This window comes from Hemiscyllium ocellatum, chromosome 1 (genome assembly GCF_020745735.1).
Source record: "Hemiscyllium ocellatum isolate sHemOce1 chromosome 1, sHemOce1.pat.X.cur, whole genome shotgun sequence".
NCBI classification, from domain to species: Eukaryota; Metazoa; Chordata; class Chondrichthyes; order Orectolobiformes; family Hemiscylliidae; genus Hemiscyllium; species Hemiscyllium ocellatum.
In genome coordinates, this window is record NC_083401.1 from 106327868 (window position 1) to 106616225 (window position 288358).

Below are 288358 nucleotides of genomic sequence, written 5' to 3' on the forward strand. Positions count from 1 at the left end.
TATGGTGTACTGCTCTTAATTTGTACCTGCAGGGAGTCAAAAAACTCCATGAATTAGATGGGATGATGGAACAGAGGCAAAATTGTGTTTGTTTGCTTTCTTGCCCTTTTCAGTTAGATATTTTAAAAAACTGTTCAAATCAAACCCACAACTCATGAAAAGTCATCAGTTATTCAACTGCACCTGAGATGGAGTCTGGTATATAAAATCAATGCTCCTTTGATAGTATTGAACTTTCTGGTTTACAAGTCTGTGCTGACAATTTCTGATCGTAAATGATAGCAAATGGACTCTTTTTACAAGAACAAAAAACAAAACTAAACTACAAAGGAAAACTGCAGATTTAGATTAAGGCATGAGTTAAAACCCATCATTATGACACAGGAGTTTTCAGATATTTTCCAGAGTTAAAACAGTCACAATGCAGTCAGTTAATAGCTAGCCTTAGAACTCAAAATGTGCAAAAGAATTTTGTGGTGTCAAAAAGAAAATTTGGAATGTTACAAGCTACACATAAACAGCAAAACCAACACATTAATAGGTTTTAGAAACAAAAAAACCTTTTACAGCATCTTTTATATATTAAACTCTCCTGAATATTAAAAATGTACCTGCATTTAATTTATTTTAATGAAAACTGTTTGGATTTAAAAAAAAGAGAAAATATGTTTAGAATATGGTCAATAAGTAACATATAGATTCCATTAAGAAAACGGTACAATGAAATACAACATAAAAGGGGTAATTTTCTACTTGTGTTCTTAACACACAATAGTACACATTAGAATAACACATACAACTTATCTCATCATCTGCCCAGTGAAATAAATTGAAACAGTGGGGAACGGCTGTTCAACATTTTTCACCCACAATTCAAGCCTATCTCCTCACGTGTTGCTCTTCAATGAAAACATGGGAATGGTAAATTATCCTTTTTAATGTGCCCTTGACCCAAATATTATTAGGCTCAGATATGTGATGTTTCCATTCATCATTACGTCGGACAATTCAGACAAATGGAAAAGAAAATCATTTAAAAAATGTCCTAGCACAGTGTACTGTTACCTAAAACCGGTCAGAGATTAGAACTTACAAGCAGAAAGTGTGTCAAGGTCAAGAGGAAGGACTGAGGTTGGGAGAAGATGATTACTATCACATAGGTTAAAAGTAATGGATGCCTTAAACAGCTTCAATTCCTCTGCATAAATTCAATGCTACTTAAATATTTTGAAAAGTGAACCTTTCACATATAAGGAGCAGAACACAACTCTAAGAAAGAGATAAAAATAGAAGTTGCTGGAAAAACTTAGCAGGCTGGCAACATCTGTGAAGGGAAATCAGAATTAACATTTCCAGTCCAGTGACCCTTCCTCAGAAACTAACGAAGTTCTGAGGAAGGGTCACTGGACCCAAAATGTTCACTGATTTCTCTTCACAGATGCCGCCATTCCTGCTGAGCTTTCCCAGCAACTTCTATTTTTTGTTTCTGATTTACAGCATCTGCAGTTCTTTTGGCTTTTATCTAAGGAAGAGATACCAGGTACTTTAAAATAAAATTTCAGTCCACAATCTTTTGGTCCTATTTTAGGAAGGCAATACAAGAACCATCAAAATATACAATTCTTTCAATTCAAATGTAGCTTGTAAGCCTCAGTTTTGAATTGGATTATATGGTAAACTAGTATAAAGCCTGTACTCCAGTGTAAATCTCACTAGTGAATCCTCCCTACATTTGATCAGCTCACCCTATTTTAATTTTTTTGGGCAACAGTTTTTAAAAAAAATTATTCTCCAGGAACAAATCATCAGAATTTAGACATTTGCTCCACATCAAGATCAGTGGCAGTGAAGAATTGCAGGAAACTCAGGAGGAAGACAAACTGAGGAAAATGAATAATGGATGGCCCCAAACCTAGGTGAGTCTGAGATCATGTTGGTGCCAGATCTCCAATAAAGGAGAGGGTTGGGGTGGGAAGAGGGATGATAATGGACAGGGCAAGGTAGGATTTATGTGGGGAGGCAAAACTGTTGGGTGCAACGAAGAGGAACTTCAGGTGGCACAGAATATCCAGGGAAGTGGCACCCCACAATCAACTCTCCACTTCACTGACGAGATGCCCACAGAGTTTAATCTGTCAGGTTACATACTTGGCTCAGGCATCTCCTGCCACCCGTTAAATCACAATAGTGGCTGGAGGCCCTTAATTGGGCATTAATTGCCCACTTGATTATCTCAGGTCATGGATGAGTAGCTTACCTGACCCCCTTCTTCTTCAAAATCATGGAAGCATGGTTGGGCAGGCAGGCAGCTGTCATGACACCAATGACATCCTAACTTACAGGTCTGCATCTGTTTTCGAGCTAGTAAAATTCTGCCATCAGTGTTTTAAATTGTGTGCACCAATTCATTTTTGGAATATTATACTTCAAGGATCAGAAGAAATGTTTAATGATTTAGATATTTGGGGTCCCACTAATTTTTGGGCTCCTTAGCATTTGATAAATCTTTTAGTCTTCCTTAACTTTGCAGTAAAATTGGTGTTTTGTCACATATTTATTTCTCCATGAACATGTGGAATGGTTATAATACAAAATTTGCACTTAAAAAAATCAAAGTTTAACAGTGACCACACAAGCTCCAGCTCTTCCAAGGCACAGTGGTGCAACCTGTTTAAAAAAAGAGTACATTTAACTTGCTGAAAATAGAAATAGATGCATAGGAAATAACATTCACAATATTCTTTAAATGTACAATCCTCAACATCTCACTCATCTTCAACTAGGGGTTTACTTAGCGCATTCTTTACAACAGCATTATTTTTCCACAATATTTTAATGCAAGGGGCCTAACAGTGAAGGCAGATGACCTCAGGGCATGGTTAGGAATATGGGACCGGGATATCATAGCAATTACAGAGATATGGCTCAGGGATGGGCAGGCCTGGCAGCTTAATGTTCCAGGACACAAATACTACAGCAAGGGTAGAAAGAGAGGCAAGAGAGGAGTGGTGTTTTTGTTAAGGGATAGCATTATAGCTGTAGTGAGGGAGGATATTCCCAGAAATATATCCAGGGAAGTTATTTGGGTGGAACTGAGAAATGAGAAAGGAATGATCACTTTATTGGGATTGTATTACAGACCCCCTAATAGTCAGAGGGAGATTAAGAAACAAATTTGTAAGGAGGTCATAGTTATCTGTTAGAATAATAAGGTGGTTATGGTAGAGGATTTTAACTTTCCAAACATCGACTGGGACTGCCATAGTGTTAAGGGTTTAAATGTTAATTTGTTAAGTGTGTACAAGAAAGTTTTCCGATTCAGTATGTGGATGTACCTACTAGAGAACGTGCAAAACTTGATCTACTCTTGGGAAATAAGGCAGGGCAGGTGACTGAGGTGTCAGTGTGGGAGCACTTTGGGGCCAGCGATCATAATTTGACAATAAGCAATAGGTGCAGGAGTAGGCCATTCTGCCCTTCGAGCCTGCACCACCATTCAATATGATCATGGCTGATCATCCTTAATCAGTATCCTATTCCTGCCTGATCTCCATAACCTTTGATTCCACTATCCTTGAGAGCTTTATCCAACTATTTCTTAAATGAATCCAGAGACTGGGCCTCCACTGCCTCTGGGGCAGAGCATTCCACACAGCCACCACTCTCTGGGTGAAGACGTTTCTCCTCATCTCTGTCCTAAATGGTCTACCCTGTATTTTTTAGCTGTATCCTCTGGTTCGGCACTCACCCATCAGCAAAAACATGTTTCCTGCCTCCAGAGTGTTCAATCCTTTAATAATCTTATATGTCTCAATCAGATCCCCTCTCAGTCTTCTAAACTCAAGGGTATACAAGCCCAGTCGCTCCAGTCTTTCAGCGTAAGGTAGTCCCGCCATTCCAGGAATTGACCTCGTGAACCTATGCTGCACTCCCTCAATAGCCAGAACATCTTTCCTCAAATTTGGAGACCAGAACTGCACACAATACTCCAGGTGTGGTCTCACCAGGGCCCTGTACAGCTGCAGAAGAACCTCTTTGCTTCTATACTCAATCCCTCTTGTTATTATGGCCAGCATGTTATTAGCCTTCTTCCCTACCTGCTGTACCTGCATGCTTACCTTCATTGACTGGTGTACAAGAACACCCAGATCCCTCTGTACTGCCTCTTTACCTAAATTGATTCAATTTAGGTAGTAATCTGCTTCCTGTTCTTGCCACCAAAGTGGATAACCATACATTTATCCACATTAAACTGCATCTGCCATGCATCTGACCACTATTCTATTAGATTTAAAAGAGTGATGGAAAAGGATAGACCAGATCTAAAAGTTGAAGTTCTAAATTGGAAAAAGGCTAATTTTGATGGTATTAGGCAAGAACTTTCAAAAGCTGATTGGGGGCAAATGTTTGCAGGTAAAGGGATGACTGGAAAATGGGAAGCCTTCAGAAATGAGATAATGAGAATCCAGAGAAAGCATATTCCTGTCAGGGTGAAAGGAAAGGCTGGTAGGTATAGGGAATATTGGATAGCTAACGAAATTGAGGGTTTGGTGAAGAAAAAGAAGGAAGCATATGTCAGGTATAGACAGGATAGATCGAGTGAATCCTAAGAAGAGTATAAAGGAAGTAGGAGTATACTTAAGAGGGAAATCAGGAGGGCAAAAAGTGAACATGAAATAGCTTTGGCAAATAGAATTAAGAAGAATCCAAAGGGATTTTTCAAATACATTAAAGACAAAAGGGTAACTAGGGAGAGAATAGGGCCACTCAAAGATCAGCAAGGCAGCCATTGTGTGGAGCTGCAGAAAATGGGGGAGATATTAAATGAGTATTTTGCATCAGTATTTATTGTGGAAAAGAATATGGACGATATAGAATGTAGGGAAATAAATGGTGACATCTTGAAAAATGCTTACATTACAGAGGAGCAAGTGCTGGATGTCCTGAAATGCATAAAGGTGGATAAATTCCCAGGACCTGATCAGGTGTACCCTAGAACTCTGTGGGAAGCTAGGGAAATGATTGCTGGGCCTCTTGCTGAGATATTTGTATCATCGATAGTCACAGGTGAGATGCCGGAAGACTGGAGGTCGGCTAACGTGCTGCTCTATTTAAGAAGGGTGGTAAGGACAAGCCAGGGATTTATTGGCCAGTTAGCCTGACGTCGGTGGTGGGCAAGTTGTCGGAAAGAATCCTGAGAGGCAGGATGTATATGTATTTGGAAAGGCAAGGACTGATTTGGATAGTCAACATGGCTTTGTGCATGGGATATCATGTCTCACAAACTTGATTTGAGTTTTTTGAATAAATAACAAAGAGGATTGTTGAGGGCAGAGCAGTAGATGTGATCTATAAGGACTTCAGTAAGGCATTCGACAAGGTTCCCTATGGGAGAGTGGTGAGCAAGGTTAGATCTCATGGAATACAGGGAGAACGAGCCATTTGGATACAGAACTGGCTCAAAGGTAGAAGACAGAGGGTGGTGGTGGAGGGTTGTTTTTCAGACTGGAGGCCTGTAACCAGTGAAGTGCCACAAGGATCAGTGCTGGGTCCTCTACTTTGCGTCTTTTATATAAATGATTTGGATGTGAGCATAAGAGGTATACTTAGTAAGTTTGCAGATGATACCAAAATTGGAGGTGCAGTGGACAGCGAAAAAGGTTACTTCAGATTACAACAGGATCTTGATCAGATGAGCCAATGGCTGAGAAGTGGCAGATGGAGTTTATTTCAGATAAATGTGAGGTGCTGCATTTTGGAAAAGCAAATCTTAGCAAACTTATACACTTAATGGTAAGGTCCTACAGAGTTTTGCTGAACAAAGAGATCTTGGAGTGCACGTTCATAGCTCCTTGAAAGTGGAGTTGCAGGTAGATAGGATAGTGAAGGCAGAGTTTGGTATGCTTTCCTTTATTGGTCACAGTATTGAGTACAGGAGTTGGGAGGTTATGTTGCGGCTGTACAGGACATTGGTTAGACCACTGTTAGCATATTGCATGCAATTCTGGTCTCCTTCCTATTGGAAAGATGTTGTGAAACTTGAAAGGGTTCAGAAAAGATTTACAAGGATGTTGCCAGGGTTAGAGGATTTGAGCTATAGGGAGAGGCTGAACAGGCTGGGACTGGTTTCCCTGTAGCATCAGAGGCTGAGTGGTGACCTTATAGAGGTTTACAAAATTGAGGGGCATGGATGGGATAAATAGACAAAGTCTTTTCCCTGGGGTGGGGGAGTACAGAACTAGAGGGCATAGGTTTAGGGTGAGGGGGGAAAGATATAAAAGAGACCTAAGGGGCAACTTTTTCACACAGAGGATTATTTGTGTATGGAATGAGCTGCCATAGGAAGTGGTGGAGGCTGGTACAACTGGAACATTTAAAAGGCATGTGGATGGGTATATGAAAGGAAGGGTTTCGAGATATATGGGCCGGATGCTGGCAGGTGGGACTGGATTGGGTTGGGATATCGGGTCAGCATGGACGTGTTGGACCGAAGGGTCTGTTTCCATGCTGTACATCTCTATGACTCAAACTTAAATATGAACACAAAGAAATAGAAAACATGCTACTTTTGTCTACTTTATGCAAAGTAATGCCATAAGAAATGGCTCAAAATGGAGATAATGGTCAGGATGAATGCAGAGAAATAAAAAGACTTGTGTTACTTAAACCATGATGATGTAAACAAGCAAACAGTATTTACTCAGGATAGAAAACAATTCAGTATGAACAAAGGCCTGAATATACCTCAAAAAGGACTCTCAGCAACATAGCAGTCAGCAAAACAATGAAGTTAGGAATTGCTGCAAGTGGGATCCACAGAAAAAGGTACTTCTTATTCTACTTTTAAATTTTCAATGGACGTGGGCAGGATAGGACAAGACAAGACAGGTGGTGTGTCGAAAGCAAAACATGTAGTAATTTGTGGGGAACACTGCAGTCCTGAACAATAAAATCAACATCAAATGTTTGACAGGATTCACTTAAGCTAGACTAGGATCAGTCAAATCGAATAACTAAGGCAGTAAGGATTGTTTTAAACCAATAAAGTGCAATGGTCAAAAATAAAATCTGTCAAGGTAAAATTCAAACTGCAAGGAAAGCATCCAGATTTTGGAGTAGTGCAAAGGATATCCTTTTATGCAGAGTTTGCATTCGCGAAGAGCACTGGGCAATCCCAGCTGTGCTACAATGATATCTGCATGAGGAACATGAAGGCGCTTGATATCACTGTGGAGTCCTGGGATTTGCTTGCAGCTGACCACATGAGATGGAGAATCACCCTGAACCAACACATCAAAAAGGGAAAAGAAAATGATGAGTGCTGCAGCAGACAAGGGGCGCAAAGGAAGGAGTGCAGCAACTCTCACAGATCAACGACCACATACAGATGTGACCTCTGCGACTAGGGCCGTCAGTCCAGCGCTGGTCTCTTCAGTCACAAGCGACATTGCTTCAGGGAAGCAGAAAGCCAGAACAATGAGGATGCAACCCATGGTCAGTCATGACCGAAAGGGGCCTCACTCACATGTGCAGTGTTACTGGTAAAATTATACAGTGCAGATCAGGAAGAGGCTGAGAATTTTTTTTTTAAAACTCATTTCTCGATCCACTGCAGTCCTAGGGAATACAAGGACACCCTGTAACTGTTAGCAAATGGGTTCTAGGATTTGACCAAAAGACAAATGAAGGACTGGTGATATAGCTTCAAGTAAGTATTGTGTGGGGCTTTTAGTGGGAATTCAAGCATCTGCTGCCTTTGTCCTTAAATTTTACAGACTGCAGGTTTGGAAGCTGCTGTTGAAGGAGCCTTGCTGCAGGGTATTTTGTAGATAGTGTACACTGTTGCCAAAGTGCATTCTTTGACAGGAGCAAATATTGAAGGTGATGAATGGGTGTCAGTGAAGCAGGCTTCTTTATCCTGGATGGTGTCAAACTTGAGTGTTGGTGGAGTTGTGCTCATCCAGGCAAGTGGAGACTATTCCATCACATTCCTGACTTATTACTTATAGATTTCAGATAGGCTTTGGGGAGACAGGAAGGAATTTACTTGCCATAAAAATCCTAAACTCTGACTTGCTTTAGAAGCTATAATTTTTATATGCCTGGTCCAGTTTGGTTTCTGGTCAATGCAACAAAGATATTGGGCACACCTTATTAATGACTAGTTTTTAAGAATACAAAATTGGAAAACAAAGATCAAAAATTAATGGCACCATCTTGGAATGTGCAAAATATTTCAACAAACTAGATGAATTAATAGCACAGATATAAATTATTCAGTTTGATCCAATAGTTTTTAATGAATGTGGCTACATTGTGATCCAAGTAGGGAACTAAAGCGTACTTAATTTCTTGAATAGATAAGCTAAGTGCAGAAGGAGGATGGTTCTGTGATAATAATGAAGATAGTAGACAGAAAGGGTGTCAGAAAATCAAGTCGAAACAGTTTGGTAGAACTAAGAAATATTTAAGCATTGTTGAAGTTATTTCTAGGCTCCCCAGCTGTAACTATAGTGAAAAGCAGAGTATAATCAGGAGATGTGATGTCTGAGGAGGGTATTTAATCTTAATATTGTTAGGAATACTGAGCTTTGCAAAACAATTTTGTTTTAAAATGTACCTTTAACTCGAATATTAAAGAAAATGAGGATTCTGGAAAAAACAAACACCTCAGAGAAATGCCCTTTAATCCACTGAGAAGCTCAAATAGGAACACTTTAATGAGGAGTGACAGAATTTTTTGTAATTTTTATAGGACAGCTGTGGCTGAAATGCAGAGTTGAAGAAGTCAGAGCTGTGGAAAATCTGTAAAGGTAAAATTCAAAGAGCAAGGAAAACATCCAGGGAGTTATGTTTTGTGTTAACAGACAAGCTTCTAGGAGTTCAGTTTATGTTCAAAAGAAAGGGAACAGAACAGGTGGGGCACTTGAAACTTGAAGAACAGGGATTTGTTGAGGTATGCCTTGCTAGTCAGACTAGGTGTTTCAAGCTGTCATGGCGAAGAAAAGAAAATCTCTGATAGAGAGCTGAAAGTGATTTTGGAATTGTTCCTTTAATGCTATTTATCTGTTTGTACATTAAAAGAGTTTTGTAAGGTATACATTGCTTGCATTTGTTAATGTGACAGCATCTTATCTTTCATTTGATGTATTAATTACTTGCCAATTAAATTTAGATTTACATTGATTTTAATTGACTATAGTAAAAGTCTTAAAAAGTAAAACCTTGTCCTTCAGATTTTATCCATTGGTGACTGGGAACTTCATAGCCTCATATTCCTGACACTATGGGCAATTCAGCATGGCCAATCCACCTAACATGCACATCTTTGAACAGTGGAAGGAAACTGGAGCACTTGCAGGAAACCCATGCAGACACAGGGAGAATGTGCAAACTCCACACAGATAGTCACCTGAGGTGGATTCAAACCTGGGTGCCTGGCGCTGTGAGGTCGCAGTCCTGAACACTGAGCCACTTTTCCTGCCATAAAACTAAAGTGGCGAATGTGGTGCTGGCCACTGATTTAGAGATCATTATTTAGGAGTGCAGGTTGGATGTCAATACTGAATAGTTGTACTTGTCTAAGTCTTGTCACTAAAGTGGAGGAGATATCTTTAGAAATTAATAATACTCAACAGAGTTTTTGACACTAAGATCCTCAGTTTTATGTTTAGTTCTCAATCTTGCAGTAGCAGTTATAGGGGTGTCATTGTCTAGTACGTGTAGATGCATGTATCTGTAAAATCAAAAAGGGCATCACTAACTAGAGAAAATTATAGAATTTAAAGATTGCTTGACTGTTACAGCAGGATACAAGCAAATGGGCCAATCACACAGATTAATATTTGAGACAGTTAGTCTCGCATGGAAATTAAAATATACCTGGGGTGACAGATAGCACTTCTACAGACAGAGGTTCATTGCTTTGATGTTTTGGATGGTTTAACATCATTCTTTCACAGAAAGATAAGCACAAGGATGAAGTTGTGTTAGTTCTCAAAACATTGCTAACTAAAATAGTTAGGTCACTTTGGAATATTGCATGCAGTTCTCGTCTCCACACTACTAGAAGGATGTGGATACTTTGGAGAGGTTGCAGAAAAGGTTTTCCAGATGTTGCTTGGCCTTAAGGGTTTTAGTTATGAGGAGAGGTTGGATAAACTTGGATTGTTTTCACGAGAATGCTGGAGACTGAGGCGACCTGATAGAGGTATACAAAATTATGAGAGACATAGATAGGGTGGATAGTCAGAGGCTTTTCACCAGCGTGGAAAGGTCAGCTACAAGAGGGCACGGGTTCAAGGCGAGAGGGGGAAAGTTTAAGGAAGAAGTGTAGAGAGAAGTTTTCACACAGAGGATGGTGGATGCCTGGAACGCACTGCCAGTGGAGCTGGTGGAAGCAGGCACGTTAACAATGTTTAAGGCATACATTTTAATAGACACATAAACAGGAGGCGAAGAGAGGGATAGAAACTACGTATGGGCAATAAGCATGAGTCTAAGTATGGACTAGGTATTGGCGCAGGCTCAGTGGGCCAAAGGACCAGTTCCTCTGCTGCATTGTACTGTATTGTATTACAAGCAGAAAACATATTTAAAGAGCCGATTTGAACATTTACAATCAGCTGAAGGCAAATGGTTAGTTGTGACATAACTAAACTTTTCTTCTAACCAGTTTACAAGTTTGTCAATTAACCTCACTAGGTAAATCATGGCTACTCAGCTGGTTTATTTGTATGTTTCTTCCAGTACTTTATGGTCTGCAGACTAAACCAGTTAGAGAGTTCAATCTTTTATGTCTGTCCTCACAGACTGTATTCTTGTCTTGCTGATAGGCTGCACCTCTTTTTCTGTTGCTTTTGTATTGTAATATGTATGCCTGCTCCATGTACCCTTTTGTATATTATACCCTGGGATGTTTAATCCCTCTCCAGATTTTCCTGTAAACATCTCATTAGTCCCTCCCAACACATAATTAACTCCAGCTTCCTTGTTTTATTACAGACAATGAACAGTGCCACACAGACATTTTAATAGAATTTCTTCGCACTGTAACTCTATTCATTCCCTTCCCACCAACGTGATTCTGTACTCGATGCTTTTTCATTCAAACCTGCCCTGTTCTGTCTAGATTCAGGTTGCTTAAATTTATTGTAGATCTGTTTCCATATTTTAGTAGTTTCAAGATTTTGCCACCTCCCTATTCACTATTTTCCTCGGTCACTAATCCCATTTGGTTCAGGTGTAGCCAATCCATTTAATTCAGCTCATTTCTGTCCCAGTACTGGTGTCAGTGTCCAATGAAAAGGAACCATTGTTTTTTTATAAAACTGGCCTTTAGCCATCTGTCAATCCCACTGGCAATTTGCAGATGGCTTGGGGAATTGTCTCGACATTACCCTCAAGGTCTACTTTTTAAACTTGGAGTGTAATATCTGATACACTTCCAGCTCGACTACCTCTCTGTTTCTATCAGTACTATTTCTGCTAATATGGACCATGACAACTGAACTTAGGTTTTGCCTTCCTTTCCAGCAACCATCAGATAGCCTAGAAGTGGTAGGTGATATCTGTGTCAACATTCTGAACTAGGGAGACTTTATATTGTGAGAACTCATTATAAAAACATTTTTAGACACGTTCCATGGCAAGTGCAGTGTGAGTTGGCATAAGTTGTTTTTACAGGCAGCATTTGTATTTATCTACATCATAATAAGGAACATCTAGTTTTAATAGATATAATTACAAGTAATAAGATATTTTGGTCAGGGTTTTACATCTTTTATAAATAGAAGTTTAGCATGTCACAACAACAAAAAGTTTCAAACTTTCTAAAAAAAACAGTGCAAGTTGCTGCATTGTTACTCTTACCTGCATCCACTCGTTAGTTTGTGGATCATAGGCCTCCACAGAGTTCAGATATGACTGTCCATCATATCCTCCAACTGCATACAGCCTATCACCAAGTAAACAAACACCTACTGCATCTTTGCTGATACTCATTGGTGCTACTGCTGTCCAAGTATCGGTTTTTGGATCATATCTGCAAACAAGCATAGCCGGGTTTTTTTTTGATCAGGTCAAATATTTAACAATTTTAGGATAATGATACTAGTAAATTAGTCCAGCAGCAAGAGATTTAAAATAATAATTGTTTTGGAATTACTCCAACAACAACTTCTCAATTTCTATTTAAACTTAAAAGTTTGGAAAAGATGCCAACAGCTGACCATGCCTTAAAATTATGAGAAAATAGTATTTTGTTTTACATTACATAATTGATTTTCTTCAAAATAATACAGCTCATAACATTCATTATGAGTGAGCTCTCTCTCTGTAAGGTACAGTGATAAGCATTTTCCTACCAGCAAGTGCAAGTTGACTGATATGACAAAATCTTAGTTAATATTACAATGAGAAGGTTGATACACTAACATTAATTCAAAATGTTCTATTACACTATTTGTCCATAAAATCCAAAGAAGAACAAAAAACTCCTTTGAAAGGACTTGCCAAATCTCGAACTCTAATCACTAGAAAGACAAGAACAGCAGACGCATAGGAACACCACCACTTGCAAGTTCTCCTTCAAGACACATGCCACCCTACATTGGAACTATATTGCTGTTCCATCACTGTCATGGGGGTCATAATCCTGGAACTCCCTTTGTAAAAGTACTAGTGCATCTACGCTTGAGTTGTAGTGGTTTAAGGAAGAAGTGGATGAAATTTCTAGCACCAGACAAAATATACCTCAGACTGTTGAAAGAAATCAGGGAGAAAACGGTGGATGATCTGACCATTACTTCCTTATCCCTCTCTGGATGTAGAGGTGGGCTTAAGGATTGGAGTACTGCTAATGTTTACTTTTGCGAGGCTTTGAACAAAGTTCCACATTGAAGATCGGTTACTCAAACAAAGCCCATGGAATTCAGGGGAATGGAGCAAGCTGGGTCCAGAATTGACTCAGTGGCAGGAAAAAAAAAGTAATTGTTGACTGGAAGGCAGTTTCCAGTGCATTCAAGACAGCTCTGTACTAGGTCCTCTATTTCTGGAGGTACTTACTAATGATTTGGTTGTAAATGTAGGGGGCATAATCAAGATGATTGCAGACAACACAAAAATTGATAGTGGTCAACTGAGCTGTGGACTACAGAAGGGTATCAATGGATTGATCAACTAGGCAGTTGTGAGGAATGGAATTTCACCTAGAAATTAATGAGGTTATGGTTTTGAGAAGGTCAAACAAGGCAAAGGAATACATAATTAATAGGAGAACATACAGAAGTCAAGAAGTAGTGAGGGACCTTGGAGTGAACGTCCACGGATCCTTGAAGATAGCAGAACAGGTTGATAAGATGATTAAAAAAGGCATAGGGAATCTTTTTCTTTATTAGTTGACGTACAGAATATAAGAATAAGTAGTTACGGGTAGAACTGTATGAATCATTAGCTTGGCCACAACTTGAGTAGAGTGTGCAGTTGTCGTCACAAAGGAGATTACCCAGGCTGTTGCCAGGACTGGAAAGTTGGATGGACTGAGGTTGCTTTCTATGGAACAGAGGTGGCCAAGATTTGACAGGTAGGTCTAACATACGAGGAATGGCTGAGGATCCTGGGATTGTACTCACTGGAGTTTAGAAGGTTAAGGGGAGATCTAATAGAAACTTACAAGGTAATACATGGCTTGGAAAGGGTGGACGCTAAGAAATTGTTTCCATTAGGCGTGGAGACTAGGACCCGTGGGCACAGCCTTAAAATTAGAGGGGGTCAATTCAAAACAGAAATACGGAGATATTTCTTCAGCCAGAGGGTGGTGGGCCTGTGGAATTCGTTGCAGCGGAATGCAGTGGAGGCCGTGATGCTAAATGTCTTCAAGGCAGAGATTGATAGATTCTTGATGTTACAAGGAATTAAGGGCTACGGGGAGAATGCGGGTAAGTGGAGTTCAAATGCCCATCAACCATGATTAAATGGCGGAGTGGACTCAATGGGCTGAATGGCCTTACTTCCACTCCTATGTCTTATGGTCTTATGACTGAGATATACAAAGTTGTGACGATGGGAAGGACATTTACTTTAACGAGATCACTGACGAGCAGGTCTAGATTTAAAGTGACTGATAGAAAGATTGGAGGGGAAATGGGGGACTTATTCCTCATCCAGAGAATGAAAGGGGTCTGGAACAGACTTCCAGAAAGTTCAGTAGTGGCAGAACCTCTTGTCTCTTTTAAAAGGTATTTGGATATGCACCCTTATGCTGTAACCTGCAGGGCAATGATGCAAAAGCTAGAAAGCGGGATTAGACTGCATGGCTTGTTTTTTGATCAGCAGAGACATAGGGAAATTGGCCCTTTCCCATGCAATAAACTTTATAAGATTTTCTGTATTTCTAAGGTGGTTCACTATCACCTTCTTAAAGGAAATTAGGGATAAGAAATAAATGCTGGCTCAGCCAATGACACCCAATTTCATAAACACAAAATCCACTAAATCTTATGAAAAATAATACAAACACAAGAATTTCCACTGAAACCAAAATTATTTTATTGATTTTAAATAAGATGAGGGAACAATCAGAGTGAGGTACATTATTCGAGTGAAAATCAAAACAAAGTTAGTTCTTCCCTTACTAAATACAAAATGACCTACTTTTGTAATGAGGGACATCATATTCTCTGGCCAAGTGTGGATTCAGCCTACTATTACAAAAATCTTACACCACAGGCGGCACGGTGGCACAGTGGTTAGCACTGTTGCCTCACAGTGCCAGAGACCCGGTACAATTCCCGCCTCAGGCGACTCTGTGTGGAGTTTGCACATTCTCCCAGTGTCTGCGTGGGTTTCCTCTGGGGGCTCCGGTTTCCTCCCACAGTCCAAAAATGTGCAGGTTAGGTGAATTGGCCATGCTAAATTGTCCATAGTGTTAGGTGAAGGGTTAAATATAGGGGAATGGGTCTGGGTGGGTTGCGCTCCGGCGGTCAGTGTGGACTTGTTGGGCCGAAGGGCCTGTTTCCACGCTGTAAGTAATCTAATCTAATCTAAGAAAATTCTTCAGCCCATCATGGCTTTACCTTTGTGAAAGAGCTAATCATCTAGACCAGATTAGAGTGGTGTTGGAAAAGCACAGCAGGTCAGGCAGCATCTGAGGAGCAGGAAAATTGACGTTTTGGGCATCTATGCCACTTTCTCCCCACCCCTACCCCTCTCTCATTTATCTCTCCACACTGCAGGCACCCTGCCTCTATCCCTGATGAAGGGCTTTTGCCCAAAATGTCGATTTTCCTGCTCCTTGGATGCTGCCTTACCTGCTGTGCTTTTACAGCACCACACTAATCTAGACTCTGGTTTCCAGCATCTGCAGTCCTTGTTTTTACCTAATCATCTAGACCGCACCAGCTGTCTCATCCAGCAGAAATTCACATGTTCTGACTCCTAGACCCATACCATTATTAATAGGCTGCATCAATATATTCCCATTAGGATTACATTTAATTGGAGACTGGCTTAAAATTTCAACTAATTCTGTATGTTTGAAGTTTTAAAAATTCTAAAATATGCAGCATTACTTTGACTTTGTGATTACAAGGTCAATTTTCTAGGACTACTTGGGGCATGGAATCTCATTTTCACAGGAAAGGTTAGAGGCCATCATATCAATTTAGAGCACTCTTGATTTTCTAGTCATGCTTTTTAATGGTTACAAAATTTAAAATGCTGCAAATCAGGCATGCTAAGCTTTGCACCTGATTCTCTTATCCACACTCCTTTTAAGCACACAGCATAAGGACTAAAGTCTACATAATCTTAAATCTGAGAAATAATTTCTGGTAAAAAAGCAACGATCTATTAAAAAATGAAAAGTATTTTTAGGCTTGAATTGTGCTATCTCTGCAAACCCATCTCTACCACACAGCTGTTGTTGTACACCTGCTGTTTTCTCCCAGTGTTCATATATGTAGATTAATTTCTATTGTTATCTACATCATAACACAATGTTGAGTAAAGAATCAGTCCATAGTAGCACTTTTAAAACATGCAAATAATTAATCCACAAATGTTTTCTCCTGGACCAGACTACAAATCACAACTTTAAAACCCTTACCTCCAAACACATGTGTGCAGATTATTATGTACACACATTTAGTGAGGACACTCATTGAAAGCTTATACTTTTGAAAATTTTCAATCAAATAATATCCCTAAAATAATACCTATGGCATATAGTTGAACATTTAACAAGAATCTGTTTATTTGACATGCCAATTATTTGTGTTTACTTACTATTTGTGTTTGCAGGCAAACAGAGTTTGGTTCTACATTCAGCAAGTTAAAAACAAACCTGAATTTTGTTTTTTCAATCAGATCCTTGTACTTAGTTGGTAGTTAAACTTGGAGCTTTTCAACTAGTTTATTCCTTTTAATAGATTTAATGTAAATTAAGGGTGCTACATATCCTCACTGAATATGCAGATCAATGCACTGTACAAAAACCCAACAGCAGAAATTCTATTAGCTTAACCAGCAATAGCGCTAATACTACATGCAGAATAGTGTGGTTCCAGCAATAACATATGGAATCAATTAATTAAAAAAAAAAATCAATTCTAATGGTGCATAATCATTATTTAAATGTGTATAAAACATGGATGGTTTCACGGATGTCTGTTTGTAAGTCAAGAAAAAATAATCTTTATAGTATGATAACATGGAGACTGTAGATGCTGGCGATCAGAGTCAAGAGTGTGGAGCTGGAAAAGTACAGCAGGTCAGGCGGCATCCGAGGAGAAAGAGAATCAATGTTGCGGGCATAAGCCCCTTATCAGGAATTCATCAGCCTTCATTAGCCTTTCCTGAGTATACAGCACTAGAATTGATTTTTCTTTTAAATTAATTGATTCCATATATTATACTACCACACTCTTAGTACAATAACATGCCTTAGTCAGGTTAAAACAAACATAGCATTGCAATCATCATGGGTAAACTATGCACTGATTTATCCCTTGGTAACTGGCCTGACTCATTGTGCTAACATAACAAAGTGTATAGTGGAACAGTTCAAATTTCTAAAATTAATTTCAAATTTCCATCTTTCTCTGCCACCAGTAGTTTTCTGGTAACCAATGAAGGGACGTGACGGCCGAGTGATATTAACACTGGACAGTTTAATCCAGAGACCCAAATAATGTTCTGGGCACCTGGGTTTCAATACCAATATGGCAGATGGTGGAATTTGAATTCAATAAAAAAACTGGGACTAAGAGCCTAATGATGACCATGAGTCCATTGCTGATTGTTGGAAAAACCCATCTGGTGCAGTAACATCCTTTGGGAAGGAAACTGCCATCCTTACCTGGTCTAGCCTGCATGTGACTCCAGACTCACAGCAATGTGGTTCTACAGACCCCTGGGCAATTAGAAAAGGGCAATAAGTGTTCATTTTCTTGCGAGATTCAGCCTAATTAATGATCACTTCTGCTTAATAACGTTTTCATTTACAAATAATTAATTTGAATTTTTTTCTAATTGATTTTATCTGAATCATACTTTCATATATATCTTACCACCCCGAGTTCATTTTTAAGGTCTTGTTACATTGTACTTATCTGTGAGGGAGGTCTTTTTTTTTCAAAATTCATTCATGGGATGTGGGTGTCAATGGCTGGACCAGCATTTATTGCCGATCTCTAATTACCCAGAGGGCAGTTAAGAGTCAACCACATTGCTGTGGGTCTGGAGTCACATGTAGGCCAGACCAAGTAAAGATGGCAGTTTCCTTTCCTAAAGGACATTAGTGAACCAGATGGGTTTTTCCTGACAATTGGCAATGGATTCATGGTCTTCATTAGACTCTTAATTCCAGATTATTGTTGAATTCAAATTCAATCATCTGCCATGGTGAAGGTTCAAATCCAGACCATCAGAACATTACTTGGATTTTTGGATTAATAGTCTAGTGATAATACAACTAGGTCATGGCCTATCTATATATCCTCACAATTTAAAATTTGTCAATTTAAAAGCACATTTATTCTTTAATCAGGTTCCCTTCCACTATCATACAACACAATCTTGACTCTAGGAACAGAACCCACCCTAATGGACAGCCCAAGATTATCCATATAGCTATAAGTTGCTTGCCATATATTGAGTTTTCTCAAAAAAAAAGGAATTTCAAACTTGCAAAGGTTTAGGGATTTCTGCATATGGTTTTTAATATGTGATCACTACATATTTCTTGTAGGCCATGGCTGAGAAAAATTTTATTTACCTTTCCACACAGTCAGATAGCCTTGATGTGAGGTTAGATGCCGGTGCATCGTGCCCTCCAATGGCATACAAGAAACCATTCCATGTGGCAACTCCCACACCTCCCCGTCTTTTAGACATCAATGCACAGAGGGTCCATTTGTTGGTGTGGGGATCAAAGCATTCAACAGACTTAAGGCAAGAACTTCCATCACGACCTCCAACAGCATACAGTCTAAATAAAACAAAATGATATGTAACATCCCTGGAAATGAAAGCATCATATGCTTTTGCTTAATGGATACAGATTGACTTTACAAAATCACCTTCTGAGCATAGAGCTTTTCCCATCAGGATTGTATACTAGAAATCTGGGTGGATGGTCTTGATGATTTTAATGCCCAGGGAAAGCATCCAGAATGCAACTTTGTAAAATTAACAATTATATTTTATTGTTTGTTACATTACAAAAATGCAATCATAAACTCAGAGGGGTGTTATTACATATATTACATTTTCTAACAGCATTATCTTGTGCATACTGATTCAACATTTCACTTAGTTGTTTTAGGTAAATTAAAATGCTGAAAATGTCATACAATCATATTGAAATGTTTGAAATTTCTATTGTTACACAAAGTAGTGAATCAAGTTAAAAATATGATTGGCGCTGTGAGGCTAACCCATGTGACAGCATAATGTTATATTTTATTGAGTGGTGTCCCTAAGGATCTCAATTATTTACATTAATTTTTAACAACTTGAATAATGGCATAGAACGTCATATATATAAACTTGCTGATGACACCAAGTTAGGTGATATTCTAGTCAGTGCAGATGATATCATAAAATTACCAACGGATATTGATTGACTAAGTGAATGAGCAAAACTGTGGCAGACGGATCTCTATGTAGGCAAGAGTAAGGTTATCCATTTTGGACCAAAAATGGGTGGATGAGAGTACTTTCTGGGTGGTCTGAAGTTAAATGCAGTGGATGTCCAAAGGAGCATAGGGTTCAGATGTGTAGATCTTTAAAATGTGATGAACCAATGCAGAAAATAATCAAGAAAGCTAAAGGAATGCTAGTCTTCATATCTAGAGAATTGGAGTACAAGAAAGTAGAAGTTATGGTACAGCTATAGAAAACCTTGGTTAGACTCCACTTGAAGCAGCATGAATAATTCTGGGCACCACACTTAGGAAGGATAGATCAGCCTGAAGGGAGTACAAAATAAATTTGCAAAATAATAACTGGACCTCAGGGGTTAAATTATGAGGAGAGATTGTATAAATCAGGCCTGTTTTCTCTAAAATTTAGACAGATAAGGGGTAGTCAGATTGAAGTCTTCAAGATATTAACAGGAAAAAACAGGGTAGACAAAGATGTCTTATTTCTATTGGTTGGAGATTTTAGAACTAAGGAGCATAATATGAGAATTAGGGCCAGATCATTCAGGAGATATGTTAGGAAGCAATTCTACACACAGAGGATTGTAGAGATTTAGAACTCTCTTGCACAAATGGGCAGTGGATGCTAGATCAGTTGTTAATTTTAAATCTCAGATAGATAAATATTTATTAAGCAAAAGTATTAAGGAATACTAAGGAAAAGTATAAAAGGTCAAAAGCAGGCTTATGGAGTTAGGCCACAGATAGTTATGATCTCAATAAATGATGAAACAGGTTTGAAGGGCTGAATGGCCTACTCCTATACCTGTGTTGAGTTGGCTTTTTTGAATGTTAAGAGTTTGGAATAGGAAAAAGAATAAAAGTCTGCTGCTATAGAATTAGTTTTTACAATTATATTTTTACATATACAAGTGCTTATGCAATATAGTCACTGTGTTAATGTAGGGAATATGGCACAGAAATTATCAGAGCACCCCTACTTAACTTTTACAGAGAAAAGGAAAAGGTGGTACTACAGGATATTATGAGCATGCGGACTGGAGAATGAAATTAAAAGTATTCAGTCACTAAATCATATTGAAATAAAAAGTGCCGCAATGTAACTGGTCAAAAATTACTTTGAAAAAAGTTTTTTGCTTTGACAAAACTTTTTCCAGACAGAAAGAATTAGCTGCCAACAATGAAAAGTTAGTAACTTGCATGTAAAAACACAAAGTGGAAATATAGGCAGGCAATGGAATGACAGCATTCAAACCTGCATTTGCTGCAAGAACCAGGGCTTGCCCAGGTTAAAGCCTCAAATAACTCCATTATTTTACCTCATAATTAGCCATAATGAAGGACACCAAACAAAATGATATAATGTACAACTGAAAGCCCCATCTTCAATTGATTTCACATAAAAATATTCAAACACAATCTTGTTCACTTATTGATTTCAACCTTAGTTTTCAAGTTAAGGATACTACAAATGTCAAAAAACAAATTCTTTGTGAGGACTTTGGGCACCAGTGTCGTGGACATTTGGAAAGGCATTAATGCTGGACATATTGAACATTCCATCAGAAATGTTAGTACCTTTCTTAAGGCTCAAAAATATATTCTCAGAGGTTTTCAGCCCAACAAATATTCTACGAACAGGAAAAGATTACTACCAAGAACAACAGAAGTCAGCAAATTCAACGTAGAAGCACAACTCAGAGTCTGGAGTCTAGCTGACTGTATGCAATAGCTGGGAACGAACTGAATACTTTACAGTTGAAGGCAATGACGATGGCATGTACCAATGTAGTATTCTTGCTGCTGGAACTAAAGCTCAGACTCAGACATTTACAACACAGAAGGCCATTTGGCCCACCGTGTTTTTGATAGTCAAAGATCTGACTACACTAATCCCATTTTTCCAGTTTTTGAGGCAATGTAAGTGAATATCTAAATAATGCTTAAATATTATGGGAGGTTCTGACTGAAGATCCCTTTCAGACAGCGAGTTTTTGACTTCCGCTATCCTCTGGGTAACATTCCTTCTCAACTCTCCTCTTAGATTTTTACCTTTTACCTTAAATCTATGTCCCTAGGGACCCAGCTGTGCCCTACTGATCCAAAGTAGACTCCTGTAATGGTTTGTATACTCATTGCTGTCAAGTTTGCAAATATGATCTGGTGCCTGCAGCTTATCTAAAATTAGCAAATGAGCCTAATGTATCAAATTCCCAAGAATTTTGCACCTTTAGGAGTACTGTACACATTTATGTGCTATAATTAGCTTGTGCCAAATTTCCAGATTGAACTGTTTCAGAACTGACATAGACTGAGAGAATGTGAAGGTGGAACCACCACTTCTGAAAATGACAAAGGTTATTTTTCAATAGAGGTTATAATTGCAAATTTTTTTTGCAAAGCAAGTTAATTAGCAAAATAAATCTCAAGAGGTAAACTACAAAAGTAAATTTAGTGAACAAACCAACTGAATTACACAATTTGAGTGGGTGATTTCTCAAGAGTAATAATGAAAATTTATTTTAAATTGAGCAGATTGTGGATTGGTATTTCACAAAACTCTAGGTGACTAGCCCTGAAAAATGATCATTCATCTTACTTAGATTTTCACAATTTCACAATTACACAGTGAAGAAGAATAAACTACAACAACTATTTCTACTTACTTTCCATTAAGTACTGCTACACCAACTGTACTTCGTGGCACTGACATACTGGCAACAAAGTTCCACTGTCGAGCCTGGGGGTCCCATCGTTCAACCGTATTTAGATAGCTCCAACCATCATGTCCACCTACAGCATACATAGGACCCTCCAGTACCTCCACACCTATAAACAAGCAGAAGATTTTCATCAGCTGTAGAATTGAAAGTTACAAAATAAATTGGACAATCTCGATTATCTGAACGCCAATTATCCAAACTTCAGATTATCTGAACAAGATCTCAAGGTCCTGATGCGTGGGTAAACGGTGTTATCCAAACATTCGATTATCTGGACATTCGATTATCCAAACAAAATACTCCTTGCCCTTATTGTTCGAATAATCGAGGTTGCTTTATATTGCAAAAGAAAGCAAAATGCGGCAATTTGAAAATTCCTTTGATCAAAGAGCTTCCCTTCCTTCTACTTCCAGTAAGGATGCATGTCAAAAAAAAACTTTTCCTTTCATGATGATTAAAATCTTGAATGAAATCACAGACTAGGTTTTGGAGGATAGTACACTCTCCCTTATGTTTCCTAATTAAGGCCCCCATCCCCACCATCTCACCTCCGCTTGATGTTTCCTATTGTCCCTGTTCCTGTCTGCCCTTGTCTCCCAGCCCCAGAGAGAACCTGGGGCTTTAAAGTCCAGGATCCAACACAATAAATTTCTTTCTGGGACTGCTGCAATTCCAACTGTGGCCTTTATCCCTACTGGCGCTACTGAGACTAAAGAGGGAACATAGAATTTAGGTGAAGGAGTAGGCCATTTAGCCCTTTGAGCCTGTTCCATCATCGAACAAGATCATGATGGATCTGATGTGGTCTCAACATCACTTTCCTGTCCATCATGCCCTATTATCCTTGATTCCCTTGTCAATTAAAAATCTATCCAACTCTGCCCTGAATAAATTTAATGACCCATCTCCGCTATGGGAAAGAAGGTTCCTCATGCTAACCACCCTTAAAGAAAAAGAAGACCTCCTGTTCTTTAGCTGTGTCTCCTAGTTTAAGTTTCTTGCACAAGAAGAAACATATCCCTTGTATCCACTTTATTCACTCCCCTTAGAATCTTACATGTTTCCATGATATCACCTCCCATTCTTCCAAACTCCAATGTGTATGGGCCCAACCTGTTCAACTTTCTTCATTAAGTAAACCCTACAACCCAAGAATAAACCCTGAACCTGCCCTGAACAGCTTCCACGAGAAATATATTTGTTTTCCAAAACTGTACACGATAGTCCAGATGTGCTTTCAAAAAGCTCATTGAGAGGTGGAGTAAATCTTCTTGAATGCTATATTCTATTTCCAATGTAATAAGTGCTAAATTCCATTTGCCTTCTGTGATAACTCCTTCAAGACCCATGGGAAATCACTAATAAATCTCCTTGTGGAGCTTGTTGATTATGAGTTTCCTTGGTGTCAGGCAATGGCCTACTCAAGTGGATCTCATCATCTTAGCCCTTCATAAAGCAGACCCAAACTTCCCCCTCCAACTCCAATTTAGAGTCATAGAGATATACAGCATGGAAACAGACCTTTCGGTCTCACCCGTCCATGCCGACCAGATATCCCAACCCAATCTAGTCCCACCTGCCAGCACCCGGCCCATATCCCTCCAAACCCTTCCTATTCATATTCCCATCCAAATGCCTCTTAAATGTTGCAATTGTACCAGACTCCACCACATCCTCTGGCAGCTCATTCCATACACGTACCACCCTCTGCGTGAAAAAGTTGCCCCTTAGGTCCCTTTTTTATCTTTCCCCTCTCACCCTAAACCTATGCCCTCTAGTTCTGGACTCCCCGACCCCAGGAAAAGACTTTGCCTATTTACCCTATCCATGCCCCCCCATAATTTTGTAAACCTGTAAGGTCACCCCTTAGCCTCCGACGCTCCAGGGAAAACAGCCCCAGCCTGTTCAGCCTCTCCATTAGCTCAAATCCTCCAACCCTGGCAACATCCTTGTAAATCTTTTCTGAACCCTTTCAAGTTTCACAACATCTTTCCGATAGGAAGGAGACCAGAATTGCATGCAATATTCCAACAGTGGCCTAACCAATGTCCTGTACAGATTTAGTCCATTTCCACATTCCTTATCCCCTCTCTCTTTTTATGGTTTGCAATGCCCATAATAGGCTTTACCTGTAAACTTCTAATTGGTTGCATGGGTGATTACTTGTGGTGGGTAATAGCAAAAGGAAAGGTCATGATGATTTGAAGGTGGGAAGATCATTTGGTTGTGTGTGATAATACTTTGAAATTTGGGAGGAAGAAAAAAGACACTAAAGAGCTCTTGTGGTAGTGGCAAAGTCCCTACCTCTGAGCCAAGACGTCTGGGTTCAAGTCACACCCATTCCAAATGGGTGTAATAACATCCATGAACAGGCAAATTTGAAAAAAAAATGAAGCAGTCCAAAGGGATACTACCATTGTGCCACAAGACCCCTACTTCTGGACCAGGAAGCCCAGGTTCAAATCCCATCCTGTTCCATAGGTGTGAGATAGCATCTCCGAACAGATTGCTTAGAAAACATCCATTAGGCAGACCAACAGAGGGATTCTTGTGGCATAATGGTAGTGTCTCTACCTCTGTGTTAGAAGGCCTGGTTCAAGTCCCAATTGCTCCAGAGATGTGTAATAACATCTCTGAATAGGTGGATTAGAAAATACCAATAAAACAGACCCCGAGGAGAAGGAGAAAAAAAATAAAGCTGACCAACTGGTTCAGCTGCTTTTGGAAAACTGCATGCAACCATCTGGTCTCCTTCCTATCGGAAGGATTTTGTGAAACTTGAAATGTTTCAGAAAAGATTGACAAGGATGTTCCAGGGTTGGAGGATATGAGCTATAAGGAGAGGCTGAATAGGTTGGGGCTGTTTTCCGTGGAGTGTTGGAGGCTGAGGGGTGACCTTATAGAAGTTTATAAAAATCATGAGGGGCATGGATAGGGTGAATAGATCAGGTCTTTTTCCCTGGGATGGAGTCGAGAACTAGAGGGCATAGGTTTTCAGTGGGTGGGGAAAGATATAAAAGACATCTAAGGGGCAACTTTTTCATATAGAGGGTGGTGCATGTATGGAATGAACTGCCAGGGGAAGTGGTGGAGGCTAGTACAATTACAGCATTAAAAGGCAACTGGACAGGTATATGATTAGGAAGTGTTTAAGAGGGATATGGGCCAAGTGCTGGCAAATAAAACTAGATTAGGTTATGATACCTGGTTGGCATGGATGTGTTCGACTGAAGGATCGGTGTCCATACTGTACATCTCTATGACTATAATAGGAAAAAGGGGAAAAAAAAGGACCCATGTTACGGTACTGGTGACTGGGGAAAAAAGTTCACTTGCGTGTAAGAATACCTCTGAATATAAGAGAAAGAAAAGGAGAAGCGGACCCATACAATGCTTTAATTCCACTCCACCTCCATTTTGATTTAAATCCTTCCAGTTCTGTCTACCCCTCTCTCACTTTTGATGTTTACACTGTCCTTAATTGGCTGCACAGGTGATTTACTGATGGTAGTGGACTGTTAAAAACAAAAAAAACAGAGTTGCAGGTGAGAATGCCATTCGGTTGTGTTTGATAACATTACTGGATATATAAAAGAATTGAGAAAAAAGACCTACGTCATGGTGATGGGGAAATAAAACTATTCTGTTGATGCAAGAACACTTCTGGATACAAGGGAAAAAAACATAAATCAGACCCTTACAATGCTTTATTTCCCTCTCCAACTCCATTTTAGTTTAGCTCGTTCCTGCTTTTCCAACTGTTCCCTCACTTTGGATGATTTGCATTGCCCGTAATGGGCCGTGCGTGTAAATATCTAATCGAATACACAGATGATTTACTGGTGGTGGTGAACAGTTAAAAACGAAAAGATTTTGTGGTGGGAAAAAAAATTCAGTTGTGTGAGATAACATTCTGTATATATAAAATAATAAAGCAGATCCAGAGTTTCAAGGGGGCCAACAAGTTAAGATGATGGGGTTGCTAATCCATGTTATTCTGCATGTGAAGGGATTCTGAGACCCACCAGCTCCAGAGCATTTCTTTGGACAGATTTATTAAACAAAAAGCAGAATCAGTGGCCAAGTTGGTTATTAATAGATCCAGGCAGCAGGGAGTAGAGGGGCTCATTTCTGTTGACTGTCTGTCCCTCTTCAATAGGCATGTTCGAGCCTGGATATTACTGGAGAGGGAGCACAGTACAGTGTCCATGAATGCTCGATGCCTTTGGAGAGAGGTGGGCACTACAGGCGACAGAATGCTTTATTTTCCCATCCAATGCTTGATTTACCTCCCTCTCCCCTGCCTCTGTTGGCCTGCATTCCCTTCATGGGCTTTGCATGTAAATATCTAATTCTCTACATGGCTGATCTACAGCTGGGCAGTTAATAGTTAAAAATAAGAGTCACGGTGATGAGAAAAAAGTTCACCTGTGTGTGATAGCACTTCTGGATATGGAAAAAAAAAGCAGATCCAGGTGCAGGTTCTTGTGGTGCAGTGATAGTGTCTCTATATTTGGACCAGGAGGTCGGAGCTCAAATCCCACCTGCTCCAGAGAGGTGTAATAACATTTCTGAACAGATTGATTAGAATATATCTACAAAAAATAAAGTAGGTTCAGAGATGGGTCTGCAGAATTCTCAGTCTTGTGCTGTGACTAGTCTACGTATGCCATGTGTAGTGGCTCTATTTTGGTGTTCAACAATATATTGTGTTCCTTTCCAGTGAAAGCCCTGAGTTATTACATCTTCCTAACACATGCCAACATGTTAACGTCTTGTGATTCATTTTCTCTGACTCCCAGGTCCCTATGGATCACCAGGGGAGTGAGGGAGAGGGTGAGCGAGGGAGTCAGGGAGGGGTTGAGGAATGGGGTGAGGGAGGGTGGGAGTCGACCAGTTAAAATTGGGTGCGGAGAGCAGCTGTACAGGATACAGAGTTTGCAAAGGGGAAGAAGGACTGTAAACTTGGGGAAGGGGTCAGAGAAGGGGCTGAAAATGATGGTAGAACTGTAAAGTGGGAAAAGATGCACAGAGAGGAGTAAGGGCATCCAAGAATGGCTAAAAAGCTTCAAACGAGATTAAGTAGCTGTTTGGGGGTGGGGAGTGGTGAGGCTGCGAAGAGAGGAGAGTAGTAGCAAAGGGCTGAAGGAAGAAGAGGGGATGCAAAAATGAGAGGTTGAAGATAGGTTGCAAAAGGAGAGGGAGAGAGAAGCTGCAAAGGGCCAACCCTCAGGTTCCTGGGAAACATGAAATCTTGCAGGGATTAATGTAATGAACTTGTTGCAAATGAATGTGGAGTCCCTATATTAGGGCTGTAGTAGTTCGACAGTTATTATACGGAAGGATATTGTAATGGATAATATTATAGTGAATGTTTTAGATTAGATTAGATACCCTACAGCATGGAAACAGGCTCTTCGGCCCAACAAGTCCACATCGACCCTCTGAACAGTAACCCACCCAGACCACATTTCCTTCTAACGAATGCAGCTAACCGTATGGGCAATTTAGCACGGCCAATTCACCTGACCTGCACATCTTTGGACTGTGGGAGGAAACCAGAGCACCAGGAGGAAACCCACGCAGACACAGGGAGATGTCTGTGTGGAGTTTGCATAGTCACCCAAGGCTGGAATCGAACTGTGAGGCAGCAGTGCTACCCACTGAGCCACCATGCACCTTCATTTAAATTTCATAACTTAATAGTGAACAGTCTTAATTCATTAAGATGTTCATTTATGTGCTCTTATTTCCCAAAGTATCTCGCATACATGGAGTTACTTGAAGTACATTGACTATATTAGAGACAAACGTGCAACTGTTTAGCTGTGACCTTACCAGTCCGAGGAAGCTGGTTTAGGGTAGTGGCTTTTATGTGTACAGTGTCAGTTATTTTTTGAAAATAACATTTGTTATTGATTTTTCCAGTTATCTTTAAATATTACCATATTTAGGAAATGAATTTTTCCTCGTGTGCTGTGGCTTAACATTTAATGGAGTAGCGATGATCAATAAAGATACTGATGAATTCTACTTTTGCTTCTGTGTGAATCCAATTATGCCATAATTATGCAAATATACAGAAAATAATGTTACCACGTGAGTGCATCATTTAATAAAAGTGTTAGCAAGAATGAAAAGCTCCCCCCAGAAAAATCTTGAGTTGTCCTCAAAACCAAACATTTTGATTCTCGTTTCCAACCTGAAAACAACTCATTCGTTCCCCTTTCTGCAAGCTCAACAATCCTTTATTTTTCCTTTATCCCTTACACCATGTGCTCTCAACTTGTGTAGTAACTGTTGGTGTGTCCCCTTAACAAAGGACAGGTGTCAAACAAAAAGATATCAGGACAGCTGGCCAAAATCTGGTCAAAGAAATAGGTTGTAAGGAGCATCTTAATTACATTCTATTATTTAGCAGGAGGATTAAACATTTCACCTGTGCTTTATTACGAACTATAATGTTATCCTCTGTTGTAACCTCAGATACAAAGCACAATGTAAAGAACCAAATTTCGTCAGTATATGGAAGTTTTTAAACATCGTTCAGGTGGTGCTTTCTTTAAAAAAAAATCAAACTTTTCCTTACAGAGTCCATTTTTGACATAAAGGACAAACTCTTGTTCCAATGTAAATGTAAACATCTATTTCTCACTACCAATATTCCACTCTTCTGCACAATATTGTTGTTAAAAATAACACATATATACTTGAGCTGAAATTTTGAATCAATAGTTACTCTACTAAATTTATGCTCTTTGCACTGAAACGAGATTTGAACATAAATATATAAAAAAACTTTTATTTTTAATAAATCTGAACATGGGATTTTCTACTGTGCATCTTTTAACTTTACAGCTAGTTCTTTCTATAAAGCAATGGTTGTGTTCTTGTGCAACCCTGTATTATAGAAAAATTGCACTTTAGAAACAGTGCTTAAAGTATTAGTGATATAATCACGTTACAGCCAACACATGTTTTAAACATTCACATTTTAGAAACAGTGTCCCTAATTTGTCAATTACATTACAGCAAGTCGCATTAATGAAAATGCGTGTTAAGCAGAATGACCTGTATTTTGGAAAAATGTGCTATGGAATCTTGCTGAAAATCTCCTTCACATTGCATATGCAATACCGATTTTCAAACTGCTTTGCAATCTGTATTGGACATTCAGTAGGTATAACGCTAACAACTGTGTCACACAGAGCTTCATTTTTAACAAATGTTATGAGTTACATGCAACCGTGCAGCTGGTACCTACAGTTTTTTTTTGTTAATTTTACAACGTCATCAACATTTAGAGCACACGTACTTTTCAATATTAATCGGCTGACTGCAGGCTGAGCAGGTCTTTGAAGTCAGAAGACACACACATACATCACTGGAGGCTCAAGCAGTTACTGCTTGCTAGTTAAGCCACAAATGAGAAAATAAATCTAACACTGGCAATAATTTAAGAACAATAATTGTGACTATTTAATACATTATGTATTGTGCTTATGAATATAAAACCCAGTCTAATTATTTCAATTTTTGAAATTAGCAACCAGTGCAAAGTATTGTTACATCTAAACTCTAGTGTTGACAGATAGCGGTTTGACAGTTTCATTTAAATAATTTTCTGTTACTATATGCCTTTCTTTGTCTCTGTATTGTTCTTCAATTGAACTATAGTTGCTGCATTAATAGTACTCTATTTCAGTCAATTTGAACTGTACTTCACATCACGATTAGTTCTCCCTCTTGACTTTCTTTCCCTCTTGACCAATTACTTGACCAGGAGGATAAAGTAGTTGAAATAAAACAAAGTTGTCCAAATTGGTTGGAAAACTCCCGATTGCTTTTAAGTCCTTTCCAGTGTTCTATGACTTGTGTGACTTACCAAGGCCATGTCTATGTGTAGACATAGGAGGCATTACACTCCAGGTTTTATTCCTTGGATTGTAGCACTCTACTGTATTTAATGTCTTCAATCCATCTCTACCACCCACAACATAAAGTTTGTCATCTAGCACTGCCACACCAAACTGAAGTCGTCTCCCATTCATATTTGCTACATGTGTCCATGTATTGGAACGTAGATCATATTTTTCAATGCTCGTGGCACCTGTAAAACAACAAATTGAACATATTAAAATCAATACACAAAAAACTGAACACAGAGAGAAAAAGAATTCATGTTTTGTGTCTGGTATGATTCTTCTTCACAACTGGTCAATTCTGAAGGGTCAAGCTAGATTCAAAATATCAACTCTGTTTCTATCTCTATAGGTGTCACAGACTTGATGAGTTTCTTCAGCATTCTCGGTGGTGTTTCAGTGTTCGATAGGTACATTTCCTACATGGTTTAATGTAATATACCTCTTTTCCAAATTGAAAAGATAACCTTTGTAAGTCCTTTTTCAGAACTCAGATCTGTGAAGCTAGTAATCAGTAACAGAGGTCTACAGCACGGTAAAAACCTTTCAGCCCATCAAATCAGTGCCAGTAAACACAACCAACTAGCCATTCTAATCCCATTTCCAGAACTTGGCTTTGACCATTTTTGTCTTGGCATTGCAAGTGTAAATATAAATACTTTTTAGATGTTATGAATATTCCTGCCACCAGCATGCTTACAGGCAGTGAGTCACAGATGCCCATCACGGTGAAAATATTTTCTTCCCACCCCTCTAAGCCTCCTGCCTCTTACTTTAAATCTTGTGGCGTCTTTCTGCGCATTGAGAAATTAAATATTTCTTCTAGTTTTAACAAACAGAAGTGGATAAATATATTGTTTAACCACAAGTCTTTGCAGTTCAATTAATATCTCCAAACTGTTTACATCAAATTTCATTATTTTATTACAGCATTTTATTTGCTATGCTGATGGTTTTTGGTAGAAAATAGACATAAATCTAACAAAAGTGCTACAAGTTGGCTACTTTCAGTGATGTTTTGTTCATTTTGAAGTATTAGCTCAGTACCTACTGAAATTGCTACCCACTATTAGGGGACACATCTTATTGCAGGCTGATAAAGTAGTGCAAACGGCTTTTTTGCTAAATGGCACTACTGTTTTCTCCTACAGTAAATCTTGCATTCTTCAAAAATAGGATGAAGAATAGAAGAATTGAAGAATAGAACTAGCTTCTCATTTCTGGCATCAACTTCAGGCAATGAGCAGTTCCAGGTCAAATATAGTACATTTTAACTGTACATCAAAAAATCCTTTAAACAGCCCAAATCAAAGATATACCATTGTTCAAGGTTTTGCAGTTGCTAAATTGAGACTTCTGTTTGATTACTGTCCAGCTCCATTCCTATGTTTTGATAGCCCAAAGTACCATAAGACATAGGAGCAGAAGTAGCCATTTGGTCCATTGTATTTGCTCCACCATTCAATGAGATCATGGCTGATCTGATAATCCTCAATTCCATTTTCATGTCTTTGCCCTGTAATGCTCGACTTCCTTACTGCTTAAAAATCTGTCCATTTCAGCCTTGAATATACTTAATGAACCAGACTTGACAGATCTCTGCAGTAAAGAATTCCACTGATTCACTTTCCTTTGAGAGATACAAATTTATTCTCTTCTCAGTAGTAAATGGATAATCCCTTACTTTGAGGAATATGCCCTCTGGTCTAAGACCATCCCAGCAGGAAAATAAAACCTCTTTGCACTTACCCAGTTAAGCCCCTTAAGAACCTAAAATGTTTTAATAAAGTCACCCTTCATTCTTCTAATGTCCAATTAATACACGCCCAACATTCTCAGCTCTCATTAGAAAATCCTTCTAAACTTGGAACCATTCTTGTGAACCTTCTCTGGACTTCCTCCAATGCCAGTATGTCTTTTCTTAATAAGGGGCCAAATCTATTCACAGCATTCAAGCTGTGGTCTGACTAGTGCCTTGTATAATAGATTTAGCAAGACCTCCCACCTTTTATATTTCAGTTACTTGGAAATAAAGGCCAATATTCCATTTGCCTTCCCTATTACCTGCTGAACTAGAGTGCATGTGTTTTATTTTTGTGATTCGTGTACTGAGTGGGTTCAGCTCACACTAAAGTAATATTTATGGCTCAATACTTAGGTACAGTAAATTTTTGAGGGATAAGGTGATTGGTAGCATATGGTGCTGTAATCAGCAGCACTTCTCTCAGATGCATCACAATATTGGACAGGATATTGAATATCAAGATAAAATTGTAAATCTTATATAAACTCAAGTTTGTTTAATACTTGATACCTTTTGTTGCATCCATTCCTCCTACTGCAAACAGCACACCTACTGTAGACTTCCTAGGTTTAGTCCGAGGACTCTGCAGCATGTTTCGTCGCTCTGGTAGCAGGTGATATTTCATTGCCTCCATGATAAGTTTTTGGCATTCAATATCATCTCTAAATAGCATATTGTTCTCCATATCTGCAAGAAACTACCAGGACCAATTCAAATTCAACAAACTTCAGGTGTGACCTAAAACACATGCAAACTTTTAACTTAAACAGTAAGGTAAATAATTTTACACTGTTTCAAAACAATTTCTTAGTTTCAGCAAAATCTAGATACAACAAAGTTAATATTTTTAGAATATTGTCAATAACCAAATAATTCTTCTTTAATCTTTACAATAATAAATTACAGTCAGAAGCTGAAAGCAGAGTTATTCTTTGTAATTATGATTAAACTATTTTGCAACACAATTAAAATAAAGCTGAAGTTCAGTTTAAGGACATGCGGCTTTTACTTTCTCAATTTTAATTAAAATCTTTAATGAATAGCTGACATTGACATTGGCCAGTGGACCATTACTGAAGCTTCAAGCAGCCAATGAACCAGATCATTGCATACAGTCTGTTGCCGAAAGCACAATGTTGGACATGTCTACTAAAAAACAAAATGAAAATGAAAGGAAACTTTTAAGCTGCATTTGAAATCTGCCTTACAGATCGAAAGAATGTGATGGATGATTGTTGTCACTTCTCATCCTGGGTGTAATAAATCAAATATATACAGTGATCTAGCACTATGGATTTCCAGTATGTATTTCCAATTGTTACTTTAAACATCACATGTCGAAAGAGATGAAAATTTAACCCAATTGTATTAGTAAAACAGATTCTGAGCTCTCGAGTTACAGCAGGATTTGGAAGGCATGAAACTATCAACTTTGTCTCCCAATCATTCTTGCAGACGAATGATCAAAAGCACAAAAAATGTTCAGTTTTGCCAATTCTCCTATGGAAAGTGCACTCTTCACATGCAAAGTAAAAATAGCTTGTTGATGGATAAAATAATGCATTTTTGCTTTATATGGAACACACTTGTTTCCATTTTAAGAGATCACTTGTGTGAAATAATAAAGGATAAAGTTTTAAAGGACTCTCCAGATCTCTACTTAAGAAAATACAAGGTCATTTTAGAGTTGTTTACAACACAAAGGGATAGCTGAGAATCAAGCTCAGAACAGCTAGCAAGAAAGGGAAGCAAAAGAAAGTAGAGCACAGGGGCTGTGATGTTTGTCAGAAAAGGAAGTAAACAATCAGCAGATGAGACACAAGAGAGATACAGTACACTGAACAATGAACATTTAGAATAGCCCTGGGGCTATTACACTTAAATAGAGAAACTAGCAACCCAAGTACACTTGAAGGGGAATAATGTCTTTGTACCTGGTTCCATGGCAACTGGGAAATTTAAATTCAATTAATTCAGAAAAGCAGGAATGAATAAATGGTGGTATCTATACTGGTGATCATGAAACTACTGGACTATTGTCAAAACCCATCTGGTTTATTACTGCCTTTGAGGTGGTGGTCCCGGTGTTAGAATGGGGTGGACAAAATTAAAAATCACACAACACCAGGTTATAGGCTAACAGGTCTATTTGGAAGCACTGGCTTTCGGAGCGTTGCGCCTTCATCCAGTCTGACCTTTATATAACTCCAGACCCATTGTAATTTTCTTGATTCTTAACTGATTTTTGTATTGGCCTAGAAAACTATTCTGTCGTAAAAACTGAAGAATAAAACTTGATCCTCAATCATTATGCTTTGTTTTTTTTAAATCTTTTTCATGGTATGTGGGTATCTCTGGAAAGACACAGAATAATTGCTGAGCTTATATGTCCTAGAACTGAGTGGAAAAGTGCAAAGAAATGGCTGCAGTTTTATCCTACTTAGTGGAGTACATTGAGAGTTGTTAAGTAATGTCACTTTTCACTGAAACAGTAACAGAAAAAGCAGGCACCACAGAGCTGATAAGTAACTAGGGAAATAATTGCTTCACATTGATACAAATATCTTAGCCAATCAAAATATCGACAGCCACAGGGAAGATGCCAGAAGACTGGAGGATGGCTAATGTGGTGCCATTTTAAGAAAGGTGGAAAAAAAGCCGTGGAACTATTGACCAGCGAGTCTGATGTTGGTGGTGGGCAAGTTGTTGCAGGGAATCCTGAGGGACAGGATGTACACGTATTTGATTAAGGACAGGCAACATGGCTTTGTACATTGGAAATCATGTCTCAGGAACTTGATTGAGTTTTTTTGAAGAAGTAACAAAGAGAATTGATGAGGGCAGAGCTGTAGATGTGATCTATGTGCACTTCAGTAAGGCATTTGAAAAGGTTCACCATGGGAGACTGATTAGTGAGGTTAGATCTCATGTAATACAGAGAGAACTAGTCATTTGGATGCAGAACTGGCTCAAAGGTAGAAGACAAAGGGTAGTGGTGGAGGGTTGTTTTTCAGACTGGAGGCCTGTGACCAGTGGAGTGCCACAAGGATTGGTACTTGGTCCACAACTTTTTGTCATTTATATAAGTGATGTGAACATAGGAGGTACAGTTAGTAAATTTGCAGATGAAACCAAAATTGGAGGTGTAGTGGACAGTGAAAAAGGTTACCTTAGATTACAATGGGATGTTGATCAGATCGGCCAAAGGGCTGAGGAGTTTAATTTAGCTAAATGTGAGGCACTGCATTTTGGGAAAGCAAACCTTAGCAGGACTTATACACTTAATGGTAAGATCCTAGGGAGTGGTGCTGAACAAAGAGATGTTGGAGTGCAGGTTCATAGTTTCTTGAAAGTAGAGTTGAAGGTAGACAGGACAGTGAAGGAGGAGTTGGGTATATTTTCGTTTATTGGTCAGAGCATTGAGTATAGGAGTTGGGAGGTCATGTTGCAGCTGTACAGGATGTTGGCTATGCTATTCTGGTCTTCTTCCTATTGAAAGGATGTTGTGAAACTTGAAAGGGTTCAGAAAAGATTTACAAGGATATTGCCAGGGTTGGAGGCTTTGAGCTGTGAGGGTGTCTGAATAGGCTGGGACGGTTTTCCTTGGAGCACTGGAGGCTGAGGAATGACCTTATAAAAGGTTTATAAAATCATGAGGGGCATGGAAAAGACAAATAGACAAAGTATTTTCCCTGGTGTGGAAGAGTCCAGAACTAGAGGGCATAGGTTTAGGGTGAGAGAGGAAAGCCTTAAAATAGACCTAAAGTACAACTTTTGCACGCAGAGGGTGGTACGTGTATGGAATGAGCTGCCAGAGGAAGCGGTGGAGGTTGATATGACTGCAACATTTAAAAGGCATTTGGATGGGTATATAAATAGAAAGGGTTTAGAGGAATATGCACTGGGTGCTGGCGAGTGGGACTAGGTTAGATTGGGATTTCTGGTCGGCATCGATGAATTGAACCAAAGGGTCTGTTTCTATGACTCTAAGAGGCCATGGGCTTGAGTGTGGCCAGTGCAGCTGAAAAATACGTAGCCTGCAAAGAGGGTCTCTCCTCTGTGTGAAGGTATCAGAATGTCTCCGGTAACAGCTAAACAGCTTCCATTCACATTTTAAATCTCCTGTTAATGGAGGGTTAAAATACCCTCAACAATAATGAAAAGACAAATTCTAAACCAATGAATGAAAGAAAGCAAACAACCTTGCGCAAAACATTAAAATTAATTAAAAGAAACTTAACCCCTATCAGACCTGTGCTACTGACCTATCTTGTCTGTCAGTACCTTCCAAATCTGTGACTTCTATCACACAAAAAGATAAGACAAATATGCATTACCAGCTATAAGTTCTGCAAATCACACTATTCTTACTTTGAAGTACATTCCTTCATTAAGACCGGACCAAAATCATGAAATTCCTTCTTAAATACCACACGGAAGACTGCAGAAGTTTAGGATGGTGATTCACTACCACATTTGCAAAATCAATTAGGGAACCAATGCTGGTCTTGCCAATGATAGCCATATCCCATGAACGAATGAAATCTTCTAAGAATTCTTATATTGGGACTTTTTCAGAATCTAGAGAATTGGAAAATTACCCTGGTGATATCTTTATTTAAAAAGAGAAGCAGAAAAAAAAATAGGCCAGATAGCTTAACATCGGTTGTTGGGAAAATGTTGGAGTACAGAATTAAGGATGTTTAAAGGTTGTAAGAGCAGAGCATTTAGAAATGCATAAAATGGTCAAGCAGAGTCAGCATGACTTCAAAGGGAAATCACAACTGACAAATGTATTCGAATACTTTAAGGAGGCAATTTTGATCATGCAGATGCTATAAAAATGGATGAATGGATACCATGCAACCATAGCCAGACAAGAATGCCCCCTCCCAGTTGGGGGACACTTCAGTGGTCAAGGGCACTCAGCCTCCGATCTTCAGGCAAGCATCCTCCAAGATGGACTTTGAGATACACAATGCAGAATCGCTGAGCAGAAACTGATAGCCAAGTTCTGCACCCATGAAGATGGCTGCGAACCTGATCTTGGATTCATGTCGCACCACCACTCTGTTGTGTATCTGTAAAATCTTCCTTACTGTCCTGTTTTGACACCATCACCTTGATAAATTGTTATGATCTCTCTACCTTAATTAGTTTTTACAGTTTTGCATTACTTATTACTTTGGTTAGACGCTTGGAATGCAAATCTTACACCTATCATGTTATTGAATGGCTCAAAGGGTTGAATAGCACACTACTTTTCCTATGTTCTATGTTTCTACATTTCTCAAAAAGCTGGTATACAAGTTCAGCAGGTAAGAGGAAGGCAAATGGAATGTTAGCCTGTATTTCTAAAAGAGTGGAATATAAAAGAGCAGGGAAGTCTTGCTAAAATCATGCAAGACACTAGTCAAACTACAGCTGGAATACTGTGAACAACTTTAGGCCCCTTATCTAATGAAAGACATACTGCCATTGCAGACAGTTCAGAGACTGTTCACTGATGTTGGGTATAGAGAGACCGTCTTATGAGGAAAGGGTGAGTAGGTTGGGCCTATACTCATTAGAATGTAAAAGAATGAGAGACTCTTGATAGATTCTTTCCACTCATGGGAGGGTCTAGACCAGAGGGCATACTCTATCAACAAGGGATCATTTTTCAAGTCAGATGAGGAGAAATTTATTTTGTCAGACGGTAATGAATTTGTGGAACTCTTTACTGCCCAGGGCTGTAGAAGCTGGGAATTACATACATTCAAGGATACAATTCATTTCAACAGTCAGTGAAATCAGGATCAGTGTAAAACTTTTCACTCGGTTTGCCAATTCCCTGATGCTGGGTTGGTTTAAAAATCACTCCTATTATTTCACTAAGTGAGCGGCAAACTTATGGGTTAGGTTACTGAGGGAACATAGTGGCTTCATTTATTTAATCAATGCAAATAAGACATATTTCTTTTGTAAAGAAAAATTTGAGATACAGTATATGTGTAAGTTGTGAACAAGTACATTCTAAGTGCAGCATGTTTGGAATGTATTTAGAAGGACTTTGAACCTACAGTTCCTCAAGATTTCCACATCTGAAAGTTTTCTTTCCTCAGGCCTCGGTCCTTGCAAACTAGTTATAAGGCATTTGATCACATGACTATCAGAAAGATATTAAACGACCTAGATGGAGTTGATGTCCTTTTTGCCTAACAAGTCTTATGTTCCTCAAAGAAAACAAAAGTGGCATTAACAAGTGGAGTGGGATGATCTTGAATCAAATACATTTGATGGTGAAATATTTTACCTTTACTATTTGTCACAGACAAGACAGAAAAGTGAGTTTCATTATTTTAACGTTCTTACCTCCTGCGCGAAACAGAAGTAATTTTAAAATTTGTTTCTTTTCCTGTACGAAATCTATACGCTGGTCTGTTTTCCACAAACCATATTTGTGAAGTCTAATTGGAAAATGACCCACGGTACGTTCTTTAGGGTTAAAACTAATAAAGGTTTATTCGTGCATTCAAAATCCATGGAAATGTCTTTCAATGCACATTTATACACACAGGCATACAGAGAATAAAGGAAATAAAAAAGCAGTTGCTATTATAAATTATTTCAAAGGCAAAGATATCAGCACTTCATTCACATAATTTTGAATCTACTAAGTTAACATCCAGTCAAGTTTTGCATTTGGCTGGTCCGACAGAATTCCTTTATTGAGTAGTTTAGATGAAGGTGGACTGTAGTTGGAGATGCAGCAATATTGTAGGGAATCTAATCTAATCTAATCATATAATTCAAGGCTGGGAACTTCTTTAGTGAAAGACATAATTCTATCTCGAAATAAGATATTGAGAGAGGTCAGAAGGCAGGCTGTAGCTAAGCATGGAGCTGGAATGTTGTTAGACAGTAGCCATGGAAAAATCAGACTGAGGAAAGAGGTCATATCTACAAAATTAAATGTTTAAAAGCCAGTTGTTTTAGTCGTGTGAACTGGGTTGCTGACTGAATTATTTAGTTAACAAGCCAGCTTTGATGAATCTGGTGAAAAACTATGGTGTCATAACAGATAACTGCAGGGTCTTAGTGCCATCTCAGACATAAGAAGCTTCAATAGCTCCTCCTTAGTTCAGAACTGGTTGGCATAGGTATCACATCTTCAGTTCCTTTCTGTGGTTTGACTCGAATGTCTACAAAAAGCAAGGAGTGTGATATTTCTGAAGGATAAGGCAAACTTTTGTTGATCTACTTTACTGAAATGTGGTCAACTGACATCATGTGACATATTGGAACCTATAATAAATTAGTTTGTTTTATGCAATTTGACTACCCAAACTGTTTTTGATTGCACTTTGCTGTAGCAATTTCAGAACAAATATAACAATAGATAAAGGATAGATAGATATTGGGCGGCACGGTGGCTCAGTGGTTAGTATTGCTGCCTCACAGCACCAGGCACCCGGGTTCAATTCCAGCCTCAGGTGACTGTCTGTGCACAGTTTGCACATTCGCCCCGTGTCGGTTTGGGTTGCCTCCCAAAGTCCAACGATGTGTAGGTTAGGTGAATTGGCCATACTAGAGTTTAGGGGTGTGTGTAGGTTAGATGCATTAGTTAGGGGAAATGTAGGGGAAAGGGTCTGGGTGAGTTACCCTTTGCAGGATAGATGTGAATTTGTTGGGCCAAATGGCCTGTTTCTACACTGTAGGGATTCTATGATGTGTAGGATGCAAGAATATACTGATTAGCCCAGGCACTTTTAACCCAATAAATTTCCTGCACATATGCCAATATTTATCTTTACAATTAAATCAATTTCAAGCTGCAGATTAATGATCCTGATTTTTTGCTTGACACGGAGTATAAAGATACAGAGATAAAGTACAAAATATAACATATGTGAAAAGTATGGAATGATGTCATGACATCCTGTGTTAGGTTTTTCAATGGCACGTGATTTTCACAAGCTTGTCATGGATGTAAAGTTATCGGATAAAGACAGAAGTACTTTAATTCTATACTATAGACTGGCATCAGATTTTGTTTCTCTATAGTAGTACATGGCAAGGGTGAAACATCCTTTACTGTAGATAAAATAATTGAAAAATTGATAGGGAGTGGATTTGTGGCACCAGCACATTTCTAACTGATAAAGGAGGGAAATGTGCTCATGCTGAGTTTAGAGTAAAGATTGCCATTGTGGTTATGAATATCAGAGCACACACCAGGAAGTGGTAACAGTGATCACAGATCACAAGGACATTAATTGAATGGAAGCCCACCCTGTTGATGAATTCTGCAGTGTTGTGTTACAGCACTTTCAGTGTCACATGTATACAGTCAATGGCATGCCGCACATGGGGGGACCTAGTGAGGTTGTGGAATCCGACTGCCTGGCTTGTAGCACTGATCTCATCTTGGGAAATGAAATGATCCAGTGCAACCTCACAAACAGCATTGGTCACTGTCCTAATCTATTTGTGGTGCACAACAGAGATATCCCACATACCTCACCCATCACTCTCCAGAAGGAGCATAGGCTGTCACTTTCACAATCTCTGGGAGAGAACAGCATTCCATTCCAGTATAACTCAGTCACCATGCCCCGGAACATATGGAGCCTAAGCCAACACTGTGCCTCACCCATGGCCAGGAAATGGAGAAGGAGTCGAAAAACATTGGGCCTTCCACACATCCAGGGAGGTGCTGGGTGCTCCTCATCCCAAGGCCTGCTGCTGCTGCAGCTCCTGGGTTTGCTGTTGGCTGTGCACCTCCTGTATCCACCTTCACGTTCTTAGGTAAGCAACCACACAGGCAGGGTCAAAAAGTGTGGTACTGGAAAAAGCACAGCAGGTCAGGCAGCATTCGAGGAGAAGGAGAGTCAATATTTCAGGCATAAGCCCTTCATCAGTAATGCGGAGGGGGAAGGGGACAGAAAAATACTTGGGTGTTGGGTGTGGGCTTGGGGCAGGGAAGCTAAGTGGCATGGCAATATTTGGATGCAGATGAGAGGTGACTGTAATAGGTTGGTAGGGAGGGAAGAGCAGACCCAACATCCCACCAGGGTAGAGCCCAGCATGTTCACTGGAAATGACCTAAACTAGGGATACAAATAGCAAAAGAGGTTCTTAGATCTCAGAACTTTTGGTGGTGGCATACCCTGGAGCACAATCCTCCATAGCATGGCATATTCCAGCACTCTGATAACAGGGAACATGTCTCCATCATCCAGCCACCTTTATGTTCAGCATGTACAGCAATTTAAAGGAGCTCCACTGACAGTGACCATCACATGCCTCAAAATGGAGTGCCTGCATTGATCTGAGACTCTTATCTCAGAGCAACAATAAGATCAACATTAACCCTTCTGCTTCTCAGTGCATTCAATACAGACCATAAATACACTTGCACATCAGATGATAAAATGACGGTATACAGCTCCCACACCCTCGAAAATTGCAAGGGCTTTATGTAATGCTATTACTGCTAACCTCAACACCATTGAGATGCCCATGTTAAAGATGCAAACACCAACTTCATGGCACAAATCGCCTTTGCCCAGCATCCAACTCCTATGCATCTTCACTCTGTATGCATAGTAAATGAGTGATGAAATAATTGTAGTTTACATTTAAAAAATCATTTGCACACCCCAGCTACATTCATTTGTTCCTTCAATGTCCAGCAAATGTGGATGCCATGCTTTCATCCATCAAACTGACAGTGAATCTCCCCATCTTGGACATTGTCCCAGGCATCTTCTAGTCATATTTCATGCCGAGAGAACCAAAGGTAATGATACGGAATGCAGTCCACAGTGAACAATGTCAGCACTGCACCCTGTGTGATTGACAGATAGGCCCAACTATCTCCCCTTTTACATCACACTATCCCGACAGCCCATTTCAACTCATTCCACCCCCTCCCTCTATAGAGACCACCACATTGAACATCATGGACAACTATTCTCCTTGCCCCCTGAACCCCAGCATTAGACTTTATGATGTACACTCTTTCACTCTGTATTCCACCTGTTGAGGGAAAAGTGGCGGTCACTGCCAGTAACCCCATTCCTGTAGCTTACCATGCCATCAGATGCTTTTCTGTGTATACTCAATTTACCTTGAGATTCCCCCAGTCCCCGCTCCAGCCTGGACTCCTGACTCCTTTTGGCAGTGATCTCACTGATGTCCCTACAAGCCCCCCCCCACACCGGGAGCGGCTGATGTGGAAGACTGACTACAGCCAAAACTCTCGACTCTGTGCAGAGTCTGACCGGTACCAGGATCCCTGACCAGTGGCCCCCTTATTGAACTTGGAACCAGCCCACATTAATTTCCAACATGGCCAGTTGGTCGAATAAATGTACATGCAGACAGTTGGCAAATGCTGCAGGTGTAAAGACTGAGGTCTTGATGTGCTAAGCAGCAATACCAATAGCATCTGACTCTGCCTGAAGCACAAATACGCTAACAGGCATGACATGGCCAGGCAATACAAGGCATGGATCCTGTGAACTTACAGGCGGACATTAAATGACAGTGCGTGACAACAGCCAGTGAATAGCTCTGAGATGAAGTTGAGTCCACCAGCTTGGTGCCTGCCCCTACATGCAGAATTTCCTTGTTGCAGCCTTTCAATGTTCGTCCCAGTAATATGGACCTTTGCTTCCTAAGAGGCCTGCCAATGTATCGGAGAGGCACCAGAATGGTCGTGATGGTTGGCAAATGCTGGATGTTAATGTCTGTAGATGAGAGTGCATGCGGCTGATGCACATGGATTGTGCCAAGATGCAGTTTGGTCCAAGCAGACACAAAGGTCTTTTGGAGCAAGTGACAAACTGAATTTGAGCTCTCCAGAAACGGAGTGCTAAAGAAGCTTCATAACAGGCTTATAATGGTAACTCCAGGCCTCTCTGCAGATGCTGCCAGATCTGTGAGTTTCTTCAGCATTGTGTCTCTTTTAGATTTTTAGTATCTGTTGTATTTTGCTTTTATTTGCCAAGTAATCACTCTGATTTTCAGGTCAAGTTTGCTCAATGTTTAGCATTTTTGGCACATTTGGTAAAACAGCAAGTTGAATATTAATGAGGTGAGTTGGCCTGTTAGCCAAGTGTTTAACAATCAATTACCCCCTTAACTGGCTACTCGCCACACCGTAAATCAAATACATAAAAGATGGAGTGAGATGCTCCTGACATCAAGATAGGCCTTACTGGACTTCTCATCTGATTCTGCCACAAATCTTGCCATAGCCCACATTGGCCGGAGTCTTTATTAAACTATATCACATGCATTGCCAAACTGCTACTTGTCTTGGTAATTGCTTTTAAATGGCTTGGTTTCATATTTAACCTCCTGAAATATGCAATAGTTTGAGCCAAAAGTTGTGACTTCTGTTTGTAATGGTGCTGATTATTGTCACATTTAGGAAACCCTGAGATTGATTTTGGAATAAATGCAGCTAGCTGACTTAAAGTCTGCATTTAGAGCTTTAATTACCAGCTAAATTGTCAATTTGGAGTTTAGCAATAACTCACCTGTCACGTCATTCATACTTCAAGTCCAGGATGCCTTGTTTTTGTCATGCATCAGCAGAAAGGATTTCTGAAAATTTCAGAACCTGGATCCAGTCTGTCTATGAGTTGAATTTTTTCCACTGAGCATCTGTGCACTCATGGATCATACTACATGACTAGATATAGTGTCCCAAATCTCTAGGTTAGATAGGGTGGTGGTGGTGTTCAGAACCTGGTTAAACTTTAATATTACATTTATTAAAAGTCTACCTCAGAATACCCTGGAAAGATAAAGTATCTCAAAAATTTCACCAACAGGTTAAAGAGAAGCCATTTCACACCACTACAATACACAACTACATGCGTGGCATTTTCCATCAATACAATGTTGCTTGCAGTCCAACACACATTCTCCCCAGTGTACGATTTGGCAACATTACGAATGAATTTCAGTGCTAGTACAACAGGTACTGACAGATTGCTTATTATGAACAATCAATGGAAAAATTTGATCAAAGTACAGATTATACTTGGCTTGTCTGCACATGCCAAGTCCAAAATAAAACACTTACAGTTGGATGTGATTTTGTGGTTGGGCAACACTTGCCAAACATTGTTGAGTGCACTCAGTATCAAGCAATTCAAGATCATCAGTAAAGCTCCAATCTGGGTTTATCAGGGGTTTCTACAAGCAGCATACGTTCATATTACAAACAGAAGGCATATGTTCAAACCTGCGCATGTAAAAAAATAATTACCCTGGACCTTGAGAAGCCACACTCACTGGGTAAATTTCAGCCAATCAGAAGTTTTTCTCTTAATGGATAACTTGCAGTGGTATTTGAAATTTGGCATTATCATCTTTGTCGGAGTAAGCGCAGGTTAAAAACAACTTCAGAAAAAAGTCGCTACTTGTTCAAAAATAAATTTTCTTCAGCATAAACCCATTAATCAGAGCTGGAATTTGCAAGGGGCATCTGTGACCATGATTTTCAGTTTTAATGGCTAATTTTCACTGATTACTGTTGTAACAATTGATAGAATACTTGATCACAACACAATCAATTATCACAGCCTTCTCTCATAATCTGGATTGATATACCCAGTGGGAATATCATTGGGTTTGACAGGTTATCTTTGAAGGTCCCCATGAAGACGATAGGGAGGGGCTCAAGGAACTCCTAATTCCTAAATAGTTACATTCTATTGGTTACATATATATTCAGTGCAAATGAAGCACATATATATGTAAAATGCTCTATAATTTGGAAAATGTTCAGTTATTTTCCATTGTACAAAATATAGCATACATTTAACATTATTGACCATCAACTTATCAACCTCCTCCCAATCAAAGTGACAGAAGGAATCAACAGTGCACTCAGTTAGATTCTGCCACTGCCACTCAACTTCAGACATCATCATTACCTTAGTCCTGACATTGACAAAAAAGGAATACAGAAGAACTTTGTTTCCAAATCAAGAAATATTCAACAAGTACAGCTTCCAGAAGCTCGAAATTAGATCAATGGCAGAAAAGAGGGCAGTTAAGAAGTAAACAGTACAGTTATCAAACCCACACACATAACAAATAGGAAGGTGAATATTATTACCAGCTACCAATTACCAGAGTCCTTTGGACATGGCTACTGGAATATCTCAGGTTAAAACTCAACACAATTACCTTTAGCTACCTTAATAATGATTGATCTGTGTTTAACACGAGTGGCTGGTTTGATCACTTTATAATAACTGTACCGACTAGGTCTTATGAAGAAATAGCGTAGGACACGTTGCAGCAGGACATTGTCACCATTCACAGACTGGCCTGATAAGCAGCAAGTGAACAATGGACACCTCCAATAAAAAAAACCAGCCAGTTTCACCAAACATTATTCAAGTTAATTCTCACTGATGTCAATGTGGTGATTGGAATGAGGTTGGCCTCGTGGGTAGCACTGAGTATGAGTTCCTTGATTGTCCCAGGATAACAGCCCCAATCAGGGCATCCTGCTTTACAGATATAAGCAGACTTCTCTGCTTCCCTGGTGGTTCAGTGGTTAGGATTCAATGCTTTCACCACCACGAGCCAGTTGTGGAAAGTGTGGTTGTGTGTTCTGTTAAATTGGGGCCCTCTTGTGGAACAATCCTTACCGCTGGACTAGGAGGCCTAGGTTCAAGTCCTACCTGCCCCAGAGGTGTGTAATAACATCCCTGAACAGATTGAGAGAGTAGGTTAAATGAAAGAAAAGCCTGGATCTGGGACACAGTGATACCAAATGTTTAACATAACAACATCAACAGAATTCGTCCATAATTGGAGTGCTTCACAATGAAGATTTAAAAAAAACAAGAGTGACAGGGATTCTCCCCATTCTAGGGACAAGCTCTAGGCAAGCTGATCAGAGTCCACATACTATCCCCATGTAAATAAAGGGTGACCTGGTGTCGAGACACCAGCCTCCATGAACTTATTTCAGTCAGATACAAGACAGTCATAGAGTCATTGAGATGTACAGTGTGGAAGCAGACCCTTTGGTTCAATTCGTCCATGCCAACCAGATATTCCAACCCAATCTAGTCCCACCTGCCAGCACCCAGCCCATATCCCTCCAAACCCTTCCTATTCATATACCCATTCAGATGCCTTTTAAATGTTGCAATTGTACTAGCCTCCACCACTTCCTCTGGCAGCTCATTCCATACACGTACCATCCTCTGCGTGAAAAGGTTGCCCCGTAGGTGTCTTTTATATCTTTCCCCTCTCACCCTAAACCTATGCCCTATAGTTCTGGTCTCCCTGACCCCAAGAAAAATATTTTGTCCATTTGCGCTACTCATGTCCCTCATGAATTTATAAACCTCTATAAGGACACCCCTCAGCCTCTGACACTCCAGGGAAAACAGCCCCAGCCTATTTAACCTCTCCCTATAGTTCAAATCCTCCATCCTTGTAAATCTTTTCTGAACCCTCTCAGGTTTCACACTATCTTTCCTATAGGAAGGAGACCAGAATTGCATGTAATATTCCAACAAGGGCTGAACCAATGACCTGTACAGCCACAACATGACCTCCCAACTCCTGTACTCAATACTCTGTCCAATAAAGGAAAGCATACCAAACACCTTCTTCACTATCCTATCTACCTGCAACTCCACTTTCAAGGAGCTATGAACCTGCACTCCAAGGTCTCTTTGTTCAGCAACACTCCCTAGGACCTTACCATTAAGTATACAAGTCCTACTAGGATTTGCTTTCCCAAAACGCAGCACCTCACATTTATCTAAATTAAACGCCATCTGCCACTTCTCAGCCATTTGGTCCATCTGGTCTAGATCCTGTTGTAATCTGAGGTAACCCTCTTCGCTGTCCACTACACCTCCAATTTTGGTGTCATCTGCAAACTTACTACCTATACCTCTTATGCTCACATCCAAATCATTTACATAAATGGTGAAAAGTAGTGGACCCAGCATGATCCTTTTGGCACTCCACTGGTCACAGGCCTCCAGTCTGAAAAACACCCTCCTCCACCACCACCCTCTGTCTTTTACCTTTGAGCCAGTTCTGTATCCAAATGGCTAGTTCTCCCTATATTCCGTGAGATCTAACCTTGCTAACCGGTCTCCCATGGGGAGCCTGGTCAAATACCTTCTTGAAGTCCATATAGATCAAATCTACCCCTCTGCCCTCATCAATCCTCTTTGTTACTTCTTCAAAAAACTCAATCAAGTTTGTGAGACATGATTTCCTATGCACAATGCCATGATGACTATCCCTAATCAATCCTTGCCTTTCCAAATACATGTACATCCTGTCCCTCAGGATTCCCTCCAACAACTTGCCCACCATCGATGTCAGGCTCACTGGTCTACAGTTCCCTGGCTTGTCCTTGCCATCTTTCTTAAACAGTGGCACCACGTCGACCAGTCTTCTGGCACCTCACCTGTGACTAATCGATGATACAAATATCTCAGCAAGAGGCCCAGCAATCACATTCCTAGCTTCCCACAGAGTTCTAGGGTACACCTGATCAGATCCCGGGGACATATCCACTTTTATGCGTTTCAAGACATCCAGCACTTCCTCCTCTATAATATAGGCATTTTTCAAGATGTCACTATCTATTTCCTTACATTCTATATCTTTCATATCCTTTTCCACAGTTAACACTGATGCAAAATATTTGTTTAGTATCTCCCCTATCTCCTACGGCTCCAAAGGCTGCCTCGCTGTTCTTTGAGGAGCCCAATTCTTTCCCTAGTTACCCTCTTGTCCTTAATAGATTTGTAAAAACACTGGATTCTTCTTAACTCTTATTTGCCAAAGCTATGTCACTTCCCCTTTTTGCCCAGCTGATTTCCCTCTTAAGTATACTCCTACTTCCTTTATATTCTTCTAAGGATTCACTCGATCTATCCTGTCTATACCTGACAGATACTTCCTTCTTTTTCATAACCAAAACTTCAATTTCTTTAGTTATCCAGCATTCCCTATACCTACCAGCCTTTCTGTTTACCCTGACAGGAATATACTTTCTCTGGATTCTCGTTATCCCATTTCTGAAGGCTTCCCATTTTCCAGCCACCCCTTTACCTGCAAACATTTGCCCCCAATCAGCTTTTAAAGTTCTTGCCTAATACTGTCAAAATTGGCCTTTCTTCAATTCAGAACTTCAACTTTTAGATCTGGTCTATCCTTTTCCATCATTATTTTAAATCTAATAGAATTATGGTCGCTGGCCCCAAAGTGCTCACCCACTGACACCTCAGTCACCTGCCCTGCCTTATTTCCCAAGAGTAGGTCAAGTTTTGCACCTTCTCGAGTAGGTACATCCACATACTGAATCAGAAAAGTTCTTGTCCACACTTAATAAATTCCTCTCCATTTAAACTCTTAACACTATGGCAGTCCCGGAGATCCAAGATGGCGGCGACTCAGCAAGTCTGAGTCTACAGAGTAAAAAATGAGGTCTGCAGATGCTGGAGATCACAGCTGCAAATGTGTTGCTGGTCAAAGCACAGCAGGCCAGGCAGCATCTCAGGAATAGAGAATTCGACGTTTCGAGCATAAGCCCTTCATCAGGAAGGGCTTGGGGCTTATGCTCGAAACGTCGAATTCTCTATTCCTGAGATGCTGCCTGGCCTGCTGTGCTTTGACCAGCAACACATTTGCAGCTGAGTCTACAGAGCCCTTCCCAAAACCTGGGAAAAGTGGGTTTCCTGCCCCCACCACACTTGCCAAACCACCCAAAAAATTTCTTTAATCTTAATTAGCTGCTGAATATTATATTTAAACAGTCTAATACTGAGCGGATAATGAGTAAATCAAAGGGACCCCGCAGCTCTCAGAAAACGAAGACCCCTCCCCCACCCTCCTCTCCTCCGGCTGCAGCTGATGTAAAAACAGGCCTTATAGAGATGATTGCTAGATTGGAATCAACACTTGTCAATTTCATCGCAGAATCCCGACAGAGATGGAATGCATTCGAAGAAAAGCTGCAGAAACAGAATCACTCTATCAGAGAATTGCAGGGCCGAGTGGAGGGGGCGGAACTAAAGGCCACGACCTCCGAGGCTGCAGCTCAAACAGCTGCAGAACAGGTGCGAACCCTCCAGCAGAGAATCAGGGCCTTTGAAATCTATATGGATGATATTGACAACAGAAATCGAGAAAGAACATTCGGTTGCTGGGCCTTCAAGAACAAGAAGGGAAAGGACAGTTAGCAGCATTTCTGGAGCGATGGCTGCCCCAGCTTTTAAACCTGGGGGCTGAAACTGACCGGGTAAGGGTGGAGTGGGCCTACCGGGTCGCAGTACGCGGATCTGGCCCAAACCAGCGCCCACGCCCGGTCCTGTTCCGGCTGCAGAGTTATAGGGACAGGCAGATACTCCTGGATGCCTCCAGAAAGCTTGGAAAGGATCCTAAAGCTATGATTCATGAAGGATCCAAGATTATGTTATTTCAGGACTTCTCCCCGGCTTTGGCATGAAGAAGGAAGGCGTTTGATGAGGTGAAGAAATGTTTAAGGGACTTAGATATTCAATACACCTTACGCTACCCAGCGACGTTATGCTTTACCCACGAAGGATCAGAGTATAATTTTAGATCATCGGAAGAGGCCAAGAAACTTTTAGACTCGGTTAAATAAATCGTAAGAGACAATTTATGTTGGCTTGCCTCTCCCACACTCCGTGGGGAGAAATGGATACTTTATTCTACTTTACTTTTGCCTCTGGGGTTGTCTTCCTTGCTATGTTATTATACTTAACTGTAATCTGTTGGAGTTGTAATTTTATAGTTGTGTGTGTTTGTACGTGGCATTGATGCTAGCAGATATACTCAGGTATGGGTGGGGAGGGGTGGGGGTGCGGCGCTCACTGTTAACTCTAGCTCGGTATTATATCTAAATCCTATTAAGGAGCGCCCGGGTTGAGGGTGGGACACTGTTTGGGAGAGGATATGGTGGAACGTTGGAAAGGTAGTAAGGCCCCCTGAGAACAAGGGGGAAGATCTCCATTCAAACATGTTTAATTTTTTTTTGTTCTTATTGTTTGGAAATAACTTCCTTTTTATCATACTGTTATGAGTGTATTAGAGAACATTTTCTCTTATTTGAAGGATGTAAGCGACTCAACTATACACTCTGGATGATTGTGGATTAGTTGAATTTTGATGATTATATATTTAAGATCTATTTTTATATTAATGTTTGTGCTTGAAAATTCTGCTTATTTTTGTAAATTTGTCAAAATGTTAAATTCCCAATAAAAATATCTATAAAAAAAAACACTATGGCAGTCCCAGTCTATGTTTGGAAATTTAAAATCCCCTCCCATAACCACCCTATTATTCTCACAGTTAATTGAGACCTCCTTATAAATGTGTTTCTCAATTTCCCTCTAACTGTTAAGGGGTCGATAATACAATCCCAAAAAGGTGATCATCCCTTTCTTATTTCTCAATTCCACACAAATTACTTCCCTGGATGTATTTCCGGGAATATCTTCCCTCAGTACATCTGTAATGCTATCCCTTATCAAAAATGCCACTCTCCTGTTGCCTCCCTTTCTGTCCTTCCTGTAGCATTTGTATCCTCGAACATTAAACTGCCAGTCCTATCCATCCCTGAGCCATATTTCTGTAATTGCTAAGAATCCCTGGTACCATGTTCCTAACCATGCCCTGAGTTCATCTGCCTTCCCTGTTCGGCCTCTTGCATTGAAATATATACAGTTTAATTTATCAGTCCTACCTTGTTCTCTGCTTTGTCCCTGCCTGCCCTGACTGTTTGACTTGCCTTTGTTCTCAATTATACCAGTCTCAGATTGATCTCTTTCCTCACTATCTGGGTTGTACTCCCTTGCCTTACTAGTTTAAATCCTCCTGACAGCTCTAGCAAATCTCCCTGTCAGTATATTAGTCTCCTTCCAATTTAGGTGCAATCCTAATTTGAGTCACATCTCCCCCAAAAGAGCTTCCAATGATCCAAAAATGTGAATCCTTCTCTCATACACCAGCTCCTCAGCCATGCATTCAACTGCTATTCCTGCCCTCACTAGCTCGGAGCACCGGGAGTAGTCCAGATATTAGTACTCTCTAAGATTTCCTTTTTAAATTTCTGCTTAATTCTCTGTAATCTCCCTTCAGAAGCTCAACCTTTTCCCTTCTTATGTCATTGGTTCCAGTGTGTACAATGACCTCCTGTTGGCCACTCTCCCCCTTGAGAACATTCTGTACCCTTTCTAGAGACATTCTTGATCCTGGCAGCAGGGAAGCAACACACCACTCTGCTTTTTTGCTGCTGGCCACAGAAATATCTATCCGTACCTCGGACTAGAGAGTCCCCAACACAATCAATCTCTTGTAACCCGACGTACCTCTCATTGCATTAGAGCCAGTCTCAATACCATAAACTTGGCTGTTCGTGCTATGTTCCCTGAGAATCCATCACCCCCTACATTTTCCAAACAGCATATTTGTTGGAGATGGGGATAGCCACAGAAGACTTCTGCATTAACTACCTACCTTTCTTACCTTTCCTGGAGTTAACCCATCTTTGTGACTGTGTCTGCGACTTTTCCTCCTTCCTATAACTGCCATCCATCATATCCCCATGCTCTTGTAAATTCCTCATTGCCTCTAACTGTCTCTCCAACTGATTCATTCGATCGGACAGGATTCGCAACAAAGGCATTTATTGCAGATATAATCCTCAGTAATCCGTAAACTCTCCCTAAACTCTCACATTCGACATGAAGAGCATATCACTCTACTAAAGGCTACTTTTTACTTCTTTCAATCTACAGATCCAGAAAATAGCACTGTCCTATTCCTCTACAAAATACTTATGGCTTATATTTTAAGTTTAATCAAGAGACATATCACAATAAAACGTTTAATCAAGAAAGAACCCATTCTACTCTTACTGTAGCCTTACTGCAAAGCTATGCTTAAAACATCCACTTCTCTGTTTCTGTGATGTGACCTCTCCCAAACAGGTTCCTCCAAGATCAGTTGTGAATTTCACTGTTTGTTAATTTTTCCAGACATACTCTAATCTCCAGCGATACATGAATTCAAACACCAAAGGCAGTAATTGTGTAGTGACTGAATAACTTCAGTTTGGCATTAGGTGGAAACATCAGAAATTCACTAAGGGTACAGCAGATTTGAGAGGGAATTCTTGCTCAAAGTCTTGCACTAATCTATACTGAAAATCCAATGTAGAACTGAGGAAGTGTTGCATTGTTAGTTGAGATGGTGAACTGAACTCTTATTTCACCTCTTCAAATGGACACACCTGATGTTAAGACACTTATAGACTTGAGTTGTATTCATTACAGTGAGGAAGAATAAGTAGTGACCTTGTTGAAATAAGTAATATACTTAGGGATCTTGACAGGGTAGATAAACAGAGTTTGTATCCCGTTATGGGAGTGTCTCTGACCAGAGGGCAAAATCTCAGAGTGGGGGGGTCATTGATTTAAGCCAGAGACTGGGAGGATTGTTTTCGGTTAAACTGCAGTGAATCAATATGTTTTTTTAGTACAGAAGTCTGTGAAATTGGGTCATTAGGTTGATTCAAAGATGAGATAGTCAGAGTTTTCATACTTAAGGGAAACCAGGTTATTGCAAAAAGGCTGGGAAGTCAAGATGAAGATGATCAGGTTAACCATGGTCTCACTGAATGGTGGAGCAACCTCAATGGGCTGAATGACCTACTGCTCAAACAACTTATGGTCTTATTGTTCGAAGAGCAAAGTGAACTTGTTGCTCTATGAGCTCTCAACATTCCTTCTTCACACACTTCTGACTTACAAAATAAATTTACTAGAGGATCTTTCATTTTCTGTTTGTGGGGTTCTGTCATCTGATGCAGTATGTATCTGCAGAACAACTTTCAACGTTAACCTACTAATGCAAAACACCTTCAGGGTGTCCTGAGGAAGTGATAAGAATGGATATAAATGCAATTTCTTTTTGTTTCATTTTTGGAATTGTGTGTTATTTCTCCCAATTTATCTTGGGACCTGATTGGTCCGCTAAAGCAGATTTACCAGAAAGTAGTTCATAACTAAACATCTAACCATTAATGGCTAGATTATGTTCCATTGTCAGTTTTATTTTAAACTACTGATCTTACCTGGTGTAGCTGTGGGACTACTACAGTTAGCTTCAGTGCTCCCTGGCTAACAGAAGGTTTTAAAAAAAATCAAACTGAGTTTCTCCTCTTATTCAAAATTTCTCTGGAAAGTAGATTAGATTAGATTAGATTACTTACAATGTGGAAACAGGCCCTTCGGCCCAACAAGTCCACACCAACCCGCCGAAGCGCAACCCACCCATACCCTTACATTTAACCCTTACTTAACACTACGGGCAATTTAGCATGGCCAATTCACCTGACCCGCACATCTTTGGACTGTGGGAGGAAACCGGAGCACCAGGAGGAAACCCACGCAAACACGGGGAGAACGTGCAAACTCCATACAGTCAGTCACCTGAGTCAGGAATTGAACCCGGGTCTCTGGAGCTGTGAGCTAGCAGTGCTAACCATTGTGCCACCGTGCCGCCCAAAAATGTAGTTAAAATTAAGGATTTTCCCAAACCCTATTTATGTGCTCACAATAAAACAATTCTCATTTACATTTCAATGCTGTCTACAAAAGCAAACAAAATACTACCAACTGAACCTTGAAATAACTCATATACTCAGCAGGCTTAACATTATTTGTAACATTTCAGGCTAATGACCTTTTGTCAAACAAAGGTCACTGATTTAAAATGTTAATCCTGTTTCTCCCTTCTCAAATGCTGCCTGACCAGCTGAGGGACATTAGAATCTTCATTTTTATATGCTGTCTGTCAACAGCAATTTATGATCTTACCAATGGATTGGTTTAACTTGCTTCAAGATTAAAAACTGCCATGATAAGTCATACTGGACTCTGAATAAAATAGCAATGATGTCAGATGTCTTCAGATCACCCCAATTTAGTTTTCTCAAGAATACAAGACATAACTGCTTTGGAGCCTCTAACTGTCCTACAATAGCTTCAATGTTATTGACAATCACAGTTTATGAACTGCACTTCCCATCACAGCACCAAACTTAGGTAAATTACACTTAGAGAGACCTGAGGCAAAGTTAGAAAACTGTGCATTGATATGGTTTCTTCATTGTAATGACACAGATGTGACCTCCATTTTCTTAAAGCGAAACCAACGTTTTGAGACAAAGTTTGCCCATTTGCCTCGCCTCTTCCATGCACAAAAGCAACATTTATTTTCTCAAACAGTGCAAATAGAACTCAGGTTAGATTTCCAGTACACAATCTAGCTAAAATCTCATATGACAAATATACAGCATAAACAAGTTGTAAATTTGTGTCCATTTTAGTGTATGCCAAGACAGCATCAGGTTAAACTTTGAGGCTACTTAAATCAAAGAGTCTGCTTACCATTAGACATAAAGGACACAACTTGGAATATGAACTTTAATCGCCCATAAACTGCAGTCAATATGAATTACAACTGTCTAGGTAAAGCTAAAGATAGCAACTAACAGAGCCCATATTTACTTACTTTTATGAGGCAAACAACTCCAGTATCAGACACCATATCAATCAAGAGAGAGGGCACAGCAGCTGAATTTCTTTTGCTGCTGTGAGCCACGTTGAATGGTTAAGTATTGACAACTATGCCAAGAATAGCAAGTGTATGTAAAACAAGAGTCAATTAATTTCATTCAGATCTCCCAATTAGCCTTTTAAATTTCTTTCTACATAACAGTTCAGTGCTTAGTAATCCTGGACACCCATTTATATGGGCATAAATTGGAGTTGGTGCGTTACCTGGCATAAAGGCTGGAAAAAGGTGAGGGAGATACTTTCAGTCTTACTTCACTTAAATATGATGATAATACTATCCCTTTATGTGTGGATTCTCTTTAACCCAACACTTCACCCACCTGCAGAAATGTTCATTACGTTAACTGGACAAAAACATTGCTCCATTGAAATTCTCTGGAAACTGAACACTAAGGCAGACAGAGGTTCCATAGTGACCGATGAAAGATGGTGGTGCAGATGGGCAGGAAAAGAGATGTCCTAGTCTGTTGATAGAATAGAAGGCCCTCAGTGATCACCTTGTGAAGGCAGCGGAAACAGATTACCAGGAAGGTTAATTGTTGGAGTCTGGATCTGATGAGCTGGCAGCAGTGTCAGAAGTGACCAAATGAAAACATTAAAATTATTTTACCGTTACACTATACTTGTTATCTTCAAAATACTGTTTAGAACGATTCATAGACCATGACACTTTGGGCAACATAATTTGCCTGTAAATCAGGAGGAATTGTGCCATAATAAGTAGGTAGGGCCTTGGAAGTGAGGGGGCAGGAAGTAAGGATGTGTTGGTGGGGGCGGTGGGCAGCACGTGGACCTAATGAGGGAGTCGCAGGGCAATGGTCTCTGATAGGAATGGGAGAGAAATATACCTCTGGTGGTGCAGTCCGATTGTAGGCGGCAGAAATGGCAGAGGATAACGCGCTGTATCTGGAGATTAGTTGGATGGAAGGTGAGGACCGGTGTGTGTGTGTGTTTGGGGGGGGGGGGGGGGGGGGGGTGAACCTTATTGCAGTTGAAGGAGTGGGGTTCAAGGACGGAGGTGCAGGAAGAGGAGGAGATGCACTGGAGAGCATTGTTGACCACGTGGGAGGGGAAACTGCTGTCCTTGAAATAGTAGGCCATCTCTCCACCTCTATCAGCATTCCGCAGAGATATATTTCCCTCCCCAGCTTTATCAACATTCCATCCAAGGCCCCAAAAGGATCCTTCCACATCTGGCTGAGATTTTCCTGTCCATCGAAAAACCTCAACTACTGCGTCCATTGCTCTCAATGTGGTCTCCACTTCACTGGGGAGACAGGACACCAACTCACTGAATGTTTCAGGGAACATCTGGGGCACACGTGCTAAACAATCCCACTGCCCTGTGGCCAACCACTATAACTCCCCCCACTCTGCCAAGGACACACAAGTCCTGGGCCTCTTCCACCACCAAATCCAACTCACACGATGCCTGCAGGAAGACTGCTTAATCTTCTGCTGCAGACTCTCCATCGCCATGGCATCAGTGATTTCACCAGTTTCCTCATCTCCCCTTCCCCCCATCTTATCCCAGATCCAATCCTAAAACTTGGCACCGCACTCTTGAATTGTCCTACCTGCCCATCTTCCTTCCTGTCTATCCACTCCACCCTCTCCTCAGACCTATCACCATCATCACCCAGCTGTGTCTCCCTATTGCCTTCCTACCTACTTTCCCCAGATGCCCCCCTCCTATTTATCTCTCAGCTCCCTTACCTCCACCAAATGCCTGAAACGTCAATTCTCCTGTTCCTTGATACTGCCTGACCTGTTGTGCTTTTCCAGTGCCACACTTTTTAAATTCTGATCTCCAGCGTCTGCAGACCTCACTTTCTCTTATTGTCAAACACGCTCAACTCACTAATCACCAAACCCAGTGACCCATCTCTAGTTTCATCCCATCCATCATGCACTGGCACAAACAACACATCAAGGAGGCAATGGAGATCTACTAAGACACAATCATTCCCCAAAACAACAGCCTTCTGGATAACTTCCGCAAAAAGAAAACTATTAATTCTAAGCAGACAACAAATCAGCAGTAAGAATATTATGATGCACTGATCTATTACAACCACAATAGCTTGCACAATCAGCAGGAAGATCCCATCTATTTTTGTTCAGTTCTATGGATGTGGGCAACACTGGCCAGGTCAGTATTTACTGATCTCCAACTTCCCTTAAATGATCATGAACTGTCTTCTTCAATTGTTTCAGTAATGGGTATTAGGAAAGGGGTTGAGGGGCTTGGACTTAGTGACTTTCCTACTAACCAGTTATTTATATTTGTCTCTTTCACCTGTTCCAGTTGTTTCTCCAGAGGATGGGCAAGAGAACACTACACAAATCAGGTGGATCAGTTCTTTGATGCTCTTATAAGATAATATTTGCTCTTTTCAGAGCAAATTTTATATTCTGTGACCATAAAAAAAAATCTTACTCAAGGTTCATGGCTTCACCATGAAAACCATTAAACAATGTTTAGGTCTAATGAGTTCAAGCAAGTGGTCAAAGGTAAGTGGTACATCTTCATATGATGTCTAATTGCTACATCATCATCCTCTCATGCTGCTAAATGCATCATCACTGCATCAGTCATCCAGCAGCACTCTCCTCAAACCCTGAGAAGATTTAGCAACATTTTAGAAATTGCTGAACCCAAATATTCAGATATATACAATGTTTAAAAATCCATAATCTTAACTTATCTGAAATCAGGATGCGACTCTATGATAAAATCCAAAAGAACTGCAATGCTGTAAATCAGAAACAAAAACATAAATTGCTTGAAAAACTCAGCAGGTCTGGCAGCATCTGTGAAGAGAAATCAGAGTTAATCCTTCAGGTCCGATGATCTTTTTTCAAAACTGAGGAAGGGTCACCTGGACCCAAAATGTTAACTCTAATTTTTTTTTTTACATAGATGCTGTCAGACTGGATGAGCTTTTCCAGCAACTTCTATTTTTGCTACTGTAGGATGCTTCTTGCTGGTTGATACTTTTAACAAGACCAGATGGTGACATTACTGGCAAGACCCATATTACCCAAATTTGGAATACCAACATGGACATATATTACACGAACATCAATTATTCATATGTATTTTCATTCCGTAGATGAACTTATAAAATATTAGCCAGATGGGCTATGTGACGCCAGGGTACCACTGTTTCCCCACTTTTGGGCTTAGGGAACATAACTGCCTGGGATTGTATCCCTGGAGAATTCCTTATTGCACATGCAGCCATACAGCTTGCATCCCAGAAGACCAGGTGGACTTCTGGAATACAGCTAGAATAGGTGTGTCAGACATCTGAGTTGTCTGTACAGGGAAGAGAATGATGAAAATTCAAATGAAAAGCAGCCCCACAGATTCCATGACTCAAGTCAAATTAATACACCACGTGTCACTTGTGGATGTTCTCATGATAAATCTGTTGATGGTTCTTCTTCATTCTGAAATGAAAGGTTTGCCAAATATCTTTGCCAAGACAGTAACTCTTTCAATGAATTAACGGAATCAACTAAGTGATAGTTTAAAGAAATATGTAATTTACCTGAGGGCACAGCAGAGGAAGTCTGATGTAAGCCAGCAATTTGCTAAGGTCTTTTTGTCTGTTATCTGCATCATGCCGAACCCAGCTAAGCAGTGCATTCAATATGGTTTCTTCATTTGGTATATTCATGTCATCACTAGCCAACAGTTTAACTATCTCATTTGCTGGCAGCAGTAGAAACTCCTGATTCCTTATCACATCCATGAAGTGCTCCTAGAACAAAAGAAGAAATATCACTTGACATTTCTCCCAAGGTCAACTGTCTGCAATTATTTTACGATTGGATTAACAGGGGATATATCAGCATTTTACACAAAAAATGTGAAATGCAGGAGTCATTGCATCTAAAATGTATTGAAAAGGTCTTCTGCCATATTTTGTTACCTGAAATCATATACAAATAATTGATGTTCACGCAATATATGTACATGTTGGAATTACAAACATGACAGTCCAATTTCATAGTACACTATAACATCAGCAGAACTAAAAGTTATTCCAAGTATAAACTTCCCAGAGGTGTGGAAATTGTCTACAGGATGGATGGAAAATCTTTCAACTTCAACCTGTTGAAATCAGAGAAGAAAACAACACTGATACCATTTGTGGAACTTCAGTATGTGGATGAGAAAGTCATCTCTGTGCTCAAAAAAAAGTCAATCTTCAAGCCTCGCTTAAAGCCTTTTGTAGAAACATACTGAAGAATTGGTCTCAGCCCCAAACTCAAGAAGGCTCCAGTACTTTAGCAACTCATCCCCAAGACAAGTTTCAGTCTATTCATCCATTAAAATCAACAAAGGAATTCACCCAAACGGAGAACATTTACTCTAACTGGGGTGCCACTCATCTAAAGCTGACTATGATGTGGGGATCCAATCTGTGAGTTGAACATCTAAAGAAAAATGAGAGTTTTCAACAATGGCAACAGCTGTGCCGTTATGAAGATCCATGTATACAAGTCTTAATTTGGCTCAGAAACGTGCACCATGTATAAAAACCACCTCAAGATTCCGGAGAAGTATCATCAATGCTGTTCGAATTGGATTCTCCACATCACCTGGGAGGACAGGTCTACTAACATCAGCAACCTTGATGGAGCCAACAGCACCAGTGTAAGGGCCGTGATCATTCAATGCCAACTTCATCGGGCTGACCACGTGCTTCGGAAACTCAAGTTCTGACTACCAAAGCAAGTCTTCTTCGTCCAGCTCAAGGAAAGTACTCTAGCAAGAGAAGGACGAAGGAAGTGCTTCAAAATCACCTCCCTGAAGACTTGCCTCAAGTGGCATCAGTAGCTGGGAGATCCTCACTCAGAAGAAACCAATTTGGAGGATCTTCAAAGGGATAAGATTCTTTGCGACTACCCATCGTCAAGGCAAAGTATGAAAAAGGAGCCTGAGAAAGGAATGTCGGTAATCTTGAGCCCAATGTACAATCCCACCTCCTAAAAACACCTGCCACATATACAGTTGCAGGATCGGGGTCATCAACCATGCAAGAACCCACAGGCCCAGAACCCAGTGACATGGAATTTCCTGGATGGAGAATGATACTTGTTAGCTAGTGATCACTGATGTCCATCATTAGCGTGGTCAACCTCCTTACATAATTTCTAAGACCAGACATTTCCGCACAAATTCATTGCTGGATGTTGAATAATAGCACAGCAATGGGAAACTCTTGGTTTTTATTTTCCCCTGCAAGTCTTGGTTGAGCATCTTCTGAAAAAGTTACTGAGTAATAGTAACTGGGCAGCATGGTGGCTCAGTGGTTAGCACTGCTGCCTCAGTGCAGGGACCCGGGTGCGATTCCAGCCTTGGGTCACTATTTGTGTGAAATGTTCTTCCCATGTCTGTGGGTTTCCACCAGGTGCTCCAGATTCCTCCCACACTCCAAAGATGTGCAACCTACGTGGATTGGCCATGCAAAATTGCCCCATAGTCTCCCGGGCTGCGCAGGCTAGGTAGATTAGCCTTAATAAATGTGGGGATACAGGTATATGGTAGGGGGTGGGAACTGGTGGGATGCTCTTCGGAGGATCAGTGCAGATACAACGGGCCAAATGACCGCTTTCTGAATTGTTGGGGCTCTTTTTGGGTGGGTAGAGGCTTTGACCTTCCTGAAACTACGTACATTTTCAGGAAATGAATAAACTTGCATCTGCTCTGATGGACTCCTGTTGGATGGTATTCCCGAAAGTGTTGCAAATGTCTGGCCCTATGCCTCACCTACCAGCAGTTTTAAAGGAGGGGAAAAAAAAACTCGTGTGACAGAGATATACTAAGATTCATTTATATATTAAGGAAAAAATAATACAAATGTTTATTCAAATTTTCTACCACTTACTACTAGGCAGGAGCCAATAGTATTAGAATTTGACATTAGTCGATGCCTCAACTCTCATGGCACAAGAATGCCTGTCATTATAAAAAGAAGTGTGAAATTTGCAGATTTGTAAATGGTCTTCTGAAGGTGAAAGCTGAATAAAGTTACCTAAAGATTATGTAGAGAAACTGTTACCATTCATCTAGTTTTTGTTGTTCTGTAACTAATACTTGATGTTGACAGTGCCTGCAAAAAAAATCCCTCAGCTCTGCTCCCATCAACTTTACACATAGAAAATTCGCAACATGAAAAAGTGACTATTTGAGATTGGTTTTAAATTAAAATCATATAAAAAGGTACGAAAATTACAGCCGGAACATCTTCCATTTTATTCCTCAAAGCTTTCATATTATATTGTTGATTACAAAAGATAATTATATTGCAGAATATGGTTCAATATATTCTGCTTACTCATCACAAATACAGTACATGTCTCCAGAAAAGATTTATGAATATTTTTAAAAAGAACAGAATATGTAAGCAATTTTGCAGAGCCAGCATCTTTACTACATATTGGTGACAAAGATATATTCAGGTGGATCCTTTGTTTTTGCCCAGTGGAAGAATTTGATTTGTATGTTTAAATTGTTGTCAAATTAGCCTCCTGATGTAAGCCAGGAGGGCTAGCAAGGCAAAGGAGTACACATTGAAAGGTAAGATCACAGGAAATGTAGAAGATCAGACGGACCTTGGTATGCTTGCCCACAGATCCTAGAAGGCAGCTAGATATGGTGGCTAAGAGACATATGGGACCTTATTGGACAAGGCACTGAGTAGAAGAACAAAGAGATGATGGTGGAGCAGTATGTACTGTTCAGCCACAGCTGGAGGACGATGTGCAGTTCTGGTCACCACACAAAAGGAAGGACATGACTGCACTAGGGAGGGTTATGGAGGAGGGTACAGATCAGAATGTTGCCTAGAACTGGAGCAATTCAGCCATGAAAACAGACTAGATAATCTGTGGTTGTTCTCCTTACAGCAGAGAAGGCTGAGGGGAGAACCGACTGGGGTGTACAGGAGATGGAGAGAATTGTTTCCCTTTTTAAAGAGGTCAATAACTGAGACAGTTTAAAATATAAGGAGTATGCAGCTCAGATGGGACTTGAGAAAAATACTTTATTACTCAGACAATTGTGGGTATCTGGAATTCACTGTAGAGACAAACACTCAAGACATTTAAAGACAATTTCATTGAACGCCTGAAATAACAGCTTTCAATTTTACTGGCCAATTGCTGAAAAATGGACTAGTGTGGACATGGTCTTAAAGAGCCTCCTTCCATGCAGTAAAAACTCATGTTCTGTAATGACATCAGCTAAGGATTCTGGATTAGGAGTCCGGTGTCATTACCACTAGGCCAACCCGTCCCACTTGCTCAGTCTAAACGCCTATTTAGTTAACGATAATAGAGGGTGAACTACGAATGAATCTTAATTAGAAGATGCACTTGTTTTCACAACGTAGTGTCCCTTCCTGTAAGTGTAATGGGAAAAATACAGAAAACTGGAGTTGAGGATGATCAGATCAGCTATGATTTCACTAAATGGCAGGACAGATTCTTTGGGCCAAAAGCCTACTCATGAATTCTTTGGTCAATTGCTGACCATCATTGTACATGCAGGAAATGGGTGGCATGCAATTAAAAATCACATTATTTCTTTGGCTGCAAGCTTAGACATCACTCCTTTTAAAAGGAGAAGCAGAGTGCCAGTAAATCAGGGTTAACTCTTAACCAGAAAAGTGATGAAATACCAACATGTGCCCCATTTATTTGGAAACAGCCGCGGACTTTGCATCTCTATCAATCTTTGGTTGTTTGAGATTGTCAGCAGCATAGCGATTGATTGAATCAAATCTTCTATGTTTAAATAAGTCTGCAATGGAACCATGGCCAAAAGTGAGAGATCTTTTTAAAGCAGTTGTGATCACGATAATTAGCTAATGGTGGAAAATGTTCCATTTTTGATAGGAGAATTCAGCTGATAAATTTAATCTAACAAAACAAAGTTACATATTATCTGATTTGGGTTATGAAAGAAATTCGATCTTACATTTAGGCGCCTGCTCTTTTGCACACAAGGACATACATCTATGGTTTATAACTCGCTGACTAACTCACTTTGAGAACTGTTTTTAGATTCACAGTAAACAGAGTTGACAGTGGGAGAAAATATAGGCCCAGAGAAACATAAATAGTGGATACAGAATGGAGTGAGCAATCTGGAACTTCCAAGTTAAAATTGCAGCATGCTGATTGCGAAATTGAATTCACTTATAATTTATGGGTTGGCACCAGAAAATGCTGATGAAAGTTAGTCATAGGTAAAGAAATCATCACAGGCAGCTGCAGATTAATGCTCATGAATACATCTACCAGAAATATTTCTTTATACCCTTTAACGTGATTCTTCCTATGCTCAAATTCACTTTGAAATGGAGCTGGCGACTGCTGTCAGATTTGATTTTTAAAGGTTAACAGCAACAAATTGTTTCCACTAATTTGTGAATCAGTAACCAAGGGGTTTCAGTCTCATGATTTCTCTTTCTTCAAGTGATAAAGTTAAAACAAATGTTTTTGAGCTAGAGGGTCATAAAAGTAGGGATTTATCATTGGGTAGAATTTGGATTAACTGTAACTTTTGGCAGGAGGATGATGGAAGCAAACTGCAAATGTTACACATAGGTGTGCAAGTTGGATCCTTCTGATCAACTTCCAGGCAGTGTGCAATGGAAAATAAGAGCGAGAGAAGAACAAAAATCAAACAGCTTGGAGGCCATGTCTAACAGTGGAAGGTCATAGACTGTAAGTCACTTTTGAACATAGCTCCACTTCGGGGTTTTCAACCAGAGGGGTGAAGAATTAGGGCAAATTGTAGACTTGCCCTCCTGGGAATTGCATCACAGCAGAGGTCTCAACTTTGGTTCTGGGCCTTGGAGGAACATGAGCTGTTAAAGAAAACTGCCTTTTAAAAGAAAATTACCATTAGCAAGATTCAGAAACCTCTGAACAGGTTTGCCTGGACGTGGAAAAAAGGCAGGGAGATGGGGATTTGAATAGTAGTGCCAAGTTATGGATTCAAAGAATCATGTATTGATTTCCTCACCTGTTCAGAAGAAGGACTCCTTTAAAATGGGCTCCTGAAATAGCTGTTACCATTTCAAGACCTTACAAGTACTTGTAAAATGAAATCTGACAGTTAATGAGGTCAAACAGTAAACATATTTTTACATACTTTTGTTAGATTCTTCAAGGCATACCATCTTTGGAGGTCTAACATTAAGAACCAGTGTCTTGTTGAGAGAAACAGTAATCATTTTTTCTGACAGGATTCAGGTCCTCAAGGGTGGTAATGTCTGGATCATTCCCAGTGCTACGAGCTAGTGAGGGCAGGAACAGGAGGATAGAGCAGATGAATGCATGGCTGAGGAGCTGGTGTATGGGAGAAGGATTCACGTTTTTGGATCATTGGAATCTCTTTTGGGGTAGAAGTGACCTGTACAAGAAGGACGGATTGCACCTAAATTAGAAGGGGACTAATATACTGCAGGAAAATTAGCTAGAACTGCTTGGGACGATTTAAACTAGTAAGATGGCGGGGGGGGGAAACCCAGGGAGATAGTGAGGAAAGAGATCGATCTGAGACGGGAACAGCTGTGGACCGAAGTGAGTCAAACAGTCAGGGCAGGCTGGGACAAGGTACGACTAATAAATTAAACTGCATTTATTTCAATGCAAGGGGCCTAACAGGAAAGGCAGATGAACTCAGGGCATGGTTAGGAACATGGGACTGGGATATCATAGCAGTTACGGAAATATGGCTCAGGGATGGGCAGGACTGGCAGCTGAATGTTCCAGGATACAAATGCTACACGAAAGATAGAAAGGGAGGTAAGAGAGGAGGGGGAGTGGCATTTTTGATAAGGGATAGCATTACAGCTTTGCTGAGGGAGGATATTCCCAGAAATACATCCAGGGAAGTTATTTGGGTGGAAAACAGCCAGGGAATTCCTACAGGCATAGCACTTCAATCAATAAGCACATCGACCTTGACCCAATATACCGACCACTGCAATGGATAGCTGGAACTGACAACCGGAAGCGGCAGATTCAAACCACTATAAATGCCGGAGGAAACATCACAGAAGCGCTTCACAGGAGTCTCCCAAGCACTGAGGATGTCACCTAGACAAGGGACGAAACATCTGCAACACAAATTCCCAGCTCAGCGAACAGAACCACAACAATAAATAGGCAAAGTCTTTTCCCTGGGGTCAGGGAGTCCAGAACTAGAGGGCATATGTTTAGGGTGAGAGGGGAAAGATTTAAATGAGACCTAAGGGGCAACGTTTTCAAACAGAGGGTGGTACGTATATGGAATGAGCTGCCAGAGGATGTGGTGGAGGCTGGTACAATTGCAACATTTAAGAGGCATTTGGATGGGTATATGAATAGGAAGGGTTTGGAGGGATATGGGCCGGGTCCTGGCAGATGGGACTAGATTGGGTTGGGATATCTGGTCGGCATGGACGGGTTGGACCGAAGGGTCTGTTTCCATGCTGTACAGCTCTATGACTCTAAATAACCTAGACAGTTTTGACCTAAACATGCAGATCCCCTGATCTATAATCTGAGCACATAGCATTCCAACAATTGTTCGAAATACAAGGGGCAGGCGAATTTGCCCTAGAATTCTCACAAGCAGCCACAGTAAACACAATGATAATTGTGAAAAGCTCATGTAATGTCACCCTGTGCGTCAGATGGAGGAACAGAAAGTGCTGGAGATAGAATCTTTGAGGAGCTGACCTTGTAATCATAATTTCTGTCACTCCTGTGCTGATCCACTTCCTTGATTCATCGGTTCCCTTCTATGGAAAGCTATGCACCTATTTGGAATCGCCTGTGCATTACATTGAACAGTGAGGGGAGGAGCTGATTATCCTGGAGTAAGATAGTCCCAGAACCCACAAAAGACAGTATCAGAAGAAGAGAACACATATCAAAGGTTATAGGATGGAGGAAAGACTCTTAATTAACTTCACTTGCCAGTAAGTCTGTGAGGATATGAATAGGCAGACTTGAAACAAATGAAAGTGGTAGGACCAGTGGAATGTCTAACTGACAGCCTTACATTGAGATATGAAAGTGCTCAAATCAGCCTACAGATGGGGATGTCGTTGGACTTTCCCCCTCTCAATGCTGAGAGTGTAGTTGTATTGCCCAACTAACTGCAGTGGCTAAGACCAGGTAACTCAGACCAGACTGGTGAAAGCATTGCAGCTTTGTTGATCTATCTTTGTTATGCAGCCTTAACAATTGGAGCGTTCATTTAGGGAATTCAGCTTAACATGTTTTGTAAAAACAAATAGTTTTAATAAAAGTAACAGCTTCAAGCTCTGTGCAATAACCCAACAGAAACACAAATCCAGAAAATGTATTTTTTTCATAGATTGTTCCAGCTCTCTCATGCATTGCAGTTATTTACTGATTACTTTTTAAAATGCCTGACAACCAAAGACAACAGGCTTCATCAAGTAACAGCTAAACTGAACACAACATTTTCTCTATGATCGTGATTTTATTTTGTTTCCTTTTGTGCAAGTGATGTGCTGATTGCTGAAAAGTAAACCTACCCTGTCCATTAGATTTTATGTAGGTATCATAGGTGGTACTGAACAACTTATGAGAATGGTCCCTGGAGTGAATGACTTCAGTTAAGTTGACAAATTGGAGACACTAGAGGCTGTTCTCTATGGAGAAGATTAAGAGGTAATTTGAAAAGGGTTCAAAATGATGATAAATTTGGACAGAATAGATACAGAGGAACCAATCACATTGGTAAAGGGGGTAAGAAGAGGACATAAATTTAAGACAATTGACAATAAAGTCAATGGCTTTCATGGAACAACTTTTCATGCAGCAACTGGTTGAACCTGAATGTACTGCCTGAGAGCGTGGTGGAAGCAGGTTCAATCATGGCTTTCAAATGGCAACTGGATCATTATCTGAAGTGAAAAAAAAGCAGAAAAAATATTGACTTTTTTTCTAATTGGCATCACGTTTGTTGGAGTCAGGTGGCTTCTGGGCCAATCTGGTATTCTGGCCCTCACTAAGATGAATGGAATCATTCCAAGATTTTGCAGGTTGGGAAAAGATAAAAGTATCTTTGAACTGGTGGAGTCCTGAACAATAAGCTTAATGTAAAAGTGAAACAGTTGATAAAATAATTGAAAATGTTTCTAATTATAATTTTTATATTTATATTTGACATATTGGTCCCAATATAAAGTATGGCAAGTGGACATTTAGTTTTTCTTCATTTGTTTGAAAGAAACACTACACATCTTATCACAGAATCCCTATCAATCCATTTAATTATTGAGAGATTAATGCAATTTAAATGAACTCGAATAGCTAGGTTCAAGCAGTTTCCATAGCAACTGCTGCTGTAAAGGAATAGCTCTGACTACATATTAAAGACTACTAGGGAAAGCAATTTCGAATCATGATTGGAGACTAGGCTCCAAGAAGAACCCATCTGACAAGGGTAATTATTTGTGGAAATGAGTTTCTAAAAATACATTTCTACTTAGGATTTTTATATGGCCCACTCACTGAATGAAAGCATTCAACTCGGAGTTGAAGACACTTAATTTACAGTGGCACCACATTATCAACATTTTTGCTGAGCTCTAAAATGAAATAGTAATTTGGTAGTATAGAACTTGAATATTACTGAAAAAGACATTTTAAAAAAGCTTCTCGTCTTGCACTCATTGGAATATTTTGCAAGAATAGAAATTCAAACGAAAACCAACATTTATACTGTATGAGAGGAAAAGTGCTGATTTTTGAGAAGTGGACACTGACTGGTAAAGGTGTTGCCACTTAAATGCTGAATGATTCCTTCCCTTTTGCAAATACCATACCGGACTTGACTATGAATAGCAATGATTATGAACACATGAACATGTGTTTCTTTGACATTGATAGCTCAGTTATCAATGTACTACACAAAGAAGCCATAAAAATGTGAACTGCAGCACTATATCTTGGCAACCCAGACCTGCCACTATTGCATGAATCAGTATTTGCTGAACTTATGAACTTGGAATCGAAATACTGTTTGTTGAACAACTCATGCAGATGGAATCAGTTGCAACAACACATATATGTCCACATAGATGAGGTTGCTGTAGGACCTCCACTAGGTCCAGTGCTCATAAAATTCTTTGTTGGATTTCATGAGAAACATGCCTTTGATTGTATGAACCCTTCCTTTCCTTGAATACTTCCAATGTAAGGTCAAGTTGCCTGCCATAGTCTTACCCGAGTATAGGGCTGCTCTCTCATTAGATAAAGACGACTGGTGACAGTTTAACCCAAGAAACACCATGCCTCAGATGAGGAGAACAGTCACGGTGGAGAGTTCTTCAGGGTAACCTCAGCTGGTGTGGGAATTGAACCCACGCTGGTGGTGTCATTCAACACCAGGTTATAGTCCAACAGGTTTATTTGGAAGCACTAGCCTCAAAAGCTGTTGGACTATAACTGGGCGTTGCATGATTTTTAACCATGTTTGAGGTGGAACAGTGAAATGAGCTCCCTTTCTTTGATGTCCTACTTGAGAAATTGGTCTGGGGATTCTCCATTACTGTCTACCACAAACCTGTCTTCATTAGTTGGTGTATATACTTTCAGATTACTACAGTTCCACAAGCTGTAAGATTAGCCTCATCAGAAACCTTATAAATAGGGCCCAAGCCATTTCTGGTGTTTAGTGAAATATGGAGAATCAAAATCAATCACAGAACATCATGCAAACACATGGAAAGCTGTAAGGTTACTTTTAGTCCTTACAAGTGCCCAGTCTCCCTCAGGGTAAGGTCTTTGAGGAGTTTGAGTAACAGGTGAGCTAGCTGTTTCATGCTGTTAGAATAGAGTAAGAACAGTATTGGTGATTGCCACTAGCATAAGGCTACCTTGAAGTCCAAAAGATGCTCTTTGCCTTGATATGGCAACTACTCTGCCCAGGACTGTAATAAACTTGAAAGAGCTGTGAACACAGCCGAGTCCACCACGCAAGCCGACCTTTCATCCTTTGACTCCATCTATATCTTACTACGTCAGAAGCAGCTAACATATTCAAAGACCCTTCCTATCCCAGTTATAATCTCTTCCAACCCCTTATGTTGGGAAGAAGATACAAAAGCTTAAACACAGACCAACAGATTCAAGAACAGCTTCACCCCCACTGTTATTAGACTTCTGAGTGGACCTTTCAAATTTAATGTTGACCTCGCTCTTTATGCGCTTTCACTGTGACCGTAACACTGTAGTCCTCCCTTTGTTGTTATCCTTAGGATCTTTGTATGGTATGATATGCCTGTATTGCACGCTAAAGTTTTCGTTGTACCTAGATATGTGACAATAATAAATCAAATCATTTCTCAGGACAATGCCTTGACTAATCAGAATCAATCGGTCTGTTTTAAAATTTAACAAAGCCAGGCTCTTAATGGTTGATCAGCATTAATGGGTATACCTCTATGGCAATGTGCCTACCAGAGGCCACTTATCAAACTATCAGCATTTTTCTTTCTTGCAGTAATGTTGGTTTTCCCCTTGAATTTGTATTCTTGAAAAATGCCTTAATAGTATGCAAGGCAAAAAGCTGACAGAACATTTCTTTTGTTCTGCATTACTCAAAGTCAGATTGAATCAAATGTGAATGACATCACAGAATGGTTATGATGCAGGAGGCCATTCAATGCATTCTGCCTGCAGCAGTTTTATTAACCTATGCCAGTCTCCCACCTTGTCCCCATATCCTTGCATACCAACAGAGGAACCTCAATTATCCGGATATCGGATTATCCGAAGGAGATCTCAAGGTTTCGATAGAAACATTACATCAAAGACGTGTTTCCAACACCAATCGCGTCTTTCGTTTACAGGGATTAAAAATGAACTTGGCTCACTGAAATGCTGCCGAACAGAGTCCTGGACATCGATGGGAGCCCAGGCACCTTCTCCAAATGACTGCCTGCCTGCTCCCCCACCCACTTTCCCTGGAGTTCTGCACAGGGGTATACCCTAACCCCCTTCCCCCCTCTTCCCCACATAATCTCTCCAGCATTGTCCTGTACAGGGAAAAGGTGGAACTTGTCAAAACGTTGCAGTAAAAAGTTGTGTGCGGGCGCTATTCAGATACTCACCCCCTAAAAGGCAACAGCAGCAGCAGTAGTCTCGGGGATCGGATGGGGTCGGTGTTGGACGAGGTTGGGGGTGGGCGGTACTGAAGGGTTGTGATTCTGTTCGCCGAGCTGGGAATTGGACTGGGACTGGGTTGGAGGGCAATGTTGGATAGGGTTGGGGGGGTGGGTGAGGCAGTGTTGGATGGGGTTGTGAGGTCAGGCAGTGGGCAGTGTTGGGGGTGGTGTTGGACGGGGGTGGTAGTGGACAGGGTTGGGGGGGTGGGAGGGGGGCATTATTGGAAGGATTGGGGGCAATGGGCGGGTGTGGTGTTGGAGAGTTGGCGGGGGGCGGGGGGGGGGGGGGGGGGGGGGGGGGGGGGTGTTGGTCACAAGCGGTGTGCTACTGCCTAGTCCCCTGAACAGGGAGCAGACTTGTCAAAATGCTCCGAGCTCCAGAGGAAATACATTGAATCAATTAACTGAATAATCAATTATCCGAACGAAACAGTGCTCATCCATCTCATTTGGATAATCGAGGTTCCTCTGTATTGCAAGAAACTATGTGGCATCTATTTTGCCACGGCTAACTTATGAAAATAATTGGAGCTGTATAGAGTCATTACAGCACAGCAGCATTCATGCTGGTTCTCGAAGTTAATCCAGTCAATCCTAGACCACAAGACATAGGAGTGGAAGTAAGGCCATGCGGCCCATCGTGTCCACTCCGCCATTCAATCATGGCTGATGGGCATTTCAACTCCACTTACCCGCATTCTCCTCGTAGCCCTTAATTCCTCGTGACATCAAGAATCTATCAATCTCTGCCTTGAAGACATTTAGCGTCCCGGCCTCCACTGCACTCTGCGGCAATGAATTCCACACGCCCACCACTCTCTGGCTGAAGAAATGTCTCCGCATTTCTGTTCTGAATTGATCCCCTCTAATTTTAAGGCTGTGTCCACGGGTCCTAGTCTCCTCGCTTAACGGAAAAAATTTCCTAGTGTCCACCCTTTCCAAGCCATGTATTATCTTGTAAGTTTCTATTAAGTCTCCCCTTAATCTTCTAAACTCCAATGAATACAATTCCAGGATCCTCAGCCATTCCTCGTATGTTAGACCAACCATTCCAGGGATCATCCACATGAATCTCCGCTGGACACGTTCCAGTGCCAGTATGTCCCTCCTGAGGTGTGGGGCCCAAAACTGGACACAATACTCTAAATGGGGCCTAACCAGAGCTTTATAAAGTCTCAGTAGCACAACGGTGCTTTTATATTCCAACCCTCTTGAGATAAGTGACAACATTGCATTCGCTTTCTTAATCATGGACTCAACCTGCATGTTTACCTTTAGAGAATCCTCGACTAGCACTCCCAGATCCCTTTGTACTTTGGCTTTACGAATTTTCTCACTGTTTAGAAAGTAGTCTATGCTTTTATTCTTTTTTCCAAAGTGCAAGACCTCGCATTTGCTCACGTTGAATTCCATCAGCCATTTCCTGGACCACTCTCCCAAACTGTCTAGATCCTTCTGCAGCCTCCCACTTCCTCAGTACTACCTGCCTGTCCATCTAACTTTGTATCATCGGCAAACTTCGCTAGAATGCCCCCAGTCCCTTCATCCAGATCATTAATATATAATGTGAACAGCTGCGGCCCCAACACTGAACCCTGCGGGACACCGCTTGTCACTGGCTGCCATTCCGAAAAAGAACCTTTTATCCCAACTCGCTGCCTTCTGTCAGACAGCCAATCCTCAATCCATACCAGTAGCTCACCTCGAACACCATGGGCCCTCACCTTGCTCAGCAGCCTCCCATGTGGCACCTTATCAAAGGCCTTTTGGAAATCTAGACAGACCACATCCACTGGGTTTCCCTGGTCTAACCTATTTGTCACCTCTTCAAAGAATTCCAACAGGTTTGTCAGGCACGACCTCCCCTTACTAAATCCATGTTGACTTGTTCTAGTCAGACTCTGCTCTTCCAAGAATTTAGAAACCTCATCCTTAATGATGGATTCTAGAATTTTACGAACAACCGAGGTTAGGCTAATTGGCCTATAATTTTCCATCTTTTGTCTAGATCCTTTCTTGAACAAGGGGATTACAACAATGATCTTCCAATCATCTGGGACTTTCCCGGACTCCAGTGACTCTTGAAAAATCTCAACCAATGCCTCCGCTATTTCCTCAGCCACCTCTCTCAGAACTCTAGGATATATCCCCTCGGGGCCAGGAGTATTATCAATTTTAAGACCTTTTAGCTTTTCTAGCACTTTCTCTTTTGTAACGGCAACCATACTCAACTCAGCCCCCTGACGCTTTTTAATTGTTGGGATATTACTCATGTCTTCCACTGTGAAAACCGACGCAAAGTACTTGTTAAGTTCTCCTGCTATTTCCTTATCTCCCATCACTAAGCTTCCAGCATCAGTTTGAAGTGGCCCAATGTCTACTTTTGCCTGTCGTTTGTTTCTTATGTATTGAAAGAAACTTTTGCTATCATTTCTAATATTACTGGCTAGCCTACCTTCATATTTGATCCTCTCCTTCCTTATTTCTCTCTTTGTTATCCTCTGTTTGTTTTTGTAGCCTTCCCAATCTTCTGATTTCCCACTGCTCTTGGCCACTTTATAGGATCTCTCTTTTTCTTTAATACATTTCCTGACTTCCTTTGTCAGCCATGGCTGTCTAAACCCTCTCCGGATAATCTTTCTTTTCTTTGTACAGTGTCCTCAATTATACCCACAAACTCCTGCCATTTTGCTCTACTGTCTTCCCCGCTAGGCTCTGCTTCCAGTCTATTTTTGTCAGTTCCTCTCTCATGCCCTCATAATTACCTTTATTTAACTGTAACACCATTACATCCGATTTTGCCTTCTCTCTTTCAAACTGCAGACTGAATATTATGATCGCTGCTTCCTAAGGGTTCCCTTACTTTAAGATCTTTTATAAAATCTGGTTCATTACAAAGCACTAGGTCCAGAATAGCCTGCTCCCTTATGGGCTCCATGACAAGCCGTTCCAAAAAGCCATCCATGAATAAGCATTCCATGAATTCCCTTTCTTTGGATCCACTGGCAACATTATTTACCCAGTCCACCTACAATCCTAGTAGCCTTGCAAGCTTATTTTCCTCAACTCTCCTTCTAATTTCCTTTACGTTTCCACTTCAATCCCCCATCATAGACAGCAAAGTTGCAGGTCATTACCTCTTAATAAAAAATGTCTTTGTTGTGTATTTCGCTTCAATCTCTTGCCCAATTCCTTCTCTTGTGCCCACTAGTCCTTGTACCATCAGCCAATGGGAAAATTTTCATCTACCTTATCTGAATCAGTTCTAGATTTCTGTTGAAATTCCCCTTGAAGTCCTTGGTTTTAGTAAAATAATCATGTTACCACATCCTCAACTGACAACTCCCCTCCATCTCTAACAACATTGTCACTAAAATGTTTTACAGCTGTAAGCATTCTAATAGCCCTTTACTGCTCCCTTTCAAGGACATCTGCAACCTTCCTAATTGAACATATTCCTCGGATTATGACTTAACCACAGCTTTATAAAGATTCAACATAACACGTTTACTTTTGTATTCAATATCTCTATTGGCAAAGCCCCACATGCTTTGCTAACAGCTCTCACAATATGCTCTGTTACCTTTAAAGATCTATAATCAGGAATCCCAGGTCCTTCTGCCCCTGCACTCATTATGTAGCCAATATTGTCTCTCCTTATTCCAAAACACATCATATCACACTTCTCTGCAAGACATTTAATTTGCACTACTCTGCCCATACTCTGCTCAGTTATAGAAAGTACATTAACTGAAGAGGGATCAGAAGAGATTCACCAGGATGTTGCTGGGTATGGAAGGTTTGAGTTATAAAGAAAGGCTAGATAGGGGGGACTTTTTTCACTGGAATGTAGGAGGTTGAGAGGTGACTTTATAAAATCATGAAGGGTATATAGACTGGGTTAATGATAGGTGTCTTTTGTTGTGGTTTGTTCGCCGAGCTGGGAATGTGTGTTGCAAACGTTTCGGCCCCTGTCTAGGTGACATCCTCAGTGCTTGGGAGCCTCACGTGAAGCGCTTCTGTGATGTTTCCTCCGGCATTTATAGTGGTTTGTCTCTGCCGCTTCCGGTTGTCAGTTCCAGCTGTCCGCTGCAGTGGTCGGTATATTGGGTCCAGGTCGATGTGTTTGTTGATAGAATCTGTGGATGAGTGCCATGCCTCTAGGAATTCCCTGGCTGTTCTGTGTTTAGCTTGCCCTATAATAGTAGTGTTGTCCCAGTTGAATTCATGTTGCTTGCCATCTGCATGTGATGACAAGTGTGTGCTGACTGGCTGGCAAATTTACTCTGCTTGGTTGAGGTGTTGCCATGGGAAAAACACAAACTACAGATTTCACAAGCTGCCTGGTAGTTCAGAAAAGCTCCAAGGTTTGAATATATACCTTTTGCTTGCAACCAATGTATTCCTGCATGTGACTGTATGTCACTTTTAGCAAGCATAAACGGCCCACTTTATGAGATTGACTGATTATCTTGAATTTGTTGTTCGTGTAGCTGTTAGCACACACGTTTGTTCAGCAGGTGCTGCCAATTATGGAATCACATTGAACAGTGAACATTTAGTTTTGGGCATTACAATCAGGGGCAAGTTCAATATGTTCTAATAATCATGCTGTTATGAGCAACTGAAGGAACATATTGTATGATTCACTCAGACTGATACAAATTCATACATAATGTTACTGTTTGGCAGGTAGAAGCTCTTTTTCAACCATTAGCAGCATCCTGTTCGTGAAAATCCCACTCGTGTAGCCACTGCATAATAGAAGAACAAAACTACTTCCTTAATTTACTGTTCAAATTTTTGAGCTAGAGTTGGAGAGTCATAGAGATCTACCTCACGGTAACAGTCCTTTCGGTCCAACTCTCCCACACCAACCAGATATCCTAACCTAATCTGGTCTCATTTGCCAGCACTTGGCCCATATCCCTCTAAACGTTCTTATTCATATACCCATTCAGAAGCCTCTTAAAATGCTGCAATTGCACCAGCCTCCACTACTTCCTCTGGCAGCTCATTCCACACATGCACCAACCTCTGCATGAAAAAGTTGCCCCTCAGATCCTTTTTGAATTTTTCCCCTCTCACCCTAAACCTATCCACTCTAGTCCTGGACTCCCCCAGCCCCAGGAAAAGACCTTGTCTATTTACCCAATACATGTCCCTCATGATTTTATAAACCTCTACAAGGTCACCACTTAGCCTCCAATGCTTCAGGGAAAACAGCCCAGCCTATTCAGCCACTCCCGATAGTTCAAATCCTCAACCCTGGCAACATCCTTGTAAACCTTTTCTGAACCCTTTCAAGTTTTACGACATCCTTCGGAGAGGAAGGAGACCAGAATTGCACACAATATCCCAAAAGTGGCCTAACCAATGTCTTGGAATGCCATGCTTCTAGGAATTCTCGTGCATATCTCTGTTTAGCCATATGATCTCCCAACTCCTCTACTCAAACATTTTGACCAATAAAGGAAAGCACACTAAACACCTTTTTCACTATCCTATCTATCTGCGACTCCACTTCAAGGAAATATGGACCTGTACTCCAAGGTCTCTTTGCTCAGCAACACTCCCCAGGTCCGTACCATTAAGTGTATAAATGCTGTCTACTTTGCTTTTCCTGGGTAATTTGAAATAGATTCACTATCAGGTATAAATGTGACCACCTTTGGCCCATTTGCAAACATGCCATGGACGGACACTATCAACATAGCATTGTATCACAATAAAAAAGACAGGCGACCATTTACTGAATTTGTATTCACTGAACCTGTAAACTTAACAACTCATGATTGAGTTTAGTTTTAATGACCAAATGCATGTTCCTTTGGTTGTTTTCAATGGGCAGAGTATAGATGATACTCAGCCAGCCTGCACTTAGAAAACCCAAAACAAAGCCTTTACTTTAAAGTATGATCCCATGATAGGGTTGCACATTTGCTAATGCTAATTAAAGACAAACACTGGTTCTCGTAAATTGGCTCATTTACGTACACCAGATGTGACACACATTCACACACAGGGCCTCCTTCACAAAAGATGCAGGCTCAAACCATGCGGCTTTTTGGAATTATCATGGAGCTTGTGGAACTTATAGTTCCCATTGCTTTCTCCACTGTAATGCCTCAGTCAATAAAAATTGACATTAGCAAGTTTTGAGAAGATTTGTAGCTCAGGTTGAGGTCCTGGATGTAGGTTTTGCTTGCTGAGCTGGAAGGTTCATTTCCAGATGTTTCATCACTATACTAGGTAATTCCTTCAGTGAGCCTCTGGACAAAGCACTGCTGGCGATGACATCATTTCCTGTTCTTTTTCTGAGGGCATGATAAATGGGGTCCAAGTCAATGTGTTTGTTGATTGGCATTCCAACCGGAATTCTTGCTTCTAGAAATTCTCGTGCATGTCTCTGTTTAGCTTGCCCTAGGATGGATTTGTTGCCCCAGTTGAAGTGGTGTCCTTCCTTATCTGTATGAAAGGATACTAGTGGGAGGGGGGTCATTTTTTTGTGGCTAATTGAACATCAACTAGTCACAAATCAACATGACCCTCTCCCACTAGCATCCTTACATACAGATAAGGAAGGACACCACGTCGACTGGGACAACACATCTATCCTAGGGCAAGCCAAATAGAGACACGCACGAGAATTCCTAGAAGCATGGCATTCCAACTGAAACTCCATCAACAAACACATTGTCTTGGACCCCATTTACCACCCCCTGAGAAAAAGAACAGAATGTCATCACCACAGGAAATGACATCACCAACCCAAAGAAACCTAAGCATATAAATAAAAAGCAGGAAACAACAGCAGTGCTTAGTCTGGAGGCTCACTTAAGATGGTGTTACCTACTACGGTGACGAAATGTCTGAAAATGAACCTTCCAGCTCAGCGAGCAAACCTACACCCAAAATTGATATGTCAAACAATCACCACTCATTCCTCCTATAGCATAAATTGTTGAAATTTAGCATTCTTGCATTTGTCCTGAAGAATGTAAAATGAAAATCTTTGGCAATTAGTCTCTTGTTTCAGCAGTATGCAAGTTTTTCAAGTGACAAAAAAATTCACAAATTGTTTCTTTCCAACTTCAAAGTCCTATCCAAGCATTCTTAAAATGACTTAAGTGAGGAAGCTTATCAGAAATTGCAGTAGGAGCTTGATCAGTTGGGTAAGTGGGCCAAGAAGTGGCAAATGGAGTTTAATGTGGATAAGTGTGAGGTCTTGCATTTTGCAAAGTCAAATCAAGATAGGAATTTCATGGTGAATGATAGGGCCTAAAGAGTGTAGTGGAATACAGGGACTTTGGAGTTCTGGTTCACAGTTCTCTGAAAGTGGAGTCAAAAATACACATGACAGCAAAGTAGGCTTTTGGCACACTGGTCTTTATCAGTCATGGGCATTGAGCCTAGAAGTTGGGAAGTTATGTTGCAGTTATACAGCACATTGGTGAGGCTGCACCTGAGAATAGCATGTTCAGTTTTGATCACCTTGTTATAGGAAGGATGTTATTAAAACAGGAAAGAGTGCAGAGGAAATTCACAAGGATGTTGCCAGGACTCAATGGCTTGATTATAGGGAGAGGTTGGAGAAGCCAGAATTTTTTTCTTTAGAGTGTAGAAGGCTGATGGGGAACCTTATAGAGGTGTATAAGATCATGAGAGGCATGGATAGGGTGAATGAGCTCAGTCTTTTCCCAGGGCTCGGGAATCGAGGACTAGAGGGCATCAGTTTAAGGTTAGAGGGGAAAGAGCAAAAGGAAACCTGAGGGGCAACGTTTTTATACAGAGGGTGGTGCACATATGGAATGAGCTGCCAACAGAATTGGTTGAAGCATGTACACTGATTACATTTAAAAGGCATCTGGACAAATACATGGAGAGGAAAGGATTTGAAGGATATGTGCTAAGTGCAGGGAAATGGGGTTAGTTTGGACGGACATATTGGTTAGCACGGACCAGTTTGGACCAAAGGGCCTGTCACTGTGCCACAGGACTCTATGATTACAAAATCCAAAAGGATTTAAACAAATTACAAGTTTTTTTTTCCCTCACTATATTGCTTCCAGCTCAAAGTTAAGTACACAAACCTTTCTGCTATATCCATGCCCACTCCCTTTAATAAAATAGGCTGCAAACATCCAGATCAGGCCACTTATTCATTCTAAGCACAGTCAACATTTCCAGTAATTTTGTCTTTTTAAATCCTATGTCTACCATCTTGACACCTACCAATATTTTGCCAACATCCTCTCTTCCTTAGTAAGAAATTATACATAGTTACAAAAACAGATATTACTGGCAAAACTCAGCAGTTCTGGCAGCATCTGTGGGAAGAAAGCAGAGTTAGTATTTAGAGTCCAGGGACTCTTCACCAGGTAAAGAGCCACCAGACTGATTTCCCATAGATGCTGCCAGATCTGCTAAGTTTTGTCAAAAATTATTTTTGTTTTAGATGTCCAACATTCACATTTCTTTGTTTTATTTTAATGATACCCATTATTCATTTCAGGCTCTAGACTGTCCGTGCACTACAAAGCATGCATACAGTCATAGGAGGTCTGCAGCACTGAAAAAGATCCTTCTGCCCTTTGAGTTTATGGTGGTCAAAAACAACTGGCCTATTCCCATTTTCCAGTACTTTACATATAGTGCAAAGATATATGGGCTATAAGTGCACATAAGACCATAGGACGCAGGAGCAGAATTTGGCCATTTAGCTATTGAGTCTGCTCCACTACTTGATCATGGTTGATAAGATTCTCAAATCTCATTCTCCTGCCTTTTCTCATAACCCTTGATCTCTTTATTGATTAAGAACTGTCCATCTCCATCATTTTTTGCAAGTTTTACATTAATGTGAATCAGAAGTAATGTTAATTAGGTGAATCATAATCAATACAAGTTATAAATTCCATGGGAGACTACAAAAATAAAATCTTAATGGAGTTAGTAGGCCAATTTGTCCATAGGTTCCTATTTAATCTAAACACATCTTTGGAGTTTCACATCAATATCTTCAGAAGTCAATCAATTCCACACAACAGCAATTTCTGCATATACAGGGTTCTGTCATGACTCCTACTTAACTTCTTTCCAACTCTTGCACTTCTGCTTCTCTTTCTTTCCGTATTTGTGTGCTAGTAACCTTCTGTCTCCTGCTTTCCTGCCTTGCTGGTTTCTTTGCGCTCTATTAGCCAAGATGTCGTACCATAATGTTCTTCTTGGTGGTACTGCCTCCAGATCAAAGAATGTCAGGTCAAATGAACCAGCATTTGTTATTTAAGAAAATTACAATCAATATGTTGACAATTAATGCAAACTGTTGACAGTCGGTTTCAAACATTCATAAAAACAAATACTGATACAACGAACATCATGAAATATTACAAATTTCATTACTTTTATTGCTTCTAAGTTGAAAATCACCATATTGTATACAAAACTCAGCTACACAAAATTCTGGTGCAGCCGCACTTGGAGTATTGGATACAGTTCTGGTCATCGCAACATAGGAAGGATATGGAAGCTTTGGAAAAAGTTCAGAGGAGATTTACTAGGATGTTGCCTGGTATGGAGTAAGGCCTTACGAGGAAAAGTTGAGGGACTCGAGACTGTTTTCAGGACAGAAAAGAAGGTTGAGAGGTGACTTTATTGAGACATACAAGATGAACAGAGTGCTCGATAGGGTGGGACAGGGAGAGCCTTTTTCTTCGGATGGTGATGGCTAGCATGAGGGGACATAGCTTTAAATTGAGGGGCGATAGATATAGGACAGATGTCAGATGTAGTTTCTTTATTCAGAGAGTAGTAGGGGTGTGGAACAGCCTGCTTGCAACAGTAGTAGATTTGTCGACTTTAAGGCATTTAAATGGTCAATGGATAGGTGTATGGATGAAAATGGAATACTGTTGGTTAGATGGGCTTCAGATTGGTTTCACAGGTCGGCGCAGCTTTGCGAGCCAAAGGGCTTGTACTGTGCTTTAATGTTCTATGTTCTATATCATTCTATTTCCATGTTCCCTCTTGCTGGTCAAAATTTGCTCATTACTTTCTCTTTCAAGTTATTATATTTGGCTTGATTCTCAATTGAAAAAAATGATCTGACACACAACCTTAATTGTTCAATCTATAGGTTCTATACAACAGAAATGGATTAAATTAATCAATTGGTTTATTAAATGTCCAATTGACAAGCAAGTAGCAGAGTATCACTTTCAATGTGATCAATTCCTGCTACAATAGAATTATCTCTGGCATTGATCTTCCAAGGATGCATCCTTGGTTCATTGAACTTTTCACCTATACTTCGCCCCTTGGTGACACAAACTGAATTTTAGTTTGTTTGCCGACAATACACGTCTCTACCTCACCACCTTCTCTCTTGAATCTTCTGTTATCTTGAAATTACCAGCCTGCTGGTCTGACTTTCAGTACTGGGTAAGCAGAAATTTCCTTTATTTAAATACTGGGGAAACTGATACAATTGTTTTTGATGCCAGCTCCAAACTCTGGTGCTTAATTACCAAAATTAATCTTCTCCTGACAACAGGCTAAGACTACACCAGTCTGCTTGGAAGCTTGATGTCACATTTAACTTGAAGATAAGCTTCCAACAATGCATTCATGTCAGCGCTAATGCCAAGTTTTCCACTTCAGTGACAATGGTTGAGTTTGCCTGTCACAGTTCGTCAGCTGCTGAAAACCTTTTGTGATATTATAAATTTCAGAATTTTAATAACTGTCCATGGATTGAAAGAAACAAAGATAAACCATTATTCATGAAAAGAAGCAGAAATAGCTCTATCTGGAATAAACTATTAATGGACAAGGACCAACTTTTACAGGAATCGACAGCAATTAGCCATGTCTGGAAAAAGAGGATGTTGAAGCTATGTGAACAAACTGTTTTGACATCTGCTTTATGCCACAAACATAACTGATTACCCTACAGGAGAACTTAAGGAGTTAATCACAGGACATGGTGTCATCAAACAACAGTAAATACCAAATGTAACAAGGAACAAAGAATTTACTTCTGATAAGAAGGCAAGCTGCAGAATTGGAACATTGTGGATGAAAGAATCATCAATAATATCACATCATAGACATGAAGGATAAAAATCTGTATGAGAATCCAATACCAGAACAATTCAGCGGCAGAACTTCAAGGAACAACACTGCACAAGGATTGAACCCTGGACACTTCCAGAGACAGACACCATTAATCAAGTAATAGCCAAGTTGAGTTATGAGGCTTAACTTGCTTCAGGGGTTTTATTTCGACTGCTACATGCAATAAAGTTTAATTCATTGTTTCAGTACTTGGTTGTCTGTGAGATTTATTAAAAAGTAGCCAAATTAAAGGCAAGTTGTGGTGACTTACATACAACACTTCATTACTTATAAACTTGACAATTTCAATGCACTACTGACTGCCACATTTTACCCCCAAGAACTGCAGTTTCCCTAAACCACACAGCAAGTCCTAGTCACCTATTATCTTGTGCACACTGATTTACATCGCCTCCTTATCAAGTTGAAAAAAAATTCTGATAATTGATTTCAAGGTCCTCCATGGTTGCACATGTCCTTTTTTAAATAATTTCAGTCTCATTTTAATAATCTTAAGACCACAATACTTAAAAGATATCGTTGCTCCTCTAAATCTGGCCTCTTGAGCATCCCGCATTTTAATAGCTCTATCATTAATGTCCATGTCTTTAGCTGCCAGGGTGCCATGCCTTTCCCTGCCTACACCTCTCCACTTCTTCATTTTACTGTCCTCCTTTAAGACACAATTTAAAACCTACCTAATAATTTTGATAATCTGACTTAATATCTCCTGTGGCAATTCAGTGTCACATTTTGGTTTAAAATATCCCTTTGAGGTGGCTTGGAATATTTTAAGAGTATTACACAATTGCAATTTGACATTGTACATGTATAATAAGTTTACAAATACCTTTTTGACAGAAATATGACACTTCATTATCATTTCTTGCAGATGCCTTTAATTATATTTTAATTTTAGGTATTGATTAAAATATGAATTTCGAGCAACATTGTAATAATTTCATAAATAGGTTAATTTTCACAGTAGCTAATTTTAAACTGTAGTTACCTCTTTATGTTCTAAAACTATTACTATGTTGTGCCAAAAGAACTGTTGATTAATATATTCCAAAATTATGACATTTTAAAAAAAATGCTTCCTTCACTAAACCATGATTTATCTAATCCATACTTATGGACTATCAGTAACTATCCAGCCTGGACACATACCATAGTGTAGTTGTGTGCAACTTTATGCAGGTCAGTGCAACCCTGAGCATCTGCAAATGACCGAATTCCAAGACAGTTGGATGGATGCAGTTGTTTCATCAGGAATCCACAACATGCCTCTACAACTTGAGAGAGTTGCAATAGGCAAGCGGTGGACAATAGGCACTCAATATTGTCTTCTTTCAATTCCAGACGGCCTAAAATAAACAAATAATATAATTTGTTTGTTAGATATATGATATATTTGTGTTACCGTAACAAAATTATTTCAGCACATGCAAAATAAATTTTACAGCACTTCGTTTAGCAGTTGCCTCTTCAGTTTATTTCTTCAGAATATAAATATCTCGACATTCATGAATTCATAATTGCAGCTGAGTAAAGATATTTTTAAAAAACGTTTTTTCAGTAAACAGCCTTTTTTTGTAAACAGTATGCAGAATTAATCTGAGCACATGAAAACATCAATAATGTATGTGTAATGGCAGAAGATGGGAAGGAAGTGTCTGAAAACGTCTGAGGATATATTGTGGTATCGGTGGCAAAATGTCTATTTTTCAAAGACACATAATACGGTTTTAACCTTAATGTAGATTGTGCATTTACTCAGCAATTGTTAACATGCTTCTTTGTATCACTTTATTCTGGACAAATAAGAACAGGGATAGGCTATTCATCCCAAGCAAGCTGCTCCAGCATTCAACCAGATCATTTACCTTACCACTGTCCCTGCATTATCCCCAAATCCTTGATGTTCCAGATATCTATTAATTTCTGTTTTGAATATACCTAATAACTGAGCTTCCACAGCCCTCTTTAAATCAAATAATTCTGAGATACACCACTCATAACTCATGACAAGCAATTTCTCCACTCTCAGTTTGAATGATCTGTCACAATTCTAGAGATACAGTCCCCTGGTTCTAGATACACAGCCAGGGAAAATATCCCTTCTGCATTCATCCTGTCATACCTGATAATAAGTTTCTAAGTTTCAATGAAATCATCTCTCCTTCTTCAAAACTCTAGTCAATGTAAGTCCAGTGTCCTCAGTCTCTCTCTCAAAACAATCCCACCATCCCAGAGATTAGTCTAGTGGACTTGCAAATGTATTCACCTTATAGAAAGTATATTCTCTCTCAGACAAGGGAGCAACAACTGTACACAATACTCCAGATGGAAAATAAGACAGTATACAATTGCAGCAGGACCACTTTACAGCTGCACGCAAATCCCTTTGTAATAATGGCCTACAAAAAAAATGCATCACTGGATTCAAAATTGTAACTGTTTTTCTCTCCATAGTTGCTGCCAGACCAGCTGAATTTCTACAGCATCTGCAGTTTTTTTTGGTTTTACTTTATAGAATTTATCTTGCTGTACCTGCATGCAAGCATTTAGATGCTCATGAATAAGGGGACACAGTTCCTTTTCGACATCAGCACTTTTTAATCATCCACCTTTTAAGAAGTTCTCTGTTGATTTGATTTATTATTATTGTCACCTGCAGCTAAGTACGTGAAAAGATTGTTTTGCGAGTAATACAGCAGATCATAACATACAAAGACATGAAGATCATCCAGTGATTGAACACAGTGAGGTATAAAAAGTTATGGCTGCAAAGGTGGTGTACAAAAAGGAAGATCAATATTAGATTTGAAATTTGAGGGGTCCATTATGTTTACAAAAGGTTTGTTAAACATCATTTTAACCAGAGATTTTCTGTTCACTTTGCATCTTCCGTTACAGCTTTTTTTCTGCTACTGACAATACTTGAACATGCATTCTCTCACTCTCGTTAGTTGCCTTTCTCCCACATCAGCTTTCCAATATATTCTTAGTCACTACATTCCCTCTCCTCTCAGTAATAGCTTGTGTGCTAATGCCCTGGCCCTAACTGAGTGCCTTGCACATTCTATTCATCATTATGTTTGATTCCCTTTGTTGTCTGCCATACCTAGCTTATCATCAATCTCTTATTTTCTCTCTCCAAAGCTCATTGCTCTTCCTTAGTCTCAGTGGGAAAGAAAAAGAAACCAGATTTTGAGTGTCAAGCAGCAGTGGCTCCGTACAGTGACATGTTGTATAGGTACCAGAAATGGTTTTAGTTTATATAGCGTTCTTAAAATATTGGTATTACATTCAATTGCTTATATTCAACTTGTCTTACCAAAAGCATATGCTAATCAACACACATTTTTTGCTCATGATTTTTGTTTTGGCTACTTAATGGAGTAAAATGAAACCAAAAATTATTTTTTGCCACAAGCCTTCAAATGTTTTATCTGAAAATTGATTGCTCTACAATATCCTGGGTGCTGTTTTTATTGGATACTCTTGCAACCAACCACAATGTACGTACATTATGGAAGGAGCTGGAAGCCAATTCATTGTTGATGATTTTTGAAACTATAAATTCAACCATAATCAGAGGGAACTGCTTTACTTGACACAATATCATGTTCAAGTTTTAATCCTAAATGTTAATGCTGAAGGAGCGAGCTTCAATGCTGATATTGGTCTGTAATGCATTAGGAGAAAATGAGGACTGCAGATGCTGGAGATCAGAGTTGAGAGTATGGTGCTGGAAAAGCACAACTGGTCGGGCAACATCCGAAGAGCAGGGGAATCGACGTTTCAAGCATAAGCTCTTCATCAGGAAGATGAAGAGCTTACGTTGGAAATGCCAATTCTCCTGCTCCTTGGATGCTGCCTGTCCAGCTGTGCTTTTCCAGCATCAACCCGATTCTGCAATGCATTGCCAACAGAAATTAGTTTTATACCCACCGATGCTAATTTTAAAAATATGTCTTGGCATCCAAATTGTTGGACAACAAACATTATCTACTGGATTTTTCAAGATGTATTTGAAATAAAATTCTTCAGAAAGTACAAGGAGGCAGGTTGATGGCACTGTGTTTGTCGTTGCCATTTCTGTTTCCTAGATTGATAACAGGCAGTTAACCACATTCGGTGGGTCTGCAGTCGCACATAGGATTGAAAGGGAAGGATGGCAGTTTTCCTTGCTTAAAGGAAATTTTATCATTGGATTTCAGTTGGAGAAAACATGCTACAGCTCCTGTCTCCTCATTTTGAAATACCTTTGCTGTAAGATCAGGATGAAGTTTGGTTGTTCTTCTAGAAGAGTGGCAGAAAGAACTTATCAATATTGTATTTCTTAATCAAACTGTTTCTACCAAGATCCCAGAGAAAACATGCAGGATTAGTGAGTTGACCACATCTGTAGAATTTACAGACTTTGAAACATTCACTGCCTTAATATTTTGTCTGATTTTTTAAATTAAAGATCAATTGAAGAAGAAATCTATTGTATTCACCTTTACCTGCAGAGTGTATGTGTGTATATATTTTGGGCTACTTAGAGGGAGATATGCATTTATATTTTCATATTTAGAACTGTGCATATTGATAAATTCACAATTTTCCTTGAAAAGGGTTTTATTCATACTGTATATAAGTTGATAATTATGTGTTTATTAAATAAATCTTGTTAATTGGTCATTTCATTTTAAGTCTAATATAGAAAATGCATGCCATTAGCCATATTGGGAATTCGATAGATTATTTTCCTTTAATGTTGAAAGCCACAGACTAATGGAACCACAGCAACAGTACACTGCTCCCATCTCATTGTAAAAAATGTTGATTGCTTAATGGCGATATGGAGTTTGTGAGGCAGACTTTCAAGAAACTCTAAAGACTCTACAAAACTCATTTTGTTTCCTCATCTCCCATTTAAAATCAGAATGGCTATGATGGCAGTAGACCACATCGCCAACTATCCCTCAATTTAACAATTTCATCAACTCTCTCCTGGGTTTTAATCTAACTGAACAGGCCAATTCTCAATACACATCTTTGTGCCCATTAGACAGGATGTCCCAACATGTCGTAGATTGCATGATACAGTAATTTTGTTCTTTCTCTGCCACTACTCTGCTTTATCATTAAGGTATTTGGATTCATAGCTTGATGCAGTTAATTGGCATTTTAAACAACTGATAACAGGTTCCTCCAAATTATTACTATGTATGGACCCATGCTTCAAGAAGAAATTCAGAGCACCTTTGACACATATTCATTAGTCTCCTCTTAAATTTTGGACATTTGGGAGTTGCGAAAACAGGACCTAGTGTGGGAGTTGCTTTTCAGCCATCTGAATAGTCTATTGAATCTGATTTTACAGGAGTTTTACCTGAAGTTGGCTTTAAGAAGGCATTGACCCTTATGTGTTTTCAAAATAACTTTGCTCTTTTGATACAATGATATTGGTGAGTAAAATTAATTGCCCAACCGCAGCTACCCTCAAGGGTAAGGGTATCTGTCCACAAAACAGTATAGGGCTGGGGTTGCATGGAGTCCCAAATAGTGGCAGACAGTTTCTTTCCCTGAAGGATAAGCTGTCTGCTTTAACAGTCATATTGCGCTGTTTGCCTAAAATTATGAAATCCAATGCATTTAATTTCACAACTAATTATGGTGAGGTTTAAGTTCATGACCAGTAAGTTTCTAATCTGCTATCATAAATTGTAGACTATCAGATGAAAATAAGAAACCCCCTGATGCTAATTACATTTGCATTTACTACCTTTATTGCTGATGTTACAAAGTACCGCAGATGTAAGAGATCTAAAATACAAACAGAAAATGCTGAACAAACTCAGTAGGTCTGGCAGTATCTGTGAGGGGAGATACAAAGTCAATGTTTTGAGTCCAAGGTGACACTTCTTTGGAACTTAAAGGCATCGGCAATATAGGTCTCAGTCAGATGTAATTATAGGCTTTCAATGTGATTTTGTTTACTAATATGCTCCTTTGGTTCTTTTCCCTAACATATTTTCACAAAAGGGAAAGTCTGTTCAATTTCTTTAATATGTCTATCCAAAAGATATAAAACCATCAATACTAAATTTGTTGTACAGAAATTTTTTAAAACTAAAAATAGTGACAGCTATTTCACCCAGAATGTGCAAACTGGAATTCTACAAAATTATCCAACATGACACTTCAACTTTATCCAGTAGCTTATAGTCACCTGTATATGCATATTGAACTAATGCCCACAATGCATTTGAGTCGACGCCTTCTATCTTTATCTCTTCTTGTTTAGCCTCCCTTACGTCATTTGTGAACATTGCAGCAAAGTAGTCTGAAACAGAGGATAGAACCAACCTGGGAATACAAGAAGAAAACCTATTTATAATTTTCAGCTACAGGCTTATCTATAGTGAAAACTTCCATCTTAAATAAAGTGTCAAGCTGCAGAGCATTTATGCATTTTTCAGATATCTTTTCCTCTCATTGCCAACAGGAAAGAAAAACCAAATATTAAATGCTTTCTTTCAATATAGACATAGTACAACAGTGGCAAAATAAAATACAGAATACGAATGAGAAAATAAGAAAACAGGATTTGATAACTTGGAAAAGAACGATGATTACAAGGTTGTATGTGTGTCTAGGGAACTATTACGAACACAATATAAAATGCTACTTTCCACAAATGTAATTGGTTGCTTGTTGACAGATTCTATAAAAGTGATCAGGAAAATCATAACCTCCTTCTATTTATTATTAGTGACTTATTTCTCAAAGGCACTTTATTAAATGTTTGCAATGGCCTTTATGATATATTTCAACAAACATCAACTGAGTGCCACAAATTCTAGAAAGATTGAAAAAGGGAATGCAATTAGTGCAAAATGTAGTGATTAGATCTAATGCTGAAAATGCGCAGCAGGTCAGGCAGCATCCAAGGAGCAGGAGAATCGACGTTTCGGGCATGAGCCCTTCTTCAGGAATGATTTCCTCATTCCTGAAGAAGAGCTCATGCCCGAAACGTCGATTCTCCTGCTCCTTGGATGCTGCCTGACCTTCTGCGCTTTTCCAGCAACACATTTTCAGCTTTGATCTCCAGCATCTGCAGTCCTCACTTTCCCCCTGATTAGATCTAATATTGAGTTTCCAACAGTAAGGATATTGATACATTTCCTATTCACCTGTGAGCTGGAATCCTCCGGTCTCCAGCTAGTAATACTACATCACATAATTGCTTGTGTCGAAGGTAGTTCTCCATCTTCTTAAAAGTCTGTTCTGCATGGTTTAATGCCTGAAAACACTCTTCAGGAGCAGAAGGATCCATTGTATGGCACGAGGACAAGGTCTGGCTGCTGTTTGAAGTCCTGCTATGAAGAAACCAGATATTAACACTACTATATCTTGTGACTGAAATAATAAATAATAAACAAGCTCTTTTGCAGACTGTTTTACCGTGCTACACATGTACTTTTTGCATGTTTTAAACCTCAGCCAAATTACTTTTATATTCTTAATTTCCTTAACAGCGGTTAAGTGGTTCTTATTACTCATCAATAGCTACAGTGAAAAATTACTATTGTACTTCCTAAAAGCAACAATTTATATAATGTCTTTAACATGATGATACATCCCAAGAGGCTTCACAGGTGCATTATTAAACATGTTGCACCAAATTGCAGAAATAGGTATCATGTCATAAGACCAAAGCTTTGGTCAAAACAGATATTACTTCGTGTCATAAAGGAGGATAAGTTAGAAAGGCAGAGAAGCATTAGGAGGTAGTGATCTGGAGCCTAGACAAATGAAGGTAGAGTCATCAACAGTGGAGCAACTATGATTAGGAATGTACAAGGAGCCAAAACTAGAGGAGCATAGATATCTCAGAAAGATTGTGGTGTCAAGCGGATTACAGATATTTGTAGGCGGGAGGCAAGGCCCTGGATATAGAATTGTACAGCGTGGAAACAGACCCCTTGGTCCAACTTGTCCATGCCGAGCAAGTTTCCCAAATGAGACTAGTCCTATTTGCCTGCATTTGACTTATATCGCTCCAACCTTTTCCTATCGATGTATCTGTCCAATTAGTGAACTTGGTGAGAAAAGGCATGTTTAAAATTGGTTAGTTAGCTCTGATATGGAGTTTTGGATGCTCTTAAGCATACAGAGGTTATATGAGAGCAATCAAGAGAAAATAATTGAGTCTAAAAGTAACAAAGGCACAATGAATGGTTCCTTAGCAATAAACTGGAAGGGGGTGAAGTCAGCAAAATTATAGAGGTGCAAATAGGTGATCATAGCCTAATACAAATGATGTCAGAAGTTCATTTCAGAATCAAATGTTAAATATGCCAAGGTTGTAAAAAGATTGGCATAATCTTAGAATCTTTCCAGGGAGAGGAATGAAGTTGATTGTCGGGGAATGAAGCATGGAGGGGGAAAACAATAAAACGAGGCTTCAGTCTTGCAATGTTTAATTGGAAAAGATTTTTGTTCATTCGATACTGAATGCTGGATAAGCATTTTGATAACTTTAGTTTATTGTAAGAAACCAAATTTTTCAACACTTTAAATCAATCTGTTCAACAGAACAAGGCAAGACCAGTAAAAGTGGCTCAAAACACCTACAAGTGAAAGGGAATAGTTTAAAAATGTTTGAGATTTAAATCAGATTGTAATTAATATAATTACAGAAGCATTGAATAGGCAGCACAGGTGAAAGGCAAGTTCAATGACGTACACATGAGATTTGACTAGAGGAGGTACCCCTCTTCCTCCTGACAACTGCCCATGCTCTCAAAGCTGTTCGGCTGACTGCTGTCCTTTAGCCGAAAAATTGCAGTCAAGTTGGAATAACTGCCCTTTTAAAAGGGCCTCATTGAAAACCACAGCCTTCCTGTCCTTAGCCAGTGGGGGACAAGTCAGTGTGGCTGGGAGGCAATGGTTATCTTTAAATATACAATGTTGGATATAAAAAGTCACTCAAGTACTTAAAAATTTTTAAAGTATTTTGGATTTTATAATTAAGTGGTTCTATCTCCCAGTTAGATATTAAGTATTTAAAGCAACAAGACAACCTACTTGTCTACATCCTTAAATGCTTCAACACTTCCACAGAGGTCATGTTAGGATCACAACTTTCCATACACAGTCCCAAATAATGCCAACACCCTAACAAGGTTGGTGCAGTCAACTGAAGAATACCACATTTGCATGACACTGGCAGATACAGGTGCGATTTGAGATGCTTCTTTGGTGCCCAACTAGAAATTGGACCCTGTCTGTTTTCACTAAACTGTGTCACTGACCCAGAATTTTATTTTCACATGCTGGATCGCCATCCAGAGCCAGGAGGAGGAATTGCCAGTTGACAAGATCATTTCAGCCATCAGTACAGACAACTATTCACTGCCTCTAAAGCTCATGACAAACCCCAAAAGTTGTGCCCATTTGGAGACACAGGCCAGTTTTCTAATAGGAAATAGTTACATCACAAGTGATGAATACACAAACATAGAAATTAGAAGCAAGTTGCTCAGCAGATCTCGCCTCCTTAGTCATTCAATAAACGTCATGGCTGATCTGATTTCTCCCATTTTCACATACCCATTTGAGTATGTGACAATAAAGCTAATACATTCATTCCCGCACACCCCGATAACATTTCAATCCCTTGCCTATCAAGATTCTATCTACCTCTCCTTCAAAAATGCTCAAAGGCACTGCTTCCAACACCTTTTGAAGAAAGTTCCAAAGACTCATGATACTCAGAAAACTTTCCCCACATCTCTGTAACAATGATCCCTAGTTCTAGGGTCTCCCACAAGAGAAGAAAAATCCTTTCCCATTCCAACTGGTCAAGAACTCCTAAGATCTTACGTATTTCAATCAAGTCACATCTTACTTTACTGAACTCCAGTAGATAAATATCTAGTCTGTCCAAACTTTCCCCAATAAATAATCCATGTGTTCCAAATATTGGTCTGGTACATCTTTTCTGCTTCCAACACACTTACATCCTTGTCTTTGTTCACCTTCTTTGCAGCCATAACATTGTATTCTGCATTAATGCACTTTATATGGTATGATCTGCCTGTACTGCACGCAAAACAAAACTTAGGTGCAGTGAAAAGTTTATGTGACAATAATAACTCAAATTAAAAATAAGGTGACTGATACTGTAGACAGCATTCCAGAACTGGAGTCACCAATGTACTATATAACTGAAGTACAACCTCAGTTCAACGCCCCTCACAATAAGCAACAGTATTCTATTAACTTTCCTAATTACATGCTTTAATCTGCAAACTAACCTTTTGTAATTCATGCACAAGAATCCCAAATTCCTCTACGTCAGAGCAATTTCTCATCATTTAGATAATATGCTTTATTTATTCTTCATTCCAAAATGAACAACTTAACATTTTCCCACATTATACTCCATATATACTTATATTTGCCAGATCCTTGTCATGCATTTAAGCTATCTACATTTTTTGTTGTTTGCTTACATCCTCTTTATAAAGTTATTTTTCCTGACTATCTCAGCATCAACAGCAAATTTCGCAACCATATCTTTGGTTGCTTCATCCAAATAGTTTAAACAAATAGCAAAAATTAGAGATCCCAACATTGATCTTTGTCGCATTTCACTCATGACATTTTTAAAAATTCACTCATGGGATTTGGGCATCTCTGGCTAGACCATCCTTAATTGTCTACCTGTTATGACTGCTCTCGGCCTCCTGTTTATAGTGCTTTCAAATTTTGTGGCCAAGATTTGTCCAAACATCACAATGTATTAATTTAATTTTAAACCTCTCGCTCTTTATTTTGTTTCTTTTTGGTAGTTTCTATCAGTTAACCTCTCCAACTAATACTGAAGTTAGTTGCTAAGATGTGCATAAGAATGAACTAAAAATGACAAAGTTTCCCTCCATCTCTACAGGCAAATATATATGCTATATTCTGCACTAAATTGAAAAAAATGACTGACAGGGTTGCGAATCATGGAACACTATGTATAGCCCAGTGAAACACTGGCATTTCAACAACCTGACAAAATAAAATAATTCTGAAGTGCACAAATATATAGATATGGAATAGGTCAATGAAAACCTACAAAAAAAGTTAATGAATTCATTGATCAACAGGAGACAATTATTTGGAAATAATGGCAATAAAGTGTGGACAAGGTTAGTTACCTTGTAGGAAACAAAGCAAAGTTCAAAATATCTGTTACTTATTCAACCACGCTTTTACTTAAAAGTTGATTGACACATGTTGTGCAATCTTTCCAATACTTGCGTTATCCAAAGCATTTTGCATACTTTAAATAAACACTTACCTAAACAAAAACCATTTTGTACAAACACAGAAAAGAAGATCCTGTTCATAAGAAACATTGCTACTGGTCAAACTGCATACAAAAGTGACACACGTTAGCACTAAAAATATATATTTTTGATCTGGGAAATCTTTTAATATCTAACTAGTACAGGATAGATGTTCTTTGCCTGAATACCATTTATCTAACTGGATCCCTAAGGTACAGCTGCTTGCAGAGCTTTAAGGCACAAAATCATAAGTTATTGGGAAAGGCTGCATGGTGGGAATTGGCAGCATATTCTAGTACAATGCCAAAAAGCCTTCTGGAGAGACAAGGCTTAGTAGATTTGTCTCCCCGCTTTTCCAAAACCTTACTAACATCTTCCTGGCCAAGCGTTTATTAGCATTTATATTCCTTTAATCATGTCCGACTTCCCTTCTGGTGCAGTGGCAGGTGCCTCATCGGCTTTCAGGAGCTTCTGATTCTGTTTTGGTAGTGGAGGTTGCAGCGGTAGCCCACCTTATATAATCAATATGTTGTTAGGTTGGGTGGCAACTGAAAGTCCCATTCTGATCTTGCTCCGATGGCAAAATCTGTCTGAAAAATTTCACTTCAAAAAGTAAAATTTTAAGGCTGAAGATGATTTAAAATTGACTGCTGCTTCTAAATTATTGTGAGGACTGAGGCAACTTTCATTGAAGATAATTCCTCAACTCATACATAATACCCTTATTTTTAATTAGTTATTTTTGTTTAAAAAAAGTAGTGTTGATTAAAACAACAATAAAATTGACAAGATGAAAAATATTAAGTTAAAGTAATACATTTTCAGTCAATACTCACTAGCCCTGAACCTTTACTATAACTTGAAACAATGCACTTACTTATATAGTATCCTCAAAATGTCCCACAGTGACCAACAGTCATGACAAAAATCCATGTTCCATTTAGGACAAGGTTAGCAACAGAATCATAAAGATAGTTGAAGCACTCAAAATCTAGATTTGCTCTTTCCCCCATGAATGACTAAGATCATGTGCTTGAAGAAAATTGACCAATTTTGTCTGTGTTACATTTTAAGGGGCTTGGTAAAGCTTTTTTTCTTAAAAGGCAATTGAACATGACCACTAGCTAAGCATTTTGGTAGGTTATTGGGGGTGGCATAGTGGTTCACACGGCTGTCTCACACCGCCAAGGACCCAGACTCGATTCCAACTTCAGGCGACTGTCTATGTGGAATTTGCACATTCTCCCCATGTCTGGTTTTCCTCCGGGCGCTCTGGTTTCCTCCAAAGATGTGCAGGTTAGATGAATTGCCCCTAAATTGCCCATAGTATTCAGGAATGTGTAGTTTAGGTGCATTAGTCAGGAGTAAATGTAGAATAATAGAGTAGGGGAATGGGTCTGGGTGGGTTATTCTGCGGAGGGTTGGTGGACTTGTTGGGCCAAGTGGTCTGTTTCCACTCTGTAGGGATTCTATGAATTTCTATGAATTATGTTTTTTCTAAGAAAAAAAAGTGCCTCACAAAAACAATCTTAAATTCGCTTTGGAGGTCAAGATTAATTTTTTCCCCTCTCAAGGGCTCTTCAGACTTTCTCAAGGGCCACATTTTGGTTTTTGAAGCTACCTTTTCTTTTTAACTAACTCATTTACTATGTGATGCAGTCATGCAGTGACAATACCTCCTGTATTTGTATTGGTATGTGGGATACTTGGACTCTCAAATAAGAATGAGAATAATTCATCAAAATCCCCAATTATCCATCAACTCTCCATTAAACCTAAAGTTACAACACACAAGGAAAGCATTCAATTCCTAGATACCACAGTATTTAAAATGCACAAAACAGCATACATAAATTAATATTTTAGTAATACGTATAGGAGAAAACTAGCCTCTGGCTAAATGAGCAGCTCCTCACCATCTCATTACATTCTAATTTTGGGGGTGACTTCTCTTTGACTGGAAGCTCCCGAGAGCAAATTTTCCCAGATGATTTAGGGACTTCTTGGGACATATTCACCTGCTGTCCACATGTATTTTAGAGTGTCAATTTGCACCGGTATGGAATTACTATAATTGCACATTTCCCTGCAGTCTTGACACATTTCGCTGACTGCCCACAACACTGCACTAATAAACACAACATAAAAACCATCACTGACAAAATAATATTTTTGTTCAAGAGGGTTTTGGAGCATAACTAGACTTGCAAAAATCAAGTAGGCTACAAACTAAAAATAATATTTACATTTTTAATCAAAAGGCTTAAAATCAGGAATTACATCATGGAAAATTAGATTTGGAAAATAGAATGCAGACCTTAATTATGAATTCATCAACTTTAATAAATTGATTTGTCATATGCTCTAATGGATCAGAAAATCAGTAAAAATCGGTGTCTGAAACACAACTAAAGAAAACTGGTTTTGTGCCAATAACTACTTATCACTTAAAACTACAATTGATTTTACAGTGCCAATTATTTAACTATTGTAAATATTTCTTCTATAAACATATTTGTATATAGTTATCTTTAAATTTTGTGCTATTATGAGCTGTTTGATTTCATGTGCATCTTTGGATGTGAAAATCATAAATATTTGCAGAAACAAAGGCTACATTGAAATTCAAAAAAAGGAAATATGTTTTGTGTAGTGCTATACTATTGATGGCAATATCTGGACCAGCATATCTGATTTTTAACATTTTACTAAATATACTATTCCAACCACAGACCATTATGAAATAATATGAAAAATACATAATTTATTCAAAAGGCATTGCAGTAATTACTGAAGAGAAAAACCTTTGTTTTACATCTGAAGCCTTGCCCATGTTAACAATTCTAAAAGTAACAGCATTGATAAAGTTGTTCATACAGCTGATCAATGCAATATTTAGATCAATCGTTTTGGAAAATATGTATTTCAAAAACAGCAATCTGTTCTTTATAAGGCAATGCATAGACAAAGCAATGATGAAAATGATGATGTTTGGTACCTTTTCTCTCCAAAATAAGGTGTTCCTTTAAAGATGTTTTAATTGTCTCAAAAATCTACTGCACAGTATAATGAATGACTAATAGAAACTGATTGAAGAGCTGAAATATCACACTACAGTGGTTATCAAGTTAGTGTATCAAGCCTCCTGCATAATTTATGCATATTAATTCAACAAATCAGATATTCTTTTAAAAGTACACAACACATTTTTATTCAAATATATACACTATGTGTAATATTATTAACATTATGCACAGTATATCAACAAGACTCAAACAACAGATTAAGAACAAGTTTTTAAAAGATAAATATATTAAAAAGTATCATTCCCTACACAATCTCAAAATTTAGGGAAAATGGTGCTGCAGTGGTAATGTCACTGGATTAGTAATCTAGAGGCTCAAGCCATTGCTCTGGGGACCGAGATTCAAATCCCAGCACAATAGCCATTGTAATTTGAATTCAATTATTAAATTTAGAATTGAAAGCTAGTCTCAGAAATGGAGACCATGATATGAGCAAGTCTGATAAAAATCCATTTGATTCATTAAATGCGTTTTTACGGGAGGAAATCAGCTGTCCATATCCAGTCTAGCCTACATGTGACTCCAAACCCACAGCAATGTGGTTGATCCTGAACTGCCCTCTAAAATGGCCCAACAAGTCACTCAGTCATGACAATCAGGGATTGGAAATAAATGCCCACATCACTTGGAAAAAAAAATTGAAGCAGCACAACACACATGGCTATTATACATCATTTCAAGGTAACTTTGGGAAAGCTGTTGTGTTATTTTTCTTTATAAAATTAGAGCCGAAGAATTTTAAAAAAGATTCTTGCTGTAAGACAGGGGAAATATATAGTATTAAGAAGGTAAATAAAATTGAACTTGTGTTCATTTACATCTATTTCTTGAAAAATGTTTATTTCATTTAGATAAAAATTGTATGACATTTCCCAACTCTGCACTATATTGTAGTCATGCATTGTTCCCTGTACAATAGTTGACACCTGACACACAGAATGGGGTGTGAATATGCTATAGTAAAAAGATCAGTTTTTTTTGCTGCACTGTAGTCACAGTTTAAAAAGAAACTATTTACTGTCATACATATAATTTACAGCCAATTATTATTCATGTACCAGACAACTGTTCAAATATTTAACTGAATTTTTATTTGCAAGCTATAAAAGATTATATTTAACACAGTACATTCATAGGTTATGTATGTAATAAAATACCATAAAAATAAAGGCAGATGAAAATCTTTAGTATAAGCTCAGCTTTTATACGGGTACATGGCAAACACAACATGAGTATTAAAAAAGGACATTTTATAGGTTTCCAGAACAATGGGATGAAAACGATAAAATGCATTTTTAGCATTACTGGCTCTTGCTTCGTTTAAATTTTGATTCCTAACCTGCAGGAACTGCTGTCTGTTTCATTCTCTTCTTCACTCCCTTCATCCTCAGCTTCATGCTTCTTGTGCCAATGTATGCCCTCACAACTGTCAGTAGTAAACTCAAAGACAGGAAGATCTGGAGCACTGGCAGTATGCCAAGGTGGTGAATTTTGAATTTCCTGTTGGCTAGGTCTCTGGTGGTTAATGGAAGCCAATGGTAAAGGCAAGTGCCCAGGGTCTAAGAATTTCCTTCCAATATTTGATGTGCCTTGCTCTTTGTTCCAAAAATCTCCCCGACGACTGTCACTGGATGTAGTAGGTTGGGATGCAGGGTGACCAAACCACCGCCAACGAATGCGTAAAATTTGCTTCACATCAAATTCTTTACGAGAAACAGACATTCTCTGTTCACCTACACAATTGTCAAGGCAACAGAGCAGCTCTGCTGTACCGTAAGACAGCAGCAGTATATACCACAGCTCTCTCTAAACAGATAAGCTTTCCAGATTCCTGCTTCTGGCTGACTGAAACAAGATTGCTTGCACATGGAAATAAAGTCTTCTTAAAGCTCCACCAGAATATCAACTAATGACAACGATGATGAGGATAATGTGAAGAGGAGGCAGGGACAAACCTCTGTCTTCAATCAAATGTAACTCTTAATCAACCTGTACTACGACAATCAATTGCACTTCAAGTCGCCTTCATCTCTATAACCCGACCAGCTGCTTTCAAGAACAGTGACAGCATTCATTAAACCCTTTTTGAAAGCTGGACACCACCACTCCCCTTCCTCTGAACCACAAATGAATGCAAGAGCAACTTGTGTGTAGCAACCTATCACAATCATTTCCAATCAGACTCCCTCCTCGGTTATATTAACACTTTGATTATGCTCCTTGCCATCTTACTTTACTGCAACATACACAATAAAACTAATGTCAGGTTTTTGTGCATCTTTCAAAATTAAGTATTCAAATTTTTTTTTTGTGAAAACCATTGCATTTTGAAGTATAATAAAAATTTGTTTAAAATTGTAGAAATGAAAATGTTATAAGGTAAACAAGCTGTACAGGGTGAAACATAAAATGTTAGAATTGCGTGTGGAAAGTGCTTCAGTTTTTGGAAGCCCTACACAGAGTCATAGAGATGTACAGCACAGAAACAGACCCTTGTTCCAACTCGAACAGATATCCTAAATTAATTTGGCCCATGTCCCTCTAAATCCTTCCTACTCATATCCATCCAGATGCATTTTAAATGTTGTAATTGTACCAACCTCCACCTAGTTCCTCTGGCAGCTCATTCCATACACGCACCACCCTCTGCGTAAAAAGATTGCCTCATGTCCTTTCTCAATGTTTCCGCTCTCACCTTAAAACTGCACCCTGCTTTTGGATTCCCCTATCCCGGGGAAAAAGACCTTGGCTGTCCTCCACAACCTTGATCAAATAGGTCGGTGGGTCAAGGAGGGACAGTTGGAGTTTAATCTAGATAAATGTGAGGTGCTACATTTTGCTAGGGCAAATCAGGGTGGGACTTATACTCTTGGTGGTAAGATCCTGGGGAGTATTGCCGAACAAAGAGACCTTGAAGTGCAGGTTCACGGTTCCTTGAAAGTGGAGTCAAAGGTAGACAGGGTAGCGAAGGAGGCGTTTGGTACGCTTGCCTTGTTTGGTTGCAGCATTGAGTGTAGGAGTTGGGGGGTCATGTTGCAGCTATACAGGATATCAATAAGGCTAATTTTGGATTACTGTATTCAATTCTGGTCTCCTTGCTGTCGGAAAGTGTTGTTAAACTTGAAAGGGCTCAGAAAAGATTTACAAGAAATGTCGCCAGGGTTGGAGGGTTTGAGCTATAGGGAAATGTTGAATAGGCTGGGTTATTTTCCCTGTAGTGTCGTAAGCTAAGGCATGACCTTATTAAGTTTAGATTAAAAAACAATCACAACATCATGGGCTGGATTTTCTGAGGAGTGGCACATTGTCACCCTGGCCCTCACTTTCATGAAAGAAGGGAGCTCTACATTCACAAGAGGATATTCTGGTCATAGCTCCTTCAGAGATGTGGCAACACATTTCCATTCCGACAGTTCTCTTGTAGTACAGAATAGTTGGAGAAAGGCAAACCATGCCCTCTTTTCACAGCAGTCAGTTGCCATATTTTCTACTGAATGTGGTCAAGTGCAGTGGTGGGATAGGGAAGGTTGGGGGGGCGGGGAGTAGTGAATTGTTCAGGTCCTGCGGGTGTTTCAGGTCAAGGTCTGGGGGAATATAGTTGGAGTGGGGAGTTTGAGAGCTTACTATGAGGTCTATTGAAAGCTATTAATTTGATGGTACTTTTGATCAGTTTCAACCCACTTCCAAAACCATTACATGTACTACTGATTTATTTGATATATTTTGACAGCCACTGATATCAATGCTTCTGCTCCTTCCTAATCCTGGCTGAAAAGGTTAAGCATTTATCCCCTCTAGGGTGTTGAATAACTATTAAAACAGCTAGCACAATAATCAGAAATTACAACATAGCTGGAGGCTATTCAGTCCATCACACCTCTGCAATATTGTTTCTTTTAAGCTGAAGTTATCAATTTAATACCTTTACTGAGCCCTTCTAATTTTAATTTACTCTCCTCCCTAACAAATAACTGTTCAATTTGATAAATTGAATAGTATATACTTCAATTACCACATGTAGTAAAATAATTCTGAAATCCAAATTCGATGGCTTCTGGAAAAGTACATGGAGATTTCAATGCACAATTAATGCAGGCCTGATGATATCAATACTGGCAGCATGCTGACTTGTGTTACATGTTCATTTCAACAACCTGAGAATCAAGCCAACCCAAAAGGCTCTGTTGATTGCACTGTTTACATGCCTCAGCACAGAGTTAATACTATAAATTCCTAGCACCATTCAAGGTCAGCCTGTCCCTCTAAAAGGGGAAGTGCATTAAAGTTGCGGCAGTGTGGGTAATCATGGAGGAAATTATTCAGATTTGGGAAACATTGAAGAATGACATAACCTGAGAGCTAGTGGGTTTCAAGATTTTGGGAGAGTGTACTGGAGGTCTTGTGAAACTGGTGGAAGCAGGGGTGGGACAGGATGCCTTAAATACATGGATATAGGATTGCTCGCTGAATTGGAAGGTTCTTTCTCTGATGTTTCATCACCATAATAGGTAACATCTTCAGTGAGCCTCCAAATGAAACACTGCTGGTGTAGCCCACTTTCTATTTATATGTTTGGGTTTCCTTGGTTTGATGATATCATTTCCTATGGTGGTCATTTCCTGTTTTTTTTCTCAGGGGGTGGTTACAAAAGAACAGGAAATGGCATCGCCGCGGGAAATGACGTCGTCAACCCAAGGAAACCCCAACATAAATAGAAAGTTGGCTACACCACCAGTGCTCCATTTGGAAGCTCACTGAAGACGTTAGCTTGTATGGTGACGAAACGTCTGAAAATGAATCTTGCAGCTCAGCGAGCATGCCTACATCCAGAACCTCAACCTGAGCTACAAATCTTAAAGCTTGCCTTCCATACATATTCAAAAGGTGATGAGAGACATGGCAATCAATACCAGCAATCAAGACCAAGAACCAATGTGAAATGCCATAAAATATTCAATTATCTCAAGGTCAGTGAATACATCTTCAAATGTAATGTCCTATGAGCTACACCACTAGTCTCCGATAAATACTAAAATTACTACATACCCAACACTCATGTACCAACAATCTCTATCACTCAGATCTTTTCCTTGAATGCTCCAATCAACCAAAGTTTAGCACTGCTGTAAGTCTCATCATCTACATCTCACAATGTCTATGCATTGTCAACTGTTCAACCATAGCTGTCAAATTAGCCAAAGAAATGACACATCATTCAAATATACACTTAAATCTCTCTTGTAGGGCACCAGGAGGCAGTAACACTTAACTGGAGAGTCAGACACAGCTAAACACTCCAAATCTCACAATACAGACTGTACTGGTCATTCTTGGTACATTTATGACTGAAGCTGTGGTCAGTGGTGGGGGCAAAGCATTGAAAATGCAAGTATCCACATATACTTAATTCTCTCTCTCACACCTCACCCTCATCACACATTGATATCTAATGTATAGGCTAAAGATAGTACAAGTATGATCTCTTAATTTTCCCTTCCACCTTGTACCAAAGACTTACTCATGCTTTCCTCCTTTCAGATCCTAAACATGTATATCTTGATCAGGTACTAGTGAAACAGTATTGAAGAAAATGCAGCATCAACTTCACACACAGTTACAAGATCAGACACTGATACTGCATGTAATTTCAATTTGGGATCTGTGGTGAGACTCTGGCATAAGTGGCCTGAAGCCAGGAAAACATATTACAAGTTCAGCATCCAAAGTGAGAGACCGCACGTTTTTGCTATCAAGCACCGAGATCAGCACATACTAGGATCAATGGTGAAATGAAAACACAACAAAATATTCTTGCCCTTTTAAGGAATGCAGGTATCACTAATGAGTTCAGCATTTGAGGACATGGTACCTCTTGTGCATTCACAGTGTTAAAAGGAAGGATGGTCAAGGATTTTGATCCACAGCAGTGATGGAACAGTGAGATGGATCCAAATCAAGATGGTGTGTTGCTTGGTTGGGAACTGTAAGGTGGTTATGTTCCCATGTATCTGTTGCCCATAACTTTCTAGATGGTATGGGTTGCATGTTTAAAAATTGGTATCTGAGGGGGCTTGTAGATACTAAGTACTGCTGCCACTGTATGTCAGTGTTGGAGGGATTGACCTTGGAAGGTAATGTATTGGGTGTCCATTAGGTAAGCTGCAACAATTTTCTGCTTATGGTTATATAGTAACTGGATATTCAGAGAGCAGAATTCCTTTTGGTTCCAGCAAGAGAGAGTTGACATGCAGCGTTTAGAAAGTGATGCACAGGCAATCGGTGATATCTCAATTAGAGTATCATTGAGAAATTAAGTTGAAACAGATGTTCAAAAGCTACCTGATCATATGTAATGTTTCTATATTGGCTAAAGACTGGTTTGAGAAACATCTAGGCATATTTCTGTTGCATTTGATGCCTTTTTAGTTGTTTTAATTCTTGTTACTTTTCAGGTATTTAGTCATTGAAGAGTGTCCAAGTTATCACTTAGCATTCTGAATCATACTGAAGTAGTTGTACTATTTTGAGAGACTTCCTATGAATTTTTCTGTTTTTCAGAATCACTGAAATGCCTCATCAGTTCAATTTAAAGGGATTATCATTTTGCATGTTATTGTTTATTGTTGGCTTTTGTTTTGATGCAGAAATTGTTCAGCGTTTTCAGTATGTTTCATGTTATATAAGTGTGCTCGCCGTCACCATACTTGGAAAAAGGCTCTCCCTGTCCACCCTATCTAACCCTCTGATTATCTTGTATGTCTCTATTAAGTCACCTCTCAACCTTCTTCTCTCTAACAAAAGCAGCCTCAAGTCCCTCAGCTTTTCCTTGTAAGACCTTCCCTCCATACCAGGCAACATCCTAGTAAATCTCCTCTGCACCCTTTCCAAAGCTTCCACATCCTTCTTATAATGCGGTGACCAGAACTGTACACAATACTCCAAGTGCGGCCATACCAGAGTTTTGTACAGCTGCAGCATAACCTCATGGTTCCGGAACTCGATCCCTCTATTAATGAAAGCTAAAAACACTGTATGCCTTCTTAACATCCCTGTCAACCTGGATAGCAACTTTCAAGGATCTGTGCACCTGGACACCAAGATCTCTCTGCTCATCTACACTACCAAGAATCTTACCATTGGCTCAGTACTTTGCATTCCGGTTACTCCAACCAAAGTGAATCACCTCACACTTGTCCGCATTAAACTCCATTTGCCACTCTCAGCCCAGCTCTGCAGCTTACCTATGTCTCTCTGTAACCTACAACATCCTTCGTCACTATCCACAACTCCACTGACCTTAGTATCGCCTGCAAATTTACTAACCCACCCTTCTATGCCCTCACCCAGGTAGTTTATAAAAATGACAAACAGCAGTGGACCCACCACTGACCCTTGCAGTACACCACTGGTAACTGGACTCCAGGATGAACATTTCCCATCAACCACCACCCTGGCTTGCTGAAAGAAGACAATTACTGATCCAAACTGCTATATCTCCCATAATCCCATTCCTCCGCATTTTGTACAATAGCCTACTGCGGGGAACCTTATCGAATGTCTTGCTGAAATCCATATACACCACATCAACCGGTTTACTCTCATCTACCTGTCTGGTCACCTTCTCAAAGAATTCAATAAGGTTTGTGAGGCACGACCTACCCTTCACAAAACCGTGCTGACTATCCATAATCAAATTATTCTTTTCTAGATGATTATAAATCTAATCTCTTATAACCTTTTCCAACACATTACCAACAACTGAAGTAAGGCTCACTGGTCTATAATTACCAGGGTTGTCTCTACTCCCTTCTTGAACAGGGGAACCACATTTGCTATCCTCCAGTCTTCCGCCACTATTCCTGTAGACAATGATGACTTAAAGATCAATGCCAAAGGCTCGGCAATCTCTTCCCTGGTTTCCCAGAGGAAAAAGGACAATCCCATCCAGCACAGGGGACGTATCTATTTTCACACACTGCAGGATTTCTAACAACTCTTCCTTGTGAACCTCAATCCCACCTAGTCTAGTAGCCTATATCTCAGTATTCTCCTCAACAACATTGTCATTTTCTAGAGTGAATACTGTCGAAAAATATTCATTTAGTACTTCCCCTATCTCCTCTGACTCCACACACAACTTCCCACTACTATCCCTGATTGGCCCTAATCTTACTCTCATCATTCTTTTATTACTTAAATACCTATAGAAAGCCTTAGGGTTTACCCTGATCCTATCCGCCAACAACTTCTCATGTCTCCTCCCGGCTCTTCTGAGCTCGCTCTTTAGGTCTTTCCTGGCTACCTTGTAACCCTCAAGCGCTCTAACTGAACCTTCACATCTCATCCTAATATAAGCCGCCTTCTTCCTTTGGACCAAAGATTCCACTTCCTTCGTAAACCACAGCTCCCGTGCTCTACAGCTTCCTCCCTGCCTGACAGGTACATACTTATCTAGGACACACAGGAGCTTTTCCTTGAATAAGCTCCACATTTCTAATGTGCCCATCCCCTGCAGTTTCCTTTCCCATCCTATGCTTCCTAAATCTTGCCTAATCGCATCGTAATTGCCTTTCTCCCAGCTGTAACTCTTGCCCAGTGGTATACACCTATCCCTTTCTATCACTAAAGTAAACATAACAGAATTGTGATTGCTATCACCAAAGTGCTCACCTACTCCCAAGTCTAATACCTGGCCGGGCTCATTACCCAGTACCTGTCTACATATTGTGTCAGAAAGCCCTCCTGCACACACTGGACAAAAACTGTTCCATCCATAGTACTCGTACTATAGTGTTCCCAAGCAATATTTGGAAAGTTGAAGTCCCCCATGACAACTACCCTGTCTCTCACTCCTATTGAGAATCATGTTTGCTATCCTTTCCTCTACACCTCTGAAACTATTCAGAGGCCTATAGAAAACTTCCAACAGGGTAACCTCTCCTTTCCTGTTTCTAACCTCAGCCCATATTACCTTAGTCGACGAGTCCCCAAACATCCTTTCCGCAACTGTAATACGGTTCTTGACCAACAATGCCATACCTCCCCCTCTTTTACCATCTTCTCTGTTGTCACTGAAACATCTAAATCCTGGAACCTGCAACAACCATTCCTGTCCCTGCTCTATCCATGTCTCCGAAATGGCCACAACATCGAAGTCCTAGGTACCAACCCATGCTGCAAGTTCACCAACTTATTCTGGATGCACCTGGCGTTGAAGTAGACACACTTCAAACCAACTTCTTGCTTGCTGGTGCCATCTTGCATCCCTGAAACATGATTTCGGGCCTCCCTACTCTCAACTTTTTCTATACTCAAACTACAATTTTGGTTCCCATCCCCCTGCTGGATTAGTTTAAACCCACCCCAATAGCCTCAGCGAATTTCCCCCCCAGGATATTGGTACCCCTCTGGTTCAGATGAAGACCATCTTGCTTATAGAGGTCCCACCTACCCCAGGAAGAGCCCCAACTATCCAAGAATCCAAAACCCTCCCTCCTGCACCATCCCTGTAGCCACGTGTTCAACTCCCCTCTCTCCCTATTCCTTGCCTCACTAGCACGTGGCACAGGCAACAAACCAGAGGCCAGATTGGATAAAGATGGCAGATCTTCTTTCCTAAAGGACATGAGTAAATGAAATGAATTTGCAACAAACAGTGGCAGTTCCAACAGTACCACTACCACAATGATGGTTTTTTACTAGATATAATTATCAATAGAATGTGAACTTCCCATCAGCTATGGTGGAATTTGAACCCATGTCATCAGGTCATTTGTCCACAGCTCAGAATTATTAATCAAATAACGTAATCATTATGTCAACATAACCTAGTCTTACCCACTATCAAATAAGAAGATTGCAAAGTCGTGGTGGGGTGTAAGGGGGGGTTCTAATGACTCATGCCCCCATGGGGGCAGAAATCTAGGAGGAGCTTTGAGGGCAGAATGAGGAATGTACTTGAAGAGTTCACGACTGAGTGTGATGGCGAATTGGGTAAATGCTTTCAATTTATTGTAAATTACAGGATATTGTACATGTTAATTGGTTTTCTCAGAGACTGAGTATTGACTGCTTGAATGTAAATCAGAATTGGAGGAGGAATCAGAAACAGGCATTTACATGGACAAATGAAGATGTTTACTGCCTGCTTAAGATACAGGTAAAGGATACTGCTTTATTGACCTTTACCCAAGGTAACCTCTGGCATGAGTTTAGATCACAGTAGTGCTGGAAAATCACAGCAGGTCAGGCAGCATCAGAGGAGTAGGAAAATCGATGTTTTGGGCAAAAGCCCTTCATCAGGAATAGAGCCATGAATCATGGTAAGACTGAACAAGCACTGGATACATATTTTTGTCAAAACTGACACCTGTAATACAAACAACAAATGCTAACCATCTCTATTTTGGGTCTTATGCCTCCCTATGCCAGCTTGCTACAGCTGAACCTGATTTTTCAAAATCTTGGCAATTGAAATGAACCATATATCCATATTACTAAGATCACCTGGTTTCAAATCCACATCCATGGTCCAATTCGGACCCTTTATCATCACCTCTGCAACTGAAACTCTCATCCATGACTCTTTGTTCACTTTGGACAAAACCATTCCGTTGCTCTCTGTGCCAGCTATCATCTTCCATTATCCATAAGTTTAAGATTAGCCAATGCATAGCTTGCCATTTAAAATCTGTGGTAAGCTCATATCGGGGAAGATGGAGACATGAGGCAAGTGAAGGTGGTAAATTCTGTACTTTGTGGCTGGAAATGTTTTTGTCAATGGAAAGCAATTGTAGAAGCAGATGACAACAGTCTTGGGACTTTATTTCACTAAACAGCATTTTGCTCTATCATAAAAAAAATCTTAACTCTCATCAAATTTCATTCACATATCACACTTGTCATGCTGACTTACACTGGCCTGATTAAGCAATGTCTCAATATTAAAACTTTCATCCTTCTTTTCAAATTCTTTCGTAGGCTGCACTCCTCCAAGCCAGATCTTTTATGCAGCCCCAATTTTAGCCATTTTGTCATTGGCAGCCATGTATGGAATTCCTTCCCTAAACCTGTCCAACTCTGTGTTGTCTTTTAAGGTGTACCTTAAATTCTGTCAGAGTCATACAGAATGGAAACAGACTCTGTAGTCCAAGTAAGCCACGTTCCCGAATTATCCAACCTGCCTGCTTTTGGCCCATATCCCTCCAAACCTTTCCTATTCATGTACTTATCTGTAATGATGCTGTCACTTTAAAGGGTTATTTTATCCTGGTATTTTTGTTTTTGAAGAGAGGTTGGAAAGGCAGAGGTACCAAGCAGTCTACCAGAACCAATCAAGTAAATAAACTTGAAGCTTTGTTTCTTTTTAACAGCCCGAATGGATGTGACCAGCTCTCGTAGATAAGGATTTCTGGGGTTTTCAGCAGTCAGCAACTGTATGAGGTCTCAGAATGAGTTGGAAGCTTCAGAGCTGCTACTTTCGCTGAAATCTCTCGGTGTTTTTTCCACCTGGATTGGAGATCTGAACTTGCCTTTTTGCCAAGGAGTGTATTTATGAGATGTTACTATATTGGAATAGTTAATTAGTAACAGATACTTTATCTATTATTGTTAGGTTTTCCGATAGTTAAGTTATTCTAAATTTCTCTTTCTTTTGTTTGTATTTTAACTATAGTGTTTAAATAGTGCTTTGCTTAACTTTGAGGAGTTTGACCAGTCACATCCCATCAGAAACACACACTTCCCACCTACCTTTAAAATAAGAAACGTCAAAATGTAGGCTACCTTCTTAAAATATTTTGAGGGGGTCTGGTTTGGTCCATAACATAGCCAAATGTCTTTTAAATATTGTAACTGTACTTGCATCACCCACTTCCCCTGGTAGTTCACTCCACACACACACACACACACACACACACACACACACACACACACACACACACACACACACACCACTGTAAATAAAACTGCTCCTGCTCTTCGTCCTTTTTAAATGTTTCTCCTGTGTCCTGGAGCAAGTTTGATTTTTCCAGCGTTTGACTCATCAGGCATTCAGATTTTGTTCACCAAATTTTTCTCCCCTCAGCTAATTCTGCAGAAGAACTACATTTTCTATATGTAATCATAAACAACTGCCCTTCCAAAATAAGCAATATCACCATTGCAAATCCAACTAAAAAAAGTTAAGATCACTTACCGACATTCAGGTTTTAAATTTCCTACAGCTTAAATGTGAGAAAATGCATCCCAAATCAATGCAATCATTTCAGTCATTCTGAAAAACAGAAAATTTCATATGAAGTCTCTCAAAACAGTACAACTACTTCAGTATGATTCAGAACGCTAAGTGATAACTTGGACACTCTTCAATGGCTATATACCTGAAAAGTAACAAGAATTAAAACAACTAAAAAGGCATCAAATACAACATAAGTGTGCCTAGATGTTTCTCAAATCAGTCTTTAGCCAATATAGTAACATTACATACAATCAGGTAGCTTTTGAACATCTATTTCATCTTAATTTTTGAATGATATTCTGATTTTTCCAATGTCTAACTCAACATTTCTAAGGGTAGAGTCTGTATGATTCTGCATGAATAATTTAAAGGTTACTGGATGGTATGGATAATGCAGAGGTTAACAAAATTAATGAGAAAACCAAAGCCCTACAGAAGAAAACGAGCAAATCTCAAATCATAGAAATGCAGAATTGTAAAGAATAGAAAGAACTCATTTGTGAGTTCCCTTAGAAAGAACTACCTAATTAATTCATTTCTCCTGCTCTTTGCTAGGTTATCCGTTCTAACTACATAAATTCCCACTCTATAGTTACTACCAAATCTGCTTCCAGCACATTTTTAGGAAGTGCATTCAAGGTCACAACAACTCACTGCATTCTCTTCACTTCCTATTGGATCCATTGCTAATTATCTCAAGTCACCAAATGTTCTACCAGTTGAGGTCAAAGGCATCTGATTTATAAATACTTTTTGTATAAATAGGAGGTTTGATTTTGAACTAACAGCATGTTAATCTATTTTTGTGAAGAGGTTTAAAGATTAACTGTCAGTTTTCTGGAAACATGATTTTTAACAAGTATGTCTCTCCTGGAGTGCTAATGAAATGGTTTTTATTGGAGGGTCTCAATAATTGAAAAGAAAACAAAATCACATGACTAGCCTATCAGAGTCTAGGATGAGCAGATTTTCTTTAATACTTTACTTCAAAAGCTTTTAGCAGTTTGAAAGGGCCCTGACTTTAACCAGGGCCCTTTAATTTCTGGCCAGATTTATACACAAATTGGCCATTTTTGTACTTGATTCAAAAATGGCCAATTTGTGTATAAATCTGGCCAGAAATTAAATTTGCTGAAGTAAAATTGATTTATTTGGGCCACAGGGGGAAGTAGCACATACAGAAGTGAAGTCAGTCCTATTTTGGATTTTCCCATAAGGAGGACAAAACGCAAGACAGAGATATGTTGGCATGAATGGGTTTTATTAGAAAGTTATTCCAAACTTCAGCACGATTGTGCTCAGTCTAACAAACTTAATAAGGAAAGCAAGAAATTTCAATAGATACAAGAATGCCACAGTGCCTTTGACAACTTTAAAGCTGTATTAACAAACCCACTGGTTTTAGCAGTTCTAAATTATGAGAAGTGATTCAAATTGGTGTTGGTACCAGAATCATCAGTCAGGGTGCCATTTTACTACAAAATAAGATGGGGATCAAGCAGCTCATCAGTTTTTTTTAAAGAAACTGACTGCAAGTCAATACAAATATGCAACAGTGAAGGAGGACATCAATGTCTTGCGATGGTTCCACACCATTCTGAAATTTCCATTAGGTAACAGTTTCTTCAGTGTTCTTATATGGACTACAATTTTTTTTTAATGTTTCAGAAACTTTTGAAACTAGAACATAAGGAGCTCAAACATTCAACCATACAATTTAAAAATAATTTATGTGCCTGGAAAAGGGAATATTATAGTCAATCCTTCAAGGGGAGATATGAAAAAATAAATCATGATGCAAATAGACTTGTAAATTTGGTTGCCATGAAAACCATGCGTTTATATGTCACTGTGGTATTATTGTTACTATGACAAAGAAATAGTTTTGAAAAGGACTTTTGTTGGGCATGAAGATCTCTCAAAGATACATTTTCATTCTCTCCTTGTGGGGAGGTATGATGAAAGATTTGAGATTCATATACATTTCTTTATTTAAAAATACTAAACTAGTGGCTTATGAATCTTGGTTTATTTTTGTAAAAGGATTTAAAAATCAACTAAGTCAGTCTTTCCAGAGCCATGACTTTAAATCATGATGTGTCTCCTGAGGTGTTATTAGAAGCTTGTTAAATTGTGAGGTGTTACAATCAGACAGAGAAAACATTAAGCCATTACTCATCTCAGTGGAGTAGAATTTGTTTTTATTTTAGTCAAAAGCTTTGACTAGTTGAAAGGATGTCTAAATAGTGTCAGAAACAAGCATTGACTTTTCTTGTACAAAGCAGTTGAAATAAGTCATCTCAAAGACTGTAGTTTTGTGAAACTTTCAAATAAAGGGCATTTATTAGTTTATTATTCAATGTAGATGATTAAATGATAGTGTCTAATCTTTCAGTTGCGTGAAAGGTCAAGGACTTACAGCTTTCAGAATCAAAACCGAGAAGAAGCAGTTAAGTCAAACCTAAAAGATTCGATAAGGAAGGAACTTCCTTGGATTTTTGAGTAACTGCTAGATAATGATGGTGGGGAGCAGATAGGATTTTGTTTTGCCATGTGTTTTCAAAACTTTCTAATGGAGTTACGTGTAGATAGGTTACTTTTAAAAATTTTTTGAGTAATAATCTTGTTTATTATTAAAATCAAATCTGCAGCCTTGTGTACTTTTGTTTCCAGTTTTAAAAAATCATGTTAAATAAACAAAAATATCACAGAAAATAAGATGGAGAGACTCAATTAAAAGTCGGTCATATAGCTGAAGGTCTGGAGATTATGGAAGGCAGATTTCCTTTCCCAAAAACCGGATGGGTTTAATGACAATTGATGACGTTTCATGATCAGAATGACAAAAACTAGTTTTCAATTACAGGTTTATTAACTGAATTTAAAATTTCACCAGCTGGGATTTGAACCCATGCTCCAGAATATTACTGGCTTCTGCATAATGACTATATAACCATCTCAAGGATGCACAGAGCAGATTCAGCATAACACCAGGTCTTTGCTTTCTGTTCATTCATAGGATGGGATGGGATTGTCACTTTGTTGAAACTTCTAATTGATCTTGAGTAGATTGTGATGAGTTATCATCCTGCAATCCTTCTTGGGCACGTGGGGAGGAACTTCCAGGTGTGTACTTTATTGTTAAATGTGTAAACATGGATATAGTTCCAAGTCAGGTCAGTGTGTGGTTTGGACAGAAATTTGAAGGTCATTGTGTATCTATTGCTGTTATGCTTCTAGATGATGCATTTGGAAATTGCTGTCAAAGCAACCTTGTTAGTTGGTTATGGCAAATTGTTATGGAATGTTTTGTAGATGCCACAGCATGTCAGTATTAGAAAGAATGAATGATTAAAGTGATGGAAGAGATGCTGATCAAGCAGGTTGCTTTGGCCTAGATGGTGTCAAAATTGGTGAGCTTTGTTGGAGCTGCACTCCTCTAGGCAAGTAGGGAGTACTCCATCAAACTCGTCTTGTGCCTTCCAATGGTGAACAGGCTTTGAGGAGTCAGAGGCCCCTGCTTCTGACTTATTCTTGGATCTACAGTATTTATGAGACTGCTCCAGTTCAATTTCTGGTCAATAGCAACCCCAGGTTATTGCTGGTAGGGAATTCAGTGATGATAATGTCACTGAATATCTGGGGAAAAAGTTAATGTTGGGCACTTTGATGGCACAAACATTACTTGTTACTTATCAGCCCAAACCTGAATGCTGTCCTTAGGGCACAATACTTCTGTATCTCAAGAGATATGAAGATACTACACACTGCAGTCTTCACCAAACATCCTCATTTTAGACTTTCTGAGGGAGAGATCATTAATGAAGCAGCTAGAGATAGTTTGACCAGGATACACCAAGAAACCCATGTTCTGGGGTTTGAATGATTGGCCTTTGATAAGCACAGCCATCCTGTGTGCCACCCATAAGGGCTGGTGGGGTCTTCCCAATTGTTCCCATTGACTTTACTAGAGATCCTTGCTATCAAAGACATGTACAAATACATCAGTAACAAGCAGATTGGGGAGGATGAAGTAAAGCAGGTTTCTTCACATTGCTAGTTCTTTCAGCAAGCACAGACTTAATCTTGGTGCTGTGTCTTTCAAATCTCAGCTGGTTTGGTCAGTATTGGATGGGAGTATTCACAGCCAAACTGGGCCCTTGCTATCTTCAGTGCCTCTTCCAAATGCTATTAAACTTGAAAGGACATTGATTCATCAGCTGAGGGTCGGCAATAAGTAGTATTGGTAGGTAGTTTCCTTGTCCACATTTGACCAAATGCCTTGAAACTTTATGAGGTCTGGAGTCAATGTTGAAGATTCCCAGAAGTCCCCCCTCCTGAGTACAAATCACTGGGCCAACATCTGCACTGAGTCTGTCCTGCTATGAACTGGGCACATTCAGAGATGATGATAGTTGAGTCTGGGCCATTGCTTACAGGCATGGTTTGGTGGATGTGCGGCACAAGGACCAGAGGCTAGAGGGGTGTAATTTGCAGGGTTCACAAGGCAGGTGTACCTTTGACATTTCTGGGGCCTAGATTAATACTGGGTGATCAACTTTTCTATAGCAGGTTTAATTCGCCAAGTGCCTTAGAAGGCCACTTCAGAGGACAGAAAGTCAAAGTCTAAAACAAAAAACTGAAAGGACTGTGGATGCCAAAAATAAAAATAGTTAAACTCAGCAGTAAACAAGCAGGAGGCTGAAAGAACACAGCAAGCCAGGCAGCATCGGAAGATGGAGAAATCAACATTTTGGGTATAGCCTTTCTTCAGGAATGGAGGTGGGGGCTCAGTGGTTAGCACTGCTGCCTCACAGCACCAGGGGTCTGGGTTTGATTCCAGCCTCGGGCAACTGTCTGTGTGAAGTTTGCACATTCTCCCAGTGCCTGCGTGGGTTCCCTCTGGGTGCAGGCACTGAGATGTGCAGGTGAGGTGAATTGGCCATGCTAAAATGCCCTTAGGTGTTCAAGAATGTGTAGGATAGGTGCATTAGTCAGGGGTAAATGTAGGGTAGGGGAATGGGTTACTCTTCGGCGGGTCTACGTAGACTTGTTGGGCCGAAGGGCCTGTTTCCACACTGTAGGGATTCTAATTCTAATTCTGTGGGGATTCTAATACCTCATCTGATTTAACCTTTAAGGACAGGTTTCATACACAGCTCTAATTGCTTTAACTTTAGAAAATTACAAAGTGATGTAATTGAGGTGTTTAAAGTGAGCAACTGATATGATAGGAAAGACCCTGAGCCGAGCTATTTTCTCTCGCAGAGGAAACCAAAAGAGAAAGTCAGCAGTGAAAACAGGATGAATTTTCCCCAACACAAAATCTGAAAATACCTTCCCCAAAAACTCAGAATACGCAGTCAATGCATTTTTCTAAAGTGAGATTATAGATTTTGTTATAAAAGGATATTAAAGGATATGGACCAAAGGCCAGTAATTTAGAGTTACAATTTAGATCAATCATAATCAAATAGGAGAAATGAATAAGGTAGCGGTTGAATGGCTTACTCTTGCTTCTACACATTAATCAAAATTAAAAGTAACATGCTATTTACAGAGAGCTAATGTTTCAGAGTGAAAAATGGAAAAACCCTAGGTGGGTCAGGAGACTAATGAAATTTGAAAAACACTCAAATTATCATATAGAAATCTGACTGATTGAAGTTGATAAAGTGTGTCCTTGACCACTTTCATGGATTTAAAGGGAATGTGGCAGCATGTATAGAAAGGTTATAAAAAAGGTAAAATCACAGATGTAGGTGTAAATTACTGCGTATGTTGGACTCTATACTGAAAACAGAAAATGCTGGAGATCATAGCAGGTTAGACAACATCTACGGAGAGACAGCAGGCTAATGATTTAAGTGTAGATGACTCTAATGAGTCTGATGAAGAGTCACTGCAATTCGAAACGATAGCTTGCTCTCTCTCCATGGATGGTGTCTGACTGACTGTAATCTCCAGCATTTGTTGTTAAAATAACAGATTACTGATAAGAAATTTGATAGAATACGCAAAATTAGGAGGGTTTTTACTGCAGAAAATACCCCTATTCACTGGACAATGAGTTAGTTATGAAAGAATAAATTGAAGCTAATTAACAAAATATCAAATAAGGGATGCGCGGCATACTGTTGTTATCACAGCCTAATCAATGATGGATGCAGATTAATAATGCAGCATTGTATGTCCATCCCCATCCCAGAGGCAGGTTCCAAGAGAGGGGTTGGGAAAGCAGGAAGTTGGAACCTATTTTCTCTGACAGGAAGGTGCAGGGGAAACACGCAGCTGCCATCGCACCTGAGCTAAATTAATTCCAGGCAAACAGGTCCAAGGACAGTCTTCCATCTTGTAAGTCATTGCCACCTCTGTAAACAGAGGCCAGTGAGGGGCTCCAACACATGAACAACCTACCAGATAAATCTTGGTGGATATGTCTGTCTGATAAAGGGTGTCCCTCCTGCTTGGCCAGCAATTGAAATCATGGGCACACATGGATGAAGAACTCTGCCTGCCCTCCGAGCTCCATTTGCCTTACCCCAGCGCTGATCCTCAGTCTGGGCCGTACTACAGAACCAGAAATAATTACCCGTTCTTATGCTGACACTGGGAAGTTGCTGGCTGGCAGCTCTCAGATTAGGGTACTTTTCCTGCACACTAGATCTCTGGGGAGAAAAAAATCCCTCTGTTGACACCAGTCTGACCAATAGTGGCAAGGAGAATGCCCAATCAAGACCTAATCACTTTGGGCCTCACAAAAATGGCTGACATATGGTTAGCACCAATTTATCAGGTTGATAGGCATTCCATTGTGGACAATAAATTTTGCCCATTGTCTTCAAATATTTATCAAATTCAGTTAAAAAAGAAAATGTTTAAAAGAGTACAGTGATAAAGCAGTCAATTAGGAATGCGTAGAAAGCAGTTTTAAGAATCATCGGTACAGACAGTATTTGAAGGGGATTTTTTTGTTCTCTAAATCCAGTGATTCAATGCTCTGCAGTCTTGTTATGGTCACCTTTGACTTAAGTTATAGTTGCCATGAAGCCTTGTTTATATATTTTCCCTCAGGATGCTTCTTTGAATTGACCATCGAGTCCAATTTAGGACAGTTTATATTTCCAATAATCCATGCATCAAAAATGAAATGGATCTGAAATTAAATCTCTGGGAGCAGGAAGTATCTGAAACACAAGATTGCATCAAAAAGAAATTAAACTGTAAATCATACGAAGAGAGTACTACAGATTTATGGTTTCAGGATGTCATTGTGCATTTTGCACAAAAGGCCTCACATTAACAATAACTAGAAATAGGCTTAGGTTACCCAACTAGGGACATCTATGACCGATTAGAAACTTGTGACAGCTAGAACATGAGATGTCAGCTGAGTTGTTTGAAAATAAAATCTTAAAATGTTTGCTGATGCAACTCAAATTGTACTTTGTGAGTGCTTGTATAATCTCCTATTATTTAGAAGCCCCAAGGCCTTCTGTGACGATGCTTGAATGCTGGAGAAGAGGGATGTAGCAGGGACAAAAGCATGTTCTCTCCATATATGCTGCCAGACCTGCTAAGTTTTTTTCAGCTGTTTCTAATATTGCTTCACATTTCCAGCATTTGCAGTTCTTTAATACTTGGTACATAGCAAATGTTGTATTTTGTCAAAGAGTCATAGAGATGTACAGCACGGAAACAGACCCTTTGATCCAACTCATCCGTGCTGACTAGACATCCTAACCTAATCCAGTCCCCACTTGCCAGCACTTGGCCCATATCCCTCTCAATGCTTCCTATTCATAAACCCATCCAGATGCCTCTTAATTGCTGTATTTGTACCAGCCTCCACCACATCCTCTGGCAGCTCATTCCATACACACGCCACCCTCTGCGTGAAAAAGTTGCCCGAGGTCCCTTTTATATTTTTCCCTTCTCACCTTAAACTTATGCCCTGTAGATCTGGAGACCCCCACCCCAGGGAAAAGACCTCGTCTATTTAACCTATCCATGTCGCTCATGATCTTATAAATCTATCAGGTCACCATTCAGCCTCCAATACTTCAGGAAAAACAGCCCCAACCTATTCAGCCTCTCCTTGTAGCTCAAATCCTCCAACCCTGGCAACATCCTTGTTTAATCTTTTCTGAACCCTTTCAAGTTTCACAACACTCTTCCAATAGGATGGAGATCAGAATTGCACACAATACTCCAAAATTAGCCTAACAAATGTCCTGTCCAACCCCAACATGACTTCCTAATTTCTGTACTCAATCTCTGACTAATAAAGGAAAGCATAGCAAATGTCTTCTTCACTATCCTATTTACTTTCAAGGAGCTATGAACCTGCACTCCAAGTACTCTTTGTTCAGCAACGCTCCCCAGGACCTTACCACTACGTGTACAAGTCCTGTTCTGATTTGCCTTTCCAAAATGCAGCACCTCACATTGATCCAAATTAAACTTGTCATTGTCATTAAATACATATACAAAAGGCTTGCATGAATTTCTGATAGAAAAAGAAGGCAGGAACATATAACCCATATCTCTTCTTCCCAGAATGATTAAAAATCAGGAGAGTGGCAGAAAACCTCAAAGGCTTATTATACCTTGGATGTATAAAATAGTAATATACAGCCATAACATTAGCAAATCATAACTACCTCTAACTTGTCACTGTACTCTGAATGTTTGCAGGTTAACACTGCCTCTGGTTCTATTTTGAATCAGGTCACATCTTTTCATAAAAGGAAAAAATGGTTAGAATGCACGGTGGGATTTAAAAAAAAATTGAATGGGCATCATTGGCAAGGGTGGCATTTGTTGACTACCTCTTGTAAAGACAATAAGACATAGGTGTAGACGTAGGCCATTCAGATCATCAAACAGCTCCACCATTCAATAAAATCATGGCTGATCTGATAATCCTCAGCCCCCGTCCACTGAATTGAATTGGATTGAACTGCATTTGTCACATGTACAGAGGCACAATGAAAAGCTTTGTCTTGCGATCAATGCAGGCAGATCACCGAGTTAAGTAGCATAGATAAGTAAATGATAGGTAAACAGTGGCAAAAATATATAAAAAAACAGGTACAGACTAATGTTAAGAGTTTGTGAGTCCATTCAGTATTCTAACAATAGAGTAGAAACTGTTTTGAAACCGGCTAGTGCGTGTGTTCAGGCTTCTGTACCGTCTCCCCGATTATAGAGGTTGCAGAAAAACATTGCCAGGGTGGGATGTATTTTTGAGAATGCTGGCGGCCTTTCCTTGACAGCGGGCCTGGTAGATGGATTCTATAGATGGGAGGTTGGCCTTTGTGATTGCCCGGGCCGAGTTCACCACGCTCTGTAACCGTCTCCAATCTTGAATGGTACAGTGCCATACCAGATAGTAATACATTCAGACAGAATGCTCGCGTTGACGCAGCTATACAGGTTGTCATGCCAAATTTCCACAGCTGCCTGAGGAAGAAAAGACGTTGTTGAGCCTTTGTAACCAATGCGTCCACACGAAGAGTCCAAGAAAGCTTGTTGTTGATGACCACTCCCAGCAGCTTGACTCTCTTCGCTCATTCCACCTTTGTGCTGTTAATGTGTAGGGGGCATAACTAACATCCCATGAAAGTCAATAATGAGTTCCTTCGTTTTGCCAGCATTGAGAGCTAAGTTGTTCTCAGTGCACCATCTTTCCAGGTCTTCCACCTCCCGCCTGTAGTCTGTTTCGCTGCCGTCTGAGATTCGACTGACTATAGTAGTGTCATCAGCGAACTTGTAAATGGCATCAATCTGGTATTTGGCAACGCAGTCGTGGGTATACAGTGAGTACAGTAGCGGCTGAGTATACACCCCTGAGGAGCTCCAGTGTTGAGTGTTAGTGAGGATGAAGTATTGTCATAAATCTTCATGATTATGGCCTGTGGGCAGGAAACTGAGGCTTAATCCGAGATCACTAAGTTCAGTGATCAGTCTCGAGGGGATAATAGTGTTGAAGGCTGAACTGTGGTCAATGAGTAGGATTCTTACGTAGCTGTTCTTGGTGTCAAGATGTCCTAGGGAGGGGTGAAGGGCAAGTGATATGGCATCTGATGTGGATCTGTTGGTCCGATAGGTAAATTGTAGTGGGTCAAGAGTAGTGGGAAGGCTGGCGTGGATTAATGTCAAGATTAGAGCGGTGCTGGAAAAGTACAGCAGGTCAAGCAACATCCGGACGTTTCGAGCAAAAACCCTTTATCAGGAATGATTAATACCATGACCAGCCTTTCAAAGCACTACATGACCTCCAAAGTTGGGGCCACTGGGTGGTAGTCATTTAGACTTGAACTGTTGTCTGTAAGCTGGGAGAAGAAGCACGGCTTTGTGGTTGGAGTTCCTGAAATGAGGGCAAGGGGTGTAGGCATCTTTCACAGTGGTGTAGCAGTGGTCTACAATGTTTGGGGCCCCTGGTGGGGCATGTCATGTTCTAGAGGTACTTGGGCAACAGATTCCTTAGATTGGCTTGACTGAAGTCGCCAGTTACAATAAACAGGGGCTCGGAGTGTTACATATCCAGGGTTTAGTGGTGGCGCACAGCATATCTAGAGCTTCCTCAACCATTTCTTGTGGTGGTATGTACACAGCAGTTAGTACAGCAACGGTAAATTTCCGTGGTAGATAGAAGGGCGGCATTTCCTTAGTGATTGGAAATCTAACTCAGTCTTGAAGATATTTAATGATCCAATCTCAGCAGTACTTTGCAGTAAAGAATTCCAAATATCTACTACCTTCTGAGAGAAGAAATTCCTCCTCATCTGTCTTAAATATGCAATCCTTTGCGATCATATCCTCTGCTAATGTTACAGCTGTATACTACTTTTCTAGACATCGTAGTATTCCCAGAAAGGGAAATAATTTTTCAGCACCCACCTTGTCAAGTCCCCTAAGAATCATATTTCAATAAAGTTGCCTCTCATTCTTCTATATTCCAACAAAGTACAGGCCTAAAATACTCAACCTCTCCTCCAAAGACAATCTCTCCATGCTTGCATCAGCTTAGTAAACCTTATCTAGACTGCTTCCAACACCAGTATTCCTCCTTTATATAAGAGGCTCAAAATTGTTCACAGTATTCCAACTTTTATATTCCATTCCTTTGTAATAGAACATTGAATGAATTTAGACTCTGGACTTTTTCAGGGGGTAATTAAGAGTCACCAGTTGCTGTGGATTTGGAGTCAGCTATAGGTCAGACCAAGTAAGGATGGCAAATTTACCTCCCTGAACAGCATTTAGGGAACCATATGAGTTTTAATGACAATCAAAAATTGTTACATGATCACCATTAGACTTAATTCCAGATTTGATTGAATTAAAAATTTCACCATCTGCCATAATGAGATTAGAACCTATGTTCCTAGAACATCAGCTTTGGTAGTCTAAAAGCCTTCAAGTATAATTAATATATAGTGAACAGCCAGTTTTCATAGGAGAAAACCAAATTAAGTTTGAATACTGTCTACTGACAGGAATATAGGTCTTCAGTTAGAATTAAATTAGTATGCCTCACACAAGTTTGCAGATCAAACCATACATGATGAAAAGGACACAAACAGACGTACATTCGTACCTATACAGGTACACTAAGCCTACTGCTGCTGCTTAACTAAATTTAACATTATGGCTCAGGTTGATTATTTTTAAATGCTTTTCTTTATATAGAGAAAGGTTATTTATATAAGACCATAAGATACAGTAGCAAAATTAGACCATTCACCCCATCAAGTCAGCTCCTCAATTTGATCATGTCTGATGTTTCTCAACTCAATTCTCTGCCTTCTCCTCCCTGTATGCATTGATCCTGATACTAATCAAGTCTTGTCAGAATAGAATTACTTAGAAATTATGATATAGAAACAGGTTATTTCACCAACAATCTACTTATCTTCCATTCAAGTTGTAGATCTAACAAAGTTGTCTGCACTGATCTCAAATCCCTTTGCTCTCTTTTTCTCGAACCATCCATCCATCTTGAACCATACTTAACTGGTGACATGGTCCCTGCTTCAATTCCAACTCCTGAAGTGCACATCACAGCCTGATAGCCTTTTGTGTAAAATTCATGTTTTCAGTTCTAAAACTTGCATTTAGTCTTCTATCCAAATCCCTTTTTACAGATTCACTAATCACAAATAAGTTTGTAAATCAATGAAAAGATTGAAACAATTTTAAAACATCTCTAACAAATCATTCATATTACCTAAATATCAGAAATGTTACAGCGCAGAAGGAGGCTCTTAAATCTATTGTCTCTGCCAAATATCCAAATAAACAAATCATCTACTGCCATTTGCTATGTTGTCCCAAACTGCACATACTTTCAATTCAAGGAACCATCTGAGCCCCCTGTGAAAGCCTTGATTGCAAGTTCCTCCATCACACACAAGTGCACTTTAGGCACTATTCACTCGCTTTATGAAAAAAAACCTTTCCCTCAAAGTACTTAGATTTAAAGCAATTTGCAAAAGAATCCATGTCCTCACATTCATGATCATTTTATGACTGGCAACATTTTCTCCCTATTTTCTGTCACAATCTGTCACAGATTTGAAAACTTTGAGATCTCCTCTCTGTCTTCTCTTTTTCAAGGAGAACAGTGCAAGCTTCTCCAATGTCTCTTCAGAACCGAAACCCCTCATTGTCGGAACCATTCTTGGAAATCTCCTATGTACTCTCTAATGGTTTCATCCTCTGTTCTAATGAAAACAGCCTAAAGTGTAATGTTGTTCTTGATATCTTTGTTGCCTTATATTAAGCCATACCCTTTTCATTGCATAAATATCCTGCTGGTAGAGTAAACCTCAAATGCGTATCAGCTGTAACCTTCTGAATACTGCTGACTTATTCGAACAAAACTGTATAAGGACACAGGAAAGCATTAATTGGCAACACGTTTAATAGACCAGTCTTGAAATCAATTCATTTTTGTTGATTTCTCAAATTAATTTGGCATTGTGCATCCCTATGTCAAAACATCAAGATTTTCATTATGATTGTTTAAGCATTTATCATGTTATTGTATGTGAACATTGTGGTAACTGCAACCGGTCAGACCTCATGGATAAGACATTTTTTGAAGCAGAAATCCATCAAAGGTTATATACCCACCAAATTAAAAGAATATAAGAATCCTCACTAGTCCGACTTCCAATTTGTAGTTGCTCCAAACCCCGGAAGCAAAATTATACTGTGACACAAGGGAGTGAAGGGGAATTAACATGTTAATTATGGTTAAAAACATACAAAGCATTTCCTGCCATTAAGTAGAACACTTGAACAGCAATGAATTCCTGGCAGTACAATGCTGTTGTATTGAGCAGGGGAATAAAATTTATTTTTAAAATTTCCTGACCAAAGGATTCAAGAAGTGTCATCAGCTGCCACAAAGAAAGCTAACCATCCTTCATTGATGTAGGCCCTGATGTCTAATAGATTAATTTCCTTCCCTCCCTGAGACGGGTTTGTCAATACACATGGGGACACAGCAAAAATGACTCAAATTAGTTTGACCGTAAAAGAGCAGCTGGAAAGAATTTTTTCCCCCAAAAAATAAAAATAAAATCACTTACATTTAAAGTAATACCAATGCATTGAAGATAAGCAGTGCCTTCACAAAATTTTTTTACCAATGGATTGGGAATGCAAATTTTCGGTCTAAATGCCAAAATATTTTACTTGTGTGTCTGAAGCATGTGAAAAACATACTGAATCTTGTTGTGGTGGGTGATATCAATTCTGGTTCTGTTTCTGAGAGGTTGGTAAATGGGGTCCAAATCTATATTTGTTAATGGAGTTCTGATTTGAATGCCAGGCCACTAGGAATTCCCGTGCGTGTCTTCATTTAGCCTGCCCCAAGATTGATAGATTGCCCCAGTCAAACTGGTGCCCCTCCTTTGTCTGTGTGAATGGATACCAGTGATAGGTAGTCATGTCTTTTGGTGGTTAGTTGGTGCTCATGTATCCTGGTGGCTAGTTTCCTGCCCGTTTGTCCAATGTAATGTTTATTGCAGCCCTTGGAGGGTATTTTGTATAGGACGTTCATTCTGCTGGTTGTTGGTATGGGATCCTTTAAATTCATCAGGAGCTGTTTCTTTGTGGAATAGGATTGTGGGTTACCATGATGCCTAGGGGCCGGAGTAGTCTGATCATCACCTCTGAGATATCTGCAGGAACAACAGATACTCGATAAGTGCAGACAGCGACTCCTGCACATCAGACCTAAACAAGAAGGCACAACACATCCAGAGACTCTAATCACACTGCCATATATCAAAGACATCTTAGAGATGACACCAGACTACTCCAGCCCCTGGGGAATCATGGTAGCCCACAAACCTACCACCACACTGAAATAGCTTCTATGAATTTAAAAGGACCCCATACCAACAACCAGCAGAACAAACATAATATGCAAAATACCCTGCAAGGAAGGATCGGTGCTGGGTCCTCTACTTTTTGTCATTTACATGAATGATTTGGATGCGAGCATAAGAAGTACAGTCAGTAAGTTTGCAGATGACACCAAAATTGGAGGTGTAGTGGACAGCGAAGAGGGTTACCTCAGATTACAACAAGATCTGGACCAGATTGTCCAATGGGCTGAGAAGTGGCAGATGGAGTTTTATTCAGATAAATGCGGGGTGCTGCATTTTGGGAAAGCAAATCTTAGCAGGACTTATACACTTAATGGTAAGGTCCTAGGGAGTGTGACTGAACAAAGACCTTGGAGTGCCGGTTTATAGTTCCTTGAAAGTGGAGTTGCAGGTAGATAGGATAGTGAAGAAAGGTATAGAGTCATAGGGATGTAAAGCATGGGAACAGACCCTTTGGTCCAACCAATCCATGCCTACCAGATATCCCAACCCAATCTAGTCCCAACTGCCAGCACCCAGCTCATATCCCTCCAAACCCTTCCTATTCATATACCCATCCAAATGCCTCTTAAATGTTGCAATTGTACCAGCCTCCACCACTTCCACTGGCAGCTCATTCCAGACAAGTACCACCCTCTGCATGAAAAAGCTGCCCCATAGGTCTCTTTTATATCTTTTCCCTCTCACCCTAAACATATGCCCTCCAGTTCTGGACTCCCCGACCCCAGGGAAAAGACTATCCATGCCCCTCAATTTTGTAAACCTCTATAAGGTCACCCCTCAGCCTCCGACGCTCCAGGGAAAACAGCCCCAGCCTGTTCAGCCTCTCTCTATAGCTCAAATCCTCCAACCCTGGTAACATCCTTGTAAATCTTTTCTGAACCCTTTCAAGTTTCACAACATCTTTCCAATAGGAAGGAGACCAGAATTACACACAATATTCCAGCAGTGGTCTAACCAATGTCCTGTACAGTTGTAACATGACCTCCCAAATCCTGTACTCAATACTCTGACCAATAAAGTAAAGCATACCAAATGCCTTCTTCATTATCCTATCTACCTGCGATTCCACTTTCAAGGAGCTATGAACCTGCACTCCAAGGTCTCTTTGTTCAGCAGCACTCCCTAGGACCTTACCATTAAGTGTATAAGTCCTGCTATGATTTGCTTTCCCAAAATGCAGCACCTCGCATTTATCTGAATTAAACTCCATCTGCCACTTCTCAGCCCATTGACCCATCTGGTCAAGATCCTGTTGTAATTTGAGGTAACCGTCTTCGCAGTCCACTACACCTCCAGTTTTGGTGTCATCTGCAAACTTACTAGCTGTACCTCTTATGCTCACATCTAAATCATTTATGAAAATGACAAGAAGTAGAGGACCCAGCACCGATCCTTGTGGCACTCCACTGGTCACAGGCCTCCAGTCTGAAAAACAATCCTCTATCACCACCCTCCGTCTTCTACCTTTGAGCCAGTTCTGTATCCAAATGGCTAGTTCTCCCTGTATTCCATGAGATCTAACCTTGCTAATCAGTCTCCCATGGGGAACCTTGTCGAACACCTGACTGAAGTCCATATAGATCACATCTACCCTTCTGCCCTCATCAATCCTCTTTGTTACTTCTTCAAAAAACTCAATACAGTTTGTGAGACATGATTTCCCACGCACAAAGCCATGTTGACCATCCCTAATCAGTCCTTGCCTTTCCAAATACATGTATACCCTGTCCCTCAGGATTCCCTCCAACAACTTGCCCACCAGAGAGGCCAGGCTCACTGGTCTATAGTTCCCTGGCTTGTTCTTACCACCCTTCTTAAACAGTGGCACCACATTTGCCAACCTCCAGGCTTCTGGCACCTCACCTGTGACTATCGATGATACAAATATCTCAGCAAGAGGCCCAGCAATCACTTATCTGGCTTCCCACAGAGTTCTTGTGTACACCTCATCAGGTCCTGGGGATTTATCCACCTTTAACCGTTTCAAGGCCTCTAGTACTTCCTCCTCTGTAATCTGGACATTTTGCAAGATGTCACCATCTATTTCCCTACAGTCTATATCTTCCATATCCTTTCCCACAGTAAATACTGATGCAAAATATTCATTTAGTATCTCCCGCATTTTCAGTGACTTCACACAAAGGCCGCCTTGCTGATCTTTGAGGGGCCCTGTTCTCTCCCTAGCTACCCTTTTGGCCTTAATATATTTGTAAAAACTCTTTAGATTCTCCTTAATTCTATTTGCCAAAGCTATCTCATGTCCCCTTTTTGCCCTCCTGATTTCCCTCTTAAGTATACTCCTACTTCCTTTATACTCTTCTAAGGATTCACTCGATCTATCCTGTCTATACCTGACATATGCTTCCTTCTTTTTCTTAACCAAACCCTCAATTTCTTTATTCATCCAGCATTCCCTATACCTACCAGCCTCTCCTTTCACCCTGACAGGAATATACTTTCTCTGGATCCTTGTTATCTCATTTATGAAGTCTTCCCATTTTCCAGCCGTCCCTTTACCTGCGAACATCTGCCTCCAATCAGCTTTTGAACGTTCTTGCCTAATACCGTCAAAATTGGCTTTTCTCCAATTTAGAACTTCAACTTTTAGATCTGGTCTATCCTTTTCCATCACTATTTTAAAACAAATAGAATTATGGTCACTGGCCCCAAAGTGCCCCCCCGCTGACACCTCAGTCACCTGCCCTGCCTTAGTTCACAACAATAGGTCAAGTTTTGCACCTTCTCTAGTAGGTACATCCATATACTGAATAAGAAAATTGTCTTGTACGCACTTAAATTCTTCTCCATCTAAACCTTTTAACACTATGGCAGTCCCAGTCAATGTTTGGAAAGTTAAAATCCCCTACCATAACTACCCATTATTCTTACAGATAGCTGAGATCTCCTTACAAGTTTGTTTCTCAATTTCCCTCTGACTATTGGGGGGGGGGAGGACTCTATATATAATACAATCCCAATAAGGTGATCATCCCTTTCTTATTTCTCAGTTCCACCCAAATAACTTCCTTGGATGTATTTCTGGGAATATCCTCCCTCAGCACAGCTGTAATGCTATCCCTTATCAAAAATGCCACTCCCCCTCCTCTCTTGCCTCCCTTTCTATCCTTCCTGTAACATTTGTATCCTGGAACATTAAGCTACCAGTCCTGCCCATCCTCGAGCCATGTTTCTGTAATTGCTATGATATCCCAGTCCCATGTCCCTAACCATGCCCTGAGTTCATCTGCCTTCCCTGTTAGGCACCTTGCATTGAACTATCTGCAGTTTAATTTATTAGTCCTACCTTGTTCCTACCTGCCCTGACTGTTTGACTCACTTCTGTTCTCAACTGTACCAGTCTCAGATTGATCTCTTGCCTCACTATCTCCCTGGGTCCCCCCCCAGCATCCCCCCCACCCCCAAATTTCCCAACCAGTATATTAGTCCCCTTCCAATTTAGGTGCAATCCGTCCTTCTTGTACAGGTCACTTCTACCCCAAGAGAAATTCCAATGATCCAAAAAATGTGAATCTTTCTCCCATACACCAGCTCCTCAACCATGCATTCATTGGCTCTATCCTCCTATTTCTGCCCTCACTAGCTTGTAGCTCTGGAAGTAATCCAGATATTACTAACCTTGAAGACATCCTTTTTAAATTTCTACCTAACTCTGTAATCTGCCTTCAGAATCTCAACCTTTTCCCTTCCAATGTCACTAGTTCCAATGTGGACAATGACCTCTTGCTGGCCCCTCTCCCCCATGAGAACATTCTGCACCCTCTCGGAGACATCCTTGATCCTGGCACCAGGGAAACAACACACCATTCTGCTTTTTCTCTGCTGGCCACAGAAATGTCTGTCAGTTCCTTGGAATACAGAATCCCCTAACACAATTGATCTCTTGGAAGCTGACGTACCCCTCGTTGCATTTGAGCCAGTCTCAATACCAGAAACTTGGCTGTTTGTCCTACATTCCCCTGAGAATCAATCACCCCCTACATTTTCCAAAACAGCATACCTGTTTGAAATGGGTATATCCACAAAAGACTCCTGCTCTAGGTGCCTACCGCTCTTACCCTTCCTGGAGTTAACCCATCTATGTGACTGTACCTGAGACTTTCCCCCCTTCCTATAACTGCCATCCATCTCATATACTGTTGCAAATTTCTCATTGCTTCTAACTGTCTCCCCAACCGATCCATTCGATCTGGTAAGATTCGCATCCAACAGCATTTATGGCAGATATAATCCGCAGTAACCCTTAAACTCTCTTTAAACTCCCACATCTGACAAGACCTATTGGGCCGAAGGTCTTGTTTCCACACTGTAAATAATCTAATCTAATCTAAAAAGTACATATCACTACAAAGGCCATTTTTGCTCCTTCACAATCTACAGAGCCAGAAAATAACACGGTCTTATTCCACTACAAAACACTGCACTAGGTTAAATGAATAGTTATGGCTTATATTTTAAGTATGCTTTCCTTTATTGGTCACAGTATTGAGTACAGGAGTTGGGAGGTCATGTTGCAGCTCTACAGGACATTGGTTAGGCCACTGTTGGAATACTGCGTGCAATTCTGGTCTCCTTCCTATCGGAAAGATGTTGTGAAACTTGAAAGGGTTCAGAAAAGATTTAGAAGGATGTTGCCAAGGTTAGAGGATTTGAGCTAAAGGGAGAGGCTGAACAGGGTGGGGCTTGTTCTTATAGGTGGAGCGTCAGAGGCTGAGGGGTGATCTTATAGAGGTTTACAAAATTATGAGGGGCATGGATAGGATAAATAGGCAAAGTCTTTTCCCTGGGGTTGGGGAGTCCAGAACTAGAGGACATAGGTTTAGGGTGAGAGGGAAAGATATAAAAGGGACCTAAGGGACAACGTTATCATGCAGAGGGTGGTACATGTATGGAATGAGCTGCCATAGGAAGTGGTGGAGGCTGGTACAATTGCAACATTTAAGAGGCATTTGGATGGGTATATGAATAGGAAGGGTTTGGAGGGATATGAGCCAGGTGCTGGCAGGTGGGACTAGATTGGGTTGGGATATCTGGTCGACATGGACGGGTTGGACCGAAGGGTCTGTTTCCATGCTGTACATCTCTATGACTGCAACAAACATTACCTTGGATAAATGGGTAGGAAACTAGCCACCAGGATACATAAGCACCAACTAGTCAAAGACATCACCAACTATCAGTAGTATCCATAGACACAGACGAAGAGGGACACCAGTTCAACTGGGACTGATCCATCCGTCGTGGGACAGGCTAAACAAAGACATGCATGGGAATTCCTAGAGACTCCGCATTCAAACCGGAACTCCATTAACAAACATATAGATTTGGACCCCATTTACCAGCCTGTCAGAAACAGAACTGGAAGTGATATCATCTACCACAACACATCAAGATACATAAATAGCAAGCAGGACAGAACCCCAGCGCTTCATCAGAGGCTCACTGATGATGTTACCTAGCATGGTGACGAAACCTCCGAGAACAAGTCTAATGGTTCAACAAGCAAATTTATAACCCAAAATTCCACAAACCCCACAACCTACAGCTATAAAATTTCCATTGAAGGCAATAAAGTCTCTTGCATATGCTTTATATCAGAAATATTCAAATAAATTCCAAATGAATCCTTAGAGTTGATCATGTATATATTGCACATACAAACACAGAAAAAGCTTTGGTACTAGGAATCTTGAGCACTTCTTCTGGACCTCAGCTTTATTCCAGTCACTTCAACACAAATGCTTCCAAGGTGTCAGGATTGAAAGTACAGCGCAGGTAATGTGCATTATTGTTGTTCATTAAGAAAGGGAGATGTGGAAGGGGAGACCAGGTTTGATCAAACAAGCATAGATCTTTTCTATTCAAATACCTTCCTACAGCATCCAGAGCAAGGCACTTGTCAGACCACAGCTGCAATGTTGTCAACAGTTTTGTGCCATTAAAAAATCAAAGACATTCTGGCATTGAAGGCAGTCGATAGAAGGTTCATTAATGTTCTTTAGGGAAGTAAATCTGCAGTCCTTATCTAGTCTGGTCTTTGAGACTCCAGATACACAGTGTGGTTGACTCTTAACTGCCCGCTGGTTAATTAGGTTTGCGCAACAGATTCTGGCCCAGCCAACAATATCTACATCCTATGAATGAATTTAAAAAACAAGGCTGATACTAGTTATAGAGGGGCTGTCTTAAGAGGAGAGTTCAGGTAGATTACAATACTTGTTGGAATATAGAAAAATAAGAGATGACCTTACTGAAACATAAGATCCTTTACAGACTTGACAGGGTTGATGTGGAAAGATTGTTTCCCTTTGCGAGAGAGTCTAGGACCAGTTGGCATGATCTCAAAACAAGGGGTCACACATTTAAGATAAAGATGAACAGGAATTTCTTACAGTGGAGTGAATCTAGAATTCTTTATCACAGAAGAATGTGGTCATTAAGTATATTCAAGGCTGAGACAGACAGATTTTCCATCAGTAAGGCAATCAAGGGTTGTGGGGAAAAGGCAGGAACGTGGTGTTTAGGATTATCAGATTACTCAAAAAGGAAATGGGGAGAGCACAGGGCCAACATGTTTCAATAAAGATTAAAGGCAAGACTAACAAATCCAGCATACTCTGGGAATAAAGAGAACACGAGAGGCTTATGGCATATACAAAAGACTCAAAAAGGCACAGCCCCAGGAGTGTACAAGATATGTAAAAAGCAACATAAAAGGGAAATTAAGATAGCAAAAAAGGGTGCAAGAAAGGATAATGGTTGATAAAATAAGAGAAAATCCTCAGTTATTTTACAAATACATTAAAGGCAAAATGATAACTGAGATTGTCTATGGACCATGTTGTAATTGTGCATGGAGCCAGAGATGTCAACAGGATTCTAAATGATTATTTTATGTTTGTGTTCATTAGTGACAGGCATGATATGGGTATAGAATCCAGGGAGAAGAACTGTGATATACTTAAAGAATTAGCATAGAGGGGAGGTTCCGAATTGTCTAGCAGGCTTAAAAACTGTTAAATCTCCAGGGTCAGATGAAATTTATCCAAGCTGATGAGTGCAGCAGAGGAGGAAATAGCCAGGACACTGGCAAGAATTTTTACTTCCTCACTGGCTAGAGGACAATTCAGAAAACTTCACCTGACGAAGGAGCAGCCCTCAAAGCTTGAGATTTTAAATAACAGGAAATGAACAGAATGGACAAATCGATCTTTTTCCTTGCTTAGCAATAAGTAATGAGTGGAGAGATACAGGCATCAGCATTGGTGCCTCAACATTTTATACTTTATGTAAATTACTTCGATGAAGGGTCTGAAGGCATGGTTGCTAAATTTGCTGGTGACACAGAGGTAGAAAAGTCAGCTGTGAACAGTACTGAAGGAGGCTACAAAGGGATAGGCTAAGTAAATGGATGGAGATATGACAAATGGGTTATAATATAGGAAAATGTAAAATTGTCTATTTTTTTCATGAAGAAAACAATATTCATGGAAGACATGTCAGAGAAGTCTCTGAAAGTACAGAAGTAATTAAGGAGTCAGAAGAGCTAGTGGAACATTGTGCGCAATTCTAGTTCCCCTCCTATTTGAAGGATGTTGTGAAACTTAAAAAGGGATGTTGCTTGGGTTGGAGGATTTGAGCTAAAGGGAGCGGCTGACTAGGTTGGGGCTGTTATCCCTGGAGCATCAGAGGCTGAGGGGGTGACCTTATAGAGGTTTATAAAATCATGAGGGGCACAGATAGGATAAATAGACAAGGTCTTTTCCCTGGGGTGGGGGATCCAGATCTTAAGGGTATAGGTTTTGGGTGAGAGTGGAAAAATTTAAAAGGGTCTTAAGGGGCAATTTTTTTCAGGCAGAGGGTGGTACATGTATGAACTGAAGCTGCCTGAGGAAGTGGTGGAGGCTGGTACAATTGCAACATTTAAAAGGCATCCAGATGGACATATGAATAGCAAGGATTTACAGGGATATGGGCCAAGTGCTGGCAAATGGGACTAGATTAATTTAGGATATCTGGTCCGCATGGATGAGTTGGACCAAAGGGTCTGTTTCCATGCTGTATATCTCGATGACACTATGGAGAAACAGAGCTAGCTGTCAACTGCCTACCTTTGTAATATGGCCACATATTTGCAAAGATTTCACCAAGGGAAAGCTAGTAAATGACAAGAGGGGAATTCTTAGAGATTTCCAAAATAATGGTACAAGGAGATAAAGAGGAGAAGCCATAATAAGATATGCTTTTACTGTTTCAATAGATAAATGCTGAATTATGTTATGTGAGGGCAATACTAATTGAACTGCTTAACAGAAAAAAAAGTCATAAAAGGCTGAGGGGTGATTGGTTGTATGCAGTCAGCAAAGATCACCAGAAAAAAAAATAGGGATAGAAAATGTCACTCGTGAATTTGGACATGTGCGTGCTTTGGGAGGAGTAAAACCTGATTTAAGGAGTTAAAGTAGTGTTGAGAGAGAGTGGAAAAAAATGTGGTGGGGGACATAAACACATTTGGACAAATTCTTCTCACTTTGGGCCAAATCAGAAATTTGGGTTCAAACTGTCTTGATCAGGTTCCACTGAAATATATTTGCACAATCATAAAATAATCCATAACTAGCACACACTGTAGTTAAAATGCTACAGACATGCCTTTGTCTACAAACTATGGGAAATCTTATGTCTGAAAGCCTATATAGACTTACTGGAAGTGTAAAACTATTGAGCTGAAAGTTTACATCTACCTAAATTATTCCTAACCAATAAACATGATTCCTCACATAAACTGCTTCTTCCTATAAACCGTCACTCATTTTAACAGATATGTAGAAATTTTATTCTTGGGGTAATTGGATACATTTGTTTCAGCTAGAGGTGTAATAAAAATACTATTGATTTAACTATGCCATGATACATTAGTATCTTTGAGAGTGGTATGTGTCACTATCCCTTTTCTTATTGTTTTGATATCTTACTGTTTCCAAGCCTAGGTAACCAATTATAGCATCTCACATTAACCAGTAGCTGATATAACTTAAAGAGAAACAGATCTAAAATATTAAAGGATTTACAATATTGCCACATTGCATCTTGTACTCTAACAAAGGAAAAAGGTAGATGCTGTAGTGCATTAAACTTTTGAATGTTAAAATTATACCATACAGGTCCGATGTTCAAAATTCAGCATCCTCAGGACAAACACCATGCTGAGAGTTTCAGATTTTCCCTTATTTTTGGATTAAGTGGTGAATCAGACGAGAACAAGCAGGTGATTAAGAAAGAGTTTTACTTCAAAGCTTCTAAATGGACTGAGGCTGTTCTATCTGATGTTTTAAGGTTGGCAAATCCTCCTGGACACCTGTACTAACAAGAGATATTCTTGCGGAGGCAAACTCCTTGAATTTAATCCCTATATTTATTGCCTAGGCTTCAGAGTGAGGGGATTAAGAATACCGCTCAATTGTTCCAATTATTTCAATGATGTGATTTAAATAAACATCACAAAACTGTTAAGAGTCTGCAATTATTAATTTATTTTCTCTAATCATTGCATTAAGTATGGTGGGAGCAAAATATTCAGTTTTTATGATGCTTGGTTTGAGGTACTGTACATATATCTAGTGGACTGTATGTGTGAAAAAATGTTTAAGAATTCCTCCATTGTAATTCAGGAAATTATTACCCTTTCAACTGATTTCCCATCATTGGCATAACTCTTTCTTTCAATTCGCATAGTCAACTTAACCCTTAGTCAAATCAGCCCTTAAATGATATGCTTTTGAAATTCAGTCTTCCTTCAGCTCACTGATAAATGGCTTTTCCAGAGTTCAAAAAGCAGTCCCTTCAATTGTCACAGCTCATTCGTTATTCAGTTTCTCTGCATTACCAAACAGATCTCATGGTTTTCCCCATGTCAATATCTAATTAACTGCATTCACTGCCAGATTGATTTTATTTGGAAAAGCAGAAAAATACCACCTAGTCTTTTTATGAGCAAAAGACATCAGAATTCATGTAATAGGAGTACCTTTCACATCAGATTTTTAAAACAGTAAATCTTTGACCCAAACATAAAATTAACATCTATCATGTTTGATAGTATATCTTCCCCTTAAGTGTTTATCAACCTTTCAAACAGTTGAAGTTTTCAGATAGGAACGGGCAATAGCTCTACAGGCAACAATATATCAATATTTAATCGTTTTAATCTCTTTTCATATAGCCATGTCAGAGAGGCCATAAAAAATCCTTTTAAAAAAAGGGGGACAAGAAATGGGATGTAAGAAACAAATTGAGCTGTTTAAAAAATGCCTCCTTTGCTGAAAATGCATTTAGAACAGAGCAAGTTGTACTTCCTTGCTGGCCTGAAGCATTTTATTTTGGGTACTCAAAACAGAGAAATGTTGTCTGAGCAAGAATTTAAAAAGTGACGGGTAAATTTGAAACAAATACAACTTGTAAATATTTAATTCATAATTATTCAGATGTTTCAGAATATAATTTTAGCAATCTAAATTTTAACTGTGGATAAATGGAGCATCTAGTTCAGAAATTGACAAACACATCTCTGATGTAAATGCAGTTCAAAATAATCCAGTTTTTATTCAATATAGTTAAAGTTGATAGTGGAAATAACCTGAACAACAGTTGACTAGTTATTAAGCTTGTGCTGGAACCAATAGATTGCTGTTTACCTCAATAAAGCATTTTCAAATCAAATACATAGTTCTTGAACAAGAGGGGTTGGGGCAGTTGGTCAAAATGGAGTTCCTTAATAGAGATTAATTCTTGTAAAAGGTTTAATTAACAATATAAATTATCCATATAGAATGGAGAATCAAAGTTACACTGAAGGTAAAGTTAGTAATTTACATTCCTTCTGAGAAAATCCTAGAGTCTTTCATGTTTTCAGAGATGGGCTATGGGGTTAGAAGGTTCTTTTGCTTAAGATATCTGAATGTTTGCACAGAAAGCAGATAATTGCAGTCTTGCTTTGATATAAATACATCTCACTGGGTTGAGAAAACCATTAAGAGATGATTGTTAGTCAGGCCTTCAGCTTAAACAGTGCTAAATTTGTTGTACTTGTGTGAAATAAAGGTAGGACTGGAAAATTGGAGAAGTTGAGGGAGTTTCTCAAAAGGATACAGCAGGATATAAATCAGTTAGAAAGTTGGGTGAATAAGTGGCAGTGGAGTTTAATTTTGACAGGTGAGGTAATGCATTTTGGGAGGTCATGGTGACACAGTGGTAAAAACAATGACTGCAGATGTTGGAAACCAGATTCTGGATTAGTGGTGCTGGAAGAGCACAGCAGTTCAGGCAGCATCCAAGGAGCAGCGAAATCGACGTTCCGGGCAAAAGCCCTTCATCAGGAATAAAGGCAGTGAGCCTGAAGCATGGAGAGATAAGCTAGAGGAAGGTGGGGATGGGGAGAAGGTAGCAAAGAATACAATGGGTGAGTGGGGGAGGGAATGAAGGTGATAGGTCAGGGAGGAGAGGGTGGAGTGGATAGGTGGAAAAGAAGATCGGTAGGTAGGACAAGTCCGGACAGGTCACGGGGACGGTGCTGAGCTGGAAGTTTGGAACTAGGATGAGGTGGGTGAAGGGGAAATGAGGAAACTGTTGAAGTCCACATTGATGCCCTGGGGTTGAAGTGTTCCAAGGTGGAAGATGAGGCATTCTTCCTCCAGGCGTCTGGTGGTGAGGGAGTGGCGGTGAAGGAGGCCCAGGACCTCCATGTCCTCGGCAGAGTGGGAGGGGGAGTTGAAATGTTAGACCACGGGGCAGTTTGGTTGATTGGTGCGGGTGTCCCAGAGATGTTCCCTAAAGCGCTCTGCTAGGAGGCGTCCAGTCTCCCCAGTGTAGAGGAGACCACATCGGGAGCAACGGATACAATGAATGATATTAGTGGATGGTTGAAAATGTGTTGCTGGTTAAAGCACAGCAGGTTAGGCAGCATCCAAGGAATAGGAAATTCGATGTTTCGGGCGTAAGCCCTTCATCAGGAATGACTGCAATACCAGGCTGATACATGTATCAGCCTGGTATTGCAGTCAATCCTGATGAAGGGCTTATGCCCGAAACGTCGAATTTCCTATTCCTTGGATGCTGCCTAACCTGCTGTGCTTTAACCAGCAACACATTTTCAACTGTGATCTCCAGCATCTGCAGACCTCATTTTTTACCCAAAGATATTAGTGGATGTGCAGGTAAAACTTTGATGGATGTGGAAGGCTCCTTTAGGGCCTTGGATAGAGGTGAGGGAGGACGTGTGAGCACAAGTTTTACAGTACCTGCTGTGGCAGGGGAAAGTGCCAGGATGGGAAGGTGGGTTGTAAGGGGGCGTGGACCTGACCAGGTTGTCACAGGTCTTTGCGGAAGGCGGCAAGGGGTGGGGAGGAAAATATATCCCTGGTGGTGGGGTCTTTTTGGAGGTGGCAGAAATGTCGGCGGATGATTTGGTTTACGCAAAGGTTTGTAGGGTGGAAGGTGAGCACCAGAGGCATTCTGTCCTTGTTATGGTTGGAGGGGTGGGGTCTGAGGGCGGAGGTGCGGGATGTGGACGAGATGCGTTGGAGGGCATCTTTAACCACGTGGGAAGGGAAATTGTGGTCTCTAAAGAAGGAGGCCATCTGGTGTGTTCTGTGGTGGAACTGGTCCTCCTGGGAGCAAATACGGCAGAGGTGGAGGAATTGAGAATATGGGATGGCATTTTTGCAAGAGGTAGGGTGGGAAGAGGTGTAACCCAGGTAGCTGTGAGAGTCGGTGGGTTTGTAAAAAATGTCAGTGTCAATTCGGTCGTCATTAATGGAGATGGAGAGGTCCAGGAAGGGGAGGGAGGTGTCAGAGATGGTCCAGGTAAATTTAAGGTCAGGGTGGAATGTGTTGGTGAAGTTGATGAATTGCTTGACCTCCTCGCATGAGCACAAGGTGGCGCCAATGCAGTCATCAATGTAGCGGAGGAAGAGGTGGGGAGTGGTGCCGGTGTAATTATGGAAGATCAACTGCTCTGTGTAGCCAACAAAGAGACAGGCATCGCTGGGGCCCATACGTGTGCCCATGGCTACCCCTTTGGTCTGGAGGAAGTGGGAGGATTCAAAGGAGAAATTGTTAAGGGTGAGGACCAGTTCGGTCAAACGAATGAGAGTGTCAGTGGAAGGGTACTGTTGGGGATGTCTGGAGAGGAAAGAAAAACAGAGGGCTTGGAGGCCCTGGTCATGGCGGATGGAGGGATTGGATATCCATGGTGAGGTGGAGGATGTGGGTGGTGTCTCGAATGTATGTGGGGAGTTCCTGGACTGGGGGGATAGGACAGTGTAGAGGTAGGCAGAGATGAGTTCAGTGGGGCAGGAGCATGCTGAGACAATGGGTCGGCCAGGGTGGTCAGGCTTGTGGATCTTGGGAAAGAGGTAGAACTGGGCAGTGCGGAGTTCCAGGACTATGAGGTTAGAAGCTGTGGGTGGGAGATCTCCTGAGGTGATGAGGTTCTGTATGGTCTGGGAGATGATGGTTTGGTGATGGGGGGTGGGGTCACGGTCGAGGGGGCAGTAGGAAGAGGTGTCCTCGAGTTGGCGTTTGGCTTCAGCGGTGTAGAGGTCAGTGCACCAGACTACCACTGCGCTCCCTTCATCCGCTGGCTTGATGGCGAGGTTGGGATTGGAGCAGAGGGATTGGAGGGCTGCGCGTTGTGAGGGTGAGAGGGGGGTAGACAGATTGAGGCGGTTAATGTCCTGGCGACAGTTGGAAATGAAGAGGTCGAAGGCAGGTAATATGCCAGCGCGGGGTGTCCAGGCGGATGCAGTGTGTTGTAGGTGGGCGAAGGGGTCCTCAGAAGGTGTGCGGGAATCCTGATTGTGAAAGTAAGCTCAGAGGCGGAGGCGACGGAAGAATTCCTCACAGCGCCAGAGTCATAGAGATGTACAGCATGGAAACAGACCCTTCGGTCTAACTCATCCATGCCGACCAGATATCCCAACCTAAATTAGTCCCACCTGCCAGCACCCAGCCCATATCTCTCCAAACCCTTGCTATTCATATACCCATCCAGATGCCTCTTAAATGTTGCAATTGTACCAGCCTCCACCACATCCTCTGGCAGCTCATTCTATACACGTACCACCCTCTGCGTGAAAAAGTTGCCCCTTAGGTCTCTTTTATATCTTTCCCCTCTCACCCTAAACCTATGCCCTCTAGTTCAGGACTCCCCACCCCAGGGAAAAGACTTTGCCTTTTTATCCTATCCATGCCCCTCATAATTTTGTAAACATCTATAAGGTCACCCCTCAGCCTCCGACGCTCCAGGGAAAACAGCCCCAGCCTGTTCAGCCTCTCCCTGTAGTTCAGATCCTCCAATCCTGGCAACATCCTTGTAAATCTTTTCTGAACCCTTTCAAGTTTCACAACATCTTTCTAGGACCTGGGTTCAATTCCCGCCTCAGGCAACTGTCTGTGTGGAGTTTGCAAATTCTCCCCGTGTCTGCGTGGGTTTCCTCTGGGTACTCCGGTTTCCTCCCACAGTCCAAAAATGTGCAGGTTAGGTGAATTGGCCATGCTAAATTGCCCGTAGTGTTAGGTGAAGGGGTAAATGTAGGGGAATGGGTCTGGGTGTGTTGCTCTTCGGAGGGTCAGTGTGGACTTAGTGTGGAAACAGGCCATTCGGCCCAACAAGTAATCTAATCTAATCTAAAAAAGCAACAGAAAAAGTATAGAGTAAATTGAAAGACTCTTTGGAGCCCCGATGTAGAGGGGTCTTGGGGTGCAAGTCCACAGTTCCCTGAAAGTGACAACACAAGTGAATAAGGCATTAAATAAGGCATACAACAATCACCTGATGAAGGAGCTGCATTCCGAAAGCTAGTGTGCTTCCAATTAAACCTGTTGACCTAAAACCTGGTGTTGTGTGATTTTTTTAAACTTTGTACACCCCAGTCCAACAATGGCATCTCCAAATCATACAACATTCTTGCCTTCTTCAGTTGGCTACTAAGTATAAAACCATGTTGTAGTGCATAAAACTTGGAGTTTGGCCATATTTGGAGTATTTTGTGCAGTTCTGGTCACCACACTATAGGAAGGATGTGGAGGCTCTGGAGAGGGTGCAAAAGAGACTTACCTAGATGTTGTCTGGATTGGAGTTTATTAGTTACAAGGAGAGGTTGGACAAACTTAGATTGTTTTTGTTAGAATGTTTGTAGGCTGAGAGGCAACCTGATAGAAGTATATAAAATTATGAGAAGCAAGGATAGGGTGGATAGTCAGTGTGTTTTTCCCGGGGCGGAAATGTCAAATATTAGGGGCATAGGGTTCAGGTGAGAGGGGGAAAAGTTTAAGGAGATATGCGAGGCAAGTTTTTTTTTCAAGCAGAGGGTGGTAGGTGCCTGGAACATTGCCTGGGGAGGTGGTAGAAGCAGATACAATAGCAACATTTAAGAGGAATTAGAGGGATATGGACTACTTACAAGAAGATGAGATTAATATAGAATTGCATCATGATCGACTCAGACATCGTGAGTTGAAGAGCCTGTTCCTGTGCTTCAATATTCTGAGCTGTCTGAGTCTATGAGACTTAAATTCAGTTTGGATTTGAGGGGGGAAAATGCAGCTGGAAGTTTGCCCAGTTTGAAATTAAGAGGACAAATCCTTCAGTGGTTGTTGCAATGAAAGATAATTAACATCATAGTGGTGGTGGCGATAAACAAGCTGGGATATTTGATTAGTTTAGAGCTAAAGGAAGAAATCTACAGTAACTTACATTGTGAAAAACAGCAACTAGCTTGGGGAATACAGTGAAGCCTAATTTTGAGAAAAGTCTACAGTTGCTTTAAAGACAATTTGGAGGATTACTTAGTGAAAATTTCTATTTAAATGTTGGCAGTCCCAAGAAGATTGGAGCAGTAAGGTTCAATACTCTAATAACTGGGTCCCAGAGCATAAATGCATCTCCAACATCCACAATCTATGACTATCAAATAAGGAGCTTGATTAAATTCTCACTATTTGTCTACATGGGCATATATTGGACAGCTTCTAATTCAGAGATATCTTTCTGATTAACAGAGGTGAGAATATTCCTCTCCTCCAAAGTACAGTACTCCATATTAGCTATAGGATGCGCAGTCTCAATTCACCAAGATTATATAACCCTACAGATCTCTATATCAAGAAGGATAACAATAGCTACGCTGTAGGAATATCAAGTTTCTTCAAATTCACATGCCATAATTTATTGTCATTGTAAGAGCACCTTCAGCATACAGACAAGAGTGATTCAAGACAGCAATTTATCAAGTGTTTCAATTCTGATGGGCAATAAAATATAAAATACACCTTTAAGGCAGCCATATAAATCTGCATATTACCAAATGGGCCCTACTCATCAAAAGGTGAGCAAGAAATTTATTTTTAATAAACTGGAGCATTTTCTTATTGATACTTCCTGACCAAAGGAAACTATAATCCTCCACATCGTACAGAAACAAATGAATATCATATTCTAACTTAGTTTTTAAAAACATGGTATAGGGTGGTAGTGCGTTTAGCAACATTCCAGACATTTTCAAAAATAACTAAGTCATAACTTTATCAAATACCAAGAGAAAATCATGAATACATGCAGTGTATCAATACCTATCAAATGAATTGTTAACTGCACAACTTAGAAGTTAGATAAAAATATCTTCTTTGTCAACCATGACCAGAAGGTACATAATGATCCACATATTGTTAAATAAGGTCTAACCATTCTACGGAGATTGGAAGGAAAACACAGAATTTTCATTTCAATGTTATCAGCAAGAAAAAAACATTATTATAGTTGCCTTGAGTCTTTCCAAAGCAGAATGCACTCATCACTGGAAAGATTAAAGTTGAAAGAAAAATCAGCTGCAAGGTCTTTTCAAAATCTTAACACCAATGACAGCCTTATAAGTGTAGGGGTAAATGCTCAGCAGCTATAGGCTTAAATCTTTCAGTTTCCATAGCAATCAAAACTGCTCAGGTCTTTAAAGACATAGTATTTTTAGTATCTATAAATATCAGTACAAAAAAAAGCATATGGACCAAATGGTGTGCAAGTAAAGTTGTACTTTTGGAAACAAAGCTATGATCTAATTTAACTAAGCTCAGTACTAAGTCAGCAAATGTTTTTACAATTTATTTTGGGAAGCAATTTATTTTGTTCATAATTAGTATTTTTCTGCCCTCTGCTTGAGTTTTTAAAATAGCACTGGGAAATGTATGGTACATGTACATATATACTAGGAGAAAGTGAGGACTGCACATATACTGAATTAGGCATGGTATGAGGCCAGTTAGCTCTTTAAAGATTCTCCGCCATTAGACATGATAGTGGCTGATTGGATTATTGCCTCAATATCACTTTCTTCTTTAGCCTGATAGCTCTCGACTGTCTTGTAATTCACTGGCATATTGGGCAGAGGATCAGCTTTCTGCTTCACTTTACAATGAGCTCTTATTTTCACTTATACTGCTCTTCAGTAACTTTCAACAGCACCTTCCAAAGTAAAAGAATAACATAGCAGATGCATAGGAACACCACCACCAGTAAGTTTCTTTACAGCCAAAAAACCATCATGACTAGGAACTATATTACTGCCTGTTCATCTTATTAAACGTCTGCAACATTCTCCCTAACAGCATGGTGGGCGTCTCTACATTGCATGGACTGGAGCCAAAGTGGCTCATCACCATCTGTTCAAGGCCAATAGTGATGGCCAATAAATACTGGACTTGCCAACAATGTTCACAACCCACAAACAAAATTAAGTCTCAAAACTTGTGCCAATTACAGGGTTATCCAATTTAATTGCTCCCCAGCTTTTCATTTTCAACTCCATTTCTTTTCAAAAAATATTTAGAATTTCCCATTTCTAATTGTTGCCATTTATTTCTGTCTGTCTTTCTTTTGACATTGTCAACTACTTTTCTTTTTACTTTCTATTCCACCTATTCCAGAGGTCTATCCTCCTCCATTAGCCATGTGAAACAATTCTACATTTTTAAATGATGCCTGTTTGATTTCTTAGCTATCAAGAAACCATCTGTCTGTTAAGCACATGGTCACTTGCAATTTTAAAATACTACCCTTTCACCTATGAGACATTCTGAAATAGTAAGAGCTGAAATTTCCTTCCCAATCATCTGTTTAGTACAACATTGTGTACAGGGAATGGCACAAGAATGGCAGAGAGGATAATTCCTCCTTTTACTACATAGAATGTTTGCTTTAAATATTATTTTATTGGTCAGTTAGCATGTTGACATTCCATATGCACCATTACTGAATAAAGGACAAAGACCTAGAAAATTAATTACTGAAAACAGTAATTGAGAAATTAATAGCACTAAAAAATGTCAAATATGCAGGATTTTAAGATTAATTGGGAATATGGTCGATCCTTCAAACATTACCTTCCATAGATTCTCTTGATTCAAGAGCCATTGTTCAGGTTAGAAAAGTGCATATATTGAATTATAGAATCTGACAGTACAGAAGGAGGCCATTGAATCCATTGTATTTGTACCAGCTCCTGAAACAGCTACAAAGACAGGGCTGGAGAGTGGAACTATCTCCATAGCCTTCTAACTTCATCACATTCAAATATATATCCAGCTCTCTTAAAAAAACCTCCTCTGGAATCCACCTCAACCACTGTCCCAGGCAGCGCATTCCAAATCCAAACAGTTCCTAGTAGAGAAGGTTTTCCCCATCTCACTCCTAGCTCTTGCTGACAATCTTGAAAGTGTAACCCCTAGTTACTCACATACCAACTAGTGGAAATAGAATATCCTCCTTTACACTGTCAAAATTGTTCATAATTTTGAATAACTCAATAAGGTCAGCTCTTAATCTTTGCTGATCCAAGCAGAATAAGCCCAATCTGTCAAACCTTTCTTTGCATCTAAAGTGCTTTATTCCTAGTTTCATTCTTGTAAATTATCACTGTACTATTTTAAAAAGTTCAAAGAGAGGACCAGGGAAATATCGACTAGTTTGCCTAACATCTATCATTGGTAACTAATAACAGAAAACACTGGAAACATTCAGCAGTCTGGCAGCATATGAAGAAAGCAGAGTTAATGTTTCAAGTCAATGATATTTCAGCACAATGGTAACTCTTTTCACAAATGCTGTCATATCATTGAACCATGTCCAAGATTTTCTGTTTTTATTTTAGATTTCCAGAACTTGCAATATTTTGCTTTGGTATCAGGTGTTGGAAAATTAGACAAGACCATAGTTATGGTAGAGGTACTCAAAATATTGATTTTTTATTAGCTGATCAGAGAGGTTAAAGCACATGTCATGCCTGATGAACCTGATTGAATTTTTATGAAGAGGTGATGAAAGTACTGCATGAAGGAATGCATTGATATCATCTATATAAATTTACAGCAGTCGTTCGATAAAGTCCCTCAAAAGTGATTGAAGCAGAAGCTCAAGAGACTGATAGTATATTTGTGATCACGTTTGAAAATTGGCTGAGTGGAAGGAGACAGACATTGGGGAGAGTAAGGTAGATATTCAAATTAATAGATTCAAACAGTAGTGTTCTGCAAGATTCGGACCGGAGGCCTTAACTACCCACTATTTATAAACAACAGATTGGAATAGAAAGCTGCAAATTCAAACTTGCTTATGACACAATGTAATTTTATACTTCAATATACTGTACAAAGACATACTGATAAATATTAAGGGACTGAACAAACTAACTGCAAATGGATTTTAATGCAGGAAAACATGATATCATTCACTTTGAACAAAACAAAATATACCTAGGTATTTTTTTAAAATGGTGAAAAGCTAGAATCAGTGGATTTTCAAGAGTGACTCGGGGGTCCAAGTACACGAATCATTAATAATCATGAGCAAGTATAGAAAGTTATCAACTGGCTATTGGAATGATAGCATTTGGCTCTTAGACCTGAGAAGTTATGATAGAGCTATACCAAGTTGTGGTCAGGCCACAAGTACCATGAGAAATCCTGGGCATCACAACAAGGAAGGATACACTAGATTTACGAGAATGACACATGAACTCCAAAAGTTAAATTAGACTCATTACATAAATGAGAGTTATCGTCCTTGAAATTCAGAAGGTTAACGAATTATTTAATCAAGGCTTGCAATATTTCCAAAGAGAACAGATATGGCAGAATAAGAGAAATTATTGCCATTAGCTAGAGAGTCACAGGTCTCCAGTCCGAAAACAACACTCCACCATCACTGTCTTCAACCTTTGAGCCGGTTCTGTATCCAAATGGCTAATTCTCCCTTTATTCCGTGAGACCTAACCTTGCTAACCAGTCTCCCATGGGGAACCTTGTCAAACGCCTTACTGAAGTCCATATAGATCACATCTACCCCTCTGCCCTCAACAATCCTCTTTGTTACTTCCTCAAAAAACTCAATCAAGTTTGTGAGACATGATTTCCCATGCACAAAACCATGTTGACTATCCCTAATCAGTCCTTGCCTTTCCAAATACACGTACATCCTGTCCCTCAGGATTCCCTCCAACAACTTGCCCACCAACGACGTCAAGCTCACTGGTCTACAGTTCCCTGGCTTGAGCTTACTACCCTTCTTAAAGAGTGGCACCATGTTAGCCAATCTTCCGGCACCTCACCTGTGACTATCGATGATACAAATATCTCAGCAAGAGGCCCAGCAATCACTTCCCTAGCTTCCCACAGATTTCTAGGGTACACCTGATCAGGTCCTGGGGATTGAAACACCTTTATGCATTTCAAGACATGCAGCCCTTCCTCCTTTGTAATATGGACATTTTGCAAGGTGTCACCATTTATTTGTCACCAGGTGCAATTAATGCAAAAATTCAGTAATGGTTCTATTTTTTATCTATTCTGCTGTGGTGTATTATAAACTCCCAAGAGTCAAAATTACCTTTAAATGTAAATGTTACCAAGATTTAGTCAGCACTGGAAACTTTCCAACATGCATATCAAGAGTCTCAAGTTTTCTTTAAAAGCTAAGACAAAAAAAAAGACAGAAAGTGCTGATGTACAACCAGCAGAAGAGCACAATGAACTAGGAAATAAAAGAAATAACATGAGACTCTGTTGGAGATTAGTCTCTCATTTCTGCTGTTAGCGTGCCAATCAAGAATGACCCAGATGTTATAGAAAGACTATCAGAATTGTTCAGTATGTGAGTGTTTGAAGTTCGATAAAAATAAATCAGCCACTTAAAAATATTGATAGAATTAGTGCAATTCTAATGAAATTTAATCTGTCAGGGCTGCAATTTCCCTTTTGCAAAGGCAATTATAAGTTGTCAAAAAGCAGCCAGCCAATTATTTGCATGCCTGCACAGACAGGCTTCAGAATAAGACTCAATAAAGTGTATTCTTTGTTGGAAGTACTGTAATCTGGCACCAAACTCTAGGTGTATAGGGCAGTAGTGCTATCTGTCGTTCTGTAAGCATCCAAGTCATATGATCTGGTCATATGTCATTCTCTGTACATACCATCAGAGAAATATCACCAGCAATTCCCGCATAAAATATCTCAGGCCAACATTCCCAGCATTATCATAATCAGGGCCTCAATTAGCTGTGTTGTGTAGGTCACATTCTCTACACTACCCCTCACAAGAATTCCAAAATGTCTCAACCCAGATCTTTGGCACAGCAAGCCCTTACATCAAAAGGCACAGAAAACACTTCAAGGATGTCCTCAAACCCTCCATGAAAATATGTATTATCCCCAGTGACTAATGGAAATCTCCTGCCTTACACTCCCCAACTGAAAATGAGGATGCCGACCATCTTGAGTATCTCTGATAAGTCTAGATGGACAGCAAGTGCAAACAGTGAAAGAAGCATGCAAAATGAGAATATCCCACTCAACCATCTCTTCAAATACCACCTTTCCCAACAGCAGCAGTTGTGCAAATCAGCTGTGGATAGTTTACTCATGTCAGAATCTATAATTCCAGAGAGAAAGAAAGCCATCTTTGCTCTCAAGGGACTGTCCAAGATGATGGACCATACATTGTATTTCACACCAAGGAATATTTTTTGAATCTATCCCAGAGTTTAAAAATGAACATCTTCCTGCCAACTTGTTGGGGTGGTGTCTACCTAAAGTTAGTAAGGCCTGTCTCGACTACACTTGGTTAAGACCATAGAAGAATAACATTAGCTGAAATTGACAGTGAAATGGAAAAAACAGAATTTACTTTTAATGTACGTAGGCATTAAAATCCGAGTGCTGGCATGGGAAACATGTCTGTTCTATAAGGAATATAACTGACCGAGCTTCCATGGCCTTGATTGTCCATACATGTTATTACATGATATAGAGGTGCCAGTGTTGGACTGGGTTGGCAAAGTTAAAAATCTCAGAACACCAGGTTATAGTCCAACAGGTTTATTTGGAAGTGCTAGCTTTTTGAGTGCTGTTCCTTCGTCAGGTGTCTAGTGGGCAGGACCACAGGGCATAGTTTATGGTGAAAGGTTGAAGTGTCGTACAACTGATGCAATGTATTGAACAAACCTAGATTACTGTTAAGTCTTTAATCATCATTTAGTATGGGATGCAGGTTTCAATTGATTAATATGTAAATCACAGAAATTCTTTCAAGTCACAGTCAATATAATCAAATCAAAATCTGCATCCTCATTCTTATTGATTAAAAAATTAACAGCAATCTAGGTTTGTCTAATACATCACATCAGTTGTATGGCACTTTGATCTTTTACTGTAAACTCCGTGTCCTACGATCCTGCCCCACTAGCTACCTCATGAAGGAGCAGCACTCCGAAAGCTTGTACTTCCAAATACTTCTGGACTATAACCTGGGTTTTGCATGCTAATGCAATCCATACAAAAGTATTCCAAATATTAGTTTGTTAATCAAACAAAGACTAACTTTGTACAGAAAATTAGTTTTTCTCTTCACAATTATAAATTTATTTCTTCTTTTAAATAAGTACACATATTCTGGTGTATTCTCCACCAGTCACTTGCACAACTAACAAACACCTAAGCGAAACATCATTATGATTTCACTATCTTGCATTTTTATTTCAGATTTGCAGCATCTTATTTTTAATTATGAATGACTCTTGGTGCCCTGAAGCATCGGTTAGAGCCGGGCTAACAGTTACCTCAGGAGTTACAAACAGAAACTTAGAGTCACTGCATTAGCGACAGCAGAACACAATTTATAACCATTTTTGCTATAGGGTTCCTACGGTTGTTTAAAAAAGAACGTTTAATCACCGAGGTCTTTGATCTGGATGGTGTTAGGGAAACTGAAATAGTGAGTCATCTGATTTGGGTTGAGATGTTGCAGGTTTGAGGTGTGATGCTGGTTCAGGTTGGGTTGAAGTTGAATGGTTGGGCTGAACTGCTGCAAGACTCGGATAAGTTACTGCAAAGTTTGGTTGTGTTCCGGGGTTCAGATGCTGCAGGGTCACAAGGGCAAGTCTCTAGGTAGGAATACACCAACGTTGGGCTGTGTACCTGACTTGGACGGAGATGCTGCGCCGATATAAGTCGTATTCAGCGAAGTGTGTCCCGCCCTAATCGCGAACTGTCCAACTCTTACATTCCAGCAGACAAATACATTTCAAAACAGGTCAGTGAACACATACTTCAATCCGCACGCAGCAAACAGCAGCACAGGGAACAATTCTGACATTAACTGATGCGTCCCATTTAAACTCGCCCAAAGTCAAAATTACTCCCGCACCTCGCCCAACTTTTGCCCCTCCCCACTCCCATTTCCCTCTGACTGAGCGTCAGCCGTCGACGTCCCGTGCACTCACCGCGCTTACGTCATGCACTCAGCAACGGCCGTGGACTGCGGGATCGGCCGTTTCGTTTCGGACCGTTGGGAAACACGTTCAAATCCGCCGCATCCAGCGAAAGCCAAGCTCGGCGACTCCCGGCACCCGCCGCTCACTTCCGCCGCTGGGCTGCTGCGCTGACGTATGGCCGCAGCTTCGCGCGCGCGTGCGTATTCAGTAAAAAGGACACTGCCGTTTGGCGATTAACTGAAGAGTTATGGAGAAAATCGGAATCGCAATGATTGATCGTCTCATCTTAAATGCAATAAGTCTCACTCAGAGCCTATGTGGCTGTACATTTTTGGCAGGATTGTGATCCATCACTTTTGACATACAGCATTACACTTCAACATTTTCGAAATACCTTCAAATACATAGGATTAAATAAATATACGGAAAAGTAGGTAATTTGGATCGCAAACTTAGTGCCACAGTTAATGGTATTAAACCTTATTGTATGTGCTGTTTCAACTTTTCAACCAGTGGGAACAGTTATTGGAGATAAACGAGAACCAGTGTGTTTGTACCAAAGGAAATTTGAGGGCAAGAACTAGCTGTTTGGTTAGTGAAATGTTGAGCAGTTGTTGATGACAATGACCTGCTATCAACCAACAACTATGTCCCAGTGAGCTGACCAGCTTGTGGGTGTGAACAAGATGGCCAGAAGCATTCAGACCTCTGAAAGGGGAAGGAGTGTCCTTGTGTCTGGTTTAAAAAAAGACTTAAAGCCTGAAGAAAGACAAGTTTACTTTCCCCTCATCAGTTGATGTAAGCTATTGTTTTTAACCAATAAGTCAAAGACTATATAAAGTTGTGAACCAGTAGCCTAGTGCACCCTGTAGGCAAATTACCTGGAAAATAGAGATGGAGGAGCGGCCTGAAGGATTTTTTCAGCAAGCATTGTGAATAGAAACCATTAAACTGCATTCTTAATATTTCTCTCTATCCATAACACTAATGTTTTTGGGTCTGTCTGCATGTATGTAGAAGAAGTTTTGCAAGAAATGTAGAGTTTTAATACAGTAATACTGTATAAAGGCATATGGCATGGAAACAGACCTTTCAGTCCAACCAATCCATGCCGAACATAATCCCAAACTAGTCCCACCTGTCTGTTTCTGGCCCATATCCCTCCAAGCCTTTCCTATTCATGTATCTATCCAAATTCTTTTCAATAATGTAATTGTACCCACTGTTGACAGTTCATATTTATCTGTATCCAGAGTATCTGTTTGTAATAGTTAAGTACAGAAACCTGGCCTCTCTGTATATTTACCTGTTTATATCCAATGATTAAAACTGCATGCAATACTGTGTGATCTACACCAATGTTGGCTACAAGTTTATCATAACTTTCCTCGCTTTCAATTCTATCTTTCCAGAGTCAAGCCTTGTGCTTGGTCTACTTGTTTTATGGCATTGCTTAACTTTGGAACCATTTTTGGTGAATGCTGTATTTGCACTCTGAGGTCCCTTTGGTCCTCCACTGCAACTGGATTAGCACTTTCTAAGTAGCAATTTGTACTATCTCACAGCTATCTATGTTGAACTTACGTTACAAATGTGTTTATTAAGATTGTTATGTTTAAACTATCCCCTTAAGATAAAATGGAATAAACAGCATTCTGCATAACTGTGGAGACACTGCAAAGCATCCAAAATAACAAATGCATGCTGGATCCAGACGTTCCATCGCCGTATCTGACAGGAGCTATCCTTACGAGTGGTTATAGCAGTGGTTCAGCCCTGGCCAGGCCTCCACATATGGAACCAAATTTAAAAGAGCCATCTCGACTCTATGCTGAGTTCATATGGATCTCATTTCTGCTGTAACACGTGTCTTATTCCACAGTTAGGTTTTGCAAATCTTTAGAATTGTCATAAGCGTTCCTGAAGGATGGCTAATGCCTGTAGAATGATTAAATTGACATGATCTAGAGAAACTTTGCAGGCTACTGTGGAACAGAGTTAATGACCATGGAACTTTAAAAATCCACATGCACTCCCCATTATCAGCCCAGGATGGCAGGCTAGTTTGGAATTTGGGCCAAATGACTCGGGAAGAATTGAGAAGGCTGCTGTATTCTGAAGTAAGCTAAGCTAAGCAGAAAAACCTGTCTCCAACATCTAGCACTTTGACCTAAGGTTAAAATGAAAGATTGAAATATAAAATATTTCCCCAGTTTGCATGCAGTCTCACTCCTTCTCACCCCACATGCTCCCTGTGCATATCTGTTGCAACCTCTGCCACATAATGCTCTTTATGCATTCTCCATAATTCTTTACACTCCCTATGCCACCCTAAATCCCTTGACCCACCCCAATCCACTCATGCCCATATGATAACTTAGTGTCAATCAACAGTTCCATCTTTCCCCCTTCCTCTATTGTTAACTTGGCAAGAATCCACTAGTAGGCAAAAGTGAGGACTGCAGATGCTGGAAACCAGAGTTTAGATCAGAGTGGTGCTGGAAAAACACAGCTGGTCAGGCAGCATCCGAGGAGCAGGAAAATCGATGTTTCGGGCAAAAGCCCTTCATCAGGAATCGAGCCCTTCCTGATGAAGGGCTTTTGTCTGAAGTATCCACTCGTACCCATGCACACTTTTAATATTGTGTTAATAGGTATTTGGGCATTCATTTTATTTCTTCTCATCGTTGATCCTGAAGCCTGCCAATGGTGGATTCTAGCTGAATTGATTTAGGGAATTTAAGAAAAGAAGAGGTATTGAGTTGGGATTCATGAATGACCACTGAGTTGTCATTCGGAACATAAGGGTCAATGGGGATAGGTGGAAGGCCTGGGCTGTCATGCAGAGTATGAGGAGCCATTTGGCAGTGGGGTGAGGTACATGGATAGCTGTGGGGGGTAGGTAGAGCCATAGATGGGGCACATGGTTGCCATGAGATGTCATGTAGGGTTATGGAAAGTGGGCGTCAACCACAGTCCTTTAATAGTTAAGGAAACAACTGGAATAATGTCTCTTGAGAACAGAGGCAAGCTTTTGCACTTGGAACTCCTATGACTGCTTCTGGATTGCGTCGAGAGGTGGTGGCCACACCTGTTCCTCCTCACCCCAAGAACGAAGATCCAACTATTCAGGGTATTTTCTCCTAAGGCGGTATGATAAGCTTGGAAATTTCACAAGTCTCGTTACATGACTCTGAAGTGAAAATCCAGGCCTCTGTCTGAAGAGAGGTCTTGCAAAGAGAAGTCAGCTGCCAGTATAGTCAGCAGAAAGGAAGGTGTCATCTTTCCATGGACTACCAGGCAGAATATAGGAGAGAATAAGCTGTCTGATCAAAGACACAATCCAAGGATAATAGAATGAATTACTGGCAATAAGGAGCTTATTGTGGCAGTCAGTTCTTGTTAATGATCAATTGATGTTATGACTCAGCAAAATGTGGAGAAGCAAACCTACTGGAAGTTAGGAGTGAAGTTTAACTGCTTGTTATAAATGCTGTAATTCTGCAGCCATTGGGCAGTGATGTATAACTGCCATGGGGTTTTGCGTTGTGTTAAAAATTAAAAATTACCTTTTCTGCAGTTTAGAGCATTAGTGGCCTACTTGGGGCTTATAAATATTGCTTTTAGAATGTTAATTACTGAAAAAAATTAAAACTTGAAATTTTGTCTTGCAATTCCAATAAGGATTTTACAGGATTTTTAAAAATTCATCCAGGTGATGGTGGTTGCTGACTGGGCCAACATTTATTGCCCATCCTTAGTTGCCCTTGATTGAGTGGTAGTGAGCTACCTTCTTCAGCTGTTGCAGTCCATATAGTGAAATTTCATGTAGACTGTCACTGGGAAAGATGTTCCAGGATATTGAAGCAATGATAGTGAAAGAACAATGATATATTTCAAGTCAGGATATTGAATTTGAGAGGTGACAGTGTTGGCTGTATCTTCTGCCTTGTCCTTCTAGATGGTAGCATTTGTGTGTTTGGAGGGTGCTCTCTGGGGAACCTTGTTGAATTTATCTTGTAGATGATATACATAGTTGCTACTGTGTATTAGTAGTGGAAGGATGTTGTACCAATCAAGCTGGCTGCTTTGTTCTGGCTAATGTCAAGTGTCCTGAATAGAGTCTTGAGTATTATTCAAGCTGCACTCAACCAGACAAGTGGGGAATATTCCATTACACTCCAAAATTGTACTTTGTTGATGGTGGACAAGTTCTGGGAGTCAGGAGGTGAGGTACTTGCTGCAGTATTCTGAGCTCCTTACATGATCTGTAGAGGTAACCTCCAGGATATTGATGGTGGGGAAGGGGTGTTAAACAGTAAAATTCCATTGAATTTTTAGAGGAAATAGTTTGATTGTTCCTTGTTGGAAATGGTCATGCCTGGCACTTGTGTGATGTGAATGTTACTTGCCAGTTGTCAGCCCAAGCCAGGATATTATCCAGTCCTCAGTGCTTGGGCCATGGACTGCTTCAGTACACGAGTAGTCATAATTGGTGCTGAACTTTCTGCAATCATTATCAAATATTCTCACTTTATTATGGAGGAAAGGTCATTGGTGAAGCAGCTGAAGATGGTTGAGCCAAGGGTACTAACCTGATAAATTCCTGCAGAGATATCCTGGAGTTGAGATTACTGACCTTCAAAACTCAGAACCATCTTACTTTGTGCTAAATATGACTCCATCCAGAAGAGAGTTTTCCCCCAATCCCCGTTGACTCTAATTCAGCTAAGGCTCCTTGATGCCACATTTTACTAAGTGTGGCAATGTTGGTAACAGCTTTTATTATCTTTCAAAAATATATTTTATTCATAGAAAATCTTTGCATGCATGCATTATCATGAGCACAGTTCGGTTCTGTAGAATTACATATCAAGTAAACAAACAAACATTGGGCTTTGACTCTCCTATACATACAATGCTAATGTTTACATATATTTAAGGCACTAGGAAGGACCAGTAACTGAACACATCCCCATTTACCTTCAACAGAAAACCTCAGACAGTAGTCTTTCCACATCGTGCCTTGGCAGCAGCTATCCTAAGCTTTAGAGTGTTCCTCAGCACACAGTCCTGGACCTTGGAATGTGCCAATCTGCAACATTGGGTCAAGGCCAACTCCTTGTTCTGGAAGACCAACAAGTTTCGGGCAGACCAAAGAGCATCATTCACTGATTTGATGGTCCTCCAGGTGCAATGGGGAACATACTGCAGAGCACAGAGTCCTGCGTCATGGAGCTGCTTGGGATGAACCTCAACAAAAACCACTGCATCTTTCTCCAGACTTCCTTTGCAAAGGCACATTCCAGCAGGAGATGTGTGACAGTTTCAATCACCCCACAGCTGCTTTAAGGGCAGCATGCAGTGACACAGACCGACTGGGCATACATGAAGGATCTCTAAGGTAGTGCCCTTTTCACCATTAGCCAAATGTTGTCTTTGTGCTTGTTGGAAAGATCTGGTGATGAGGCATTCTGCAAAATGACTTTGATAGTCTATTCAGGGAACCACGCAACAGGCCCCACCCTCTCCATTTCCTTCAGGATCTCAAGGACACTGTGTCCTGACCACTTCCTGACGGACTTGTGATCAAAGGTAATTTTCTTTGCAAATTTTTTCTATAAAGGATAGGTGATATGGAATGGTCTAACTCCTTGGAGCATTCCGCTGTATCAAACCAATTTCATTCTTCACAACACAGGAACAGGTAGAACCTCAGTAAGCAGTGAGACTTGGTGTTTATTTACAACTTAATGCAACTGCATACAAAGGTGACCATCAGGATAAGGATGATGTTGGGGATGTTCTCTTCCTCACTCCCCCTCACCCACCCCATCTGCTTATCCAGAGTTTTGAACCTGGAGTCCTTACAGACACTGTCCATCTTAGACCTTCAGATGAAGTGGAAGATGGCTTGGGTCACTGAAACAGAGTAGTTTTGGAGGAAGGGCCAAACTTTTGCCACACGCATCAATAGAGAGAGCTGCAATGGAGAGGCAGCAGTGTTCCTCAAAGACCAATTTCTGATTCACTTTGGTGATGTGTTCCTTCCAAGATTTTGTGCATACCCCAGTCCCTCTGAACCATAATCCCAATACATTCAGGTAATCTGTCCTGATGGTGAAGGGAATAAAGGGTTGGTCAGCCCAGTTCCCAAAGAATATGGCCTCACTCTTGCCTCGATTTACCTTGGCTCCTGAGGTCAGTTCAAACTCTAATGAGTCTGTGCACTGATATCGGATCCGAGCAGAAAATGGCGATGTCATCCATGTACAGGGAGGTTTTGACCTTGCAGGCTTTCCCTGCCTGGAACAGTCATTTCTCTCAGGCTCACGTGCTTCTTGATGGGCTCAGCAAAGACCTCTATACTCTATGCAAACAAGACAGAAGAGAGTGAGAAGCCATGCCTGTCTCCAGATCTGATTGGGAAACTTTTTGATATCCACCTGGTGATTGAGACTGCACTAGCAATGTTGGTGTAGGGCAGTCCGATCCAATTGCAGATTCGCTCCCCAAAATCCTTTTTGGAGAGCAAGTCCCACATTACATGTGTGATATCCTGTCAAAAGCCTTCTCCTGGTCCAGGCTGATGAGGCAGACATCCGTTCCCCCTGTATAGCAGTCATTCTCACCAGCTCACCGCCTTAAAAGTTATCAATAACTACAGGGATCTTGACAAATTGGGGGCTGTTGTGGCTGTGGCTGAGTTCAAGATTGACAGATTTTAAACAAAGAAGATTTTTAGAATTTCCTTTGCTGTATCATTTGAAAATGTAATATGTCTATGAATATTGTTGAAGCATTTCTCAAAAAAGAGGACATATCTCTGAATGTCACATGATTAATGTTAATTTAAAGGTGGTGTTAAAAAAAATTTAAGTAATTAATAAGATAGGTGCTAAAATGTAGAAATTTTTGAAGCATTAGCTCAACATTTGAACAATGAGAAGGAAAATAGTATTCCCAATAGCATGCATGTTGAGTTAGCTAGGATAGTTAGATAAATCTTAAATTGCAAATTAAACAATTGAACTTAGAAAAAAATTAAAATACCTGAATTTAGGAAAAGCAGAAATGGGAAAAAGATAGAATTTCAAAGGAATGAGAGGTAAAAGGAGGAGAAGAAGAGAAAATGAAAAGAACTTGAGCCTCAGTTTAATGGAAAAGGAGATAAAGAAAAAGAGAAAAACTTGAAAGGGCAACGCTTAAATTCCAAACAGAAAAGATACAATGAAATTTGATCTTGGCAAAGAAAAGGTTTCATTACCCAAATAGGCAGTTGCAAGGAAACTTGACGAATTAGATTTAACTCATGGTTTTGATTTTAACAATGAATATTCACTTATTTTGGAATGATTTGGAGATGCCGGTGTTGGACTGGGGTGTACAAAGTTAAAAATCACACATCACCAGGTTATAGTCCAACAGGTTTAATTGGAAGCACACTAGCTTTCGGAGCGACGCTCCTTCATCAGGTGATTGTGAGCGTCGCTCCGAAAGCTAGTGTGCTTCCAATTAAACCTGTTGGACTATAACCTGGTGTTGTGTGATTTTTAACGTTATTTTGGAAGGAATTGAAATGTATTCTTGCCATTTGAAAAAAAAATCACTATGGAGTTGCAATAATTGAAGAAAAACTGGATTATCTTATTCCAAACATTTTTGTGGGGAAAACACTAGAAATGTACTCATTACTTTCAGATGCAATATCTAATTTTATTGTACACTGAAGAATGCTGTTGTCAATGCATACGAGCTAGGAGGGCACATATAAGCCAAAGCTGAAAATGTGTTGCTGGAAAAGCGCCGCAGGTCAGGCAGCATCCAAGGAACAGGAGAATTGACGTTTTGGGGCATGAGCTCTTCTTCAGGAATGATTCCTGAAGAAGGGCCCATGCCCGAAACATCGATTCTCCTGCTCTTTGGATGCTGCCTGACCTGCTGCACTTTTCCAGCAACACATTTTCAGCTCTGATCTCCAGCATCTGTAGTCCTCACTTTCTCCACATATAAGCCAAAAGCTGTCTGTTAAAAGTTTTGAACTTAAAGAGAGAATCAGACACTTGCTGGACATACGAGAGAATAGCAAATGATACTTGATAGATGCTAAAAGGCAGTGAAAATTAAGTTAGACTTTGAAACTGTAGAGAGGTGTAATGCTAATGAATTTATTGTAAAATCCTCTCTTTGGGAATAAGGTTCCACTTTGGAGACAAATACACAAGTAGGAATAGGAGTAGACCATTCAGTACTTTTAGCCTTCTTTGCCATTCAATAAGATCATGGATAATCTGACTAATAATCCGGCCTCAATTCCACTGTCCTGTTTCCACCCTTGACAATCAAAAATCAGTTTAATTCAGATTTATATTCAATGACCCAACCTCCACTACTGCCTAAGGAAAATAATTCCACAATTTCTCCTCCCCACTGTCATAATAACTTGGTGAATCATAATTTGTATGAAGGGACCATGTCTCTTAATTCTAGACTCCTCAACAAGAGGAATCATCCTCTCAGCATCCTTAAAGCCCATAAAGTTTCTAAGGATCACTGCAATTATGGTGATGACTGAGTTGTCAAACAAATGTGTGAGTAGTAGCAGACAACTGTTTGCAAACTCATGGAAACACTGTAGAGATAAATGATACGACGATAGAATACAGGTTACAATGAACCAGGTGGTTGTAATAAAAAGATAGATATTCCTCCGAGTAGTGAAAAAGACAATCTGGGGAATAACTATGATAATTGATATTTTTGACATCAGAAAGGACATCTGAAGCATATTGTTGCAAATGTGGTGAACTAACATGGGATTGGACGAGGTGTTGTGAATATCTAGTTCATATGTTTTGTTTTATAATGTTTAATTTTAAGAATTAAAGTTTAACAGTAGTAATTATGATAAATACAACTGAAGGATATTGTAATCTAGTGAACTTAAAAGATTGGGCTCATATTTCTTTAAGATAACTAAGAACATTGTATAATTAAAATAGGACTTTAATGATTGCTAGAGCACCGATAACAAATGGCAGTTTAGAAAGTTACCCACTTTTTTTTAATAGAATCAGAATAGAATAGTTGAAACTTTAAAATAGCAGATGGGCTCACTTGGCTGGAGACATGGTGTCTGTGAAGATCTAGACCCCCGGGAGGAGCTTCTCAGTTCTGCGATCAGTCAAATAAACATAAGCAGCTTGGTCTGGTTCAGCAAGATTTAATAATTTATTACGATGCCAGGCATAGGTTATCCAGCAATATGGGTTAAGCACCTTTTGTGTAGTCTGAAAAAGCTGTGTGCTTTAGCTTAAAACACAGACTTTATGGGTATCTTAACAAACAGAACAGCGTTAATTACAAAATTAATCTAATAAAATGACAAATAGACATAAAATTATTCCAGTGATATTTCCTTAGAACTGACTTGTTTTGCATGTCTTTATCTCTGGGACACCTGGTTTCCAAAGTCAGATTAGGATACTTCAATACTGTCATATCTTACTTAGTTAATTCATACTATGAACAGGGCATTGTTTGCTAATCTCTTTCAATTAATTCAGGAATGCAGTTTTCAGCAAAGTTAGATGCCATTATAAACAAAACTGTTCATTTGCTCCTCAAAGCCATTTTGTTATGTTACTTGCATTAAGAAGCCATTTTGTAGCGAGTAAAAGCATGCACTAAATGATTGCTCCTGACAACAGCCTAAATGCAAATTTAAGATCCTCATCTGCAAAGCTTGTGGTAATGGAATCCAGAGGGAGTTAGAGCTAAATCAGCTTAGGAGTGCTTAGTAAACTCTAAAGCCCAGATTAAGGACTGCCTGCAGCAGGCTATCTGATCATGGAGATGGCTGAAGCTTAAGAAAGATCTATTGTTTTATCTGGATGTATGTTTGCTGAGGGAAGATATCTGGTGTTTTGAGCTTGGGAAGAGATGAAGTAGAAGGAGTGACTCCAGGCAGAATGATTGCTGCTGTTAGCAGACTCCAAATAATTAAGTCTCAGGTGAAATTCTATGGAGTGGTGACTCTGTAATATGGAATAAAGGTTAGGGCTAAGAAGAAGCTTTGAGAGCCAATGATAATTCAAAGTTAAAAATTACATGACACACAGCACCAGTGCTGATCCTTCATCAGATGACTAGTGGGGCAGGACCATAGGACACAGAATTTATAGTAAAATTTACAGCGCTCCGAAATCTTGTACTTTCAAATTAACCTGTTAGAATATAACCTGGTGTTGTGTGACTTTATTTACTAAAATAAGAATGGTGTTCAATGCAGTTTGAGGTATTGTTTAGGTCTGTTGTGTAGGAATCTGGGGACTGTGCTTATCAGGTGCCCGTTGTTCCTGAACAGGTTGTATATAATCTATACACCATATTCAGGAACAACAGGTACGCGATTAGCGCAGTCTGCCAATTCCTACACAAGAAGTGACAACATGCCTAGAGATTCTAGTCACCCTGTCATACATCAAAGACATCTCAGAGATGACAACCAGACTACTCCAGCCATAAGCATCATGGTAGCCCACAAACCTATCACCACACTGAAACAGCTCCTGATGAATTTAAAGGACCCCATACAAACAACCAGCAGAACAAACGTCATATACAAAATACCCTGCAAGGACTGCAACAAACATTACATGGGACAAACGGGCAGGAAATTAGCCATCAGGATACATGAGCACAAACTAGCCACCAAAAGACATGATCAATTACCCACTAGTATTATACACAGAGTTGAAGAGGGACACCAGTTCAACTGGGACAAAACATCTTTCCCGGGAAAGGCTAAACAAGACATGCACGGGAATTCTTAGACGTCTGGCATTCAAACTGGAATTCCATTAACGAACATATTGACTTGGACTCAGACTTCGGGACAGGCAACAATGAAAAGTGGTCAAGCAGAGGCTGATAGCCAAGTTTGGTACCCATGAGGATGGCCTCAACTGGGACCTTGGGTTCATGTCACACTACAGGTGACCCCATTGCACTATACACCACTATACACACGATACACAGACAGACACACACATAGAGACAGATGCAGACACCTTGACACTCCTACACACACACACTCCTACAGATCCATACGCTCATGCAGACCCTCTCTCATACACTCTCACATACATTCCCACATTCTCACATGCACCCTCTCACAGACTTATACCCCTTTACACTCGCACTCACACACATAGCACACACACTCTCACAGAACTTGTGATCCCTCCCACCCACACACACGCCCACTTGCACCCATACACATATCAGTTTGTGGGGTGAATTTGTACTTGCAGAATTACATTTTACTTTGCTCAAAAACTGCACGAAACCAAATAAGATTCTGTAAATCAATTTTTTAGATTAGAATCAGTCTGACAATCGTGGTACAGACAGCCTCACACAGGGCAGCTCACACCTTCAATGCATTATCTGGGCCGACATGACACCAATTGTTACAGTTCGCTTGAGAATGTAACTTTTAAAAAGGTTTTGCAATTTACATATGAAAGAACTGAAATCAACATGGTCATTCTAAAAGATGAGAGACTTAACAAACATTCCAAGTCTTTTTTCAGTATATAATTTCAGTTACATCACACTGTAAACTTTTGCTATAAATTCTGTGTCTTACAATCTTATACTCCACAACCACCTGATGAAGGAGCAGCACTCCAAAAGCTAGTGCTTCCAAATAAATCTATTGGGCTATAGCCTGTTGTTATGTGATTTTTGCCTTGGATTCCATTTACCAACCTCTCTGAAAAAGAACTGGAAGTGATATAACCCCCCGCAACAGACCAAGACACACAAATAGCAAGCAGGACAGAATACCAATGCTTCATCGGAGGGTCACTAATGATGTTTCCTAATACGGTGATGCACCATCTGAGAACAAATCTACCAGCTCAGCTACAAACTTACAACCTGAGCTACAAGTTTTCTTGAAAACCAGAAATAATTTTGTATATTTATCTCATGTTAATCCTGCAAATCAAAATCTAAGTTGTGTGTATATAGTGTAAATGGTCTAGATTCATTTTCTTACCTGTTCAAGATACCTATTAGTTGCTTATGTGTGTTTTCTTCAAGATTGTATGATAAAGAATTTTATTTTGGTGTTTCAATTCAACCCTGGAATTCTGAAACTTATTTTCTTACTCTTGGTTTCTTCACATTCAAATCTTTAAAAAGTTATGGTCTATCAAACCATATACTTAAAATCTATTTTGTCTAGTGTTCTCATAACTGGGAGATTAAAATTGCAGAATATATGTTTTCCTGCATTTTGTTCAATACCATTGTTGTTCTACATTGTTTGCCAATATCGTTGTACATTTTACTTTACTAAATTATATTTTCAGTCCCTCCAAGTCAGCGTTCCTCCAATCTATTAATTTGATATTTTGTTATGTATATGTCCTTTTGTATCACCTTAAAGTGGTCACATGGCGACTATTTTTGCTTCTAGAATTGACTGATCCAATGCACTCCTTCCCACATACATAAACTTGAGCTCATCTGAACTTTTCCTGCCTGAATCCTGACTTTCACCATGTGCCTCATTGGGTATACTCACATGTGATCTCCACAAGCCCCACAGTTCTCCAAGATAACTGCACTTCTTCAATTTGCACCTCATTTGAGTTTGATTTTTTTTGGTCCATAATTGGTCACCACACCATCAGTTGTGAAAGTCACTGCAATTATCTGGAATTTTCACACTAATTGTATTCACATCACCCCCCTCTCTTTCATCCAAATGTATGTTCCTTGGAATCTATCTATTTGAGCAAACATTTGATTATCTAAACTATTATATTATTGTATGGCTTGGTATCAAACTTTATTTGAGAATGATTCTGTGAAGTACCTTAGGATGTTTTACTATGACAAGGTACTACGTAAGCGAAATGTATTGTGAAAAACTAGCGATGGAGTTGTGAGGCTCGGGGTCTACTTACGTGGAGAAGAAAAGGGATCCTTTATGTAAGAAATTAAACATGTTTACACTTTACAATGATGTATGTCAAATTTTAAAACAAAGTGACATTTTTATTTTCGCAAACTAGCTTGCCAGCTATTTCTCAAAAGAGATGCAGTCACATTCTCTCATCCACCCTCATTGTAATCAAATTTCACTGAGAGCCATTCAATTTCCCACTATCCTGCTGAAGAAATAATTTTTTTCTGCACCCTCATAGTTAAACCTGCCACTTTTCCCCTTTTCCCCATTCAATTCAACAGATATTATCTCCTGTCCATTACTTTCACTAAAGCCCTTGGACCAGCTAGGATGCATTCTAGAATATTAAAGGACATGGTTACAGAGAAAGTGAAGATTTGGAGATGCCGGTGTTGGACTGGGGTGTACAAAGTTAAAAATCACACAACACCAGGTAAAAGTCCAACAGGTTTAATTGGAAGCACTAGCTTTCGGAGCACTGCTCCTTCATCAGGTGATTGTGGAGTACACAATTATAAGACACAGAATTTATAGCAAAAGTTTACAGTGTGATGTAACTGAAATTATACATTGAAAAATACCTTGATTGTTTGTTAAGTCTCTCATCTGTTAGAATGACCATGATAGTTTCACTTCTTTCATATATAAATCACAAAAAAGGATGCCCTGAGACATGGTACATTGGTGAAACCGAGCAGAGGTTACGGCAACGGAAGAATGGGCACCGCACAACAATCAACAGACAGGAGCGTTCCCTCCCAGTTGGTGAACACTTTAGTGGTACAGAACATTCCACCTTGGACCTTCGAGTGACTATCCTCCAAGGCGGACTTTGGGACAGGCAGTAGCGAAAAGTGGCTGAGCAGAGGCTGATAGCTAAGTTCGGTAACCATATGGAGGGCTTCAACCAGGACCTTGGTTTCATGTCACACTACAGGTGACCACCATTGTACTACACACACACACACACACACACACACACACACACACAGCTATACACAGACACATACACTCCTACAGAGACACACACTCCTATACTCACACATGCACCCTCTCACAGGCATAGACCGCTTTATACTCTCACACACACGCATATACATTCTCTCTCACAGACATTCACAACCCTCCACCACAGACACACACACGCACGCACACACAAATCACATGCACACATACGCATATCCGTTTGTGGGGTGAATTTGTACTTGCAGAGTTACATTGTACTTTGTTTGAAAACTGCATGAATCCCTGGTATGACTCTGTTAACTAATTTTTGAGGTTAGAATCAGTCTAAACATTATGGCACAGACAACAGCACACAAGGGGCTAACACCTTCAACACATTATCTGGGCTGACATCAATTGTTAAAGTTAACCTAATGATGTAACTTTTTTAAAAAGGTTGTGACTTATATGAAAGAAGTGAAACTAACATGGTCATTCTAACAGATGAGAGACTTAACCAACAATCAAAGTATTTTTCAATGTATAATTTCAGTTACATCACACTGTAAACTTTTGCTATAAATTCTGTGTCTTACATTTTGTACTCCACAATCACCCGATGAAGGAGCAGTGCTCCAAAAGCTAGTGCTTCCAGAGAAAGTGAATGCACTGATCTATAATCATTAAGTTTTGGAAAACTGGCAGAGGATTGAGTAATTACCAGTGTAGCACTCTTATTCAAAAAAGGAGGGATACAAAAAGCAAGTACATATACAGCAGGGCTGCACAGCGGCTCACTGGTTGGCACTCCTGCCTCACAGCACCAGGGATCCACGTTCATTTCCAGCCGCGGATGACTGTGTGGAACTTGTACATTCTCACTACGTCTGTGTGGGTTTCATTCCACAATCCAAAGATGTGCAGATTCGGTGAAATTGGCCATGCTAAATTGCCTAATGTATAGTGTTATGACACGGGGTAAATGCTCCTGCTTAATTTCAGACCAGCACACAGAAAAGATTTATCCCATGCAGTAATCTGTAAAAATTTGAGTGGCCGGGAACTACTTAAAGTAAAAATTAACAACTTTATTTCTTAAAGTATAACAGTAAAAGTAAAAAGCAGTATAAAGCTAACAACTATGTACAAGCCCATACTCTAACCTATCATTTACCTTCCTTCTATAATACTAGTCTGATAAAACTCTCAATTAAGATTTCCAAAACAACACTTCTTATCTCAAAACAAGGTAGCTTTCGGTTCTTCTATTTGGATCTTGTTGTGTTTTCATTTCTTCTTAGGGATTCTGTTTCACAGGTTACTGATCGAAAAAGGTACTTTTAAGAGAGCTATTTTTCAGGCAGTCTTTTACCCACTGGACCTTGGCAGTTCTCCTCCCAACTGTTCAATATTTCCCTGTCTTACACCCTCAGAGCATCGGATTATGTCATTGGCTTTTACGATTGTCAATATACTGACTTCAAACTTGATTGGATATTGGTATTTTTTCAGGGAATAATTTAAACTGATTGGCCTAATTTGAATCTGTTTTTTGTTGTTTCCAGGCAACCAGCTATACCAGTAGCTGGAGCACATGTTACATTATATCTCATGGAGAACACTTAGTGCTGTCACTGCTAGCTTCTAACTCTCTTAAAAGGTATAGTTCATTCACATCTTCATAATAATAGGTTATGTGCATTTGTGAGAGATAAATGTGGAGTAATAGGATAGGGTAATCAGTCTGGATGGATTACTCTTCAGAGGGTCAGTGTGGACTTGTTGGGTCAAATGACCTGTTTCCATACTGTAGGTGTGCTATGATTCTATACACCAGTTAACTTATTGAGGAAATGTTAAAGTTTATTATAAAGGATGTTAACAGCAGAGCATTTAGAAATACACATATAATCAAGAAGACTCAGCATAGTTTATTCATTGGGAAATCAGACCTGATAAATTTACTAGAATTCTTTGAGGAAGCAATAAGCAGGATAAATTAAGGGGAAGCAGTGGTTGTCACATATTTAAATTTCCAGAGGTTTTTTGGAAAACCTTAACTTACTAACTTCTAACTTACTTTAGAAGTTATGTTGTTGAGGTTAGTAAAGCAGGATAGAGGATTAGCTAACTAATTGAAGGTAGACAGTTGAGATAAAGGGTGTATTTTTAATTGGCAACCTTTAATTGGTGGTGTGCTATAGAAATCAGTACTGGGGCCTAAATTATTTACATTATGTATGAATGACTTTGAGCAAAGCACTTTTGTGGATTCATAAAATAGGTGGGAAGGAAAGTAGTGAGAATAACACAAGGAATGTGCAAAGGGATACAGGCAGTTTAAGCATGTGGGCAAAAACTTGAGAATATACTGTGAGAAAATGTAAGGTTAAATATGTGGCAGGGAAAATAGAGAGGATGAATATTATTTAAATAGAGAAAGACTGGAGAAAACAGACTACAGATTGTAGGCTACAATACAGAGAGATTTGGGAGTACTTGTACATAAAACACAAATTTACTAGCATCCAAGTTCAATGGGGTAATATGGAAGGCAAATGGACTGTTGGCCTTTATTTCAAGGGGATGGAGTATAAAAATAACAAAGTCTTGTTAAAACTCCACAAGGTACTAGATAGACCACACCTGAAAACCTGTGAGCAGTTTTGGTCCCCTTATCTAATGAAAGATATACTTACATTGGGGCCAGTTGGAGAACATTCACTAAATTGATCCTGAGTATTGAAAAACTGTTTTATGCAGAGCGGTTGAGAATGCTGAACCTGTACTCATTGGAGTTCATAAGAATGAGAGATGACTGGAAACATACAATGGACTTGATAGGGTGGATACAGAGAGATTGTATCCTGTAATGGGAGAATCTTAGAACCAGAGGCCATAATATAAGAGTAAGGGATCGCCTGTATGAGACAGATGAGGAGAAATTTCTTCTCTCAAAGTGTAGTGAATCTGTGGAATTCTTTACCACAGAGAGCTGTAGAGGCTGGTTTGTTATTTAGGTTCAATTCTGAGATAGATAGGTTTTTAATCAGTAAAGAAAAAGTTGGGTCCATGTTAGTTTCAGTGATATCTAGTTCTGTTCCCTGGCAATTTGAATGTGGTTTGATGCCCTTTTCTGACATTCAAGTCTGCTTTTGAACTGGCCACTCCAGGTTTGCTTATTCATAACTTCTAGATAAGGAATCTTTTGATTAATTAAGAATTAGCATTTTTTAAATTCTTGCATCTTTTTCCTCTAGGTATTAGATTGACACTATCCAAACTTGTTTAATTCAGAAGTTACCACAGAGAGGAACACATTCCATCATCCTATTCTTATTTATAGTTAGTCTTCAAGTTGATCCCCTGTACATGCAGTACTCCAATAGGTCATTTGTTAACAGGATGAAATGGAAACTGCATTGTGATGTGCTTCATTGTTTCCTGTAATTACTGGATGCAAATAGGATTGCATTCTAATTAATAATCTGGTCAATAGTTACATTTTAATGATTGTCAGAAAAACATGGAAAATAAATTAGTCTGGAATTCACTTAAGGTGATAAACTTTAGTTTAAGTTACATTTAGTCTTAGAAGACAATATATTGTAAGATTTTGTAGAATAAAACTGCAGACACTATAGATGGAGTTATTTCAGCTAGCAACATATAACAATTAGAATGGTTTAATTAACAAAATGAAGCAGTTTTCATCATGTGTACATGAGGGAGGGAGATTGTCATTCCTTCTCCCCCAGTCATTTTTCATCTTTGAAGATTTGGTACAAATTCCCATTAAAATATTAATCTTCCTGATTCCGGATGCCTTTGACTGCGTTGTAATTAATATTCTCGTTTACTAATCAGCGTGATTTTTAACAGCTTCAATTGATTTATTGTAGGAGTGAATTGTTAAATTATTATGCAGCTAGGTGACTTATATTAGATTAATCTGTTTAAAATGCGCTGGAGCTCGCTCAAGTGACAGTGTTTATCAAGCTTCTGCATTAGATGTGAAAGGTTCAGTGTCAAGGCTATTAACTTTATTTTTAATGTTTTGCCCTGAGTGCTGCAAATTTGTATATTTGCAAATTTGAAAGTCACAAACTAGAAACTTGTAATCGTGGCACAGGGTAGTAGGCCTAAAACTGTTGATACTAGCAGCATTTATACATTTATGGTATCAGCCAGTCAGAATCATGCAGGTTTCTCATCTGTGCTTTACATGCTAATTGTGAGTTAATGTGAGGCATCTTTAATATCTCTTTAACAACCATCCTGCTGCTGAAAGAAGTAAACACTTTATTTCCAAGAATGGCCGCAAAAGATTCTGGGGAGAGCTCATCATTCTCTGATGCTATCTTGGAGGTCGTTGGTGAGATAATGGATGAGAAAAGAGAGACTACTATCATTTGAGAAATCAAGAAACTGTTCGAGCAGTAGAATGTAAGAAATGGAAACTAATGGAGACAAAAGGTTCTTCAATCCTGCCCTATTATTCATTAGGATCATGGTTGATCTAAGTTAATTTCAGCTACCTGCACTTTCCCATATCTCTTAATTTCCTTAATACCCAATAGTCCATTGGTATCTTACATCCTGATTATAGCCAACATCTGCAAATTTAATGCTCTGCGGGTACAAAGTTCCAAAGATTCAAAATTAAATGAAGAAATTTCTCCCAATTTCATTCCGGAATGGCCAGCTCCTTGTTCTGAGATTGTGGCACTCTTGTGAATGCCCCAGCTGGGGAAGCATTTTCTCAGCAGTTAACCTGTCAATCCCCTTAAAGAAGAATTATACTTCTCAAACAAATCATTCTCGTATTCTTCAGGTAATATTACCTTAACTTTTCAAGAATTCTTTTCTCTGTAATCAACATATTCGAGGTTACCATTGATCAGATACCGAACTGGAGCACCCATATGTAGGCACTGTGGATATAAGAGCAGGTCAGAAGCTGGGACTTAAGCAATAAGTAACTCTCACCTCCTGATTCCCCAAAGCCTATCTATTATCTACAAGGCGTGAGTCATGAGCATAGTAGAATAATCCCCATCTGCCTGTTTAAAGATGCAACATGACTCGAGAAGGTCGGCACTATCCAGGACAAAGTAGCTTGCTTGATTGGCACCCATTCACTACTTTAATGTTAACTCCCTTCACTACAAAGGCGGAGTGGCAGTATTGTGTACCATCCAGAAAATGTTCTGTAGTAACGCACCGAGCTTCCTTTGACAACATCTTCCAAATCCATGACTCACCTAGAATGGCAAGTGCAGCAGATGCATCAGAACATCACTACCTGCAAGTTCTACTCCGAGCCGCATCATCCTGACTTGGAACTATCTTGTTGTTCTTCCACTATTGCAGGGTCAATATCCTGCAACTCCCTTTGTAACATCACAACGAATGCTTCTACACACCAGGACTGCAGGGGTTCAAGAATGCAACTCACTACAACTTCCTCCAGGGTAATTAGTGATGGGCAATAAAAGCCAGTGATGCTGAATTTTTAAAAAAAAATTAATGACCCATCACATTTGTACCAGCTTGCTGTACCTATATGTAAACCCTCTAAGGTTCATGTACCAGACACCTATGCCTCCTAAATTTAAATTTGATTTAACCTCTCACTATTCAAAGAATATTGGCCCAAATCTTTTGAAAGTGACAATCGCTACCAGGTTGCTTCTCCTGAAAAACATTTTTATACAATGAAGAGCTCTATATTTCTAGTTAGGCCTTCCAAATGCACCCTGCTACATGAAAAACCCTATACGAAGCCCAAGGTTTCAGACCAAGACCAGAACCTGACAGGAGACTTTATGTATCTAACGGAGCACTGTCAAACACCCCAAATAATGAAGATAGTTATCTTCAAAGGACAAACAAGGTTAATAAGGTTTTTGCACAAATTTAAATATCTGAACCCATCTGGTTTATTAAAGTCCTTTAGGGAAGGAAACTGTCATTGTTAACTGATCTAACCTACAAGTGATTCCATATTGTTCCTGCCCATCTATTCTGAGATGTTTTTAAAGGTACTTTGGATGGACAAAAAAGTTGAAAAGGGGACTGAGGCATTTATAAGTTATGACCTTATTATACAAAGCTGAAAGGACCTCAAAGCCATTGTCAACACTGAAATATTGTACTTACTTTGTGAGACTGAATGATCTCAGTGACTGCAACACAACCTTTAAATCAATTTTAAAATCTGCCAAACTTCACTTGAAATTTAACCTCAATGTATTACATCAATCATTTATCACTCCACTGAGCAATTGTAATATCAAGGTGTATTTGATCTTAAATATGGTCTGTTCCATGTAAGTAGATAGGTTACATTTTGAAAGATGCATTGCAAGAATGTCAGAGTGTTTCTTGTATGTAGAGAATTCAAACAGGAAACCTGAAAAATACATCACACTGGCTTCAAGAGGAAGGTAATTATATTGTGACCTGAATGTTTCCATTCAGAGATGTAGAATTAAAAAAATATATCGTTTTAATCTCTTATGACCATTTTTGGGTGATATGTACTTTAATGGGGAGTCGTAGGTATGATGATATTGTACTTGATGTGCAAATTCATTGTACACAGTGCTTAAACAAGCACTATGGAAGCCACAAAGCCAACACAAACCAACCCCATGGGAAAAGGTTACTAAGATTCATTACTGTTATATCGCAGTGACACCTCTGTTTAAAAATGATTGAATACTCTTTCTTTATTAAAAGTAATTCTTTGTTTGATCTTAACTACAAAAGTTAAAACACAAAATAAACCTGTGGCCTTCTGGCACATACTCAACTGAGTTGAGAACATGATGGGATGGCTATAGAAATTGAGCTGGAACCAAGATATTTGCAATCTTTGTCTATAAGAGCTGTTCTCCAAGCCATGTGAGTTGTCGGAGGGGGGTCTCTCAGTTCTGGTTCTAGACTCGTCCATAAAGAGAAACAACCTCTCCACATCTGCCTGTCAAGTCCCTAAGAATTTTGTATATTTCCATAAGTTGTCCCCTCATTCTTCAAAACACCAGTGAGTCTAAACCCAAGGTGCTCAAACTCTCCTTCTAAGAAAATCATCTTTGTCAGGGATCAACCTGGTGAAACATCTCTGTATGAGTCCAATGTCAGTATAATTTTTTTTAAGTTACAGAGACCAAAACTTCACTATAGTTCTAGATGTGGTCATAAAGTCATAGAGATGTATCAGCACGGAAACAGACCCTTTGGTCCAACTCCTTCATGCTGACCAAGATGTTGTAATTGTACCAGCCTCTACCACATCCTCTGGCAGCTCATTCCATACATGTACCACCCTCTGCGTAAAACAATTGCCCCTTAGGTCATTTTTATATCTTTCCTCTCTTACCCTAAACCTTTGCCCTCTATTTCTAGACTCTCCTACCCCAGGGAAAATGTTTTGTCTATTTATTCTATCCATTCCCCTCATAATTTTATAAACCTGCATCAGGTCACCCATCAGCCTCTGATGTCCAGGGCAAATAGCCCCAGTTCGAATATTGTCGAATGCCTTACTGAAGTCCATATAGATCATGTCTTCCACTCTACCCTCCCCAATTCTCCTGACTTGTGCTTTGTATAGTTCAGACAAGACTTCCCTAATTGTACACTTCACTCCCTTTGAAATACAGGCCTATTGTTTATTTGTGTTCCCTATTACTTGCTGAGATTTGGATGCTAGCTTTTTATGATTCACCCCCAAATCTCTCTATGCTGTTGCTTTCTGCAGCACTTGTCCAATATTCAGCTCTTCTACTTTTTCTGCCAAAGTATATAACTTCGCTCTTTTACACATTATATTTCATCTGCTAAGTTTTTGTTCACTCACTTAACCTATCTATATCCCTCTGTAGACTTTTTATTTCATTCTTGTTATTTGCATCCCAACTTATTTTTGTGTCATCTGAAAACTTGGAGGTAATACATTCACTTCTGTTATCCAAATAATTAATTATGTTATAATTAATTGCGGCCCAGCGCTTATCCCTACAACACTCCACTAGTTAAAAGTTGCCATGCTGAAAATGTCCCTTTATCCCAACTTTGTCATCCATTAGTAAGCTAATTCTCTAACCATGCTAATATAAATCTCCCAATCCATGGGCTCTTATTATTATCTTGTATTATTAGTGCTTGATAGTTTACTCTCAGTTTACTTTCACTCTTTTTTATTATTGTTTTGTTGTGTTTTTTTCCAAATGCCTGATTTGTCACATTGTATATATTTTTTGCAATTGGATACCATCTTTCATTGGTTAACTCTTCTGAGAATTCTTCTCCTCACTGGAATGTATCTTTGCTGTGAGTCATGAACTATTTCCTTAAACATCAACCACTATTCCACATCATTGTTTCTGCTAAGCTCCTTTCCCAGGCAACTCCAACCAACTCTGCGCTCATCCCTATGTAATTGACTTATTTAAGTTTAACATAATTGTTCCTGATTCTGTATCCTCACTTTCAAATTGAATGCTGAACTCTACCATGTTATATTCACTGTACATGAGTGTGATCTTTTACACTGATGTCATTTATTAAATCAGCCTCATTATTCATTTCCAGATTCAAAATAGCCTGGTCCCTGAAACAAAAATGAATAACTGGAGAAACTCAGCAAGTCTGGCATTATCTATGGAGAGAAAGCAGAGTCAGTATTTTAGGTCCAGTGACCCTTCTTCAGAACTGACTGTAATCAGATGTTGGTGGGTAGGTTGGGGGAGGGGGATGGAATAAACAATAGCTAGAAATGGAGCCCAGAGAGAGAGAACATAGTTGCACAGACAAAGGAACAAATAATGGAGAGAAAGAAATGCTGCTAATGAGATCATGCGTGGGTGAAAACTGGTTGGCTGTGGTGAAAGCAGCCCATATGATGATAAGGCCTGGTGTGTGGGATTGAGGAAAGACATGGAACAAAGTGCTCAGCTCTAAAATTATTGAACTCATTTTGGAGTCCTGAAGGCTGCAGGGTCCCTAAGTAGAAAATGTGATGCTATTCTTCCACTTGTGCTAAGCTTAGGGGCTAAGGTTGGAATCTGTGCAAGCTGATCCCCGGACATAAATGGGCTGTATTGAGATCAGAAAAAAACAAAATGTCATGTACCAGCTCATCCGATGAAGAAGTTGCAGATGAATTCTGCTACCAAGGCTCAGATGAGGACCTCAGCAGGACAGTATGCTGGAGAACACTAATGAGGATGCACACTGAGATGTTGACTTTGTTGCCTAGCCTGCAAGACAGTATCCTTCCACTGTCAGGGACAAGGAGGAGTGCTGCTCTAACTTGACAGAGGCCATCGTGCAGAATTTGTCTTTTCTGCAGCATTTGTTCCATCTCCTTGTCACGTTACAGACCCAGAGGCACTGCTGCTAAGCTCCTTGTGCCTGCTTTGTACAGGTCACCCATTTTTCTGCCCTCATTGTAAAGGTGCAGCACTCACTGACAAGTTCAGCAATTCACCATTGCATTTCCAAGAATACAAATTTTGCAACAAGAATGCTTTATTAAGTTTTGGCCTGCCTCATTAAATAAAGTAAGTGATCAGCCCCTCTTGAATGTATGTTCCCAGCAGAGGCAAGCAAATGTGTTGAATCGGCTTATGTGGTCCAAGTTCATACAGAGCCAAAAAAAGTCAGTATGGCTGAGTGATATTCTGGGAACACCAGTGCAGAGGCTTCTAACACATGTAGCAACCCGTGTACGAATATCATTCTTAGTCTGGGGGCAGCGTATAGCTCCCTCTAGAAGCAGCTGGAGTTGTAGCATGTGACACTCAGATGGCCGCTGCATTCTGTACTGTTATTTCCAGCATTTTCATCCATCATAAAGACTCTGTATATGTAAATGTTTTCTATCAAATATTGTTCGGAACTATGTTAAAGAACCAGAAAATAATAGTTCTGGAACTATACAAGCCATTTTTCTTGTATGCCAATAAGTACAGATATCAGGGAGCCCAGAACCAGATATTGGGTGGGTTTGCAGAATAATAATATATGTGGAAACATTGTTTTTGATTTGTCTATTGTCAATATTAGCCAGCATATGAGTCAATCACTGGCACTTACATTGACAAAGCAGAAAACAGAAACATCATTTCTGCATCAGTGGCATTATGTGTTAAGTTATAGAGATTTACAGCACGCAAAAGGTCCTTTAGCCCATCGAGTCTGTACTAGTCAATAACAACCACCTAGCTATTCTAATCTCACTTCCCGGTAGTTAGTCTATAGTCTTGTATGCTTGGCATTGCAAGTGTATATCAAAACGCTTCTTAACTGTTTTCAGGGTTTCTGTCTCTCCCACCCTTACATGCTGTCAGTTCCAGATTCACAACTTCTTCTGAGTAAATTTCTTTTTTCCTCACATTCCCTCTAAACCTCCTGTCCCACATCTGAAACCTTTACCCTGAATCTGAAATCATCCTAGTAAATCTCCTTTGCACCCTCTCCATTTGATGACATATCCATCGTGGGCCTCCTCCACCGCCTAAAAAAGGTCACCTGCAAACTAGAGGAGCAACACCTCATCTTCTGCCTCGGGAGCCTACAATCACACAGCCTTAACATTGAATTCACCAGTTTTCAAATCTCCTCTCCCCACCCCATTAAGACCTAACCCTCCGACTCGGCTCCACCCTCTTGACCTGACTTACCAATCCATCTTCCTTCCCACCTATTCGCTCCACACTTCCCACTGACCTATCACAATCATCTCCTACCTTCATCCACCTATCGCCATCCCAAATACCTTTCTCATAGCCCCACCTCATTTATTTCTGCAGTCCTGATGTAGAGAAACATCGACCCTCTTGCTCAGATGCCGCCTGACCTGCTGTGCTTTCTCCAGTGCCACACTTCATTGATTCTGACTCTCTAGCATCTGCAGTTCTCACTATCTCCTAGCTGTTTAAGCATTGAAACTTGAAAATGTCATGTATTAAAATGAGTATAATCATTATATTAAAACATTTGCATTTTAGATGTTCTCATTTGCTAATAATGAGATAAAATTAACAAATGTCAGTGTGGTGGGATTTGGTTCTTGGATTGCATGCATACTTTACCAGTTGACATTGTAACCATCTATTTATTCTAGTGTCAGGCAGTTCAACATTTGAATATAACTATCTCTGAAGTGTAATTTACATTGTATATTCAGTTTGACACTTGGTGCTTTAGAATTTAAATTCAAGGCTATGTATTGATTACTGTGTTAATTCCATTGTTTAAAAATGTCAGGATGTTTGCCTTCATTATTCAATCTGGTGTGACACCATTTGACCTGGAAGTGCGGTAAGGCATATTTGTAATTTCTTTAAAAGACCTGTAAAATCTGAACTTGTTTTTAAATGTTTGAAAAAGATCTTCAATAACTGTGTGGAGTGCTCTGCCCCAGAGGGCAGTGGAGGCCCAGTCTCTGGATTAATTTAAGAAAGAGTTGGATAGAGCTCTCAAAGATAGTGGAATCAAGGGTTATGGAGATAAGGCAGGAAGCGGATACTGATTAGGAATGATCAGCCATGGTCATATTAAATGGTGGTGCAGGTTCGAAGGGCTGAATGGCCTACTCCTGTACCTATTGTCTATTGTCTATTGTCTATTGCATTAGGTATTCAAGAATCTATTGTACTTTTGAGTAATCATAAATGCTGGCCCATTTGACCTGGCAGCTCTTGTCTTTTATCAACAGGAAGAAAGTTAAGATCAGAAGCCATGTTGGTGGCAGACATAGCATCATAGAACAAATAACCACTAAAAGCAGAAAAGTTGGAGATGAAGGGAACCAATGGACATTACACAGGCACAAAGAGAAAACAGAGATAGAAATAGAAACAAATTATTTTTGTGAGACAAGAAGCAAATGACTCTCAGGAAGTTGCCAATTTTTCTGTTGTTAGCAAAGAAGACAGGAACTCTTGAAGGTACTGTGCAAGCTGGCTAACAATGCTGAAATTTGGAAGAAATATGAAATTTGGTGACACTAAAGAACTTCCCAAAAGTGGTCAAGCTGCATTATGGACTGAAAGGAACTCTGGAAAGCTATACCATCAGGTCTGTTGTGTCGTGAGGGAGAAAATAATCATAGAAGTGATGATTACTTACATGTGAATTCAAAGGTGGAAGTGTAATAAGACCATTGATTAACTGTATCGGAATAAAGAACAGCATATCATGGAATTGTGCAGCTAAGCACTGCTACATTTGTTTGGCAACAATGTGGGTGCTTATAGAACATAGACATAGAACAGTACAGCACAGAACAGGCCCTTCAGCCCACAATGTTGTGCCGACCATTGATCCTCATGTATGCACCCTCAAATGTCTGTGACCATATGCATGTCCAGCAGTCTCTTAAATGTCCCCAATGACCCTGCTTCCACAACTGCTGCTGGCAATGCATTCCGTGCTTTCACAACTCTCTGTGTAAAGAACCCGCCTCTGACATCCCCTCTATACTTTCCTCCAACCAGCTTAAAACTATGACCCCTCGTGTTAGCTATTTCTGCCCTGGGAAATGGTCTCTGGCTATCGACTCTATCTATGCCTCTCATTATCTTGTATACCTCAAATAGGTCCCCTCTCCTCCTCCTTTTCTCCAATGAAAAAAGTCTGAGCTCAGTCAACCTCTCTTCATTAGATAAGCCCTCCAGTCCAGGCAACATCCTGGTAAACCTTCACTGAACCTTCTCCAAAACATCCATATCTTTCCTATAATAGGGTGACCAGAACTGGACGCAGTATTCCAAGTATGGTTTAACAAAAGTTTTATAGAGCTGCAACAAGATCTCATGACTCTTAAACTCAATCCCCCTGTTAATGAAAGCCAAAACACCATATGCTTTCTTAACAATCTTGTCCACTTGGGTGGCCATTTTAAGGGATCTATGTACCGGCACACCAAGATCTCTCTGTTCCTCCACACTGCCAAGAATCCTAACCTTAATCCTGTACTCAGCTTTCAAATACGACATTCCAAAATGCATCACCTCACATTTATCCAGATTGAACTCCATCTGCCACCTCTCAGCCCATCTCTGCATCCTGTCAATGTCCCGTTGCAGCCTACAACAGCCCTCTATACTTTCAACACCTCCAATCTTTGTGTGATCTGCAAACTTGCTGACCCATCCTTCAATCCCCTCATCCAAGTCATTAATAAAAATAACAAACAGTAGAGGCCCAAGGACAGAGCCCTGTGGAACACCACTCACCACAGACTTCCAGGCAGAATATTTTCCTTTTACTACCACTCGCTGTCTTCTGTTGGCCAGCCAATTCTGAATCCAGACAGCTAAGTTCCCCTGTATCTCATTCCTCCTGACCTTCTGAATAAACCTACCATGGGGAACCTTATCAAATGCCTTGCTGAAGTCCATATACACCACATCCACAGCTCGACCCTCATCAACGTTTCTAGTCACATCCTCAAAGAATTTGATAAGGTTTGTGAGGCATGACCTGCCCCTCACAAAGCCGTGTTGACTGCATTTAATCAAGCCATGCTCTTCCAGATGGTCATAAATCCTATCCCTCAGAATCCTTTCTAACACCTTTCAGACAACAGACGTGAGACGTGCTGGTTCGTAATTGCCGGGGATTTCCCTATTTCCTATCTTGAAGAGAGGAATTACATTTGCCTCTCTCCAGTCCTCAGGTACAACTCCAGTGGAGAGCGAGGATGCAAAGATCTTCGCAAGTGGCAAAACAATTGCATTTCTCATTTCCCAAAGCAGCCGAGGACAAATCTGGTCCAGGCCTGACGACTTGTCAATCTTAATGCTTGACAAAATTTTCAGCACATTAGCTTCCTCTATCTCTATCCATCCAGCATGCACACCTGCTCTTCAAAGGTTTCATTCACTACAAAGTTCATTTCTTTCGTAAAGACAGAAGCAAAAAACTCATTTAGGGCTTTCCCTACCTCCTCAGACTCCACACACAAGTTCCCTATGCTATCCCTGATCGGCCCTACTCTTTCTTTGACCATTCTCTTATTCCTCACACAAGTGTAAAATGCCTTTGTGTTCTCCTTAATCCGTTCTGCCAAGCCTTTCTCGTGCCCCCTCCTGGATCTCCTCAGACCATTTTTGAGCTCCTTGCTCACCTGCCTGTAATTCTCTAGAGCTGAGCTTGACCCTAGTTTCCTCCACCTTATGTAAGTTACCTTCTTTCTTTTGACGAGAAGCTCCATCGCTCTCATCATCCAAGGTTCCTTTATCTTACTCCTTCTTGCCTGTCTCAGGGGGACATATTTATTCATCACTCGCAACAACTGTTCCTTAAACAGTCTCCACATGTCTATAGAGCCCTTTCCATGGAACAATTGCTCCCAGTCCATGCTTCCTAACTAATGTCTAATCACATTACAGTTTCCTCTTCCCCAATTAAATATCTTCCAATTTTGCCTAATCCTCTCCTTTTCCATAGCTATGTTCCATACCTGTCCCGGCTCATTTCCGAGCACCAAGTCTAGAATGGCCTCTCCCCTCATTGGCCTGTCAACGTGCTGAGTTAGGAAACCCTTCTGAACACACCTTACAAAAACAGCTCCATTCAAATCTTCAGCCCAAAGGAGGTTCCAATCAATATTGGGAAAGTTAAAATCACCCATTGCAACAACCCTACTACGTCCACACTTTTCCAAAATCTGCTGACCTATGTTTTCTTCAATCTTCCTGCTGCTGGGAGGCCTGTAGTAAACCCCTAATGAGGTGACTGCTCCCTTGCTGTTCCTAATTTCCACCCATACTGACTCGGTAGGCAGATCTTCCTCGACAATGGAAGCTTCTGTAGCTGTGATACCATCTCTGATTAGTAGTGCTACACCCCCTCCTCTTCCCCCCCCCCCACCTCCCTATTCTTTTTAAATGCTCCAGCAGCCATTCCTGCCCCTGAGAAACCCATGTCTCTGTTATGGCCACAACATCATAGCACCAGGTACTGATCCATGCTCTAAGTTCATCACTTTTATTCCTGATACTCCTTGCATTAAAGCAAACACACTTTAACTGATCCCTTGATTCCTTCTCAGGAAAATCCTTCCCACAAGCTGGTCTACCTCTTGCTATTGCTTCATCTGCATCAACTCTCACCTCCGGTATACAGCTCAGGTTCCTATCAGGAATAAAATTTTAACATTTATTGCTAAACAGAGTATAAAAAAGTGAAGTGTTGACATAACTATACAAGGCCACACCTGGAGTGTTGCATACAAATTTGGTTGCCTTACTTGCGGAGGGATGTAGTTATATTGGAGGCAGTTCAGAAGTGATTTATTAAATTGATACCAGAGGTGAGACATTTATCTTGAGAGATTGAGCTGTTTAGGTATATATTCTCTGGTGCTTAGAAGAATGAAAAATGCTCCAATTGATCTAATATCAAATATAATATATTAAAGAAGATCGACAAAGTAGATCAGAAACAGAAATTGCTGGAAAAGCGCAGCAGATCTGGCAGCATCTGTGGGGAGAAATCAGAGTTAATGTTTTGGGTCAAGTGATGCTTCCTCATAACTGATGTTTACTAGGAAAATATCGATTTATGTATAGATAATAGAGTGGGCGGAGAGTTTACGGAGTAATTGAAAGGCGAAGATAGAGCACAAAGAGAGTTGACCAATTGGACAAACAAAAAAAAGTAAATAACAATTTGGCTAGAAAGGTGAGTAGCAATTAATTAGGACTGTTCACATGTTCCCTCAGTTGGATGATCTAGAATGAGAAGAAATTACTTCTGCCGAAGGGTCCTGAATCTGTGGAATTCACTATCCCAGAAAGTGGTGGATGCTGGGACATTGAGTAAATTTAAGGAGGAGATGGACAGATTTTTAATTAGCAGTATGTTGAAAGATTATGGAGGTCAGCAGGAAAGTGGAGTCCAGAACAAGATGGGATCAGCCATGATTGTATGAAATGGCAGAATAAGTTCGAGAGGCTAATTGTCTACTCCCCTGAGTCTTACGTTCCAAGAACTTTGCTATGTTGACAATTTGTCATGAAATTTTTGTTTGAGTCTTATTTGCCTGTTAATGTGTGGTTAGTTTATATTGATTCTGATCGGTGTTAAAGGAGAAGTTACAATAAGATAATCTTTTTAGGATTTCTCCTTTGGGGGTCATGTGGCAGGACAGAACCAGCTGAAGTGGCAGCACATAGTATTCACCCCTCAATCAATTTCCCAGGCATTTCAGTAATTTGCCCTCAATTCCATGGACTTCTACCAGAATTAACAGTCTCTTATGTGGGACTTTATCAAATGCCTTCTGGAAGTCCATATAAACAACATCCACAGATACTCCCATGTCCACTACCTCTATCACCTCTCCAAAAAAAAATCCACAAGGTCTTTCAGGCATGACCTACCTGCCATGAATTCATGCTGGCTCTCCCTGATTAATTGAAATATTTCACGGTGTTCAATTACCCTGTCCTTGATTATTATAGACTTCAACAAAATTTCTAACACTGATGTTGGGCTAACTGGTCTGTGATTCCCTGGTTTTTCTTATTTGCCTTTCTTAAAAAGAAAAGTGAAATGTGTAATTTCCTGATTGCTGACTTTTAACTTCTATCAATCTTATTCAGTACTTATTCCCAAGCCACTAGCAATTTCCTAGGCACTTCCAGCAAGCTATTCTCCTTTCCTAGTGTAAATACTGAGGGAAAGTAATTATTTAACGTGCCAGCCATTTCCCCATAGTCATTGACAATATCCCCACTTTCAGCCTTTACTGGGTCAATGTTTCACCTGACCACATAACCTGATGGTACTATACTTTCAACTGTGTATACCGCACAAGACCCCAGACTTAACATTTCAAATAAAACATCCATTGGAAACATTCGATCATTTAAATGTGTACAATTACAGAGTATGGTTATAATTTTGAACACAGAGTTGTTTTTTCAGTGGTATCATAATTATAATTAATGAATCACAGCTCATTTGAGTATGGAGAAGCAAATTCTGGTGCCTTCTGTGGTACAGCTTTTGCATTTCAGTGTGATTTATTAAGCAAAATATCTTTTAGTGATAGCCAAATTTTGAACTATTTATAATAATTTCCATTGCTGAATGTACAAGCCAAGAATAACAGGTATATGACTTTGCCAGAAGAGCAATGTTCCTTAGTATTCACAAAAATATTTAGTAACCAAGGGCAGGTTAGCAATAGTTCTCAAAACTTCTTTGACCTCTGATTGAAAATAATGGAAATTCTGAATGCTTTTTGGAGGGAAAGTATGTTTGTAGGTTTTAGGTAGAAAGTTAAATAAATATTTTTAAGTTATTCTTTTGTTTGATTTGAAATGAACAGAAGATTATTCCAACGTGGCCTTTTTTTTTAACCAAACATACAAATTATGTTTATTGTCTTTTAATTGCATGAATTTAGTAACTCCTTGTACAAAATAATGTACCCGGTAGTGAACAGAAAGGATATTTTATACATACTTTGATGTAAATTGCTGAAAATCTTCACTGCTTTACCTCTGTAAACCACAATGATTTCTCCTTCTTAAATATTCTACACAATCCTTGCCACATTGTGAAAATTGTTAGATTAGATTAACAGTGTGGAAACAGGCCCTTCGGCCCAACAAGTCCACACCGACCCACCGAAGCGCAACCCACCCATACCCCTACATTTACCCCTTACCTAACACTACGGGCAATTTAGCTTGGCCAATTCACCTGACCTGCACATCTTTGTGACTGTGGGAGGAAACCGGAGCACCCGGAGGAAACCCACGCAGACACGGGGAGAACGTGCAAACTCCACACAGTCAGTCGCCTGAGTCGGGAATTGAACCCAGGTCTGACAGGCGCTGTGAGGCAGCAGTGCTAACCACTGTGCCACCGTGCCGCCCTGTTGTTGGACAACTCATTATAATATGTTACCTATCCCTTTTTTTTCCACATTGAAAGGAATATTACCAAGTTGGTGCAGCTAATAACACTGCAAGTGGATACTTGGGCCCATGTGGATGGACACTGGGGTCCTGGACTGGATATTGTAGGTGATGGCTGAAAATGTGTTGCTGGAAAAGCGCAGCAGGTCAGGCAGCATCCAAGGAGCAGGAGATTTGACATTTCGGGCATAAGCCCTTCCTGAAGAAGGGCTTATGCCTGAAACGTCGAATCTCCTGCTCCTTGGATGCTGCCTGACCTGCTGCGCTTTTCCAGCAACACATTTTCAGCTCTGATCTCCAGCATCTGCAGACCTCACTGTCTCCTTATTGTAGGTGATGGCCAATTAAGAGGCCACCACTGCAACAATCATCCAGTTAAGATGTCTGCTCATGCAGCTGCAGGAAGAAGGAGGTGTCTCCAAGTTGAGGCAGCCTCAAAGAACAGGTAAGTTTTCAAATTATTGTGTCAGGGTCGAGCAAGTGTCAGATGTTGGTGCAATGAAACATCCAGTTGGAGCATCAAAACCCCAGATGGACTCATAGCCCTCAGAGGCCATAACTGCTGGGGTGGGGGTAGGTGGTAGAATTCTATCCATTAAAAAGGGATTGTACATAAAGGAAGGCCTCCCAAGTTTGGAGATCTGGGAAGCTGCCATGTTTACCTGCCAGTCTCCCAAAGTGAAAGAGCTCCATCTTGAGACAGTTAAAATGCCTGAAGTGGGTTGGGGACCAAAAAAGGCCATTAATTGGCCAACCAGCTGGCTTAATCAGTTACCTGCCTTTAGCCAGAAAGCAACTATGCTCCTGTTGTTCCTGTCATTTAGATTATGCCACCGTGGCAGGTGGACATTGGACTCCCTTCCTGGAATCTCCTTTCTATTGTCAATGAATGAAGTGTCCATTCTCCCAGCCTGGCTCCAAAGGACTAGCAAAATCCAGCTTATAATTTTTGGTTGCATTTATTTTGTGTTTGTGAAATTTTCCCAGCAATATGTTGGAACTTCAGGTGCCTTGCCAGTAATTCTTTCCAGGAAACAAGCATGTGACCATAGGTACCCAGCTGAAGTGATGAGGCAGAGGAAAGCAGTACAAATCAGCCGCATGACCAGCTTAAACATTGTTAGGATGCAGCACAGTTGAGACAAGAATGCCAATATAATCAATGGAATTGCTGTTTTCTCCTGAAGTATTTTGACACTGGTGGATTAGCTGAAACCCTACATCTGTAGGTTTACTGAGAATACCAATAACCATAAGAGCATAAGAAGGTGAGATGTAGGAATAGAAATCACACATTCAATCCATTGAGTCTGCTCCGCTGTCATGGCTGATCTGATAAACTTCTATTCTACTTTCCCTCCTTCTCCACATAACCTTTGATTCCCTTATCGATTCAATCTATCTCAGCCTTGAATATGCTTAATAAACGAGCCTTGACGGTCCTCTGTGTTAAAGAATTCCACCTCTCTGAGAAAAGAACTACCTCTTCATCTTCGTCTTAACTATGTAACACCTTAGTCTGAGGATATACTATCTGGTCCTAGACACTCCCAATCTTTCCCCATCTACAGCGTCAAGTCTTCTAAGAAACTTGTATGTTTCAATAAGGTTGGAGAAAGTGAGGACTGCAGATGCTGGAGATTAGAGTCGAAGAGTGTGGTGCTGGAAAAGCACAGCCAGTCAGGCAGTGTCTGAGGAGCAGGAGAATCGATGTTCCGAGCATGAGCCCTTCATCAGGAATGAGGCTTGTGGCCCAAAGGGGCTGGGAGATAAATGGGAGGAGGATGGGGCTGGAAGGAAGGTAGCTGGGAATGCAATAGGTAGAGGACAGCCCCACCATCCTATTGCCGAACACTTTAACTCCCCCTCCCAACTTGCCAAGGACATGCAAGTTCCTGGCCTCCCCTAAACCCTAACCACCTGACACATGTAGGATTAACGCCTCATCTTCCGCCTTGGGACCCTCCAACCACATGGCATCAATGTGGATTTCATCAGTTTCATTATTTCCCTCCCCCCATCTTATCCCAGATCCAACATTCCAACTCAGCACCACCCTCTTGAACTGTCCTACCTGTCCATCTTCCTTCCCACCTATCAATGCCACCCTCCTCTATGACCTAGCATCTTCACCCCCACGTTCATCTGCCTGTCGCAATACCAGCTTCTGCCCCAGCCACCCAACCCCCGCATCTCCCAGCTACCTTGGGCCACAAGCCTCATTCCTGACTTGAGGGTTTGCGGCTTTGCAACCCATCAAACCTGCTCTGCCAATGGATCATGGCTGAATGTTTTTCTCAAACCATTCTCCTGCCAGCTCCATAACCTTAAATCCCTTTACTAAACAAAAGCCTATCTATTGGTGTCTTAAATGCACTCAATGACTTGGCACCACGGCCCTCTGTGGCAATGAGTTCCACAGATTCACCACACTCTGGCTGAAAATGTTCCTAAAGGGTCACCCCTTCACTCTGAGGCTGTGCCTTCAAATTCTTATTTCTCCTACTAGTGGAAATATCTTCTCCAGATCTTTCAATACCCTGTCATCCTTCTAAACTCCATTATATACTGTCCCTGAATCTCCTCATTTAACAAGTCCTTTATCCCCAGGATCATTCTTGTAAACCTCCTCTACACCTCTTCCAACACTAGCGTATTCTCCCTTAGATACAGGGTGCAAAACTGCACACAATATTCTAAGTGTGGTCTGTCCAGAGCCTTATACAGACACAACAATACGTCCCTGCTCTTGTACTCTAGCTGTCTCAAAATGAAGCGAGCATTGCATTTGCCTCTCAGACTGCCAACTGAACCTGCTTGTTAATCTTAGGAGAATCCTGAACTAGGCCTCCTAAGTTCTTTTGTGCATCAGATTTCAGAAGCTTTCCCCATTTAAAAAATAGTCTATACCTCTATTCTTCCCACAGAAGTGCAATACCTCCCACTTTCCCATATTGTATTCCACTTGCCAGTTCTTTTCCCACTCTTCTGGCCTGACCAAGTCCTTCTGTAGCCTCCCTGCCTCCTCAACACCAGCTGTTCCTCCACCTGCTTTTGTGTCATTTGCAAATATAGCAACAATGGCCTCAGTTCCTTTGTCCAGATTGTTAGTGTATATCCTGCGGTCCCAACAATGACCCCCGTGGTCATTTGGAGATGCCGGTGTTGGACTAGGGTGGACAAAGTTAAAAATCACACAACACCAAGTTGTAGTCCAACAGGTTTATTTGGCAGCACTAGCTTTTGAGGCGCTGCCTCTTCATTGTGTGGTGTTGAAGAGGCAATGCCTTGAAAGCTAGTGGTTCTAAATAAACCTGTTGGGCTATAACCTGGTGTTGTGTGACTTCTAACCCTGCAGAACTACACTAGTCATTGGCTGCCATCACGATAAAGACCCCTTTACCCCTACTTTCTGCCTTCTGTCAGTTAACCAAGCTTCTATCCATGCGAGAACCTTGCCCATAACAGTATGAGATCTTACCTTATTCAGCAGCCTCCTGTACGGCACCTAATTTGGCCTTCTGGAAGTCCAAATAGACCACATCCATTGGATCTCCTTTGTGTAACTTGCTCCTTACCTCAAGGAATTCTAACAGATTTGTAAGGCATGACCTTCCCTTGATGAAGCCAGGTTAACTCAGCCCTGTTTTACTGTTGTTATGGACTAAGCCAGACTACTCAAAACGTTCTTAAGTAGGCAGCTCAGACCATAACTTTGCAATTTATTTTGGTAAGTGTACAGTGAAAATTACCCAAATTAAGTTAACTAGATTGACTAGTTTTAAAACAGACAAAAATGTATTCACAAAATTACACAATGGAACACAAAGAACAGAATAAAGAACCTCTACAGAACTCAACCTATCCAACTAGACTTAATTATGCTGTTCCAAATATATACAACTGTCCCAATAAGCAAACTCCCTTTAAAAACCAGTCTAAATGGAACACATGCTTCCAGGTTGAAGTTGAAGGGCAGAAAAATAGAGATAGAGAGTTTCCACACATCTCCCTGCTGAACGTCTCATCAACTCAAGACTGAACTAAAACTGCTCAGCTCAGCTAGAGAGCTGACCACTCCCCTTTTATTATACAGGTCATTTTTAAAACATGACCACTTTGGCCTGAATTATCATCTGTTTACATCTGAACAAAAGGCCTCTCAAAATCATTTTCATCTCTGTACCAAATCAGACTGGTTGGAGCCTGGCCAGGTTTATTACCTCTCTGATAAAAATCAAGGTTAGAGTCTCCTTGAGCCAAAGACAGCTTTTAGACAAAAAAGGGACTAGCTATGTGAAATCTCCTCCCTTAAAAAAAGCATTACTACCAAAAGATGGCTTCATTTTTAACCCTTCAAAACCCAGTTAGTAGTCTAAACGCAATTATACACTATACTAGCTATAAACATGCAAATATGCACAGCCACATGCAAATTCAGGCCATGGTATACCCACCACCGACACCTCTGTATCTCATTCGAGTCTCGATAATGCATTGGCAATCACATTTTTGCGACCTCCCACATGCACAATTGTCAAATTGAGTGACTGCAACAACAAACTCCACCTGAACAGTCTAGCATTTTTGTCCTTAAATGTTTCCCCAAGTGTCAATGAGTAATGATCAGTGTATATGATTGACTCAGATGCATTGCTGGTAATATAAACAGTGAAATGTTGTAATGCCAACACCAAGCTTAAAGTCTCTCTCTACTGTTGAATATTTCTATTGGTGAATGTTTGATTCCCTGGAAAAATACCCAATAAGTCTTTCTATTCCCTCGACATCCTCCTGCAGGAACACCACACCAAGTCACTGACATCAATAGCCACCTTGCAAGGCTTCTTGTAATCCAATGTGGCTAATACTGGGCAGTGGTTACCATGGGTTTTAGGCTGTCAAATGCCTTGTGACAGTCCACTGTCCACTGAAACTTCTTGCCCTTTTTTGACAGTTTGGTGAGTGGAGCAGCCATACTGCGAAAGTTTGGCACAAACATTTGGTAAAATCCGTTCAACTCCAGGAACCGAAGTACTGCTTTTTTTGTCGATGGTGTGGGAAATTCCCCAATTACTTTCGTTTTTTGCATCTCATGGGGCCATTTGTTCATGTCCAATACATGGCCCAGGAAGGGGATTTGAATTTTGGGAAATTCACTTTAAGCTAGGTTTACCACCAAGCCTGCCTTCCGAAGTTGATCGAATAAGTCTGATAAATGTTGTAAATGTTCCTTCCATGGGTGACTAAAAGTCACCAGGTCATCAATATACACCAATCAATTGGGTAACCTGGCAATGACCTTATTAGTCAGTCTCTGAAATGTGGCTGGAGCGTTTTTCATACCAAATGGCTTGACTTTGAACTGATATACTGTATTCTCAATTCCTCCGCCTCCTCTGCATCTGCTCCCAGGAGGACCAGTTCCACCACAGAACACACCAGATGGTCTCCTTCTTTAAAGACTGCAATTTTCCCTCCCACATGGTTAAAGATGCCCTCCAATTCATCTCATCCACATCTCGCACTTCCGCCCTAGATCCTCACCCCTCCAACCGCAACAAGGACAGAACTCCCTTCCAGCCCACCAACCTCACATCATCTTCCACCTTCAAACAGACCCCACCACCAGGGATATATTTCCCTTCCCACTCCTATCCGCTTTCTGCAAAGACATGCCCTCCGTGACTACCTGGTCAGGTCCATGCCCCCCTACAACACACCCTCCCCTCCTGGCACCTTCCGCTGCCACCGCAGGAATTGCAAAACATGTGCCCACACCTCCTCCCTCGCCTCCATCCAAGGCCCCAAAGGAGCCTTCCACATCCACCAAAGTTTCACCTGCACTTCCTCATGTGTCATTTATTGTATCCGTTGCTCCCGATGCGGTCTCCTCTACATTGAACCACTTCAGAGAACATCTCCAGGACACCCGCAACAATCAACCCCACTGCCCCGTGGCTGAACATTTCAACTCCCCCTCCCACTCTGCCGAGGACATGCAGGTCCTGGGCCTCCTCAATTGCCACTCCCTCACCACCCGAAGCCTGGAGGAAGAATGCTTTATCTTCCGCCTCAGGACCTTCCAACCCCATGGCATTAATGTGAACTTCACCAGTTTCCTCATTTCCCCTACCCCCACCTTACCCCAGTTTCAACCTTCCAGCTCAGCACCGTCCTCATGACCTGGCCCATCTGTCAATCTTCTTACCCACCTATCCCCTCCACCTTCCTCTCTGACCTATCCCTTTTACTCCCACCTCCATCCACTTATTGCACTCTCAGCTGTCTTCTCCCCTGCCCCGCATCCCCCCCACCCTCCATTTATGTCTCCAGCCCCAAGGCTCCCAGCCTCATTCCTTATGCCCAAGTCATTTAACTTTTGCCCAAAACATCGATTCTCCTGCTCCTCGGATACTACCTGGCCAGCTGTGCTTTTTCAGCACCACTCTAATCTTGACTTTGAACTGATACAGTCTAGTTGGCGTTATTAAAGCTGAAATTGTCCTGGCTTTCTCTGACAGACATACTCGCCAGTATCCTCTGAGCAAGTCCAACTAAGAAATGCAAGTTACATGTCCCACTTTTTCGACACACTCCTCCAACTATGGAACTGGAAATGTATCAGTCTTTGTAACGGCGTTGACTTCGTGATCGTCCACACATAACCGTTGGGTAACCATCTGGCTTTGGCACCATGATTATGGGTGAGCTCCAGTCATTGTAACTCACTTCAATTATGCCATCTTGGAGCATGCGCTCTATCGCCTTCTGAAGCTGTGCCAACTTCAGAGGGTTATGCCTATAAGGATGTTGCTTGATTGGAACACCACCTCCTATATATACATCATGCATAATTAGGTTAGTACTTCCCAGTTTATTTCCGCATATCTCCCCACGTGATGGTAATAACCCTTTCAGATCCTTTCAGTTTTCTTGTGGAAGGTAACTCAATAATTTATCCCAATTTTTGACAACTTCTTTGTTGTCCAATTTGATTTGAGGAATATCCAATTCAGAATCCTCTGAACTTGGTTTTGCCTTCTGTGTGGTAATTATTGACACCTTCTCCCTTTGCTTTCCTTCCCTATCAAAATACCTTTTGAGCATATTCACATGACACACTCGGTGAGATTTCTTCCTGGCTGGAGTCCTTATCAAGTAGTTCACCTCACTCAATTTCTTCTCAATTTGATACAATCCACTAAACCTTGCTTTTAAAGGCTCACCTATCACTGGAAGTAACACCAATACCTTATACCCAATTGCAAAATCATGAATTTGTGATTTCTTATCCACTTCTTGTTTTATTGAATGCTGTGATACTTTTAAATGCTATCTAGCCAGCTCTCAGCTCTAGTTAATCATTCTCTAAAAGTTGACACATAGTGCAAATGGGTGGTCTCTGAATTCTGGCTTAATAATTTTTCCTTAATCAATTTTAACAGTCCTCTTATTTCATGCTCAAAAATTGATTCAAATGGACTGAATTTGGTGGATTCATTTGGTGCATCTCTGATCACAAAAAGTACAAACAGAACCCCCTTATCCCAATCATCAGGATAATCCTGACCATAAGCTCTCAACATGGTCCTTAGTTTTGATGCCATCTCTCTAGCGGTCCCTGCGATTCTGGATAGTATGCAGTCGATTTAAATTGCTTTATTCCCAAGTTATCCATAACCTCCTTGAATAGTTTGGATGTGAAGTTTGATCTGACTGGATCTCTACTAATAGTCCGTAACCAGTAAAAAAAAATTAAGACATTCTTCTACAACCCTTTTTGTCATGGTTGCATAATGGAATTGCCTCTGGAAATTTAGTTGCATATCCATTATTGTTAATAAATACTTATTCCCACTTTATTGTTTGAGATAGGGGACCTCCACGATCAATCAAGACTCTTGTGAAAGGTTCATCAAATGCTAGAATAGGTATTAAAGGTGCAAGTTTTATTACTGCCCATGGTTTTCTGATTAGCTGACATGTATGACACCTCTGACAAAATTCAACTCCATCTTTGTGTAGTCCAGGCCAGTAAAAATGTCTTAGTATTTTCACCTGTGTTTTCTTCACCCCAAATGACCTCCCAAGTGTTAGCTCATGTGCCACTTGCAGCACCTCCTTTATCTACCCTACTGGTAAAACAATTTGATGAATCTCTGCCCATTTCTCATCTGCTTGAATGTGTGATAGTCTCCATTTCCTCATAAAGACATCATTTGTTAAGTAATAACACGCAGGAATGCATTCACTTTCTTTCTCAGTAATTGCCTTTTGATATAACTGTTTTAACAGTCAGCTGGGCAGAGCTAAAGTTACTGGTATGTTTACCTATTTGCTCCTTCTCTGTTCAACTTATCTGATTAAAGCAAGTTTCGGATAACACTATGTCAGCTTCCTTATCTATGTCTTTTGATCTCTCCTGCTTCAACTTGTGCCTCTGTGATCTTGTGATCACACAATCAGGGAAAATTCCTGGATAAACATTCTCCAGGCCTTCAGTTGCCTCCGTCTCCACTGACTTTTCAACTAGAGTAGGCAGCACACCTACTGGTGAATCAGTTATATCATTTGCAAGGACCAATTGTATTCCTGGAGCTGAGAATTTGTCCAGTACTCCTACCACAAATTCTCCACTCTCCTGTTGACTTTCCAGCCTCACTTTACATAATTGAGCACTTTTTGTCTCACCATGAATTCCTGTTACCAGTGTCTTTTCTGCCAAAAGTCCCTCCGGAGTACATATCTCCTCATCCTTCAGCATTATAGACTGAGAGGATCCTGTGTCCCTTAATATTGTAACCTCCTTACCTATTATTCCTGGCCTATGTGAATAAACTTTACCCTTGCATGTATATTTTTTAAGCAGATCTGGCATTTCTTCCTTAATCAACCTCTGATCATCTTGTACACTTTGAAGCAGTTGTCTAACTTCCCTTGTGCTTTTTGTTACTAGTCCAACAAAACTTCCAGGTTTGCCTGGTTTTCCTACATCTGGCTTTCTCCCAGCCCACCAACACAGTGATTCCGTGTGGCCCACTTTAATACAATGAAAACACTGGAGCTTTTTAACTTCTTTGTCCCCCTCAAGGGCTTCTTTTCACCCTGTAGTAAGTTGGCCATATGATCTTCACTGAGATCTACCTTTTTGTTTCCACATGAGGATTTCTCTTTGCCCCAACTTATATCCCTCATGGACTGAAATTGATTCTGGGAGCCGAATCAAGGTTTATAGACCAGCTCATAATCTTAGCCATTTCAGCTGCTAACGTCGCTGCTTTAACTCTCTGCTCTTCCACATGGGTTCGCATTACTTCCTCACTGAGCCTACCCTCAGCCTTCATCTCCAGCCTTTTAAGCTACTTTCCTTTTTAAGTGTCAGTTTTTGAAGTTCAAACAGTCTCTTTTTTTTCTTTTTCTGCTCTCTCTTTCCCTCTCTTTTGCTTTTAATTGTAACTCAAACTGTTTCATTTCTGCTGCCCTTTCTTTATCTCTCACCTCTAACTCAAGGTGTTTCATTTGCAATTGAATTCTTGCCATCTCTATAGATTCTGATGGTTTCTCCAGCAAGTTTAAACGCTGAGCTACTGCTGTAAGTATCTCTCCTTTACTCACCGAATCAGGCAGATTCAATTCCAGCTTCTCTGTTAATTTTTTGCAGCTTGGTCTTATTCACTTCTTGTAAAACTTCCAAAATCACTGCATCCACATCCAGAAAATGTCTTGTGACTGAAAGAGCCATTACTATGCCAAGCTTTGTCAACCCAACCAACCAACACCTGAAATAAAGACACTAGCACCTACCACTTGCTGTTTAAAATTCCGCAAAGAGCCCCCAATCTGTTATGGACTAAGCCAGACCACTCAAAACATTCTTAAGCAGGCAGCTCAGATCATAACTTTGCAATTTATTTTGGTAAGTGTACAGTGAAAATTACCCAAATTAAGTTAACTAGATTGACTACTGTATTTTAAAACAGACAAAAATGTATTCACAAAATTACACAATGAAACACAAAGAACAGAATAAAGAACCTCCACAGAACTCAACCTATCCAACTAGACTTAATTATGCTGTTCCAAATATATACAACTGTCCCAATAAGCAAACTCCCTTTAAAAACCAGTCTAAATGGAACACATGCTTCCAGGTTGAAGTTGAAGGGCAGAAAAATAGAGATAGAGAGTTTCCACACATCTCCCTGCTGAACTTCTCACCAACTCAAGACTGAACTAAAACTGCTCAGCTCAGCTGGAGAGCTGACCACTCTCCTTTCATTATACAGGTCACTTCTAAAACATGACCACTTTAGCCTGATGTCTCATCTGTTTACATCTGAACAAAAGGCCTCTCAAAATCCTTTTCATCTCTGTACCAAATCAGACAGATCGGAGCTCGGCCCGATTTATTGCCCCTCTGATAAAAATCAAGGACAGAGTCTCCTTGAGCCAAGGAACAGCTTTTAAAAAAAAACGACTAGCTTTGTGACACTATGCGCTTTGAAATACTTTGCGATCTCATTCTTAATGAAGGACTGCAAAACCTTAGCAATGACCGAGGTTAGGCTAACTCGTCTATACTTTCTCATCTTCTGTCTCCCTCCCTTCTTAAACAGGAGTGTTACATTAACCATTTCCCTATCTTCTGGGACCCTTTCCCTGACTCCAGTGATTCCTGAAAGATCATCACCAATGCCTCCATATACTCATCAGCTATCTCCTTCAGAACCTTGGGGTGAAGTCTATATGGTCCAGGTTATTTAACCACCTTCAGAACTTTCAGCTTCTCCATCACCTTAGCTGCACCATTACAGTCATCTCTGCTCCCTCACTCTCTTGAAGTTCTGGTGTGCTATTGATGTCTTTCACCATGAAGACTGATGCAAAGTACCTATTCAATTTCTCTACCATTTCTTTGTTCCCCATTACTACTGCAGTGTCATTTTCCTCGTCCAACATCCATGCTTGCCTCTCTCATACCTTTTATGTATCTAAAAAACTCTTGCAGTCTTCTTTTATATAACTAACTAGCTTACCTTCAAATGTCATCTTCTCTTCTCCCTCCACACCCCACCCCCACCACTTACTGCATTTTTTAGTTGTTCTCTGCTGAGTTTTATATAAATATCTTTATTGAGAAAAGATTTTGAAATCTTTTCAAAAATATACAAGTATTATAAAATAATACTACAATCTTGCAATATAACAGCATAACTGTAAACAAACTACGACACTACACCAAAAAGAAAATTCTACACAAACTATTCATTAAATAACTAAATCGAAACAAAAACAAACTAAGGCAAATTACATTAAATTAGGTTAAGTTACAACACTCAATGCAATCCCAGCAAAGCTCTTCATCACCTGGGGCATCAGTTCGCATACCTGTATTTGTTCAGTATTCTTCCTCCCAGGGCCTCGGGGCCACCAAATGCAGCCCTTACAGCTACACAAAGGCCCTAACTAACATAGCTGATAAGTCCGTGTCTATGTGGTTCAGAAAAGGCCACCACATCCTATAAAACATTTTTCGTTTTTTCTAGTGCATCATACTTGTAAGGAAGTCCAAGTGCTCCATAACTAATCTATGCCACCCTGAGTGTCCTGGAGGATTTTCCAATACTCAGCTCATCCGAATGTTCTTCCTCTCACAAAATGAAAGAATACTAAACAATTTCTTCCCATGCGTGACCAAAGAGGAGAGATTCAGCACACCTAAGAGGAGGGACATGAGATCTACCTTGACCTCGGTTCCCAAGAACCTTCCAAAACACTCACTATAGTGCCTCAATACCTACGAAGCTTGTGGCATGACCACAAGCAGTGAGTAAGAGTACTAACACCTATTTTACATTTGGGGCACATTGGGGACGTTCCTGTCATAAATTTCGCAAGCTGCCCTGGTGCCAAATTAACCCTGTGGAGTACCTTCACCTGCATAGCCTGCGTCCTATTGCAAATCGAAATCTTCCTTACGTTCTCTCAAATATCCTCCCACTTCTCTGGTGATATCTTCACCCACTTTTCCTGAGCCCAGATTCCACACAGCCACTCGATGTCCCACAAGACACTACCTCCTAATAAATGATAGAGGGTGCTGACCGAGAGAGTGCCCATAGACTGAAGCACTCTCCTCTCCATATCTGACTTATCGGGACTAACCATTAATGTAGTCTTTTTCTATATGAAGTCCCTAATCTGAAAGTAACGAAAGAGGTCCCTCCTAGATATCTTATATTTATGGCTCACCTGCTCGAAAGACATCATGACCTCCACGTCAAATCAGTCTCCCAAACAGGAAGCTCCTCTGGAATCACAGAGCCTAAAGCCGGAATCCATCAATCACGGCCGGAAGATGGGGAAGTTTTTGTGAATTGCCCTCACTTTGTTGCATCTTTCTCCATGCTTTAAACATGTTAAGGACAATCAGATTTCTGCAATGGTCCACAACAGTCCTCATCTAGTCCATGAACACCAGATTAATGAGGGGACATTTTGCCTGGGAGACCTCGATGTCCAGCCAAATTTACCGCAGGTCCTGGCGAGGACCATTAGTGAGAACCGCTGCTATAGGATCACTATGTAACACTGCCACCCATCTGGCAAAGGCCTGTCCAAGGCCGAACCTTTCCAGGGAATAAAAGTGTTATGGCCATTCCACCTGGTCAAAGGCTTTGTCTGCATCCAGGGAGACTACCAAGCCCGGAATCGAACCGTGCTGGTACACCTGAATCATATTTAGCAATCTCCTAATATTATTAGAGGATCTGCGACCCCTAACAAAACCTGTCTGGTCGTCCTTTACATGAAGGGCAAGACCTTCTCCAGCTTCAACGCCAGCATTTTTGACAAAATCTTTAAGTCCATGTTTAATAACGATATGGGCCGATATGATGTTCAATCCTCTGAGGCTTTCCCTCTCTTGAGAATGACAGAAATATTTGCTTCTCTCAGAGAGTATGGGAGGCAGTCCTGACTGGGCAAATAATTGTACATATCCAACACTGGACCAGCCATCGTATCTGTGAACTCCTTATAAAACTCATTCCGAAATCCATCTGAGCCAGGCACCTTACCATTCTGGAGCTGCCTTGCCCCCTCTTATATCTCTTGGATTGTCAGAGGGGTATTCAAAAGAGACACCTGCTCTGAAGTTACACCAGGGAGGTCCAAGGTCTTAAAAGAGGACTCCATCTTTGCCAATCTGTCCTCACAGCCCTCTGACTGGTACAACCCAGAGTAGAACTTCCTGAATGTTACATTAATCTTTTTGGGATCGTAGGTGATAGTACCAGCACACAGTCTAATGGATGCGACAGATTGGTGGGGCACTCTTCTTTGTGGCCAGGTACACCAGATATCTACCTGATTTATCACCATACTCAAATAACTTCTGTTTCGCAAAGGAAATCTCCCTCTTTGCTGTCTGGGTGAGGGCAGCATTCAGAGCAGCCTGAATTGCTGTATTCTGCCGCAACTTAGTTACAGACAGTCTGTCAAAATCTGCTGTCTCGGCTGCCTTCAGCCAAGCCTCAAGCATACGTTGCTACTTTCCCTTCTGCTGTTGCCGCGTCGCTGAGTAAGAAATAATCAAACCCCTTACATAGACCTTGGTAGTCTCCCGGAGCACCGATGGATTACTGGCCGTACCTGCATTAATCTTCCAGAAAATTTTAAATTCCCATGAAAAATACTCACTGAACTTGCTATTCTTCAGGAGAAAAGGATCCATGCACCAGTTCTGCAGAGCCTGTCCCATTGCCACCAGACTCAACCTCCATTGCCGCATGATCAGAAATGGATATATTCCCAATTCTACAAGATAGCTCTGAATTCAAAAAGATTGATGGGACAAAAAACATCTCAATCCTAGTGTAGCATTTGTGTAGGTTAGAAAAAAAGTGAAGTCCCTACCCTCAGGGCGAAGACATCTCCACACATCCAACAACCCCGGCTCCCTGTTCAGGTCCACCAGCTGCCTGGATTGTGGGGATATACCTGCGAGACCCCTAGGCATCCTATCCACCTCAGGGTCCATAAGGCATTTAAAGTCTCCCCCTATAATTGTATGATGTGCCCCAAGGGCCATCAACCTGGAGAGTGCATCCATTAAGAATTTGATGGGGGGTGCCGGGGGGCAATATACATTCAATATTCCTCTCCATGTATTAAAGCTTTAAGGATCAGAAACCACCCACATTCATCCTTAATTTGGTCTAACAACTGAAATGGCAGATTCTTCTGAATGAGGTGTAGCTACTCCTCTACGTTTTGAATTAAAGGATGAAAAAACACCCAGCCAAACCCACCCTGTTGTAAAGGTTAGATGTGTTTCTTGCAGCAAGACTACATCGACCCTTTCCTTCCTAAGGCTTGAAAGTACCTTTTTTCTCTTTATCAGTGAATGACTCCCCTTAACATTCCAGGTGCACCATTTAAACAAGCGGTTAGCCATAGCCATATGAAGTAACCCTGATCCCCCAGGAGGAAGAACTCCATTTATAGTGTGCTGAGTAAAAACAGTAAACAGTTCGTATAAACTTGAAAATACAACTACAAAAACTACTAAATCCAAACTTATAACAACTACTTCTACAATGAACCAAATTATAAAATAAATAAAGGAGACTTTCCTCCTTGCCCACAGGAGGGCGCCCATACTACCCACTAACCCCTCCATGGCTCCTTTTAGCTGAAACCCGTTTCCCAATCCCAGACACAACAAATTATATAAAAGTCACACACATCTTACAAGAAAATTGAAAGTGGGCATTCAACCCATCCTGTCCATACTTTGACCCTAGGCAGTCCTGGTTAAAAAAAATGAAACCGTCCCACCTGCTAAAATAAAGAAAAACAAAAAGGGAATGATAGGAAAACAAAGGATAACAGGAGGGGAGAAAGAAGGGAGAGGAGAGAGAAAGAAAAACAAAGGGAAGACTCCCACAAGGGGAAGACAAAACCAGGTAAACCAGGCAAACTACAGAAAAGAACAAAGCGAACATGATTGTCCACATTATTTGAGCCAGCCAACCCGTTTTAAATTGCCCAGAAAGTCCTTTGCCTTTTCCGATGAGTCAAAATTAAACACGGACTCTCTGTGGCTGAAACATAATACTGGCAGAGTACTGAATATTCAAGTCCCTCAACCTCCGTTTTACCTCATCAAAAGCTTTCCTCTCGCGGATCACAGCTGCAGAAAAGTCTTGAAAGAACATAATTCTTGATCCTTTATATATCAGCGCCTATGTACCCTTCCCCAGTGCACTAACAGCTTCCAGCATGATTTGCTTGTCTCTATAATGCTGGGGTTGTACTAGGACCAGGCAGGGTTAAGGTCCAATCCAGGCCTGCGTGCTGCAACCCACACCCAGTCCACCCCGACTTCCAGCTTAAAAGAAACTGTGGGAGCCATTGCTCCAAGAAACTGATCAGCTGGCCTCCCTCTTCCTGCTCCAGCAGCCCAATCAGGTGGATATTCTTCCAACCGCCTCGATTTTCAAGGTCATTGACCTCTTCAACTAAGGCCTGTACCTGCCATTCCAGGGCCTGGACCCAGCCCTCTGGAGGTTTTACAGTGGTTTCGGAAGTTGCAGCCGGCTGCTCCACCTCCACGACATGCTGCCCGAGATGCTGGGTCTCCTGGTCATGCCCCTGCAGCATGGCTGAGATCGGTTCCAGCCTGGTCCAGGTCTCCTCCATTGCTGAATTGATCTTCTCTCGGAGTTTCATGAACCCTGAGACCAGACTCTGCTCCACAGGTAAGCCCCCAGGGGCGTTCGCGAAAGCTGATGCCATGGCCGCGGGTGTGTCTGGTACTGCAGGGGAGTGCCCTGCTTGTTGCAATCCTCGCGGTCCTTTTTCCTTGGTTGTTTTTGTTTCTTTAAAAAAAGCACTGAAACTAATAAATAACAGTTCTAGTGGCCTAAAACCAGCAACTTACATCACCATGGGTAAAAAGGGAGGGTGAATGCACCATTTTGTCTGGGTTTCTGGGGAGAGCCTAGCAGGGCAGACCTTCTGGATTGTCGCCTTCTTGGAACTCCTCTCTTCTGGGTTTTAAAGGTTTCTGAATCCTCTGGCTTCCTACTATTCTTATAGAGTCATAGTCATAGTGTCATACAACATGGAGACAGACCTTTTGGTCCAACATTCCATGCCAACTATGTTCCCAAACTAAACTAGCCCCACCTATCTGCGTTTGGCCTATATCCCTCCAAATCTTTCCTACTCATGAACTTATCCAAATGATTTTTAAACATTGTAACTGTGCCTTCATCCACCACTGTCCCTGGCAGTTCATTCCATACATGACTGCATGCTTTTTCTTTTGCTTTTCTGGGCTCTGTGACTTCCCATGTCAGCCATGGTTGCCTTGTCCTTCCATTAGTATGTTTCATTGTCTTTGGGATGAATTTCTAATGTGCCTCCAGAAATTCCCCAGAAACTCCTGCCATTACTGCTCCACTGACTTCCCTGCCAGGTTCGCTTTCCAATCAACTCTGGCCAGCTGCTCCCTCATGTCTTTGTAGTTACCTTTAGTCAATTGTAATATAGTTACATCTGGTTCAAGCTTCTCCCTCTCAAACTGCAGGATGAATTCTAGCATATTATGGTCACTGCCCCCTGGGTGTTCCTTTACAATAAGCTCCCTAATCAGCGCTGCCTCATTGCACATCAAATCCAGAATTGTCTGTTCCCTAGTGGGCTTTACCACAAGCTGCTCTTAAAAAACAATCTCGTAGATCATCCACAAATTCCGTTTCTTGAGATCTGCTGCCAATCTGACTTTCCCAGTCCACCTGCATATTGAAGTCCCCCATGATTATTGAAATAAAATCTTTCTTACATGTGTTTCCTATCTGCTAACTTGTTTTATGCTTCATTTCCTCACTGCTGCTTGGAGACCTGTACATAATTCCCATTTATTTTTCCTTTGTGGTTCCTCAATTCTACCCACAAAGATTCTACACCTTCCAGCCCTATAGCTCTTATTACTATTAATTTAATTTCATCCCTTACTAACAAGGCAACCCTGCCACCTCTGCCCATTTGCCTGTCTTTCCAATAGGACACAGATCCTTGGATATTTAGTCCCCAGCCCTGATCCCCTTGCAGCCACATCCTTTGATACCATAACATCATATCTGCCAATTGCAATCTATGTGATGAACTAATTCACCTTTTTTTGGATGCTGCACACATTTAGGTATAACACCCTCTGTCTTGCATTGATCACACCCTTTCTCATAATTGTCCCTTTTTTTGTTGTGCTTGCGTTAGTTTCATCACCTTTTCCATTCATACTGTTCTATTTCTTGTTCTAGAAATGTTATTAACCTCTCCTCAACTTCCCCCTCTTAAATAGTTTAAAGTCCTTGTGACCTTTAATGTGCACCATCAGTTCATCTACCTTATTCTGAATGTTTCATGCATTAAGATACAAAGCCTTTAAGTTTGTTCTATTATTGAATGTCCCAACATTTTTATGTTTCCTTGGTACAAAATGACATGAACACATTCTGTCCCTTCCTTTTATTTCCTGGTAACAATTGACTCCATCTTTAGCCAGTAATCCTACCTACTCCTTTACCTTTGATTTTGTAATTTTCCAAGCAACTGGGTTAAAACAGTTTCAGTCATCTGGGGAATGTACATCACTGTAGGTAAAAGGTCATTAATCTTTTCCACTCCAGGGTAAAGTCTGTTATCTCCTTTCTGATGTCTTGCATTCACTTTATCTCAGCTACAGTAAATCCACCTCCTTTCAAGCTCATGCTCCGCCACTCTCTATTGCCTGCAACATTTCCCCACTCACTCTCGGCCACACTTGCCTCTGCCTCCACTAACCCTGCAAGCCCTCAGTGCTATCTACAATTCACATGGGACATCTCCCCAGCTACCCCAAAAGTAATAGCTCTGCCAACCACTTTCATCTCCCTTAATTACCTGCCTCTCTCTCATTCCAGAAGGAAAACAGCTTACAGTTGGGTAGCAACGTTTAAAAGCTGTTTGGATAAGTTCATAAATAGCAAATGTTTGGACGGATTTGGGCCAAATGCAGGGTAGATGGGATTAATTTACTTTGGGATCATGGTCGGACTGAAGGGTCTGTTTCCATGCTATATGTCTCTGACTGTAAGAGCCAAGGTGGGTTGTCTGCTGCTTATTATCCATCTCATCACCTCTTATGAGGGATATCTGTAGGAGCAGGGCCTAGACTAGTAGAGACTGCTCTTGACTGACTGTGCAGGGAACCTCTGAACAAAGCCTATAACTTTGACTTGACTGAGGCTTGCTGACAACTATGACAAACTTGTTTGTTTTGTGGCTGTGTTAAATGACATGGCAAACCAGCAGTGCTGGCATCGCTGGCTGAGGGGGCAAAGTGCAGAAAGACAAGGCAAGACAATGCTAGAGAGGGGTGCTGGCAGGTTCCAGGTAGGCTCAGATTGAGTGACTGCTATTATGTGAGTGAAAAGCCTGGAGATGCAGGGTGCATGTCCCTGAGTGCAAAATGTGTTTGCTGCAGCATCACTGTGCAGCCTGAGGTGCAGCACTGAAGTGCAGAAGTGTCCTGTAAGTGTATTGGAGAGATAACATCAGGGCTCTTAGAGGCTGGCAAATGTTGGATACCAGTGTTCACGATGTGGCCTGAAATATTGGTGCCCTGTTCCCAACTTGGATCTCATTCAGAGTAAGCGGCTCGTTGAATTCATCTGGTGCTTTCTCCGGTTTCCTTGCTATGTTTTCTAAGTCTCTAGCTTGCTTGGTGAATTTGGTAAATAGGAGTGTGAATATTAATGAAGTATGTTATGACATTTCAAGGCATTTAAATTGCAATAATAATCGACAATTGCCATCTTGTCACTGCCTAGTGAAAATGTTTTCACGTCGCTTCTGAAATGCATAAAAGATGGAGTGAGATGATCTTGAAGTCAAGATAGGCCTCACGACCTGATTCTGTCTCACATCTTGTTGTAGCCTATCTTGGTCAGCACCCTATGAAATTCTGCACATAAGATAAAAGGACAAAATACAATTCGATGAAAGGTAAGTGCAGGATAGCCTTGTGGTTAGGGCAGTGGGAGAGAAGAATCTGGCATTATTCAAAAAGATTTTGCAATCCAATTGTTCTGCAAAGGAAGACTAGAATTGATATATGAGGAGATTTGGAGAGTGAATAAAAGCAAAATACTACAAATGCTGGAAATTTCAAATAAAAACAGAAAGTATCAGAGAAGCTGGCAGCATTAGAGTTAATGTTTCAAGTCTAATATGATTATTCTGCATTGTCACTGGATCATCTGGACATTTAGTGGATAGTTGGCTGTTGGTCCACCTCCTGTAGCTCCTCCTTTTTACTCCAATAGAGTTCTATTATTAGCAATCACTCACTTCAACAATTCTATTCGGTAGATGGCTGAACTCAATTAGATTTTGCTATACGGCTCAGTTTGACAGAATTGAACATTTCAGTGGAATGCCATATTGTCTGAAAATCACACACGTTAGCTGTTTTTCAAAAACTTTCAACTACCAGCTCCATAAAGCAAATTTCAAGAATAATCCAATTGCTGTCCTTCCAAAGGGTGGCCTTTTTTAGAGCTTCACAGAGGACTGCTGCAGATCTAAATGTTGCATCATTCATAGGAATCCAGAAAGGACAGCAATAGAGAGGGCAGAAATAAACAACCATTTTTCTTGTTTTATTGAGTAAACACCCTTCAGCTTCCAGCTCACTATGAATCCGACAGCCGAACTATGGTCTAATAAACATATCCGTGGTCTGATATTTTGTTTGATTTTTTTCTTGCCCAACAGGGATGCATAAGAAGACCAACACATACAAGTCCCCTCCTTGTCACACATCATTCTGCTTTGGAGTTACATTGCTGTTCCATCAATGTTGCTGGGTTAAAATTCTGGAAATCCCTTCTTTAAAAAATAATGGGTCCACCTTTACCACAAGGACTGGCACAGTTAAAGGTGATAGCTCACCACTACTTTCTCAAGGCAATTAGGGATAAGCAATAAATGCTGACCTTGCTAGTGAAGCTTGCACCTCAAGAAGGTATGAGAAAAATAAGGAAATAACACCAAGCTATTTTTGAGTTTTATTATTTTGCAGTCAAGGGAAATCTATTCAAAGGACATAACTCAGTTATTTACAAGTTATTTTTCTCTGTTTTCTAAACAATCGGGCAGCTAATTGATTCAGAGCAAAGAACAAAGAAAAGTACAGCACAGGATCAGACTCTTCAGACCACCAAAACTGTGCCAACACATGATGTTTTTCTAAACTAAAAAATCTTTCACCTCTACCTGTCTATATCCCTCTAATTCTTGCCTATTTGTATATCTTAAGTTATTGCTAATGTATCTGCCTCCACCACCTCTTCTGGCAGTACACTCCAAGCACTTACCACCCTCTATGTAAAAAAAGACACCGGCCTTTCACATCCCCTTTTAACTTAAACCTATATCTCCTCTGGAAATTTCTACTCTGGGAAAAAGACTCTGACTATCTATTCTATCCATGCCTCTCATAATTTTGAAAACTTGTCTCATATCACCATTATCATTTGATCTTCAAGTGAACAAAAACGAAGTTTGTCTAATCTCTCCTCATGGCTAGTACCCTCCAAACCATGCAACATCCTGGTAAACCATCCCTGTACCCTCTCCAAAGCCTCCATGTCCTTCTTGTAGTGTGGCAACCAAAACTGTGCACAATATTCCAAATATGGCATAATTCAAGTTTTGTACATCTGCAACATGACTTGCCAATGTTTATACTCTCTACTCCAAATGCAAATGAAGTATTACATAATCGAAATATTTCATTGATGGTATTGGAAAAGGGAGGATACCAAACCAACTCACTTCTTCTTCAAGTAACATAGCATCTTTACATCCACCTTTACAGGTGGGTCAACCTTCCATCCAACCAGTAGTGCTGCTCATCAGATTGCACTTTCTGGGCGATGCAATATTTAGCTTTAGCTTTATGTTCAAGTTCACAGTATTTCTTCCACCCAACATTTAGTCTAAGGTAAAAGTATTGCTGTTACAATTGAGTAAAACCTATTTTATTATTCTAATTGCACTCAGTATAGTCCCATAATCATCTAAATTCATAAAGTGTATTCTGGACCATCACAGTCTACAAGAAACTGTTGTTCATTGTTTAAACTGCAGAATTTTTGGGCTGACTCAAAAAAATGTTAGTTTGGTATTTATATATTGCCTTATAACATTCATAAGTCAATTAATGGCATGTTACAGATTGAAATTAAAATTTGTATTTTAAACAAATCAAACAAGAAACATCACTGTAAAGTTTTGTCACCTCCCCTTCCTTAAGGGAGTTGAAAAAGAAGAGGAAGGAGCTACTAGAAACAGACTAGACCTGAGCACTCTTCAACAATGTATTGAAACGAAAATGGCAAGAATAGTCCTTCTAAAGATAATAACAATTGCTCTAGCTGTTTACGTTATCTGTTTGTCTGATTTCTTCCTCCCACCTGAAGGTAAGAATCATGTATATATATAAAAAAACATTATTTATAAAGATCTGTCAGTACTGAAGTGATGAGTTCTCTAGTGTATTAATGTATGATACTGCAGAGAGGAAACTCTGAACAAATAGAACCATTCTTTTGAAACTGACAAATGGATGTATTGAGCTTTTATTCCTGTTGAGTTTTTCTGAATTGTGCAGTGCAGGAAAAAAAGGACATTTTGTCAGCAAAGACATAGTTTGTTTTATGGCTCAGCTTTTGTTTACATTTAAAATAGATGCAGATTACATTTTTTAAGCAGTCGGTTTCCAGACTAGAAAGTATTTGGTGCCATATTTATCTATAATATTAATAATTCCCGAGTGAAGTATTTGCAAACTTAACATGGATAGATTTAAACAACCCTTATTGTTACATAATTGTGGGAAACAACCCTGTTATTGTCAGGTTCCATATTATTTCTCTTTAGTGTACATTTGCAGAGCTCTGAAAGATTATTTATCTGAATAGTAACTTTTTAATTTTTTTTAGTAACAAACTCCTCTCTTAAAGAAATGATTTGAAAATATGTGATTTGCTTACTTTGAATTACCATAGCAGTGAGATGGATGGAACGTACTGTTGTTTGGATAGGTTAGCTTTTCAGAAATGCCTAAATGCAAGCATTTTAAAATTAAGTTAACCATTTGGTTTTTTGCAATAAGCTACAATTTTTAAAATCAGTAAATGCCAAAATTATTTGAAGGATTTTGTTGGTGACGTTGACAGTGGTGATGATGAGCATGTCAGTATTAGGAAATGAAATGCTTGTCCATTTTTGAACAGTGTCAGCACTGAGTGCACCCATGCTAGACCGCATCAAAGGGAATAAAGCTTGCTTTACTCTTTTTTGCAACTTTGTTGTTTAACTCTAATGGAGTTGATGGTAATGGAATGATGGTATACCAGTAAATTTTCCATTTCTCACAAAAAAGGTCTTGTATTTTATTCACCTATGATTCAAACTACCAGTTTAATATTACTTGGTACCAAATTGCATTGTATTTTCTACTGACTTGCTTTCACAGAAATAGATGCATATTGTTCAAATTCCTTCCATCAAATACTCTTTGAGCAAAACATGATATCATCCATTTGGCTCAATGTAGACAAAGACAGTTCCCAGAGGTAGGTATACATTAATGATGTTAAATGATTAATTTCATTTTGATTGATAGTTGTCACAAAAGTTTGGCCTTATATCTTTCGTATTGTCTTCTGTTTAGCAGCATTAGTCCTTCCTGGAAATGAGTCACACATCTCTTGTATCCAGGACGTTATCCATCTGCACCTTATGTAATAATATAATATTGTGACTCAAAGTTTTAATAAAATTATTTCTTTATTCTTTGAACGAGATACCACATCCTTAGCATAAGCGTCATTTACATTGCATCATCTTCTGGTGGGCTGCCTCGTTAATGATTTAGTGACAAAAGATCAGATATTGATTATTAAACTCTTGCAAATAGCAGGCAACAAATTATGATTAGAAAAAACATCAATGGCAGATGTACCATTAAATTTAACCTCAGACAATAAATAGCAAAAATCACAAACCATGCCATCTGGTCTTATTTAGGAACTAAAGTTTGTGAGGAAATAAATCATTTGAATTAAACAGCTAGAAAGAGAAGTTGCAAGGAGGGGAAGGAAGAATGAGACTTCATGGCCACAGGGAGAGGTCAGGTAGAGTTCATTTTTGAGGTGAATATCTGTGATCACAAATGGACTATCCAGTAGCCTCCAGACTTCAATACAATTTAGGACAAACCGACCATGGACAAAATGACTTCATTCAGAGATGTGTTAAAAGTTGCTGCCTGGTAATATTTGGTAAAGCATCACACGTGGGAGCCAAGTGAAATTAATGTCTATGGGAATTGGGGAAATAAAGATTGTTGTGGCTGTTAGAGGCTAATTGGAAAATACTGAGTAACTTCATCAGATTAATTTTCTGGACGCAACAATCTTTATCTGCTTCATCATTGACAATCTCTTCAACATAAGGCCAGATATGAGGATTGTGCTAATGATTGCATTTGGTCAGTTCTATTTGTACCTTCTCAGATACTGAAGCAATCTGAATTCACATTATCCAGCAAAATCCAGACAAGATTCAAGTTTGGGCTGATAAGTGGCAGGGTGACATTTAAATCACACAAGGGCCAGGCATTATCTCCAAAAAGAGAATGATTTTCCACACTATTCAATATATTACAACTACTGAGTTCTCCACATCTACAATCCACATCACCATTGATCAGAAATGTAATGGGAATAAGCTATATGGCTCAGAACAGGCTGGGAATTATGTGGCAAATACGTCATCTCCAGTTTACCAAAGTATGTTAACCATCTACAAGGCGCAATTTTGAAGAGTGCGATAGAATGCTGTCCATTTGCTTAGATAACTACAGGTCCAAAAGCACTCAAAAGGTTTGACAACATCTAGGAGAAGCAGATTCGTTGATCAGCACTCTATCTTAAACATTCATTCACACCCATCACTGATGAGCATTGGCAGGAATGTGTACCACACACAAGTTGCTCTTCAATAACTTGCCAGGGCTGTACGTTGACAGTACCACTTTGACAGTACTGTACAAACCTTGACCCTTATCACATAAAAAGAGAAAAGCACCAGATACATGGGAACCACCTGCAAGTTTCAACAATACTCTGACTTAAAATAATCTTACTAAATCTTTGGTGCTTTTGCATTAAATTTCGGGAACTCCCTTCCTTTCAGCACTGTGGATGTACCTGTACCAGATAGACTGCAGCAGTACGTGCCCAGGTTTTAGATGTGTCTTATTTTGTCCTATCAAAATAAGATTTGAGTCACATCTATGGAAAAGCTGAAACTTAGAATTGTAATGAATTTGTCAGAACTGAAAAAAAGGTTAAAAATATTTACAAAAACTGATGATGTGGTCTGCCATCATTCATGTGATTAGTTGGGATATCAACCTTCAGCAATCATATTGGTCATTTTTAAATAAACAACATATTCTTTCTGCACACTGTACCAGGTCAAACTTATGAAGATTTAGAGAGAAAAATTGATAAGACCAGAAATTAGCATTTTATTTTCCTGCTAAATGTACTGTATGGTTGCACTTACCCTGTTATTGAAATAATCATTAATCCTTGAGTGCCTGGAATGACCTAACTGTAATTATGTGTCTTTCTATAAGATGTGGGGCTAATGTAGATCATTCTGCTATCAGAGCTATTTGTAAATTGTACAGTATGTTATTTAATTATCCTGCATCAGACTATCTGCAGTGTGCTTGCAGTAAATGGCTATTCATGTGTTATCTATCTACAAACTACTGTAAGTGAATATTTATTTTTGTATGCTTAGTACATGATTTGAGTGGAATATATGATACAGCAAGAGGTTGGTCCTCCCAACATTTCTGGTGTTTATACGCTGAACAAATCCTCCTCCCATTACATCTGGCTGGTCTCAGCCTTTCATTATATCTTTCTCTTTTGTCTCATGCATTTATCCTGTTTCCTTTCGTCTGATAATTTGCCTCAACCACTTCCTGTGCTGATGAGGTACAAACTCTAACCACTCTGTCAGTAAAGAAACATTTTTCAGACTTCCCTCTTGGATTTATTAAGAAAATCATCCTGTACATGTGACCCCTAGTTTTGAACTCTATCACAAGGGGGAACATTTTTGTCACTTCAATCCAGTTCAACTAATTCATAATTATAGAAATCTTTGATCAAACCACCTCTCAGATTATTTTTATTCGATCGTGGGATGTGGGTGTTGCTAGCTGGCTAGCATATATTATCCTTCCTGCTCAGTCTTGAGAAGGTGGTGGTGAACTGCCTTCTTGAATCACTGCAGTCCGTGTGCTGTAGTTGCTTCACAATTACTTTAGGGAGCAAATTCCAGTTTTTTGACCCAGCAATGGTGAAGGGACGGCGATATATTTTCAAGTCAGGATGGTGAGTGACTTGGAAGGGAATTTGCAGGTGGTGGAACTCCCATGTATCTGCTGCTTTTGGCTTTCTAGATGGAAGTAGTCATAAATTTAAAAGGTACTATCTAAGGATCTTTGGTGAATTTTTGCAATGCATCTTATAGATAGCACACACTGCTACTACTGAGTGTCGGGGTTGAGGGAGTGAATGTTTATGGATGCGATATCAATCAAGTCGGCTACTTTGTCCTGGATGGTCTCAAGTTTCTTGACTGCTGTTGGAGCTGCACCCATCCAAGCAAGTGGGGAGTACACCTTCACACATCTGACTTGTGCCTTGTAAATGGTAACAGGCTTGAGGGGAGTCAGGAGGTGAGTCACATGCTTCAGTATTCCTAGTTTCTGACCTGCGCTTGTGTATTTATGTATTGAGTCCACTTGAGTTTCTGATCCACCAGATGTTGATAGTGGGAGACTTAATGCTGGCAATGCCATTGATTGTCATGGGCAGTAGTAATTAAATTGTCTCCTATTAATGATGGTCATTGCCTGTCATTTACGTAGCACAATGTTATTTGCTACTTTTCAGCCTGAGCCCAGATATTGTCCAAGTATTGTTGCATTTGAACATGGACTGCTTTAGTATTTGAGGAGTCATGAATGGTGCTGAATATTGTGCAACAGTGGCAATCATTCCCACTTCTGACTCTATGATGGAAGGAAAGTCATTAACAAAACAGCTGAAGATGTTTGGGCCTAGGACACTATCCTGAGGAACTCCTGCAGAGATGCCCTGGACCTGAGATGACTGACCTCCAACAACTACAACCATCTTCCTGTGTGTCAGGTCTGACTCCAATCAACAGAAAGTTTGCCCTGATACCCATTGATTCAGTTTTGCTAGGGCTTCTTGATGCCACACTCGGTCACATGTGCCCTTGATATCAAGGGCTGTCATTCTCATTCTTTACGCTGTAATGAGGTCAGGAAATGAGTAACCCTGGCAAAACCCAACCTGGGTGTTGCTGAGCAGGTACACTTGATAGCACTGTTGATGATGCCTCCATCATTTTAATGATGAAGAAGAGTAAACTGACTGGTCAGTAATTGGCAAGGATGGACTTGTCCCTCTCCTTGTAGAACAAAACATACCTAGGCAATGTTCCAACTTGTCAAGTAGACGCCAGTGTTGTAATTGTACTGAAAGAACTTGGCTAAGGATACAGCAAGCTCTGGAACACAAGTCTTCAATACTGTTGCTGGAGTGTTGTCAGGTCCCATAACCTCTGCAGTATTCAGTGCCTCCAACTGTTTCTTGATATCACATGGAGTGAATTGAATTGGCTGAAGACAGGCATCTGTGATGCTGGGGTCCTCTGAAGGAAGCTGAGATGGCTCATCCACTTGGCACGTCTGGTTGAAGATTGTTGTGAATGCTTCAACCTTTATCTTTTGTTGGTCTCTTCTGGAATTGAAGATAAGAATATTTCTCTGTTCCAAAGAAAATAATCGTCAAACTTTCCTGATAGGTCCAACAGTATTATTGTAAATTTCTTCTGCATCCTCACCAGAGCTTTTCTGTCCTTTTTACAGAACAATTTTCTGATGTAGTGTACTTCTCAAAAAAAACTGAATAAAAGCAACAAGATTAACAAGGTTAACTGAATTCTCTCGCTGGGGAGAAGAACTTTCAGATATCCTAAGGACATTAAAGATTTATCCAAATCAATTTCTTTCATTCTCCTGTTTACAATGCTGCTTACTTGAGAGTTAAATATTTATTGCGGTAATGCAAACATTTTGTGGTTTTGAGCGAATTGTTTTGGTCTTTTAATCTTAAACTAATAACACTTTGATACCTACAACATGAAATCAACCATTTCCTTTGGTTTTCATTGTTAGGTAAAAATTTACTTCAGGGACTTTTGATTGTGGAAAAATTTCAGTTCATTCACTGAAATGAAGTTTCCTTAGTTAAAAACTCATTTTCTCGTAATTTATAAATGCCAATTTAAAGTTTTTATAATGTATCAGGTTTCTATTTTTTTAAAATGTTCTGTTAATTCATACTGCTTAAAGTCAATATGATGCATGAGATAAACATTCATATTTCTCATACTTCGATTTTCAAACTTTACTTTTGTACAGTTCTGGTCTTAAATACACACTGATGCAGAGTAAAATCATAAATACTTAAGTATAAAATGTTCGCATGACGACATGTTGTGGATTTGTTTATATGAGGAAAGTGAGGACTGCTGATGCTGGAGATCAGAGTTGAAGAATGTGGTGCTGGAAAAGCGCAGCCGGTCAGTCAGCATCTGAGGAACAGAAAAGTCAACTTTCAGACATAAGCCCTTCATTCCTGATGAAGGGCTTATGCCCGAAACGTTGACTCTCCTGCTTCTCGGATGCTGCCTGACCAGCTGTGCTTTTCCAGCACTATGCTCTTTGTTTGTATACATGATTTGGAAGTGCTGGTGTTGGATTAGGGTGTACAAAGGTAAAAATCACACAACACCAGGTTATCGTCCAACAGGTTTATTTGGTTTATTTGACAACCCCTTGATGAAGAAGCAGCGCTCCAATAGCTAGTGCTTCCACATAAACCTGTTGGACTATAACCTGGTGTTGTGTGATTTTTAATTTTGTTTGTATATGCTTCCTTGAAAACTATTGCCTTCTTTTTGGTTAGTGATATAGTAGTATGTAAGCGGGACATATGCAACTGAAACAACTTCTAATAAATGAGTATAAAGCATATAAACATATCAGTTAGGAACAGTAGGATATTTGGTCATTTGAGTCTGCTCCACTATTCAGTAAGATCATGGTTGGTTTGATGTAACCTTAACCCCATCCCTGATAACCTCTTATCTCATTTTTCACAAAGACTTATCTACTTTCTAATCATGAAGGGAATGATGTCAGAATAAAAATATTTCTTCATTTCTGTCTTAAATGGGTAACCATTATTTTTAAACAGTGATCCATTGGTTTTAGATTCTCTCACTAGAAGAGGCATCCTCTCCACATCCACCTTCTCAAAAACATACAAACATATAAATCAGGAGCAGGAGTAGCTTTCAAGCTTATTCCATCATTCAATACATCATGGTTGATCTGATTACAACATCAAATCCTGCATGCCCTGATAAGATTTCAGCCCCTTGGTTAAAACTAAACTAGCTACCTCTGCCTTAAAAATACTTAAGGACTCTGCATTTTAGGGAGAAATTTCTGAATACTCAAGGCTCATTGAGAGAAAGCATTTCACCTAAACTTTGTGTTGAATGGGCAACCCCTGAATTTTAAACAGTTGACCTCTAGTTCTAGATTCTTATACTGCACAGAAGGAAGTGACCTCTTCGCATCTATCCTGTAAAGACCCTTCAGGATTTTTTTTATATTTCAACCAAGTCATCTCTTGCTCTTCTGAACTCCAGTAGAGTAAAAAGTGAGGTCTGCAGATGCTGGAGATCAGAGCTGAAAATGTGTTGCTGGTTAAAGCACAGCAGGTTAGGCAGCATCCAAGGAACAGGAAATTCCACGTTTCGGGCCAGAGCCTGATGAAGGGCTCTGGCCCGAAACGTCAAATTTCCTGTTCCTTGGATGCTGCCTAACCAGCTGTGCTTGAACTCCAGTAGACACATGCCTAGCCAACTAACCTTTCCTCATTAGACAATTAACCAATTTCAGGTTTTAGACTTGAAAACCTTACCTGAATTGCCTCAAATGCATATCCTTTCTTACATAAGGTGACCAATATTGTGCACAGTACTCCAGATGCAAATCATCTGTTCTCTGTATAACTGAAGCATTATCTCAATACTTTTGTATTCAACATCCTTTTTGATAAATTATATTAATTTTCCTTATTACTTGCTTTACTTGCATGCAAGCTTTCTGTGACACATGCACAAAATCATCCAAATCTCTGTTTCTCAGAACTCTGCAATCTCTCACCATTTAGAGTGCTGGGGGAGAAAGGGTGTTGGCAGTGCAGATTAAGTGATTGGAATGTGAGAATGACAGAACAATGGTGTGTCTAATTGCCAGATAGGAAATAACAGATAAATCCACTGATGTGGGGGGAGCAGAGAGAGGACATAATGACATACAATCAGTAAAGCTGAAAGAAAGGGAAGGAATGGGAGTGGGTTCACAATCTGAAGGAGCTGAACTCAATATTACCATTGCCACAAAGAACCACACCACAAATTGGAGGAGCAACACCTCATCTTCTGCCTGGGTAATCTACAGTCCGGAGGATTCAACATTGAGTCCTCCAATTTCAAATAACCTCCCTCCCATCCCAGGCTCCCTTTCCAGCCCCTCCCCCTCCCTTCCACTCCTCCCTGCCACCTACCAGATTCATTCCTCCCATTGATCAACCAGATCATACCGTCTATCTGTCTTCATCTATTCACACTTCATCATCCTGCCCCCTGCCACCCCCTTTATCTACAGCCCCCCTACACCCGCCCCAGTCCTGAAGAAGGGTTACACCCAAAACATCGACTTCTCCACCTCCTGATGCTGCCTAGCTTGCTGCGTTCTTGCAGCCCACTGCCGATCTACTTTGGATTCCAGCACCTGCAGCTTTTTTTTGTCTCGAACTCAATATTAAGCCCAGAAGGTTGTAAAGTGCCTAGTCTGAAGCTGAATTGTTGTTTTTCCAGTTTGATTCTGTGATTTGCTGTGATTCACTCGAGCATTGCAGCATGCCGAGGGCAAACAGGTGGGAATGTGAGCAGGATGCTGTGTTAAAATGATGGGCTATGAGAAGGTCGGGGTAATGCTTGCTCACAGACTGGAGGTGTTCTGCACAGCTGTCACTCAGTCTGTCTGTTGGTTTTTCCAGTGTAGAGTAGGCCACATTGGGTGCAGTGAATACAATAGACCAGACTGGACAAGGTACACTTGAAATTCTGCTTCATCTGAAAATACTGTTTAGGCCCTTGGATGATGAGCAAGTAGAAGGTGAGGGGGTACATGTTGCATCATGTATATTTGCATAAGAAGGAGTGTGGGAAGGAGGAGGGGTAGTTTGGGTGATTGAGGAATGGACTAAGGTGTCGCGGAGGGAATAATCCCCAAGAAATGCAGATGGGGGAGTAAGGGAAAGATGTGTTTATTGGTGACGTTCTGCTTGAATTTTGATCCTTTGAATGCAGAGGCTAGTGAGATGAAAAGTGAGGACAAGGGGTACTCGATCACGCTGATGTGAGTGATGGGAAGGGGCAAGGATGGAAGCACAGGTGATAGCTCGGATGCGATGGAGGGCCTTGTCAACCAGAGTGGGCAGGAAACCACAGTTGTGGAAGAAGGAAGCCATGTCATCAACATTGTTTTGAAAGGAGGCATCATCCAAACAGATCCGAAGGAACCAGGAGGACCGGATGGAATCCATACAGAATGTCGTGTGTGAAGTTCCATAATGAAGGTAGCTATGGGAGCCAGTGGCTTTGTAGTGAAAACAGTGGACAGTTTATTTCCAGAAATTGAGATGGCGAGTTCGATGACAGGAAGGGAAGTGTCAGAGATGGGTCCATGTGAGGGTTATACAGGGCTGAAAATTGGAGACAATATGGACAACTTTTTCCAGCTCCAGGCGGCACTGAAACAGTAATTGATGTAGGGACGAGGGGAAGGGGCTAGTGTAGGAATTCCTCCACCATTCCATTGATACCGTCACTTACCTCCGGTATTCACCCTTCACATGGGCCCTTTCCTCTGGTCTTTTACCTGCCCTCGATCTCTTCATTGAAAACTATTGGCTTAACATCAGCCATCTCAATTTCTCCAGTCCTCACACCCACTTTAACCTCTCCCCTTATGTCTGTTGTGGGAAAGGTTTTGGAAAAAGATTATAAGAGATAGCATTTATAATCATCTAGCAAGCAACAATTTAATTGCAGATAGTCAACATGGTTTCGTTAAGGGCAGGTCATGTCTCACAAACCTCACTGAGCTTTTTGAGATGGTGACCAAATATGTAGATGAAGGTAGGCAGTTAACGTGGTGTACATGGACTTCAGCAAAGCGTTTGATAAGTTTGCAAATGGTAGGCTGCTGGAGAAAAGAGGCATGGGATTGAGGGTGATCTAACAGTTTGAATTAGAAACTGGCTTCATGTAAGAAGGCATCAAATTGGTGGTTGATGGAAAATATTCAGCCTGGAGTCCGGTTACTAGTGGTGTGCCACAAGGATCTGTTTTGGGACCATTACTCTTTGTCAATTTTATAAATGCCTTGGTTGGAGGTATAGGTGGATGGGTTAGGAAGTTTTCAGATGACAGTAAAGTCGGTGGAGTAGTGGACAGTGTGGAAGAATGTTTCAGGTTGCAAGGGGACTTGGATAAACTGCAGAATTCGGCTGAGAGGTGGCAAATGCAGATAAATGTGAGGTGATTCACTTTAGGAAGAATAACAGGAAGGCAGAATAACTGGGTCAATGGAAAGATTCTTTGTAATGTGGATGTGCAGAAGGATCTTGGAGTCCATGTACATAGATCACTGAAAGTTGCCACCCAGGTGGATAGTGCTGTTAAGAAAGCATACGGTGTGTTAGGTTTTATTGGTAGAGGGATTAAGGTTCTGGAGCCGTAATGTTATGCTGCAACTATACGAAACGCTGGTGCGGCCGCACTTGGAATATTGTGTACAGTTCTGGTTGCCCCATTACAGGAAGGATGTAGAAGCATTAGAAAAGGTGCAGAGGATATTTACCAGGATGTTGCCTGGTCTGGAGGAAAGGTCTTATGAGGGAAGACTGAGAGACCTGGGTCTGTTCTCATTGGAAAGATGAAGGCTAAGAGGGGATTTGATAGAGACATACAAAATGATCAGAGGATTAGATATGGTAGACAGTGAAAGTCATTTTCCTAGGGTGATAACGTCAGCTTGTATGAGGGGGCATAGCTACAAATTGAAGGGTGATAGGTTTAAGACTGGTGTCAGAGGCAGGTTCTTTATTCAGAGTGGTAAGGATGTGGGATGTCCTGCCTGCCAATGTAGTTAACTCAGCCACATTAGGGGCACTTAAATAATCCTTGGATAAACATATGGATGATGATGGAATAGTGTAGGGGGTTGGGCTTAAATTAGTTCACAGGTCGGTACAACGTCAAGGGCCAAAGGGCCTGTTCTGCGCTGTGTCATTCTATGTTCTATGTTCTGAAATTGCTATTTTTGCTCTCTCAGGTCCAACACTAACTTTGTCATCAAACCTACCGACAACGGTGGTGCCGGTGTCGTCTGATGCACTGATCTTTACCTTGCAGACACTCAATGCTAATTCTTGAACACTTCTTCCTACCCCCCCCAGAGAGGGCCCTCAACCACATCTGACCTATCACACATGCATCTGCCCTTGCGCCTTCTCATCACTCACAACAGTGGGATCGGATTCCCCTTGTCCATACTTCCCATCCCACGAATCACTACAATCAAAGGATCATCCTCCGCCATTTCAGACACCTCCAGCAGCATGCCACCAACAAACACATCTTCCCCTTACTCCCCCGTCTGCATTTCACAGGGATCATTCCCTCCAGTACATCCTAGTCCATTGCTCGACCACCAATACTATCCCCACTTCCTTGAGCACCTTCCCATGTAACTGCAGAGGGTTCAACACATGCCTCTTCATCTCCTCCATGCTCACCATCCAATGGTCTAAACAGTCTTTCCAGGTGAAGCAGCATTTCACCTGTATCTCTGCCAACCTGGTCTATTGCATTCAGTGCACCCAATGTGTCCTACAGTACTCTGGAGAAACCAAACACAGACTGAGTGAATGCTTTGCAGAATATCTCTGGTCTGTGCACAAGCATGACCTCAACCTTCCCGTAGCCAGTCATTTTAACACAGCATCCTGCTCAATTGCCCACTTGTTTGTCCTCAGCATGCTGCAATGCTGCAGTGAACCATAGTGAATCACAGAATCAAACTGGAGAAAGAACAACTCATTTTAAGACTAGGCACTTTATAACCTTCTGGACTTAATATTGAGTTTGGTACCTTCAGATTGTGAATCCTCTCCCATTCTTTCCTTTTCTTTTAGCTTTACTGATTGTATTCTCTGTCATTATGTCCTCTCTCTGCTCTCTCCGCCCACTCCCTGCCCCCCTGCCCCCTCCCCCCCACTTCAGTGGGACTATCTGTTCTTTCCTATCTGACAATTAGACACACCATTGTTCTGTCACTCTCAGATGCCGATCATTTAATATGCAGTACCAACATACTTTCTGCCCCAGCAACCTCCCCCCATCCTCGCTGTTGTGTTAATGCCATCCCCTGCACAATGTCTGTCAGCTCTGATGAAAAGTAATCTAGACTTGAAACGTTAGCTTGCTGGCTTTCCATGGATCTTGCCTGCCCTGCTGTATTCACCAGCATTTTTTTGTTTTCAGGACCTGGATGTTTGTGGCTGTTAGGGTGATTGCTTCATCAATGAAGCTGTATCAGAACATTACTCCAACGAGCCAACACACACTGCAGCACAGAGGAACTACGCAGAGCAGAGGAAAATCACCTATACAGTGTATTTAGAAAGAACAGGTCCTCAATGAACACAGTCCACAGATTTCTCAGCAACAAACTAAAACAAGCAGATAAAACACATCCAGAAACCCTAGCCACTCTCCCCAACATCAAAGACATCTTAGAAATGACTGCCAGAATACTCAGACCCCTTGGCATCATGGTAGCCCACAAACCCACCAACATACTAAAACAGCAGCTAATGAACTTGAAAGACCCTATACAGACAACAAGCAAAACTAATGTCATTTACAAAATACCATGCAAGGATTGTAACAAACACTACATCGGACAAACAGGCAGAAAGCTAGCCACTGGGATACATGAACATCAACTAGTCACAAAACAACATGACCCTCTCTCACTAGTATCCTTAAACAGATGAGGAAGGACACCACTTCGACTGGGACAACACAGCCATCCTCGGACAAACCAAATAGAGACATACATAAGAATTCCTAGAAGCATGACATTCCAACTGGAACTCTATCAACAAACACATTGACTTGGACCTGATTTACCACCCCCTGAGAAAAAGAACAGGAAATGACATCACCATTAGATATGACATCACCACAGGAAATGACATCACCAAGCCAAAGAAACCCAAACATATAAATAGAAAGCAGGAATCATCAGCAGTGCTTTGTCCAGAGGCTCACTGAAGATGTTACCTAGTATGGTGACGAAACATCTAAAAAAGAACCTTCCAGCTCAGCCCAAACTGACATCCAAAAGCTTAACCTGAGCTACAAATCTTAAAAATTTACTCTGTGCCATTTTGTTGATGATTGTGATTTTTATGCTTTCCACACTTCCTACCATTTCCTGATTTATTGCTGCTATTGGATAGTACTTGTAAACTCAATAATGAAGACAAATAAAAGTTACTTGTTCAATTCACCTGCCATTTCCTTATTTTCCATTAGTAATTAGAGCCATAGAATCAGAGAGATGTACAGCACAGAAACAGACCTTTTGGTTCAACTCATCCATGCTGACTAAATATCCTAACATAATCTAATCCCATTTGCCAGCACTTGGCCTGTATCCCTCTAAACCCTTCCTATTCATAAAACCATCCAGATGCCTTTTCAATGATGTAATTGTACCAGCTTTCACCACTTCCTCTGTCAGCTCATTCCATACACACACCATCTTCTGCATGAAAACTTTGCCCCTCAGGTCCCTTTTACGTTTTTCCCCTCTTACCCTAAACCTATGCCTTCTAGTTCTGGACTCTCCCACCCTAGGGAAAAGAACTTGTCTATTTACCCTATTCATGTCCCTTATGATTTTATAAACATCTATAAAGTCACCCCTCAGCCTCCGACACTCTGGGGAAAACAGCCCCAGCCTGTTCAGCCTCTCTCTGTAGCTCATATCCTCCAATCCTGGCAACATCCTTGTAAATCTTCTCTGAACCCTTTCAAGTTTCACAACATATTTCCGATGGGAAGGAGACCAGAATTGCACACATTTTGCAAAAGTGGCCTAACCGAGGTCCTGTACAGCCTCAACATGATTTCCCAACTCCTATACTCAATGCTTTGACTAATAAAGGAAAGCATACCAAATGCCTTCTTCACCATCCTATCTATCTGTGACTCCACTTTCAAGAAATTATGAACTTGCACTCCAAGGTCTCTTTATTTAATCACACTTCTCAGGACCTTATCATTAAGTGTATAAGTCCTGCTCTGATTTGCTTTTCCAAATTGGAGCATCTCACATTTATCTAAATTAAACTCCATCTGCCACTCAGCCCTTTGGCCCATCTGATCAAGATTCTGTTGTAACCTAAGGTAACCTTCTTTGTTGTCCATTACACCTCCACTTTTGATGTCATCTGCAAACTTACCAACTATACCTCCTATGTTCATATTCAAATCATTTATATAAATGATGAAAAGCAATGGACCCAGCACTGATCCTTGTGGCACACCATAGGTTACAGGCCTCTATTCTGAATAGCAACCCTCCACCACCACCCTCTGTCTTCTAGCCTCCAGCCCATTCTGTATCCAAATAGTTAGTTCTCCCTGAATTCCATGAGATCTAATCTTTATTGTCCAGTCTCATTTCCTACTGGACTAAAGTTGTTAGATAATTTCTTCTTTAAATATTATAGAGTCTCTTACTATCCATTTTTTATATTTCTGGTTAACTTGCTCTTGTACTGTAATTTTTTCCTTTATTGGGTCTTTTTTTTGACATTCTATTCAATCTTCTAATCTGCCATTAGTCTTTGTATAATTATATTGTGGATTAGTGGTGCTGGAAGAGCACAGCAGTTCAGGCAGCATCCAAAGTGCGTTTCGGGCAAAAGCCCTTCATCGGGAATCATTGTATAATTATACCTTTTTTCTTTTAGGTTGATACAATCTTTAACCTTTTGAGTTAACCATGGATAATGGGTCTGTCTCCTAAACATTTTCTTGCTGTTTGGAATGCATTTTTTACTTTATATTTTGAATGGGAAGTTTTCCACATTGTCACTCAGTTGTCAATACTGTAGCTGTACAGAAACAGCTTGACTATAGGCCTGACATATTCTGGAGTACAAGACTTCAAGACTGTTGTTGGAATGTTGTCAGGGCCCATAGCTTTTACAGTATCTAGTCCCTAACCATTTCTTGATATCATTTGAGGTGAATTGAATTAGCTGAAGACTGACATCTTTGATGGTGGAGACCGCTGGATAAGGCCAACATGGATCATCCAGTCAGCATTTCTGGCTGACGATTATTGTGAATGCTTCCACCTTATCTTTTGCACTGAAGTGCTAGGCTCCAACATCATTGAGAATGGGGAGATTTGTGGTGCATCCTTTTCCAGTGAGTTGTTTATTTGTCCCCCACTATTCACAATTGGATGTGCCCGGGCTTAGATCTGATCCATTCATTGTGGAAATGATTTGCCCAGCTATCACTTGTTGCTTATGCAGGACAAGTAGTTTTATTTCATAGCTTCACCAGCTTGATATCTCAGTTTTAGGTTTTGCCTGGTTGCATTCCCTTTTGCACTTCTCATTGAACTAAAATTGATCGCCTGGCTTGATGGTCGTGATAGAGTGGGGTATGCAGGCCATGTGGTTGCAGATTGTGTTTGCTAATTCTGGAGCTGCTAATGCCTCACAGCACCTCGAGGATGCCTAGCCTTGAGTTATTAGATCTAGTTGAAGTTTATCTCATTTAGCACAGTGAAAGTACCACGAAGATTTTCTCAATGTGAAGGTGGGACCTTGTCTCAACAAGGACGATGCAGTCACTCTTACTGGTACTGTCATAGACAGATTCATGTGCACCAAGCAGATTGTTGAGGATGAGGTCAAGTATCAAGAAAAAAGTAAGACTATCGAACCCAGCGCAGGAGAGAGAGGGTGGCGGTCAGCGTAACGACTGCAGCATTGAGGCATGGGGATTGAGACATTGAGCCCAGTGCAGGGGAAGAAATCAAGCTCTCATAGGGAAAAGCTCAGTGTGGAGGGACTATAGGCCCGTAGCTAAAGAAGGAGTATAATTTGGAGCTTTTAATTTTGTTTCTTATTTACTGCTTTATATTTAGAAGAATTTTAATGTTGAACCTTTAACTTATTTCTTTGTATCAAAGATGGCGCCATGAATGGTGACATTGTAAATTTTTCACTGTACTCCTGTATCCCTGTGCTTGAGTGTACGTGACAATAAAATCTCATTTCTAATATCTATCAGGGATCTGGAAGAATATAGATTTGAGGTTAAATTCAGATCAGCCATGATCTTATTGAATGGCAGGGCAGGTTCGAAAGACTGAGTGGCCTCGTCTTGTTCCTTGTTTGTATGTATGCAGGTAAAGTTGGCAGAGCTGTCACCACTTTGATTGGGACAACAAACACATCCTAGGACAGGTGAAACAAAAACACGCATGAGAATTCTTAGAGACATGGCATTCTGATCAGAACTCCATTTATAAACACATTGATTTAGATCCTATCTAACTTGACGTGAAAACATATCTCTGTAATGGCTACCAGATCGTGCTTATTCATTTCAGTTTGTAGTCTCAATTCATCTGGATGGCATGGTGGCTCAGTGTTTAGCACTGCTGGCTCACAGTGCCAGGCACCAGGGTTCGATTCCATCCTCAGGCCACAGTGTGGTGTTTTCACATTCTCCCCGCATCTGCATGGGTTTCGTCCAGTTTCTTCCCACAGTCCAAAGATGTGCAGACTAGGTGGATTGGCCATGCAAAATTGCCCATAGTGTCTGGAGATGTGCAGGCTAGGTGGGTTAGCCGAGGGAAATGCAGGGTTTGAGGGATGGTGTTGGTCTGGGAGGAATGCTGTTCAGAGGGTCTGTGTGGACTTGATGGAGTGAGTGGCTTGTTTCCACACTGTGGTGATTCTATGATCTGTTTTGTTTCGAATGCTACATGTATTCAGATATAGACCCTGTAGTTTTATCCTTTTACTTTCTTTGTAAATTCTAGTTTTGCCTTTTGATTGACTCTTGATTCAAGCTAGGTGAAAGCGAGGACTACAGATGCTGGAGAGTAGAGTTGAGAGTATGGTGCTGGAAAAGCACAGCAGTTCAGGCAGCATCTGAGGAGTAGGAGAATTGCTGTTTCAGGCAAAAGCCCTTCATCAGCCCATTCCTGATGAAGGGCTTTTGCCCGAAACATCAATTCTCTTGTTCCTTGGATGCTGCCTGACCTGCTGTGCTTTTCCAGCACCACAGTCTCGTCTCTTGATTCATGCTCTCTATTTGTCCTGTCATGGTCTGTTTATAATTTCTTGTATTAGTATCTTTTTCTTTGTCCCTAACTCCATTCCTTATTTACCACCCCTTCTCCAACTTAATCCCTTGCTCTCCGATTCAATTTTAAATCCTTTCTACTTTCCCAGTTACACAGTTGGCAAGTATGCTAGACACAGCATGGTTCATTTGGAAAACATATTATTTTGAACCTTAATCATATACCAGATACTCACCAAATAATCCTCTTCATCTCCTTTAGCAAAGCAAGGATAAATTCTGAGAGGCTAAAAATATTTAGGCAAAAGCAAGTGAACACCTCTTTCCCTTCCTTCACTTAACTCCCTGAAGTGCTTAACTCCAGCATTCTTGATACTATCTAATCAACCTCTTCAATGATGTTATTGCACACCTCTGGAGCACTAGGACTTGAACCTCAGCCTCTGGGTTCAGGGGTAGAGACCAAAAACGCACCTGACTCTGGAACTCAATAGTAAGTTACACTAAATTAATTACTTTTTTATCTTTCTAACACAAAAAGCGTACCTTTGTTATAGAGTCATAGAGTTATACAACACGGCAACAAACTCTTCGGTCCAACTCAACCGTGCCAACCAGATATCCTAAACCCATTTGCATGCATTTGGTTCTATCCTTCTAGATCCTATTCATATATCCATCCATTTTAAATGTACTCACCTCCACCACTTCCTCTGATAATTTGTTCCAAACGTATATAAATAAATGAACTGCGTGGAAAGATTATCTAGTAATTAACACAATTTACACATACCTGCTTTGGTTATAGACAATAGAGCATGAATTTATCTTGTATACTTTCTTGTCCTCCTCAGAGTTTTCTTTGGTGTAAAAGATCTGAGGTTCATTCTTCAGATTTCTATGATCTGCTCAGTTTTGGAAATCAGGTTAACAAGAACCAGTGAGGTAACTGGCCTTCTCCTTTTCAAGCAATTTGAGCCAATTGACTGATTACTGAATCAAATAATTGATTTTCACTTGGTATCTGATGTTCTCCTAATATTTTCTATTAAGTAAAAGAAGTATCATGCACTCAGACATCCTATCAGTCGAAATGGTTTGCACTGCTGCCTCACAGTAGCAGGGACTCAGATTCAGTTCCACCTCGGGTGACTGTGTGGAGTTTGCACGTTATCTCCATGTCTGAGTGGGTTTCCTCCGGGTTCTCCAGTTTCCTGCCACAGTCAAAGATGTATAGTTTAGATGGATGGGCCATGGTAAATCATCTGGAGTGTCCAGGGATGTATGTACAGGTTAGATGGGTTAGCCATGGGTAATGTGGGGTTGTGAGGATAGGATGGGAGTCTGGGTCTGTGTGGGATGCTCTTTGGAGGGTCAGTGTGGACTTGATGGGCTGAATGGCCTCTTTCCGCACTGTAGGGACTGTATGATTCAGTAATACTGGCTTTGACTAGTCTAATATAGTTTAATGTAGTCATAAGTCAGTGTGCAAGCAAAGTTAACAAACATTTGCTCAGAATTTAAATTTAGTGTTTGGACTTATGCAGGTATATGTTAAAGCTACATAATTTGAAAACATGATTTAATTATTTTACAAACTATAACTCTCAGGCATGATTTCTTCACAATACTGTGTTAACATAATGTTGTTACGATTATGCATCCCTTTTTCAGGATTCCCCTGCCTGGTTGATGATGTTTAACTATAAAACTATAACTTTTTTTAAATCAAGAGATTTCATCTCATTGAAGAAGCTTCAGGCAATCCATTATCAACTTTGAATGCTCTGCTAACATTTTGACAGCTGTGGTAAATTGTACAACAGCAGCTGAAGCAAGCTATAATATTCTAAAACAATCACCACTATTCCAAATAAAACAAACATGACATTCCTTCAAAAAAAGGTTACTTTGTTCTATCTTCCAATGTTAACAGATCCTTTATAAAAATTCCAGGATCTAGATCTTCCAGATCTTAACCAAAAGTGAATCAGTTCTTCTTTATCTTGTACCAGGTTTCCTTAACATCTGTCCATTAGTTTTTGAGATATATTGTTTGCAGACAAACAAATTAACAAACAGGAATGAAAACATTACCTCTGCCAACATTCAATGGTGGAGGTAATTAAATCTATTCTTCATAAATTGTTATTCTTTGCTCCAGAAGCTCATGGTACTTAATTTAAAATTGACTGACAAATGGTACAGTAATGTTGATACACCGATACTCTTCATTCTCTGAATCTCTCTGCAATTTGGCTGAAGCTTTTGTCACCCGCACTGTGCATATCAATAGACTTTAATTACATATGGGTGTAGATGCCTGTCTGTAGATGGTAAGTGTGCTGCGACATTTTGGAATACTAATAAGCCAACGTATTGAAGTCTGACAGCATCTCTCACAGAAAGTTTTTTTCTTATTCTTAGCTCCGTTTTGTTCTTTTGTTGAGCAATCCCTTCAGAAAATATTACACGTGAAGCAGAATGACTGCCTCCTCTTTTGCAAATGCACACTAACAACCAGAATGACGCAATGCTCCTCTTAAGGGACTGATGTTTAAAAGGATAAGTGTATTAAAATAACAGGGTTTGTTTAATTAAGTATTCAATCAAAATATGTTTTTGTTATTTTTGAATGGAATAAGGGGAAAGTACTTTGTTAAAATTGTTATTTGGAATTTTACTACTTTTATGAGCTGCTAAAATCAATGCCAATGCAAACAAACAGACTGAAGAAAAAAATTCCCTTACAAAATTCACTTCACCAACAGTCGACGACTGATAGTAATATTCATGGACTGGCATTGAAATTACTATGTGAATAAATGAACACTTCATATCCATAATTGTATAATAATCCTTTATTTTACTTTTGAACAATTTTACTTGAAAAGGCAGGTTTACATTTTATAATGCTATTATACCCATGGGATTCATCCATGTATATCCCATGAAATTATATATGGTTAATTCACAGAGATATTTTGAAGCCATTGCACAGTCATCTATATAATCACTCAAAAACCTACTTTCCTTGCAATTCCTAAACGTTTGGATCTTGTGGTTACATCAGGCTTCTTACTACAGAAAGAATATATTGGTATATTGAATTTCTTGTCGTGGGAAAAATACGGTTCTAAATTACTTGACATTGAATTTAGATAACGTTGCACGCAGTGGTGAAGAAGTGAAGGCATGATGGCTAAGCCAGTGTTGCATCAGATATGCTTTTGTTTGTCTGCTTTACACTTGAGAGCATAAAGCTTGAGTGAATCTCAAGGCAATAATCTAGGTGGGAGACATTGCGTGTTTTGACAGACAAGGACATTAAAATATGATGATTATATGGTGGGCGAATAAATCAGTAGCTTCAAAGCAGGTTTTGGTATGTAGAGTCTACAGCACAGAAAAAGGCCCTTCAGCCCACTGAGACTGTGCTGGTCAAAAACTATGACCTAACTATTCTAATTCTGTTCTACAATACTTGGCCCACTGTCTTTTATACCTTGGCATCATAAGCTTACATCACTATACTTAAATGTTATGTTGGTTTCTGTCATTACCACTCGCATAGGCAGTGAGTTTCAAATTCCCACAACTCAAAGTCATTAAGTCCGCCAGTCATACAGCACGGAAACAGACCCTTTGGCCCAACTCATCCATACCAACCAGGTTTCCTAAACTAAACTAGTCCTATTTGCCTGCATTTGGCCCATATCCCTTTCCTATCCATGTATCTGTCCACATGTCTTTTAAATGTTCTAATTGTACTCGCTTCTACCACTTCCTCTGGAAGCTCATTCCATATATGCACCACCTCTGTGTGAAAAGGTTGACCTTCAGGTCCCTTTTAAATCTTTCCCCTCTCATCTTCGACCTCTGCTTTCTACTTTTAGACTCCCCTATTGGGGAAAGACATTGGCTATTCACCTTATCTATGCCCCTCATGATTTTATAAGCCTCTATAAGGTCACCCCTCAGCCTTCTGAGCTCCAGGGAAAAGAGTCCCAGTCTATTCAGCCTCTCCTTATAACATAAACCTACCAGTCTTGGTTACATCTTTGTAAATCCTTTTTGCACTCTTTCCAGTTTAATAACATCCTTCCTATAGCAGAGTACAATTGTATGCAGTACTCCAAATGTGGTCTTGCCAATGTCTTCTACATCTATAACGTGCCATCCTAACTTAGGATTTCCCTTTACTTTACCTGCCATTCTTCTTTCATGTCCCCTTCTTATGTCTTAATTTTCTTTTGCAGTTTCTCCTCGCACATTCTGTATTCCTGTAGGACTTCTGCTGTTTTGAACACTCAGTATCTTCCATATAATCCCTTTGCCTCTTATCCAATCCTCGTATTCCTTAATAATCAGTGTTCACTAGATTTGTTGTTTCCACCCTTTATTTTTATTGGAATACTTTAGCCATGTACTCTCCCTATTTCCTTCTTAAATACATTTCACTGCTCTGACACAGATTTGCATAAAGGTATCTGCTCCCAGTCCATTCATCATATCTGATCTTGTTAAAATCAATCTTCCCAATTCAGAACTTTGCTTTCAGACCCATCTTGTCTTTTTCCATACATTCTTGAGTCTGTGGAATGAACTTCCTGAGGAAGTGGCTGATGTGGGCATAATTACAAGTTTTAAAAGACATTTGGATAAGTCTGTGCATAGGAAAGGTTAGGAGGGATATGGGCCAGGCAGTGGCAGGTAGGACGAGTTTAGTTTGAGATTATGTTCAGCACGGACTGGTTGGACAAAAGGGTCTGTTTCTGTGCAGTATGACTCTAATAGAGTTATGATCATTGCCTGGAAAATGTTTCATCACCAATGCTTCAACCACTTACTTGGCTTCATTGCCTAAAGTTAAGTCCAGGACTGCTCCCTCTCTTGTAGGATCTCAAATTCTATAGGCTGAATCTTATGCTCACGGCAAGTGCAATTTAAGTCAAATGTTACGACCACAATTCCTGGAACAGCTTGCTACTCACAATGAAAGACAAACATCCCTGGTGCCCACCCTATCTGTATGCACCTGGGCAAGCATTGTCAGTCTTGGGAGGTGCCCCACCTGCTCCCTGATTTTCGCTCCACATATGCCAGATAAGGATGAGGGAGTTAGGTTTGGCCATGAATCTGGTGGTCATTGTTAACAGAATGCTGTGGACACGGAGCACTCTCTTGCCCCAGAACTAGCAGAGAAGGACACAATACCAGGCTGTGCCACCTGAGTCAGTGCAGTCTCGGTTGTCTGGAGGAATACCCAGCACTGTAGAAAGAAAGTCAACGATCTTCTCCACTCCTCTAGCATAAGAGCCACCATCTTCTCTCCAATACCTCACACTCAGTCTGTCTTTGCTACTGCAACCATCTCCCATAAAGACTCATCCTCTACCACTCTCACTGATGCCTGGAACATCTTCCCTACTCACTCTCACCAAACACAATCCCTGACTCTGCCAACCTTGCACACCCTCTCCTCTGTCTACTCACTTGCTCAGGACATGGGCCTATTTACACAAACACCTAGGTCAAAGTCCTGCTCTTTGACTACAGCTCTGCCTTCAACACCATTAGGCCCTACAGACTGATCTCAAAACTCCGAAACATAGGTCTGAGCTCCAACCTCTGCAACTGCATCCTCAGATTCCTGACTCATAGAGTGCAATCAGTAAAGATAGAAAACTGCACCTCCTACATGACAACACTAAACACAGGAGCCTCCCTTGGATGCATTCTCAGACCCCTTCTGCACTGCCTGTACACCCACAACTGCGTTGTCAAATTCTGGTAAGACAGTTATCAACAGCAATAAGTCAGAATACAGAAAGGAAATGGAGGGCTTAGTGACTTGGTGCAATGATAACAACCTTTCTCTCAATATCAGCTAAACTAATGAATTGATCATTGACTTCAGAGAGAAAAGAGGAGAAAGCCCCTCCCCCACCCACCCCCACCCCCCACCGTCTGCATCAAAGCAGCTGAGATAGAGAGGGTTGAGAACGTCAAGTTCCTAGGAGTGACGATAACTAACAACGCATCCTGGACTCCCCATGTAGATGCGAAGTCAAGAAAGCACAACAACGACTCTTCTTCCTCAGACAGCTCCAGAAATTTGGCATGTCCATAAGGACCCTCACCAACTTTAACATATGTGTCATAGAAAGCATACTGTATGGGTGCACAACAGCCTGGTACAGCAACTGCTCTGCCCAGGACAATAAGAAACTACAGAAGGTGTGCACAGATCATGATGGAAGACAACCTCCTATCCATAGACTCCATTAATGCATCTCCTAGCCTTGGAAAGGCTGCCAACATCATCAAAGACCCACCCCACCCTACTGATGCTCTCCTACAACCTCTTCCATCAGGCAGAAGATACAGAAACTTGAACATACACACCAACAGGTTCAAGAACAGCTTTTTTCCCTGCCATTATTAGGCTGATGAATGGACTCTTTAACTTCAAATAATGCTGATCTTGTTAATGTTGATCTTATCTAGTGCATGTCTTGTGCAGTGTAATCTGTATGCCTTACAGGGTGCTGTGAGGATCTAGATAAGCTTAAAATAAGTGAATGCTAGGACAGTAAACAAAGAGCTCTGAGATACAATCTGGTCCAGTTTATGAGCTGGGGTATGACCCTGACTGCAGCAGTGTACATTGCTGGTGCAATCCCAAGATGGAAGTGGATTGGAGATGTGACATGAGAATTCTTAGAGGCTGGCACATGTTGGATCCAGTGTCCACAGAGCGTGTCCTGACATGTTGGTGCCTAGTGTCCAACATGAAGGCCCTTTGGAGCAAGCAGTGAGCGGAAGTCAATAGATATCAGCTCTGACATCCATGTCGAGAATTCTTGATGACTAGCTGGTTCAGCACATTTTGGTAAGATTGGAACCTGAACATTGGTGAAATGAATTGTGGTGAAGGGGAATTAAACTACTAATGAAATTTAACCACCCTCAATTGACAACTTGTCATTATCTTGTGAGAAACTTGCTTTGACTCTCAGCAATAGCCAAACAAATGCAGTGAGGTGCTCCCAATGTCCAGAGAGGACTTGCTGGACTTCTTTTCTGAGTTTGCAATAAATCTCATCATGGCAATGTCACTCATAAAAGATTCCGCCTTATGAGTCTGCACTAACAGCATATTTATTTGTTTGACACTTTAACTTTTCAGACAGAAGATGGTGAAATAACACGGGAAAATGTTTAATGAGTAACAAATGTAACTGAACCCAGCAAGGTAGCAATTGTTCTGGCTCAACTTGGGTGTTGCTTCTTCATTCAGCCAAATGTGCAGGGCACTCTTTCTCTCTCTCTCTCTCTCTCTCTCTCACTCACTCTCTCACTCACTCACACATGCACACATCCTTTTTATGGTCTTCTGATTGGGTAGCATTCTCTCCTCTTCAGTTTCAACTCAGCGCAACCTTTGGTCACTGATATTTGGTGTTTATTAAATCTTTCCAAGTCACAGTTTATGTGCATGATCAGTGATATTGATTGGGCAGTGTGGCGTTTATGTCTGATTAATCTAGGTGGTATGTAATGAGTTTTAGATTGGTTTATTAAAATGTCAATTGTTTTTAAGACTTTGCTATTATCACTTCTTTCTGTGTATTATGACTTTCTGTTGAGAAAATGGGGTGTCATGATAGTTTTGGTGTCCACTGTTTGAGATGAGAATGGCATGCTATAAATAATATTGAATGAATGATCTCTGGGCACAAAGGAGATGGAAAGGTAAAATTCACTTTGCTACCCAAATTGTGATTCGTGCTCCTAATCACTGCCCAGGGACTCCTGTTGGAACATGCATACATGCAGCAGTGTAGCTCTATTAATTCTTTAAATTCACACGTGCACCTTTTTTTAATCTGTCCACAGGAGACATTGTCAGTGTGCTCATGGTATTGTGCGTTGACCCAGGCTTATTAAATAAAGTAGCTGACTTATCTTCCCTGCTTGGATTCACTGGGATCACTACTATTTCCAACTGTTCACAAAATAGAACTCAAAGAAGACTCACAGCGATAAAAGTCTCTTTAAATCATTCCAGCAGTGACCAGCATCATGGAAAGTCCACATGTCAGAGTTTTACTCCAAATTTAACAGCCTCAGGCTGGTTCTCATGCAAAGCTGACACCACGCAAAGGCAAGCACTGAATCAGGAACCTCCTCAAGGTAAAGTCAAGTTATCTATTTCCTATTTATATCATATTTACAACCTTTTGGTATGTCTTTTTGTTACTTGCAAAATGTTAAGCTACAAAAGTTCTTTTATATGTTTATATGAATCATTTTTATGTTGAAAGTTGAAATGGTAACCATCATTTTAAAAATATAGGCATTCTTTAAAAACTATGATTGCACACTGTACTTTGTTTCAAGATTAAGAATGGTTAAGGTGATATTCAAACCATTGTTTCTCAAAGTTGTAACAACATAGAAAAGAAATTAATAAAAAAGACTATTCAGTTACCAAACCTTTTCATTTTATTTTGTCCCAATATGAATTCTGTTACAAAAGAAAAATATTGTAAATGAAATCTGAAACAAAAACAGAAGATACTTAAAGTATTTAACAGGATAAGTTACACCAATGGACAGACAAACAGAATTAATCAACTACATTTTACAGGCTGGCTGCAGTGAGAAGACAAATGGGTGGACCTGTGGATTAGAATGCAAACCAACACCGGAGCTCCCCCATTCCAACCACAATCTTTGTGTGGAAAATATCAGCTGAGCTGCCAATTGAGGGCAAATGGTTGGTAATTGATGCAGAATTGAGGGTCTGATCCTCCTGCTGCTCTGATTTAATGGATGGCAGGAGGAGGCTGCGTCCAATGTGTAGCCTGGCAGTTTAACTCAGCAGGATATTGGTCAGCCTTGGGGTGGGGAGAGAACTGTCTCTTTTCTGTATGAATTGAAGCCCACCAACCCCCCTCCCCAGTTTTGATTCACACTGTGCACATTTCTCCTCTCTATGTCCTATCCAGTATGGTTCCATACTTGGAACCCTGCTGTGTTGAGATGCTGGGCTTCTTTGAATTTGGTGCATCTATGATTCCCCTTCCAATTTCCTGCAAAACAGGCAGTGGTCACCATCACTGGCGTAGACATGCTGACCTCTGTTTCCCTGGCAACTCTATGAGGCAGAAGCCTTGATTCAGATGGAGTAATGGAGTAAATTTCAGCTTCCAGACTATTAATGTCAAATTGGCTGTTAAACGTGGCATGGCAGCTGGTATTCCCTTGGTGGATACACCCTCAACCTTTTTGGATGGAGAATTGGCACTGTGTATGATTCATTTCAGCAAACACTTACAAACCTCTGCCAATTTTTTTGCAGATGGAGTGGCCTGTAACATGTTCCAGATGCCACCTAATTGGCTGCTCCTGACCTTTCAGAAACGTTATGAGGATAGGTGAGGATTAGGCCTGCCTGCACTGTCTCAAGTTGAGACCCTTCAATCTGATTGGATGGTGGTAATATTTGACACCATTGCCAATATCTGGAACTGAACAAATGTTGTTTCAAATTGTTTGTTGCCACCAATCTTCCTATGTCTACATTGTTTCTGGGCTGGTCTAATTATTCGTGGTTTCGACAGATGACAGATGAGCCTAAATAGAAGAGGCAATTTTCTGAGTTAACAAGATGTTTCATTACATGATATGGGGCTGCATTACATTTGGAGCTGGTTAGGTAGTTGGCTGGATGGCTAGTTTGCAGGATAGAGTGATGTCAACAGCATGGGTTCGGTTCCCACTGAAGTCACCATGAATGCCCTCACCCATTGCCTGAATCATGGTGACCCTCAGATTAAGCTCACCGCCAATTGTCTTTCTCCATGAGAGAGCAGACCCTTGGGACTATGGTGATTTTACCTGTGCAGTTCACATTACTAGTCAGGCAATAATGAAACATCTATGCCCTTTGGATTCTCCACTCAACTGCCTCCTTGTAAAATTGTGTGACACCATTAGATTGGATGGAGCTCAATGTTATTCACTCCTTCAAAATATTGTTATTATTAACTTCTTTTAAGCCATAATATTATGCAGCAAATGGTATTTAGTTATTCTACTGTGAAAAGTGTCACAACTAAGATTGAATGTGCTTTGACAAGACAAATTCTTTCTAGTAAGGGCTCACAACAACTGATAGGAGTGGCCTACACTCTACAGCCAAGGGATGTTTGAAAACAATTCTATTTCATATAAGCTAGATTATTTTCATTCTAAAAGAAATAGTAATCTTATTCTTATTCACAATTTGTTGACTAATGTCCTATTGTTTTTAGCTAAGTGGTTATTCCACATTATATATCATATTGTAAAAGAGAATTTTACTTGTGTTTTGGCCTTACTTGGAATAGTTAATTTTGTTAAGTCCCTAGTTCTGTGAACAGTCCATTATACATTATGGCATGCCTGTTGTCTTTAAGGACATAAATCATGTTCTTTTGCCATTTTCTTTCTTCTCAAAGGGCAAGTTGAGTTCTGCAAGTCATTCTTCATTACATTGAATTTTAAGTCCCAAATATTTCCAGTCATTATCTTCTGGCTCCTTTCCAATGCACTATCTTTTTAAAATAGAGTATATAAAGTTGAAGATCTTTTTGAAACAACCTATGTAAATTTATTGTCAGCAGCTTTGAGATCTATCCCAGTTCCTATTTCCTTCCTTCTGTTGGAATGAATGATCAACAATTCTACCCACTTTCTTTCCTGTGCGATTTGTTAAATCATCGCCTACACAATAATATCTGTCTCCATCTTGCAAAAAGCCATGTACTTGAAGTCATTAACAAATATTATTTTGAATTTGGGAAATGATCCAAGACAGCTGTTTTTATCGGGATACTATACAGCCCTAAGAACACAATCAGCTACATGATCAGAATTTTCAACTTTCATCCAGTGATGTGGTTAGTAAGCTCTAACTGTCAGAATGCACCTGATTCAGTTTTAGATGTGACGATCAGCAGGAATGGTAACTTCCAAACTCTGCAGTCATGTATGAACTTGCTGGTGTGTCAGAATTAGTGAATCCTTTCTCACACACAGAACAGGTGAAGGACCTCTATCCAGTGTGAACTTGCTAGTGTACCAATAGCTGAGACCATTGAGCACATCTCCCCCACAGATGGAGCAGGTGAATGGCTTCTTCCAAGTGTGAACTTGCTGGTGTACCTGTAGCTCCGATGACTGAGTGAATCTCTTTCCACAGACAAAACAGTGCCTTTTGCTTGTGTGAAATTGCTAATGTGGCAGCAGAGTTCTTGACTGAGTGAATCTTTCCCGCATTGGGCACAAGTGAACAGCTTCTCTCTGGTGTGTCTCTGCTGATGAATTTCCAGCAGAGATGGGTATTTGAATGCCTTTCCACAATCCCTACAATGACATGGTTTCCCTGTGGTGCTGGCGTTGTTGTCTGTGTCCAGGTTGGGTGATCAGTTCAATCTTTACCTACACACAAAGCTCAGAGCACAGGTTGAGGGAGGTGGAAATCTGGAGGGAAATCAGGAAGGCAAAAAGGGGACATGAGATAGCTTTGGCAAATACAGTTAAAGAGAGTTCAAAAGGTTTTTGCAAATACATTAAGGACAAAAGGTAACTAGGGAGAAAATAGGGCCCCTCAAAGATCAGCAAGGCGGCCATTTTGCAAAGCTGCAGGAAATGGGGGAAATACTGAATGAGTATATTGCATCAGTATTTACTGTGGAAAAGGACATGGAAGATATAGACTAGATGGTGACATCTTGAAAAATGTCCATATTACAAAGGAGGAGGTGGTGGATGTCTTGGAATTCATAAAAGTGGATAAATCCCCAGGACCTGATCAGGTGTATCCTAGAGCTCTGTGGGAAGTTAGGGAAGTGATTGCTGGGCCCCTTTCTGAGATATTTGTATCATCGATAGTCACAAATGAGGTGCTGGAAGACTGGAGGTTAGGTAATGTGTGCCACTGTTTAAGAAAAGTGGTGAGGACAAGCCAAGGAACTATAGACCAGTGAGCCTGACACCGATGGTGGGTAAGTTGTTGTTGGGAATCCAGAGGGACAGGATTTACATGTATTTGGAAAAGGAAGGATTGATTAGGGATAGTCAACATGGCTTTGTGCATAGGGAATCATGTCTCACAAACTTTGGAGAGACATGATTATTTTGAAGAAATAACAAAGAGGATTGATGAGGGCAGAGCAGTGATCTATATGTACTTCAGTAAGGCATTTGACAAGGTTCCCTATGGGAGACTGATGAGTATGGTTAGATTTCATGGAATACAGGGAGAACTCACCATATGGATACAGAAGACAGAGGGTGGTGGTGGAGGATTGTTTTTCAGACTGGAGGCCTGTGACCAGTGGAGTGCCACAAATATTGGTGTTGGGTCCTCTACTTTTCATAATTTATATAAATGATTTGGATGTGAGCATTAGAGGTACAGTTAGTAAGTTTGCAGATGACACCAAAGTTGGAGGAGTAGTAGACAACAAAGAAGGTTACCTCAGATTACAACGGGATCTTGATCAGATGGGCCAATGGACTGAGAAGTGGCAGATGGAGTTTAATTCAGATAAATGCGAGGTGCTGCATTTTGGGAAAGCAAACCTTAGCAGGATTTATACACTTAATGGTAAGGTCCTAGGGAGTGTTGCTAAACAAAGAGACCTTGGAGTGCAGGCTCATAGCTCCTTGAAAGTGGAGTCACAGGTAGATGGGATAGTGAAGAAGGCATTTGGTATGCTTTCCTTTATTGGTCAGAGTATTGAATACAGGAGTTGGGAGGTCATGTTGTGGCTGTACAGGACATTGGTTAGCCCACTATTGGAATATTGCGTGCAATTCTGGTCTCCTTCCTATCGAAAAGATGTTGTGAAACTTGAAAGGGTTCAGAAAAGATTTACAAAGATGTTGCTAAGATTGGAGGTTTTGAGCTGTAGGGAGAGGCTGTTTTCCCTGGAGTGTCGGAGGCTGAGGGTGATCTTATAGAGGTTTATAAAATCATATGGGGCATGAATAGGATAAATAGACAAGATCTTTTTCCTGTGGTGGGGGAGTCCAGAACTAGAGGGCATAGGTTTAGGGTGAGAGGTAAAAGATTAAAAAGAGACCTAAGGAGCAACTTTTTCATGTAGAGGGTGGTACGTGTATGGAACGAGCTGCCAGAAGAAGTGGTGGAGGCTGGTACAATTGCAAAATTTAAAAGGCATCTGGATGGGTATATGAACAGTAAGGGTTTGGAGAGATATGGGCGGGGCGCTGGCAGGTGTGACTCGATTGTGTTAGGATATCTGGTCGGCATAGACAAATTGGACAAAAGGATCTGTTTCCGTGCTGTACATCTCTGTGGATATGACTCTATAAGTATCCCGATGTAAGACCATAAGACCATAAGACATAGGAGTGAAAGTAAGGCCATTCAGCCCATCGAGTCCACTCCGCCATATAATCATGGCTGATGGGCATTTCAACTCCACTTACCCGCATTCTCCCCGTAGCCCTTAATTCCTTGTGACATCAAGAATTTATCAATGTCTGCCTTGAAGACATAGAACATAGAACATAGAACATAGAACAATACAGCACAGGACAGGCCCTTCGGCCCACGATGTTGTGCCGAACATTTGTCCTAGCTTAAGCACCTATCCATGTACCTATCCAATTGCCGCTTAAAGGTCACCAATGATTCTGACTCTGCCACTCCCACAGGCAGCACATTCCATGCCCCCACCACTCTCTGGGTAAAGAACCTACCCCTGACATCCCCCCTATACCTTCCACCCTTCACCTTAAATTTATGTCCCCTTGTAACACTGTGTTGTACCCGGGGAAAAAGTCTCTGACTGTCTACTCTATCTATTCCCCTGATCCTCTTATAAACCTCTATCAAGTCACCCCTCATCCTTCGCCGTTCCAATGAGAAAAGGCCTAGCTCTCTCAACCTATCCTCGTACGACCTATTCTCCATTTCAGGCAACATCCTGGTAAATCTCCTCTCCACCCTCTCCAAAGCTTCCACATCTTTCCTAAAGTGAGGGCGTCCTGACCTCGACTGCACTCCGCAGCAATGAATTCCACAGGCCCACCACTCTCTGGCTGAAGAAATGTCTCCGCATTTCTGTTCTGAATTGAGCCCCTCTAATTTTAAGGCTGTGCCCACGGGTCCTAGTCTTCCCGCCTAACGGAAACAATTTCTTAGTGTCCACCCTTTCCAAGCCATGTACTATCTTGTAAGTTTCTATTAGATCTCCCCTTAACCTTTTGAACTCCAATGAGTATAATCCCAGGATCCTCAGCCGTTCCTCGTATGTTAGACCTACCATTCCAGGGATCATCTGTGTGAATCTCCGCTGGACACGCTCCAGTGCCAGTATGTCCCTCCTGAGGTGTGGGGCCCAAAACTGTCAACAGTACTTCAAATGGTGCCTAACCAGAGCTTTATAAAGGCTCAGTAGCACATCGCTGCTTTTATATTCCAACCCTCTTGAGTTAAATGACAACATTGCATTCGCTTTCTTAATCACGGATTCAACCTGCATGTTTACCTTTAGAGAATCCTCGACTAGCACTCCCAGATCCCTTTGTACTTTGGCTTTATGAATTTTCTCACCGTTTAGAAAGTAGTCTATGCTTTTATTCTTTTTTCCAAAATGCAAGACCTCGCATTTGCTCACATTGAACTTCATCAGCCATTTCCTGGACCACTCTCCCAAACTGTCTAGGTCCTTCTGCAGCCTCAGTACTACCTGCCTGTCCACCTATCTTTGTATCATTGGCAAACTTCACTAGAATGCCCCCAGTCCCTTCATCCAGACCATTAATATATAACGTGAACAGCTGCGGCCCCAACACTGAACCCTGTGGGACACCACTTGTCACCAGCTGCCATTCCGAAAAAGAATCTCTTATCCTAATTCTTTGACTTCTGTCAGACAGCCAATTCTCAATCCATGCCAGTAGCTCACCTCAAACACCATGGGCCCTCACCTTACACAGCAGCCTCCCATGAGGCACCTTATCAAAGGCCTTTTGGAAGTCTAGATAGACCACATCCACTGGGTTTCCCTGGTCTAACCTACTTGTCACCTCTTCAAAGAATTAAGTGCAGTTGCAATGCCAAAGCATACAAGGCCAAGTGCTGGTAAATGAGATGAGATAGTTAGGTGGTTGGTTTTGACTGGCACAGACACAATGGGCCAAAGAGCTTTTTTTTTGTGGAGTAGAGATCCCTATTCTGTATTGTTAGAGTATGTAAGCAAAAGAAACACAACTCTGACAAACAATGTCTCGTACTTTAGTCAATTAATTTTTTTGTTTGTTTTTTTCACAGTTTATAGTGAATTAACTTTATTCCATAAAGCTTGATTATCTTTAGAAGTTGCATATGAGAAATTTTATAAGTGCATCTTGAAAATTTAGCTAAATTATATCCATTAACAATATTGCTGAAATATTAGCCTCTCCAGTAGTGTATGTGATGACAGCTGATAGGATAATCGGAGATGTTGCCAGTTTCTTGGCATTGCTTCACCAGAGGTGTGGTGGATGGAAATCCTGTTTTTCTGCGTCAATTGAGTTTCTGTCACACTTTTGGCAAAGCCATGTTGGTGGAGTAGAAGCAATTCCAAGGGATTTCCTTTTCAGTTTTCCTTACAGTGCTTCTTTTCTTGGCAGTCATTGAACAAAATTTCCATTTTCTTTTGATTTATCTGTGCTCATTTCTAACATGCTTTTACTTCCACACAGTATCCAAAATATTGATAATAATATCAGATAGAAGAATAATCACTGGGGTGAGTGGATTGAGGATTCACATGCTTCCATTACGTAACAGCGTTGATGCTACCTGGAGTGACAGTTCACCAAATGGGATGAAACCTAACAAGTGTTACATGGAAGTTCAACTTCAGAACTCCACTGTAGATGACCTGACAGATCAGAACAGATATCTCTGCACTGAGAAAAACTGCAACTGTGTTGTGAAGAAGGGAGTCGCTAATGATCAATGTTATAGAGGCACATCTAATTATTTGGCAATGACCATTCAAGGTAAATTGTAAAATTAGCTTGTATTCATCTTAAACTTCCTTCAGTAGATATGCATTCATAACTCGGTTTGGATAGTTCGATTCTGACCAGGTTTGGATTAAACTTAAAAAAAAACAAAATTATCAGCAGTTTTATAACTTCTCATTATAAGATAGTTTTAATTCTTTCCAGATGTACACTCTTTGATCCAACAGGATGAGCAAACATCTGCTTTTAGGCCTTTGCTGATTCCTGTCTTCAAATGATTCATTATGAGATACCCAGAGGGAGAAGCAGTTTTGCAGTTGGTTTATGATTCTCCCTTCCTTGACTTGTCTTATCGATACTGGCAAGTTTCCACTTCCAATGAGAAATGCAAGTGTAAACCTGTGTTTTTTTCTGCCTTGCACTGGAGATCTTACCCTCTCCATTACCTCCAAATAATTGACTCACTTTTTAGTACATCAACTCAGGTGAAATTATTTGAGATGGGCTAAGTTAAATGTTTTATTGTGCTCAGTTTAATTCTGTACTCCAATTCTGTTGTCCAAACTTTCCCAGTTCTGTTTAAAAGTTGATACATTTTTCTGGAGTACAAGAGAAATATGTCAGGAAGTGGCTTAGTGCTGTAGAATTTTGGATTTTCCTCCACAATAATGGAAAATAACCTTTGGCAAGAGAAATAGTGAGAATGACTGTTGCCTCTTTCTCACAACTTCACCTTTTCTTCTCCTGCCTCACTGGCACAAATTGCTGGTTTACCTTCCCTAGTTGCCTCAATAAATGAAAGGAACTGTTGCTTTCCATGTTATTACTCTCTAAGCTGCAGTTCTGTTAATTGGGACTGATTCTTGGAAGGCCAAGAATTGTGGTCCCACTTCACCACTTGGTTCTGCCTCTTCAACTGCAAGATGTTCCTTCTTAGCATATCAGCTATGTCTAATTTGGCAGTACCCTGTACTCTCACCATAGTCAATCAGTTTGTACTTCAAACCCCAAAGCTTTGAGTGCAACTTGATGCAATACTGAAAGACTGTTATATTGTCAGGGGTAGGGTCTTAAACCCCATCTGTCTTTGCAGACAGTAGCAAAAAAAAACCCATTACTTTGTTTTGAAGAAAATTGTGAAATTGTCCTTGGTGTCCTGAAGAATATTTATCTAACAATCAATATTACAAGAATAGATAATGTGGTCATTGTCACATTGCTGTTTGTGGGACTTGGCTGGGCACAGATTAGCTGCCATTTTTCCTACATTGCAACAACAACCACATTTCAAAAAGTACTCCACTGGCAGCAAAACATTTTGGGTATCCGATTGAGAAATGTGAATATGAGTCTTTCTTTTTTGTGGAATTCTTAATGGGAAACTGCTCTGGATGGTCAATAACTTCCCATCCTTCTCTAGATTGCGAATCTGAAAGGAGTCTTCAAATCCTATTTTGCCATTACCTCATTGCTGGAAGGAAAATTCAAAGTTTCTTTTCCACTGTAATAGCACTTTAAAAAGCCTTTACCCATTTTGGTGGAATAACTTTGATTTAACTGTCAATGGTGTGACACATCCAGAGCAACAGGGTAGCAATAAACAGCTAGATTTTAAGCTAACCCAAAACAAGGTTGAGGGCACATAAATTCAACTTAGAAATTCCACATAACATCCTTTACTATAGTGCCTAAAACTGGAATGGATTATGCTTGGCACAATCTTTCATGAACATATCAAAGCCCTCAGTGGTAATACAAATAAATAACAAATAAGTAAGAATAAATAATAAATCAAATAATAATCAAAGTAATTATCTAATAACCTAAATATAAAAATAATACCAATGAAGGTACTTTCCTAATGTTTGCAAAAAGACACATGAAATCCCTGTCCTTGACATTGTTGAAATTTTGTGGGGATCAGGAGATGTGTCAAGTGATCCATCCACCCTTGGTCCTGTTGTGGAAAATTAACAACCATGTAAGTCCCTCATTTTATCACTGCCAGTACTTTAAACAAAATGGGAAGAGGCAACACCATGGAGCTCTGCTTCATTACATTCCTGTATTTCGAGACATATTATTAGATTAATGGACAGAAGACCTCAAATTTTAACTCCAAGACACGTGCCGAATGTTGAGCTGTTTTTGTTGCGTTTTACTATCAAAACTGACTTGCTAAATTATCACATGTGAACATAGAAATACCAGACATCAAAAGATCATAGTTTATTGGTTCAACTGCTACTCTCTGGCAGTTGCACATACTTTAAGTGAAGCATGCACTCACTGGAGCCAGGATATTGACACAATTGTGCAACTCTTCCTTGAAGCTTTAATCAGCCTGGCTGGTGCTCTGCAACTATGAAAATGGAGAGCATAGAACTGCCATCTCGTTGACGAAGCTTCAGGCCATTCCACATCCAACAATCTGCTCTGAAAACTCCACTTCAATTTTGAGAGTTGTAACAATTTCCACTACAGGAGCTGAGACATTTCAGAATGTTCTAAAACAACCCACAACATTCCAAATCCAATGACACAACAGTATTGTTATAAACATTTTTATTGAAAACCTTTTAAAACCTTTTGCAAAACATTTATATACAAAGAAAAAGAGTAACATCATCAAAACAGAAAAAAGGCAGTACAAAAAAGGCCATGACAAGGTACCATTATTAATAAACAACTTACTATTCTATCAGAACAAACACATCTACTTAAACTAAACTATAGACGTACTAAATAAATACTAACTTAAATTATATTAAAGTAATTTAAATTAAATAATATCTCACTACTATATTCTATCTCACTCATCACACCTCCACTGAGGCTCCCATCCCTGGGCGTACCATCTACAGTATCCGTTCTCTTCTCGCCCCAGTCTCCTCCCCCTGGGGCCCAACAGAAACCATGATTCCCATGGCTATACCACAGCCCTAATTAATATTGCTGATAAGTCAGTGTCAATATAATTTAAAAAGGGCTTCCATATCTTGTAAAACTGTTTCATTTTGTGGTGCATGATATTTGTGAGGTAGTCTTGCTCCATCACCAGCCTACACCATTCCATAAGACCTGGTGGCTTTTCTGATGTCCAGTTCACCAGAATGTTCTTCCTCACACAGTGGGTATGAATATTACACAATCTCTTCCTGTGTTTCCCCAGAGAGGGCAAATTTGGCAACCCCAAAGAAGAAATACTGGATCCACATTAATTTCAATCCCCAAGATGTCCTTTAGCTCCCTTACTATAGCACTCCAGTATCTCTGGATCTTACAACATGACCAGTAGCAGTGTGTAAGAGTGCCTGTACTAATTTTACATTTGGGATACCATGATGATACTCCTCTCTTGAACTTAGCTAGCCTCTCTGACGCCATATGAGCCCTGTGTAAGGTCTTCAATTGCATGGCCTGCGCTCTGTTACATACTGAGATTTTCCTTACGTTTCCCCATAGGTTTTCCCATACCTCCGATGAAATATCCTCTCCTAAATCTCAATTCCACATCCTACAGAGTCCTCCCATGTCCCCCAGGGTGCGACCTTTCTGTAAATGATATAAAGTACTGAGTGAAAGAGCACCCATACAGCAGAGTACTCTTTTCTCCATGTCTGATTTAAAACACTGAACCAGGAGTATAGTCTTCCTCTGTATATAGTCCCTTATCTGGAAATATTGGAAAAGGTCCCTAAAAGACGATCCATACTTCTGACTTAACTGACTAAATGACATCAGGACCTCCCCCTCAAATAAGTCTCCCAGACAGGAGATTCCCTTATTCTCCCATGACATAAAGCCGGAGTCCATTGCCCCAGGTTTAAATCCTTGGGCTCCCACCAATGGGGTAAATAGCGAAGTCTTAGATCAATTGCCCTCTTCTTGCCTCATTATCCTCCAGGTTTTTACAGTATTTAAAATAATTGGGATCTTACAAGGCTGGGTCACAGACTTTATCTTATCCATAAATAATACATTAATTAAAGAACATCTCGATTGCGAGGCTTCAATATCAAGCCAAATCAATTCCGAATTCCCCTGTACCCAGTCACCAATATATGTTTACAGGGCGCTTATTTGGTATTTCTTCAAATCTGGAAGATCCACCCTTCCCTCACACTGCAGAAGCTGCAATTTAATGAATTTAATTAGAGGATACCTGTGGCACCAAATACAGGATCCCAACCAACCACTGATCCTCCCTAACACTTGTCTAGGGAACAACAACGGGTGCATTCTCATGGGATACAACAGGCGGGAAGAACATTCATTTTAATCAGGGCTATTTGGCCCAACCATGACAATGGTAACCCTCCCACTGCTGCAAATTCTGTTTTATCCTCTCTAGTAGTTGTGCATAGTTAGCTTTATATAGCGGGTGGAAGGAAGGGGTAATAAAAATGCCCAAATACAAAAGAAAACCTTTTGATGACATTAAACGGGAACTGCATTCCATCCTTCAGATTAGGCACCTCCAATAACACCCCTACCGGCCTAGCTTCCGATTTGTAAAATTGATCCTGTAACCCGAGAAACCGTCCTATGAATTAATTGTTTGGATCAGTCGAGGGACAGACTTCTCTGGATTGTTTCCAACAGTTTCCAAAATGAATGAACAAGAACATAGCAAATGGAATACAATGTAAATAATTGTGAAGTTATCCACTTTGGGAGAAACAAAAAGCAAAAGGTATATTTTTCGAATGGTGAGAGGTTGGGAGTTTTGATTTCCAAAGGGACCTGAGTAGCTTTGTTCATGAGTCACTGAACGCTAGCTTGCAGGTGTAATCATCAACAATGATCAATGGAATATTGACCTTTATTGCAAGGAAATTTGAATAAAGAAATAAGTATGTCTTGCTCCAACATACAGAGCATTGGTGAGACAATATTCGGGGTGTTATATACGATAATAGTCTCATTACCTAAGGAAGGATATACATGCCATAGAGGAAATGCAAATGAAGGTTCACCAGACTAATCCTTGGAATGATTGAATTGTCTTAGGAGAGACCAAGGGAACTGAACATTGTAGTCTCTGGAATTTCGAAGAACAGATGATCTTATTCAAATTTTCAAAATCATTTCAAGGCATGACTAAGCAGATGTAAATAGTGTTTCCCCTAGCTGGTGATTCTACAGCCAATAGTCAAAATCTCAGTATAAGGGTAGGCCATTTAAGACTGAGATGAGTAGGAATGTCTTCACCTCAGATTCATTTCAGGTAGGTCTTTGGAATTATTTATTTCAGAGGGACCTGGAAGCCCAATCATTGAGCATGTTCAAGATAGAAATAAACAAATTTCTTGACAATAATGATACCAAGGGATGTGGAGGTAGTGGTATTGAGGTAAATAACCAGTCATGATCTAATTGACTGGCAAAGCAGGCTCAATGGGCTGAATGACCCACTCCGTACGTACGTTCCCATGACAATTCTGGCTGGAATTATCCAGTTACAGTTGGAACTAAAAGGATAGCGCAAATTGTGAGCAGCCAAATATTTCATATTGGATATTATCAGCGACCATTATTGAGAATTGCAACATTCGCATTACATCAGCAAGCCCTGTTTAACAGTTCTGAAATGCAATGGCTAAAACATTTATGAGATGATGGATTATGTTTGATAACTTAAGACGTGTAAGAGAAAATGAGGATTACAGATGCTGGAGATCAGAATCAGAAAGTATGGTGTTGGAGAAGTACAGCTGGTCAGGCAGCATCCAGGGAGCAATAGACTCGATGTTTCGAGTATAAGCTCTTCATCGGGGTTTGGGCGGGGGTGGGAGTGTGGGAGTGATGTCTGAAGGGGGGCTGAGAGATAAATGGGATGTGGGTGGGGCTGGGGGGAAGATAGCTAGAATGTGATAGGTAGATGAAGGGGCGGGATGATGGTGATAAGTCAGAGTGGAGGGTGGAGCGGATAGTTGAGAAGGAAGATGGACAGGTAGGACAGATCATGAGGGCAGTGCTGAGTTGGAGTTTGGATCTGGGATAAGGTGGGGGGAGGGGAGATGAGGGAACTGGTGAAATCAACATTGATCTCATGTGGTTGGAGAGTTTCAAGGTGGAGGATGAGGCGCTCTTCCTCCAGGTGTTGGGTGACTCGAATTTGGCGGTGGAGGAGGCCCGGGACTTGCATCTCCTGGGCAGAGTAGGAGGGAATTGAAGATGGCCTGTTCCACATACCTGAGCTGTAAAATGTGTTGCTGGAAAAGCGCAGCAGGTCAGGCATCATCAAAGGAGCAGGAGAATTGACATTTCGGGCATAAGCCCTTCTTCAAGAATCATTCTGTTGCTCCTTTGATGCTGCCTGACCTGCTGCGCTTTTCCAGCCACACATTTTTCAGCTCTGATCTCCAGCATCTGCAGTCCTCACTTTCTCCTGTTCCACATACCCGACAGGCAGGCATAGCTGGTGCCCATGCGGGTGCCTACGGCTACCCCTTTGATCTGAAGGAAGTAGCAGGATTAGAAGGAGAAATTGTTGAGGGCAAGGATTTGTTCAGCCAATCGAATGGAAGGGCACTGTTGGGTCAGCGAGAGAGGAAGACATGGAGGGCTTAGAGGCCTACAACATGGCGGATAGACATGTACAGGGACTGGACGTCCATGGTGAAGATGAGGAATTGGGGACTGGGGAAATCAACAGACATGGAGGAGGTGGAGGGCATGGATGGTGTCTTAAATGTTTGTGGGTGAATCCTGGACCAAGGGGACAGGACAGTGTCAAGGTATGCAGAGATAGGTTTGGTGGGACAGTCAGTCTTGTGAATTTTGGGTAAGAGATAGAACCAGGTGGTGCGGGATTCCTGGACTATGAGGTTGGAAGCTGTGAATGGGAGATGCCCTGATGTAATGAGGTTGTGGATGGTCTGGGAGATGATAGTTTGGTGATGGGAGGTGAGGTCATGGTCAAGAGGGGAGTAGGAGAAAGTGAGTTTGTGCCTGGCTTCAGCAGTGTACAGGTCAGTGCGCCAAACTACCATGGTGCCCCTCATGTCGGCTGGTTTGATGATGAGGTTGGGGTTGGAGCGGAGCGAGTGAAGAACTGCGTTTTGTGAGAATTTGGAGTGGGTGAGGGGGGATTGATTGGATGAGGTGGTCAATATCATGGCCACAGTTGGAGATGAAGACATTGAGGACAGGTAACAGACCAGCATGGGGTGTCTAAGTGGATAGAGTGTGTTGGCAGTGGGAGAAAGAGTCCTCGGAGAATAAGTGGGAGTCCTGTTGAAGAAGGTAAGCATGGAGGCAGAGAGGGTGGATACAATGCATCACCCTCTGCTATTTCCTCCATCTACAATCAGACCTCACCACCAAAGGTATATTTCCCTCCCTAGCCCTATCTGTGTTCCACAGAGACCATTCCCTCCATGACTCTCTTGTTAGGTCCACACCCACCACAAACCCACCCTCCGCTCCTGGCACCTTCCCTTGCCACCGCATGAGGTAGAAAATCTGTGTCCACACCTCCCCCCTCACCTCTATCTAAGGTCCCAAAGAATCCTTCCACATCCAGAAGAGATATTTCCTGCACCTCCAAACACTTCATCTGCTGTGTCCGTTGCTCTCGATGTCATCTCCTCTACATCGGGGAGAAAGGATGACAACTTGCAGAATGTTTCAGAGAACATCTCCGGGACACGCACCAATAAACCCCAGCGTCCTGTGACCAAGCACTTCAACTCCCCCTTCCACTCCATCAAGGACATGCAAGTCCTAGGCCTCCTTCACAGCCAAATCCTAGCCACCTGACACCTGGAGGAAGAGCACCTCTTCTTCCGCATGCAACACTCCAACCACATGGGATCAATGCCAATTTCACCAGTTTCCTGATCTCCCCTCCCTATACCTTATCAAATCCTCCCACTCAGCACTGCCCTCTTGAACTGTCCTATTTGTCTATCTTGCTTCCCACCTATCTGTTCCACCCTCCACTCTGAACTATCACTATCACTCTCCACCTTCATCTACCTATCGTATTCCCAGCTACCTTCCACCAGCCACAATCTCCTCCCATTTATCTCTCAGCCCCTTGGGCCTCCCACACTTTCCTGATGAAGAGGTTATGCTCGAAATGTCGATTCTCCTGCTCCTCAGATGCTGCTTGACCAGTTGTGCTTTTCAAGCACCACACTTTTGACTCTAAACTTAAGATATGTGCCACATTATAGGAAATATGCAAATACATTGGAGTTTACTAGAATTGTTCCAGGAATGAGAAACTTCAGATATGAGGATAGATTAAAGTTGGGACTGTTCTCCCTGACAGAAGAAGGTTGAGAGGAGATCTGCTGAATGAGGCTTACATACTCATGAATGGGCTTGAGAGGCTGTTTCTGCTTGTAAAAGAAATGAGAATGAGAGCTTATAGAGTCCAGGTTTTGTGCAAATGAAGCAAGGGTGATGACAGAAACTAACGTTTTCACACAATGAGTAGTTAGAGTATAGAAAGCACTGCCTGGAAATGTGGAGGAGGCGGATTCAGTTGAGTCATTCAAGAGGGATTAAATGATTATTTAGACAGAAATGGCATGCAGCGATATGGGGAGAAGGCAAGAGAATTGCAGAAGATAATAGAGATGGTGCTGGCACAAAAAGTTGAATGGCCTCCTGTGCCGAAATTATTCTATGGTTCTGTGATTTGGCTCATTGACATGAATGACATGACTTCATAAAAATGTAGAATTCCTTGACCATAATGAATAGATGATGTGAATTGGATTTTGCCTGGCATCAACTTTCATGAACAAATTCAAGCCCCTAGGTGTAATGAGACTAAATACGAAATCTAATACTAGTCAAGGTACTTTCCTAACGTGTGGAAAAGACCCAGATTTCACAAATAGTGCTGATTTAAATAAAAGACGTTTCCAGGACTTTTGCACCTGCTTAAAAGAGTACATGGAGTTCACCAGATTATTAACATAGTCTATTTATTGTATGATTTTGCAGTACTCAATTCTGTCAGTAATGATTATTAACCTTTGTTTTGTATGACTTATAATAACTTGTAATGACTTTGTATGAATTATAAATAATGAATTTATAAGTGTTTCGTGTCTACCTTGCAAGTAGTAGAATGGTAAGTTACTTGGAATAAGTTCATAATTGAAAGGTGCCTCCTTTGCATGTATTTATCATAAATTCAGTGTTTGCGATTCAAATTGAAATGCAACTGGAGCATCTAAGTGTTCAGGCCGAACCCACAAAGTGTCCCAATCTGGGAAGGAGACTTCCATTGACATCCAGTGCAAACATTCGGAGTGTTTACATGCCCCGCTCTGATTTGAGTGAGCCCTTCTGGTTGATGTAATATTGAACTTTCAAATTTGAACGATGCAGATCCATTGTATGTATTCACTTCTCACTCACCAAAGAACAAATTTTCAGTTGGGAGAGGGGATAAAACTGATGTTATTTAAAGGTCTGGGAACTCAACCTGCAAGGGATTTAGAGCGACTTCCAAAATTGAAAGTCTCTGCAAATACAGTGGAGTGTTTGTATCGGAGTTATCATGAACTCTCAAATTTGGAAGACACCATTGCTGCAGTCTTATAGAGAGGGCAGAGGACGAGGTAACCTGTCTTCCCAGACACTCCAGCAAATAGTGAGAACTACACTGCCTCTGAAAAGACAGCAGAACAAGGAGATGATGCGGAGACTACTAGAAGAGAGCAATCTCTGCACAATATTTTGTGCTAAGTTGTAACTAGAGTCCTTCATGTTCCTTGACCATAATGGGACGTTGCTGAAAAATGTGTTGCTGGAAAAGCGCAGCAGGTCAGGCAGCATCAAAGGAGCAGGAGAATTGACGTTTTGGGCATAAGCCCTTCTTCAGGAATCTTTTCGGGCTTATGCCCGAAACGTCGATTCTCCTGCTCCTTTGATGCTGCCTGACCTGCTGCGCTTTTCCAGCAACACATTTTTCAGCTCTGATCCCCAGCATCTGCAGTCCTCACTTTCTCCATAATGGGACGTTATCTGGCAGAAAATTCACTAACCAATTTGATTTAGATGCCTATCAGCATCTTCTGTATGCTAGCCCATCGGGTTACTCATTTAAATTCTCTACAGTAGTGCTGACACACAGGCTATCTAAAATATCTGCAGCTCACTCATCCCTGGAATAGTCATTATGTATGGTTTTCAATTCTGCAAAAGCAGGGCAGAAAATTAGTGATTGAGTTGCGTGATGTTTAGGGATGAATAACTAGAGGAAGGGAAAGGCAGTGGAACTGGGTGCATTGCTGGCATCATTGGAATATGTATAAGAATGACATCAACTATCATGATGATAAGCAAGAGTGCAGTTTGTGAAGGTTTGATTGGTAAGTGATGGGGTGTGATACATTGTGCAGTGTAAGGCTGGTGCAGACATTCATAGGTGATAGCTCTTGAAGATGCATTCACTGAGGTTCATCATCCACATGAGGCCATTAGATTTCTTGTGACACTACTGCCAGGTCCTTAGGCAACAGTGACCACAGTCAGAGAAAAGTTGTAGCTCAGTCTGAAACTAGTATATTATATCTAAACATGGGCAATTATGAAGGTATGAGAAGGAATTTGACTATAGGGTTCGTTAACAGATAGGCAATGTCTAGTATTTAAATAATTAATCATGTATGTTCTTTGAAAATTGGCTTGTTTAAGGCAAAAAATATACAACACGAAAAGTGAGACAGCCATTGCTAATGTGGCAGGTTAAAGATAATATCAGATTTTAAGGAGGAGACTTATAAAATTGTCAATAAAATACAGGCCTGAGAATTGGGACAATTTTATAATTCAGCATAAAGAAGACCAAGAAATTGACAAAGAAACAGAATAGTACATGAACGCAAAATAGAAAGAAACATAAATACAGGTCGTACAACCTTCTAAAGTTATGTTAAAAAAGAGATAAGCATAGAAAAATGTGGGTCAATGTAATAGAAAATAGAGAAATGACAGAGAATCTAAATAAATAATTTGTCTATCTTTGCAGAGGAAGACACAAGAAAGCTTCCATAGATAATTAATATCGATAGGTCTGGTGGGAGTGTGGAACTGAAAAAAAATTAGTTTTGTTAAAAAATAGTATTACAGAAATTAATGGCTGAAATTTGACAAATTCCTTGAACTAGTTGTCCTTCACCTGAAAGCACCTGAAGAAAAGATGGTTTCAGAACGAGTTGATGCATGGGTGATCATCTTTCAAAGTTCTATGAATTCTATAATGATATCTGCCAATTGGAAGGTTGGAAATATAACCAATTGTTTACAAAAGAAAAAGAGAGAAAACAAGGAACTATAGGCCTATTAACATGAATCAGTAGTAGGGAAAGTACTATAATTTATTATAAAACATGCAATTACTGGATACTTAGAAAATAATTGTTTGATTGATCAGAGATAACATGGATTTTTAAAAGAGAAATTGGGTGTGACAAACCCGATAGTTTCATAAGGATGTTACTAGCAAAGCTGATGAGGAGGAACTTATGGATTTTGTTTATTTGGATTTTCAGAATGCTTTGGATAAGTCCTATTTGGGTGATCAGTGAACAAACTTAAAATGCATGGGGTTGGGCATTGTATAATAGCATGGAATGAGGATTTGTCAACAGGCAGAAAGCAGAGAGTAGGAATAAATAGGTCATTCGTAGGTTGACCGGTGCCAGTGACCACAAAAATCAATGCTCGGGCCCCATCTGTTCACAGTCCGTACCAATGATGGGGACATGATCCAAAATTTGGTCGGAATGTGAGCTGTAAGGGAAGCAATAGGGTTACAGATATTTAGACAGTATAACACTATCCACTCTAATAGGAGAAACAAAAGTGCAGACTATTTCATTCATATTGAGAGATTGAAAAGTGTTGATCTCCAAAGGCACCCAGGTGCCCTTGTTCATGAGTCACTGAAAGGTAGCATGCAAATACAACAGACAATCCTGAGGCAAACAGTACTTTTGCTTTTATTGCAAGAAGATTTGAACACAGAGCAAAGAAGTCTTGCTTCAGTGTGTAGAGATTACATCTGGAGAATTGTATACAGATTCTGGTCCATAGAGATATTGCAGCAGATTCACAGATTTGGAGTCTATTCAAGAGTATAATTGAGAAGTTTGCAGGTGACATGAAAATTGATAGGCTGGTAAATATTAAGGGGGATAGCCGGAAACTACAGGATATTCACAGTCTGGTTAGGTGGGCAGAGCAGTGACAAATGGAATTCAACATAGAAAAGTATGAGGAATGCAGTTCAGGAGGGCTAACACTGCAAGGGATTACATTATGAATAGTACTTGAGTATTGGAAAGTGCTGAAGATCAGAGGGACCTTAGTTAGGCCACAACTGGAGTATTGGATGCAGTTTTGGTCACCACACAATAGGAAAGATATGATTGCAGTAAAAGGGTATAGAGAATATTTGCCAGATGCTGCCTGGGCTGTAAGGTCTGAGCTGTGAGGAAAGATTGAACAGGCTCAGATTATTCTCCTTGGAGCAGTGTAGGTAAGGCTAAGCAGTAGGTACTGACCTCCCTTGAGCCCATTATGACCTGGCTGATCCTATGCTCTACACTGGACTTCTCCACACACAGATGGAAGCCAGATCTGGCTCAGTTTAGGATAGGAACTTGTCAAAAACAAAAATTACATGCTGTGGTGTTAAAACTGAAACTTTGCACACCTATCACAACACAACCTGCTTCTATTACTATCCAAACATTCACAATAATTGCTTTTACTATTAATGTTATTTGAAATGAATTTTTCCAATTATTTATATGATTGATCAGTAAAACACGTTGCTTTTACAAATCAAAGGATTCTTTAGAATACGTTCGATGAATGAATAAACATAAGTTTTATCTAACATGGTTCAAGTAAAGTTACATTACATTTTGATTTTTTTTTAATTTCAGAGCAGAACTGTGTCCTTGAAATTATTTGGTTAGCTTTATTTCCAACAATCTGCATTGTCTTACTTATCGTCATATCTTACCAGTTGCTCAAGGAAGATTCATCCTGTAATGGTTAGTATTGTGTAAAGTGAAAATGTTTTATTTATGTATTCTATGTTTACTAAAGTACAACACACTACAATAGTCTTTGTACATTTTACAACTTTGCATTCAATGTCAGCATCAAGCCCTATAAGGACAAACATAACATGAATTACATGAATGCTCAAGAGACTCCAAAAGACCATTAGATATAGGAGTAGAATTAGGCCATTTGGCCCATCAAGTCTGCTCTGTCATTTAATCATTGCTGATATGTTTCTCAACCCCATTCTCTTGCCTTCTCCATCTATAAGTTGATCGTTTTACTAAACAAGAAACTGTCTATCTCTGTCTTAAATAGACTCAACAACTTGGCCTTCACAGTCATCAGTGGCAATAAGTTTCACAGACTAACCACCCTCTGGTTGAATTAATTCCTCCTCATCTCAGTTCTAAAAAATTGTCCCTTTATCCTGAGGCTATGCCCTCTAGTCCTGATTTCTCCTACTAGTGGAAACTCCTTCTCCATGTCTACTCTATCCAAGCCTGTCAGTATTCTGTAATTTTCAATAAGGTCTCCCCTCATCCTTCTAAGCTCCATCATGTGCAGTCCCAGAGTTCTCAACCACTCCTCACCTGACAAGACCTTCATCTCTGGGATCATTTTTATAAACCTCCTCTGGACCCTCTTCGACACCACCACATTGTTCCTTCAATGTGGGACCCAAAACTGTTCACAATGCAGTCTGACCTGAGCGTCATACAGCCTCAGTAGTACACCTCTACTCTTGTATTCTAGCTCTCTTTAAATAAATGCTAACATTGCATTTACCTTCCCAACTGCCAACTGAACAAGCATGTTAATCTTAAAAGAATCCTGAATTAGGACTCCGAATCCCTTTGAATTCACATTTCTGAAATCTTTCTATTTTTAGAAAATATTCTATGCCTTTTTTCTTCTTATCATAGTGCACAACCTCACACTTCACAACATTCTACTCCATCTGCCACTTATTTGCCCACTGTCCTAGTCTGTTCAAGTCCTTCTCGGCTTCCCTGCTGCCTGAACACTTTCTATCCCTCCATCCATCTTTGCATTGTCTGCATACTTGTCCAGGTCATTTATGTATAATGTGAAGAGTTGTGACCCCTGTTGATCTTCACTAGTCACTGGTTGCTATTTGGAAAAAAAACCCCTTCATCCCCACTTCTGCCAGTCAGCCAATCCTCTATCCATGCCAGTACTTCTCCCCCAACATCATGGGTTGTTGTCTTATTTTGCGGTCTCCTAAGCAACACCTTATTAAAGGCCTTCTGGAAATCCAAATAGATCAGGTTCTCTGGCTCTCCTTTGCCTAAATCACTCATTATCTCCTCAAAGAATCTGAACAGATTTATCAAACATGAGCTCCCCTTGATGAAGCCATGCTGACTCACCCCTATTTTACCATGTATATCTAAGTACCCTGCAATCTCATACTTAATATATGAACTTTAAAATCTTACAAAAGACTGAAGTCAGGTTAACTGACCTTTGGTTTCCTGTCTTCTACCCTCCCTTCCTTCTTAAATAAGGGTGTTACATTAACCATCATTTAGTCCTCTGGGACCCTTCCTGACTCCAGGGACCACTGAACAATCACCACCAATACCTCCACACTCTCCGTAGCTATTTCCTTCAGAGTTCTGGGGTTGGTAGTACATCTGGTCCAGGTGATGTATCCACCTTCAGAGGCTGAAGCAGTTCGTGTCAAAATGCAGCTCGAACCGACAAATAACAAGTAGCATTTGTAACACACAAATGGTGACAGGCAATGACCATCTCTAGTAGGATAGAAATAAACCATCATCCCTTAACATTCAACTACATTACTATCGCTGAACTCTCCATCATTAACATCCTGGGGGGGGTTATCACGTGCCAGAAGCTGAACTAGGTGTGCCGTATAAATACCGTGGCTATAGAGCAAGACAGAAGTTTGGAATTTTGCAGGGAGCAACTCACCACCTAATTCCCCAAATCCACCATCTGTAAGGCATAAATCAGAAGTTTGAAGGAAAGCTCATGCATTCCTTTCACCACCGACACTCTGTAGCAGCAGTGTGTGCGGTTCAGAAATTCACCAAGACTCCTTGAACAGCACCTTCTAAACCCAAGAACATTGCCACTTGGAAGGCTTGGGACAGATATTCATGGAAGCACTTCCCCCACCTGCAAGCACCTATCCACACCACCCATCATCTTGACCTGGAAATAATTTTCCATACCTTTACATTACCCCTTGTGGCAAACTGAAGACTGGCAAATGCAATGTCAAACATCTCCCAATGTCTGAAAACCATGTTCTCATGGTCCAGTAAGCTGCACTACCACACTGAGACTAAATTGCCAATAAATATATCATAGTTTCTAAACTATGATTTAACAATCAAAACTCAGATTAAACTGCTCATTCCAGATTCCCTAAATAATGGTTTAATATTCACTACTTAGATCAACAATGGCTTGTCCAAGTAAACGAAAAGGAGATCTATCTGATATCACATTCTACCTGCACTTAACTATCTGAGAGAAAGTGCATCTGTTTGTGAGAAGCAACTTTCTTGAAGTTTGTGCTGATCAACTGTTTCTAAACAGTTTCAGGCTTACTGTTATGGATTTTATTATCTGAGTCTCAAAGACTACAAGCTTTCAAATGAAGCTAATATCCTTCAGGGTCTAGCTACCAAAAACAAACCAGTCACATGGAAGGTGATGATAGAGGAGAGATGGCAATTTATATAGAACATAGAACAGACAATGTTACAAGGCAGTACAGGCCCTTCGGCCCTCGATATTGCACTGACCTGTGAAACTAATCTGATGACCATCTTACCTATACCATTCCATTGCTATCCATGTGTATATTCAATGCCCATTTAAATGCCCTTAATGTTGGCGAGTCTACTACTGTTGCAGGCAGGCCTTGCTATGCCTCTACTATTCTCCAAGTTAAAAAAAACTACCCTGATATCTGTCCTAAATCTATCACCCCTCAATTTAAAGTTATGCCCCTTTGTGTTATACTTCACCATCTGAGGAAAAAGGCTCTCACTGTCCATTCTATCCAGCCTTCTGATTATCTTATACGTCTCAATTAAGTAATCTCTTCTTCTCTCCAATGAAATCAGCCTCAGTTCCCTCAGCATTTCCTCGTAAGACCTTCCTTCCATATCAGGCAACATCCTAGTAATCTCCTTTGAACCCTTTCCAAAACTTCCACATCCTTCCTTTAATATGATGACCAGAACGGCATGCAATACTCCAAGTGCAGCCTTACCAGTGTCTTGTATGGCTGAAGCATGATCTTGTGGCTCCGAAACCCAATACCCCTACCAATAAACACCTACACGCCATATCCCTTATTAACAACCTTATTAACCTGGGTAGCAACTTTCAGGGATTTGTGCACCTGGACACGGAGATCTCTCTGTTCATCTACACTGCCAAGAATTTTACCATTAGCCCAGTACTCTGCATTCCTGTTACTTCTTCTGAAGTGAACTACCTCACACTTTTCCACCTTAAACTCCATTTGCCACTTCTCAGCCCAGCTCTGCATTTTATCTATGTCCCTCTGTAAACCACAGCATCCAGCACTATTCACAACTTTGCCTACCTTAGTGTCATCTGCAAATTACTAACCCATCCTTCTACACCCACAGTTTATATTTCTACCAGCCAGTGGATTTGATTAAAAATTATTATTTTTTACAGGTTGGGAAAGGATTTGGAGAATAAATATGCTTAACAAGGAAAGCATTTTATTTTATTCCAAGGAATGAAAAGTTATTTAGATCAGCTATGTAAAGTGTTATGGCTCATTATGGCCAACAGTGTATGAAGTTGACTGGGATGAGACAGAATTCTATTAGCACCAGGGTTACTAATCACATAAAAGACTCAATTTAAAATACTTTGAATAAGAATTATAAGAATCACAAGATGCCATGTTGCTTCAGTGCCAGATGACAGATCAGGGTATCAGCGTAAAGTACTACATTTGCTCTGTCTTTATGTTGTTTTTCTTTATTGTAATAAAGACCTCATAGCCAAACCTGAAGTATATGTTTCTTCAGTGTAAGCAAGATTGATTGGCAGTCTATACCTGTTCTAGTGGCAAAATGACAGCTTACCAGCCTTGAGGTACGCTGGACCCAACTGCCATGAGCAGTCAAGAAGCCAGTCTGGATTTACTCACATCAATGCTTGGAATTTGGACTATCACATTTAATGATGGGACTACAAAAACAAACACTGGATTCAAATATTAACATGAATTTCTGTATTTCTGCATTATTTTGCTATTATAATTTTGAAAATCAAAATACTTTTGAATACTGTCATTATCCTCTAATAATAAATTTCTGTAAAACTCTTCATACTGTTTAGTACGGAATTGTAGATTGGGCTCTGATTATCCACAAGGAGTGTATGACTATGGAAATCACCTCATGTCAGGTAAATTTAATTCAGAATTCTATTTTGAACAATTCTTTTTGAATGTAGACCATGGTAACAGGTGCATTGTAAATATTCAAATAAACATAAAATGGCCACCTGAGAAAAAAATGTTTATAAAATATTTTATTTTGCAGCTTTCCATCAAAATCTTCAAACCTACTTATGGTTGAATGCTTGCCACTAATTAAACTGACATGGCCATACATATTCTGAATAACAGAAAAATTAAAATGCAACAACTAGCTTTTTTATGTTTGTAATAGGTGCAGAGTCATATTCATATTACAATATAAAGCATTGTTCCCTTTTTGTGGGATTGGAAGGACGAGACAAAACTACAATCTAAAATATTTGCTACAAAATATTTTTTTCAATATTAGCTTAAATGCTATTTATTTATGTTCCAGATCCTATACTAGAGTAATGTTCATCTATTCTTTGGGATTTTCACATTTTGTAATGTGAATCAAAAATTACAATGAGTCAGTAAAGCTGCATTATTGAACTGATCAATTCATTTGTTGAGCATTTCTTCCTAGTTAATGCTGTCAATGCGTGGGTAAACGTTATGGGCATGACCTTTCAGGATTATGAGGAAGCCAATAGAACCTGGCTGACAATCAAATGAATTCAGATAGACCACCAAAAGGGGAATGACTCCTTTCAGACAACAATAGAAAGATCAAGTGTTTTCAATTTATTTTGATTCAACTTCTAATTAATAGTTCCTTCATGGAATCTTTTTTTTTTACAAGCCAATTTAAAAATGGACCAGTTAAAAAAATTCAACTTTTCCTGCAAAATCATTAGTGTTCCTCATTAAACATATATCTGGAAATATAAATTAAGTTTTAACATCTTAGGTGGAACTTTTCCATTTGATGTTAAAGTATTTTGTCAAGTGAGATTCATGATGTCTGATTTGCTTTTGTTCAGAATGACTTCTCTCATGCAATCTTCTGCTCTTCATCTCATTAGCTATACAACTGGGCACTTTGGCTCCCATTTCATGGAATCATGTGACAGGAAAGACAGAAGTGTTTGCCACTGCCAAGATCTTCTGCCATCATAACACCTGTACCATTTTTAAAGTCCAGCTGCACAACACTTCAGACACTGCAAGCTGGGAACAACCCCTCATAGTTGATCATACTTGACCATTTTCACTAAAGGCATGGTCCAGAAAGCAAATCTCTCTCCCTGCTTCCTGGGCATGGACCTGATGGATGAAGGTGGTGGAGAGGAGAGCCCTCCTTTTTCTTGTGGACTGCTATAAGAGGACATGCATCAGAAAAGATTTATCCTGTGCAGTAATCTGTTAGAATTTGAATGGCCAAGGACTATTTAAAGGAAAATTAACAACTTTATTTCTTAAAGTATAACAGAGAATAATTAACTAACCACTATTTACAATTTCTTTCTCTAACCTATGTTTTATCTTTCCTTCTATAATACTAGTCTGATAAAACTCCCAACTAAGATTTACAAAACAACATTTCTTATCTCAAAACCAGGCAGCTGGCAGTTCTTGTCTTCGGATCTTCCTGTGTCTTCTTTTCTCCTTGTTAGGAATTTCTGCATCACAGGTTACTGATCGAAAAGGTCCTTTTAAGAGAGATGTTTTTTCAAATCGTCTGGTACATGCTAGGACTTAGCAGTTCTCCTCTCAACTGTTCAATTTCCGCCCAGTCCTATATCCCAGAGCATCGGATTGTGTCATTGGCTTTTAAGATTGTCAATATACTCAATTCAAGCTCGATTGAAAATTGGTAATTTTTATCGGGGTATAATTTAAACAGATTGGCCGAATTCAAATTTGTTTTTGTCTCCAGGCAATGAACTACTCGAGTTGTTCAACCCAGTGTTACATATATTGTTGCCTTATTAAGGACACTTGGTGCTGTGTCCAGTAGTTCAGCTGCTTTTAGCTGTCTTAAAGGTACACCCACATCTTCATAACAGCCTATTAGCCTTTCCTGCATTTCCCACTCTCTATAAGAGGACACCTCATGACCTCTCCTGCTTACCCATCATAATAACTGCTCTTCCATTCATTTCCAACAAACTCAATCACTTTCTTTACCTCATTGCAAGAAAACTTGACCCATTCAAGACTAGTGCAGAGTGGGGAAACAGGAAGTTCTCAACGATCAACCAACACAGTAAAATTTCATTGTACTGCACTGCGTTGTTTTTCCAGTAATGCTCGTGCTATCTTATTCTTAATTTACACAAATAGTTCCCTCTCCTTTTATTAAGCAGGTGCTAACAGCGTCCAGTGAACCTCCACTAGGAAGAGGTCAACACTGGAAACCCTCAGTTTCACCTCTGAGAAAGAAGCCCCTGAAGCTTCAGAGGCTGGATTGGTATGGCTTTTATCTGCATTATCCAGTAACTCAGAGACTTTCACCTTTGGACCTTCTCCATCTGGATTAGACTTGGGAGCATAATCTGGTGAGCACAACATGGTCACATCTTGACAGTTTGTCAAGGAAGAAACATCTCCGGTCTCCAAGACCCAGAGATCTATCTGAGACCAGGCACCTGCTCAACCTTAGGCAGAAGATGACCTCATAGTCTTGGCCATTAAGGACTTTGTCAAAGTGCACAGGCAGGCCCAGGAAAAGCAGACAGGTTGGTCAGAGGCTATCAGAAATCTGGAGCATATGTGCGCTTAGCTGTCTCCATGGACAAGTTGAAGACTGTCATGAGAACCAGTCCAGCCCACTCAGAGTCTGTCTTATACGTGCACAGACCTGCACTCCATCAATCTAGCCATGACAATGTAATGACTTGGCAAGCATCATAAGACCATAAGAAATAGGAACAGGAATAGGCCGTTCAGCCCCTTGAGCCAGTTCTGCGGCTCAACAGGAACATGGCTGATCAGACATTCCTCACATCTACTCTGCCCTTTCACCATAATCCTTAATTCCTCTAATGATCAAGAATCTATTTATCTTAGACTTTAATTTACACAAGGACTCTGCCCTCACTGCTCTCTGTGGGAATGAGTTCCAAATACCCTCAACCTTCTGAGAAGAGAAATACCTCATCTCAGTTTTAAATTGAAGCTCCTTTATTCTGAGACTATGCCCTCCGGTCCCAGATTCTCCCATGAGGGGAAACATCCTCTCATTCTGTCCAAGAATTCCTGTTTGTTTCAATAGTGTCATAGAGTTGTACAACATGGAAACAGACCCTTTGGTCCAACTCATCCATGCCAACCAGGTATCCTAAATGAATCTAGTTCCTCTTGCCAGCATTTGGCCCATATCCTTCTAAACCTTTTCCATTTATGTACCCATCTAGATGCCTTTTAAATGGTGTAATTGTATCTCTTCCTCTGCCCGTTCATTCCATAGATGTACCATGCTCTGCGTGAAAAGATTGCCCCTTGGGTCGCTTTTATATCTTACCCCTCTCACCTTAAATGCATGCCCTCCAGTTTTGGACTCCACTATCCTGGAAAAAAGATCTTGGCTATTCACCTTATCCATGTCCCTCATGATTTAATAAACTTCTTTATGGTCACCTTAGACCTCTGAAACCTCAGGAAAAATACCCCTGGCCTGTTCAGCCTCTCCCTTTTGCTAAAATTCTCCAATCCCAGCAATATCCTATAAATCTTTTCTGCACTCTTGCAAATTTAACAATATTTTTTCCGATAGCAAGCAGACTGAATTGAATGCAGGATTCCAAAAGTGGCCTAACTAATGTCTTGTTTACAACATGACATCCCAACTCTTATACTCAATCCACTGACCAATAAAAACAAATGTACCAATTACCTTATTCACTAACCTGTCTACCTGTGACTCTACCTTCAAGGAACCGCAAGGTTTCTTTGTTCAGCAGCACTCCCCAGGACCTTACCATTAAGTACATAAGTCCTGCCCTGATTTGCCATACCAAAATGCAACCTCACACTTACCTAAATTAAACCCCATCTGTCTCCCTTCAGCCCATTGGCCCATCTGATCAAGGTCCCATTGTACTCTGATGTTTCTCCAGTTCCATTCCGCCTACATTCACATCCAAATTATTGATATAAATGATAAAAAGCAGTGGAAACAGCACTGATCGCAATGGCACACTGCTGGTCACAGGTCTCCAGTCCAAAAAACAACCCTCACCACCCCCCTCTGTCTCTTACCTTCAAGCCAGTTGTGTATCCAAATGGCTAGCTCTCCCTGCATTCCATGTGTTCTAATTTTTGTTTGGCAGTCTACAGTGCAGAATCTTGTTGACTGCCTTGCTGAAGTTCATACAGACGATATCCACCACACTACCTTCATTAATCTTCTTTGTCACGTCTTCAAAAAACCCAATCATATTAGTGAGGAATGATTTCCCATGCAAAAGCCCAAGTTGACTATTCCTAATAAGTCCTTGCTTTTCCAAATATATGTAAGTCTTGTCCCTTGAATCCCCTCCAACAACTTATCCACTTATCTACCACAGACATCAGGTTCACCAGTCTGTAGTTCCCTGGTTTTTCCTTACCACCTTTCTTAAATAATGGCACCACATTAGCCACCCTCCAGCACTTCAGCACTTCACCTATGGCTATTGATGATTTAAGTATCTTAGAAAGGGGTCCAGCAATCACTTCCATAGCTTTCTATGAAGTTCTGGGATACACCTGATCAGGTTCTGAGGATTTATCCGCCTTTGCACATTTTAAGAAATCCAACACCACCTCCTCGGTAATATGGACACTTTTTGAGATGCCATTATTTATTTCTCCAATTCTCTAGTTTTCATGTTGCCCACCAGAGTATATACTGACCTGAAATACTTGTTTAGTATCTCACCTGTTTCCTGTGGTTCCACATATAGTTGGTCTTGTTCATCTTTAAGGGGCCCTATCTCTCCCGAGCTACTCTTCTGCATTTAATGTATTTGTAGAATCTCTTCAGATTCTCCTTAATCCTATTTGACAAAGTTATCTCATGTCCCTTTTTTGCCCTCCTGATTTCCCTCAAGTATGTTCCTACCACCCTTACACTCCTCAAGGTATTCACTTGATCCCAGCTGTCTATACCTGTCATATGCTTCTTTTTATTTTGACCAGTGCCTCAATTTATCTAGTCATCTAGCACTCCCTATAGCTAACAGCCTTGCCCTTCACACTAAAGGGAACATATTGGCTCTGGATTCTCGTTATCTCATTTTTGAAGGCCTCCTATTGTCCAATCATGCAAATAGCCTCTCACAATCAGGTTTTGAAAGTTCTTGCCTAATACTGTAAAAATTAGCCTTACCCCAATTTAGAACTTTTAGATCACCGCTCATTCTTCTAGACACCATGAGTAAACCTGTTTAGTCTTTGCTCATAACACAATCCCTGCATTCCAGAGATCATCCTAGTGAATCTTCTCTGATCTGCCTCCAACTAAATGATATCTTTCCTTAATAAGGGGATCAAAACTACTCACAGTACTCCAGATGATGTCTCACCAGCACCTAATACAGTTGCAGTAAGAGTTCCCATACTCCTTTACTCCAACCCCCTTGAATTAAGGCCAACATTCCATTCGCCTTTGATTACCTGCTGCATCTGTGTGCTAGTTTTCTGTGGTTTGTGCACAAGTACCCCAAGTCCCTTTGTGTTGTAGCTTTCTATAGTTTTTCTCCATTTAAGAAATATTCTGTCTTTTGTTCTTCCTTACAAAATGAGCAACTTCATATTTTCTCATACTAAACTCCATTTGTCAACTTTTTGCCCATTTATTTAACTTATCAATATGTCTCTGTAAACTGTTTGTATCTCCTTTGCAACTTGCCTTTCTACTCATTTTTGTGTCATCTGCAAATTTAACTATTATACATTCATTTTGTTTCTCGGAGTTATTAATAGAAATTGTGAACAGTTGTGGTCCCAGCACTGAGCACTGTGGAACCCTAATGATCACAGGTCCCCAAGAAAAAGCACTCCTTATTTCCCACACACTGCCTCCTGCACATGAGTCACTTTCCTGCCCATACCAATGTACTACCTCCAACTGAGTTGTATTTTATGAATTAATCTTTTGTGAGGTGCTTTAGAACATAGAACATAGAACATAGAACAATACAGCACAGAACAGGCCCTTCGGCCCACAATGTTGTGCCGAACATTTGTCCGAGCTTAAGCATCTATCCATGTACCTATCCAATTGCCGCTTAAAGGTCACCAATAATTCTGACTTTGCCACTCCCACAGACAGCGCATTCCATGCCCCCACCACTCTCTGGGTAAAGAATCTACCCCTGACATCCCCCCTATACCTTCCACCCTTCACCTTAAATTTATGTCCCCTTGCACCCGGGGAAAAAGTCTTTGACTGTCTACTGTATGTTTTCCCCTGATCATCTTTTAAACCTCTATCAAGTTACCTCTCATTCTTCGCCTTCCAATGAGAAAAGGCCTAGCACTCTCAACCTATCCTCGTACGACCTATTCTCCATTCCAGGCAACATCCTGGTAAATCTCCTCTGCATCCTCTCCAAAGCTTCCACATCTTTCCTAAAGTGAGGTGACCAGAACTGCACACAGTACTCCAAATGTGGCCTTACCAAGGTCCTGTACAGCTGCATCATCACCTCACGACTCTTGAATTCAATCCCTCTGCTAATGAACGCTAATACACTATAGGCCTTCTTACAAGCTCTATCCACCTGAGTGGCAACTTTCAAAGAGCTATGAACATAGACCCCAAGATCCCTCTGCTCCTCCACCTTACTAAGAACTCTACCGTTAACCCTGTATTCCTCATTCTTATTTGTCCTTCCAAAATGGACAACCTCACACCTGACAGGGTTGAACTCCATCTGCCACTTTTCAGCCCAGCTCTGCATCATATCTAAGTCCCTTTGCAGCTGACAACAGCCCTCCTCACTATCCACAACTCCACCAATCTTCGTATCGTCTGCAAATTTACTGACCCACCCTTCGACTCCCTCTTCCAAATCATTAATAAAAATTACAAATAGCAGAGGACCCAGAACTGATCTCTGCAGAACTCCACTTGTAACTGGGCTCCAGGCTGAATATTTACCATCTACCACCACTCTCTGACTTCGACCGGTTAGCCAGTTCTCTATCCAACTGGCCAAATTTCCCACTATCCCATGCCTCCTGACTTTCCACATAAGCCTACCATGGCGAACCTTATCAAATGCCTTACTGAAATCCATGTACACTACATCCACTGCTCTACCCTCACCCACATGCTTGGTCACCTCCTCAAAGAATTCAATAAGACTTGTAAGGCAAGACCTACCCCTCACAAATCCGTGCTGGCTGTCTCTAATCAAGCAGCATCTTTCCAGATACTCATAAATCCTATCCCTCAGTACTCTTTCAATTACTTTGCCTACCACTGAAGTAAGACTAACTGGCCTGTAATTCCTGGGGTTATCCCTATTCCCTTTTTTGAACAGGGGCACAACATTCGCCACTCTCCAGTCCCCTGGTACCACCTCAGTTGACAGTGAAGACGAAAAGATCATTGCCAACGGCTCTGCAACTTCCTCTCTTGCTTCCCACATAATCCTAAGATATATCCCATCAGGCCCAGGGGACTTGTTTATCCTCAAGTTTTTCAAAATGCCCGACACATCTTCCTTCCTAACAAGTATCTCCTCTAGCTTACCAGTCTGTTTCATACTCTCCTCTTCAACAATACGGTCCCTCTCATTTGTAAATACTGAAGAAAAGTACTCATTCAAGACCTCTTCTATCTCTTCCGACTCAATACACGGTCTCCCACTACTGTCCTTGTTCGGACCTACCCTCGTTCTCGTCATTCTCATCTTTCTCACATACGCATAAGAGGCCTTGGGGTTATCCTTGATCCTACCTGCCAAAGATTTTTTAGCTCTCCTAATCCCTTTCTTCAGCTCCCTCCTGGCTATCCTGTATCCCTCCTATGCTCTGTCTGAACCTTGTTTCCTCAACCTTATGTAAGCCTCCTTCTTCCTCTTTACTAAACATTCAACCTCCCTCGTCAACCAAGGTTCCCTCACACGACCATCTCTTTCCTGCCTGACAGGTACATACATATCAAGGACACGTTGTATCTGTTCCTTGAAAAAGTTCCATATTTCAACGACATCCTTCCTTAACAGCCTATGCTCCCAACTTACGCTCCTCAGATCCTGTCTTGCAGCATCGTATTTACCCTTCCCCCAATTGTAAAACCTACCCCATTGCACACACCTATCTCTCTCCATAACTTGAATGAGTACTTTGTTATAAACATCTCCTGGAAATCCAGATGCAACACAGTTACTGGTTCCCCTCTATTCACCCTGGTTGAGATTTTCTCAAAAAACTCTGGTCAGGCATGATTTCCCTTTCATGACTGTGCCTTGATTACAGTCCTTCATGTCACAGTTGAAGGATCCTTGACATCTGGGGTTATTTGCTGTTAAAGAGTTGGTTGCCTATGAAAGGTGAGATATGTTTTTCCAGGTGATTGCAAAACCTGTAGATGTTGAAGTTGAGAAGAGTGAGCCTGCCTCTGGAGAGGCACTTCAGTTGGACTAAAGTGAGAGAGATGAGCAGCCTCCTCCAACATCTCAAGGATGAAATAGGTTGTAATCATCTCTTGCAAGTGATGGACTCCTTGACTGCAGATAGCCTCAGATTTTAAGGGTCCTTGAATTGTGACATTGAGGACATCAGCCAAGGCACTGCAGTTTCATGGGGACAACACTGAGGCTAAGCACTGTGCAGGGTTTGTACTAAGTCCTGGTCTGAACACAACATTCCACACTTAGACCCATCCATGTGAGTGAGAGTAGCAATCAGGAATTATTCCACATCCCTTCAAGGAAAGATTTATTCTATGTATCCAGCTTTTTAAGAGAGTGTATCACCATTCAATGCTGACAGCTAACTGTTCTCCCTCATAGCAAATTGGTCTACTGACAGCTGTCTCTCGCAGATTCAGTGTTCTACAGGATGCTCAAGCATTTCAGGGCAGCTTAGCAGTCTAAGCAAACTCTGTAATGTTGAAACTATACCAATCAAAAAGAGATTCATGCCACAACATTTGGATCTGATACGCAGAGTGAAGTCTTAAGAGCTACCTAGTGATAGCACCAGCAATGCTAGTTCACCCTCTTGCAAGCTGCTACAGAAGACAAAATTGTATAATTTTTGGTATCACTGAAGAAAATGACCAAAGATCCACGTGACATGAACCAAATGATAATGAATGCATAATTTTTTTGTTGCTTTGTGTTTTATTGATGCTTTGATTCCAGAATTTATAATGAGGAAATGAAAGTGCACAACCTTCGAATTACATTAGTTTTCATTATTAGGTGTAAAATCAAGACAACGTGAGGCAGCAATGAACATCAATGAAATTCAGCAGGAAGGAGGCAGAAGCCAATCACATGTTTATGAGGCCTGTCCCAGAGAACATCAGTTTATCAGCAGTGATCAGGGTAATTCAGTATTAAAGCTGTAGGATTGGACCAGAGTCTTTAATGAAAATAAATGATTCATATTGATGCACATTTTTCTTAAGATCCAAATTTAATTCAAGATTTACCGTCCTTTACCGAGAATGTTTTCAATTGCCTACAATGTTGTGCTGAGCTTTGTTAGTGACAGTATTGAGGACATGTAAAATAAATGCTTTTATCCTTGGACAATCTTTAAACTGCAATAATTTTCATTATGTAGGTGAAAATGCAAGACAACATGAAGCAGCTGTATACATCAATGAAATTAAGCAGGAAGGAAGAAGAATGCGATCACCTTTTGGGGCTTGTTCCAGAGAATATCAGTATATCGACAGTGTTCTGGGTAATTCAGTAATAAAGCTGTAGGTCTGGAGAATCGAGATAAGCAGTGAAATATTTTGTTCGATTGTGCTCACAATTCCATTCCTGGTCTTCTTTCAGCTATATACACTCTGGAACTCTCCATCCTGTCATCCTCTCTGTGTGCTTTCAAGATGTTGCTAAAGCTCCTGGAGTATTTTAGCACATTGGAGATTTATGTGACTGCAACTTGTTGTTGACTACTTGGGGTAATAGGACCTTGGTTTGCATTTCTACCAAAGGCTGTTGCCTGAGTCAGGTTGGCACCTCATCTGCTACCAGACTCAATGTCATTCAAATTGAAATTGGTGGAGAATTGTAAATGGAACTGACCCAGATTATACAATCACCTGCTTTGTTTCCACTCATGGAAACACTCTGCCATAACCAACTTTTCAGAAAGTAGAGATGAATTTGTGTACATTACTATGTATAGTTGAAATAGAAAGTGACTCCAAAATGGGTAAAAAAAACTCCAATTATTCCTTATCAATTTATTCACTCACAGGAGGTGGCCATTGCTGGCTGGCCAGCATTTATTACCTGTTCCTAGTTTCCCTTGAGAAGGTGGTGATGAGCTACTGCAGTTCATGGACTATAGGTGGATCTACAATGCTGTTAAAAAGGAATTCCAGGCTTGTGAATAATTTCACTGAAGAAACGATGATATATTTCCTAGTCAGGGTAATGTGGGGCTTGGAAGGGAGCTTGCAAGTTGTGTTTCCATGTTTCTGCTGTCTTTGTCCTTTAGATTGTACTGATTAAAATCTGATTGAAGATTTGTAGCTCGGGTATCCGTTGTTGTGGTTCTGCTCGCCGAGCTGGAAGTTTTTGCTGCAAACGTTTCGTTCCCTGGCTAGGGAACATCATCAGTGCGGTGGGAGCCTCGTGTGAAGCGCTGCTTTGATGTTTCTTCCGGTATTTATATTGGTTTATACCATGCAAGGACTGCACAAAACACTATATAGGACAAACAGGAAGACAGCTAACAATCCGCATCCATGAACATCAGCTAGCCACAAAACGACACGACCAGCTATCTCTAGTAGCCATACACTCAGACAACCAGCAACATGAATTTGACTGGGAAAACACCACTATCATAGGACAAGCCAGACAGAGAACAGCCAGAGAATTCCTAGAAGCATGGCATTCATCCCCAAACTCCATCAATAGACACATTGACCTGGACACCATATACAAACCACTACAGCTGAAACTGGCACCCGGAAACGGCAAGAACATCCATCAACAGACACATCGACCTGGACCCCAGATACAAATCACTGCAGCTGAAACTGACACCCGGAAGCGGCAAGAACAAACCAATATAAATACCGGAAGAAACATCAAAGCAGCGCTTCACACGAGGCTCCCACCGCATTGATGATGTTCCCTAGCCAGGGAACGAAACGTTTGCAGCAAAAACTTCCAGCTCGGCGAGCAGAACCACAACAGATTGTACTGACCATAGGTTTGGATGGTGCTGTCTAAAGATCTTTGGTAAATTTCTGTAATGCATCTTGTAGATGAAATGCCTGTTGCTGTTGAGTATCAGTGGTGGAGAGACTGGATGTTCGTGGATGTCATGCTAACCAAGTAGGCTGCTTTGGGTGGTGTCAAGCTTCTTCAGTGTTGTTGGAGCTACACTCATCCAGGTAAATGGGGAGTATTCCATCGACTCCCAACTTGTGCCTTGTTGATGGTGGACAGGCTTTAGGGAGTTAGGAGTTGAGTTGCATGCTGTAGCTTTCCTAGCCTCTGACCTACTCTCATAGCCACTGCATTTATATGGTGAGTCTAGTTCTATTTCTAGTCAATGGTAACCCTCCAACATGTTTGACAGTGATGGTCTTGCCATTGAATGTCAAGGAGTGGTGGTTAGATTGTCTCTTATTAATGATGGTCATTGCCTGGTAATTATGTGGCACAAATTTACTTGCAACTTGACCAGCCTAAGCCTAGTCTTGCTACATTTGGATATGGACAGCCTCAGTATTTGAGGAGTTGCAAAATGTTGCTGAATATTATACAAGCATTGGTGAACATTCCCGCTTCTGACCATATGATAAGCAGCTGAAGATGGTTGTGCCCAGGACACCACGCTGAAGAATCCTGCAGAGATGTCCTGGAGGATGACCTCCAACAATCACAACCATCTTTCTGTTTGGCAGTTTTGACTCCAAACAGCAGAGCTAATTCCCATTTACTCCAGTTTTGCTAGGGCTCCTTGATGCCACATTCAGTTAAGACAGTCACTCTCGCCTCACCTCTGGAATTCAGTTCATTTTGTCTATGTTTGAACCAAGATGAGGTCAGGAGCTGAGTGGCCCTGGCAGAACCCATACTTGGCATCACTGAGCAGATTATTGTGAAGCAAGTAATGCTTGGTAGGACTGTGAATGACACCTTCCATCACTTTACTGATGACCTAGAAGAGGCTGAATGAATGGTAATTCGTTGAGTTGGATTCATCCTACTTTTCATGCACAGGACACATCTGGCCAATTTTCCCCATTGTCAGGTGGATGCCAGTGATATAGGTGCTGGATCCGCTTACCAGGGTCCATTGCAAGTTCTGGAACACAAAGCTTCAGTATTGTCACTAGAATGTTTTCAGGGGCTTTGCTGCATCCAGTGTCTCCAACCATTTCTTGATATCATGTGGAGTGAATTGAATTAGCTGAGGACTGGCATCTGGGGTGCTGGATGGAGGCTGAGGTGGATCATCCACTTAGCATTTCTGGCTGAAGATTGTTGCAAATGCTTCAGCTTTATCTTTTACACTGATGTGATTTGTTGTTCAGTCATTGAGGATATTTATAAAGCCTCCTTCTTTAGTGTGTTGTTTAGTTGTCCACTACCATTCCTGACTGGATGTGGCAGGACTGCAGAGCTTAGATCTTATTGTTGGCAGTGAGATCATTTAATTTCTGTCTATCATTAGCTGCCTATGCTATTTGACATGAAAATAGTCCTGTTTTGCAGCTACACCATGTTGACACCTCATTTTTAAATGTGCCTGGTGACGTTCCAGGCAATGCCGTTATTGCACCCTCCATTGAACCAGGGTTGATCCTTTGGCTTCCTGGTAATGGTTGAGTGTGGGATATATCAAGCTATGAAATTACAGATTTTGTTGGAGTATGCGTCTGCTGCTATTGATGGCCCACAGCACCTCATGGACACCCAGTCTTGCGTTGCTAGATCTGTTCGAAGTCTGTACCATTTAGCACAGTAATAGTGCCACACCGCGTGATGGAAATTATTCTCAATGGAAGATGGGACGTTGACTCCACAAGGACCATGCAGTGATCACTCTTATTAATACTGTCATGGATAGAAGATTGGTAAAGATGAGGTTAAGATGTTTCTCCATCTTATTGGTTCCCTCACCAGATCCAGTCTAGCAGCTATGTTCGTTTAGACCTGATCAGTTTGATCAATAGTGCTACTACAGAGCCATTCTTGGTGGTTGACTTTCAAATAACCTTGGATACATTTTGTATTCTCACCACCCTCAGTGCTTGCTCCAAGTGTTGTACAACATGGAGGAAATTTCCTTGCCCATGTTTGATTTGATGCTTAGAGAGTTTATCATGTCTGCAGTTATAGAGTCATAGAGTCATAGAGATATACAGCATGGAAACAGACCCTTCGGTCCAACCCATCCATGTCAACCAGATATCCGAACCCAATCTAGTCCCACCTGCCAGCACCCAGCCCATATCCCTCCAAACCCTTCCTATTCATATACCCATTCAAATGCCTCTCAAATGTTGCAATTGTACCAGCCTCCACCACATCCTCTGGCAGCTCAATCCATACACATACCACCCTCTGCGTGAAAATGTTGCCCCTTAGGTCTCTTTTATATCTTGCCCCTCTCACCCTAAACCTATGCCCTCTAGTTCTGGACTCCCCCACCCCAGGGAAAAGACTTTGCCTATTTATCCTATCCATGCCCCTCATAATTTTGTAAACCTCTATAAGGTCACCCCTCAGCCGCCAACGCTCCAGGGAAAACAGCCTCAGCCTGTTCAGCCTCTTCCTGTAGTTCAGATCCTCCAACCCTGGCAACATCCTTGTAAATCTTTTCTGAACCCTTTCAAGTTTCACAACATCTTTCCGATAGGAAGGAGACCAGAATTGCATGCAATATTCCAACAGTGACCTAACCAATGTCCTGTACAGCCGCAACATGACCTCCCAACTTCTGTACTCAATACTCTGACCGATAAAGGAAAGCATACCAAATGCCTTCTTCACTATCCTATCTACCTGTGACTCCAATTTCAAGGAGTTATGAACCTGCACTCCAAGGTCTCTTTGCCCGAGGACCTTACCATTAAGTGTATAAGTCCTGCTAAGATTTGCTTTCCCAAAATGCAGCACCTCGCATTTATCTGAATTAAACTCAATCTGGCACTTCTCAACCCATTGGCCCATCAGGTCCAGATCCTGTTATAATCTCTACACCTCCAATTTTGGTGTCATCTGCAAACTTACTAACTGTACCTCTTATGCTCGCATCCAAATCATTTATGTAAATGACAAAAAGTAGAAGGCCCAGCACCGATCCTTGTGGCACTCCACTGGTCACAGGCCTCATGTCTGAAAAACAACCCTCCACCACCACCCTCTGTCTTCTACCTTTGAGTCAGTTCTGTATCCAAATAGCGAGTTCTCCCTGTATTCCATGAGATGTAAACTTGCTAATCAGTCTCCCATGGGGAATCTTGTCGAATGCCTTACTGAAGTCCATTTAGATCACATTTACTGTTCTGCCATCATCACTCTTCTTTGTTACTTCTTCAAAAACTCAATCAAGTTTGTGAGACATGATTTCCCATGCACAAAGCCATATTGACTATCCCGAATCAGTCCTTGCCTTTCCAAATACATGTACATCCTGTTCCTCAGGATTCCCTCCAACAACCTGCCCACCACCAAGGTCAGGCTCACTGGTCTGTAGTTCCCTGGCTTGTCTTTATCGCCCTTCTTAAACAGTGGCACCACGTTTGCCAACCTCCAGTCTTCCAGCACCTCACCTGTGACTATCGATGGTACAAATATCTCAGCAAGAGGCCCAGCAATCACTTCTCTAGTTAACATTGAGAACTCTCAGGGCAAGTCCCTCCTGATGCTTTACCACTGTTGCCCTACCTCTGCTGGATGGGACATGTCCAAGGATGGTAATAGGGATGTCTGGTACATTAGATTACTTACAGTGTGGAAACAGGCCCTTCGGCCCAACAAGTCCACACCGACCCGCCGAAGCACAACCCACCCATACCCCTACATTTACCCCTTATCTAACACTACGGGCAATTTAGCATGGCCAATTCACCTGACCCGCACATCTTTGGACTGTGGGAGGAAACTGGAGCACCCGGAGGAAACCCATGCAGACACGGGGAGAACGTGCAAACTCCACACAGTCAGTCGCCTGAGTCGGGAATTGAACCCGGGTCTCAGGCGCTGTGAGGCAGCAGTGCTAACCACTGTGCCACCGTGCCGCCCACATTGTAAGGTATGACTCCATGAGTATGACTACGTAAGGCTAATCCATGAGACAACTGTTCCAATTTTGGCACTAGCCCCCACAAGGACAAAGAATCTTTGAGTTGTTGATGAGGAGGACTTTGCAGGGTTGACAGGGGTCTTTTTACCATTGGCCTTTCTGATGCCTAGGTCGATGCCAGGTTGTCTGTCCGGTTTCATTTTATTTCATATATGGCTGTATTTTATATTAATGAGGACTACTTTTAAAAGTACAGAATAATTTTTATTTGAGAATGCTAACTAAATTGCTTTTTTTGGTTTTCTTAAGGAGATAAGAACTTATCCAAGGAACATGGCGAATTGTCTATAATACCTGAACTTGAAAGAATCCATTCCAATAATGAAGGTATTTAAGAAGCAAAATTGACTTTAACCAAACATTTCAGAACAATGTGCTAGAAGACATTCTGAATGTGCTATTATGTGTGGCAGAAATGGCCTGTGCCTCATATTCTTCTCTGCTGCAAAGAAGCAAGCATCTCTTTAAATATCTTTTTGATAATGAAGGTATTTTCATTGTAAAAGATAAGCATTGAATGATTTACGGGTTGGGAATTCTTTAGCCAAAAACTCACATATGCACTGAGATGTCTACGCACTCCCAAATAGAGAGTTCAAATGTGAATGTGAGTGAGGTCTTTGAGAGATTTAAAGGTGATAGAGAGGAATTTACTTCAATGCATTATGAAGTGTCACAAGTGTAAATTAGTGGGGCAACAAAATGTGAACAGAATATAATCTGTGCTGGGAAGAGATGGGAAATGTGACATACTACAATCAAATGTGACTTGCCAAAGAGTGGATCGGGTCTCTGATGGAAGTGGGATCAAATTGTTTAATATCCGTCGCCATGTGATAGCTAAGCACTCAATCTTTACACCAAGAATGTACATTGTCATCTGGTGTGATAGTTTTAGTTATACTCTAGTTATCAATAATTGTGTTAGTACAGAACCTGAATCCTCAGAATTCAGTTAGGTGTTGACAGTAAGGATGCTAGGGTGATGATATTCAGGAGAAAGGGAGCACTGCAGATGCTGGAGATCAGAATCAGTAAGTGTGTTGCTGGAAAAGCACAGCCGGTCAGGCAGCATTCAAGGAGCAGGAGAGTCGATGTTTCGAGCATAACCTCTTCATCACACATCGGCTCTCCTGTTCCTCGGATGCTGCCTGACTGGTTGTGTTTTTCCAGCACCACATTTTTTGACTGATGATGATATTCACCATACTCTTGTTGCTTTTGTACAAAACGTTATGAAAATAATGACAAGCATCTTTACAGTCTGCTAAAAAAAGGAAGTGCGACAGGTTTTTAATACATTTGTACTCAGTTACAGAGCAGAGATCGTATTTTTATCCTTAATCGCAAGAAGGCAGGGCTGCATTGGGCAAAATTAATGACCCAGCACATCAAATCTATGTTAAACTTGGGTTTGTGGAATCACTATGTTGGAACAAGTCAAAAACTGTGTTGACATAGCACCACATCACCTTCTAGGCAAATGTTTCACATTCAGTTTTAGAATGGAGACCCTATTGGTCTATAGGAAAACACACTCAGTAATTTGTATAAAGTATGACAACAAGGTGAGCAAGAGTGATCAGTACTTCTCTTTTAAACCCGTCTTGTTTGATTGCCATAAATATTTTATTACTTTAAACGTGACTATCACACTTCAATTAAAATTAACTAGATCTAAATGAAGGCACCAGTAAATTTCAAATTTTTCTTAAGTGAAAGAAAGAGGGGATTTATTATCTTTGAAAATGTTTTTAAAATGTTATATAAAACACACAAAAACACAGGTAAGAAGCTGATGAAGGAGAGGGACAAGGTATCTAGTGGAGACAGGAAAGTACAGACATTGCAATTTATAGTTCTTAGAATCTTTGAGTTGTGAGAATTACCCAAATCCTGATTATTCTTTTGTTTCTTTTGCAGTAGCGAAGTTTGCAGATGAGGTTGAGAGAGACAGAGAGAGACAGGCAGAGAAAGTACTTTCCAGTTCTTGTTTTAAGATCCATTTCTCCTTGTCTATACCTTGCTGCCAGAAACAGTGTTGATAAATGTCCAATCATATGCTTCATTCCTGATGAAGGACTTTTGCCCGAAACGTTGATCTTCCTGCTCCTCGGATGCTGCCTGTCCTGCTGTGCTTTTCCAGCACTACTCTAATCTAGACAGCCATTATTGATATCTGTGTTTCAGTATACAAACTCCAAGGAGACAACCTTGATTGATATCAGTGAATTATGAAATGAATAGGGGTTAGAAAACAGAACAAAAGCAGGCTTTTTGCAGATCATCTTTGTTTTTAATATTTCCCAAAGAAGAGAATTAAGTTTCACTACACCTTTTTATAAAATTTAATTGATGAATGAAGACCTCACTGGCTAGGCCAGCATTTATTGCCCATCACTAATGGTCCTGTAAAAAGGTGGTATGATTGCGATATGGTCGGTTACAGTGCTTTTAGGAAGAAGCTTTAGGATTTTGACTTAACATCCGTAAGGAGCAAAGATTTATTTTCAAGTCAAGATGGTATGTGATTTTGACAGAATAGTGTATGATTTGTGCATGATGGTATGTGATTTGGAGGGGAACTTGCAGGTCCTGGTGTTCCCAACTCCGTGTCAAGTTAGTTCCAAGGAAACTCCTAGTCCATAATTAGAATGCAAATTAGGAGTTGGAGTTTGCCTTTTCACACCTTCAGCCTGTACTACCATTCAATAATGTCATGGCTAAATCATAGAATCCCTACACTATGGAAACAGGCCATTTGGCCCAACAAGTCCACACTAACCATCTGAAGAGTTTCCCACCCAAACCCTACCACATTACTCTACATTTCCCGTGATGAATGCACCTAACCTATACATCCCTGAACGCAATAGGCAATTTAGCATGGTCAATTCACCTGACCTGCACATCTTTCGACTATGGAAGGAAACTGGAGTGTCCGGAGGAAACCCACGCAGACACGAGGAGAATATGCAAACTCCACACAGTCACCCAAGGCTGGAATCAAACCCAGGTCCCCGATGCTGTGAGGCAGCAGTGCTAACCACTGAGTCACCCTGTTGTCCACATCAACTTGATTTTCCTGACCAATTCCTTGTATTTTTGTTAACTTTGTTAAATTTTTTTAAGCAAACATGCTGAGAGCTATGGCTAAAAACAGATTTACCGAGTTACGCCACAGATCAGCCATAATCTCACTGAGTGGAGGAATAGCCTCGAGGGGTTGAAATGGCCTAATCCTGTACTTAGGTTTCTGTATCCTTGAGTTCCTTCATGCCCCCAGAAATTCTTTGTTTTGAATGCATTCAATGACTCAGCATATCTAGTCCTCAAAGTAGAGACTTCCAATGAATCACCAATCCTTTGTAAGGAAATTTATCTTCGCCCCTTTCCTAATGATGGTTGGCTCCTCTTGCTGTGTCTATAAATTCCATTTGTGGATATTTCAATGTAAATTAAACAAACATTTAAATGCTTCATATTTGACGCAAGCAAAACCCTGAATGAGGGGGAGAAGTTCTTAATTTAAATATATAATTAATCATTGTTTTGTTTCATGAAGGAAATCGTGTCAAGACATTGCCCCCTAACAATTCAAAAGGACAAAACAGTGAAAATCTTTCAGCTGATGAGTATGCAAATGTTGACAGTGCAACAAATAGAGCCTCATCCACACCACGTCATCTTTTAGGTACTGAAGCTATTAAACATTTTTTGTATACTTGATAGTACTGTTTATAAGGTATCACAGAGTGCTTATCCAGGCTTTCCTAATGAAAAATGGGACTTGTATTCAGCATTGGCTCAAAAATCCCAGCCTCAGGCATATTAAGAATATATTCACAGTGGCAATAATGAGGCAGCAGCACAACACTTGACAATTAATCTTACTTGGCTGCTGGGGCATGGAGATCCTGATATCACGGATGAGTGGTCACGGTCCTCTCCTACTAGGTTAAGGATTTTCACCCTGCAGGAAGTGAGGAAATAAATGTCAACTATGTCACCACCTGTCTTGGCTCTTTCCAGCCTATTCTCCTGGAATGAGACAAAGGGAGGGACTGAGTTAGATGGTGCACTGAGGAAAGACAATGGTGCTCCTCTTAGCCATTCTGTCTAGCAGGACCTGTAAGTCCCAGTCAGCAAACCAGATGCTGAATGGCCTCTGCGTCAGCCAAAAAAAAGGCAAATGCTGGAATCCAGAGTAGACAGGCAGGAGGCTGAAAGAAAACAGCAAGCCAGGCAGCATCAGGAGGTGGAGAAGGTGACATTTTGGGTGTAACCGTTCTTCAAGAATGGAGGTGGGGGTAGGATGAGCTGCAGATAAAGATCTGCAACTCCACCAACCCCACCTCCATTCCTGAAGAAGGGTTATACCCAAACATCAACTTCTCCACCTCCTGATGCTGCCTGGCTTGCTGTGTTCTTCTAGCCTCCTGAATGACCTCTGTGGGTTGTGTCCAGGGCAATTCACTGTGACTGTGAAGAGCAGTTCCTTCCTGGCAGTGACTGATGTGATGCACAGCAGGGGTTTAAAAATGGCTGCAGCAGATGAAATCCCAGAGTGGTGAGTATTTCCACTGCCAGTGAGTTCAAAAGAGCATGAATGGGGAGGCATCAAGGTCTTGTATATAACTAATAAGCTGCATTTTGAAGAAAAACTTAAGAAATCTCACTAGAGCTAATGGAGAAAAATGCTCCATGAACTCCATGAACTTGACAATTTTTGATCAAATTCAACCCTCAGTCTTCAACTTATATTAATGTTCATTATTTAGGTGCAAACAAGAGACAACATGAAAGGCCTTTGTACATCAATGAAATTCAGCAAGAAGGAAGCAGAAAGCAGCCATCAGGTCACGAGGCCTGTTCCAGGGAAAATCAGCATGTTGAGCCCATCATCGTTTATCAGGGTAATTCAATGCTAAACCTAAAGGTCTGCACCAGAGTCTTCAATTAATATAAACTATAATGAGACATATTTCTATTGCTGAAAAAATGACATTGCCAAAATGTTTCTTGCATTCATGAAGATAGATATTAGATTGATAAATTTGTAAAGGGAGCAACAAATTACATTGAATGATAAAAGGGTTGCTGATTGGTTCAGAGCCAACATTGAGTTGTCAATGTGTTACCATGGAGAATGCACCGTAGAGCTAATGTCCTCCGAACCTTTGTTTAATTCAGTAAAAAAAATGCAATGCCTGTCCATGTTTGTTCTATCTGCAGAGGTATCTGAGTATGAATATATGGAGTTTTATCAACCATAAGTGAGTCACAGTTTGAGTCTGACGGATAATATTAATTTGGTTGTATTTCTTAACATCTTCGGGATTGTTCAATAAGCACTGTCTGTTTACTGAATCAAATTTAACGTAAGACATTATATCCTAAAGACTGACAAGTCCCCATGACTGGATGGCCTCCATTCCAGCATCTGACAAGTAGTGGAAACACAGATAACAGATGCATTGGTTATAATCTTCCAAAATTCCTTACATTCTGGACTTGTTCTAGTGGATTACAAAATAGCAAATGTAACCCTTTATTCAAAAAAGGAGAGCGGCACAGATCTGGAACCAAATGCTAATTTTCTTTCCTTTAAATTCCTTCAGGTACATTGTTGGCTAGCCCAGCATTTATTGCCCATTTCTAAATGCCTTGACAATGTGGTGGTTGTTGGTTTCCTGAACAAGTGCATTCTTGGAGTGTAGGAAATCCTAGTTGAAAGTGAGGACTGCAGATGCTGGAGATCAGAGCTGAAAAATGTGTTGCTGGAAAAGTGCAGCAGGTCAGGCAGCATCAAAGGAATAGGAGAATCGACGTTTCGGGTATAAGCCCTTCTTCAGGAATGAGGATGGTGTGCCAAGCAGGCTCAGATAAAAGGTAGGGAGGAGGGACTTGGGGGAAGGGCGTTGGGAATGCGATAGGTGGAAGGAGGTTAAGGTGAGGGTGAGAGGCCGGAGTGGGGGTGGGGGCGGAGAGGTCGGGAAGAAGATTGCAGGTCAAGAAGATGGTGATGAGTCCGAGGGTTGGGACTGAGATAAGGTGGGGGGAGGGGAAATGAGGAAGCTGGAGAAATCTGCATTCATCCCTTGTGGTTGGAGGGTTCCTAGGCGGAAGATGAGGCGCTCTTCCTCCAGGCGTCGTGTTGCCATGGTTAGGAAATCCTGTTGTGCTGCAAGAAAGGAAGTTCCAGAATTTTGTTCCAATGTCAGTAAAGGGATGCTGACGTATTTCCAAGTCACCTCCTTGGAGGTGATATTGTTGATGGTGGTGATGTTCCCATACTTCCCATTGGAAGTTGCTGTTGGAGGTACCTTGGTGAGTTACTATAGTATATGTTGATGATACACAGTGCTGTCACTGTGCATCAATAGTAAAGTATGTGAGTGTTGACAGCGGTGGATGTGATTATAATCAAGCAAGATGTTTGTCAAGCTTCTTGAGTGTTGTTGTAGAGCCAGGCAGGTGGGAGGTATTCCAACCTAATCCTACTTGTATCTTGCAGATAATGGATATGTTTTTGGGAGTCAAGAGTTAAATAATTCACTACATGATTCTGATCCTCTGACCTTCTCATGTAATCACTGTATTTATATAGCTAGTCCACTTCAAATTCTGCTCAATGGTAATCTTCAGAATGCTGACAGTTGGCCAGTGATTGAAAATTAAGAGGTGAGGATTAGATCTTCCTTGCTGGAGAGGTCATTGTTGGGCACCAGTGGGCTAATGTTACTTGGTGCTTCTCAGCCCAAGCTTGGATCTTGTCCAGATTTTGCTTTATGGACACAAACTGCCTCAGTATCTGAGATATCATGACTGGTTTTGAACATTGTGCAATAATAAATGAACATGCCTACTCCTGAGCTTATGATGGAGGGAAGGCCATTAATGAAGAAGTTGAAGATGGTTGGGCCTAGGTCACTACCCCAAGGAACTCCTGAAGAGATTCCTGGAGCCGAAATGACTGACCTTCAACAACCATCTTCCTATCTTCCAACCAGCAGAGAGCTTTACCCCCTCAATTTCCTTTAATAGTCACACTTAGTTCACCTTTGGAATTCAGTTGTTGTGTCTAGGTTTGAATCAAGGATGTAATAAAGTCAAGAGCCAAACGACCCTGGAGGAAACCAAACTGGGCATCAGTTAGTCGGTTATTGCTGAGCAAGTACCACTTATGAGCCTTTCTATTAGTATACCAGTGATCAAGTGTGGACTGATAGAGTGGTAATTGATAATGATGGATTTGTCTTGGCTTATTATATACAGGATGTAATTTAATAATTGTCCACATTACCAGGTTGATACTGGGTATATACTGAATGTTGTCACTGTACTGGAATAGCTTGGCCAGATGTATACCTAGTTTTGGTGTATAGTTCTTCAGTCCTATTGCTGGCATGTTCCCCTCCACAAATATCAACTCCTTCCCCCATCAAACTGCTGCAGTGTGTACAATCTACAACTGTGCGTTGCAGAAATTCATCAAATATCCTCAGATAACACCTTCCAAACACACTTCCAACTAGAAGGACAAAGGCAGCAAGGGAACACCAGCAAGTACCCCTCCAGGCCACTTACCATCTTGAGCAGGAAAAATATCACCGTTCTTCAGTGTTGCTGGTCAAAATTCTGAAATTGTCTCCCAAAGGACATTGTGGGTCTATTTACAGCCTGTGGACTGTAACGATTTAGGAAGGCAGCTCACCACCACCTTCTCAAGGACAACAAGGGACAGGCAATAGATACTGGCCCAGCCAGCAACACTCACATCCCATGAGTGAATAAGTTTAAAAAAAGTTTGATATTTTTAATATCCAAGGGAATTAAGAATTATGGGGTAAGAACAGACAAATGGAGATAAAATCAAAACCAGATTCCTCATGATCTTATCAAACAATGGACTATGCTTGAAAGGCCAACGGCCTTCTCCTTCTCCTAAGTCTCATGCTTTTATCTTTTGAAAGTTTGGCCTGGTTAAGTACAGTCAATATTCTGCATATTATTAACAGCCGAGGGACATGCTATTTGAGACAACCTAGCAGTCACTGGATCAGCATTGAAATTTATTTTTCATATTGCTCATTTGTATGGTAAACAGAATCATCTTTTTGGCTTGATGCAGCATCCTATTAGAGGAAAAGACCACACTAGTTGTGAACTATTAGTAGCAATGTGAAATGCCAAACTTCATCTATTACTGATTTTCTTTTTAGCTGCCTTACACTTCAAATGTGATTGGAGGTGGAATGGTCTTAATGATAATTTTATGATTATTTATTATGATTATTTTCATGAGGATGCACAATGTAGAGTGAGCAATGAAACTAATTTGGATAACCAGTGTTCTACAGGGTAGCTTTGATAGGACCTATTTTGGCACCAAAGTTGAGTGGTGAGCAAAACATGTGGGTCCTTCTTACAGTTCAACCTCAGTAATCAAGTTACCGACCAACCAGCACTCTTTTCCCATCTAGTATAAATTATTCTTCCCATTGATAATAAGCCACAGCTGGTTTGTGGTAATTTGTTCAGAGTACCTTTCTCTGCATAAAATATTTTAAAATTTCAAATGAGTTATTATTTCTATTGTAGACAGATAAAATACATTATTCAGTTACTGAAGGCATCACTACCATTCACAGAATAAGGCATGCTAATGGAGATTGTTAATGACAACATCTTTCTACTGAATAATGCAAGAAGTTCCTTGAAATGCATGCATTATCCAATTTTGTTTTTATTTTTTTCATGGGATGTGATGTCATTGACAAGGCCAGCATTTTTTTCCATCCCTAATTGTCCTTGAACAGCAACAGGGCAGTAAAGAGTCAATTACATTACTGTGGGTTTAAAGTCATATGTAGACCAGACTGGGTAAGGATGACAGATTTTGTTCCCTAAAGGACACTAGAGAACCAGGAGAATATTTACCATCAAAGATAGTTATTGTGGTCATCATTATCTAGACTAAATTTATATTCAAGGTTTATTAATTGAACTTTGGGTTTTGAACTTATACCTTCAGAATGTTAGCATGGGTACTGGATTACTAGCTGAACATGTGTTGCTGGTTAAAGCACAGCAGGTCAGGCAGCATCCAAGGAACAAGAAATTCGACGTTTCGGGCCAGAGCCCTTCATCAGGAATCTGGATTACTAGTCCAATGCTGTTACTACTACACACCATATGCCCTTGTTATAATCTTGTAAATATATTGCTCAGAAATAATTTGAAGTTAGGATGGATTATATCAAAACAAGTTGGCTCACAAATTACAGCTACTTGAGTAGCATCTTTTATGTAATCTTTTTTATTAGGACATAATAAATACAGTCATGATATTACATATTCAGCCATTCAATTTGCAAAGTATGGATTTAATGAAGTTGTGCTGTATGATTACTGTGGCGTGCTCAAATGTGAAACTTAACATTTTTAAAATTGTACCTACTCCCATATTCTATTAACAATCTGTTTTTATATAAGCATTCTTAATACCTCCTTTTTTGTCACTGCATTAACTTTTATTCAATTGTGCTCACGGACAGAAGGAATCCTGGAATTTTGGGTCCCTGATGCATTTTAAATAGAATACAAGAGGCAGACACGAACCCAAAACTGTGCAAGCAGGTTCTATTCTTGTCACCATCATCATTACAGTCATAAAAAAGATATAAAAAGATTCTAGAATATGAAAAGCTCATTTGATCAATTAGCTTGCTCTATAAAGAATCTTTATATTATTCCATCACGATTCCTTTGCCACTACCTTTTAAGATTGCATTTTTATTTCTTACCTCATTTAGGAAAAGAACATAATAATTTAATTAGCAATCCATGTCTAAGCAAATAACATTCTGGCTCCCTTTTGAAGTTGGCAGCCAACTTTAAATGAACTACCTTTTGTATAAGTCAGTTGCACATTCTTACTTTCTATTCGGAAAAGAGGAGACCTTACTATCTCTGAAGTGCTTGAGGCTTTTAATGATGAGCCACAATAACTCTTCTCATGCTATAATTAGCACAATAGGTGACACTTAAAAATTTCTAAATTTCTTTAAGTAAAAGCAATCTACCTATGCTAAGCTCTCTCATCTGCTGTGATGATCGTTTTTATGTTGTGGCCAGTAAGAGCACTGTTTGTACAACAATTGATCTTGTACTAATGCTATCATGAATAACTTGAATAACTCACAACTGAACCAGCCTGTATTGTAATCATTTTGCTAACTTCCTGGACCATTTCTGAACTTCCAATCCAACAAGAGTAGGTCAGAGCAGGGAGAATTTTATTCTATATCTAATGGATGAAATGCCTTGCCCAAAATTGTTCAAAATTTGTTTGCATGTCTTCTTTTCCAAGTAAAAAATGGAGCTGAAGTATTCAATACAGTATGCTGCTACTCTTTCTGTGTTGGGGTGCATTGCATTGATGTGGATGCCCTGTAGTAATTTAGAGACAAAAAAAAAACTGCAGGTGCTGGAATTCGAAGTAGACAGGCAGGAGGCTGGAAGAACACCAGACGCTGCAAGCCAGGCAGCATCAGGAGGTGGAGAAGTTGACATCTTGGGCATAAGCACAGAGTCCATTGCACATGCTAAAAGGACAAGTAGTAGCTGCACAGGAGATTGGTCCTTTGCCTTCATTTGTTTAGTAGAGGCAAGTCGCAGTTATAGGTAATCATCCCAGAGGCAATCTACTCTGCACATGGGGATTGTGAATGAATTTAGCTCAGAGAGAGCAGTGGCCAATGGTAGTGATCTGAATCACTCAATCACTTTAAATATTTTTTGTTTGGCTACAGTATGCCAGAGAGAACTGTCATTCAAGATGATCTAATTTCAGTTTGGAATCAGGTCTCCTGGTATTGGGACTAAGACCTGAAATATAACTACAGCTTGCCTCTATTAAACAAATAAAGGCAAATGACCAATCTCCTGTGCTGCTGCTACTTGAACTTTTAGCACATGCAATGGACTCTGTGTTTGGATAAATTTGAATGCAATTGAATTTCATGGCCTAGATGCCTATGCTATGAGGTTTTGATTCTCCAGGGCTAATATCCTCAATTTGATTGGTAGATTTCTTCCCAGATTTCCATTACTATGAATGATTTTAGCACTGATCTCCCAAATTATTTTAATGACTTCATTTTTATAATCATTTTAAATATGACAGAAGCCAAACCAGTACACTTAACACAATCAATAATGCATTACTGTTTGACATTTTAAGGAACATATGATTCTGTCCACATATATGGGAATATGGAAGAACGAGGCAGTGTGGCTGCATCAAGGCATGAATATGCAAATGTTTTGGATCTTGCAGGCGATGAAGCATTTCTGACAAGTCAGCATCTTCCAGGTATTTTTAATTAATTGTACAGCTTTTTCAGTTGACTTGCTAGGAATTAACAAAAATGTAAATCAAATTGCCTGTAAAGAGTATTCTTTTTTTAACTGAACAGACACAAAGTAAAGTCAAAGATATAACTCGTTCTGTGAGAGTATAGAGTGAAAGCTGCCAAATCCCTATTTATTCAGCTGTGTTTTTCCAGGTCGGAAGGAATTTTTTAAAAGACCAGCAGGATGCTTGTGACATAAATGTGACAGTTCAGCAAACTCATTGTACTCCTTCGTAAACCTAAAGATTTGGAGGACTAGAACAGTGCAGTGTTAATACATGCTTTTTAAAACAACAGTTAGGAGTTATTTTCATCAATGAGAATGTAATGCATTCTCTTTCTTCACTTAGTTTACAGAATCAAAGGACGGGATCTTGTGCTCCCAGAGGTAGGAGGTAGGAATGGCATTGAATTAAGTGGAAGTGGTGATGCACCGAACCCATGCTGCCTTCTTGTCTCTGCCAGAGTTAAGTTCTAGGTGAGAAGGTGTTCTAGGCAGTGTTATGATCAGACCCCAGGCAAGGTCTTCCAAGTTACTAAGGTTCAGGATGGGACACCCAAAATTGTCAAACACTCAACTGAGGAGGGATGAACTGGCTCCTCTTCTTTATTCACCACCCCCACCCCCACCGCCTTGATTAGTTACAAGTTTATGTCACAAAGATCCGCTCTCTTGTGGAGATCTTTCTTTTAGACCAAATAAATTAATGTTTTAAAAGGAGCCAAATTAACCAGACCTTCTTAAGTTAAGAAAGAAAATGAGTTTATTACCATATATACTCATGTATAAGTTGAATTTTGAAAACGGTTTTATTAAAGCTGAAATAAGGGGCTCGACTAATACACGGGCACAAGTTTGGGGGGCTGAAATTCATGCTCCAATATGAAATATCATGCTACTAGCAAAAGTTGATTTGATCAACAAATAATCCCGGGTAAAGAAGAAAAACACAATGAATTACGGTAAAGGTAATTACCGGATAAAAGCAAGATACCGGTACAAAAATTTAACATGTCAAAGATTCATTGAAATCCTGCAAAATCACACTGTTCAACACCATCAAATAAGAAGGGAGTTCTTAAAAAGAGAAAAATTGTTGTGGTTCTGCTCGCTGAGCTGGAAGTTTTTGCTGCAAACGTTTCGTTCCCTGGCTAGGGAACATCATCAGTGCTGTTGGAGCCTCGTGTGAAGCGCTGCTTTGATGTTTCTTCCGGTATTTATATTGGTTTGTTCTTGCCGCTTCCGGGTGTCAGTTTCAGCTGCAGTGATTTGTATGTGGGGTCCAGGTCGATGTGTCTGTTGATGGATGTTCTTGCTGTTCCGGGTGTCAGTTTCAGCTGTAGTGGTTTGTATATGGTGTCCAGGTCAATGTGTCTGTTGATGGAGTTTGGGGATGAATGCCATGCTTCTAGGAATTCTCTGGCTGTTCTCTGTCTGGCTTGTCCTATGATAGTGGTGTTTTCCCAGTCAAATTCATGTTGCTGGTTGTCTGAGTGTATGGCTACTAGAGATAGCTGGTCGTTTTGTGGCTAGCTGATGTTCATGGATGCGGATTGTTAGCTGTCTTCCTGTTTGTCCTATATAGTGTTTTGTGCAGTCCTTGCATGGTATTTTGTAAACTACGTTAGTTTGGCTCATGCTGGGTATTGGGTCCTTTGTTCTAGTGAGTTGTTGTCTGAGCGTGGATGTTGGCTTGTGTGCTGTTATGAGTCCTAAGGGTCGCAGTAGTCTGGCTGTCAGTTCTGAGACGCTCCTGACGTATGGTAGAGTGGCTAGTCCTTTTGGTTGTGGCATGTCCTCGTTCCTCGGTCTATCTCTTAGGCATCTGGTGATAAAGTTGCGTGGGTATCCGTTTTTGGCGAATACCTTGTATAGATGTTCCTCTTCCTCTTTTCGCAGTTCTGGTGTACTGCAGTGTGTTGTGGCCCTTTTGAATAGTGTCCTGATGCAGCTTCGTTTGTGTGTGTTGGGGTGGTTACTTTCATAGTTTAAGACTTGGTCTGTGTGTGTTGGTTTCCTGTGTACCCTTGTGGTGAATTCTCCGTTGGGTGTTCTCTCTACTAACACGTCTAGGAATGGGAGTTGGCTATCCTTTTCCTCTTCTCGTGTGAATCGGATTCCTGTGAGTGTGGCGTTGATGATTCGGTGTGTTTTTTCGATATCTGTGTTTTTGATGATTACATACCCCACATACAAATCACTGCAGCTGAAACTGACACCCGGAAGCGGCAAGAACAAACCAATATAAATACCGGAAGAAACATCAAAGCAGCGCTTCACACGAGGCTCCAACAGCACTGATGATGTTCCCTAGCCAGGGAACGAACGTTTGCAGCAAAAACTTCCAGCTCGGCGAGCAGAACCACAACAACGGATACCCGAGCTACAAATCTTCAATCAGATTTTAAGAGAAAAATTAAATAAAATCTTTATGAGCTTATCTGAGTAGTTGGAAGAGTAGATGGAAGAATGTTAAACCTGTTCCAGTGCCATTTACGCTGCTATTGTTGACATTGGTAGTTGAACAGCTGATTTTGAGATTCTTGGCTTTGCAGGTTAATTGAAGTTCATTTTCCGGGCTCTTTTGACAATATATAATTGGCAGCACATTGCATGAGAGCATGCTGCTTTTGTCCTGCTTCCTTTGACTGGCTTGCTGGCTTCTAGCACTCAGAGTGAGACAAGTCTTTACTGGCAAATCATTGGCCGACTAGTGACTGTGACCTTCAAGCACATTCGTGTTCAAACCCAAGCTCGTACATTACTCATAAGCACGCTCTCTTCAACTAGCACACACAAATCAAGGTTGAATAAGCTTTTGCCCTGATGCGTACATATTCTTGAAAGGGGAGCTTCAAATCATGTTTCTTGCCCAGGCTGCTGTCTTTTTTCCAACTATGTTCATAATCTGAGATAACCCCCAAGAGATTACAGTTGATTTTGTCTATTTAAAGTTTGTTTGACACATGCATGTGTGGCATGCCAGGATTGGATTTGCATTCACAGTCATTAGCTGCATCATTCCTTTGTTATAAAACATGCATTGGAAGTTAAAGGTTTGGTATGCCTTTAGATAATCCAGGATTATGCTCCAGTTGATGCCCCTCAGTCACTTTTTCCATCATTGCTGGGATTCATCCAGCTGCTTATGATGTTCCTGGAAGCAAATTAAGTGTGGGCTACATTTAAACTGAAGGATTAGGCCATGATCAAAGTCCCTCAGGGCCTGTTCAAGGGCATGGAAAATGGTCAGGAAATGTTCCCACTTGGAGGCATTTCCCTAACTTTTCTGCAAAACCCACGAATCCTCTCTCAATGATCTATAAAAGCACGAACTTTCTAGACACACATTGATACAACACACCTTGCTGCTGGGTCTGGGAAGTACAGGGGTATTCTCTGCTGCAGCCAAAGCCTTGCAAATGGTGCTGCCAAATGAAGGAACTGTAGCGTCTGATATATAGCAGCTGTTAGTAGCTGGGACTTCTCTTTCCATTTCTCAACCCTCAGCCCAGGGACCTAGTTCCAGAGGAAGGACTGCTGGTGTGATTGGAATTGCCTTACTGGCTGGCATACCTTAGAAGAAATAGTAACAGTCTTTTGCTGAATCTCTAGCTGGCTGTTGAGATCTTAAGGTGACAGGGTGAGATCAGCTTAGGGACAGCAAGCTGAGGGTGATGATCGAAGGATGTTTTCCTGACTAGAAGTATATGTCCAATGCAGTACCACAGGGTTCGATGCTGGATCCCTTGCTATTGTATTGTACCTTAATGATGTAGGCATAAAAGTATGATCAGTAAGTTCACCCCCACCTTCCCAAGGGCAACTAGTGATGGGCAATAAGTACTGGCTTGGTCAGGGATGTTTATATCCCGTAAATGGGAAAAAAGAGGATTTGTTATCACAAGTCATGGAAGGCTCACTTGCTAGTGTTGAATACAATTGCTGTGAAGCTAGCCCACTCCACGGTGTGAGCTGCTGAGATCATGTAGGTTGCTGTCCCCATGCTCTAAGTGTACAAAACTCCAAGTTGGTCTGCATGATGGATAGCCACTTCCTGGTCTGATTGAAAGAGGCTCTTACTGTTAACAAAATATCACAGATTGCATGTTAGCAACTAATTTCACCTTTCATTGTGATGATAAACATTGTTACAAGTGCTTTCAGGGAGGACTAGATGTTAGGTCTCACTCCTATGAAATCTCAAACTATTCTTCCCACAAATCCATACGACATCATCGTAACGGCAATCCTCAATGCTAGTCTTTTCAGACCCACTTAGAACAACATTCAGAAAGGTTGATGAAACAATGGAACCCAAGTGGTTTAGAATATAAAGGAAATACAGGGGAAAGTTTATAGAACACTGATCAGGAAGGGGCTGGAACATTCTAATGGGCTACATCCAACTTCCATTTCAACCTGCATGGAGACCAGTGGAACCCCACAGTGAAATAGGGAAATAAACATTTGCTTTCTGATAAAGTTTAACACATTATTATTGAATCTCAGTGTGTTTCTTTTAGCTGTTTTGTCTGTTCCATCTGATTTCCTGCCAATGTCAATGATGAAGTGATGTGATTGAAGATTTTTTTTTAAATAAATGAAGAGAACTGACAGTGAATAACTTTTCAAAATGTGGAGCCTTGAAAGAGGGCAGAAAAAGAGTATATTCACAAAGTGGCATAATGTAGTTCCTTGCTTTCCTTGCTCCCATCTGTATTAGTGGATATTTCATTTCTCATCACTGTTTACTTATTTATTTTAAATGGATTCTATGTCTCTCGACAAGTGTTTCTACGGTTATGGCTCTCCATTGGAAGGAAAGTCCCACAAACTTATTACTGTTACCTTACTATATTATAGCGTAAATCAGTGAAGTGGACTAAGATTTTATACAGAAGATTGTCAGAATCTGCAATACATTAAAGCAGAAGGTCATACATGCAACTTTATTTGAAGTTGTGCAAAATTGTGCTAATTATTAGTCGAACTATCTAGAGCAGGCAAAAATAAGCAAAAGTGGTGAATCTAAAAGTAAAATACTGCAGATACTGAAAATCTGAACTAAAAACCAAGTGCAAGAAATACTCGATAAAAACCAAAAGGACTGTGAATGCTGTGAATCAGAATCAAAAATAAAGATTGCTGGCACAGTTCTCAGAAAGGGTCACTGGACCTGAAACATTAACTCTGATTTCTCTCCACAGATGCTGCCAGACCTGCTGAGCTTTTCCAGAAATCTCTATTTTTGTTGCAAGAAGTACTTAGCAGGAGAGAAAAACAGAAGTGATAAAGAAATATTCAACTCAAATCATTAACTCTATTTTTCTGTTCATGGGTGCTTCAAAATATGTTAAGTTTTTCTAGCACTTCCTGATTTTAGTACAGTATAAACAAAAACAATAATGAGCTGAATAGCCTTCTCTCAATCTGATGTCCATGGTTTGAAAATTGAATACAATAAATAGGAAACAAGCACCTCCAAGGTTACAACAGCAAATGCAAGTCAGAAATATTTCATTGGCTGTAAAGCACTTTGAAAAATCTGGTGGTTGATAAATCGTAGAATCCATATAGTGTGGAAACAAGCAATTTGGCCATTCAAGACTACGCCGACCCTCCAAAGAGCATCCCACCCAGACCCACTGCTTCCCGCCCCCAACCCTGTATTTCCCTTGGCTAATCCACCTAACTTGCACATCCCTGAACCCTATGGGCAATTTAGCATGGCCAGTCCACTTAACCAGCACATTGTTTGGACTGTGGGAGGAAACCAAAATCCCAGAGGAGTCAAACACAGACACTGGGAGAAGGTGTAAACTCCACACAGACTGTTGCCCAAGGGTGGACTTGAACCATGGTCCCTGGGTGCTGTGACACAGCAGTGCTAACCACTGAGCCACCATACCACCCATGGTCCTATGGAAACAAATATTTTAGGGTTTTTTTCTGTTGAATCTTAAGGAGTGCCGTCACTTAGCTCTTTGTCTGTTCAAAGTCAGAAGTCACATGGCACCACCTGATGAAGGAGCAGCGCTCCGAACGCTAGTGTGCTTCCAATTAAACCTTTGGACTATAACCTGGTGTTGTGTGATTTTCAACTTAACATAGCACCAAGTTATAGTCTAACAGGTTTATTTGAATTCACACAAACTTTTCGAATGCACCCCCTTTGACAGGAGCAGCGGGAGAACAGAGCACACAGACCCAGAGTTTATAGGCAGAGAGATCAAGAGTAGAGAGATCAAAAAATCATACAACTGGTATGAGTGAAGTGTCAGATGAAACATCTCTGCAGGTGACCAAGAGTATTAGATGGTGTGTAAAGTGTTTATAAAGTCAATGTCAGTGCTGTGCTGTCATTTCAATCAGGCAGAGCAATAAGAATACACAAAAGGTGACATCTCAGGTCTGTCACTGAATTGTAGGTGTGAGGCTTTGTTCAGAATCTGTGTCAGAGTTTTAACCTGGAATCAGGCTGGTTTTATTCCAAAAGCTGAAATTCATAAGATGCCACATTGACTGACTGTGACTATAGATTTGAAAAGTGTGGCACTGGAAAAGTACAGCAGGTCAAGCAACATCCAAGGAGCAGGGGAATCAACGTTTCAGGCATAAGCCCTTCATCAGATGCTGCCTGACCTGCTGTACTTTTCCAGCACCACACTGTTCGACTCTGATCTCCAGCCTCTGCAGTCCTCACTTTCTCCTGTGACGATAGATTGTGTGTTTTTTAACAAACTAGAATGTATCTGCAAATAAACAAACATCTTGCATAAAGTGATTCACCCCAAAGACTTACATCTGTATCTGAGTGTGTGAGGGGGAGAGGGAGAGAGAGAAAGATAGAGAGAGAGGTGTCTGTGTGTGTATGTGTGCGCACGCACTTGGGAGTGCATGTGAGTGTGTGCGTGTGAGACACCATATGTGTCTGAGAGAGTGTATGTCAGAGAGGGTCTGTGTGAGTGTGTCTGTGAGAGAGAGGGTCTGTGTGAGTGTTTGAGAGAGGATGTGTGTAAGTGTGTGAGAGAGAGAGAGAGAGACTCTGTGCATGTGTGAGTGTGTGTGAGAGAGAGACTCTGTGCGTGTGTGAGTTGGGGAGTCTGTATGAGTCTGTGTCTGTGAGAAAGAGGGTTTGTGTGAGTCTGTGTCTGTGAGAGAGAAGGTCTGGGTGAGTATATGTGAGAGATGGAGGGTCTGCATGAATGTGTGTGTGAGAGATAGAGGGTCTGTGTGAGTGTATGTGAGAGAGATACTCACACCCTAAACGTGTGTGTGTGAGAGAGAGAGTGTGTGCTTGTGCGTGTGAGTGTGTGTGAGAGAGTGTAATAAGTAATCCAAAACTGTACAAACTAATTAAGGTAGAGGGATCATAACTTATCAAGGTTATGCTGTCAAAACAGGAAAGTAAGGAAGATTTTACAGATACTAAACAGTGTGGTGGGGTCACCTTAAGTGCGACATGAACACAAGATCACAGTTGAGGCTGTCTTCATGGGTACACAACCTGATTATCAGTCTCTGTTCAGCGATTCTGCATTGTGTATCGTGGAGCCTGCCTTGGAGGATGCTTTCCTGATGACTGGAGGCTGAGTGTCCTTGACCACTGAGGTGTTCCCTGACTGGAAGGGAACACTCCTGACTGGCGTATGTTGTGCGGTGTCCATTCATCTGTTGTCATAGTGTCTGCATGGTTTCCCCATGGCTCAGGGCATATTTGCCTGCAATGTATGAGGTAGACAACATTGGCTGAATCACATGAGTATCTGCCGTGAACATGGTGGGTGGTGTTCCCACGTGTGATGATAGTGTCCAAGTCGATGATCTGAAATGTCTTGCAGAGGTTACCATGGTGGAGCTGTGTGCTGTTGTGGTCAATGTTGTCCTGAAGGCTGGTTAGTTTGTTGTGAACAATGGTCTGTTTAAGGTTTGGTGATTGTTTGAAGGTGAGAAGTGGAGACATGGGGAAGATCTTGGCAAGATGCTCTCCATCATTAATGACATGTTGAAAGCTGTGAAGAACATGGCATAGTTTCACCACTCTGGAAAAGACTTGATGATGAAGGGTACTCTATCAGTCTTTGCCTGTGTCTGTCTTCTGAGGAGGTCATTGCGGTTTTTTGCAACTGTATAGCAATATCAACAAGTTTCATCCCAGCATCAGATTTCCATGGACTACTCAGGATCATTCTCATTCTTGGATACGCACATCTCCATCAAGGGCAGACACCTCAGTACCTCATTCTACTGCAAGCTCACGATGCTGCACTTCTCTAGCTTCCACCCTAAACATGTTAAAGAAGCCATCCCCTCTGGACAAGCCCTACACATACACAGGGTCTGCTCAGATGAGGAGGAACGTGATGGACACCTGAAGATGCTGAAGACACCTTCCTAAGAGTGGGATATGATTTTCAATTCATTGATCACCAGTTCCAACGTGCCACAGCAAGAAAGTGTAATTACCTCCTCAGAAGATGACACAGGATAAGACCGATAAGAGTATCCTCCATCATCCAGCACTTCCCTGGAGCGGAGAAACTACGCCATGTTCTTCACACCTTTCAACATGTTATCAATGACGATGAGCATCTCGCCAAGATCTTCCCTATGCCTCTACTTATTATCTTCAAAAAACCACCAAACCTTAAACAGACCATTGTTTGCAGCAAACTACCCAGCCTTCAGGGCAACATCGACCACAACACCATACAACCCTGCCATGGCAACCTCTGCAAGACATATCAGACCATTGACTTGGATACGATCATCACATGTGGGAACACCACCCACCACATTCATGGCAAATATTTATGTGACTCAGCCAATGTTGTCTATCTCATACCATGCAGGCGCTATGACAACGGATGAATGGACACTGCACAACAATCGTCATTCAGGAGTGTTCCCTTCCAGTCAGGAAACACTTCAGCGTTCAAGGACATTCAGCCTCCAATCTGTGGATAAGCGTCTTCTAAAGCAGACTCCGAGATACACAACAATGCAGAATCACTGAGCAGAGACTGATAGCCAAGTTTCATACCCATGAAGACAGCCTCAACCATGATCTTGTGTTCATGTCACACCACAGGTGACCCCACCACACTGTTTAGTATCTGTAAAATCTTCCATACTTTCCTGTTTTGACAGCATCACTTTGATAAAGTGTTATGATGTCTTTTCTTTAATTAGTTTGTACAGTTTTGGATTACTTATTACACTCTCTCACACACATACACACACTCTCTTCGCACACATTCCCACACATATACTCTCACAAACACATGCACACACTTTATCTCAAACAAACACACATTCACTCTCTCACACACATATAGTCTTTCAGACTCGCTCTCAACATGCACATATACTCACACACGCTCTCTCTCTCTCACACACACACACGTAGACTCTCTCACACTCTTACACACTCTCTCAAGCATGCACGCACACATACACTTACATCTATGGGTGAATCATTTAATCTAAGATGTTTGTTTATTTGCAGATACATTCTATCTTGTTCAAAAACATACTATTTATAGTCACATTCAGTCACTGCGGCATCTTATAAATTCCAGCTTTTGGAATAAAATCAGCCTGAATCCAAATTAAAACTCTGAGACAGAGTCTGAAAAATTCAGTGTTGGACCTGAGATGTCACCTTTTGCATATTCCCATCACTCGCCTGATTGTCATGACAGCACAGCACTGACATTGACTTTATAAACACTTTACACACCATCTAATTCTCTTGATCACCTGCAGAGATGTTTTATCTGACACTTCACTCACACCAGTTGTATGACCTTCCGATCTCTCTGCCCTTGATCTCACTGCTGCTAAAATCTGGGTCTGTGTGCGCTGCTCTCTCAATGCACCTGAAGAAGGGGCTGTGCTCTGAATGCTTGTGTGATTTCAAATAAACCTTTTTGGACTATAACCTGGTGTCATGTGACTTATAAATTTGCCCACTCCAGTACACCCCGACACCTCCACATTTTGCCTGTCCAGACCAGCATGTCACTGGTGGAAATTCAGATCTTCTGTTCTTTATTTCAGGTGAGCAAGCTAATTTTCAGATGTTCCTCCTTCCCATAATCAGTTTGTCCTTGAACCAACAATATTTTTATCAGTGTTGGAGTCGCAGGTCTCTTTGAATGCAAACCAGAACAACTCCATAGCTGACTGAAAGCAGGTGAGGGACCTTTTTCTTGAATGTGAGGTCTCACTCAGGATGCTGCCTGTCTTTTACCAGGACCTGATCAACATCTGGAACATGGACAACTCATGGTGTGACTTGCCATTGTTAGCAGTAGTGGTTAATGTCAGAGAGCTACTGCTCAGGACTCTGCACCTCCGTCATTGTGGGTTTGCGTGATGGGTGGACAGGCTGTGATCATGGGGTTGACTAGTGTTGGAGCTGTGCTGGGTGTCAGAGGATGGGCTGGATGCTGCCACAGGAGTTGACAAGCGGGCTGGAGTGGTCAATCAACTCGTGGCTGATGCAAACTGTAACCTGAAAATGATGGTGCTAGCATATGATGTCATGTGCCAGTTGGAGAGTTCTAGAACCTCCCGCAGGAGGCTGCACCCACAACCTGAGCCACCTCATGGAAATGCTTTCCATGTCCGTCTGCTGGCACAGCAGGTTTCCTGTATGGGCTGCTGCTGCACACCATCAACATGCTCTCCTTTACCATTGCCTGGATCACTTTGAGCAATCCACTTTGCCACTTTGCAGTGGGAGTCTCCAGCATAGGGCTCTCTCTGCAGGAATCCTGCTGCTTTCCATCAGGGACCTGGATTGAAGAATGTTGTATACAGCAGTCATGTGCTACTGTAGGTTATGTTTGTTCATGGACTCCCACCCAAACTTTTGCAGTGTGGTGGACTGTATGGATCATGTTCACATAGGTTGTGTGTGGTTGCATTCCCTGTTTGGTTAAAAACTTGTTTTTCTGTTGATTGCCCTTCAGCCCCAAGCTCCTGATCTTTGGGCATCTAGTGTGGAAGGGGCCGGGCAGGTTGGAAGACCTTCTAATGGGTCTATTCCAAAACCTGTCTAAAGTGACCATTAATAGGTCCAGCAGATGTTTGAGGGGAATATCCCACTGCCTGCCTCTTTCCCATGGTTCCATCCACGTCAGAATCTTCCTAAAGAGGGTGCACATTCTGTCCCCTTGAAGGCTTTAGAGAGAGGCGGACACCACAGGGTTGGAGTTCATGATTCCCTTCAATTCACTTTTCATTTAGTCCCTTTCTCTTTCTACCCTTCCTTTTCAGTTCATACCACTGCACTGCCCGTGCTGGACTATGCTTATGGTTGAGTTACTTAATTAGTCAAATGGTTCATTTGCCATTGGGACCACAAAAAAATGTTGTATTTTCTTGTCAAAGCAGCTTATTGCTGGAATGTCTATTGCTAACCTTTCTTAATGTTGGTAATTGTGCTGGTAATTTATTTAATTGGCAGTGTGGGTGATTTGGTACTGGGTGTACAAAATAAAGAGTGCTGGCTTTTCAATGAACTCTTGTAGAGCTTTGGGAATGACTCCATCCTTGAGCCAGGGAGAATGGGTTGAGGTCCTACCTGTAAAAAATGAGGTCTGCAGATGCTGGAGATCACAGCTGAAAATGTGTTGCTGGTCAAAGCACAGCAGGCCAGGCAGCATCTCAGGAATAGGGAATTCGACGTTTCGAGCATAAGCCCTTCATCAGGAAAGCCCTGATGAAGGGCTTATGCTCGAAACGTCGAATTCCCTAT

At 40.5% G+C, this 288358-nt stretch overlaps 2 protein-coding genes across 6 annotated transcripts in view; one reads left to right on the top strand and one right to left on the bottom strand.

Moving 5' to 3' along the window:
- Positions 1-1509: 1509 nt before the first annotated feature.
- Positions 1510-145680, bottom strand: LOC132815744 (kelch-like protein 5). 5 transcript variants are annotated; one of them, XM_060824873.1, is made up of 12 exons: positions 145530-145680; positions 107237-107314; positions 87803-87988; positions 86839-86975; positions 81783-81979; positions 57834-58046; positions 32123-32309; positions 29772-29996; positions 21830-21992; positions 18275-18487; positions 11872-12043; positions 1510-2667 (listed from the first exon to the last, which is right to left on the bottom strand). In XM_060824873.1, the coding sequence occupies exons 3-12, from the start codon at positions 87943-87945 to the stop codon at positions 2611-2613; spliced, it is 1707 nt and encodes a 568-aa protein (XP_060680856.1). In that variant the 5' UTR covers positions 87946-87988; positions 107237-107314; positions 145530-145680; the 3' UTR covers positions 1510-2610. The 5 variants fall into 5 exon arrangements, with proteins under 5 accessions (XP_060680856.1, XP_060680864.1, XP_060680885.1 ...); XM_060824881.1 differs by lacking the exon at positions 145530-145680 and adding an exon at positions 145356-145464; XM_060824902.1 differs by lacking the exon at positions 145530-145680 and adding an exon at positions 145225-145464 and having other exon boundaries at positions 87803-87985.
- Positions 145681-198852: 53172 nt separating this feature from the next.
- The window catches only part of LOC132816074 (uncharacterized), a 92825-nt gene continuing 3319 nt past the window's right edge, over positions 198853-288358 (top strand). The window contains exons 1-11 of the mRNA XM_060825545.1: positions 198853-198940; positions 224103-224399; positions 231978-232280; positions 245174-245284; positions 249687-249755; positions 259077-259202; positions 259444-259566; positions 265417-265494; positions 268733-268861; positions 269949-270083; positions 276416-276547. Coding sequence (XP_060681528.1) covers positions 198853-198940; positions 224103-224399; positions 231978-232280; positions 245174-245284; positions 249687-249755; positions 259077-259202; positions 259444-259566; positions 265417-265494; positions 268733-268861; positions 269949-270083; positions 276416-276547 — 1591 coding nt within the window. The remainder of the gene's footprint in view (positions 198941-224102; positions 224400-231977; positions 232281-245173; positions 245285-249686; positions 249756-259076; positions 259203-259443; positions 259567-265416; positions 265495-268732; positions 268862-269948; positions 270084-276415; positions 276548-288358) is intronic.

Excerpts from the sequence above, each read along its gene's own strand:
- LOC132815744 (XM_060824873.1), bottom strand. The coding sequence starts at position 87,945 with ATGGATCCTTCTGCTCCTGAAGAGTGTTTTCAGGCATTAAACCATGCA. Across the intron at positions 32,310-57,833 it reads TTCCTCTGCTGTGCCCTCAG|TTTCTTGCAGATATGGAGAA; the intron begins GTAAATTACATA and ends TGGTCCTGGTAG. Across the intron at positions 29,997-32,122 it reads AGGAATGGATGCAACAAAAG|GTGCCACGAGCATTGAAAAA; the intron begins GTATCAAGTATT and ends GTTGTTTTACAG.